The sequence below is a fragment of the Labrus mixtus genome, chromosome 2, assembly GCF_963584025.1.
Source record: "Labrus mixtus chromosome 2, fLabMix1.1, whole genome shotgun sequence".
NCBI classification, from domain to species: Eukaryota; Metazoa; Chordata; class Actinopteri; order Labriformes; family Labridae; genus Labrus; species Labrus mixtus.
The window spans coordinates 17304499-17592856 of NC_083613.1; the positions used below are offsets into that span (position 1 = coordinate 17304499).

General features: G+C 39.4%; 1 protein-coding gene and 1 long non-coding RNA gene across 2 annotated transcripts; both read left to right on the forward strand.

Moving 5' to 3' along the window:
* Positions 1 to 15598: 15598 nt before the first annotated feature.
* LOC132987045 (uncharacterized) lies at positions 15599 to 189347 on the forward strand. The gene is made up of 4 exons (XR_009675575.1): positions 15599 to 15728; positions 95725 to 96080; positions 142177 to 142241; positions 187986 to 189347. It is a non-coding gene; the product is annotated as an uncharacterized LOC132987045 (long non-coding RNA).
* A 48647-nt stretch (positions 189348 to 237994) lies between these two features.
* On the forward strand, positions 237995 to 244444 carry elfn2a (extracellular leucine-rich repeat and fibronectin type III domain containing 2a). Its single transcript, XM_061053832.1, has 4 exons — positions 237995 to 238518; positions 239531 to 239680; positions 240470 to 241455; positions 242777 to 244444. Exons 1-4 carry the CDS (start codon positions 238315 to 238317, stop codon positions 244314 to 244316), a joined length of 2880 nt encoding a protein of 959 aa, XP_060909815.1. The 5' UTR covers positions 237995 to 238314; the 3' UTR covers positions 244317 to 244444.
* The last annotated feature ends 43914 nt before the right edge of the window (positions 244445 to 288358 follow it).

Below are 288358 nucleotides of genomic sequence, written 5' to 3' on the forward strand. Positions count from 1 at the left end.
CTGTCACTGAGCTGTGGGGCAACACTGAACAACAGAAAAAAGGAGTTGAAGCAAAATGTTTGATCAGTTGGACTAAGTTGTTGGATCTTAGCTTGCTGTCTCTCTACTGAAGTAAAAAAAAAAAAGAAGGAGCAGCAGCTTTGATAGAGGTGTCCCTTGAAATGAAATCTGGACTTTGCTAGCTCTGATCTTCCCACTGCAAACACAATCGTATGCTCATGGCCAGAGGGTAGTTACAAATGAGGAAATGCAGTGACACCCTTAACATTTTGGGGTATCAACCACTTGGCTTAAAGTCAAATCCTTCAGCACCCTTTCTGACCTTAACACTACTGCTCATCTGTTTTACTGTGGAAAAGATCACCAAGCCTGTTTTATAAAGTCAAACTTTATCCTACAAACTGGGGTCTCCACAAAGGTTGGCCTTTTGTTTTGTCTCACAGGTGCTTTATTTGGTTCATTGAATGTAAAACACTTTTACTTTTTTACACTTCAAACATTTTTCCATCTCAAATAAATGAAGCCAAAATATTCTGTTGTGATGGTCGCTGACATATTGCTCAATTGGAGCCAGAGTCTGCCCAGTATAGGGATCAGCTGGGTGCCACTGCGCTGATGTCATGCTGCTTCCACTAACCTAGACACACAATCAACTAAGTGGCAAAAATGGCAAAGATACGTCAGTTCCGCATTGTTCACAGCACAACAGATTCTTGTGTCGGGGTAAAGGATACACACACCTCTCAATCTTCCTCTCTACTCAGCTAATCTGGTGCACACAGTGCACGTGGCATTTCACACTTTTTGTAGCATAAAATAACTTGTAAAAAATAAACTTCTTAAAAAGGACTTGAACTCAAATCCATGTGATAATATATATCATTGAAGCAGAAATCATGTTTGAGAAAAAGGTATTTGATGTCTATGTTAACGTTAAAGTTTGCCCTGTCTCTTTTCTGTTAAAATTGAGGAGGCGGGGCTAATAACCTACACTGCAGCCAGTTGGTAGGGGTAGTGTAATTGTTTGGCTTCACTTCCTAGAAGCAGTGGTGCTGTCCAATTCTGTACAGTCTATGATTTTATCATTTGTTCCTAATACTTCATGTCTGGTGTTTTGTTTTAATTAGTGCTTTATTTTTTATTTATTTGGGTCTAGTCAAAGCCAATTTTGAATATTGACATTTTTAATAGATACATCTATCTAGAAATCAATGTAATTTTTTTTTTTTTAATGGAAAATATAACTTATTTTTACGGAGCCCCTGAAGTTCCAAAAAGTAAAAAAATATCTTGTGCACAAAAGATATTAACTTGTGTGCACAAAATAATAACATTGTCCCCCCCATTGCTAGATGAGGTAGATTGCTATCCTCCAATAAGTTTGGTTCTGCTGAAGTACCTGCCTTTTTAAAAGCTCACGCATGGATTTGTCCTGGTACTACTTCATACCCACCTGTAAGTAAATGGTTCAGTGTGTGTGTGTGTGTTTGTGTGAGTGCAGTAATCCCAAGTGGTGATGCAGACCATTGAGCTCTACTCAATAGTGGCTGAGTCCAGTTCATTTCTCTAGCTGTCTATTTGCAGTGCAGTCAGTGAGGTGTACTCCCAACCGTCCCCATGTCCCAAACACCTAACCCTGCCATCCATCTACCTGACAAACACTCATGACGTTTTTTTTAAAATCGCTATTTATCCATGGACTATTTGCTGAGCTGGCATCCTGCATTTTTGGGCCACACCATGTTACAAGGCCACACAAATCTAGTTTCGCTGTCTGAAAAGTGTCTCAGATTTCAACTTTTCGACCTTGAGATTGGTCACTGTAGCCATTGGAGTTAATACTGTATGTCATTTTAACACATATTATTGAGACTTTTAAAAAAAACTGATGTTGTTGATTGATTGAGCAACTACAATTATGACTATATTATATTATAATGATGCACATTTTGCTTTTGGAGCAAGCTGGGAATCATAAGATAGATTCAACTGTTTTATGTTGTTGTTGGATATGGAGCAAAATGGAAATTTGTCTGTCTTCCTCCCTTAACTTGTGCCAACCCATGCTGAAAGAGGCTCAAGGCCTCTGCAACCCTTCTCAGTTTGAGTTGATATAGAAAACAGAATTATGGCTGGATGGATGGATTTTGGTCTGTAACCACAGCAGAGGTCTGGGTGGCAGTTTGACAAAATCACTGGGGTCTTTTCACAAATACAATCTTAACCATAGCTGAGGTCCCTCATGTCTCATAGGTATTGCAGGAATCTTCACCTTCAAGATAATGGCTATGAATAATTTGAAGCAACTTTTACCCCCCTCTAAACATTGATTCTAAAACATACAAGTGGTGGATTTGACCGTACTGGTTATTATCTAACCAAGATGAACAACATTTTTGTAGTTGTGAGGAACTTGACAAATGTTTATTTTTAATCAAAAGTCTCAGAAAAAAATTGTCAGTAAAACTTCACTGAAATCATGCAACTGACTGATGGCACAATCCACACCATCCTTTCACATAATTTAGTGCCAACACTATTTTTTTTAATTTTAATATACTAATTTTTTAAATATACTACTCTATATACTATATACTACTATTAAACTCAAAGATTTTTAAACAATTGAAGACCTCTGAAGACTGTACAAGCTTTAGCCAAGAATTTCCAAACTGCACACTTTATGTTTTTTTCAGTGATTAGAACCATGGGCGGTTCTAGGCAGTGGCCAACAGGGGCCAGTGCCCCTGTAACACTGAGGTTGGTCCCCCCTGTGGCCACCCCTCCAAAAAGAAGAGCCCCCCTAAGAACACATACACAGTATTTGACTCAACAACCAGACTCACAATCTAGTATTAAATACTGAAACAAATATAAATCATGGTATTTTATGTTGTGGTATTTAATGATGTGCGCTATTATTTGGCATAATATATATTTTTTTAAAGTGATCATCTTTGTCTGTTTTTCACCTGGGTTTAATGTTGCCCTCTGACAAAACAACTGGCCCCAGTTTGGCCCCCTCAGTAAAAGTGGTCTAGAACCGCCACTGATTAGAACAGATTCAACAACCTGGATGATTGGTAGGCTATAACAGTTAAATCGGTAGAGACTTGATTATTAGTGAACAGCTATTATTCAAAAAGATAAGAAAAGGATAATAAAATAGCATTTTCCTTGGCAATGAGCCCCCATCGCAAAATGTTGTATTCTAAGGGGCAATGAGGTCGATAGCAGAACAACATACCCCTCTGAAGGAGTATAGACACTGGTGATGGTGAAGGAAGGATGCTAAAGAGGTGAGGAGCTGGGCTCGGAGTGGACACTATTAAGATGGATCAGAGGTAGCTGGAGAGGAGGGATGCAATGATCCAACTTAAACGTCAAACTGTTAGCAGTAGAGAGGAGGTAATAGGTTGATTAAGAATGTGTTGACATCTGGTTGGTTTAGTAAAAACTCATGAAGCAGAAAGAGAGGTAATGGTGGCATGCATGAATGATGACTAACTAAATGAATGAATAAATGAGGAGGAAAAACTTAAACTTAAATTTACACATGTTTCCAGAGGCAAGGTCATTTGGTTTTCTGTTCTGAAACTCAACAGTGTGCTTTGATTATTTGAACAATGACCTGCATGGAAAGGGCAAAAAAAGGTGGTAATGGATTCAAGGCTGTTACATTCAGAGAACAAACCTGGGAGTGAGAGAAGTTTATTAAAGATGACGACTTAAGCTGAGCATTGGCTCTTCATTGATATTACAAACAAGTGTTACTCTTCACTCACATATTATTCCACTTGCCAAATTTTTGCTGTATTTTTTTCATTAGTATGTTTCTTGCTTACTTCACAAATGTCCAAGTTCCTTAAGACTGGCTCACACTGCAGGATAATTGGGCCGATTTGAGGTCTGATTAATTCCTTCATGACAATCGCAGGGTCGCTCCCGATATTTGATATTTAGAATATAAAATCTTGACGATTACGTTATGAAAGGGTCTGGCAGAAGTCGTGTGAGACTACAATCACAGAGAGAACCGTAAGGACATAAGTGTAGTGGTGGCGGTAGGAGGCAACCCCCACCGGTGCGCTTGACAACTGTAATGCTCATAGTTACAATCTGACCTCTAGCTCTCACTGAAGAATATACAAACCTGTGTCTATTTAAAACTCCTGCAGTGTGAGCCAGGCTTTAGTGGAGCTTGTATTGTTCAGTATTTGTTGCGACTGAGCGAGGGAGGTGCTGATTTTTGAGGCTGTGGGTTGTGGTATTGTTGTTCTGAATTGCATGATATTGCACAGGTGTCGCTATATGAGACTGACCCTGGTCTACAATAATTCCATCAGCACTAGAGAGCCAAGAGTGTATGGACTACAGAATACTCACTTGCTCCCAGAACCTTAGATAGATTTTCCCCGATGTCCATGTGTATAGGATGCAGACACTGAGGTAATCCTCACTGATGGAAAAACAGTCACAGCCACAATGCCTTCTGTGTGCCCGCTGAGCGTGTGATGAGAGTGAGAAGAGATTGCCGGGGATATCTGCTGAATTTTCTCCCACTTTGACAGAGGCAAGACACTGACGAGTACAAACAGGAGACAGCAAGGTGACAGGTGGCTCTTGCTACAGTCTGGCGCCACTGAAAAATGACTTTTTTTTTTGCACTGCTACTCCCATATGAGAGGGTGTCGAGGTCAGGATAAGACATTCAACACATGCAATATCTCAGTTGATATCTGCAACAGTATTCTTTTCCGTGGAAATCACTTGACGTGATAATGCATGTTGGCACGGTTGCAAAATTGGAAATAATTCCACTTGTTTGGGGAAAAAAGATTCCATGATCACCAGACAATGAACAATAGACATTTGTTTTCTCAACTTCCACTAAGAAGACAGTTTTTCCTCAATAACTTCAATATCTGCAAGGCAAAGTAAAAGCAGGGAACCCCTACACTTTTCCTCTAATAATAATGTATCATTGACATTTTTACTTTCAGGGAATTATCTTCCCAACTATTGGATTGGATCGTCAAAAATTTGAAACACATGTTCGTAACTCCCAAAGGATACTTTTTGTTTAGTCTTAGATCCCCTCACTTTTGTCTAGAACTGCTAATGCTTTAGTGTTTATTGCTAAATAGCAAAATCATGCATGCCAATAGGAAAATTATGGTGATGCTGGTAAAACATACCATCTTTAAATGAATACTAATGTAAGCAGTTAACGCAATACAACCTCATAGAGCTGAAAGCATTGGTGTGTTCCGTTGAACAAGGTTCAGACCAAAGGACTTTCTGACTTTCAGGCTGATTTATCGCATATTACTACGTTTTGACAACTCAAGGAAAAAAATGGTTTGGGCCCTTTGTTTGTATCAATGTTTGGCCAAAATTTCCTGATCATAAGAGGAGGTTTAGACATGCGTTCTTAAACCTACCGAATGGATGGCGGACAAGCATTTGTTGCTCAGATTATTTTTCTAACCTGTCACTCATCTCATGAACACTAAAAATAAATTTATGGAAAATGATGCTTCAGTGTTTGGGCTGTAAAAAAAGAAGCCCACATAGAGCTACTGTAGGTTTTTCTAGTAGCCATTTGGTTTGGTTGCTACTCACCAAAACTTAAAGTGATCACTTGTAGCTTATTAGAAGAATACTGTTAATGTTTATAATAAGAAAGGGAGGGCTTACCCCTGCCAGTCCAGTTATACCAGAGATCCCCTGCTTCAAGCTTATCCTTTACACATGTGCACTGCAGTCAATAGTATCAAATACAAGGATAAGAATATTGAATAAAGTTTCTGGAAAAAGGTTACAGAGATCACTGTCATCTCATAATCCTTTCTGCTTTTCTAAGAGCCTCTGCTCGAAGTCTTATATAAAGTAACACAAAAAGCAGAGATGGGAAAATGTTTGTTTACTAATCAAGGCATGGCTTGGCATGATCTGTAGGGTAGATTTTCTAACTTCAATATTATACTTTCTGACACCACTGGTTTGATTTTATCAGAGCTTGGAGGGATGATGCTTAATGCTACGCTCTCTTTATACTGTACACTACTCTTTTCAACCTCTTCAACAGCCTTGAGAGGTCATAATAACTTCAACTGGGAGTCTTATTTGAATAAAGCTCGGAGAGATGAAGGATCTTGTTGGTCTTTGGCCCCGGGGGTTATTGCATAATTTGAGTGGGGCGAGATGTTTACATACAGAGAGGCTGTCACATTTCAGCTCACCCGGACTTGTTCAGCAAACACAACCTATGGTCTATCTATCTATCTATCTATCTATCTATCTCTCTCTCTCTCTCTCTCTCTCTCTCTCTGTCTCTCTCTCTCTATATATATATATATCCATCGAGAAGATGTTAGATGTTACTTTGCCTTTCCAGCTTGATTTTCTGCTCATTTGGGACCTGTTTTAAAGAATTGTTAAAACATGGGCATTGACAAGAGAGGGTGCGATCAGCTCTGGTGTGCATGGCATAGACAGAATGCTGTGGCACATCTTCCTGCTTCAATATGTAACAGCACTAGCTTTTCTTAAGGCTTTTCTAATGCAGGCACAAAAATACAGTAGGTGTATGCCTGCGATTGAAATTAAATGATTCAAAATGAAAAGTGAGAAATGTGGGAAAATTGGGTCCATGTGCATGAATGTTTAATAATTTGTGAACATTTGACTAACTCTTGTGCAATGGGTTTATATGTTTATCCGTCACAAGAAGCTGACGTGTTAGGCACCTGTAAAACAGTGTAATTTATATGAGAGAAAAAACAAGCCCATCTGTGGATATTTTTCTGAACAGACACAGAGACAGCATGAGGATGTGAGGGGAGGATTTAAAAAATCAACACCTATGGAGCTTCATTCAGCCGTTCTCATTGGGGTCAGGGGCCAATTTAACATCTCTCCAGTGTTGAACTTTGGCATGACGCGGCTAATCAAAACCCAACCCACACCACGGCTCGCAACTGCAGGCATCTGCTGCGCTCGTAGGTCAAAGGGCAAAAACGTAGGGAGGCCGAAGACTTTTAAATACATTAGACACAGCAGATAAGCAGCTACATCAGCAGTGTCAGAACTGTTGATAAAAGTGAGAGATCCATAACAACAGGACAATGCGCAGATTGAACCAAGGACGGTTATGAATAAGGACAAAGGGGTTTCACCTTATTTAGCTCCGGATACTCTGACTGCGTCCCTACAAAGAAAGGTACCCAGGAAAACGAGTAAAACCCAAAGAGAGAGAAATGTTTTTTCCTAATACTATCAAATATAGACTTGAACATATTGCCTTATATAGAATGGTTAAGACATTAGAAAACAAGATACACTTTAACCCTGTGCCTTTTTAAAATGCTGTTTATCTAACTGTAGCTCTCCAAAAGTATATTTCTCCTAAAAAGTCTTATTGCTTCGGCAATGAATCTTTGCCTCAATTTCACGGCAGAGAGGAACATAATCATATCATTTCTATTCGTGCGGATTGTTTTTCTATCACTGTTTCTAAATGTGAAACAACCGTTTAAAGTCATTTCACAGGGTTACAAAGAATGAAAAGAACTCACCTGGTTTTCTGGTAATGAACAGAGATCAGATGCTTCTGTGATCTTATTATTGCAAAGCATTAGCGTGCAATGATTCTGAAGGGGGATTAATATTTTGCAAATAGACTCTGCCGTGGAAGTTTGGATAAAGATAAAGGTTTTCAGCAAAGAACACGATCTTCTACAAAACACTTAGAGAGTAATAAAGCAAAGTTGCATTGTTGGATAACTTTAATAGATACATGGAAACCATTTCCTGAAATCTCTGCTATGGTTGATCTTTTCTTGCCACTACATAATAGGCACGTAGAAGGTCACTCTTTAAAGTAGTTCTATGAGATTTAGGAAAGGTTTATTTTCATTATGTTCCTCATTATCACTGCTTGGGTGCTCATACAGACCACTTATAAACGTTGAGGAATGTTTGAATCAAACTGCACCAGCAGAAAACATGGATCAAAAACAGACATGATGCAAAGAAAATAAAAAAAATGAACAAACCACAAATCCAGGAAAGAAAGACAACAGAAGAATGCTTCACATCTAGTCACTGGACCATACAACGCTCCTGGCCTGTTGGGGGCGCAAAGTACGATAGCTCAATTGCAGTGGGAAATAAACAGGGAATGTCTTTAATGTCTTCATTGTTTCAAAATGTCTTTATATTCCAAGTTGAATGTTGAATCAAAATACCTCAAAGGAAAATGATGTGTTTTTATCTCCAAGATCACTTCAGGACACTGGGTAATATTTTGATTTGCATTTACAGTTTTGATAACTTCACTTGCAAAAATGTAACTGACCTATGTCTATCTTTAATACTGTTTAATGAATCAGCTCTCAGGGACAGTGTAAGCACGAGACCTGTCCTCCTCTCTGCATCCATTTATCAGCAGCAGCCAGGAAATGCCAGGAAATTGCCTCCCATCACAAGACGAATGTGGAGGCCATGAACACCTTTCCAGCCTTATTGCTCACCTAAAACAAACAAATGTAAAGCAATTACACCACAATTAGCCCATATATCATGACGGATGGGTCCAAATAAAAGCCATATTGAACTGTAACAGGTAGTGAAAGTGAGGCATCGATTACAGGTGACTGAATGCTGCAGATGTTTGTACAAAATTGGTGTGTGAGTGTCTCACTATCTCTTTTATGGCTCACACTGTACCTCTGTAGTGTTCAGGAGTTGTTTTAAGGCCTTTTGGCAATTAACAGCAGATGTTTTTAAGGAGGAAATCTGCCTTTCATTAACCTCCTTCTTGTTGCTCATTACTCACTGTCTAATAAGACTTTTTATTTTCAGGGTCCTTAAAAAGCATAGTGTAGCCCTCGGGCAAAAAAGATACCTTTATGGATGTCACATTGCCCCATTACTTCTTTAAAGGAATAATACCACCAGACACATTTTAGTCTTATCAAAAAAAGGGCTGTGTTGGCCGGGGAAATGGAGCTGTCATTTCCACATGTGAAGCTGCATTGAACTTAGTGACGTCATTACTTTAAATTACATTTTAAACACATGTAAATAAAATGCACTTCTATGTGTTGCATGACTTGTTTTTTTTCTTCAAATTAATATATTACACCAGTTGATTGCTCACAGGGTAACATTGTTCAAGGAGGGTTCGTAAGCATCAAGGTATTCTATCGTAAATATGAGAGTGGAATAAGGAATTCAATGCCATAAAGGCTGACAAAAGCTCTCATCAACCTCATATTTGTAAAGCAAACATGTGATAGTGTAGAGATGTACTTGGATGTCCACTGCTACTTACAGGAGCATTTTATGGATGGAAGAAACATGATGAGCAGTGTGGGTCATTCTCTCTGACAGTGGGGACAGTTACTGTATGGACACTGAATCGATTTAAATCCATAAATATTACACGTTGAATATTTACCATTCCATATCCTATTGTGTCAGGGGAACCTCGAGAACAGCAGAGCTCGCACTCTGTCGGATTGTCACATGGAAGGAAATGAAAGCCAAATGGGAGGCAAGAAGGAAGAACAACTGCAGCAAATCAATTTTTATTCCGTCGTTACATTGACAGACCATGTTCATGGCGTCTTCACGACTTCATCCATGATTTTTTTTTTTTTTTATTCTTTGTTAATTTTCTGTAAAAAGTCGTCAAAAGTGATCATTGTAAATTCCTGACTGGTGTCCACCATGTTTTTTTTTTTTTTTTTTACTTTAGAATTGAATTTGAATGCAAGAGATTTTGCAGGTTTTCCAGTTTTGGGCATCTGGACTCTAATTGTTCATGAGTGGAATCTGTTAGTGTGTGGTGTGCTGTTTTTGGTCATATTGTGGCCCTCCAAATAGTAAATGAACATAACTGTTCAATTTATCATTATTTGTCGTCATTTGTGGGGTCTCATACAATTTTTGTTAAGAAGAAAAGTCCAGGTTTGGGATGATGCATTGTAATGCCTTTTATACTTTTACACTAGACCAGAAAGCACTGTCATATTGTGTGTGTAATTTAACACAGTGTTGCTTTTGCAAAAGAGCCATGACGTGTTGGCAAAATCCATGAGCATTACATTCACATATGGTGCTGGTCTGTCATGCTGGCCTTCCTGATAAGCAGACATCTTTTTGCCTCTGTTGCTACTTCTACTGCCAGCTCACCATCAGAACAACTTCATCCCACCATTTCTCCACGGTACCTTTTACACAAACAGGAAGGTGTATCTGTCTTGTTTGAAAAGCACGTGGTGGAGTAGGTGCTAGACATTGTCCAAGAAGACGCGCAACTTAGACAGCATGCTCTTTTCTGAAGCCAGCATCAGAGTCCGGCTCCACCCCCACAGCGTCACTGCTTTTTTGGTTCAGTCTGCTGGAGTTGGAGTCAGCTTCCCTCAGTCTGCTGCCCCAGCCAAGAGGATTGAACGGGCCACCACAGACTCGTAAAACATCCTAAGTGTCGTCCTGCAGATATTAAAGGACCTCAGATTCCAGCAACCCCAGTGCCTTTACCCTCCTCAGATCCTCAATCCGTTCCTTCATCTTTGTCAACTTGAGATGGAGACGGTTCTGCTCACACCATGTGACAAAGTGATCACAAAGTGATCTCTGGTTTGTCCAGGTGAGTCTAGACTCGGTACAGAAGGAAAGTGATCGCATCCCTGACTCCCAGTCAGGCCTGGTGGGCAAAGTGCAGGGGATCTAAGAGTAGCCTGAACATCAACAGGAGCTAATCCAGGACAAGTCCCTTCAGGGTCTTCCAGTCTGTAATCCATTGGGATACTGGGACATGGTGCTCCTCTACAGGATCCGAAGGTTCCATGTTCTGTCATGTGTTGCAATGGCACCACCTGTTGGCCTGCAAAAAAACTCATACAGGAAGTGCACTTGTTTCAAAGGAAACAGGAAGTGTGCACTCTATAAAAGGAACAGGAAGTTGGAGGTTCTTCCTTTTGTCATCGTCAGAGCACACATGTGCCAACTCCTGGAGAAGCTCAACAATGAACTGACTTGTGGTGCTTAAGACAGCAACGGCTGTAAGTCATTTATTATGTATGATTGCGGCGGTGGCCAGCCCTGAGTTGTTTTGACAGAGTGTTGTTGCAGAATCTGTATTTTTGACTTGCTTATCGTAGCATGTAGCTTAGTTTAGCCCATAGCTTAGCATAGAATTTAGCTTAGCATGTATCTTAGTTTAGCCCATAGCTTAGCTTAGCATTTAGCTTAGCATTAATTTTATAATTGTATTACAAGTGAAATTGATTATTTAATTATGTGAGGTTATTTATAACACCTTGCTAATCTGTGTGTTTTCTTTGTTATAGTTTTCACTCTGAATTCAACCTTGATGAATAAACAAAATCAACTGAGAACCTGACTCACTCATCATTTGAGTCGAGTTTGGCTGACTGTCGAACTGCGTACCCACACACGTAGGGAGGACAGTTACATTCCACACAAACTGTTGATACTGTGAATACATCAAATACAAATTAAATAAAGGCATACACTGTCTCGGATTCAGTGGCGATTCTAGAGTCTAATGGAGGCCCCTCCAACCAGCATTCATCCCCATTATGTCTAACAGTTTCCGGACGCTTACTTGTCTCCCGCTTTCTCTTTTTATTTTTTCACCCCCGGAAGGATAATTCCTCTAAATTTTCCTTCGGTGACTATTATCACTTCGGTGAAAATGCATGCCACGCTTAGCGGGACAGAGCTAGTGCTGTCATATTGGGCCCCCTTAGGGAGGTGTCCTTCTGTCGTTACCACGCTTTTGGCAACTGCTGTGGTTAAAGTCTGTCAGCTCTTGGTGGCCCCCTACTGGCCTGGAGCCCCAAGCAGTTGCCTGGCATGCCTGATGACAAACCGCGGCTTTGCTCGGATTTCCGCAGCATCTTATTTATGTCATGTCTTGGCTCCTGAGACTTCCTACCCCCGTCTGACAAGGGAAACTTGACACTGCGAGAGACGTGTATATATACAAGCAACTTAGAAATGGATTTCAGGGGCTGGCTGTCTTGAAATGTTTTGGGTATTTTTCAGGTTGGATTTGTGAAAACCGCTACAGAGTAGAAATTCTGTTTCCTTTCTGTGAGTTATGGTTTGAATCAACATTTCTTTTTAGACCGACATTCAGACACACTCAAACAAACGCGCGCACAATATGCACACACAGACTTGCATATACCAGCACACACAAGACATCAGGGGAAGGAGAGACACCAGCGCTCTCTGCCAGGCGTTTGATTTATCGCCTCTCCAATGTGCACTGACGCACAAAGCTGCGGGTCCCGCGCTCTTACTCGCTGTCATCTCACCGACTGATCAGGATGATCTTGACGGTTGGTGGCCGATCTGGTCACAGAGAACAAACCCTCATCCAAATAGGACACCCTCACAAAGTTGGATGTTACACTTTTTCCAGTAAGCTATAGTTGCATAATATTTTCCATGATGCTGACTATATACACTATCCGGGACTCCCAAGCTTCCAGTATTTTGTTCTCCCCCTCCCCCCCCAAAAAAAAAAAAATGTTGGAGGATTATGGCCTAAAATATTTCAGTTTATGTTGCTTCATTTATATTTTTGTCACATTCTTGGAAATACACTAACCTTTTTTTGAAGGCTAAATAACATATTTTTAATGTTAGACTAAAGCATGATTGCATTTTGAAGCTTGATCACTGATTTTGGTCTATGGCCTTCATGAAGGTTTAAAAAAAAAAAAAAAAAAAAGCAACCGTTGAATTGTTTGGCACGTTTATTTTCAAACTTACCAGGCACACACATCAGGGTTGTTTTTAAAACCTCAGACAGACTGATGTAACTCATTCCTTGGACACAGTTTTGGTAACCTTTACTTATGCAATACTAGAGTTACATAACAAAATGAACTGAGGGCAACTGAACATCTGGACTGATGACTAAACCAGTTAAGAACAGATGAAGAAGTAGTTCACTATGAACACCAGATGAGAGACCAGGCCAGGTCTATATAGTTTGGATAAAATATTGAGGAGGAACATGTGCATGGAGTTGAAATTACAATCAATGCAACAATGTATCTGGAAAGAGATTATGTTGGGTTTTTTAGTAATGTTCAGTCTTACCACTAGAGACAAAAGCTGATGACTCTGTACCTGCCAATCCAGATGTACCCTGTTCCAACCTCTGCATGTACAGCAATAAGCAGGCCTATGCAGAAATGTATACTTTCTGGAATATTTTCATTTTTATCCACATTTATCAGGAATGTACACCAAATGAGAATAGTGTAAAGTGAATACTAGTGCTCTTACAATCTAAGTTTGGAATCACAATGCCAACATGGGACAGTTAAGGTGAAGAAATTTCCCCAATGGTTATTTCGATTTCTTTCATGACATTTATGCCTGTTTCTTTCAAAGCTTCATTTATCAACTTGTCTAAATGATTCAGTCTTGCCTAATCTGCTGGCACCAACCAGCCAAGTTGTCTCTGTCTGGGCTGCCTTGAAATTGGTATTGTAACGGCGCTTCTTGGATGATGTTGATTATCCTCAGTTGTCTTGCCGTTAACTATAACACTAAACATACTTAATTAAATATATATATATTTGGGTGTGGGTAAGTAAAAGCACGGGGACAACTTCTGCTGTGCGTCTCATACTTTTAATGTCCGTCCATAACAAAGCATGACATACTGACCAACAACAACAGTGACACCTTACTTGTCTTAAAGCAATATCACTCCTCCAACCGTAACCATGGGTAACCTCAAAGGCAAAGTGCATCATATCAAACAGATACTCTTGTAAAGTACAAATTGTAAATATAAATGAAATTAGCATTAAATCAAATAATGTATATTATCTCAACCTGAGAAAAGTAAAGATCTATAAAATAAAACTTCACAAAAATAAATCTCATCTCCATCTTACAGTATTTTGGGGGGCAGTCCCACTTCCAATGCTTGAGCCCACATACAGTATATACACTTTTTTTGTGCCTGATCTAACGTGGTTGGCTCTCTCTGTTTACTGGGTTTGAGAGTCTCTGCCGTTGGAAAATGTTCACTTTTCTTCACTTTTAATTCTTAAAGAGTTAAAAGATACAAAGTGATGTCTACAACAAGAAGGTCCTAGCCACAATCACATTCCTTTTTTTGCCAGCCTCTGTCATTGGCTTGTCAATATAATGATATTACAGTACTGTTATCTTAACAACATAGAGCCACAATACGTGTTACCGACACGGTTGGTTTTGCACTTTACTTTCATAGTGCAAATTCATGTGCACATTGATTAAACTTTTTAAAACCATCTAAGTAAATGACCTAACCTGCTTTTGTTGCTACAGATCAAAGCTGATTATTTGAATGCTTCTGTGTGTTGTGTCCAAATGACCCCACTCCCACAGTAATGGTAATCCCCCTGTTAATAATGAGCTCCATGTGATTGCGTGTGTGAAGGTATTCAGTCAAGTTCTGCTGCTCAATGCTGGTTCATGATGAGAACAGAGAGCTGAAGAAGATGATGAGTCTGGGTTTCTTTGGAGAGGTGCTCCATCACAGGGTAAAGACATGTGACATAATGGTGTGTCTGGGCTCACTTCGCTCTCTCTGTCCCTCCTAATGTGTGGGTTTCTGGACAGTGGGACACACACGCTCAAAAAATACTCATGCACAAATGACACTGGAGCAAATCGATAGCTCTGAAGCTGACCAGCAATGACGTCAGCTGCACATTTGGATCTCCCTCTTTTCTCTCCGAGCCTCCGCTCTCTGCGTGTGTGTGTGTGTGTGTGTGTGAGAGAAGGACATACACAGAGAACCTGCCTCCCTGCCCCTTTGCACTGACGCGCACTTCTGAGGCGCGTTGCTACGTGCCCAGATTGGAAATCAGCTGCGCGCCGCTGCGTGAGGAGGCAGGCAATAAGTTGCAGAAGTGATGGAGAAAGGGCGGTGCTTCCCCCCGAAACTCCGCACACTTTCTGAGCCTGAACATTATGTAATTATTTCCGCCTCTGGAGACTTGAGTGGGCTGCAGCTTCCCTCTCGTAATTCTTTATGTCTAAAGAATTACGGCGAATGCTTCCACTAGAATGCCATATTGATTCGATTAGCTGGAGAAGGAGTCTATTCTGCTGTATGATATTTCTGAAAATTGTCTTTACAGTAAGAGTAAAAAAAAAAAGCTCAAACATAATATATGCAAGACAGGAATGGATTATTATGGGTATTTGGGTGGGGATAAAAATAGCTCAATTAACACAAGGTCGACAGAAACGGTCTTCAGAGAATCACAGATGCGTGAAGTCCCGGTGGGAATATTACTGTGATATTTAAGCCGGGCTTCCTTTGGCATTTCAAACATGCACATCCGACATTTTTAAGCTTTTTATTTTTTTTTCCTGCAGGTTCTTGTCACTCTTATGAAATGAGGAACGGCTGTTACCCCGATTCAACATCACCCCTCTGCCCCTCACTCTCTCTCTTCTGTCTCTCATCCCTCCTCTTACGTACCCTCTCTCTCCCCTCTCCCTCCTCTCTCTCTCTCTCTCTCTCTCTCTCTCTTTGCTGGAACGCACGGACCTCCGCCGCTGCCCAGGGATAATACTCTCGCTTTCTCCGTCTGTGCCGCTGCAGAACGGACCGTAAAGCTGCATGCTGCCTCTTCATCCCCGCTGAAACCCAGACTCCGATCAAGGTAAGGTGAGTTAAAAACCTACGCTGTGTGGTGTCCAAGCTGGGCTCAACAGCTGAATATGTTTTGGAAAAGGAATGGGTGTGCTTCTGCACTTGTGGGATGCATGGTGTGCGCGCTCGCGGCACACGCGTGAGGCCACGCTATTGGGTCGTGGTTTCGTGGATCGCAAGGAAAAGTGTGGAGCAGGCTTAAGTCTACTTGTTTCCCCCAAATGCTCTTTTTTCTTGTGACCATGAAGCTTCAGATGGTCCCGCGTCGTTGTTGGGTTGAGGGTCCAGTCCTCTGACACTTATGGCATAAAGAAGTAGAGGATGGACAGTGGATAGGGAGAAGATTTGGAGAAGAAAACAACGGAAATAAAAGAAGGGTTTAAATATTTAAACAATTGTTGCAGGCATGACCTATTGACTATCTATTCATTCTTAATAGATGGCCAAAGGGCAGCTTTATCTTTTTCGCCTCAGAGTGTGTGTTTCTATATGGAGGATCAGGAGATCCCGGGCTAATGCGCTCTGAGCGGGGAGGTGTTGCTTGTTGACTCGGAGGAGGCGGCTGCATGTGAGCGTGTGTGTAGCGGCAAAATCCGCATGTGTGTGAACCATCATTGTAGAGACTGTGTGACTGCTTGCAGAGAAAGGGAGAGTGCGCAGCAGAGATGGCTGAAAAAGATGCGTGCGTGAACTGCGTGCACACACGAGTGCCTGTGCTCGAGTTATCAATTTCCATATCAAAGTGGTTGTTTCGATACATTTTGCATTATTGAGGACGGAAGAGAGGGAGGGAGGCTACAGCCTGCAACACAAACCTCATTCAGCAGGAGAGTGCGCTTTTCGGGACGGAGGGGAAATAGAGATGAGAGATGAGAGAGACATGGAGAGGGGAGATGGCAGATGAGAAAGCGAAGGGGGAGATGGGGGTGAGAGGGGAAGAAAGGGAAAGAGAGGAGGGGGGGTGATGGCGTCCTACACCAGCACTCTCTGCCAGGCGTTTGATTTATCGCCTCTCCAATGCGCACTGACGCACAAAGCTGCGGGTCCCGCGCTCTTACTCGCTGTCATCTCATCGACTGATCAGGATGATCTTAGGTTGACGGTTGGCGACCCATCTGGCCACGGGGAACACACCCTCACCCAGATAGGGCACCCTCTTAAACCCCTCCTTTTGCTATCACCGCGCGACCCCACAGACCAACATACACGTGCGGACGGATGATTGTCACCGTGAGAGCAATCCGGACTGATACGATGTGACAGAGCGAGCCAATGGACATGCAGCGATGACATGTTTTGAATCCAATGAGATTGCCTCCCAGTCGCTCTGCAAGTTGGATACATTCATTTATGCATCTCGTTGTGATGGTGCGTGAGTGGCTCAGTGCCGTGCCGTGTCGGGATATTGGAGGACCATGCTGCAGACTGCTGGAACGAGAGCCAATTATTAAAAGGCTCACAAAAATGTTAGGACAGGAGTTTAAACATCCACTAAAACAAGTACATCATGTTTCTAATAACACTGATCCAAATAACTTTTCCTTTCTGTCATTTTTAACAGGTTTTGTTCCCCTTTCTCCTAACTTGTTACCTCCATTTACATTACTATATTGGACTTCCCTCTTCTCGTTAATGCTTTTTCTCTATAGTCTTTCCAACAATCATCCTCCCTCTTGTTGTCCCCGTTTACATTGACCCCACCTACACCACAAACTGCATCTTTATTATATAACAGTGTTCTTTATCAGCAATAACATAATCATCTCAATTATTTTCTTTCTTAATTCTAACTCTTTTATCAGTGCCATCAAAGTCACCACCACTAACTTACTCATTATACTTTCCATCATCATCATCATCATCACCATATTGATGTCAAAATCCCCCTTTTATACGTGACTCATATAATATTCCCTACCTCTATATCTAATCATCATTAGTCCTTTTTTTAATCAACCTTACCCTCTTATTATCTCCTCGTTATCATCTACATTATCATCAATGTTGTCATTTCCATTAATAAGGGATTTGGCAATTATTTCCTCAATGGATTATTCTGCTAATCATTTTCTTGATAAAGTGATTGAGCTTTTGATCTTTAGAACATCAGAAAACGGCTCACTATGTTCACAACTATTCTGCAGCACTCCCACTGATTATTATTATTAAGGAGAGAATGTAAAGTATTTTTACAGTTCAGAACCCCCAAATATTCATAACTACAACATGAAGAAAAAGGAAACGCAGGAAAAATTGTCACCTGGGAAGCTTAAAGAGAAATAATTAAATATTATTTTAAATCGATTAACCAGCTAATCAATTATCAGAAGCCAGAATTTCTATTGAACAATCAACCGATCAATCCGACAATGATTCCAGCTCTACATTTGATATTGCCATCGCTTACTTTACCATCATCTGCTTTCACTATTGACATAAATACTCGTATTTCATCTTCTTTTTTAAGCAAATCGAAGCGCATGAGTAAAGATTCATTTATATCCTATCTATCAAAGCGTCTACTGCCTTCATTGTCATCAATATATTTTTGCATTATACTACATTATAACAGATTCCATACGAGTTGGATTTCATAAAGTCCACCTCCTCTCCTCTCTGGCGTTGAAATATGACTGTGTAACTATCAGCAGGCAGAGGTATATTAATGCCCACAGGCCTCATTCATAAATCTTCTATGGGGGCAACAGGTGAACAGGCAATAGGAGTCAAACACAGGAGTAGAAGTCCACACATGCACACACACACACACACACACACACACACACACACACACACACACACACACACACACACAAATGTATACTATATCCAACACATGCTTCAGTTGGTTTTTCTCATGGTTCAAGGTCAGCCTGCATTTCTTTGCGTGGGTCCAGAGGGCATGTATAATTCAATTTATAAAAAAACGTAAAATAAAAACTTAGATCGAAAACATCATGCGATATGATGTTTTTTTTTTTTTTAAACAAAAAAAACACCATAGGGTCTACATTATATACATGTGATGTTCCACTGGGTTGGATATAAGCTCCCTTGGGAACACAGTCAGTCAAATGAAACTGCGAGAAAGGGCATGATCAAAGAAACAAAAATGAAACCGAAAGCAGATTACAGGAGGGAGAAGACAAACTAATGAGGGGAGGAAGAAAACGTAGGTGCAGGAGAGCCCTGAAGAATGCTGAACACTATCTGCAGGTTCCACAAAGCCAAATGCATTACTTAATAACACCTTTTAAAATGCTACGGAAAAAAAAACAAGACTGTGCTAACAAACATCACTAATGACAGTTCTGAGACTGAACATTGGCAATTAAAGAAGGAGGACATAGGGGAAATTAATTTGCAAAGGACAAAGTCCAATTATGTGTAATTAACGGAATCAAGAGAGGAGAAAACAAGTCTATAATTTCTAGACATTTTGGGGATGTGGTTGCCTGGAAGCTTGACAACTGAAGTCAAAGGGGACAAGTCTCAGCAATAGGGGTAAACATTTCTCCTTTACAAGACGATTCGATCCGACTTGATTTTCTAGGGCTACGATACGATTCTGCTTAGAGAAACGCTGTTGTGGTAAAACAAAACAAAACAGGAATAATGAAAACAATTGAAGACATAATTTTTTCTTCTTTTATAATTTCTTGGATTTTCATTACGGTACGCTTTGGAAAATGCTTTGTTTGTTTCTCAGTTACTACACTCAGATGTCACTCACAACAAAGGGAGTCAAACCGGCAGTAGCTCACGGCCAACTTCCACCAGATGCGTGTCCGGTCCGTCACCGCTCCGGTCCGGCAGCGGAGGTGATAGGTTTTCATTTTATTCAATGTGTGTGCTTCCACTGGGTCTGCTTGCGCTGCGTCTCAGCTCTGTCTGAGCTCCGGCAGTCCAGTGCCCTCCGCAGCAGATAGGCCTACGTAGGTTTCTATTTTTGCCGGATGCCGGAGCCCGCCGCATCAATTTAGAACACAAAAGAACAAGAGTGACGGGAAGTCAGACACCGATACAACATTAAAACATCTTTATAATTCTAAAAATAATTTTCAAAATAAAACACTCCGTTGTAACGGTTCAGAAAAATGACCGTTTGTGTGTTTGTTTATGTGTTTATAAGGTTTATAAAGAGTTTTATACCACATACATCGTATTATCTCGCACTGTCACAAGTTAGTTTGTTAAATTATCGCGGGAATTCCTTTGTCTCGGCACTCAAGCTGACGGCTGTGCTCTCCGTGCTGCGGACGGAGAACGCAGCCGGTGGGTGTTGACGGACGGGGGTGCACGCAGCCGAAACGGACCAGAGCGGACACGCAATGCACACGGTCTGGTGGAAGTTCGGTGTTAGTCTGTAGGGACTTGGGTTGGGAAGCAGAGAAGTTCAAGCCCCGATGCGGACCATATTATTGAAGTTGGTCTGGTTGCTGGAGGGGTGCCAGGGCACTTACCGAGCACTGCCGACGTGCCCTTGAGCAAGGCACAGAACCCCCAACCGCTCTGGCCTGCTCCCTGTGTAGCAGTCCCACTCTGACATTTCTCCATTAATGTCCACAGGTCCTGTTTTTGCATTTGTGTAATTTGGGCCTGTGTGTGTGAGAAGAACATCTCTCAATAACAGTGTAAGACAGAATTTCCCTCAGGGATAAATAAAGTTAGTAAAATCCTAGCTTTAAGGCTGCACGACCGTGCAAAATGAACATTCATAAAGTGAGCGACAGAGTGCAGCGTTTTAAAAGCCTGGCACGAGTTATGTGACTGACAGCTGATACGTGGTTAAGTTATACACAAAAACTTCTGGGCTTAGTGTAGGATTGCACATAGGGGTGAACCAGCTTTGATACCCTGGGTTTGTTGAACTATCATTGTAGGAGAAGCCCCTGGTCTCAAGTCATACATTGTTTGACCCATCCCTTGCATTGATTTGCAATTGTAAATTAGAACCCCAAAATTGTTGGCTGAGCGTCAAATACTGCAGCAGATGGGTAAAGATTACCGAGGTTACACAAGAATAGTTGTGCATTACTTTTCAAAGGCACAAGTTAAAACGGTGACTGAGTGAATTTTGTCTGCAAAGATTAAAACAGAAATTGTCCAGCAAGCAACTTTTGCAAAAATATGTTTTAAATAGAGTCCAATGACTTGTGAACAAGGAGGAATTAAAAGGTATCTCTCTTAGTTCCAATGTAGGACTTTACTTGAGTGGTTTAGACACACTCTGGAATACTCTGGATCACTAAAAAACACCCAAGCACAATTTGTAAGCCCCCATCTTCCAGAGGCAACCATAATCTCTGTGATCCACACAAACACACAGCACACAGATGGGTAGCATTCAGACAGCTACTATCACTAATCAGGAGAGAAAGTCGAAGCACAAATCAATATTGATTTCTCTCAACACCTACTAGCTGCAATCTCTGACCAGGACAAAAATAGAACTCGACTCAGGCGATGAGATTTCTCTCTAAAAGCAAAAAAAAAAAGAAAAGCTTATGGTTTCAACAGTGCAACATCATTATGTTTGAAGAAAGAAAGACATCGAGCCTCAGAAGCACATGTGGCCTATTATCCATTTTGCGCTCTAAGAGAAGAGTTTTTCTTGCAGTGTTGTAAAATCTGCCTAAAATGATAGAAATCAAACAATGTCTAATATTTTCAGTCTGAAATCAAAGTTTCAACAGCCAAGAACACTTTATTGTGTTTATTTGTATCATAACTAAAATATACACTTACTGGATTTTTGTTGAAAAAGATTGTCTGATCCATTAGATTTGTAATTATAGTTAAAAAAACCCAGTTACACCTTGAATCAAGTATGACATCATCAAAGCTGCACTGCATGGCTTGACTCCATTACACTTTTGAGGCTTGCCGCTTGTTCTGCTGATAGAATTTATTGATTTCTTGTAAAGCACTAGAAAACATCCTCCCTCTTAGCAATCTCAATACGCAGGTTGGACACAGCTTTGCTCACACTGGCAAGCAATTTGCACCAACACAGCATATGGGGTATTTCACTTTGAACACATCTTCAATATAAGCCTCAGAAAATAAGACTACCCCTCGTAATGATCTCTGTCGAGCATATCGCATTTTAGCATCGTTTCATTACCAGAAATAGTCCATACCAACAAGTATGGAAAGGCACATTGAATGAACAGTTACAGAAAGGGTATGAGTGAATTGTTGTTCTTGTAAAACATGCAATGCTTCTTTCACATAGACAGCAACAAGCTTGTAACGTCACTAGATGTGTGAGTTGCTGGAATAACAGTTTGCTGACTGCATATTTAGTAGCTCTATAGAATGCACAATTACGTGCAGAACTGCAGCTGGCATAAACCAAAAGTTCTGCAACACTTGTTACTCGTAAAAATCAGAGACTGCAAAACCGAGTTTTGAAGCCCAATGATGGCGGTCGCCTTACTTTCGGTCAAGCTAGAAACAGGCAGAGGTGGAGCTGAGGAGGGCCTTAGCCTCATAACAAACAGCTGCAACGCACCCGCTTGCAGTCATCTCAGTCACGCACCCAATTAGGAATAGCTCTTATCCATCATAAGGTCAGAATGGACGAGTTACAAAAAAATCCACCAGCTGGGTGTTTATATGCTCAACACTCCCAGAACTGCAGTATTTGCATTGAGTTTCTGCATCATCTTCTCCTTAATTCTCTGTCTCTGCCCTTATGTAGAAAGAGTTTTCAATCCAAAACAGGACCAGCAGCACTTCCAAAAGTCTTAAGGCTCTAAAACACCATAGTATGAACGCCACTTGGAACATTGCGAAAGTTGTGTTTGAAAACTAAAACACGTTGATGTGCTCTACAATAACATCCTGTATTGTTTTTGTTGGTTTCTGGACTCAGAACAAGACTTGCATCAGTTGAATGTAACTCTTTTTGAAGCATTAGAGATGGACAATGACGAGCAGAGCCAATGTGTGTCCTGCAGTGAAGCAGGCAGGGTGAACTGAGCTGACAGTCGGAGGTCAGACAGACAGAGAGCGGGGCAGTGGGAGACAGCCTGGCAAAGATCACGGTCTGAAAGTGAACCTAGAGCACAGGTAAACACAGGATTCTACAGGAGTGAAGAAAACACAAAGATATATCTTTAATCAAAGCTTATGTCAGCCTTGACTAAAAATCCACATTGGCAAACTGAGCTAATTGGCAAAGACTGAACTGTACAGCCGAGGTATATATATACTGCAGAGGCTTGATGTGTGGATGGATGGCTAGTAGTCAGGTTGATTGGCAGTAGCAGTGGAATCACTTACCACACCCAGATAAGCACACACTGAAAGAGAGAGAAAACAAACAAGAACCACACAGGAAAGCTAGGATTAAAAGAGGCAAAGCTGACACCATGAATAATTAGACTCTTTAATGTAGTTAAATGTTCACTCTACCAGTGTTGTTCTAGTTTACTGTACATTGACTTGTATTTGGGCTTTTGTTTTGGCAGAAAATGTTTAAAGTTCAAGCTGATAATACGGATTGTGTATAAACTAAAGAAACACTTTTTTTCACTTGTTTTTCTCTGCTTTAGATGTCAAAAATCAAACAACGTTTACCCCCACTGAATGACCAACAAAAGCTTCTGGGAGCAATTGGCAACTTTTCAGAGTTTCCTGTGTAGCCAGCAGTTACAGATAGAGGCCTCTGGCCAAGACTTCCTCTTCTGTGTTTTACCTTTTTTTTTTTACAGTTTGAATAGCAGCATGATAAATGAGAATGGGGTTAGTGTAGAGAGATCAAGTAAGAGTGGATTGTTCGCTGCACTTATATCTGTGTATTAATATCAGTTAAAGCTAAATCACAGTTAGCCAATCGCCAATGGGTTCCCAGATTTCAAAACAGCTGATGTGTTCTGCCCCTTTTGCTCTCTACACGGACTGTACAGCCAATGTCTGCTGAAACAATAGCAGATACTAACTCGTCCTACAATAGAAAACTAGAACACTTCTGACACCAAAATCCTTCCCAGTGGATATTCATAATCACACCTACAGTATATGTAAAAAGAGATAAAGTGTTTGTGTATCCATGTAACTCATGAAAGTTGTACATTTTCAATAACCAAATGGTTTGTAATAGAAGAGAGTCCTCACCCCACCTCTCATAGTTCACCACCTTTAGCCAGTGCACTTTAGGATCAGCTCAACAAACAGCCTGACCTTGGAGACAAATCTAGAAATAGAAAAAAATTGTTTGATTGTAAATGACAGGTACTCCATGTGTCTGTCTGTATTTGTGGCAGCCCATGGTGTTCTGCCTCATGGTCATTCCTTTCTTTCTCAACACAAAAACGGATGGACAAAAGATGGATAGTGCAAGAAAAAGAATGATGCATTCCAGTGTTAGCTGAGCTGTTTGTCTGCAACAATGAAGCTAGGAACAGGGAGGAAGAATCTTATCGCTTCACAAATGTTTGTTTTTCTGCCATTGTGAAATGCCAGGCTGTGGCTGGTGGCGATAAGTTAGGGAAGAAAAACACCATTTGGCTGCTTTTTTAGATGAATGCAAAAGAAGGTTTGGCCTTAGGGAAGAAGTAAAAGACTTTGAGCTTTGCAGAATTGTTATGGTGAGGTGATGATTTTCAGAAAATACTGCAGGACCCTTTGGAGATATACAACATTATATAGAACCTTAACAACAAAAACCATGAAAAGTCCCAACAACAGATGTTTATAGAGTCAAAGTAGCGATGGTTGGAAGTCATTTTAATATTTGGGACAGATTTGTAGCTCACTTATAGTTTGAGTGATGGTCAGTAGAAATAGGTTTACAAACGGTTCCACAATATAAAACTTTTGCAGTCTGACTCTTTGACAGCTATTAAGTACAAACAAGTTCAAACATTTCATACTTTAGAGCATGTTCTTATTGTCGTTGTGCTAAAATTTCCCTGGCCGTCTTATATTCACGCCCCTTTTCCCACTCTAGTCCAGTTGGTGGGAGTAATGGACTCAATTTTGGTATCAAGCTCTTTTCCTATGAAGCCTAAGAGTTTATTTGCTTGTATTTGAAGATTGACAGGTTATAGGTTATAGGTGTTTACAAGGAGGATTAAGGCCCAAGCTCCACCGTTTCGCCTGTTTCGTGATTGAAAGTTAGGTGGATAAAACCTGTGTATGGCGACCACCATTCTTTGGCTTAATAACGCCCCTTCAGAAACCTTTGGGTAAAGCATCATTAAGAATACATCCATGTTTTATACAGTCTATGGCTAAAACATAAGGAATTTAATGAACTGTTCTATGCTGGCTTCCTTCAAAGAACTGTGATTCTCATCATTAAATCCCTGTAAGCAACGCTCCTCATCTAATGCTGCTGCCGGTGGCTGTTCTGCAGTGCTTCTATGAATATGTATTGTTTTAACCATTATCCCAGAGGATGTAGCGTCTGTATGCCAGATATTTTGTTCTGTTTCAGGCTCAGGGCAAATTGTTGAACTAATGACAAAGAGTGTTTGAATTTAGTTTAATTTTGTGAAATCATTTACTCTGATATCCGTTACTGAATGTTTCTACACAATTCTGCTGTTTGTAGTTGTACATCTACAGGATGGGCTTCCGTTACTGCTTTTCTGTGGGATTTATCATGCATCTTATGTCGTATTTTTTAATTTGACTGCCTGTAAGTGACCACATTCAAACATGCATCACATATTCATTATTTCTCCCTTCAAATCCTGTGTCCTCAGTATATTCTCAAATTGATCATTTTTATACTAAATTCAATTCACATTTAAATCATACCGGCAGTTTTCTGAAGAGAACATGACATTTTACATAAAAACAGGACACATCAAGTTCTGTGTGCAGTGTTCAGTGTGTGACGATTAACCATATGTCTCAGTTACAATTCAAACGGGTGGATTTTCCCAAAAAATACTGATCAAAGCGCGCCCTTCACATGGTCCATATCTAACATGTTAGTTAAAATGCTTCCTTCTAAACAAACCTAAATCACTTTTGGATCAGCCTCGCTATAAAATGAGAAAAGAAGGGGGAGGGGAGGCGTGCGACGATGGAGTATGGGTATATACTGGTTCGAAAGTTGTATAATATACCCAAAAAACTTTAATTTAAGGGGAGATTACTGTGTTTCTCAATACGCAAAGTTTATAGATTTGAAACTGTTTCATGGAAGAAACACAGGACATTTCTGTCTTTACAAACTTCCCTTTGTGATTTACAATGGCGTATTTTAAGGACAATGTAGCACACTGTACTTTGGGATTGAAATGGATGAGCAATCTTTAATGTTCTTCATCCTGTGTGTGTCTCATACAGTATAGCCTGCGGGAACACTCAACGTTTCTGCTGTAAGTTCCTCCTAGGGTAAAAACTTGTTTATGGAGATGGCAGCAGAATCTATCGGGAGTTGATGATGTGTTGAATAAAGTCATTGTTTCGCTCCCGGACTTCTCACTCTGTTTTGGGCACACACCCAAACACACCCAAACACACCCAAACACACACACCTTCACTCTGTCCTGTCTTTTTTCCAGTGTATCTGTTTTGTAAAATGCATCTTGTTGCCTAAAATCTTCATAATATTTTGCTAAGTTGCCTCAGGTGCTGATTTGAAAAATAAAATGGAAGAAAAAGGTTGTAGGGAATGAAAAATAGATAAAAAATGCAAATTAGGGTAGAGTTATGAAATGAAAGGATGTGCTTTTAGAGCTGAAAGAAATTGGCCTGAAGAAACGGCTTCTGACTTGAGTTTTTCTCCATTTTTTTTATAATGCACCTTGTTTGTCCTCTTTATTCTGAAATTCACAGGACACGGAAATATTCAGCTGTTTAAGAATTCCCTGGTCCTGGAAAGACCCTGCATCTGTTCTGTGTTAGCACTTCCTCTGTCGTTCTACAGGTTTGCAAAACAAAACATTTGCCTTTTCCTAGCTTACAGAGATGGACAATGGCAAAACAGGATTTTTACTGATAAACTCCCTTTGAGGACGAGGCAAAGGAGTTCCAAAAGTTCAGCAACAGTTCAGTGAAAATGGGGGAAATCTGATGAACAGAATTTCGTTATTTAAAAAAAAAAAAAAAAAAAGTAAAATATCTAGATTTTCTTTGCAGAAAGTTCATGGTTTAAACTCTTCCAAGCTCATCTGAAGTGGTATGAATTATTCTCTGCCAAGCATAGGCCGTTCTAACTTTTATGTAGAGTCTTCATCTGAGTTTTCTGTTTCTACTTTTCATCTGCTTGGAAGTGTGGAAGAATAAATGTGTTAAGAATAAATTTAGATGGCGAGGTAGAGCAGAAGTAGAGCTCATGTTTTTAAACATGAAAGTACTTCTCACTTTAATATTGCTGAATTTGCACCCAAAGTACCCTCTCATGCATTTCACTGCTCCAATCCTACAAAGTTTTCCTTTTTTTAACTGAAATGTTGTATCCTTCATACAATTATTTTTGAAAAAAAAATTAATGTAATCTCCACAGCCTCATAAAAAAACAGCAAAACTAGATTTTCCCCAGTCTCATTTGAAGCAACAGCCAAAGCACTTCCACACAAAAGACCGGGACATTCACTATGAAGCAAAAAACATTGCTTGAGGAATGGAAGAGGAAGGCATTTTTATAAAGGATGTTTTTTTTCCCAATAAGACCCAAACTCTTCCATCAGAACTGCACATGATGGTTGAAACTAAAAAAAAATACACAAGGATCACATTACTTTATTCCTTTTATCTCCATATTCCTCCACCTTTATTCCTATGTCGGGTTAAACTCAGCATGGCAGCAGCTTGGATGTTTAAATATGTAGAGAACTCCAGAGCGTCTGCAGTGCTACAACTCGATGAGCAGTACGCCTTTCCACACCTGAGATCTTAAAAAATTCAGGTTGAAGCAGTGCATTTGCGTGCACCGCAGACTGAGGCGGGTATGTATCGGATGTCTCCGACACAGCGGCAATGATGTACTGTAAGGTGGCTCCTGCTGTCACAATGCAGCAAATGTGATGTGCTAACAGAGCCTCACCTGAAATTTTAAATCGGATGTAGTAGTTCCCCTGTGAGAGCTGCTCCAGCTCTGCGTCTTGGCCCTGTTTCTCTCACTCCTTTCTGATCCGAATTCATAAAAGCATAGAGACAAAAACACATCTTCCAACTTCTATGGTTTGACAAGGTGGGATGGGTGGAGAAAGAAGCCGCAGTAGATTACAAGAATACATAATTTGGCCATCAGCAAAAAATGATGATAAAACGTTTGTTTCTTCTAACGAAGAGACATGCAGAGATACTTTTTTGTTACAAAGTTCAAAGGCAGTTCAACTCATCTGCCAAACATTTTTTAAATATATATACATAACAGTATTATCATGCATATTATCTTAATTATACAATTGAAGCTGTCAAATGCCATCAGAATATGAGACTGTCAAATAACAGCAATCTTCCTCATTTTTTCAAGTATACATTTTAAGTTTTTTTGCCATGCTGCATGCAAAATAGTCTTTCTCCAACAGAAACATACATGTAGTGTGAAAAGACAGCAGTTTGCTTATCAGATATAACCAATAGCCCTTCAACCTCTACCAGATAGTTTTGAAGTCGACTATTTCTATCCAGGAAATTAATAGCATTGGTTATTTTGCACAGGTTATTTAAAACCTATAAAAAACTTTTCTGAACCAATTGTTGTGGTGAAGGTGGAAATTTCTGACAAATGTCAAAATTCTACAATTGTATCAAAATCAAAATCATTGAAGACTGGTTGTAAAATATCAGGGATACTCTGAGGACATATTTATATCTTGTTTTAACATGATAACTATAGTCCAGTCTGCAACATACTACCTCCTGGGGCCCGTTTCTGAAAGAAGGTTTTGTGCAAACTCTGAGTCAGTTAATCCTGAAATGAGGGAAACTATGGGTATTCCGTTTCAGAAGAGGAGGTCACTCAAACCCTAGAAAGAGGTTTAACTCCAGCCCGTTTCAGAGGGTGAGGTTATTTTAGCTCTGAGTCAGTTACTATGGTAACTGAGTCTGTGAACCTAACCTGGTCGGGAGCAGGTTAGCAGGTCCTCCCTTTTTCAGAGCCAGAAACGCCGTTTCATTTCCTCATTCTTTCATTCAGTCCGTATCACGCGCGTTAGTGAAGATTCACTTGTTGTCTAAATAAAAATCCAGGTTGTTTTAATATTAGGGTTGTTAGGGTGGCAATAGCCTACTACAGCATATAAGACAAACTATTTTATCGAACATGGCATGTCTTTTAGTCGAGCCTCGTTATGAAGGGGCTGTATTACTCCTCAGGGAATTAGAGCCTAAATTAACGTCGGGAGATGTTAATTTAATTAGGGTTATTTAATAAACTAAACAGGATAAAGGTGAGAGGACATTTAGCCTGTGTGTGTGAATACAGGATTATGTTGAGGATAAAGTTAATGCACATTCAAATAGACTCTGAATGAAGTTAACTTTAAATCTATATGAGCCTTTTATGTTCTTATATTTCATTTTGAGCTGTTTTAAAGTCGCTTTTCTTCTGCTGGATTGCATCTTAATGAAAATAAATTGTATAGGTTTAATAGCCTACCATACCAGTTTTGACCTGCAATATTATAATTCTGATTAAATATTAAATTAGCCTAATAGACTTTACGCGCTGATGCAAGCAGCTGTTTTCTCTTACACCACTTTTCTCTCCTTTGCCGCTGCGCTGCAGCAGTGTTACTTTTTTTTCCTTCTTAAAACCTGTTCGTATTCGCCGTAGCCTATGAAAATATTGATATATTTCGAGATGGTTAAAGTACGAGGATCTCTTTTTTGTCACCTGTTGCCATGGTGAATCGTAGAATCGGGGCTCCATTCATGGTGGCTTTGTATCATCGTGGTGTACGCGCTGAACACAGAGTTTACCTACTCAGAGTTGATTTAACAAATTGAAATCTGCTGATCTGGAACCGAAAACTCTGAGTTTCCCATCTGAGAGTAAATCAACTCAGAGCTCAGGGTTAGACTGAGGGTTTGTTGAACCTTCTTTCAGAAACGTGCCCCTGGTCTTTGGACTGGACTTAAACAATCTCAAGATGCTGAGTAGTTAGAAGGGGTTGGTGCACTTGTCAACAGACATTGGTAACAATGTCCTCCTCTCTTTTTTGTGCCATTGGAAGAGTTGCCCTCTACTATAACTATTAGTAACTGTACATTTTACAAAGCCTGTTAGAGCGACAGCAGGAAGAGATGGAGTCTGGTGATCTTTCTACTTTCCAGACAGAGTTTGGCTTAAGATTGTGGCAACAATGTGTGGATTCTGATTGATCCTAACGTGGAGCCATTCACAATGCAATCTGACCGCCTCCAAATGATGTCTGTCTGTCTGTCTGTCTGTCTGTCTGTCTGTCTGATCTGATTGCATCTTGATCCTAATACGTTTAAATAAAAATGCATTCACAACTGACTCTAACCTGACCTCATCCAAACAACATTTACAGATACACTTATTTCAGGGGACAAACTGGACACTCAACGCTGTATGGACTTGTTGAAGCAGCTCTTTAAGATGCCTTTGCCTGAAATGATTCCAACTATGACCTACAGTATGCATAGAGAGACAAGGACAGCTTCTCCTGCAAAGTAACATCTGCTCATACAACTACTACTTCTACTAGAACTTCTGCTTCAACAGGAAAACATGTTTTTTTCCCCCCATGAGCTATCTTCAAATTACGATTTGCCCTTATTCAGTTGAAATTAGATTTTCTTTTAGTTGATCCTATTACCCTTCTTGATCGTGCATGCTGCTGTTGTAGTTTTTCACTCGAGCCTTTCTTTATCATGTAGATTGTATTCCTCTCATCTGAGGTGAGTTGTTTTTAGACACCCTCCGGGGTTTGTTATTTCAAATTCAAACGCACATACTGTACCGTTTTTCCTTTTTTCAGTGCTCTCTTCGAAACAAAAAGTAAATCAATATTGAGAAAGATCAGAAACTCCAGCCGAAGACTTGTGAAAATTTAGTATTTTGAATCAATAACTGGTTAAGTAATCTTTTTTTTTAGAGTCATGCATGTATATATATATATATATATATATATATATATATATATACACATTTATTCTAAAAAAAAAGAAAAGAGAGAAGAGCTTGCCGTTCATACACTCTGCATATGAACAACTAGATTTCATTTGCTATTCATTTGTCTCATTCAGACAGATACTGGCCTGCAGGCAGACCTGAGCAGATATAGTACTGGGTAATTACATTTTGAATAGCTGAAGAACATGAGGCGTGCTTTATTTATCTAATCGCAGTCTGGCTCGGTGGATGTTTTACACAGAAAAACAATTCGAGTGGAGAGTAAAAAAAAAAAAAAGTTGGCCTTTACTTGAACCATCTGATCTTAGTTAACCGTGATCGGGTGAATCACAGGAAAATACCAATATCAGTTCTGACTGCATGCTGATGGATAAAGAAGGTAAATTAGTTTTGGTCCAATTCCTTTTTCAGATTACCTTTCACTTTGTAATTTCCTTTTTTTACAACTTAATTTGTGCTAATTTGTCGCAGAGTTGTTCAGTACCTGTAAGCAATCTCAAAAGACAAAATCTGCTGCTACACAAATGAGCTCCAGGTTGAAATAAAAAGGAAAATTCTCTTGACTTTTTCTTGACTTCATTTCAATTTCAATCAGTTTCTCCTCCTCTGCTGTCACACTGTTAAAACGAAGTGAGCAGAAAGGTCCGGCTACGGAAGACTAACCTTATCTTGCAAATGAAGTGTCTACTACTGTTCTGCTCTGTGCTAAGATAACTCAGAAACCATTTCCTTTACTGCTCCTCACTCTAATTTAGACAGATACAGTTAAGCCTGCAGGGACACCTGGGAGAGATTGTAACTAATTACCTGTCGAACACTTCAAAATCAAAAGGAGCATGAATCTTTCCTCCTATCTTCTGCAGTGTGAGCTATGCGTCTGCATTTGAAGCTTTTTATAGGTGAGGTAATAAACCCCAACACAGCTACCTCAGCCGTTTGACATGAAATGAGGAGCAGGTGAGGCTTGTGTTTTATGAGATACAAGATAGAAGCCGGTAATTGATATCATTTCATTGTATGGTTGTGAATCTTTTCTTGTGTTACCTTTGGTTATCTCCATTTACTGTGTCTCTATCTGCGTTGGAAATTATTTTCTTTTTCTTTTTTTGCTGCAGCAGTGGCCCAATTTCCCAGCAGGGATCATTAAACTTTCATTTGATCAAATCTAAGAACCATGTAAGCTGGAATTTGACATTTTCTGGAAAGCCACTAGTCTTGTTGTGGTCTTTTCAATCCAAATTATTTAAAACGTCGATGTCGGTTTTTTCGACGTTTTTTTCCCCCTAAGCATATGAGGAGTAATTATGGATGGACTCATGCTGCTCCACTGAAGACATGGCTTCAAAAATTCCCTTAACCCCAAACTAAGACTGGATTCTGTTGTAAATTCCAGACATGTCTCAAGTCTCACCTACTTGTCAATCATTCAAAAGTATCATCCACATGTAGCATTACACCTGTTCTGTTGGGTATTCATTCTTTTTGCTGGATTTTGGCCTGTATCTTTAAGAGTATTGAGAGGAAAGACGGACAAAGGTAACTTTTATATTTTATATTTACCACCTTATGGGGTTCATGTCATTCCAAAAGGATTTGAATTCATTATCTAAGATAACAGCTTCAACTCTTAAGGGATAGCTTTCCTAAAGATTTTTGAACCAGTCTGCTGTTGGGCGATAAGACCTGGCTCACAGTTGGTGGGTCAGGGAGAGATTGGGTCAGGGATCTGTGCAGGTCTGTCTTTCACACCAAACTCTGAGACCATTTTTGATCAGTTATCTTTCTTTGTGAATGTGGGGATTTTTAAGCTTGCCATGGATGTAATTGTATGATTTCTTATTGAAATAAATACAACTAGAAGAAAGAGAGATTCAAGCATTTTAAATGAAAATAAACCAAACCGAGTCTTTAACTGAGGTAACTGTTTTTATGTTATTTGCTCTACATAGAGCGGAAGCAGCACAAGTAGCTCTAAATAGCAATCTGTAGCAGTCACACAGACAAATGACGGATCCCCTTAGAGTCGAGAGAGTATTTATAAGAAACTGTCGTTCAAAGAAAAAAATCCCTCTTTATAAAGCAGTTAGCTGTTGAGTTTAAGTGACCTTGACAGGTGATGCTGTGTAATTCACATCTCACTTGCTTTCTCTGTGGTTTAATTTAGTCGCTGGTTTGCTCATGCTGAAAGCATGAAGGGATCCAGAAATGCTTTCGTTTTGCCTCTTTGCTGGAGAAGATAGTGATGGAATGCTAAGGGGACTCTGTTTACCTGTTTCATATGGCTCTGTGGGAACATATATATGTGTGTGAATGAGCGAGTGAGTCCATGTACGTTTGTGATTTTCATCAGCGTCCCTAGTGGTCCTGCTCTCCCTTGTTCATCCAATGCTTCCTCCAACGCTCCAACTATAGAACACACCTATTGAACGTATAAGTGAAGTGGCTATGAACACAAACAGGAAATGCCAGGAGTGAAAAGAGCGGGGGTGACATTCAGCAAAGGGCCTAGGTCAGATTTGAACCCACGGCTTCTGTGTGAGGACTGCAGCCTCCATACACGGGAGATGCAACATTACTGCTAGGCTATCGGCGCCCCACCAGTCTACTCTTTAGTTTGTGTGCACACAGCTGAATGAAGACCATTTATTTAACCCTTTCTGTCTGCAATAATCCCATCGACTATTAAGTAACACAAGATAATGGCTACATATGCACCCTCTTCAAGGACTCGGAAAATAGTCACAATTTAAAGTATTTTAAAAGTTGCAAACAAACATCTGCATACTGAAAACTATGAGCAGCCTGCAGCACAGCCTGAAAAATGTGTTTCAACATAAATCCCACCTCTGGGAAGGCAAAAAGCCAATAGTTAATGATTTTGGGGGGGGGGCACAATAAGATTCAAAGTGAGAACCATGTTTCCCATGGCCCTCTGGACACACCTCTGCTAATGAGACTCATTAGGCTTTATTTATTGGAGAAAGTTGATGATGATAGTGAGTGAAGAACTCCTCTCAACACACCTAGTCTAAAAAAACAAAAACATCAAAATCTGCGGCAACTCCCCATCTTTCTTTCTGCTGAATCTCTGTGTGTTGGTGCATGCACATGTGTGTGTTGGTGTGTGAAAGCAGCTGTGGATGTTTACCAAAGCCATTCATCTCTCTGATCTGTACACAACTTCACCTCAACACAGCAGGCGCCTCAACCAGCCTGAGCTGCAGAAACATCTCTGCTATTATAATTCAGCACACAAAGATGGGCTTAGCGATGAGATTGCCTTTTTTAGAGGTTGGGGCTCCGAGTGTTTATATTCTCTGCAGAGCCAGATAATCACCACGGTTGACTGACTCAGGCACATTGGCAGTTCTGAATGTGTTCACGTTAGTACCCCGCTGTCACGCTCTATCTGAAAGTAATAAACAACCAAACATGAATCTCAATGTTGATGATCAATATTATTGACTGGTAGAACACAGGGGGGGGGGGGGGGGGGGGGGGGTGATTTGGTTTGTGTCCCAATCCAGAAAGTGAAGCATTCATTTTGAATGCATGAAAACAACCCATTTTCTAACCTGAGCAGCGAGAGCTTCTTACTACGTGATTCTGGTTGAACAGACGAAAATGGTAAATCTACTGACATATGCTGCGACCATAACACATGTGGTAAAGAGTGTTCTCAACATCTCATGTTCACATCAGGAGGGAGCAGATTGAAATTTCAAGACATTTTAATCCAGTCGTCCTCTCTTGCACGATAAGATCTGTATCGCTCCATACTGATAGCAACCAAAGGGACAGAAAGGTGTGAAGTGTCTTACTTTCAGCAAAAGCTTTTTTGTTGTTAAGCCACAGACGGCGAACTAGGGAACTTGTTTTCGGACGAGTTTTCTGGGCGAAGGAATAAACTAATGTCTGATTAATTTACCCACTATGGTTTCAGAAATCCATGGCTTCTTAACCATCTTTAGAATAAGGTGGAAATAGTTGATAGTGGCACAAATGTTCAGCCAAACGAGACAGAAAGTATTTCACATTAGACAGTTTTTTTTTCATTTGGCAACAAGAACCTTTTGGTCATGTCAAGATTAATTCTTACAATTCTGAAAGACAAAGATGATAAAGCCTAAAACAAGTTTAGGCGTTATTTATTAAATTAGTTTGTTGAATCTGAGCAGCACCTGTCTTTTGCACACACTTGTTCTCTAATGTGTTTCCGTACACAAGAGGTTGCAGGGAGGTAGAATGTATTCATGACAGGAGGTTTAGAGCTTAGCAACAGCTTTAGTGAGGCAGACAGCAATTAGTGTTATTGACACTGTGTGTGTGTGTGTGTGTGTGTGTGTGTGTGTGTGTGTGTGTGTGTTGTTTAAAAGACTGGCAGGCTCAAGACCTGACAGTGTGCTTAAAAATACAATGCCTCCTGTACTCACTCTGTGAATGTGTGTTTGTGTGTATGTGTGACAGATAGATATTGACAGGTATTTTATTTGTGAAGGTGGTAAATGTTGACTGACAGCTGTGTTACTTGATGCTGCATCCTCTCTGTGTGTGTGTGTGTGTGTGTGTGTGTGTGTGTGTGTATACAGTAACCATGCAAACCTGTGTGTACAATGTATAGCTTCTTGCATCTGTGCTGACTCAGCAGAACAATCATCAACCCTTCCTCACAGATTCCTGCAACCTGGACTGTTTCAACATTTTCTGATACAAAAAAAAAAAAAAAAAAAATTATCTATTTTCTAAAGCCCCATTTTTAGCGTCACATTGTTGCTTTTTTTTTTCTCCAATTTGAAAGGTGCCAAGTTTGGCTTTCATTCCAGCGACTTGTCAAGAGTGACTGCAGAGTGTTTATCAGACCAAAACAGTCTCCTGTCATTTACTTAAAAGACAAATCAATCATCCCAAAATAAGCTGAAGTCTGTCTTCCACTGGGAACTGACACACGAGAATGAAAAAGGCTTTTTTTCATGGTGGAGTTTTCCCACAGAGCTGTCGATTGAGGGGATGATGTGTGAGCGCTGAAGATGAGCAGAGAATGTTATTTGTACCTTAACATGATTAAAGTACAAAAGCATTTCATGAAAGGGTCGTCAGATTGGTTAAATAAATTACATGAAAGTCATTGTTATTCTGTGGTACAGACGTCTTTTTCAACCTCAGTGTTTTATTAACTGGTGGCATAATGGAAAGTTGGGGTTAGCCATCCATTCTTTGGTTAGCTGTTTTGATCCCTGGATCCACACACTGAAATGTCCCTGAGCCACACATTGAACTCATTAGTGCTCTTTATGTCTGTGTGAGATTCTAAGTTTCCCAAAAACATCTAGATTAACTTCAATTAAGTGTAGCTCTCCTTTACTCTGTCTTGTTCTATGACACTGATGTTGTTTGTTCATACTTAAACATGTTCAAATAATCTAGCTTCAATGCAGGTTCCCTGTTCTTTACTTACTGAAACACAGGGCTCAATACATTTATAAATAACTGGGAATTATTGTTTTTTTTTTTGGTAGTCAAGGCGATAGAGTGAAGGAAAGAGATGGATGGACGCTTCTGCATTCGCCCATGATTAAGATTATAGCTGTGTATTGTTTCTGGGGAAGCATCATTTGAAGGCCTAAGAAGGACCCAGTCTTCAAAAAGGAGAAGGTCAGGCCTACACAGGATTAGGAACATCAGGATTTGCTGTTATTTGGTTGAGTTGAAACCAATGACTTACATTTAAAAGTGTCACCGTTGGCTGCTAATTTGCACCGGCACGTATTGAAATTGATATATTGGGCCACAAAGGATATATCTGCTGCATCCTTTGGACGATACATTTGTCAGATGCATTTCAAGCAGCGTTTTAAAAATGGGACAACCTTGGAAGCACCGCTGTGACGCACTTGGCCTTCAATTCGCAAATTTAGGACGTAGCCAAGTATGTGGTCACAATGTAGAAAAGATATTCCCCAATTTATTTAATTTAGCAAATGCTTCTGTAAGGCTATCACAGTGGGGATGCGGCGAGGCTAAATTAAAACAATGCACACGGCTTTGCACTGCCAGCAAAGCATTAGACATCTTTTTGAGAGGACTTCCAGGTAAACGTAAGACTGACTAATAAATCTACACCAGACATCACAACTGCTAAAACAAAAACATGAGAATATGACGAGTTACTGTATATTTCACCCACAAGTTCACCTGAACAACAGTCGGTAATGAAGAGAGACACATTGTTTTCTTTTGCCACATCCTGCCTGTGCGACTTTTTCTGCAGTTGCCTCAGTTTAAAACTAAACACAGGACCGAAAATGAAGTAAGAGTCAGTCGCACAGCTGCACCCCAGACTGAGAAGATCTGTAGCTATAAAAAACACGCCCACACTAGTCACTGAAATGATTGAAGGAAGTATGATTCTTAACAGAAGATTTCTATCATTTCTTTTTTAGGGAGTTGTTCATGAAAGTTTCATGTTACAGTAATACTTTTAATTGCCTCCTCTGTAAAAGCTGCATGTTGTTTTTCAGTTTTTTGTCTCACTGAAGTTGCTATTCTGTGCTTTTTGCAGACAGTGTTTGATTTTTTGAAAATATTTTCATCTACCAAAGTGGGGCCCGGCAGAAACAGTTTGATAAACCCTGCATTAAGATGTGCCTGTGTGATTTGTATTCAGACTCAGACAAGTTAAAGGCAGTTTTCAGTTTAGTCAATGATATCCCCTTTTATGTTAATTCATTTGCAATCATAAAGGCCATCAGTTATTTCCATGTCAGCTTTGCTATTGATATTCTGATGCCATGTAGTGAAGTTATTATGGATTTTTTTTTCTCCCATTTTCACAGTTTCCTAGCAGTGGTATGATTTATCTCAGCACACAATAAACTACAGCTTCCATGAAAACAAAATGGTGCCTTGTTTCTGCTGCTTTTTCTGCGGGTCCTCAGCCGAGCCGACGGCTTCAGTGATTTGAGCTGCTGCTGCAGCAGTTATACTCGACGTGGCGCCTGGTTTTTTCACTCTTTGCCCACACATTTCCTCGCTGGAAACAGTGATGGTCTGCTATTGCTTCACTATAACACTTTGACACAAAATGAGGCCCCGCCATAAGTGTGTGCAAACACATTGGCCATCAGTTTACAGTCACAGTGTTAACCCTGCTGGGGGCTGAGATAGACAAGCCCACCATCAGGGTTAGGGGTCTGCACAGGCGTGACACTGAGACCTAAACCAGCAATGCCTAACACTTTATCCTGAGCCATTTAGTCTTTTTTTTTATTTTCCAAAAGATGAAGCAATCAATCTTTTTTTTTACACACAGAAAGCTTTCATTTCCAAGATTCAAGAAAAGACAAATGTTTTAGGTTGCGACATTAGAAACAAGAGGCTTCAAGTAGCCTAAAAGCTACAACAGTTACATGTTGAATTAAAGTCTGCCAACTATCCTCTCATGGCACCAGAGGATCTCAAATTATTGAGCCATCTGTTTATACACCTGTTGGTCAATAGCACACTTGCTTGTTTTCTAATACTGGGCACTTGAATGTGCTTGGTAAACTCTTGAACTTCCCTTTAAAGGTGCCATGTACTTCACATTTTAACTTCATGTACATCACAGGCCATATCATTTCAGAATCTGATGATTTCAGGAAGAATCTCCCCGTTGGCAAGTTAAGATCTTTATTTATTATTACTGATCTGGAGCCTACCATCGAGCTTAATTTTACAAATTGTATTGTTCTTGTCTCTGTTTCTCTAGCAAGCAGAGAGAGAGAGAGTCAGCAAAGAGAATTGCATTTAAAATGCCCAGGGATGAATCAGACTGAAGCTGAAGTTGTAAAAAATAAACACCAAAGTGCCACCACTGACTTTATAATATTATAATATAATAATAATATAGAACATGAGTCATCAGGTCTTCACTTTCTTAATTGTGCGACTAAAGCTTAGTGATGTCCATCAGGTGATCAGTCGAGATGAATGAGTACCTTCATTTAAGACCAAAAAACTCTATTTCCATGGTTTAGAATTACAATTGACCTTGAACTGCTAGTTAGCCAGCATGGATTTTCTCACTTTCTGCCTTTTAGCCAACCTCAGACTTTATGGCTGGCAAGTCTTCTCAGAGTTTGGTGGGTCAGCTTTTTTTTTTTTTTTACTTGTGTGAATTTGTCTTCTACTTGGAGCCACTGAGGCTTAATTATTTATTTTTGACTTTTTCAACAAAAGGAAAAGCCTATCATTCTGTAGTTGTGCCCTCGCAGCTCATATACTGTTTTACTGTGCTTCGGTATGCTCAGCAGGCTGCTGTTTGGCTCCACCCACTGAGGTTTTCACTTTGTGTGCTTATCTCTGCCTCCAGACAAGCTCTACCACTAATGGCTGTTGAATTCATACTCGAGTGTGTAGCATATCTGTGGAAATACACACACCAACACAGAATCACACACAATCACTTTTCTGATTGGAGTCCATTCTGCTGTGCCCACTCTTTGTTTGCAAAAATCCACAGTAGCTTACATCCTGTATGACAGGATTCATCACCATTTTTTGGCAATCAGAAAACTGGCTTCATTCAGAGAGCGATATTCCACCACATCCTGCTCCTCCAGGTGCCAATCTGTGCTTCAGCTGAGCAGTGGGCAAAATATTCTCCATCACAGACTGTCAATACGTCTGAGGAGAAGCCAAGTGGTAATCTTCCCTGACAGCAGTGATCTGAGTGGGCTCAACTTCATCCATCATTAACAGCGAACCAGACCAGTCACGAATAGCAACTAGCAACCATTATTAGAAAAGTTGAGCTGGTTTATTAGGGCCCGAAACACTGACAAGTGAGTAGGACCCTATTGGAATGCAAATGATTATTTTACATTAATTTCATTTAAATAATGGTTACATGAATGTAACTATTAAAAAAATGACCAAATATGAGCTCTATGACCAATAGGTTGTATTCCATTGCTTCATTAACCTGATGACAATATAAATCAAATTATTCTGCACTCCACACTCTGCAGCTTAGAGTAAAATGAAGGGGATAGAATGTTATACTGACTGCCCTCACCTGTGTTTTCAATTTAATTCACTCAAATAAATCCCTAAGATCTCAATAAATGGCCACTGACAGCAGTGTTTCATTTCCTGGCTCAACCTCATGACTCTCCACGGGCGTTTGATACATCTACGCACAACATTTAGGTTGCCCCAAAGGTAGAGTAGGTGGTGGGAAATTAAATTCAAGGAGACAGATTAGATCAATATTCTGAGAATGTCTCAAAGCACTTAACCTTCATCTTTGTGATTCTTAAGCAGCCCTGATAGAGGTAAAGGGATAAAACCAAAATGAGCTTTAACATGTGCTAATCCTTTGGATTAAAGTCCTATGAGTTCTTTCTAGATTATTTATAAACGTAGATAAAAGTCAAATCCATTTTAAAATCTTAGATTTTCAATAATATAACATGTTTTTTGTATCTTGACTTATCATTTCTGTTAATACAATGTAACATTTTAACTATGCATGAATTTAGAGAGAAAGGACATTATGATACCCAAAGTATAAATCTTGATATTTTCTTTTGTGATCTTGATTTTTCTTCCGTTAATAATCTGAAGTGAACAATGATAATTTCACAGTGGAAAATCTGAAAAACCATTAGGTTGATATCTGACATTTGATACACACTTCCATGTTCCTCCTAGTACGTGTTATGATAACAGATGATATCCTGTTTTCATCTAGCACCAATTTGTATTTAGCCATATTCACTGTCCATATATTTCCAGAAACCAGCGTTTTGTATGAATCTAGAGAGGCCACCTGGTACATCAAAAATAATTTTCTTTCAATATCTGAACCTAGCCAGAGAAAACAATCCACATATAGAACAGAAGCACAAGTGAAGCATGTAACAAACATCAAACGATCTGTGAAGTAAATACAAGAGAGAATGCAACAAAGACAATAGTATGGAAGATTAAAAAGGAAGGAAAATAGAATTATTCGCCATTGGCAGGTTAAGAGAGGCTTGTCTTCTTTTTTTTTTTTAAAGAAAAGAGTCTTTCTTTCATTCTTTTTGGTCCGTGAAATCAGTCACATTTAAAAACAAAACAAATGAAGACCATGCCAAGAGAGATTTTGTGCACAGGCATCCTCACGGAAAGAAGATAGGGTCAGATGTGTTTGTTATGCTGCAGACAAGTGGAGGATCAAATCATGTCGAAACACCCAGAGGCCAGGGGAGTTTATTATATTTTTCTCTGAGCTGTCCATGGTGCTGAACAAGGATCAGGGCGAGCTGAAGCCAGTCAGCAGGTTTGTTCTCTTTACGCCTGGCTGCTGGAGAAGAGAAAAGAGAAGAAAGCAACAAAAGAGCCCAAGGCTTTTTCACTTGGGCTTTCTGTTTGGTTCTGTCGACAGGTGTAAGCCTTTTCCCTGTAATTTGACATGTATCACAACTGAGTCGACTGTGGACTAATGACTGGTTCTGTGTCTTACCATTTTTTTTTCTTTTGTTAGCTTTAGAAACGAGCGGAACGTTATTTTTTCTTATGCAAAAACTCCCCTTTGCATTGTTCAGATGTGCGTGATGCTGCATGTGACTTGACTAAAGAGTGAGGTATGAAGGTGAGCTGGCATGCTTGTGAAAATTTGCTCTAGGCTATTCGACGTTAGTTTGTTTGGCTTTAGGAAGTCTTGGAGCCAGCTGGGGACTCTTTCATGTTCAAACAGATTCTGTTTAGAGGGTCCCTGCACTTCAGATGTGTCACTCTGCATTTATTTATTGTATTTATCCTCTATCTTAAGACTGAATAAAATATTAGAGCCTAAGTGTCTTATGTATACACATTTTTCTAATACTTCAGTGGCTAGCTTATGAAACATTGATCTCTGTAGAAAACACTAATGGATGCCAACTGCAACTTGACAAGTGGCAATGCATGACACGGAAATAATATTTTCTTTTCAGAACACCCCACACTACTTTCAAGGATGTCTTTAAAAAGTTCAACAGTAGAGGTAGTTAGTTGGTATAAAAAAAACTGAAACGCCAAAAAGAAGTAAGCTAATGCCCAATGTTCAGCTTCTAGGCCTTCTATCTGGAGTAACTATATTTATCTCACAGATGCCCTATTCTTTTTTTAAACACAAAGTCGAAACTAACTCCAGCTCAGGTGGAGCTGCGACTTCTAACTGCCTACAGGGATAGTTGTGAAAGTCAGCGTGAGCACGGTGATGGACTGGTGGCCTGTCCAAAATGTCTCAGTTCATTTTACTAAAGAGCCTCAGCTGCCTGAACCCTCAAGTAAAAAAAAAAAGATGAATAAATTGGAAGAGAGTGTGAATAACTGAAGGGTGATGTTTTGAAAAGTTTCTAGGCAAAGGGTTGTGCCGTGTGAATGGTCTCTGTCCAAGGTGCTGAAAATCTTCACAGTCAGACGAGCTCAGCTCTGGAGGCATCTGTCCATGGTGCTGAAATCCGGAGGCAAGCTCCCTGACACGAGACCAGGAGACACAGATGTGACTGTTCAGAGTGTGGGAAGAGCACAGGGGGGCATGAAAGCTGTAACAATGCTATCTGGAGTCTATTTGCAATTAAGCTCTTTGTTATTACTGCCTGTCTATACTAATTAAATCTTACGTTAAGTATGCTCTGGTGTGATTTGTTTTTTGAATTTTTGTAATCTCTTGATACTTTCTGTATGTATCTTTATACGTCTTCTGATTTTCGCCTTGTTCAGTGACCTGCTGCCATGACTGTTATCCTATTTTGGATTTTGTAAACAAAGCAAGACAGACTCTTTAAGTTTCTGTCATTTACATGAATACAGAGTCAAAGAATACTGGATCATTTTCCCCCCAATAGTTCCGACATTCATTTTCTAATTTCTCAGAAAAATAAATGAATATCTATTCGAAACATTTTCCGACTAATCTAAAACAGTGCAATACTCAATATTACCCACATAATGGTGTGTGACGTGGAGGTCCTACCGGAGGAGTGTAGAGGTGATGTAGTGAAGATATGGATAATTTCCACTTTGGCTAGCGGTTGTGGGGCGATAGATGCGTCAAACATCTCAGAATTTCTCAAAAATTCAACTTTAAGTTATTATTTTAGCCCATAGCGTGATGTTTTGTTCCCTAATCAAAGCCAAGTAATGTCCCAAAACCTAACCAAATAGACTATTTATTATACATAAGTCTTCAAACAGAAAGGCGACAGGACTTCTTGAAAAAGACATTACCTTGTATGTCTGTATAAGAAACAAATTTGTGACCCTAACAAAGATTCAGAATTGGACCAAGGACAAGATCTGCAAATTCATAGGACTACATGCAACATGTCATGCAGAACTTTTAGTTAGGCTATATGAACCATTCTAAAAGGATACTGTGAACACCACTTTTATATACTTAATAGAGAGTGCAAAAAAAGTGCAGGCAGTGAATCTTTCCTAATGCTCTGCTGCAATCATCTCCAACGTAAGTGAAAAAGTACTTCTTGTTTTGTTGAAGGTCAACATGTTTTGGCTGTAAACAAAGATGTCGTTAGAATGACCAATTCAGACAACTGGAATACATACCCGGGTTCCAGTTGTTTTTCAATAAACTAGTCTCATTTCCAATTTCTGTATATCTACGGGAGGCCTTTTATGAGACTGCTCAGGTACTGAAACCTCCTGTGGATAAAAGCATCAGTGAAAAGCCTGACAAGCAAACAATAGCATGCCTTTCTTGGGCTTTTGGGCCAAAATCTTGTGATACGATCGCAGCCATTTGCTGACAAAGGAGGACAGAGAGCCAGACAGATGAGAGATTTCATGGCCACTTTCCACAAACATTCGCTCTGAATGCTGGTTAAATTAACCGGGGGTGTCCGTGCATTGGAGGAACATGTTCATTATGCGAGCCAATGTTCACGCGTGCGTGTGTGTGTTCTATACATTTATGATGAGGAAAACAAATGACTCTCTTTACCTTCATTCTCCTGTCAGTCCTAATTGTAGTTTGTACTGAAATCGTGGTTGCAGTTCTCCATCTAAAGGCAGCTAGTTTGGCAGAGTGTGTGTGTGTGTATGAATGTGTCAAACGTAAGCAGGAACATTACCTTTGACAGTGAGAGTGCCTTTGCCTCAGTCTTTGTGTAGTATACTGTCTTTTCTTTGCATCCTTGATTTTTTGGTCTTTTGGGATGGAAAAGCTGCTTCACTGTAACTTTGTGTACATGTGATTGTGTGTGCATACATGGGTGTGTCTTCCTATACTTGCATCTGCATGGCTGACTGCTCCACTTGAATCTGTATACGTGAATCCTTGCCAAGTCAGGGACATAAATAAACCATAGCTATGGCTGATACCCCGACTGAGGCGAGGCTCGTGTCCTGGCAGATGTAGCTGACAGCTGAAGTGTGCCTGCGTTTGTGTGTGTGTGTGTGTGTGTGTTAAAGTGTATATACTGTGCAAACTGGTTTAGGAACTATAGATTCATATATGCAGCCATTTTGCTTTGCTTGAAATTTTTATGCTAGTGAATGTGTTTGTGAGAGAGAGAGAGAGAGGGAGAGAGAGAGAGAGGGAGGGGAAAGGGCGGATTTAAGTACTTAACTTAATTCTGTATTCTTTGCCTCTGCCTAAATAAAGTGAAAATACACACACACGCGCGCACACGCACACACACACACACACACACACGCACACACACACACACACACACACACACACACACACACACACACAAATAAATAAATATCCAAGTACTGACATGTTTGCTCAGTACTGCAAGATGGCACATTTGTTGCTGCTGAATTCATATTCAGTAGGAGCGTGTGCTCAGCAGAGTGCGGCTTGCTAAATATTCAGTGCTAAACACTATTATTGGTGTGCTAACTCATCTGTACCTGCCAGAGACTCACACATGAAAACCAACTGAGAAGAGTGTAGCTTTAGGCTCTGCTGAAGCCGCGCTTGGCATTTGAAAGAAGAGTATGCTCCGTCAGAATTTTGAACAGCTGAAATACCTGAGGTATTTCATACTTTTTGGTTGTGTTATTTTTGATTGATTTTAGTTTTTTTTTTAGACAGAATAAAAGTATTTGTGCATTTTGGGAGCAACTTGTCATTTTAAACTAGGTGGAGGTTTATCATCAACATCATCATTCCTTCGAAAAGGGCGAGAATGTTGGACGTCAAAAGGATTGAATCTCTGCGGATGTCTGGATAGATAAATTCAATGAAGCTTTGACTTTCTGATGCGCAGGGAAAGAAATAATAAAAAAAAGGCATCAGACCTTTTTTGCATTGGACACCAGTGTGCAAAACATATAGGGCAGCTTGTTTGGCACATGCTTCTTTTTTCCTCTACAAGGGCACGTTGGAGAGTTTTACTATTGCATTCATCTAAATTTAAAGCAACAAGATACATGGCAAAAATTAGGGCACTTTTGTGGGTGAAATCAGACCTTGCACTCCTCAAAATCCAGCAGCGATAATTAGTAAGTCTGTAATCTACTCATGGCTTGATACGTTTCGAACTTCTGCATGAAGCAGGTCTTCACAGGTTTGCTTATTCTGTTCTGCTGACAAAACTTCAGTGTGAAAACATAAGCTGTTTGTGAATTAAAGTTACATTCTCGCCTCCAGTGAAAAGGATTATCCCTGCATATGTGGGGGTTTGTTTGTGAAGCACAGAGGGAATATATGCACATGGTTCATTTAAAGGATTCTGGATACTCCTCCATGCTGTAGCTCCTCTATATTGACACAAGAAGCTTTCCCTTGTCTAACGCAGCCTTACTACAAATAAGTGAACTATAATCAAATATATTTCAGAGCAGCAGGGCTTTGTGTGCTGAAAATTCATAAAACGTCATGGTAAATAATTTGGGCACCGATGGCGGAATGACTAGGTTGTGTTTTGAAGCCTACCGAGTGCAGGAAGTCATCTTTATCGAGTTATGTCTCAGGCTCGCATACAAATAAATAAATTTATGTTCGACCCAAATTTGTCTCTACAACGGGCTGGAGATGCTAGCAGAGTCATATGTGCACAAAATCTGGTCATATTACTCTCTCCTCTGCTTTTTAACAAATGTACGTCGTCTGTAAGGGGGAGCAGTGAGGGAGGCACAACAGCACTGAGTGTTTTAAAACAGTTTAGTTGCAGTCAGAGACCTTCGGTCAACGGCAAAGCAAACTAAACAGAGTTTCTTCATACTATTGCTTTAATTCATCATTAACAAGAGCTTATCAGTGTAACAGTATTGTAAAGGGATACCCTTTTTTTTCGCTTTGTTGAATCCAGGATTTGATTTGTCCAAACACATCAACAGAAGTAACCTCTGTACCTTTTGGTTTTAGAATACGTTATTAGGAGGCCCGATTTAACACATTTCAGTAAGTACCAATGTGTTAAACCAGTTTTTTAGGTCTGACAAGTTCTTGTAATTCAGAATAAGAATTATTCACAAGTGTTTTCCACAAAAAAAAATCTGCACTGTCCAACAGGAAACCATTTTATTGACTTGTTCTTGAATGTTTTTGCTTTTGAAGATTAAAGTAAGAAACAACAATTTGGCTTTGGTTACCAATAAAGCTTCACCAAATAGTGGTTTATCGATTAATTTTCATTTGTTTTACTTTTTAACCTGCTTCTATTTCTTCTGCTTCTTCTGATTACTAGCGGATATTGTAGATGCTCAGCTGTCTTCTCCAGTTATTGGATATACTTAGTTTTTTTTTTACTGGACAGCAAGGGCTTTACATGCAAACATCTGCAAGAGCTGTGGTGAGTTCCACTTTTATATCCCCCTCAGGGAATCATTTGATTAAATATTTTATGAACAGATGCTTAATGGAGCTTTAACTGTCTGTCATTTAATAAAGGACTCTAACATATGAAATAAGGACCATTAATACATTTTACTCCTCCCTTACTCCTTAGAAGAAGGTACTGGCCTCAGTGTGACATTTACACACTGTGTTGACAGAAACAACACATAAACTCACACACACTGCAACACATACCTCACAAAGCGCACAGAGCTGCCATGGTCTTATCTTGGGTACAAAATTGATGGAGACAAATTCAGAGCCAAAGACAGACAATGTAGTGACACTTAGACAAGCACACACGCGGAATATAGAGGAGGTTTTACCTCCATGGTAGTGTGTGTGTGTGCGTGTGTGTACGTGTATGTGTGTACTTCCTGACATTCTGCATTAAGCATGAGGCCAGGTCTTGGGTACTTAGAGATGTGTGAGTCACACTGATTAGTCAGCCCTGCACCAGTCTGCGGGAGCAGCCAAACTGATGCCTGGTGTGTATGCTCTGTGTGTGTGTGTGTGTGTGTGTGTGTGTGTGTGTGTGTGTGTGGGCTTGTATATGACGGGCAGGTAGAGTATTAGCCTTCAAGGGGCTAGGCCCTTGTTAGCAGGCATCTGGCAGACAGGTAGATGTAGAGTGACTGAAAGGTTTGCGGTCACACAGAAACACACACGTACATACACTTTGTATATTCTCTATCCTGCTTAATTTAGAGAAAAAAAACAGAAGAACTGACAGCAGGATAAATACAAATAAATAGTGTAACCAACTGTATATTTTTTATAAACAGTATATATGATATCTATAACAACATATGAAGCAATAACACAAAGAACCACTTCATTAATTTAGCTTTTCCCGAGTTGTATATATTATTTGCCATAGATTTTGGTTTACTATTTCTACTTTTTATAAATCATTTAGTGTTCAAACAACATCTCTAGTAGAATTGAGTTTGATCCTGTCGGGAAAAGCTCTCTGATCATCAGAGATTGCCTGTCATTCAAATATATGATGTAGGCTACTAGTTGATATAGAGTTTGGACCTGCTCTTCTTTGCATCTGGTTGCATGACTCATTGTTTTGTTCACCTTGTTGCCACGGCAAAATGTGTGCAGTAACTACCGCTAAGTTTGTATTGGCCTTCAGTGGAGGCAACCTCAGAGCATATATGAATCCTGACTAAAAAAAAACATTATTCCATTTAAAAAAATATATTTTTAATACGTATTGAATGGCTACCCATATTTTCTCCTTCATATTGAAGCTATATGCTTTTCTATTTAGGAAAGGGGACAACTGGTGTCTAACAAAGTGTTCAGCCTATACCATAAAATACAAAAGCATTACAGAAAAGTGACATTCAGATAGGGATTTTGGTTTTGGTGTGCCCTCCCCAGATTTTCAGAGGCCTCATCTGGCCATCACAATAAAAACAATTCTGGGGGTGCCGCTACAGACGTGCGTTTCAATGGCATGGAGCAGACTGGCTTGTGGGAAAAACAGAAACTGGTTAAGTCTAGTTGTTAATGGGGAAGAGTACAGAGTATTGTTCAGGTTTTTTATATTTTCAGCTGTGGAGAGCTAATGTACTTTGGATTTAGAGTTCGATAAGGAAGGAGTTAGTCACATTACTTAGTGTTGAGAATTGAGCAGGCAAGTTACTGCTCTGTGTTTGAACCTACATTAGTGTCAGCAGGTCAATGAGTACGTTTAGTTATGCTTGAGGTTTTAAGATTGTTATTGAATTGTCTTCATGTAGATTTTAGCAAAGCAACAGTAGCCAAAATATAGCTAAAAAAATGAAAATAATATGCCTGGTTATGACACGGTTTTGTCTTCCTCCCATTGACATCTAGTTAAGAACTCCAAGGTTCATACTTGTCTTGAGATATTTATAATCTGTCATGTGAAACACTTTGTTTGGAGGCAGAGAGCTAAACAGTTGCGTCACCTCTACGTTTTCATGTGAATGCAAAATAATGAGGGCAGTTTTCAAGGGTGAATGAAGCTATAAATAGCTGTTTTGGGAACAAAAACAGAACTTTACACTCTGATTTCAAGGTCTAATTATGAAAGCATATCCGGGAATATAGATTGGTTGTTTGCATGCACATTAGCATTTGTGCTGTCAAGCAATGGCATGCGGCTACGTCGACTCTGTGCCTTTGAAGGAATGTAACAGTGGAACCAGAAACTCGCACATTACTTGGCTCATGACACCGTGCCATCTGTGCCCATTAAAAGCTGTGACATTTTTTCCAGAGGGCCTCGCAGGAAAAGTGGCGGAGGCGAGAGGGGTGAGCAGCCAAGTTCTGCCTGAGTGTGAAGACTACCCCTGGGGCTCAGTCTGCCTGCCAGTCCCCTGTCTGGCTCTGGGTCTCTGAGGCCTCTGAAGTGAAACAGACAATGAGGGATTCAGGGGATTGCAAAGCAGTGAAGTGATACAGTTTTCTGAACCAAGTTGGCTCGTCTGGCGAAGTGAAATTAAAAGTGAAGGCCTGTAACTGTTGGGTCATTATGCCACAATGATCCCAAATATTGTTAAAATATTGTGATGTGTTTTAAAGCCCCCAGTAGAGCTACATAATCTGAATGGAATGATTGAGTTAAGAGTGAATAGTTAAGAAAGTTGATTAAATAAATTGGACCTTTATACTCAATAAGTTTATTTAATAATGTCTTAACCATGATGCTTATCAAAGTAAACTTGCACTTATCACTTAAGAGACCATCTTCTTTTACTGATGATTCTGATCAAATTAAAAACAAGGGCAAACATTTGAATATTAGTTCGATTTTTTATTCCCACTTTGCAGAAGCACCACTCATCAAAAACACAAGCTAAAGCTTCTGAGGAGTTGTTATCTAATACTGATGACCTCATAGATAATCTACAAAAGCAAAAGAGACCGTCAGTAATGAGGTCCATCATTTCTATATAGTTCTTTGTATTGACTGTTAACTCTCCACCACATAGGTGTCTGACAAATTGATTTACAGCAAGATGCCGAAAACAGTTCTTTTTTTTTTACATTTTCCTCAGCAAAGGCTCACAGTTAATTATACGTTTGGCTTTTACATGACGACAGGATAATAGAGATGTAGATAGAGAAACGAGTTACCACTTTGTCCACAGGGGGTGCCAAAACTTGCACATGAGTTCCTAACAGGAGCTTTAAAACAGAAATGGCAATATTTCAGATGAGGTTTGCTTCCCCACTCATAATTATTAATTTTATGTGCTATTAAAGATTAATTCTAGAGATTTACATATTTTTGTTTTGGCTATCTGATCGAAACTTTTGTCCAATTTACACTCTCCATTTACGATGTAGTTCATACTTTATGAAGTTGGCTTTTATGATGTACTTTAAGGATAGTTGGTATATCATCTAGATGGCAGCTTGCACAGCCCCCGATTGGACTAGGCCAATAGAAGACCATCAAAGTAATGGTTTGATTCAAAATAGGCATTGATTTTAAGCTCCATTTGCATGTTTCATTGTCATTTACTGTTAGGTACTGATGTAGCTCATCTCTTTTAGATTTATTATGCACTGGTGATGCTTAAGGCTATCCTTTTTCTTACTCTTTGTCGTTGCTTAGGTCCTAAGCTCCTTTGCAGCCTTATATACCACAGCTGCATGTCAAATTTAAGCTGATGGCCTCAAAGGAGAACTCAACCCATAACCCTGGAATTGCTAGAGACATGCTCTATATATTAAGCTTCACTGAGAATAAAGCCGCTGTTCCCTGCTGACCGGTATGCAGAAGAACAGGTCGACAGATGCATGCATATGTACATCTAGTCCTGCTTTCACAGGTGCTCTTGTGCTGTGCTTCAAATACGGTTGCTAACATGTCCTTAGGTGGAGAGCTCTGAGGTAATTATTTCAAATGTCATTAAACTGCTCTTTGAAGCTGAGTGAGGGTGTTAGCATCACACCGCAACCTCAGAAGTCAGAATGAATTCAATTAAGTGCTGGAAGATGTGCAGCTGGAGCTTTTCATTCTTCTGTTCTAACTGTCAGTTCTCCTTCACTCTTCATAGAATATATCTTGTGCAGGTTTGGCACAATGGCTGCAATTTTAAGCCTTCAAACTGTAATATGCCAATCATTTTAACTAGCTTTCAATGTGTTTACTCACGCTCTCTCTTCTGTTGTTCTTAAAGTGGACTCTCAGAGCCAAAGCACTGCAGAAGTCCAAAAGAGATTGATTGAAATACATTTCTCTCCTGCCTGCTAAAAAAAAAGCTTAAAGAAAGGTAGAGTAACAATAAGTTGAATATTCAGTTTACAATATGGAGAAAGTTCCTATTTATGCATCTTGACCATACAAGTACAGAATTAAAAATGTTTCCACCCTCTATGTGGCTTTGTATGTTTGAGCTTGTATTCTATGCCGACGCACAGCAGCAGGTGGTGACATTTGAAACAGCAACAAAATACATGAGCTGCTTGGTTGCTTTTTGTCCTTGACTGAGCTGCAGGAAGAACACCACTATGGCATTTAGTGTTTCCCACCATGGAAACTGATTTCACTGCTCCAGAGTCTCTCGACATTACTACAGGTGTTTTGAGATATTAGATTGAGGATTCGATTTTTTTCTCAAGTTCACATTGTTTGATAGCCACACTAGGAATTGGCTGAGGGCATTAAACTTCATGTAGCAATAAGAGAAATACAGGGTGTAAGTTCCCTTTACAGCAGTGATGGGATGGGCAGGATAGCCATTAGGACTTTTAATCAAAACTGGTCTGCGCCAGCTCACATAGCCAGCCTTTGTAAGGTCAAACTAAAATGTGTTAAGTTGTAATCTAAGTGGTGATAAAGCTGGACTGAATTAGAAGGGGTCGCACCACACAAATGAGATCTTACATAGAGATCTACTTTTTAGAGTTGTAACTTCTTCTTTACACTTAGTATTGCCAGGCGTAGATGTTTCCTAGCTAACAACATGACCTGGCAAAACTAATTCCAGCCGTACAAAATACCAGAACTGTTTGGAGTGAAACGACACAGAGCTTTTGTGGAATAGGGTTTACACACATTCTCTGTCTGTTAAATGAAATACTGTTTCATATCAAGTAAAACCCTACCCTAACCCTAACCCTTCCAATGGTAAGACCAATATCCATTGTAGAGTATGTGTGAATTATAACATATGTAAGATAAATAAAGTCCTAGTTATTAAATCCAAAAGATTGAAGTTTTCATAATATTCTTGTGAAAAAATCTAAATAACAATCACAGACAAGTTCATGAAATGGAATTTATTACAATAAAAGGTATTGATTATTATAAATTATTATTGTAAATGTTTTTGTTTTAAATACATCAAAAAATGTTTAAAAAATGAGTAGACAAAGAACAGACGAAAGTGTGTTAGTTTAAAGCCCCAGAGCAGCAATGGCTCAGTCACACTAAGAGCTTTGGTCAACCTAAGGAGAAAATCTAGAATGCTGAAGTCATATTAAGCAACAAGGTTAAAATTAATCATGACACTGTTGCTAAAGTTCTGTGACTAATTCTAGAGCTCTACCATATAAGTCCCTGAAGATGAGAATTATTTTTCTTAAAAATCAATTCTTAAACTTAATATCTGCCAGTAGCTCAAAGCCAAGAACAGCAGTAACTCAAGCTATGCCCTTGGGCCTTAATTAAAAGTTTGGTTTCTTTTATTGTTCTATTTCTTTCTCTCTTTCTTTCTTTCTTTCTTTACAATGTAAATTGTTATATTGTTGCTATATATAGTCAACCAATCGATCTTTGGCATCTCTGTGTATGAGGTACTCTTAATGAATCGCCTTCTGCTGTTTGTACCGCTAAGGTTGATCTGCAGTCAGGCCAGAGTCGACTCCTGAAACTGGAAGCTCTATTTCTTGGTTTTCTCTACAAGTCTCAGTGAACTTGTAAAAGTTTAAGAGGTCCTTGTGAACGGTGCTCATATACAAACTCCAACTCAACCTAGACCTAAATGCTTGCAGGTACTTCACACTGATCTGATCCAGCCTCTCTGCCTCTAGAGGTCTCTTCTCCATTTTAACCAATTTTGTTTGTAACTGGACCATTATGAATCTGTGGACTTCCTTGTTTCACAGACCTGACCTATATCTAGCAGTTAAGGATGTTGCCCCCTTCAGGCCCCATGCATGTCCCCACCCTCACCTTCTTTTTTTGCCAGTGGTTGCAAGAGAAAGTTTGTTACATTAAGTTGTTTCACTCAAAGCAGTTGACACCTGCTTTTGTGCAATGTGGGTTTTACTTATTTTCGCTTAAAAGTAAAAACAATCTCAATTCCACTTAAACGTTTTGTCTTTGAAAGACACACAAACACTTCCTGGCATCATCAGCTTGCATGAGCTCAGGTCTTTATAGATCGGTTGATCTGCAAAGCTGATGCAAGCACACCCGCAGGCCTCTTAATGACTGTATTTGTAATTTGTCTTTCCAAAATGCCACTGCTGTTCTTTTTCTTCAACTTCTCTGTCCCAAACAACCCCCATGCATACAGCTGTCTCAACGAGCAAACCTGTAATTTAAAGTCTCTGTTCTGTAATCAATCATTCTGTCTCGTAAAATTTGGTTTGAGTGGCAGCACTGAGCATTTTTGGAGGCACTGTACAATTAAAAAAGAGTGAAATAACAAAATCTAACACCTCAAAATCTGACTCTTTTTCAGTTTTGTTTACCAGAAAGGTTAGCATGAACGTGAAGAAAATAATGTTGCTAAGGCATCAGCATAAAAATAGCTTGGTATATCACATTTCTATTCCTATATTTTGGGTGAATTTCTGAGTGTGACTGTGTTTGTTATAACAACATTTCTTTTTACATTTAGCAGATTTTTGAGCAAAACATGGTTAAATGGCCAAATACAAGAGTTGAGAATTGGTTTATTTGCAACACTGAGACAATTGTTTTGTCATTCTGTGTGAGTGTGTGTAGATAGATCTATCTATGTTTATGACAGCGGGGCCAGAGAGCAGAAATCTCATTACAGTACGAGTTTGTGGAGGGGAAATTAAATCGCTTTTAAAAGGTCTTGTTATCAAGATGATTTGACAATGACCAACTTCCCCCTAATATTGCCCACCAATATCCTCCCACCCAGCTGTTCCCTCTCTCCCATATGTTCCTCCCTACCACCATCCCAAACCCCCCATTACACCTTCTCAATGATTTGCACCCTCTTTTTTCTTACTCTCTTCTTCTCCCCTCCCTCTCTTTTATTTCCTCCTAGCTGTACATCTCCCTCTGCTCCTCCCGCTTTCCATTTTTTTCCTCTCATAACTTTGCCCTTAATTTAATTTTCTGCACCATTAATACTAAGCTAAGGTCTTATCAGCCTGATTTGCAGTCTTACACTTCTTAGAGAAGAAGCCGAGTCTTACTTTTCATAAATCAAGATGGTGCCCAAGCTGGCTGTTGGGAGGAGAAGTTAATAGATGGTAGCATATGAAAAAAATGGCACTTTTAAGTTTAGTCCAAAGGAGAAGATCCACATGTTCACAAGTCACCAACACAACACTGCCAGGCAAGGTCCTGGGTGAAGTGCAAGTGCAAGTGCAAGATGCAGCAACCATCACACCATAACACTTATCACTCCAGTGTGTCAGTAACAACCTCTCCCAGACAAAAGAACTGTTTCAGCATTGCTGCTTAACTGAGCCTGGATTAATGGAGAAACTCACTGCAGGTAGATTCCACATCCTAAACATAGCATTTACATTGTTTAAAAATGAGGAGTTCATTTTAAATAAAGGCCCAGTTTTATAAGCTGTGCTAACACCTACTGTAGCTATAGTGTTACATGTTAAACAATAAGACGTTTTTCTTTTTAAATCTATACTGAGATTAATATGTTAGATTTGATGAGATTACTTTTAGACAAAGCAGCATGTGCACTTCACAACAGAACCTTGAGTGTATAACCTTGCTTGAAATGCAATGACATGAAATATATACTGTAAAAATATGATGCAAACAAGTAGCTATTATACACTCATATCTGTGTAGCATGTCACCACTTCACTCTAAAGTCAGTTCATATATTTACATGTTAGGGTTAATCACTTTGTCACTTTTGTCTCTAAAAAAAGTGTTTACATTTCATTCAACGTTTTACTTTACTAGAAATGGAAAAGGTTCTCAAATCACTGCCAATTAGAGAAGAGGTCTGTGGTAGAAAGATTTAACATTGCATGATGGCCTTTTTTGAATTGTTTAAAACGCACTATTGGAAGTTAATGCATCAACTGGCTTACACCTTTTGAACAAAAGTGTCCTGAAAATGAAAAGAGCATTCAAAGCAATCTCTACATATATAATTTCTATATAATATTCTATGTACAGCTAGCATAAGGACGGACAGATTCTGAACTTTGTATGTATTTTGCTTCTCATCACAGCCATTGATGGCGAAGTGAGCCAAGGTAAATGGGTCCACACAAATGACTGCAGCACCTGAGTCCTTCTGTCTACTGAAATTTCCTTTGCGTTCACCCAGTTTTTGGTCACTGCCAAACAGGGCCTGTTGAGACCTACAGTAACCCATTAAGGTGGGATCCATATAAACACAAACATGTAGATTTACGACTCCTGTCCTGAGGATTATGCTTCATGCAGGTCTGAACTAAATCTAAGCAGGACATGAATTGGCTGCAACCATTGTCTTTTTTCCTGTGAATTCTAAATGGTTGTGAGATGAGGTTGAATCAGACTTTTTAGAGTAGGTTATTACCCAAAAATAACCAACCAATAGTCAATCAAAAGTATAGACGACTAGCAAAATTCTGTGTCCTAATTCAGGGACTGCATCCTTTGTAGGGTGCATTTGACGACCCATTGTGTTGCAGCTGCGCATCAAAGGCTTTCCCATTTTGAAGGCTCCTTCAAATGTGGCCGTGTAGTGCATCCTACCTTTATCTTGCTAAAAGGGTCCATCCGGTGCATCCTCCATGGCCCAATAATAACTGTATTTGTGTTTGAAGTAATAGGTTAAGTTATATGATGCTGGTTATGTAAGCTAGTTGCGTAAAAAGCTGTCGTTGCTAGGTGACAGGAGTTTCATCAGTAATGAAAGGGTTCGGCGGGAGCAGCTGGTGGCACAAACAGGAAACCCTCTGTATACCAGACAGTCTACAGAGTATTTTCTTCCTAGCTTGGGTAGACTGCCCAGGCTGTGTCTTTCAAAGGAACCCTGAATTAAGACACAGCTACAGTGTATCTGAGTAGACTGAGGTTTGTTAAATGAGCTGTTGCTGCTGGCTGGAGCGACGTTCTGCTGCTGCTCTGTGGCGCTGCATTGTTGAAGTTTTGTTGCGAGCGTGGCAGAGTATCTGGCCCACAGTGACATTGTTGCACATTCATGTGTTTTGCCTCCGAGGCATCAGAGTTTGTGAAAGAGATGCGGGAATTGAGTTTACACATCATCAGCAATAAGTGATGAATCAAACTCTGTGACACAATTATATATTTATACATACAATGCTGAATAATGAATGAACTCCGGGGATTTTATGTAAGACAGTTGTGATTTTCCATCCAAAATCGACGAACTGAAATACTTTTTTCAATAAAAAGAGTGCACAAGGCTTAGGAGACGCTCGAGAAGAGGTGCTGCAGGGATTTGATCCCAGGCCAACCGGCTACATGTGGCTCCAGAGATAGCTGTCTCAACCTCGTGTTTTGTTTCATTCCAGCACTGAATCATTTCTCACTTTCTGTAACAGATGCCCCAATGCAGTTAAGAACCGAACCGAAAAATGAATATTATTTTTTCAGCCGTGTAATTGGATAAGTACAGACAACAGTAAACCTGCCGGCATATTCTTGCTCTGATGTTTAGACCCAGTTGTAATTTCTACTGTTTGATTTCCCTCGTGTTTGTTATGGCTCCCCTTCTGGAATCTATTATGGCCGCTCCGATCACCAATTACATTCATGCACACACACAAAAACTCACATACAGTGGTGCAATGTTTCCTCTATAGATTTCATCTCTCACACTTCATCTTCCATTTACCTCCTGTAGTGTTCACACCCGCCCCCCTTTTGTCCCTTCATCCCTCCCATAGCCTGGACATAATTGACATGCATATTAAATAAAACAGCACCGCTCAAAAAGCAGGCTGTCTTCGACACTTGCGCTGGGTTTGGATGCACGTGTTCTGACACCTTCAAGGTCCTATTAATCAGTCAGATGCAATTTGTGCAAGAGGGATGAGTGCAGTGTGTGCGTGGGACTGTGATGTGCTGTCGCTGTTTAACAAGATTCATTTATAATGTTTACTGAGGTGTATTTACACAGCAGCTAAGTTGTGGGGTGTTCCTCATATCGTTTTATTGGCAGAATTGACCAGGTGTTGGGCTTAATTAACTCTTAAGTTAGCTGTTCATTTCCATGCGTACAGTGTTTTAGAGGAGTTAAGCAGAAATGAACATGCCATCTGTGAGGGAGGTGTTTACCCATAAAAAAAAAAAGACATGAGGTCCTTTTTTCCTGTCTCTTCTCTATTACACAGTCCAGCCCAGACAACAAATAGGTCCTCAGCTGAGTCTGACAGCTCAGCAGCGAGCCAGGTGTTGTTTCCCCCCCCTTTTCTTGTCTGGAGAACATTTGCTGAGTATGTGAGCTGTCTCAGAACATGCTTAACCCTCACACAGGTCCACACCATAGACTGTGTAAAACATGGATGTAGTCCAAGTAACATCACCCATTGGTATCTGATGAGATGTTTTAGGAGAGCTGAGCCTCAGTTACAACACACCTAGCAGTCATGCACATGTATGCCCCTTATTATGCTTAACCTTTGCCTTAATTTAATCTAAACAGATTAGTTCAAACTAAAATCGTTCCTGTACAGTGTGTACTAATGAAGAAATATTCGGATCAAAATATTTTTTAATAATTTTTTTTCCAGGCTCTTAACATTTCTGCTGTCAATTGGGGTCTTTCAGAGATCGCCTCAGGTGGACACTTGAAGAACTGCAGTTTTTTGCCTTTCCACATTGTCTTGATTCCTCAACAGCGGAGGATGGATATGTATAATCAGTGCAGCTTCAGTTCTACACAGCAAAAACTCATATCTTACCAAATGTATTTGTCTTATTTTAGCCACAAATATTTCAATACACTTCCACCTGACAAGTCCAGAAAATTTGATCAATATTTTATTTCAAGAAACTCAACAAGTACATTTTGCTCTATTGTCAGTTTGTTTTACTCTTTACAATGATGTTTATCTGGTCAGGTGAATGTGGTTTATTTTGAGTGTAACAAGATATTTTTTACTAGAAATTAGACAATTACACTGGCTAAGATAAGACTTTTTGTGGTGGATCTTTGCTGCTTATTACCTTTGTAATATACTTGTATGTAAAGTTACAGACCTTGGTTAAAGACCTTAACTTATAAACGTATCAGTTTCTTTTAATAGTCAATGTTTTACGTACACAGGACCTTCACCGTTCATTATAAGATCCTAATTGATACATAGAGAGATTTCTGTCTATGTCATTGTCCCTTTCATTAGTTTAAAATGGGCCAGTGCAATTTGGAATGAGGTGATGTCATATTCCCCTGTCAGCCAATCAGTATTAGCTTCCTTTTAGAAATAATTCTGATGACTGTCCTTCATCAATAAAAAGGGATCAAACATATAAATAATACAAGTCTCATAAACTGTATCATCAATTATTTATTTTTTAAACTATCATATTTGCTGATACACAAATATATTTAAGAGGCATGAAGGAATGAATGAATGAATACGCCATTTCTATACATTTCTCTCCCCATGTTCTGGGTAGGGTCATGGTGTCGACAGAAGTGAGCCGCCGAGAGATGATATCCCTCCAGTGAGTGCTCTATCTGCCCAAAGGTTTCCTCCCAAATGGTCGGATGTCCAAAGGGAGACGACAGGAGACGGCATTACTATGTGCCTCCTCCACCTTTTAGGTCCTTGAAATGAACAGCAGCTCAATACAGATTCTTATTCATGGCATGCATCACTGTGGGACTGTGCTGTTGCATCTCTGCACAGATCTCAGCCACTAAATAATGTTAGGATTCTTATAAACTAGAAATCTGCCTTATGGACAACATTAAAATAATTGACTCCAGGATGTGGACTTGGAACTTGTGATTGGGACCATTTACTACTGGGAGCAAGTAATATTTAATAAATATATCAAAGTATTTTAGTAACCAGTAGTTTCCCTTTTAACATATTTTCACCATGACTTCACCGAGGTATAGGGGAATGATTGAAAAAAAAGATTTACCTTGAGAACACACATCTCAGTTCATGAGTAGAGCTGCTCAGTGGCCAATAGTGCAACGCTGTGTTCACACTGCACAGCTTGTAGGTGTAAATACACTCTGCAAACTCTGAGCATGAGACAGGCACAGGAGTCTGCTGAGAACCCTTCTCATTTAATAAAGATTAAACAGTGTTGGTAGATTCTGCTGCTCCATGCAGATTAAGGAAATGAAATCCATTAAAGAATACCTGTGAGGAAATTCTGCCATTTGCAGTTAGTGCAAGAAAACACTATAATACACAACTGTATTCTGGATTTAAGAGTTCCTTTGAAGTATTATTTAATGGAGTAGTTTTCAAACAGTAGTGGGTAATCTAGACCATTTGGAAAAGAAAATAGATGGACAAATAAAAGAAAAACACAATATGATGCTGCATGCATAACTTCAACTACAGGAACTAAAGCTGCTAAACTTGATTTAATATTTTTACGTCACCATAGATTGGGTTAAAACGTCTGAAAGGAGACGTGAAAAAGTGAATAATCCATGCTTTTAAGATGAAGAATGCAGGAATATGAGCTGTTAGATGTGTGATCTATTGAGCCACACTGGGTCCTCCACATCCCATTTTTTAAACAAATCTGAATTTCATGGACTCTGTTCCTCAGTTATCAAAGGTCATTTTGTGCCAGTGCTTTGGCACCTAGCTACCATTTCAGCTAATTAGCTGAACATAATTGTATCCAGCGAGTTTGTTAAATTCATAAAGCTGTCGGAAAACTGTCGGCATGCCTGTCGCTGAGGAGTGATCGAGCAGATGGAGGTGCAGACAGAATGATGGAGAGAGGGAGTGAGGTCGAAAACAAAGGGGAGACGAGAAACGGACAAGGTGGAGGGGAGACGGGGGGCGGGGGGGGGGGGGGGGGGGGGGTGTGTGAGGGGGGAGGTGGTGATGACATAGACTGATTGGAGGACAGGGAGAGACACATAAAGATGGAGGGAGAGAAGCAGCAAACCTTTTGTCTGGCTGCAGACAAGGGGACAGCACCGTAAAGATGATGGAGGAGAGGAAGGGACAAAATAGAGTAGAGGGAAAGAGAGAGAGGCCAACCCTCACATGACACACAAAAAAACCCACACATTTCCACAAACTCATTCAACATTCAGCACAGATGGTTGCAGAAGCCTTTACTGCTCACTGATAACACATAAACACACATACAAACTCTCATTATAACCACAGTATATCACATGCCCCTATTAAATATAATTATGCACTAAATAATACAGTCGAAGCTTCTGGTTTGAAAGTTTAATTGTTTGTAAAAATGTCTATTTCGTACACAGTGGATATATTTGGTGAAGTACATGCAGAGCTCTGCTATGGCTGGGTCAGTAAATTCTTATAAGCACCTCTTTTCATGAATAATAACAGTTTAACTTCTTAATGCAGTGAGCTACTCTTCAATTACCTCATTGCAGAGCTTTTACTGCTTGTTCTGTGTGTGTGTGTGTGTGTTGATGTACTCTGTTTAATTGAATGCCTGCTAGCTGTTTAGACAATGCTTATTCAAAAGCTAATGAGCATTTGAGTTTAGAGAGCCATAACTCTCTCTGTGAAGTCCGATGGTTTTACAAACTTACTCACATATCTAGGGAGATCTCATTTAATTTAACATTGGCTTAGTAACTGAAATGAGCTTGTTAGCCATTTACCAGAATGAACAACAAAAGTGTGAGCTTGAGCTGATTGTTTTCAATGTTACATGTGCTAGTTTTTGGTAGCAGTAGTGAGAGTTAACTTGTGTTCAGCTAATTTACATGTTTTTTAACTGGCTGTCAACTCACGCCATGTCCATAATGATATATTTAAAAATATATATATGCACAACAATTTCTTCAACAGCATTTTTGTGCAAATATCAGGTAACTGTTACAAAACCATTGGCCACCTATTGGCCACCTATTCACAGGAGATGTAAACTCTTCTTCATTTGTGTTGCAATGTTCAACCTTCTCTGTAACGTTTAAATATTGTAAGGTCCAACATGGTGGTTTGAACAATATAATGTTTCTGAAATGTTTTTTTTATGTAAGGATGAAAACAGTAAAGCAGTATCTTTATAGGTCATATATAATGTAAAAGGAGACAGAAAAGACAAAGTGTATTGCCAGTCTCTCTTCCTCCTCCCCTATATCACCTCACAGACATGTGATCAAGAGATCTGATTGGTCATTAGTCAAACATAATGTGCTTCTGAGAAGGTTAGGTGTTCAGCATAAGTTACCATGGTGATCTACCGCAGTAAGAACTGAACCACATTTGTAGTATTGTCAAGTTACCTTGATAATCACAAATCCTGCTTCATCGTATGACAACCAAATCTATCCTACATCGTTACCTTAACCCAAGTACCAGTTATCTTGAATACAATCTTTGTCCCTTAATCATTTCCGAAATTAAAACATAAAATAATCAGTGTTTCCTTGCCAGCCTATCCTGCTAGACTTTATATCATACAAGCCTTATATCAGCCAACATCTTCCTAGTCTGATATTGATTCAGAAGTGATGGCAATAGGATTCTGTTGGTTGGTTGCTCCACAACTTTGGTTCCGATTTCAGTAAAGATTTATAGGACATATGTTATGAACATTTAAACAGATTTTCAGTCCTTTGTTTCCCTCATTTGCTACCATGAGGTTACTATTTTTGGTCTTGTGTGAAATAATAAGGCAGGAGTACATTTACCTCAATTTTCTCCCTGGAGTGTAAAATCAAATAATTTTGGTTAATGGATGTTTATTACATATTGCAATCTGCCCTCATGAGGTCACAGTTTCAATTAGCCCAGCATGTGTCCAAATACAAGCACAGAGGACTTAACGCTAAAATGAGATAGGAAGCACTTAATACTTTACCTGCTTATCAATACTGGTAAGCCATCATCGTGAGTACTTTTCCATATTGATATTAGCCTTCCTCAAAGCACCAATATGCCTAAATACAGATTCAGACTGCTGCCATCATGGCTGTACACTTTTTTTTTTACCTTGCTAGAGAGACAAGACTGTGGATAGAGTCTGGAAATGTGGAGAGAGAGATTGGGGAGAGAGAGATTGGGGAATGAAGTGCTGGAAATGAACCACAGTTTGGATTCAAACCCTGGTCACCCGCTTCAAGGATGACAGCCTTTGTACAAGGGGCATGCAAACTCACCACTCGGCCACCAGCGCTCCGACAAACAGAATCTATATCTATATCAGTATATGAGTACCTAACAATCACTCAGCATGGTCTCCAGTGGACATCCATTATAACACCAGCTGGAGCTGGATTTAAGACTCTGAGCAAATGTTACTCCCCATAAAGACTAAGTGCCAATTAAGCCATTAAAATAAGTAATAAATAATTAGTCTGGTTAAGTGAGGGACGAGGAGAGCAGTGATTGGTCAAGTTGAGCAGAGAGACTCATCAGACCAGGGGCTGGGGGAAGGGGCAGGGGAAGGCGAGATAAATCCTGTTAAGGTGGTATTAATGTTCTTAAGCATACATATAGCAGCTTTGCATGTGTGTATAAACTGTGTGTGTGTGTGTGTGTGTGTGTATGTGTGAAGAAGTCAGCAGTGCTATAGGCTCATTAGGCTACAGGGGAGAATAACCAAAAGGATTAGACAGACATGGATTATTCACGCATGAAATACTCAAACAAAGGAGGTGGAGAGAGAGAGAGAGAAACAAGAAGACAGGCTGAATATTGAGGAGAAGTTGAGAATATAAATATGTATGTTTAGGAATATGTGCGTCAAAGAGATGAAAATAGGAAATGGCAGGGAGACGGACTGAAATGAGAGAGCGAGAGAGAGTGGACGATGAGAAGGACCGGCAGAAAATAGGGGGTCTGAGATTTAGGATGGGGCTAGAGATTGAGAAGTCTGCCGACTGTGACTGAATGAGGGAGTAGAGATGGAGAGAAGTGGAAAGGTAAGGGGAAGGGTGACAGATCAGGAGATGAGGTAGGAGATTAAAGCAAAGCAGCATGGGTTAGAAAATCACGAATGAGAAAGAAATGAAATGAGAAATGGGTGAAGGTACAAATAAAGGGGTAGAGAAGGAAATAATAGAGTTGAATGTTAGAGATTGAATAATGTTTCATTCAGTACACGAATGCACCATCAATTGTTGTTGCCCGTTGTCGTGCAGATTTTCAATTCAAGAAAGGTGAGTTCGCACTGGATTCTTCTTGTTTTCCTCTATCTTTTTAGAAAGCATAAAAACATCTGTAGAACAGGGCAATTGTTTATGAAAGTATTTACTTGCAAATAAATCAAAGTAAGAACTATTAGTTTTGTTATTTATATGTTTCAAAGATTTTGGATGGGATTCATTTAATTGCTTCGACTATAGTAGGAGATCTTAAAAGACCTGCATTTGAGGCGAGCAGTAAAGAGTATTATGCATCAAAACTTGGCTCAACATGAACTTCATCAATCCACCCACCTGTTTGTTGTGAATGTCACTGGTTCACCCTGACTTTATGCAGCCTTTTTACAGGCGGCTGGTGGGAAATAGTCTGCATAAAGGCAGGATGAACAGATTTTGCTGCTTGATTACACACATGCAGCCGGCCAAAGATATGTGTAGAAAGTTTCAAGAGTGCAGTGCATAGGTTAAAGGGGTGAAAGTGTCCTTGAGTAAAGACTTGAGCTTGAATTCTTTCCAAAATGCCTACGGCAGCATGTTTGTGTACATTTGCAGTCCGTTGACTACACAATAAGGTTGATTTGCATCACAGAATCACAAAAGTATTAAACACACAATTGTCCAACATTAATGTTTCAGAACTGGTTCTTCATCAAACTGCAGTTCCTCAAGTGTCCACTTGAGGCTGGCTGGAAAGACAAGGAATCTCCACTAAGTCTAGTATTAAAATGCCAGTTTTTACAGCATGGTTCAAAAAATGACAGTGGTCTGAATAGCTTATTTCTTTATTTTTTCAGTCCTCATCTGCTTTTTTTCAAGTCTAAGAATTGTTCAGATATTTGCATTGTTGGGGGATGTGGCTGTTTGCTGGTAGGAGTAAGGCTTGCCTCAGCTCCATCTCTTTGCCTTTTTGTAAATTGACCAAAACTAAGGTAGTCAGCATTTCCAATATGGTGACAGCCATCATTGGGCTTCATAATGCGTTTTCATAATGTGTATACTTGTTTATACTGATTGGCTAACACATACCCTTGACTTATCTGTAAAAACATGAAAGTGACTGAGATCCAAGTTTGTCCGACAGCGTTTTTTTTTTTTTTTATCAGACATGACCCAACAAACTATTCTCACACGCCCTCCAACCCCCAAAACCTGTTGGCTTCAGTTTTCCGCCACCATCGCGTGGCGGTGTTGCCCCCCTGGGACGAGGGAGCAGAAGAGCGGGAATAACGCTGTCACACCATGATGCTAGTCCACCCAGCTGTGACAAGACTGAGATAAGTGAGGGAGGGGCAGAGAGAAAGAGATATGATGATATGATGAGGGAAGAAGTAATGCAGGGGAATGAGACAGAGGAAGGGCGTTAGAGTGATGAAGTGCAGAAAAGGGAGGAATAAAGATGCAAAGAATTAGGGGGCAAAAAGATGACAGGGGAGAGAACAATGCAAGAAGACTAGATATGGATGATCTAATGCTGGAGAAGTGTTCTGTTGATTGACAGAAGAAAATGGAGAACAGGTGAATAAGGCATTTGGGCAATGGTGGTTTGAATAAACAAATGGGAATGACATAACAGGATGATTTGTGAGGATGGAAAACTGCAAGACACACACATTCACATTAACTGTGCAATGACGTGGACAAATATTTGAAGAGAACAGCCTGGGTTTTCTTCATGCTATGTCTGTCACCCAATGGAGCGGTCTGGCAGAGGGACATAAGCCTTTATCACAGAATGGAAGAGAACACTGAGACAGCATTTGCAGGAGTATGTGCAATGGTCTCGTGCAAATATGGGATTGAGGATGCCATTTTACAGAGCTCAATGTGTGTGTGTGTGTGTGTGTGTGTGTGTGTGTGTGTGTGTGTGTGTGTGTGTGTGTGAACTGTATATGGACATTAGAAAGTTTTCAGAGGGTGTCAGCTAATCTGTTTATGCAGGCAGTGCTCATCTTGCTCTGAAACCCACAAATAAATATTTAAGTCCGTCTCGCTGCAGCTTCGCTTGAATTGTATCAAAGTAGCACTTTTTAAAACAGGGATTTTGTCACTCAAACTTCATGCAGAGTATGTGATGTTTTCATTATGTTAATGTGTCTGTTGCTGTATTTTGACTTTGGTTTTGTGTGCGCACCGTTCTGCAGTTGTGGGTCTGTGCTTCAGAATGTGTTGATACTGTCTGTTCATGGTTGTATGTAAGTGTGAGCACAGTCTTGGTTGTCTGAACATGTGTGCATGTGTTTCTTGTTCTGTCTTTTTGACACCTGTAAAATGAGGACTTCAGAAAAAGTAAGAATGGATCTATTCTCATCAGAGTTTAAAGGTTAAAAGGAAAAAGGGTACAAGGTTAGAGTGAGTTTTCGGTTTCAGGGTTGGGGTTGTGTGTATTAACATTTTTCTAGATAAATACTCCTAGGAATTAAATATGTTACAGTTCAAACATTTCCGTTGGTGTTGTCACTTAAATTGAAAAATCCCACAAGAAAAGTTAAAGTCAACTGTAGGAGGATTTAAAAGAAACTGCTTTGTTTGCACTCCAAAAAAGCCAACAAGAGAAGCAACAGAGAACTAAAAAGTAGTTAAAAAATAACATTGTTTTTTTGTGTGATGTATTACAAAACCACATTGAGTGAATGAAACAAATGAAGACAAGTTTCCTTTGCTTGCTTTTCTCTTTATTTCTTGTTATTTGTGGTCTAGTCTAGCAGTCGTTATCCCTTCTACTGGAATTTTCACCAGGGATAACTAGGGCTTTGCTCAGACTGCAATCTTGAGGTTCAAGTTTGACCAGTCAGTGATGGGCAGCTTTTCAGACATCGCCATGGTTACCCTCCCTTCATAGTGTACTGACTGTCTGAGTATGGTAGCAACCAGGTCTGTTCATTTGTGGATGATATGTGAGACAGAACAGTTTGACCGCTTATGGTCATGTGCTGTTTCTGTGACATGATGTGTCTTTCTCCAGAACCTCTGGGTTGGGACAAACGGGGGGGAGACTTGGTGGTGGTGATGTTTTATTGGAGGTGTGCATGTATTTGTGTGCACACCTTTATCATGTCACACACTCCAGTGAGATCCTGTGTAACACATTTTCTATTGTCACTGCATACAACCACAGCCTCTCCTCACTTCTTCTTCCTTTGCAGCTCCATGAAACACTTCTTCATACTGTACATGGTATATTATGCTGTGTATATGCTTATTCATCTGGGAATATAAGTTGAACATTTTAAATTAAAATTAAATGCAGTGAAATGCACATTGTTTTTTTTAGGTTGTTGCTGAAAAGTATCTTAACGTCGTCTTGTTTTGGGTCATCGGTAGCTTAGCAGATAGCGTGTGCGCCCAGTGTACGGAGGCATAGTCCTCCAAGCAGACAGACCGGGACAAAGCCAAAGAATTTAATTTAAAAATTAAAATTTCTGCACTTGCAAGCAAGCAGCCCTAACGCAAAGCTGCTTTAGGCGTGAGTACAGGGTGAAAAGTGTTTAATGCCAAGAGTAGAAGAAGCAGCATGCATGGCAATGTGTGTTTTGGTGAGAAAAGGAGCAGAACGATTCCAAGGGGCAGGGCTGCACTTTTAATTCATGTTTTTGCCTGAATTTAATCCGCAGCTCTATCAGTTATAAACAAGCTCTGGATACGCGAAGCATGCTAATGTTGGGTAAAAATGAGACAAACAATAGACTGAAAAATAAAAGGCCTTATGCAAATGAATGTGCTGTTTTCTTACATTGTGTTGCAAAGTTTGTTTTGCCAGACTTTTGCCCGTGTGGTCACATTCAATCTCCTGCAGTGAGTTAATATCTGTACATCTTTTGTGGATACGAGCCTTTAATACAGAGGAAGTTCTGGCTTTGCTGTTGCTGTTAACATGAAAGTGTCTGACAAATTACTTCTCAAAACATAAGCACAAATTGCCTGAACAAAAAACAAGGATCTTAGATGGAAATAGTATTTTTAAAATCAGATTTTGATTCAGGGTTACCTATGTAATGTGTGTCTCTTTGTGTGTCTCTTTGTTCATATCCTGAACATGAAATAATCTCATATTTGATGAGTTCCCTCTTGTCTTTGCCTTAAAGAAAAACGTCCCCATTATTATCATTCTGTAACTCATGTTGTTTCCATGTATTGGACATAGCATATAATGTGTAAATATACCAATACACAGGAATTTAAGTTTAAATATGATGTATGATCTTCTGAATGTTTTTCCTGATGTATTGATTTACCATTTGTTGATACAAACCTCCTATGGGGTCATAATGGGATATGTCTTCACCAGTCCACATCAAACATAAAGCAAAGCATACACACACAAACACACATCTATACGCACACTGACACATGACCCTGAAAGATGAAAAGCCAGTAGCACCCAGAGGGGATTCTTTGATCCCTGTGAAAACCCCCAGGAGCTGATGTGGAATCATTTCCACACCATGTTGTCCTGACCACACCAATTAGGAAGGAAATTGAAAAATTGACCTATCACTGTGAGGATGGGTGATTTTGATGTTTCTGACTTGGACAATTAACCTCAGGGAGCGCCCATGGGAGATGAAAGAAAAACCCTGAGACACACCGCACGCTCAGGCACAGAATGTGCAGAATGTGGACTCACATACAAAATATGTACACATTTACTACTGTAGGTATGTGTTTTTCAGGCTAGGGCTGTCAGCCATAATGCTTGAATAGACAATGGTCTGAAATGAATGCATACATTTTTTCCTAATCTCATTAATCCCAACATATTTAGTCCCTTAAACCACAGCAGTGTCTACCCGGAGTCATCGTGATGGAAAAGAAAGACACCACTACGCCTTTAATGGCTTTACCTCAAGTTCATTATTTTATTTCAAAACAAAAGCAGATTTGTATCCAAGCAGGAAGTAAAGTACCTTAGCTTTAGACAATAGAAAAAAAAAAATCAAACATGAGATTAAAATGCAATTAATCACAGTTAACAATTAAGACAATCATTATGATTTACCTATCTAAATTAAGTGATTAATCGTGATTCAGAAAACACATTGTTTGTCAGCTGTACTTTTTTATCTCTTTAACACTCACACACGTGTCCAGATGCAGATTGGAGTTTAGTCTTTCCACAAACCAAGCCATGAAAGGGAAAATCAAAAAAGAAAGTGTTTGGGAATGGATGTGATTGGTCAACAAGTTCTCAGGATGATCAGTAATTCTCTGCTTAAAAACATGAAAACATGAATACAGGGGCGCCCGTCTGCTTATCCAGGACTCAAAACAAAGTTGTTGTTGTTTTTTTTTAAGTTATTATCAAGTAAGACTTAGAGAAAAAGTTGTGTAAGCTAAAAAATCTAATTTCTTGTTGGTCTGTCCATATAAAGCCTTTCTAAGTTTTTTACATGCAATTTTAACACAATCTTTACAAAATAGAATGGTTGTAAAAAGGTATGTGACTTATGTATGCTATGTTACTTACACTATAACATGTTATAACATATTTAATGTAGCTTAAAGATAAAACGACTTTGTGCCAAATTTCACTTGTACAAGCTGCAGTTTTTTAAGAGATAGAAGTGAGAAAATACTGACTACTTTCCATACTACGATCAACCCTGGTCTTCTTTATTCAGTGTCGGGAAATTCCAGCTTGATGAGCAAAATATTCATGTTAATGAATGCAGAACACAAAGAATCAAGAGCGAGCAAGCATGCACAATAGCAAGCACCTTGAACTTGCTGACATAAATGGAATGCAGGCGTTCTAATGTTAGATTTGTGCTTTTTTTTTGCCGTAAAGTCAACAGTGTTAACTCTGCAGTGAAAGAACAGTAGACCAAACTTTAGCTGCTAGCTTTCTGAAAATAGGAAGACCTGTCTGTGTGCAAATGTTATTAGTAGGTTAAGTGGATAGTCTGTTCAAGCATATCTCCAAAGCCAACGTTCTCCTCCTCTCCCCTCTCCTCCTCATCTTGTTGGAACTGGTTTATGTTCTCCTGCTACTCCTCCTAACATCTCCAGCGTATTCCGTTTACTGTTCTAATAGAGCGTCTCATCTGCAATAAGCCAGAGTCCTTCTGATTATGATAGTTTCGTAATTAGCTGATTAGCGATGGAGAGAGCTTGTTAAGGATGCTAGCCAGACTAGAGTCACTTGATTAGATCATTACAATCATGTGAGTGTTTGAATGCTGATACAACTCACAATGCCACTATGGGAATAGCTACATAACTAGATGCTGTGCTGCTCGGAGATTGTGGCTTCCTGACATTTTGTAATACCCTATGAGAGCTTATACATATGTTAGTTTTCTTGTGTGATAAACTAGTTTCCATATTAACAAGCTGTTTATTTTGGTAAATGTTTTGGCTATTTAAAGCAACAAAAAAGTCAGGGTTTGAAGATGATTCTGTCCAAAATGATTCTGATATTTATGGATATCAGGTAAATTAATTTGACCTGTATTTGCATCCACAGTTACTCGCTATTTAATCCTATGAGTTTTGGCACTGACATTCTCAAAAATGAAAAAATCATATCACTGTTCATATCAGTAATACAATCTTACTGCAGCTATTTCCAGTTGTGCTGTAGTGCTAAAGTCGAGGTGGATCTGTTTTAAAGTTTGAAGAAGAAACTGAGATATTGCCAGTCGAAATCACAATAACTTTATGTGAGTGTTAATGTTCTGTTCACTGTATTGGGAAGTTTAAAATACACAGTACAGCAACCTGTAAGGTTCATACATTTTACTTGGGGCTTTCTTACTGTGTAGCAATGATAGTTTTATTTAGCTGTACAGGGAATTTGCTCAATGCTTTTAGGGTTATTTTGTAATCATTCATAATCAGAAACATATAATGATTAATACCCAGAAAATTAGCAGAAGGTTTTCTCTAAATAAGCTTTTAGACCCATTCAGTGTGCACTTTATTTTCAGCCTTGTACATTACACATTAAGACCCACTCTCCATATCCTTCCCTGTAGCTAAAATAAATGCTGTTAAAATATATAAAATACACTTTAAATGTACATTTTTGAATCCCCAGTGTTAAAAAAACATGTTAAACTCAGCATGGCTGCGGATATAGCGGCTCTGAAGCATTAAAAAGTAAAATGTGTGAGTAAGAGAAGAACCCCGCAGACACACACCAGCTAAAACCTGTACGACAAGAACCCCCGAAGCAGCAAAGAGGCCGCCCTCCCATCAGTGTGTGCGTTCGTGAGAGCTGAAATCTGAGTAATACTGTTCCTGCTGCTTTGTTCTGAGCTCCAAACCATCACTCATCTGCTGTATGCAAGTCACAGCCATCCAGTTATTTTTCATCAGGAGACAAAAGGAGCTATTTCCTTGAATCAAAGCCTCCCACTCTGAATTCATAATGATGGATTATGGCATCAGATTGATGAGGGAGGCTGTCTGAAGGGTATTTAGAAGCATTTCAAAACTAAATGGGATCCTGTGAGCAGCTAAGGGTGTTTGGATTTTGGAACAGACAGTTTATAGCCCACTGAAGACTTCACGAAAAAGCCTGTTCGCCCAGATGCATTTTGGCATCTCTTTCTATCTCTATTGATGTGAAACAGACGTGACAAACTAAACTGCTCAACTGCAAATGCTAACAATTAGATGCTTTCATGACATACTCATTTCCACCTGGTTTCAAAAAGATCCACCTACCGTGTGTGTGCGTTGGGACAAATAAAGCTAAAATACAAGCAGATATGAGAAAAGAAACAGCTGGATTAAATGATTCCTTACTTATCCTAGAAGACACAGCGGAGCCTGTCTCTGTTGGCTGCGGCCCGATATAAGAGGTGTCATGAGGGTTATCAACCAGAAATCGGAGCGAGACAGAGAGAGAGAACTTTATACATTTTCTGAGTTTTGCAATATAAGCAGAGAACCACTAAAATCTGTTTTGGATTTGAGAGACATTTTCCACTATGGTGCAATGTAAAACTGATGTTAGCAAACACTAACACAAACGCAGCTAACAAGCTAACAGCTACGTGTGAGCAAAGCAGGCCAAGCTAGTGAGTAGCTGCGATCTGTGTGTGGTGAAGAAACTGATCAACCCTCTGTATACTGTTTTTATATTACCAGACCAACCAATCAAACTTTGAGTATTTAAATGGCATGATTATAAAAATGAAAATAAAATACTTGTCTGAAATGTTTGACTTTTGAGAAGAAGCATTATTATTAATGTTATTATTAGCCTGTTTCTAGTATTCAGGATGTCATTTGAGCATTCTCTTGTCATAACATTAACTATTGAAAGGGACCTAGCTTGTTGTCATTGTCATGCCTGTTTTAGAAAAAATCGAAACTATTTGCACTTCATGTTTCAAGTTATTTTAAGACACTTCCAGATAATATAGTGTGCATTAGATGTATCTCATGGATAAAAGGTTTTCATAGGTTTAAGCTGCGTTGAGCAAAGACTGACGCAAAGAGGAGTATTTCTTATCGTCATCTGCTGCAATCAAAAACATCGGCAGTATTATCTTAAAGTACTTGATGGGAAATTCATTTTGACCTTTAATCTCAGTTTGTTAAAGAGAGGTCGATCTATGATTTAACTTGTGAGAATGAATATAGTCCATCACCGTTTGTAGCTCTGGTGGTATGGTGGATGGTGTATCTCTGATTGTTATTTTTTATATTTCCCAGATTTTTTTTTTAACACAAGGGCTAGGTAGTTCAAAAGTAATTAACAAGATTATAACTAGCAAATAGGTGATATGATCCCAAATATTCATGAATTTCCTGAAGCCATGAAAACAGAACTGATAAGCTCTTTCTTATGTACATCTTGTTTGGACACTCAGGTCAAGTCTGGCTGACAAAAAAATCAAAAACCCAGTCAGCTCCTCACACCTGATGGTACACCTTCCTCGCCAATCATCATCTCTTTGATCCACCTCTCTTTGTTTTTTGCCTTCAGCTCTTCACGTCCCACTCTCCCCTCCGCCCTCCCCCATCTCTTTATCACACCGTTTCTCTCTCATTGCTTTGTTTTCCATCCCTCGTTCTCAGGTTTTCCATCTCTGGCAGGCTTTATCAATTTTTAATATGGCTGCTACTATTGGACGTGTCATCAGGCTGGCAGTAGCCACAGTGTTTGGCAGTGTGATTAAGCCTCTTGGTTTTTGCACAAGTTAAGGCTTTGGTTCTGCTTCTCGCGGAGACCCTTAGCTGGGACCTGAAAGCTATGCATCCAAGGAAGTCGTGACACAGAGGAAAGTGATTTTAAGGCTCTGGTGATTCTGATGAGACAGTTTTTACTTTTCCTTGTGAAAAAAAGCTTGTTGCTAAGCAGTTAAGTCCCTCTGCTCCCTGGCTGAATTTTTCTTGTGACATTAGGTTCTTGAATATCAAATCAAACTAAAAAAGGACCATCAAGACACACAGGACTGATTTTATAGGACAAATGGGGCATAACTTAGCTTTTTGAGAGGAAATATTGTAGTGATACAAGAAGTGTTCTCATCGTTTAGGTATTAACAGCAAAATAATCTCTATTCTAAATTGTTCTCAAGTCAAAGTATGTAATAGAGAAAGTACCTAACTATAGATACTGCACATATAGTCATTGCCCTTTAAGGTGATTGTATATTGTTGATTCATTTAAAAGCTTTGTGGTCAAGTCAGTCCTAAGTCTGAGTACACTGGTAGATTAAGTCAAAACAATATGTTTCTAGCACAAGCAGGGTAAGTGTCGTGGGGATTGAAGAAAAGTATTCATTTCCAAAATCGACGTAAAGGTGTCTGTGTAGATGATCAGTCATCCAGGTCATGGTCAATTCAAAGCATGACCCAAAGGTAAATGAACTTGGTTGAAGATCTTCAGCCAAGTCCAGTTACCTTTGGGTCCTACATTTTGGCCAGGTCTTCCTTGAAATAGAGATCTCCGATTTCAATGGGACTAGCCTGGATATATAAAGGTTTAAACACTAAATTAACAAATACTACTAAATTCTACTCCAAGGGTCTATCATTTATCCAAGAAAATTAATATTAAGTTTCGTCCTGAGTTTATGTGCTCTATCATAAACATCTGGGTCACTGCGAAAATTTAATTGGATGGTACCATTTTTCAGATACTGTGAACTAAACAAATGAAATTCCATTCACATCCATTGCATTTAAACCCCAAAACCCCATTGCAGGTCAACGGGAAAATATCACTTTTCAGGAGATTTGTGAGTAAAGCTAATGCAAACTTGATTTTATGATATTGCCATGCAGTTCTTACACTTACAAGAATTCTTGTCAATTCCTTTTTTATTTTTAGTCCAAGTGGCACTTGCAGTTCTGAGTTTATACCTTTTCCCGGACAAATACTTTTATGCACTCGATGGTGGCCTCCACAAAATGTTATTGTTGTCCTGTTAAACTGTTAGGTTTGTTGCTGCTCTCCTCCTCCTGAGCAATACATTGAATCTTTTACAACCGGGAGTAAAAAAAGGTCCAAAGATACTACCACAAGCTCATCCATCTCAAACAAATCCATCTCCTGTGTATGATGCTCTTTCCTCCTCACAGTCAGCAATAAAGTTTAGGTCAGTGGCTGCTGATTGAGTTTGCCGGTTGCTTTATTGAGTATTGGGAAAACTGACTAAGAGCAGGGAGAGGTGTTTCATGAATTTACCACTTTAAAAGATTTAACATGACTTCATACATTTGAAAGTTCTTAAAATATATTTAAGAAATACATTTTGCAGGCCATACTCAAGTCAAGCAAGTCCAATACGAGAAATCCAAACATATGCACAGTACAATGTACAAACACCTCTGCTATTGGCTTTTCCATCATGAGCATTAATAGGAAGCCTTTGTATAATTCAGAATATGTTTGCATTGGTAACCATATAGTTGAAGTTCTTTGCAGAAACATGTAATGACAGCTAAAGACATCTGGGAGCTGTTAGCGTTGAGACCTGAGGAAGATCTTGTAGATCGAAAAATTGCCCTGTTTTAAAAAAAGTTGCCCATTGGGAGCTATAAAGTGTGCAGACATTAAACAGTGCTGAGCCATTGGATGGATTAAAAAATAGAAAATAAAAAAATAGAACACATACACTTCATGTTATAGACAAACCTTGGAAAGACGCCTGGTTGAAAAACTAATATAGTTGTATGTTAATGCTGCCGTAACCCCCCCCCCCCCATTTACCACCAAACATAAACCCTTTAATCAATTCTCAAATAATGCTTTAGAGCAGAGGAAATTGACAACATTTCCTCCCTTCCTCACCTCCAACTTTTAGTCCTCACACGTAGGTGCAATACCACAAAAACACACACCACACAAGTGTGATTTATGAGATTACAGAGCAGCGAAGAAGCACTGTTGAAAGCAGCAGTATATTACCCCCCCCCCCCCCCCCCCCCCCCCCCCTCCCCCCGGTGCACATGCTGTAAACAATTGCACTGTGACAGTAGCCCTGACCATCTCAGTTCATTTCAGGTCAGTTCACCTCCATTCCTCTTTTCAGTTTCTTTCAAACATACTTTATTTTATTTAGAAAATGTATTTATTTCATCTGAGCAATGATGCCAAATATAATCTGTACATACTGTATGTAATGTGGACCTACATCACCAGTACTAGTAGCAGAATGTGATATAATTAATATCTGAATCATCCACCAAAACGGCAGTATACACATTCTTTCTTCATAATTTATTTTCCTCTTGTTATCACAGCCGTTTTTACAAATGTAGGAATACAACAGTTAGAACAATACATCAGGTGGATTGAGACATATTGTATATGGCAACCTGTCCCAGCACCTGTTACAGATGCCACAGATGGCAGTCGTAAATATAATGACTGTGCGTAACACTTGATGTTGCTCTATTAATTATATTTGCAACAGCAAATAGGATGATGTGGAAATTATTATGCAAAAAATGACCTCAAAGAATGAAATGTGTTAAGGACTGGAACAAAGCAAAATGGAAAAAACAAATCACGTATTATGAATTTAAAAAGTTCAAAATCAAATGAAGCAGTTACCCACAGAGGATCATATCTTATTCACATGTACAACAGTAATAATATACAAATGAGTCATTTGCACAGTTTTGTATTCCTCTGTAATGAACAAAGAGTGTATTTAAAATGGAAACTATTTAATTAAAAACTGAAAGCTTATTTCAGCCCAGAGAGCATTGTTAATGTAAAAAAATATACTGCATATATAATTAAAACCTTACTATAAAAATAAGCTTAATTTTTACCCAAAATAAATGATTCATAAGTACAGGAACATATTCTGCATGTTCTGAGAACATTTTGTAGCATAGATGTAATTAGTACCATTATTGTGTTGTTGTTGTTGTTTGCTGAAATGTACCTCCCTTGACCCCGAGCCTGTTCTGAATCAGTTGCAAGCTCCAGGCCAAACAGAGCCAGTGTTGGACATGTTGCCCATCAGTCTAGTCGGTCACACTGTGTTGACACATTGGCTGCAGCCTCATGTCGCGTTTGTCATGCCAGGACCGAGTGGACAAACAGTCTGTTGTTGGTTGATTGTCTCTGTCAATGGCTGCCTGGGCTTTCCTGGTTTACCCGAAGGTCAGCGAACTGTCGGGTGGGTGGGGGCTGGGAGGGTGGGATGGGGACATGGATGAGCTAATGTGTTTGGGATGAGTCATATTTGGGCACCAAAGAATGCTGGTGTCATCAGAGTTGTGTTTGCGTGGGTGTTGACATTGCTGCTGTAATCCCCCTGTGTCGCGCCAGGAGGGTAAAAGCGTTTGTTGCCAACTCACATTCCCACCTGTCAGCCACGAGTCCTTCTTCTCCCACTTCCTTTCTCACCCTGCGTTACCCTCTCTCTTTCTCACACACATATATAAAACCACAAAGTATGCAGTGAACATGGATGCTTTAAGCTACACAAAGGTTTTAAGTGTTGTGTTTTCAACATGTCGTCTGACAAGATTTACTTTTGGGCTTTTTGTGCCTTTAATGTAGAGATAGGACAGTGGATAGAGTTGGAAATCAGGGAGAGAGAGAGTGGGGAATGACATGCAGGAAAGGAGCCACAGGCTGGATCCGAACCTGGGCCGCCCGCTTGGAAGACTACAGCCTCCATACATGGGGCGCACGCACTAACCAATGCGCCACCAGCGCCCTGTCGTCTGACTTTTTGAGTCGGAGGCAAGCTACTCTTTCAAACCTCGCAGACAAAGGTAGCATAGGAGGGGGGCATTAAGAGTTATTAAAGAAGTATCAAACTAGTATTTTCGTGATCCATTTTACCCAAAGGGACGTTTAACACGTTTGTAGCATTGCTTTGGGGGAGGATGGCGGCAGAAACTGACTAATATACAAAGCAGTTGTAATTGATTTCAACGGATATTAGGGAAGTGCAAAAGTGTGAATACTCTTCAAAAGACAATATTTCTCCAGGTACTGCATAAGCTGTAGCCGCCATCCACTAACCCTGCCTGACGTCTGTCAGCAGCCTTCTATAGGACCAAGTCCAACAACAAATACACTCCACAGACAGGCTGAAAAAAGTGATGTGAAAATGTAATTGTCATTTGTATCTTTCTCTGGTGATGGGAAAAGCAGTTCTTTTCAGTGTACTGAATCAGTAGAATCAGTTCAGTAAAGTGATTTGTTCAAAAGATTCGTTCACCGAATTGTTCAGTACTTCTCCGCAGCTCTGTCTGTGAATCAGAATTTAATAAGATGAAACACGGCCGAACGTTTAGTTCTGCTCGCGATCGTACTGAGAACAGCCGGTGGTGAATAATAAGCCAATGAGCTGAGAATTTAGTTGGATAAAGTTACAGTTTGCAAACTGAAAGCTGCTAAAACAATCACATTTATTTTCCCCGACCGTTCTGTTCAGTACGTTCACTGAACGAGAGCTCCGCTCTTCCTCTCAGTCTGTCAGTGATTCACGTCGGAGCTCTCGTTCAGTTCGTTCAGTGATTCACGTCGGAGCTCTCGTTCAGTACGTTCAGTGAACGAAACACTGACTGAACGTGAACGAGCAAGACTGCGAGTCACCAGCCTCAGTCACACACACACACACACACACACACACACACACTGTACTGACTGAGGAGAGGAGGGAGGGCGGGCTTTGAGTGACTCTTAAGGTCTAGAGAGAGAGACACGAGACGGGAGAGAGGAGAGCGCAACTGAAGTTGAGAAATGAAATGAACGACTCTTTTCAGTAAGTGATTCAGTTCAGTTCGTTCACCCAGATGATTCGTTCGTTTTGAACGAATCGTTCACGGACTACACATCACTATCTTTCTTTCTTTCTATCTATCTTTCATGAACAATGAACACCAATCAGGATTTAAGTTCTGTTTTTGTCTTCAGCATGCCAGGGATTATTTACAGTGTAAGCTGTACCTACACCTTCACTGCCAACAGCTCTAAACCCTCCACTTACCACTTTATGATTGAGTCAGCATATATGCTGTGACCATTAATACACTCCATAAAATTCCATGCATATACTCATAACACAGAGGCTACTCAGCAGGACATGTGCTGACAATTTTCCCTGGGTCCAATGGCAATTACTGCACACATGCACAAAGACACAAATACATACATATATCACATTTACATTCAGCTGTATGTAATGAAAGTCATTTACAATGACTTTCATGACATTACAAAGAAACAAAGAAACAACATAATACAAAAGGCCTCAGGGTGGGCCTGCTGCTTTTCCCTTGACACTCTCCTCTGTGTCCCCAGGTGGCACATCTGAGCTGACGTGTCAGTGTGTGTGCGTAAGACCAATTATTACGCAAGCCTCGGATGTGTGTTTGAACAGGAAGGAAATGCTGTGGTGTGAAGTGGTATACAAGAATAGAACCGTAGGATCACTGATACCTTGTTGTTATTTTGGGTGCTTTCATGGTACTATTTATGCGTCCGTCAAAGGCAGATCTCTCACCTCCTGCACACTCTCTGCTGGCCTCTATCTTCTTAAAGTGTGATGCAGTGCGGCAGAAAAGTCAAGAACGCTGAAGAGAGATTCAGCGATTAACTGTCAGTGTCTCTGAGTGACTGTTGTTTGCCAGTGAGTGGCCAGAGTCCACACACAGCGGGTGACGGTGGTGTTTACCCAGCATGTCGTCAAGTGGTCCGAGGCTCTGCGGAGCGAGCGGGCAGCGGTCTGATGCAACGCCAAGTAATGCATTGTCACACAGCACAGAGACGATCATGCTCTGCAATGAAGCATCAATAACAATGAATATATTATAGTGAGCTTCAGGGGCAGCAGTCAAACTTAAAAATAGCTCTTTGAACTCTCACAGACTGAAGCTTTTCTCTTTAAATATGATTTTACTAAATTGTGACAGGCATTAAATGAAGGTCCAAGGTCATTCATACCAGTGTGTTACATTATATCCACATTAAGGTTACTGTCTTACTGTTAGTCTATTTAAAGTTTTTGCTCAAAGTTTCACTTTATGAAATTTACCCATGACGTTTACTGAATCTACAACAAATCATACTTTGTCTGTAACAACTTTTTTATCAAGCCTTAAAATAGTTACAACTAATGAGGCCACAGTAATGTCATCAGGGTTTCCTTGGTTTGGACTACCAACTTCATTGAAAGCCACAAACTGAAAATGTGTAGAGTGTCCAACTATAGGAGAATCAAGAATACTGGTGATGCAGTATGGGTAATGTAAGACTATTTTTTCTCAGATGCAGTTGCAAGTCAGAATAACTTGGCTGCTTCAACTTGGACTATTTTTGCTTTTTCCATGTGAGATACCCAACCATTACTTTATTCCATGATTATTTGAGTAATTAGTGTGCACATCAACTCTTATTAGAGACTCATCAACTGAAAGGATGGATAGAGATTCAGATCAGTATGCACAGCAACAGCTCTAGATGTTTTCTTGTGCATCTCCCTCTATCAACCCTCTATCCTTTTTTAAAAGGGTGAAAAGCTTGTTGATTTTTACATGATTTGGAAGAATTTAGCTTCCACTTAAAACTCATACATAAATGCTAGGTTTAAGTATCAACAATTATTTATTTTCTTGACATAAAGAACATCTCATTAGGTTGAGTCAGGTCTATAATGCAGCTTTGTACATGCTCCACTGGTTGCAGATAGAATGTTGAAATATTAAAGTTATTAACATCCTCACAGCAGGTGAGTAACCTCTTGCAATTTTCAGTTTGACTTTGAAACTAGTAGAATTAGAAAAACAAGGAAAGACCACATGTGGCTAATTTGCTCCGACAAGACCGAGACAAATCGAATTAATCCAGGAACTAAGTATAATTAACTCTGAGCAGAATTAAACATTAGGATTAGTGGGACACCTACACCGCAGTGCAGAGATGCAGTGGAGCGTCTTTGTGTAAATCAATGAATGTGGAAAAGAAGGAAACTATGTACACCTACAAAACACAGCAAGTGGACTTTTCTCAGGTGATTTTCCTCTTCCACAGGAAACCTGCAGGCTTTGCTCCTTGTTCCAAATACATGTCTGTGAATCCACCACAAGCTGTTATCTGGATGTTCTGAGGCTGTCCTAAGAGGACTAGTGGATTAAAGCCATTTATGATAGCAAGGCTCCAATTTCACTCGCCACAAACTTTTTCTGTCAATCCCCAAAACACTCCCCCAAATCCAGTTTACAGACCGTCACATCTAAGTTGGGAAGGTGTCCAGGGTGATGCTAAAGGCACTATCTGTGTGTAATGTATATTATATATTTATTCAAGATCTGGAGGAGGGGAAAGTGAATCTTTCTGGAGTTGTATGCCAGGTAAGGTTAAATTAAACTTCTCTCTATCTGCAGATAGTGCTGTTTTAAATCCACTGCACAAATGGGTTCATGAGCAGAAAGAGTTCTGAACCCAAGTCGAATTTCAGTAGTTGGTTTGAAAGTTTATTTTACCAACTATTTTATAGCGGAATGAGATGAACTACAGCACGTCTACCAAAGGAGCAAATCTAGTTTTCATTACAAAGCTACTGACACTTTGAAAAAGATGATCAAATTGATGATGTACAGTGAGAAAGATACATCAAATTAAAACAGACAAAAAAAAATGACATGCAGGCAAATATGGAACTCAGTTGAGTTCATCACAAAATTGTCCCACTTGTGCAAAGGACAGGACACAAAACCAAAAATATAAAAGTGGCTTATGCAATGTAGAAATATTCAAATCCAGCTAATCTATAAGGTAAGGACACCTAATGCAGTGTTTTCTATTACCACAATGCAAATGTTAAAACAGCATGATTCAGAATTTGAACTGATCAGCTATTTTTCTTTTCTGAAATAATATCCAATTTTGAATAATACTATCTACAGTCTATTGTCTTGGTCATCATTCACAAAGACATGTATTATGCTACATTATAAGCCTGGATATCTAACCAACCCCAACAGAGCATGCACACTTGGTGGCAAGTTACATTGAATGATGCAGGTGTACAAAGTGACACATTTTCGTATGAAAGCTTAAAAAAAAAAGAATCAGGTAGATGGGATTCTGTCTTATTAGCTGCCTGGCTACCACATGAGTTGCCACAGCAACCAATGTCCCACTCATAACATGTGTTCCAAGGGAATTTATGGAAAAGCTTAAACAAATCTTCAGTGATATTGCTTCGCTGAAATAACGGTCTGTATAAAGCATCTTCATTTCTAGATATTACCTGCAGTAAAAGACTACTGAAACAATAATTGTGTCTTCTTATCTTCTGGTTCAAATCATATAAAATTAGTTTTTCAGACATGTAGAAACAAAGCACTTAGAAAAGAACGTTTGGATTTCTAAGATAATTTGAGGTGCCTCGAAGAAGTAAAGGAAGCTGCATCTGCTGGCTGAAAAAACATGTTTATGACGCTATGTTGATGTTATGGATGGGCCATTTTGAGCAATGATGTTTTAAATGATTGGAGCATATCTCTCATATGTCACCCCTTTGAGAAACCGACTCCCTACAAGCTCACTGATTGAATAATGGGTGTGTGCTGCAGTTACGAGAAGCGAAGCGTATCACTGTTTGGGCCAACCCCATTAAGAGCAGGTCATGCAGATAAATGAATAAACAGCCTGGAAGGGTGCTCTGGCCAATCAGCAAACAATCAGCCTTTTAAAAGCGTATTATGCAAATGAAGCATCACAAAAGCATCAAAACAACAGTATGGAAATTAAGCCCTGGGTGAGTTTTAGAAGAGGTCTGTGAGTGTGCATTCATGGATCGTTTGTGTGTAACTGTACATGCAACAGTCAAAAGAGAGTGAAGATAATAGGTATTTCAACCCCAAGTGCAATGGGATTATTCAGCCTCAAACAATAGGCACTGTAAACCAGGTGAGGCAGATGAATGCATTCAACAAAAAGCAAGGTAGGTGATTGAGACATCACAGACTCTAGCAGAGAAAAAACCCTTTTCCCCTAAGCTTTATGCTAAGCTAACCAGCTGCTGGCTGTAGCCTTGTATTTATGGTGGGATGTAGGCCACTATAAGGGTTGAGTTGTCATTTGATGTAACTTTAATGCAATTCAATGCATTTTGATTTGAAGAGTTCATTGGAATGAACGTTTGAGTAAATATTCAGGGGTCATAATGATTGGACATTTGGACGATAATCAAAAACAACGTAGTATCAATAGCCAAAAAATTATTTGCTTTAACGCTTTAGCGTTGCATTTCACCAGAAGAGTTTACACGACATGATCAAAGCAAGTCAGCAAAGATTTTAATGTTTGCACTCAAATAACTGACATTGATCCTGCAAACTTTATCAGTGTCAGACATTAGACTATATTAGATTGTGAGGGCTGCATATTCTTTGGTGTTACAATATACTTTGTGATTCAAATGTACGACAAAATGTAAGACACTACAAAAGCCTTCAGGGTTAGGTATCTACTATCTTTGTGCACCTACAAAATAATTCTGAATAATCAAGCTTAAAGGTAATCAACTTTATCTTTTCTCAGATGAAAAGTTTTCAGTCTTTCACTTATAAGGTGAGACTTTTCACCATTATTCTCAGGCTTCTTCGTGATCAACTCACTCTGACTGACAGCCAAAACAACAAGCTTAATAATAATAATAATAATAATAATAATAATGATGTTGACTTTGATTTCAGGAAAAAATACAAAAATAGTCAAGAAAGTCAAAAAGGAAGAGCTCATCCTTCTCTGCTGCAGTCTTTGTGCTCTGCAACATTCAAGCTCTCCCACTGAGAGCCTGCTGTTCTCTTGGCTGTTGCCCACATTGGTCAACTGATGCCTGTCCTAACATTGTTACCATGTCATTAAATTCTCTCACATAAGCTTCCTACACATCCGGCAGGTGTGTAGTAGCACTGTTTTCTTGGCAGCTATATAGGACACCCTCCCACCACTGGGCATAAAAACCCCCAAAACACAACCATACAACTCTAGATACAAGTACAGATTCAACACAGCCTGGTTCCAATAGAAAATGAGGTAGCTCATTTTTGTGATTTTACTTTCTTTATCTCTGTAGCTTAGGTGTTCTCTGCAAGCAACTGTTTTACTAAAGATAAGAGGCTTGATATAGTTTGCAGTTAAATTGAGAACAAGTTTTTCAAAACAAACACAAAACAATAAGGTTTGCTCTGGTATGAGCAGTGATGTGTTTGAACTGTCATATACATAAGCTTGTTTTCCCCATTTTAGGGTGAGGTCACACTGGCCATCCGTACCCTGCCCAAGCACACTTCAACCCTAAAGTCCAGTTCGTTTGGCCAGTGTGACCGCTCCTGCCGTGTTCAGGCACATTATACTTCCTTGGCTTTGGCGTGGTACACCTCATGCACGAGCACAAGCACGCGGGTAAACAACGCTGACAGCCTTCATTATGGAGAAATCCAGAGTTTCATGTCTGTATCTGACTAAAATGACACAATATAAGCCACAAAGTAGCTGTCATGTTCTCTGTGTTGTTTTCTGATGTTCGGCCGCGGACTCAGATGCGCGTCCCTTTTTTGTTCTCTCTCTCTCTCTCTCTCTCTCTCTCTCTCTCTCTCTCATCCACTTGTTTGTCAACTGAGCACGCTTCATAATAACATAAAGCATGCATGCGTTGTATTACGACATAATGTACAAGAGGTAATCGTGCTTAAGCACGGATAGTCCTGTGTAGTGTGACCGCGGGCCGTGCTGGCCAGCGTGGGAACGGCCCTGATTCCCAACTCTATCCACTGTCCTATAAAAAAATCTTAAAAAATACTATATTTCCTATAATCTGTTCTTTATTTACATTGCATGCAGTTTCACAATTAGCAGTAGTACCTGCCCAGAACAACTATGCTTATTGCTTTCAACATGGAGCACTGGAGCAAATGTGATCTTGAAATGCTCAACTAAATGTGACAGCTAGTAATCTACGACTTGTGTCAGCCTCTGTCCGTAGCAGAAGTATTGGCAGGTTTCTGGGAGAGGTTATAGGAACTACAGCAGCTAATACAGCTCAAACATCTCACTCTAAAGTACTGCAGGTGTTAGGAAGTCCCATAATATACCTGAAATGTCAGTCTTTTTTGTCACTTTTGTGTAAGAAGCTAGAAGCTTATAGTTCAAACAGTGAGTATGTTGCTCAAGGGATGGGGAGTGGGAGAGAGGGCGGGTGGGTCTCTCTACATTTCTTCAAAGTCAATCGTGATCTCCTGCATGTGTCCCACCTACTCCACCCTGTTCGGGCTACCATATGCTGTATCATTCTGTTTAGATTAATGTTTTTGTTGTTGTTTTTTTCAAACGCTGCGGTATTTATATTCTCTTCGCCCACGATTTCCTGCCCCCCACTGACATCTTGGCCTGTCGTGTGGGGTTTCCATGCCAACTCCCACCCCAGGCAGCAGCCCTAATTGGCCAGCAACCATGTCATGGTGATACATGAGGAAAATAAGTACAAGACTAATAAGAAAAAGAAACGTGTCCACACATTAACTTAATTAGGGAAGACAAAAACAAAGAGCTGCGTCCAGATAAAAAGTGGCTTGATGGCTATATGGGCAACTTCATTTTCAACTTACATTAGTACAAATTGCTTATTCTTCATTAATCCATGTATTGTGCTTCACTGAAGAAAATGAAGAAATGGGCGGCAGGAGCTCAGTCTGTGGGCGGCAGTAACTCAGTCTGTAGGGACTTGGGTTTGGAATCGGAGGGTCACCGGTTCAAGTCCCGGCACGGACCAAGTCCAGAAATTGGTCTGGTAGCTGGAGAGGTGCCAGTCCACTTCCTGAGCACTGCCGAGGTGCCCTTGAGCAAGGCACCTAACCCCCCCCCCCCCCCCCCCCCACCAGCTCAGGAGCCCCTCACTCTGAGACCTCTCCATTAGTGCATGTCCATAGGATCCTGTTTGTGCATGTGTGTGTATTTCAGCCTATGTTTGTGTAGCATGTTAACTAGACAGAGTGTAAAAAATGAATTTCCCCTTGCAGGATCAATAAAGATTAAATTATTATTAATGTAAATATACAGCAAATGTAGCACCATGCACACACTAATTGGCAAAACTCTTAGATAGAAACATCTTTCTTTACATTGAAGATGCACAAAGGTTACCATGCCATCAACTCTCAGCAAACTCAGATCAGCAGCCACTTGCAGAATCTTATTAATTGCATATGTGAGAGTTATTACTGAGACAGCTTACCACCATGTTTGATCATTTTCCAGCAAGCAAATGCAGGGTACACATATAGAATTTCATTAAAGAATTAAAGGTGATTGCATACTATTTTACCTGACCCTTAAGGAGTAACAGAGTCTTGTAAACGTGTTTACTTTTGTTCAAGGTACTCCACAGTCAAGTGATGTTTAGTCTGGCTTAGCACAAATGGATATGCTGTCCCACTATCTTAGAGCTGATACTGTCTAAAGTCTTAACCTTTTTCAAAAATGGTTAAATCTAATGACAGTTTAATCTAACTATTTTTTTTTACCATGAATTAGTAGACTAGTTTCCCCAGACATAGTGATGTCGCAGGTCAAAGTGAAGAACAATTTAAAAAGTGTTGTCATATTTTCAGGCATTTTCTAATGTTTATAAAACTTCCTACATTAACTTTACTGTCCTTTATTTTTCTAGGACCTCTTTATTATTAAACCTGCTTTTCCATTAAGTTGTTTACTGAAATTTAAGATGTCATTAATGTATCAACCACTAACCATGAGCTAGTTTAAATTGTAGTTTGTATGTGGAGGAAAACATACCACCATGGCAGAGATATGCTTTTATTCAAATGTCATCTGTTTTGTACTCTTTTTCTGCTTCCATTTAATATTGTATTGGTCCAGAGTTGAGTTCACTATGTTTAACTGTCATCTTGATAGAACTATCAGAAAATGAAATAAAGCAAAATAACTTAATGAGATATGCCATTATTTGAAAAAAGGCTTTGATTTGAAGGTTCACTGTATTGTTTGGTGACTGCTAAACTACACATGGACGGCTGTGGCTCAGTTTGTATTGTTGTCCTCTCTCAACCAGAAGGTCGAGGGTTTGATCCCCAGCTTATGCAGCAACATATCCAATGTGTCCTTGGGCAAGACACTTAACCCCGCATTGCTCCCACTGCTTCGTTTACGGCGTATGAATGAGATTAGTCACTTCTGATGGTCTGACTACATAGCAACCTCTGCCATCAGTGTGTGAATAGATACAGTAGGTGTGACCTGCGGTGTAAAAGCACTTTGAGTAGTCAGAAGACTAGAAAAGTGCTTTACAAGCTCAAAGCCATTTACCATTTAATGAACCAATGCTTCAGAATAAGGCTAACAACCAATACATTGCCTTCATTATGAAAAGCTGTCCAATGATGTGCTGAAAATGCACTAATAACGGTCATATTGGTTTGGATACACAATGGAACGACACTATCACAGAGGACCAGCTCTTGTTTGTCACAGTTAGATTGATCTAATTCATAGATTTACCATAGTGCAGTGTCAGGACCAATTAAGGAAGGGTCACAGAAACGTCCTGATGTGAGTCAGATGTAATCAATGAGGGAGGACACACAGACAAATCTCCCTGTGTGTCACATGACACTGGCAGGGTCTATTGTTGATTAAGTTTCCTGGGTGATTGTTTTAGACGTGAAACATGTGGGCAGTGAAGAACAATGGAAGAAGATAACGTTGAAAAATGATCACCTAAAGAAGACCGCTGGTCAAAATGTTGTGATTAATAAAAAAACTTTTTTTGTGGCATTTGAGCAAGTGTGCAGGCCGACCTTCTTCCCCAGTTTGCTGTTTTTGCGCTGTCTTGCACCTAGGTGATGTGCGTATAACTATCTCCTTTTTATCAGTAAAGAACAAAGACAATAAAATGAGCAAACTCCGAGAAAAGAATGGTTAAAGGTACAAATATTTAATCAAAAAACAGACAAATTGTGGAGAGAAACTAACTGAGAGATGGTCTCATAGTTGTCATCTTGACCCGATACTGATTTCATGCGTGCAAGAATAATAAACAAGGAAGGCTGTTCTTGCTGGGACATCCGCAGATACCCAAATGGAAAGAAATGGAATGGAATGAACAGATGTGTCAGGTTTAAATATTGTTTGCACGTTATTAGTGAAAAACAAAGGTTAAAAAGTTTTCACAAGTGAATTAAGCCCAGGTATCCTTGGAAAGAGTTGTTTTACAAATGAATCGTCCCTGACTGCAACCCGAAATATGTATTTAACAGTACATTAAACAGTAACCTACAGGACAGCTTCAGTCCTGTAGTCCGGCTCTCTAGATGTACCTAATACAACATATTTTGAAGTGTTTTGTCACTGTCGAGGCTATCATATTTGACAAGTTGGGAGTTAGCGCTGCCGGTTAGAAGGAAGAATAGAAAGTAACCAAAAAGGGATTTTTCTCTGAATGAATATGAAGAATTAAAGAACGTTTAACAAGTTGAAGGGGAAGGTTGATTCATAAAGGAGTAAACTTGTAATCTTCTGGCGGTTAAGAACATTTCTGAACTGTGACTTTGGCTTTCCACTGACAGAAAAAATGAGGAGAAGGAACAAGCAGCAATACAAAGACAGAAATGAGACAGAGCAACAATAGGAACAAGCCAAGTGGAGAGAAAAGTGGTGAATTCAAAGTCAGAATTCTGGTTATCTCCTCGGTGATGCAGTTTTTTTCACGAGTTGGGACCATTTCCTTTTGTGAAAAAGACAGAGGGGGTAGTAACAGGAACATTCAAGATAAGAGGAAGATGTAAAGACAATGACAAGAAAGGAGAAAAATAACTAGTTCAAAGGGACACACCAGGGTAGAGAATAAAGAAAAACATACCTCTCCTTGTGTCATCCTTTGCCTCTGTTCAGTATTTTTAATCCCTGTCTTGCTCATCAGCCCTGTTTCCCTTTTCTCCTTTCTTCTGTTCTAAAATTCTTTTACTTTACCAGACAGGCTCAGAATAAAATCCCCTTTCTCTCCCTCTCAGCCATCCTCATGCTTTTACATCTTTCTCAGCATTAGGGGTGCGTTGGCTGCATAAAATCCTTCTTTTCATCCTGTTGAGTCATCTGTTTTGATGTTCTCTGCTGTAAACCAAAATGGCTGTGCATGTTTCCCTCTGCCTCTTACCGAGGAACAAATCTATCTCTGTTCTCTCAAGTGTTTCTTTTTGTCCCTCCATCACCATCAATCCTGGCTGTCAGCACTTGATCCTATAATTATGCTGCAGGTTTAACTGGGTAGTGACGGTGCAGTGGTTAATGGCAGTGGGGTTAGAGGGTCTTTTGATGGAGGGGATTGGGTGAAGGACCAAAAGGGCAATTGGGCTGGCTGACTATATGGCTCCTTAAGGAGACAGTTTCTGAGTCCGAGTGAGCAAATACAGATGCTTGGTTGCTCTACGCTTCATACTTTGATAATAAAGGTACCCCTCTGGCATCTGTTTGCATCCAGTACTTACTACTCGCTTCAGAAATTGGCTGTGCATCTTTTCATCAGCCTCTTTCCCTCCTTCACTCTTCCGCTTTACCGAGACACAAATCTTCCTCCGTCTGTCCAGTTGAGCATTTCTTTTTGTCCTTCCATCACGATCAATCCTCTCTGTCAGCAGGTGATCCTAATAACGAGGCAGGTCTAACTGGGCAATGATGGTGCTGTGGTTAATGGCGTTGGGGTGAGGAGGTCTTTTAATGGAGGGGATTGACATGGACCATTAGGGCAATCTGTTGGGCTGACTGACTATTTGGCTCATTAAGTAGCCACATTCTCAGTCCCTACTCACAAGTACAGTTATTTGGTCAGAGGCTCTGTCTTTCAAAATATAATGAACCAGGTACCCCTCTTGAATTCCCTCTTGAATCAACGGTTAGTGATTACCTTTAATTTAGGGCAAGTTCAATCAATTTGAAAATGCAAAACTTGCTTTAACATGCAGTTTAAGATGCAAATTCAGTTGCAGTTTTGTGAAGTTATGGCACCAATAGCATTGGTTAAATTTGAGGCACTAATACGACATGGTTATGTTTAGAAATGTAACTTTATAAGTAAAACTAAAATTATGTCATTACCATAGACTGTATGAAACAATACGTAATGTCATTGACCTCATCCATTGGTTTCTGAAGAGGTGCTATGAAGCTCAACAATGGTGGTCGCTATATTGGATATGCTATCCCAACTTTTGATCAAGCCTTAAGTCTCTCAGCACACAGCTACAATGTGCACACTAATGGACTTAAGGAGACAAATTCTCCGCCTCAATTTGCCAGTACAGTTAAATGGTCGTTGACTCAACACATAAAAGTACAACAATTTAACCATTATCATTTTGACTATGCAGAGTTCTGCAGTCAAGTTAGCCATACTATATAAAGACCGACTGGTTCTTTAGATTATATGCAAATTTAAGTATGTAACAAAAGTGAAAAAGAAGTACATTTGTTAAATGAAACCAATATTGACAAGTGGTTGTGTCTTTCAAATCCTCTTTCACTCCTTCACTCTCCCTTCTAAATGAAGTGAATGAATAAAATCACAAATCTCTCTCAAATTTCTCCAGTGTCTAATTTTGCCAGCAGCAGTTTCTATGATTATTAGACAAGGGAAATATGTTTGGCTCACTAGCTTTTTTGCTTGTTTAGCTGTGTACATCTTATATGTTATACAATGAGCCTGTGTGTTAGATAAAGGTATGCATGTTTGTGTTTATTGATGTATCTAGTGGCACCAAGGGAGTAGTGGTATTAAAATGGCGCAGTAGCCGTGTCAAATCTAAGCACACTGTTTATTATAATTACCCCCACTTTTCCCAACACAAGAAAAACTGTCTCGATAAACACTCAAGATATGCTTCATGCAGTGAAAGAACCCAGAAGCCATTATGAAACGAGGCTCGTTATGCACCATTAACGTGTATGGTTCATCCAAACAAGTCCAATAAAGGACAGTTATCACACACAGCCATGTTTTAGTGCTCCATTAAATGACTTGCAGAAAATGGATCCACGATAATAACTGCTCTGCACACAAGACAACTGAAATTGTGTTTTTTTTTTGCCCCTCCCATTTCATAGAATAAACTTTTTGGCCGCGTGCTAAAACATCAAAGGAAGAATTTGGATCTTCTGAATTAATTGAATAAAGTGATAAAGTGATAGGCAGATTCAGATAACATCACATTTAACGTCGGTTAAACCAGAATATCAAAAAGCTTTCATGTTGGCTCATGAACATGATTTGAATTGTTGGAATTAAGCAAACAGACCTTAAGAAATGGCACTTTTACTGTAATACAGTTATATGATATTTTTTATTATAGTGGACAAAACTTGTCATGGTTGCTGTTTATTGGATTGGTGGAATTGAGGCATTTGAGTCGCCTCTTAGCTTATATTCCTTCAGGTAGAGCTGATTGAGCATGCTTACTCAATTGCAAGTGACAATTGAGCAGTTCCACTGGAACCATGGGCTAGATTAATTGCCTTTTACAGAAGATTTCATTTCATTTCATTTATTCATATCTCCATTAGCCATGGCTTAAGCCACAGCTATTCTTCCTGGAGTCCACCAAAACATTGTAGACTATAGGCTGCATATCATATTACATCAATAACCACAAAAACAACAAAACACAACATAAGTGACAATAACAAAAACATTACAACATTCAGACATTACACAACAGAGGACCTAGATAACATTAATAATACTAATATGCACAGGTTATAGAGGTGAAATACAACACTTTAAGGGTTAGATCAGCATTGTCTAACAGACATCAGAGAGTTGTTCATCGAGGAGATGCTTTATCAATGATATTTTAAATTGATTTCTACTATTTTCATAATATACCCATTTCATTATATTACACTATATTGTTTATATTGCACTAGATCAGGACACAGCTTCAGCTAAGCAGCCATCTTAGTTCAAACTATCTGCCCAGCAGATTGTCAGCCAAGGTAACATTTAAAGTAGACATTTCCCACTCTGATTTCCTACAATATGTTTGATTTAGGGATTAATGTTTGTCTGTCCATTCAATTATTTAAGTGTAAGGGCAATATTAAATCAGCAGAAATTCTGCTTGTCACCAGGCAAGGCAGGCAACTGCTTGGGGTCCCAGGCCAGTGGGGGGCCCCTGAGGGCTCAAAAACTTAAATCAAAGCAGTGGCTCAAAATGTGCACATTTTTGTGACGGCAGTAGGAAACCTCCCATGGGCCCCATTTGACAGCACTCACTTTCCTTGACCTGCTAAGTGTTGCATTATTGCTGTGAAAACTAAAGTTTGTCAATGAAATTCAGTGCAGAAAACTGAAGAAGAATTAGCCGTCTATAGGGGAGAAAAAAAGAACCAGGAAAACAGAGGAAGTGGAGTAAGCCTTGGCTGGCAAACATAATGGTGATGGAGAGCCAATACATTTTTGCCTAGGGCCCCAACAGACTCTAGAATCGCTGCTGTATATCAGTGCTGCATCCATGTATTTTTTTGTGTACAGGCTAATTGAAAAAACAGTCAACAAGCATAAAGCTGTTGGGCTGGAGGAATTTCAACATTCCTTTGTGTTTTTGCTGATGTGGATGTTTTTTTTTTTTCTATCATCATGACAGTTTTGGAATTGTTTTTTGGCTGTGTGGAGGTCATTCTAATGTCCCCCACACAGCCACACACAAAGACAACAGGAGATGGGTTGCTACAAGGAGGGAACAAGAATACAGAATGTCAGAAAAAAAAATGGGATGAGAAGGGGAGAGGGCGTGGGAGCAGAAAAGAAAGAGAAGTAGAAGAAATGGTCATTAGGAGGAAACAAAGTCATAAGCCTGCAGAGAGATGAGAGAAACTGAAGAAAAGCTGCACGACTCAGGCTCAGATGAAAGAGAAGGAGAGATAGTCGGGGCCAGCGGGGAGGAGAAGAAAGCAGCGAGGATGTGCATTAGAGAGATATGATTTTAAAAAATGAGAAGAAAAAAAAGAAGAAGAAAAAAGAGAGAAGTAGACTGTATGGTTGCCAGGGAGAACAGACTTAATGGGAAACATGCAGTCATCCACTTAAACCCAGCCCCCCCCCCCCCACCCCCCATTGCCCTCCACACTTTTTTGATCCTCTTTCACCTTTAAAGTCCTCATCTCTCTCCTCCTCCTCCTCCTCCTCCTCCCCCCTCCTCCTTCCCAACAGTTTTTAACTCACATCATATGTGTCCATGAAAGAGTTTTTGTTTTTCCTCGTCCTTAGCCTCATCTTTCACAGTCCGATTACCTCCTCCGCTCATTGCCAAATCTCTTCACTGCCAGCTGTTTGGGCTCTCAGTCCTCTTCTTACTCTGTTGGTGTGCCACTATTCCTCTTCCTCATGACTCCTTCTCCCTCATTACCAATCTTGGTTTCACTTCCTTCCTTTTTTGCATGTGAACTCGAGGGATTGGGCTTGGCTTAAAGGATAATACTGGTTCAGTATAATCAGGGTCTTATATTTGTAGTTTTGGCCAATTCTCTTATGTTGGTCTTACAGCATATTCTCACACAAAAAAAGTTGCACAAAGTCTGTTTTGATTTATTGTAATTAATAATTATATCTTGATGTAGGTACCCTTAAGTGTCTGTCAGTTAGTTTAGAATCTGTTTCAAAGTACCCAAGTGTCTTTTTAAAGGCCTGTTCCTTTCTATTGTGTGATGTGGTCTGTTTTGAGGTGCTCTTCCGTCTCTTCCAAAGAATCCTTATCATGTGGATTAGGGCGCAATTTTAATATCTGATTAAAGGTCTGCATTCTTTCGAAGATCAGGATCTTCAAAGTAAGAATACCACTGCTCTTTTGAATGGGAAAGAGCATAACACTTGTCCTGATGCACACAGAGATCAGTTCAGTAAGGGGATGCTGTGTTCAGTACCAAAATTAGTAGTCAAATTACAGAGCAAAATGATTCTCCAAACCCAATTAGTATGCACCACAGAAGATAAAGTTAGGACAAGGTCTCCCATTAGTCTGTTTGTGAGTTCACACGCCTGTTCACAAATCACAGTAGACTGATCTCGCTCCCTTTGTTCATCCTCTAAATACACTAATAAGCCTTGAGGCGTAGAAAGAAAGTGAGAGAGAAGCTTTTTTCTTCTCCACTGTAAAGACAAAAAATAGCATCTGACAAAAACATCAGAACTATTTGAAGCGATGATGATTCCAGTGTTACTTGAATTGAAATATGAAACAGACATTAACACATCAGACACTATTTCCATTTTGTTTTTGTGCACATAGATCATTTAATTGCATTGGAATATTTCCAAAATACTGTGGATGAAAACCAATTTTCCTAAAGGTTGAACACTGAAACGTAATAGTCTCTTAGAAGTAGATTAGGTAATGGTGCCAGGGGGGTAGTTGCAAAAGCCGTAAAATTGCTTACAGTAAAACACTGCTCATATTCAACAATTTCTTGGAGTCATTCCTTCATACTTTAACTTTTAAACTATTATGAAAGAACATTTGGTATGCAGTTGGGTATTTAGGACGTAGAACAGTCCAACTACAACAAAAAAACATCAGTAGTCGAAACACCACAAAAACAAAGGCATCATAAAATACAGAATAAAAACATTATTAAGAATACTGTGACAAAGGGAGTGTTAATGTTTCACATAAGTACACAAATAAATATGTGTCGGCACTTGAGTGAAGAAAATGTTAATTTTTTATGTAACTGGGCCAAAGATATAATACCCTTTAGGGGCATCACAAGCTTTGTATTCTCAAATAAAGCATTCAACTCGTTAAGTTGAGATGCGACCATGCAAAACCAGGCAACAGCCAGTTAAGGGAATGTAAAATCCAGACTCGCATTTATTGTGCATGGGCATTTTGAAGTAGACAACTGTATTAAACTGTGGACTCAAATTGCAGTACATTAAAAACAACATTTATTTACCACATTTGTTTACTTGGTGAAGCTAACCACAACTAAAATTCTTCTTCAATGTCTCATTTGGATTTGGTCTGATGCACACATGTGGCCTTAATGCCTTATCTCTTCTTGGTAAATAATTGAATAGCTCTCTGAGTGGATCCATCTTCATTACAGTCCATCTAACAGGCTGCCCTAACTTTTAAATTCTTCCTCTCTTCATTCATTCTCAGAGTCCATTTACGTTTCTCCATCTTGTCCTTAACTTTCCACCCTCTCCTCTCCCTCCTCTACAGTGTACCTCATCATTTCTCTACTTCTCTATTTTTTTTTCACATGATGGATTATGGCCTGAAGCTCACTGTTGGGCACTGCAGCAGATCAAAACATAATTTTCACCCATTTATTTTGGCCTGAACCTACGCTTCCTCTGTCTCCTTCCTCCTCCTCTGCTCCAGTTCAGAGAAAGCTGGCCTGGTTTCCCCTACACACTTTCTATCACTCCTCCCTCTGCACATTTATATACAACTATTCCCCCCCCCCCAATATGCCCTCTCCTCATAACATTTCCAACAGAGTCTGGACCTTAATGAATCTTTGTTTATGTTCAGTCCCTGTTTTCAAAGCACATTTATTTGTAGTTTTTGGTGAATCTAAAGACACAGTTCTTTTATCCCTTTCATATTTTACAAGATTTGTTCTTTTCCCCTGTCAGCCTTGTGCTTTGATATTTCTGTTTTCATTCACATGCTGAAGTCCATCATCTACATAAGGTCATAGGCAGTAACCTCCTGTTTCTGACATTTAACTCTATTATTTTCTCTATCTGCCATATCACTCCTCTCTCTTATCCCTCCCTTTGCTCTTTCTCTTTTTTGCATTTACACACACGTCCTCCCTGACCCCCTCTCCTCTAACCTTTACTTAAAGCCAAAAGATTTACACGCAGATGGAGAAACAACGTTTGAACCACTCTTGAAACCACTTAATATCTCTCAAATGCTGCTGTTGCCCCGCCCTTTAATACCAGATGACTTTTTGCTGATCCGAGTCAGCGGGGTGTTCTGTGATATTTGAGTTGGCCTTGTGCTTTTCTTCTTTCCATAGCAGACGTACGGTTCTGTTTTTGGCCAAATGAATAACTTGGGTCAGTGGTATGCCAATATTTTGGTTTCATTGTTTTATAGGGAGCTTCGACATTTGGATTATTGCAGATGTTGCAGCATGTGTGCAGATTAAAAAAACTAAGGCCTTTTGTTAGTGGAACTATGACTCCTGTCAGGTCAGAGCAAAAAGGTAAAACACATCTTCTGCATGGAACAACTATCATCCTGACGTCCCATTCCAAACTGAAAGTTAGTGTTGGTTTTGTTCCATCAATAGGGAGTTAAAACATTAACTAAAATGTATGTCGGGACACGTTCCAATAAGATTAGGTCAAGACTCTGCTCTTTGTTGAGTTATTAAAAAACTTAATCCACCATGAGCACATATTTTGAAACAACAGAAACAAAAAAAACCTTTGTTTTAACAGACATGATAACCTCAAGCAGAACCAGACTCATCAGTGAACAGACATCTGAAAGTGGAATAGGTCGAGATAGATCCAGGCAGAAAAAGATAACACAGACTTATTAGTTGTAAAAAACTCTCATTTTACCAATTATGTGACTACATAAGAATGACATTTTACAAAAATCATCATATTCTGACATCATTTAATGGGTTGCCAAAAGCAATATTCATAGTCTACCTCTCTGATGTTGATGTACTCAGATTGGTTTGTTTCAATATATGCCTCTATTTGATTCATGAAAATAAAAAACATCTGGCTGGGATGGTGGAAATAATTAATAACCTCTGCGGTGTCTTGTCTTCACTGGTTTCAGTAATCTTGAAGTCACTTCCTACTTAATGGGGAAGTTGTAAACTTATCTCAAAGGTTAGGCTGTCTTTTCTGTCTGTTTATCAGTCACACAGATGCAGCACCTGCATACTTAATCACAAACGATCTGGTTATAATCTGGAATGGAAGTTTGCCAATAAATATTAGAATGTATTTGACTAAGCACCATTTTTCAATCAGGAAAAGGGCACTTGGTGTGTGCACCTAATCAAGTCTGTCTGATTAATTCAAGTTTTGAATTGATTTGATCTTTATCTCCGTCTCCAACTCCAACTCGCTCTCTGCACATGTTCTGTGAATCTAATTGAATTTAAAGTTTGATTAACATCTCTTTTCCTTCTGTCCTTTAGATCTACTTCTGAGACTTCTTGCTTTCGGCCTGTGGAGAAAGAACCAATAGCCTGGACAACATCTGCTTCCCTGTGTGAGTGGACACTGGGACTCCAAATCCAATTTGACCACAACACGCACACTTTAGAGCACAAAGAAGACTACAGTTTAAACAGCTTTCTGGAAAAGTAAAGACGAAGATTTAGCTTTTAAAGTCCTGGCTTGATACATCTACAGAACGTCAAAGTCATATATAGAAATTCAACACCATCCTGATCCAGGAGGCTCAGCTGAAGCTCTCTCCAGACGGTCCTCGTACTGACAGAACTGCCCTCCCTGCTGCTCTCTGAAGTTCAGTTAATCAACTAAGGTAGAGGTGAGTGAGTCACTTCACACTATTCTCTCTGTTATAAAAACACTTACAGTCTAGAGTGGATGGCTGTCATTTTGACTCCTATTCACTTGTAGTGAGGCATGGTGTTGCCAATAAGTCCAGTGCTTTGGCCTGGGTTTGACAGGGCAGCCAGCCTTGGATGACGGCTCACCCACTGACACTCTTTTCAGCAAGAGCACTTGCCAGCATCTCGTGGCCTTTCAGTGTGAAAAGCACTGACATGTGAAGGGTTTTTTTTTGTGTTTTTTTTTTTTTCCAAAAATGGTACCAAATTTGGCCAAAGTAACCTGGCCAGCAGAGTGTGTTCTCTGTTGCCATAGCAGCAGGTGCTGATCCATATGCATGACTGGAGTGTGATTTGGAGGATGGTGTGCTGAAGTATAACAGCTCTAAGGCTTAAAATATTTCCAGTGTCAGTCATTTTGGTGGAAAAGGGTGAGTGGCTTTGGCTCAGTGTCAAGGGCAGGTTATTTTTGTAATGAAATCATGCACTGTTATAACATTGGTTTACATTTGGAGGAAACTATGAGGCTATAGTTATAACGTTTTGGTTTAATAATTTGTGTCTTCTAGGATTCTTTCCACTTTTGGGCTCATGTTAAAATGTTGATGTTATTTGGTTGAAATCTTGCATCCCAAATGTACAATAGGCCCTGTCCTAGTTCTGCATAGGGAAAATGTTTTCTTGCTTTTTGAACATTGATAAATGCACCTCATTTTGAGATACTTTAAGGAGCCAGGATAAGCTCAAATGTTGCAAATCACAGCAGGTCAATAGCCCAAATACCCATACCAATCCCATTCATTAACAAAAGTTCAGTCCCCAAAATCGTATCACTACTAACATTTTTTAACAGTAGTTGTTTGGTTGTCCTGCAGCGAAACATGACAGAGTATGAGTTAACAGACGTGTTTAAAATCATGTAGGCCATGTGAACCCTGTGGGTTAAGATATGAACTCTGACCTGATGGCGATTTATTTCACTGTCCCTAAAAGAAAATGATCAGGGGTTGTGTTTAACCAACACAAATGATCCAGTGGTCAAACTTTTGAGCGTAACCCAAGGCAAACATTTGCTTTGCTTTTGGCTTGAAGACAGCTACATTGTTTCCATTACTATTCATGAAATCCTCAGTAAGGGAAAGTGTCTCTACTTCCTCTAACAACAAGGATTAAGATATCTTATATATATTTTACAAATGTATCCAGACAAATTGTAAAAGTTATTCACAAAGAGGGAAAAATAGCCCTTCCAACAGTCAATCTATGCAATTTTTAATGAAGTTAGAAAAACATAAACAGATAATTACTCTCAAACATTGAGAGTTGGGATGCTAAGGTGTGTAAATGAGCATTCATGGTTCAATAGTATGATGGATGTGTGAACCTGACTGCGTGAAAATATGAATCTAATATTCAGATAACTTAGGTAGGACTTATCTCACTTGGTCGTATATTTTCTTAGAAACCCTCCAGTCTGCTATGAATGATCTTTTTCAGTGCCTTTTAATTATTACCTCCCTAATTTAACAGCTAAAAAGTTGCTTAAGATCAAAACAACCGTGTAACGGCTCCTGCTGCTAAATGCTCAACACCACTTTGGCTTTACATTTTTAATGATGTGTTGAAGACCGTTTTTGATCTTTTATTAGAACGATACAAAGGCTTTAGCTGCCTTCTGCGGCAGTGTTAAACAATAAGTTGGGAATATATTTCTCTTAGATCACTCTCATCAAGTTTGTGAAGGAACAAGACGGCTCATGCGAGTTGTACGTTTCTTGAAAGCACAGAAATGTGTTTCACTTTGGGTTGACAGTAGCTCAGTCTGTAGGGGATGGGGAACTTGGCTTGGGAACCAGAGGGTCGCCAGTTCAAGTTGCAGTATTGACCAAGTACCGAATTGGGACTGGTTGCTGGAGAGTTGCCAGTTCACTTTCTGGGCACTGCTAAGGTGCCCTTCAGCAAGGCACTTGATTCCCATCTGCTCAGGGCACCGAGACATGTGTCTATGACGTCTCTCCATTAATGCATATACATAAGACCTGTTCCTGCATGTGTGTGAACTTTGGCCGTGTGTGTCTAGTATGCATGTAGCATGTGTCTAGCAATAACAGAGTCAAGTCTGATCTAAGCTCATCTGGCAGTCATGGTAGAGGAGGATTAATTATGTTAAATCATTAAATACCAAAATGGATAATTACCAATTTAAACTCTTTGTTATCTCTGATTCTGATCTACTTCACTGTTTTTCCTAGAAAATCTAAGCTCTCGCCGACATATTCAGTTGTACTTTATCTGAACACTGGTTGTTATTTGAGAGTTACGGTAACTTTAAACTGAATAAAAAGGCTAAACAAGTGGTGCCTTTTAAGTGGGACTTGGAAGGTCGTGTCGCATTTTGAAAAATGAGTGATTCATAAAATGAGCCTTAAAGTGATTAAAGTTACAAGGTTGTCTGTTTCTGCACCAGTGACAAAAAAAATTGATTTTTTCATTTTTCTTATCATAATTTGTTTTTCTTGCACAATGAACACTTATGTTAAATGATCAAGAATTTGAAAAAATACTGTTATGATATACATGTATTTACATAAATCATAATTTATGGATTCTTTAAAAAAACTATGATCACCATTAGTTCATGCTTATTTACTTTGAGTTCTTCTGCATTTTGATGGACAGTGCATTTTCTTAGTATGCGAAGAGGACTTTACATGTTTGCTTCCATGCTTTCTAAAGCTATATTGCTAGAGAACTATGGAGCTCTGACTCCAGTCTGTGGGGTTTTACTCCAGCCAATGAGATTTTTCAGCATAAGCTGCTTTTTTTTTAGAGTGTGTAAAACAGCACGGCTGAACATCACGCTTTGGACGGACTTGACACAACAGGAGTTTACATTTCCATGGCACTCTAACATTTTATTTCAAACATCTCTCTTTAACTCTCTGTGGTTAATTTAGTATTCAGCAGAATTGAAATCATAACAGATCTTTCAGCTAGCGACTGTGATGAAGCCAGGGCTAGAGCTTGTGCCAGCTGAGAAGTATTTAATCCCACTTTCTATGTTTCAACTTCTGCATAAATTGGTTCATGCAGTTTGCTGAAATAACATTTCCATATATCTAAACCTGTACTGGTCTTCTTTTTGACACTTTCTGCTAAAACAAAACCGTTAAATGCCAAATACTTAGTAACATATGTACTAAACTTTCTCCCTATCACCAGGGTCATGTCGATGAAGCAAATTAGGCATTAGGGTTTCTTATGAACATTATAAAAACATGTATCTTTTAAATGTTGGCCATTATCCTGACACAGAACAAGATTTACTATCTCATCCATTTGGATGAAACTACTTTATGTCTTGAGGAGAAATGTATCTTGAGAAAATAGAAAAACGTAATTAGACAATTTTTCTCATCACAAATGGCTATTTAACCGCTCAGCCCATTCATATGTGAACTGCAGGGCAGATGAGGGTGATCTTGATCTGCCTCATCTCTTTAGTATGCAGCGTGTTGGTGTGAACCTGACGTGACTTGATTAAATGGTTCATCCTCCCAGAGCCAGAGGTTAGTTTACTCAATTTTCACCTTGAGCAGCACACATCATGATTTATCTCTTTAAAGTTCATCAGTGTGTGTGAACGTGTGTGAGAGCAAGTCTGGATTCATGAGCATTGACTGTAAAATAACTGGCGTGATTTGGGTGGTGGATTATTTGATGAGTTGATGGGTGATGAGGCGGCTTTGTGAAGGGGGAAGTCTGAATTTGTGTGTTCTTGCGCAGTCCTTTTGTCAGTGTTTTGTTGTGACAAATTATGGTGTGTGTGTGTGTGTGTGTGTGTGTGTGTGTGTGTGTGTGTGTGTGTGTGTGATGGGGTTGAAACCCTGAGATGGAGGCATAGCAGAAGTATAGACGACCAAAAGAATAGTTGTAGTAGTGTTTGTGTGTGCACGTTTATGACCACGTTTACTTCATATCTCCCTGATGACCACAGCTCAGTCAGATGGCACGCTGTATTTTTGTTAAATGCACGAGGACGGCTGATAAGGACTTTGTCTGTGTACATGTACATACTATCTTATGTGCATTCATCAAAATTATGGTCAGGAAAACTCTCACTTTTTCCCATATTGAGGGCTTATTTATGCCACTTATAGCTCATAGCCTATGGTGCAGGGACATAATGCACATTACCTGGATGCAAAATTTTACCCACAGTGCAAAGGGCTTAAATGAAGTGTCTTATTAATCATGTTTGATTTTGAGCACAAACTAAATTAGCTATTTTGTCCCACTAGTTGTAACATAGCTAAGCCACCGCACTGACAGCAACAAGTCAAAAGTAATATCTTGCTCGTGACATCAAACATTTCACTTTTTTACTTTTCCTCTTTAGCTGTTTTCATTTACTTTCCTATCCCTAAGAAGTTCCTTATTTCATGGCTAAGTTACTGTCGTAACATTCATTTGATCTGAGTTTGAGAACGTCTTAATTTCAGGTGTAGGGTACGGATCTTGAAATGCCACTACCTGTTCCTTCTTTGACTAATAGCCCTAAGAACCCTTGACTGATTTAAACTCAGTGAAGAACATGTGGGAACTTCTGAGTCATACATCTTTAACTTGGATGGAAGTCTTCGAGATCTTTAAGTAATGAATCTTCTGTTCAATGATGGAGTAACAATTCGGCTAATTTGACCAAGAAATCAATCAAAGCAGTGGAAGATTGCATCCACTTACTTGTAATGCCCTTTAGATCTTAAAAAACGTAAAGACTAGGAAAAAAGCTAGTCGTAATGATACCACTGACTCACTCTGGATATCTCTGTTAGTCCCTTTGTCTTTAAGTGTATATGTGTGTTGGTTAGACTCCTCTACTTATCACCAGCTGCTTTTAATGTTAGTCATACATCATTTTAAGCTTATCAGCTATTGCAGTTGTTGCAGTTCACATTGGATAAAACGAGCAGCTAAATGCACAATCTGCTAATGTGTGTGTTTGTGTTTGCTGTGAAAGCCATCGTTTGGAGAACTGTGGTCTAGGATTTGACGAGACATGCTCCACAATAAGCCCCCAGGAGGTCACGCTAATCTGTTTCATCACCTCTTCATCCCTCCATGCTTCAATCCAGCCAATTTTTTTCCCGACTCCCCCCCCACCCTGTTCTTCCAGTCTGCAGTGCCAGGTTCTACAATGGCTTTTCGGACACAGGGAAAGGCTGTGGAAGGCTGCCAAACACTCCCCATGAATCTGTCCCACACACACTTGTCATGGGCCAAATTTCATCAGGAGGTAATGCCCGCTTGGCTCGCTCACTCTGGCTGCCCGTTTCACCTGGGATGTTCCCTTCTCATCAAGCCCCTTGTGGCGAGGCCCAGGTGGACTGCGGTTCAGCCCCCCTGCAATCGACCCTAACATCCTGGGTACCCTCCTGCAATTTGGAGTGTCTGTTGGGATGGAGGTAACGCTGAAAAGGAAGAAGGGAGAGCCTTGTGCATAAACCATGCTAATCTCATTAGTGCTGCCGTGATTGAATCCTGTAGGAATCTGCCGCCGTTGCCAGGAGAGACGAGAGAGCTTCTATATTATTAAAGGGTTTGGTCTGTCACAGGGGATGAAGAGGATGGCAAAGGAAGGGAATAGATTGAGAGGAGGACAGACTGACTGAGGTTGAATGAGAGGAAAGTGAAATGTAAGGGTAAAGGAAGACTGTTATGAAGTTACATAAAAAAGGAGAAAATTAAGTGACCTTCCACTATCTATATAAAACTCAGTATGGGTGAAAACAGGGCTTAGTTAGAACATTGTGATGATGAGGGAAACTTTAAACAAAAACAAAAAATGTAGGCTTACTTAGCAGTGTATAAAAATACAGTGGAAAAATACGACACCATCTTGAATTGCTCCATCACTGAAGAAATAACTTGTTATACTGTTATGCAATACAACCCGAGCGTGACAACTACACAACCCAAAATCAAAAGCATCTATAGTTGCAGTAATAAACAAACAAACCTTATCAGAAAAGAAGGGAGGCACGACTGAATTACCTGCAAACCACAAAGTATACAAATATAGAGGTTGTTCTTTTTCACTGTTTTGCTTATGAAAAATAAATGTATAAATACATTCATTTATACATTTACAGAGCTAATTTGGAGGTCTTTTGAAAGCTTTAGCATCTTCATGAGACACACTAGGATTTGCGAATGTGTTAAAAAGATGCTAAAGGTTACTTGGAACAGCTGCTAAAGGTTACCTTGAGACAGAGGCCACTTTGTGCATAAGATACCAAGTAAGGTTTGCCGTAACTAAGAGGTGTAAGGATCATTTTTGTGCTGGGGCTGAAAGTCTCACATTAATTTGCCTTCCATTACTATGATGTGTTTCAACAAGATTTCTATGAATCATGATGTTAATTACGGCAAACAGGTCTGTAATCTGCTCAAAATGTATCAAGGAATTGGCTTTAAAATTTGAAGATTTCCTGATATATACCTTTATATCTACATATTTGATGATATAAACCTTTTTTAGTTATCTATTTTATTCAAAAACCTAGCGTACTTTTTTTTTTACTTCTTCTAACATAACACACCAAAGGGGGCTCTAACAAAGGGTTGATATTTGATGACTGTCGATGGGAATTTATTGGACAATCCGGCGTTAAAATAGGGTACTTTAAATATCATAGATGTTGTTTGAGGGTGGTTTAAACTATAGCAGAAATGGGAAAACAGGTTGCTGTGTTCATGCAGAAAAAACAATATTTAATCCTTATAATTTGAAGTACAGAATAGTATCAGTTACATTGAGGTTCCTCAGAGCAGTAATAGAGGATGTGGCTGAATTGGATTGAAAAAGGGATAAAAATAGAAATGAAAATGTTTGAAATTAGAGTCGATAATATCATCATCCCCGAGGAGACCTCACCCTTATCAAGAGAAATCAAGTTCTTTCTCACATCTATACTTTATCTTTCCCCCGGCTCTGCTGTCGTTTTGTGGCAGTTCTGCCCTTTTACAGCCTCCCATGTGGAACCACGGTACAAGACATTTTTTTGAAGCCTCACTAGACAGCGACCTTGTAAACCTGTGAGTGTCCAAACAAGACCTCTGCATCCTCCCCTTCTCACTCATCAAGGCCAGGGTCTTTCAGAAACATTCTACCTATTTCCTCCCTTTTTAAGTTGGTCAACTTCCTCTTCTCCCACATCGATGGTTTTCTACCTCAGCTGCCTCGTATTTCTCTCTGCTTCTTTTCACTATTTCTTTCATATATTTCTTTCCACTCTTGAATTTCTTCAGTCCCAGAGGAGTTTTATCTCGTTGCTGCTGCTGCTGCTGCTGCTGCTGCTGCTCCAGTGGCTTCTAACTCCAGAGTTTTAGAATCATTGTCTAAGCAGACTGTTGTTTTAGTGTCTATGGTTCGTTTGTGTCTGGGACCCCGACAGCTCTACTTACTGTGAAAACTCAGTTGGAGAAGTTTTGAGTGTGTGTTTGTGTAGCTGTGGGACTCTGAGACTTTGTAAAGAGTCCCTTAACTTACTGTTTTCCCCCGGTTTGTTTTGATAAATCTCATTAAAGAACCAGCGTCAAAATCTGTTGACAAGAACATGTAAAAGCTCCCTGTTTTCCTAAATTGTGTTTCCCCCTGATCGTTTCTACTCTTTGAACAAAATTGAAAGAATCACCACTACTGAGCCGTTTTATGGATAAACAGATAACATGGGAATACCTGGTTGATGATCAGTCTGGTTATTGATCAAAGTTCTAACTGTTCAAAGTATTTGTACCCAACTGGGACTACAACAAGTGTCATCAAGCTGTAACCAAAAAACACTGTTTGAAACTTTTTCACACATGCTGTCCCCAATATCTGTACAAATAGAGAGACATGTGTATTATTAACTTTTGTCCTTGTGCCACTTTTGTTTTAGCCCCACGTGTTTGGCTTTATACCACTATTATTTGCTTTTATTTGCTCTGTTTTCTTATTGTTCAGTCTTTCCTTTGTTTCTCTTTCCTCTTATCCTTCGTTTTACATCTATTAGCCTTAGACCTGCCAAGAGAATAGCTGGAAAAAAGAATAGCAAAACTACAATTCTAAGTCTTTGTGTATGTGCTTATCTGTGACACCTTGTCAGAATCACCATCTACATCACTTTAATGGCCAAGACATGTGGCACAAGCTGGGAATTTGCCCCACCGGACCAATGACCTGCTATTCGACAAGCCTTTTTCAGATCTCTATAATCCCTGCTCTCGTCACACACCAATCTTTTCATTCCCCTTTCATTTTCTTTTATTTCCATGGTCCTGGATGTCCTGACTCCTTCCCCCTTCACGCTTTGTATTGTCTCTTCTCATTTACTTCACTTTGTCACTCAGATGACCTTTGTTATGTTCCAGACTCACTTCCTCCCTTCCTGTCATTTTCTTTTCCTTTACCTGTCTTTTGAATCCTTTTCTTTTTCTGTGTCTCTGTCTCAGGTGCATTTCGTGATCTCTCTCCTTCTCTCTGTGTTGTTATCCTTCAGAGGTCAGTAAGGGCTGAACCCTTATCTTTGGGTTACAGTCTCACACTTGTTGGTGGCTGCCTTGAGGATTTGAACGCTCCATTATTGCAGAACTTGGTTTGCACAAGCTTCGGTTTCCCCAAAAGTAAAAGATAAATTGGGATGTCACCTATCACTTTTGTATGCTTCATTGTATGATATCTGATGGCATTTTGTAGATCACAAGAGACAGGGAGGGACTGCTGTCCTTTTCCTCCTTTGTCTGTGTCCTTACCTAACATTATTCCTGTCAGATGGTAGAATCTCTGAAAAAGAAATGGTCCACATGCTTCTGCATTTGTATTATTTATTGTATTAGCATTTATTGGACTATCTTTAAATGCTTTATATTCCATCAGTGATTTTTGCAACATTAAATGCATCTACATTAACAACCAATGTTGAAATCTTATTTCAGTCAATGACAAATAATACTTGCTTAAATTAAACAAAATGTTTTATTAATAAATTACTACCAAAATCAAACACTTTTTTTTTTTTGTGGTTCTCATCTGTTGGGTCAGGATCCAAAAGTGGTTTCACAGAGTTTGCTTTCTGTAGGATGCAAATGTGGAAAACAAATTGGGGCAAAAGGTCCACTTCTAACATCATTGTTTTGTTCCATCTTGCTGTGCGGTCACATATATATTGTCAAGGTACAAACGACAACGTTTTTCATCAAATTTATTTTGTGTGGTTGAACTTCAGAAATTTGACTTGTGATTTCACATTAGGGTCCTAAGGCTAGACCAGTTAGGGAACCATTGGTTCAAGTGGTTTCATTAGCGATATACTCAGTGCACACTTTAACATTTAATGTTCATTGTCACAAGTATCTTCAAATGCTTAGAATTTTTAAAACCTGAACACACTAAATGTTATGTGTCATGAAGGTAACACTCTCAATATTATGTTATTTAATGTCCGTTATTCAGATTTTTGCACGATGATTCCGCTGCTAGTTCCCAACCCTCCAACAGGAGGTCCATTTTATTTAATAGGTTTAAAATAAATGTAAATCTATTTCACTTAAATTCAATATTTTTTTTTTGGATGCGACGGCTGGTGCATTACTCCCTGAGGGGAGATTTCATTGTCTGCGTTTCTTGGCTGTTTCAGTCATTTGGAGGCATCATCTTGTGAGGTTTATGTTCTGGGAAGTTTTTCAAGACAAGCAAAAAATGAAATCTGACAGTGATTGTGGCAACAGCCAAAGCCGGTGGGAGTTCATGCCCAAAAAGGAGAAAATGCAGTCTGAGAAGGAAATGTCACGACAATCAATCATAATGTTCTTAAAAAAAAAAAATACAGGAGACGACTGTTTTACTCACTCTACGTACATTATGGTTGGAAAATGTTATAACAAAAATAACCCACATTTTATCGTTGATGAAAGTTTATACGTAAGATGAATACTCATGAGGAGACATGGATCAACATCACACTTCTGTTCTCGTGTCTTGCTCAACCACATCTGCAGAACTTTTCGAAAGGCGTCACATATATCTCAAAAGATATTATCATTATCAGGGTCATGTCACATTGACCCAGCTAAACTAATCTGTGACGTCAATTACACTGGAGCAGACAATAGGTCTACCAAACATCCTTGCAGATATGAGGAAAGACAGTTGACACTCTCTAAGATGTCCTTGGTGTTCTAATCAGGTTAATCAGGTCTGACTGACGTTAGAGAACAGTGAAGAAACCTAATGACGTTTGTATATTAGAATCTAAATAACTACAGAAATTACACCACACTCACCTCCTCCCCTCCTGTTTAGTTTCCTGCTGGCTCTGACTCTTGATTTATACTGATGGCCTATTTCTCACGCTCTATCACTTCTATCGCCTTTCTTGGGTTGGTCTTTCATTCTGTCTCCTCCTATACACTTCTTTTCCCACATGCTTTCCCTCCTTTCTCTGCAACTGGTTGATTATTCATTCATCCAGCATTGCTTTAATTCATATCAGCATAATGATTCACCCCGAGTGCATTCTTTTCTCCCCCTAACTTTCCTTTTATTCCATCTCTGTCTCATTTCAGGAACTGAGCATAACTCAAATCTGACATACTCACCCTGCCCCCTTTTCTTTACTCTTCTTTTAAAACATATTTCTTAGTTTCCTATCTTCAGGCATGTAGCATGAGCTCCAGTGTATGGAAGAAGAGGTGTTTTGTAAAGTGCAGATATGAACATAGGTTACCCATGAATGGACCCATCTGAATGTGTGAAACGCACCTTGCCATTCACCTCTACAATTCCTCCTTTCTTGCTGTAATATCTTTGCCCTTCCAGTATTCCATTCACAGCTAGGTGTCACAGGGAGGCTGCACAGAGAAGATCTCTTTGTGTATCACTCTACTTCACTGCACCTTTGTCTTTCTTGTTAGTTTTAGGCTTAAACTGTATTAAACTGGAAGAGGTTTTTAAACACAATATATGGATCAACACAGTTTAATCTCAGATTTAAAATGCAGCCGCTTATATACATTTTACCAGTTTATGATGAATAACATGTTTTACACAAAGAGTTTACACGTTTTACAACACATTACTATAAGTACCTTTACATTGAAATCGCTGCGTCATTTACATATGAAAGGTAGAGTTTATTTTTAGCTCAAACACTAATTGTGTGTTGGCATAATACATGAGTGTGGATTTCTCCCTCTTTACTCTATTTTGCTTTCAAAAATCCACATACGTTACATATAGTACTTATATACCGTACATAGTTGGGCTGTTCTGCATCATTCTGCCCAGGGGAGGCAAGGCCAAAAGTTTTCCTCAACAAAAAAGATTGAAAGCAGTTCATGATCTTCTGTGTTTTTATTTAAATCTTGACTTATCTGTGTGGTGCTGATAATTCTTAGATCCTGGTATCTGTCCAGGCACATCATCAGAACCTAATGGTTCTCATCTGCCAATGCCAGCAGATGCAGCAGACAATATCAAAGAATAAACTGAGCCACATCTGAGAAAATTACTGGCACATTTGTCTAAGAGTCCAGTCAGAGTATGCAAAAATGCAAAGCTCTACAAGTGACATTTCCTCCCTCAAAACATCATCTAAGATGTTTATTTTTTCTGAACTGTGACTATTTTTAATTGGTGGGTCATCTTGTGAAAGTACAGAAGGAGGTGGTGATCTGAGTTTTTAAACAACTTTGTCACCATCATAAACTTAGGGTGCGGTGTCTCTTTCCCCTCTCTTCTTCCCCCATTCGAACCCTGGTCCACTCTTTGGTCTGTCTCTGGTCCTTTCAGTATTTTCAGCATTTTTATGGCTCCCACTTCTCATTTCTCTCTCGCTGGCTCTTAGAGTGTCTCATTTGTTCTTACTTTCCTCGAGTCACCTCCTCCTCCTTCAGGGTCACTGCCATCCATCTAACAAGCAGCAGACTTTTTTGTCATGTCGCCCCAGAGAGAAAGGGAGAGAGAGAGCGACGGGATGCTTGTGCAGGCAGACGAGACACCCTGCCACACTCCAGTCGGCACGACGTGTGGAGGCAGGAGGATGATGGAGATGTGTGTTATGTGTGTGTTTACGTGTTTTGTGGTAGGCGCAAGAAGGTTGCAGCTGAAAAATGACAAATCATACTTATTACCGTGGCAGAATCATTAAAAAGAGCTGGAGGCTTTGGCATGCATGAGACACAGAGAGAAAGCGGTTAATAGATATAAAGCTTTTTTCTTCCAGTTTTTATACAACCACAAGGATTTGTTCATGTGAGCACACAATAACATTTTTAATGCCAAAGGTCAGTCTTTGAAAAAACATGTAATTTATGTGTCACACTGTGCAGCCAGGACTGCTTTTTATCTTAACAGCGCAACAGCACTCCAGATTTGCACATTTAGTTTTTAGGAGCACAGTTAGCCTCAGGTATAACATCTGGTGAGTCGATATTTTAACCACTCAAGCTGTTGAGCGAGGTTAAGGGTAGAGTGTGTCAAAAACAGGTGGTGGAAGAGGATGACAAAGCTGCATGTGTAAATGAAATATTTGTGCCCTGTCTGTGTCAGATAAACTGTTGCGCATATTGTTGTGTTGCTCACTGAGTGTGGGACTGATACTGCCAGAGGCCTGACAGGCTGTCACAGTCGGGCTGTGTTTGACTTATCTGGCTTTCGCTACACCCAACATGATCCAAGATGACTGATAACGCACAGTCAACTGACTTGAGTAGCACAGGATTCATATTTTATCTACTATCACATGCATAAAAGATAAAGGACACAATATTGTTTCTCAAATCATACTGTATAAAAATCACACAAGTATAAATGAATCAAATGTAAAAAAAATTGTTTATAATGTACTTATATAATGTCTTTTGTAAATAGTGTGTATTCAACTCGACTCAACTTCAACTTTATTTGTCCCCGAAGGGCGATTGGTTTTGCGGCAAGGTAGAACAAGAGAGTAAAAAGACAAAGGACAAAATGCTGTAAGTATGTTTGTTTGAGGGCAACAATTTTTGTATACTTTTAGTACTTTGCAAGCAGCAACTCGTGGTGTTAAAAAAACAAAAACAAATGCAGAAGTGCAAAACAAATACAGTTCCTTTAATTCTCCATTTGTGGCTGGCTGTAAAGCCAAGGAGTCTCCATCAGGTCCCATCTGAAAATGCCTAAAATATTCATAAATTTGCATGTCTTAGTTGACTGAGATGCACTTCAATTCAATTTTTTTTGTATAGCACATTTCATACAAACTTAAACTCAATGTGCAGGCATAGCTGTTTGCCAGGAGGTATAAGGCCAGCCTTGGCTCCATCACCTCTTTGTCTGTAACTAGACTGACCAACATTAGAGTCAGCATTTCCAATATTGCAACATTGTTCAGATTGTAAACACCTGTGGGTGATGTCACTGAGACTACATTCATGTTTCATACAATCTATGTACGGTATACACTTATACTACTCAACATGTAATCCTAGTTTCTTATTGTTAAAAAATGATGACCTCATTAGAAATAAGTAACACAAGCCAGTGATGTAGGCAAATGGACAAATAAAGATCTGCAAAAGACAAAACAACACATTTATTTTGAACACCTCTGACTTAACAATGGTGAAAAAAGTAGGTCAGAGACGTTCACAAAGTCTGGGTGGTTATCACAAGAAGACAGTGAATTAATCCTCATTTAAAATGTATGCTTTCACAGTATGACTTGATACTTTTAATATAAGTGAGCGCAACATGACAATGAGGAAAGGTCCCAGGAAAATAGCTTCTCAACATTTTCAACCCCTGGAGCCACAGGGCAGGAGAAGTGACACAGGTTTTCTTGAGATGCAGATTCATGAAACATGAAATTGTGATTTTGTTATGTGGATACCCACTAGTGTCTGTTTTGACCTTTAGGTGAAAGATGCAAAGATTTCCTCTGTTTGTGTGAGGTTGTCTGGGTAGAATGGCTAACGCTGTGCAGACTAAATTAGAAATTGTCCAGAGTTTAGAGAAATTATGTTAACGAGACTGAATAGTTATTTCATTTTCTTAACTTCAATATTTTAAAGAAAGCAACATTTGCCTAGGTAGAGTGAAACAAGATTAGTGTGCTGTGCCAAAGATGTTAAGCTCTGATTGGTTTGTGATCAAAAACTGGTCTACCAGTCTTGGTGCCAGGTTTTGACACAACATATGTCTACAAAGTGAACATTTCTTAAAATAAAAAAATAATGCAGTCTGGTCTAGGCTTCAAACCTGATTAAACCCTGACCTAGGACTTCTTCTCTGCCTCTCAACTTTTTTTGTGAGCAACAACAAAATGCATTATTCACTCCTAAGTCATTGTTTTAGCAGCACCAATGCACTGATGGATATCTATTATTTCCTCTCTGGCAGGATACGATAAAATATACTTAAATTAACTTCACAGACTCTGAGAATTGAGATGTTACATCAGATATGGTAATTTGTTACAGCACAAGAATAAAAGGGAGTTTGAAAAATGTATTGTCCTTAGACTTATTTCTAGTTGTTAAATCAGCAGAGATTTCAAAAAAGTTTTAGGACTTAAAAACACGTTTTGCTTTTGACAGTATACATACAAAATGGAAATGAATGGAAGATAGAAAATTCTACACTCATGTCAAGTCATTAAGAAAATGTGTGGTAACATTCTGTAATGAGGGTACACAGCTCCTGCTTGATTAGTGAATGACTAATGTATGACTCATCGTCATCTAATACATGAGCCATTATTTCTCATACACTCCTGTGGCCTAATATAAATAAATGGTCAAGTCAGTGTTTGTGTTATGGGATTACAGAACCTTTACAATCATTAGTCATCATCAGTTTATCAATCTGGAGACACAGCTCACACATAAAATGTAATTACCATCATCATCATATTAGCCAGTAACGAATTAGGTGGACGAAAGCCTCTCAGACATAAATGCATGTGGAAGAAAATATGACTCATCTTTTCATGCATTTATAAAGACATGAGAATAATTGATTTGTATATTGTTTCAAAGACATAATGCTTATTGATTTTCCTCAGAAATTAGGACAATTACCATGATTACACCCAAGACACAAAACTTGCATAAAAATGTACAGTTTCATACACTCAAATGCTAAAAACTGACAAGCATTAATTTTCTCTCAAGAGTAGAACATACAATACAGTACACAGTTTTCTCTTTTGTTCAGTGATAATCAGTCTCACACTTAACATTTCCAGTCGACGCTGTAGTAAGTTCTGTATTATTATCCTGTGAAGGCACTTACCAGCTTAACAACTGTCAAATACAGCTTTTAGTAAGTTTTAAGCATAGTATTACACTAGCTTTGTACAGATCTTTTTAAATTGGTTCAAAATTGACTTTAAGTACCTCATTTATAGCCTATGAATCTTTTGAGTTCCTCCATCAGTAGGGTACAGTGTCCCTCAAGGCTCCGTTCTTGGTCCACTTCTTTTCCACTTCTTTGGTCCATGTTTTCTGTTCACCAGAATCATTTGCAGCTTCAGTATTCACACTTGTATGTAGACGACTCCAAACTCTACATTGCGATCACTTGTAATGAATGCTGGATGATCTCTGTTTCCTAGCTCTTTGAAACAGCTTTCTTACATACATTGCTTACGATATAATTCCAGGCTGCCCGGCATGGTGAAAAGATATGGGCACAGTGTGAGGAAAGGATAAAGGTTCACAGAGATAGTCAGAGATCCAGGAAGGAAATGGGGGATGAGTGAGAGGAAGAGAGGGAGAAATATGTCCAGCAAATTGGTGAGGAGGATCAGCCATCCAGATCTAATATAGACTGTGAGTCTCTGGGCTCACCAGGCGCAACCTATCACCTACAACATAACAAACACTGGGTTATGGGTGCATGTATGAGCGGATGTGTGTGTAGATTTGTGTGTGTGATTATCTCTTGGTACTGGACAAGCTCCCTGTCTGCCAGGCTGACTTTCTGGCCTGCAAACTGTGCAGCAGATGGAGAGTTTGAGAAACTTTGACTTTTTTAACTTCTATGTGTTATAACAAGTTCCTGTATCTCTAAACATTACAGCAAAGAAAAAGTAATTTCAACCCAATAACCCTCCACATCTCCCAACTTCATAGACTCACGACTGTAGACGGTAACAGAATGAGTGGAACCTGTGAATCACAGTGCATAGAGCTAGTAACCCACACTATCACAACTGAAATATAAATGTTCACTGCAATATTGTGTAGCCTGAATTAGATTGTGTGGCACACAAACATAAAAAAATGCAGCAATATAGAAAGATCCATTGAGACCCATAAAGACGAGGTCACGTGACTTGACTTTCATACCGTTAATAAACCTGCTGATTCAGAACATTTTTACCATTTCAAACACCCTGTGGAATATTATTTCAAGTCGTACAAGATTATGAAGGGGAAATGGCAATGGCTTATGCAAAGTAACATATTATGATTTAAGTTAAGTGACAAGATGTTGGTAGGAGCAGCTAGAAGCACCCTCTAGTCACTTAAAGTGGTCAAACCAATAATCATGCATAATTTTGAACCTTTCTGTAATAAAACTAGATCAGTTTTATACAGATATAACTCTCTAACATACCTAAGAGAGTCACATAAGTAAATGTACATGCAAGCAAACTAAAGAGCGCTACCATTAGCCTGCTAGCACAACAATGGAGCTCAAGCCAAGGAAAATTCTGTCCGCTGCTTGCGCTAAGTGCTTAATAAATGTGCGTTCCAATTTGATAACTCCTTTGTTCAAACACAAAGGGAGGGGGGTTGGAGGTCTGTCGCTGTAGGAGAGCGGAGGATTCAGTGTGCTGAGGTGTCACCAAAGTAGCAGTTTTGGTTTAATGCTGGTGCTCAAGGGCGACATGTACTGGTTTAAAAAGTTGCACATTCTTTCTTTAATTTCTTCCTCAATAAGCGGAACCTTTTTCTATCTAATTTTACTGTATGAACATTTGCTATAGATGGTGAGCTCTGGCATGTACCTGCTTGCATTAAGGAAGCCCAGTAAGAACCAACAAATACAATGTTGAATGTGAGAACACCACGACTGCTTTTTTTGACCTGCGAGAAGGTTACCCCCATACCTTTTCACCTGCCCTTACATTCCCTACATGTCCTGCTGTCAGCAGAATAGTTAGGCTAAGTGAGGCCAGCTGTGACTAGTAAGACTGTGAAGCATTCAATTGGTAATGTTTATTTTTTCAACAAAACAGGTCAAGTGAAACAAGTTTTCCATGATGTTTATTATTGTCAATTTGTATTGATCTATAACTTCCCACTTCATTATATTGCCAAGCCATGTTGCTCTTTGTGTTCTACTGTTTCAGATGGGAATGCATCCCCCCTTTTTTAATTCTGCCTCAGTAAGCAATAATACAGCCTTCCCAAATGTAATGCTGCTAATCAGGCAATGAACTGTTCCTACCCAGTCTTGTGTGTACAACTTCACAATGACTACGATGCAATTGAAATCATCTGAATCAATCTTTAGAGAGGCAGAACTCAAATCGCTAAGCATTGCCACAGGGTATAAAAAAAGATGAAGAACTTTCATCACCATTTTCCTGCCGGTTAGAAAAATAAATTATATAGTACGAGATAGTAGCTCACAGTGTGAGTGTGAGAAGGCATCAAGAGGGAGTAAAAAGAAGCAAGATAAGGAAGTTCACAAAGAAAGAGTTTCCTTAGAGAAAACACAAACCTAGTTATGAAACGGGCGAGGAAAACAGCCCCAGCATGTCTTTTTAATGATCCATCACAAGCCCTTATTGGTCTTCCTACATCCCTCTCCCTCTTCTCTCCTTCTAACTCCTTCTTTCTGTCAGATTTCATCAGCTGGCCCTTCCAGCGGCTCGTCTCTTGCTTACAGATTACACTACTCCCCAAAGGCCGGGCCCTCCTCTATCATCTTCCTATGTTTATCCCCCTCTCTCGTCTGTCTTCTACCCTCATGAGGACCAAAGGCTTCCCTTCGTCCTGTCATCTCAGGCCCTCATCTCGCCTGCTTTCTTTTCCTCCTTCCTGCTGCCTAAGCCCTCTGCCCTTCCTCCTCCCACTGAGAGGAAAGTTGAGATAAAACTTTTCTATGCAGAAAATGGGTTATTGCAGACCCTTGTGAAGGGACAAGATATGTTTGAGCAGGACATGGAGAATTTCATAAGCAAGAAATCAGACGGCAACCATATTGAGTTCCTTTATTATTGTTTTGCTTTGCTCACAAATCTTGGCTTTAATGGCCTAAATAACCCTTTCACTTTTGATTGCTTGATTAAGATACAATTTAGACTAAAATCTTGGAATTGGATCCTTTTATTTTAATTTGTCACAAAAGGAAGACTTTTGGATCGACAACAGTTTTCTCTCCTGTTGGGCTTGACTGCTGTTTTCTCTGACCGTACTGTCCCTCTACACTTAATTCCTCTCATTGATCCTGTTCTTTTTCTTGCACCTTTCCTCTTCTGCCAATTTTTATCATCAATACTTCATTTTTCTCAGATGTTCTTCCAACCTTTCATCTCCTCCATCCTCCTATCCTCACTCAATAAACATTCTTTACTTCATAATCACAATGTGCTCTTGTTACCTTTCCCTTCCTTTCTGTTCCCTCAGCTGTTCCATCACCTTTTCTTCTCTCTCCACTAACTACATCTTGCATGAGGAAAAAACACAGCTCAGAGAAAAAGGAAAAGTGCAGTGAGAAGGACAGGGATAAATGTTCAGGAAAAAGGATGGGAGAGGGAGAGAGACATTGCAATGATTAAAGAAAGAAGAGAGAGAGAATTTCCATTTGGTGTCTCATTTAGCTCGATGGTGTGTTCTTGCTGGCTCAGCCCTTGAGGCTTGTTAATGACCGGTATTAATGAAGCCTCCTATCTTCATTTCACACAAGAACACACTCACACACAATGGACACATAGATGGAAACAAATGCAGGAACCTGAGCTTTAACTGCCTCCATATCTATCTTCACACACATGAATACAAACAAGCAAATGAATGAACCTTTTAGCAATAGCAATGCTACAGGACAATATATCCAGAAAACTCAGTCCAAAGCCTTGAGAATGTCAAATATAATGTCCTATTTTATATTGAAACATTTTTCATTCAAAATTTGCGATAATACAGGTTAAAATATTTTTTTTCAAACTACCACAGTCAAACACTGCCGTTAAGTAATCAATCATTCTTATTCTACTAATGTGACACAAAATCAGCTCCTTCCAAGATTTTACCCCCATTTTTGATATAGGCTACTTTTTGCAACTGTGGGCATTTTTATGAACTCTAAGAAAGCTGACATGGACATCATGTAGATTAAAGAACAAGCAGGGTGATTACCAAAACATCTTCACAACATGTATGTGCATTGGAAGGGCTTTCTGCACACAGAGTATTTTCTATGTGTGTAACCCTTTGTTCCTTGGTTCATTGATTATCCTCACACGATCAATCCTGAGGGAGACACATATCCTCTGTTATTCTCTGTAATGGTGACCGCAGGGAGTGGACAGGTGAATGAAAACAGAGGGAAATGGAGAATCTAGGGATTTTGGGAACATGAATTAGTAGAAGACATGAGGAGACACTGATAGAGCGAAAGACGATGAGAGGGTGATGGATTGATACTCAGAGGAGGGGAGAGGGGGGATGGCAGTAAAGTGTTGGATGCATGAGACAAGTGACAAGTGGATGTTTATAGACCAGAAACAAGCTTAGAGGTTGTTAGATGATTGTCCAACCCTGTCACATACTTGTTATATAACTACGCGGCTTTAATATTTATGTTTAGTGCCAATGGTCAGCGCCATTGCAGGGAGCAGAGTGATGCAGTGAAATGGAGGCGAGGTGGAGGTCTGTGTGGTGGAAAATTTGATTGTGACACCAGCTGCCATAGTTTGTGTGTTGTCTAGCTTAACATTTTTATTGTAGCTGGGAAAAAAAAACATTTCAAATTTAAACAAAAAATCAATCAATTGTTATTTCAATAGTTCCTTTTCTTAACAAATATTATCTCAAGTCACTTTGCAAAAAGAGCAGGACTAGACCACACTCTACATTTATCAACATTCAGAAAGTAACAGTAGAAAGAAAAGAAAAAAACTGGGGCGCTGGTGGCGCAGTGGTTAGAGTGCGCCCCATGTATGGAGGCTGTAGTCCTCTAAGCGGGCGGCCCAGGCTCGAATCCAGCCTGTGGCTCCTTTCCCGCATGTCATTCCCCACTCTCTCTCCCTGATTTCCAACTCTATTCACTGTCCTATCTCTCCAATAAAGCATAACAATGGACATTTATAGGGTGTCTTTTCATTATATTAACTAGTGGAAGCTTATAAGGTGAAAGGATTTGGTCCAAGCACAGAACTTTGTGGCACTCCATGACTGACTTTGATGTGCATTGAGGACTTATCATTTAAATATCCAATCTGAGATCTAGCTAATAAATATGATTTAAACCAACTCATAGCGATTCCTGTAATGCCAATTAAATTCTCTAATCTCTCTAATAGGATGTGATGGTCAGCCTTGTCAAGTGCAGCGCTAAGATCCAACAGCATAAGCACATAGAGAAGTCCACAGTCCAAAGTCAGATCATCTGGAACTTTCACCAGTGCAACTTCTGTGTAATGGTGGACTCTTCATCCTGACAGAAAAGTCTCAACAAAGATGTTTTCCGAGAACAACCATAGTTCGGTCTCAGCACAAATATAATCAATTGGACAATGACAGCCTAAACTTTGCCAAAGCTCTCACACTAGAATGTACACAATACGCCAATCACAGGACTTGGGGTCTGCGTCGTTTTGGCGTTTTGTTACATTATTGAGAAGGTGCACGTCAGGCTACAGTATGTATATTTACTGTAGGCTTCTGCTCAGGTACAGGGATACATGAACTGTGGTTCCATGCAGAAGTATAAATCAGGCCTTTGGCTAAAGTGAAAAGCACCTTCAACAAGAATCAATTTTCCATCAGCCTGCAAAGCAACAGGAGCATTTCAGGCACACAGAGGTCAACCAGTCAAATTAGATTCCTACAGGCCCCTGGAGGTGGTATAACAAACTTTCAGAAAAAGGTACAGAGGTGCTAAATAGAGGCGGACAACAAAGTGTAGGAAGGGAATTTTAGCTCATAAACAAAGAATGGAATGAGAGATAACAGACACAGCAGGGAAATGCAAATGGTCTGAAGTAATGAGGGAATATGGCCAGAAGCAGGAAATGTAAGGAGAGACTCAGAGCAGTTGATGGAGAGGAAAAGGAAAGGTTAGACATGATGAGACCAAGATAATTAGCCTTGGAGGCCTGAGAGTCTTCTTCTAAATCACCATATGATGCCTTGTTAGCTCAATGTGGCTCCCTTCAGATCCCTGCAGCACAAGCATGCATCATACAATAAAACCACCCAAGTAACGGGACGTATAATTGTCCCAAAAACAACATTGACTCAATGAAATAGGAGGGAAACACTTTTAGCGGATCAACAGTCTATCTAGTTTTAAGTACCCACATAAAAGTGTAAATTCTATTTCCCCTTTGTTTCAAATTGCCCTATGGGGAGCAATAAAAAGATTAACTGAACTAGAATTAGAGAATAATTTGAATGTTCTGTAATCCTGTCGTTTCTTAAAATCTCTCTGTATGTAAAGATACTTATATCTTTAAAGAGGTCTTCGGTAAAGAAGAGAGTTCATATCTTCAGAGACAGATGCTAAGTAGCCTTAGTAAATGTGTACCTTTAGATCTATATTACAATGATCCTTTCCAGCAGGTAACAGTACAACTCGTGTAATAACAGTTACTGTAGCAAGCTGGAAGACATTTTGTTCTAGTCCTAGTAAATAATTGATAGTTAGATTTTCCTTTGTGTTGTGTTCTGTATAGTTTAATACTAGTTTAGTTTATGAGGGGAACAAGCTTTATCCGCGTGCCATTTCTCCTCACTGTGATTATATTTTCTCTTTTTTGCCGCTACAACTGCATCCGTCATATTCGGCGGATTGAATAGCGTCTCATTGCTGAATTGTTTCCACTCCTTTACTCCCGAGCGCTGTGTCTGACTGCGGAAACCACACCAGCTTCCCGCCAAGATGCATCCCGTCTCAAACCAGACAAGCTAAAACATGAAAATACAGGAAGAGGACAGGGTCTCTGCAGACGGTCACCACCACACATGTATGGAGGCCCATTATTGATAATTGAGCGACAGCATACTTTTGTAGAAGTCATGATTTGGAATGGCCAAATACATTATATGGTTCGGAAAATTCTCCTCATTTTTCCAGTCCTAACTCTTTTATTTTCATTATCTTTGGCCACATAAGTCTCTTAGTAATTCATCACTGACTGACTCACACTGACTGTGGAGTGCATATGCCTTTATATACGTGTATGTTTTGATATGCCTGTGGTATTTCACAAAGGTAAGGCTCTGTGCAAACAGATTGCTCGCCACTTGGGCACGAAACCAGGAGGGAGAGAGGTAGGCTGGCAGCAAACATGACTTTATTTGTTTATATAAATATATGAAAAAGCGCTTTGAAAAGGGCACTTCTTCTCTAAGAGGTCAGACGGCAGGTGCTCAAGGCCCATCTGAGGAGATTGTAGATGCACATGACAAGTTTCTCCTGTTTCCCTCAAGCAAACTTCTGTTTTGTCACTCGAATGTACGTGCCAGATGTGTGAGCAATTGGACCTGTTTACTGCACGTGAATGCATCTAGTACTACTTGTCGCTTTGGGTTTGTTACAATGAGAATTATCTTGGTAAGAAAGAGGACGTTACAGTCTGCTGCTAGAAATAAACATGAAGGCAGGAAACTATGAAAACTGAAGCGGTTGTAGCATGAAAATAGACTCATCTACAAGGAAAAGCATTAAATGGGTTTTGTCTTCCAAAATTCTTGAACGCAGTTCAATATTTATTTAATGTTTTAATTATTACTGCTGCAGTTTATGTTTACATAGTGTATTTTCAAACCTTTGGATAATAAACCTCTTCCCGATAGGCTGCAAAAAAATAAGCCAAATGAGAAAATGCTTTAAGAGGAAACCTGGTGCAAGAATCTCTTTTTCCCCCCATTGCTTTTGGAGCATAAAAAAAAAATTCAATTATGTATACAAAAAGGCAGCGCTCTCTAATGAGTATGTCTCCAAATTGCACCCATGGATGTGCCTAGAATAACCTTTGTAACAGAATGGGTTTAATGGTAGAAGGTGTATGCTGTGTTCTTGGGGCAACACAAAGGAACGCTGCCATTTTCAAATCCCAAACAAGATGGGAGCCAATTATAAAGTTGAAAGTTAATGAGACACAGTCTCCTCTCCTTTGGCTCCTAATTTTCCCAACGGAGTTTTGCTGTGTCCAAAGGTAAAAGACAAGAGTTTTATTTTCAGGCCCCCAACAGGGATAAAGAGATTTTTTCTTTTTAATCTGAGACACGTTTATCCTCATCTGCGGGAATGATGCTTCAATTTATTAAAAACGGTACAAATGCCATGCTTTTTTTTTTAAACCTCTGAATCCTGTCAGGTGAAGCGGAAACAGATTGACAGATTTCTTTAAATACAGCCATTAATATGTCAACAAGAAAATATACACAAATACTGACACAGTACAGACAGCCTCAGTAAAGATCAAAGACAGGTCAACTTTGCATTGCCGGTCAGCAGAATTAATTCAAATGAATTTGACTTATTTTTTTGCCTGATTAATAAAAAATGTTTATGTCACATTATATAGGAACCCAGTCTAACCAGATGAAGCCATGCAATTCCCTATTATAGTGTGCATTGAATCTTCTAATTTGCTATAAAGATGATGTTTCCTGTCATCACCTGCACCAAGATAAAAGGACTGACAATGCTCTGCCCAGGGCATCCACGTTATTTGATGCACTTTGGCACCCACCAAAGGTCTCTAATAGCAACAACACTGTCCTGAATCACACAGTGCTTTTGTGGCTCCCCATAACAAAGTGCATTTGTTGACAGGCAGAAGGGTCACCACCCTTCAGAAATGTCTGAACACCCCTTGTTCAAAATTGTTTTTGTTAAAAAAAACAAACAGATTAATTTACTCTACATAATTAATTCATTACACAGCTTGTGCTGGCAAATGATACTGAGCTTCTGTATACTATCTATTTAATCTAAACCTAATGCCTGACAGTCAGTGTCCTTAAAGCTGTGGGTGAAACTGAAGGGCCAGTGGCACTATGGAAACAACATATGTTCCTAGCATTACAGTTGGCATAGCAACGCAGTTTCACTGTGAATGGGTTCATAGAATCTTCGAGTCATGAGTCATGAGTCATGTTTGTTTGTATTGGTGAATATGTGCGGACAAGAGGACAAATCATCAGTGCAGTTTAATCCTTGTAAGAACGAACACTGAGTACATAGACAGACAGATCGTTTTTTGTTGTATGAGTTTTCCAAAACATGGGAACACATCCATCTACTTCAACAACTAACCTACTTCAAAATAACATTAACATCAAGTGGGTCAAGCCAAAAGGAAAGCACAAAATTGTGTTACAAAAATAATGAAATAATGCAGTACAGACAAGATAAACAGGCCAAAACCTTTGATCTGATGAGAGAAACCACATAACCTGTTCATAGAATAGAGAACGGATTGTCTCAGACTTAAGGAGCTCTTTGCCAATCTGGAAAATTCTGGTCTGTGAATGATGTTCGGCCCAGATTATCATGTCATTTTGGGGCAGAGAGTTCATTAGGGCTGCCAAAATTATATCAAGTATGTTTTATTATCTAACACGAGAAGAGTACTTCAACATTTACCAAGCTGGACAATGTAAGCAATAAGAGAGAGGTCTACAGGAAGACACAGCCGCTGAAGATGTTGCCAAGCAGAGATAAATGCTAGCCTTGAATCTGATGTTCACTAATGTTCTGCTGACTGATGTTCAACTAAGAGTAAATATCTCAGCTTCAGTTTTTGCAGAAGAATAGAGTTGAGACTGTTTGTCTCCAAGAACACTTTCTGATCCAGATACATTTTGCCCTTCTGCTAATCTTACCTGACTGTTGCACCAGATCAGTTCCACTTTGTTTACATCTTCTTACACTACAGAATATTTGAGAATATTTGTGATCGTATGATGTGGTGCGTTTCCTTCTCTGGAACACACAAACTTTATTATAATAGAATGTAATTAAAGATGCACGTCTTTTTTTTCCAATCTTGTAGTTTGTAAAGTTTTAGATTTCCCAGAAGAACATACGTCAATTTTTTTTTTTGTGGCCCTTTTTTACAGTGCGTCTTTGATGTTAGTCAGTTTAAGCAAAAGCTCAACAAACACAGAACAGTCTGCTACACCTGCGACATGTCAGCCAAGAAAAGTTATGTCATGGAAGTACTTCGACAAAAAAGACGCCGTTAATGTGCAGTGCAAGATATGTGGCGTTAAACTTTGTGGCTAAAAATGTGGTAACGTGTGCATGTCACTGCACAAAGCACAGAGCAACAGCTTTTGTGGCTCCCCATAACAAAGTGCATTTGTTGACAGGCAGAAGGGTCACCACCCTTCAGAAATGTCTGAACACCCCTTGTTCAAAATTGTTTTTGTTAAAAAAAACAAACAGATTAATTTACTCTACATAATTAATTCATTACACAGCTTGTGCTGGCAAATGATACTGAGCTTCTGTATACTATCTATTTAATCTAAACCTAATGCCTGACAGTCAGTGTCCTTAAAGCTGTGGGTGAAACTGAAGGGCCAGTGGCACTATGGAAACAACATATGTTCCTAGCATTACAGTTGGCATAGCAACGCAGTTTCACTGTGAATGGGTTCATAGAATCTTCGAGTCATGAGTCATGGTTGTTTGTATTGGTGAATATGTGCGGACAAGAGGACAAATCATCAATGCAGTTTAATCCTTGTAAGAACGAACACTGAGTACATAGACAGACAGATTGTTTTTTTTGTATGAGTTTTCCAAAACATGGGAGCACATCCATCTACTTCAACAACTAACCTACTTCAAAATAACATTAACATCAAGTGGGTCAAGCCAAAAGGAAAGCACAAAATTGTGTTACAAAAATAATGAAATAATGCAGTACAGACAAGATAAACAGGCCAAAACCTTTGATCTGATGAGAGAAACCACATAACCTGTTCATAGAATAGAGAACGGATTGTCTCAGACTTAAGGAGCTCTTTGCCAATCTGGAAAATTCTGGTCTGTGAATGATGTTCGGCCCAGATTATCGTGTCATTTTGGGGCAGAGAGTTCATTAGGGCTGCCAAAATTATATCAAGTATGTTTTATTATCTAACACGAGAAGAGTACTTCAACATTTACCAAGCTGGACAACGTAAGCAATAAGAGAGAGGTCTACAGGAAGACACAGCCGCTGAAGGTGTTGCCAAGCAGAGATAAATGCTAGCCTTGAATCTGATGTTCACTAATGTTCTGCTGACTGATGTTCAACTAAGAATAAATATCTCAGCTTCAGTTTTTGCAGAAGAATAGAGTTGAGACTGTTTGTCTCCAAGAACACTTTCTGATCCAGATACATTTTGCCCTTCTGCTAATCTTACCTGACTGTTGCACCAGATCAGTTCCACTTTGTTTACATCTTCTTACACTACAGAATATTTGAGAATATTTGTGATCGTATGATGTGGTGCGTTTCCTTCTCTGGAACACACAAACTTTATTATAATAGAATGTAATTAAAGATGCACGTCTTTTTTTTCCAATCTCGTAGTTTGTAAAGTTTTAGATTTCCCAGAAGAACATACGTCAATTTTTTTTTTTGTGGCCCTTTTTTACAGTGCGTCTTTGATGTTAGTCAGTTTAAGCAAAAGCTCAACAAACACAGAACAGTCTGCTACACCTGCGACATGTCAGCCAAGAAAAGTTATGTCATGGAAGTACTTCAACAAAAAAGACGCCGTTAATGTGCAGTGCAAGATATGTGGCGTTAAACTTTGTGGCTAAAAATGTGGTAACGTGTGCATGTCACTGCACAAAGCACAGAGCAACAGCTTTTGTGGCTCCCCATAACAAAGTGCATTTGTTGACAGGCAGAAGGGTCACCACCCTTCAGAAATGTCTGAACACCCCTTGTTCAAAATTGTTTTTGTTAAAAAAAACAAACAGATTAATTTACTCTACATAATTAATTCATTACACAGCTTGTGCTGGCAAATGATACTAAGCTTCTGTATACTATCTATTTAATCTAAACCTAATGCCTGACAGTCAGTGTCCTTAAAGCTGTGGGTGAAACTGAAGGGCCAGTGGCACTATGGAAACAACATATGTTCCTAGCATTACAGTTGGCATAGCAACGCAGTTTCACTGTGAATGGGTTCATAGAATCTTCGAGTCATGAGTCATGGTTGTTTGTATTGGTGAATATGTGCGGACAAGAGGACAAATCATCAATGCAGTTTAATCCTTGTAAGAACGAACACTGAGTACATAGACAGACAGATCGTTTTTTTTGTATGAGTTTTCCAAAACATGGGAGCACATCCATCTACTTCAACAACTAACCTACTTCAAAATAACATTAACATCAAGTGGGTCAAGCCAAAAGGAAAGCACAAAATTGTGTTACAAAAATAATGAAATAATGCAGTACAGACAAGATAAACAGGCCAAAACCTTTGATCTGATGAGAGAAACCACATAACCTGTTCATAGAATAGAGAACGGATTGTCTCAGATTTAAGGAGCTCTTTGCCAATCTGGAAAATTCTGGTCTGTGAATGATGTTCGGCCCAGATTATCGTGTCATTTTGGGGCAGAGAGTTCATTAGGGCTGCCAAAATTATATCAAGTATGTTTTATTATCTAACACGAGAAGAGCACTTCAACATTTACCAAGCTGGACAACGTAAGCAATAAGAGAGAGGTCTACAGGAAGACACAGCCGCTGAAGGTGTTGCCAAGCAGAGATAAATGCTAGCCTTGAATCTGATGTTCACTAATGTTCTGCTGACTGATGTTCAACTAAGAGTAAATATCTCAGCTTCGGTTTTTGCAGAAGAATAGAGTTGAGACTGTTTGTCTCCAAGAACACTTTCTGATCCAGATACATTTTGCCCTTCTGCTAATCTTACCTGACTGTTGCACCAGATCAGTTCCACTTTGTTTACATCTTCTTACACTACAGAATATTTGAGAATATTTGTGATCGTATGATGTGGTGCGTTTCCTTCTCTGGAACACACAAACTTTATTATAATAGAATGTAATTAAAGATGCACGTCTTTTTTTTCCAATCTCGTAGTTTGTAAAGTTTTAGATTTCCCAGAAGAACATACGTCATTTTTTTTTTTTTTGTGGCCCTTTTTTACAGTGCGTCTTTGATGTTAGTCAGTTTAAGCAAAAGCTCAACAAACACAGAACAGTCTGCTACACCTGCGACATGTCAGCCAAGAAAAGTTATGTCATGGAAGTACTTCGACAAAAAAGACGCCGTTAATGTGCAGTGCAAGATATGTGGCGTTAAACTTTGTGGCTAAAAATGTGGTAACGTGTGCATGTCACTGCACAAAGCACAGAGCAACAGCTTTATAAGGGGGATGTATGGACAGCGGACCTCTCTCTCTCTCTCTCTCTCTCTCTCCCTCACTCTCTGCTGGTGTGATTCTGCACTCCTGCACTCTTGGTTTTGCTCATAGGTTTAGCAGGGAAGTTTCTTTTTTTTAAACCTGCTTCATGCTTCTTGCGGTGGGTGTGGCGCGCACTGCGCGCACAGGCTGTCGAGTCATTTCATACTGATTGATGACAGAGCGGCCCAAAGAACAGACCTCTTCATTAGTTCTGTGGAGCCGAAAAGGTCCTCGCGAACGCCTGCGCTCTCTCTCTCTCTCGCTGTCTTGTGCACGCAGCAATTTTATAAATAAATGAAAAAGCGGACCGTCTAGGTATAGTCTATCCGTGGGAAATACTGCATTAATTTAACAAGCCAGATGCTGCTGCAGCATGCACCAATAATAATAATAATAATAATGATTTGCGGGTACAGGAGTACTCGTTCATTAGGTCATTAGAGTAATCGGGTACAGGGATTACTGTAAATTCCCATCCCTAATGTTAACGTTAGCCACAATCAGCAAACTTTTTTGACACTGCAATGCACTGCTTTTTGGTTCACTACCCTTGTTTGGTTTGGATCACGTTCTCACCTACGGTGAACAAAGCACTGGTGCACATGGGAGCAAACCAAGACCCCTGTTTTCAATCGGACCAGAGTTTGGTTCAGTGGTCAGCACCAGAGTTTGTTTGAGCATGCACTCCACCCCAAACCAAATGAACTAAACGGCAGAGCGCACCGGAGTTAGTTTGAATGGACCAAACAGCTCCTGTGTGAATACAACCCAAGTTAATTATTTATGTGTTTGAGCCCATTATTATTCCCCTTGTGTTGCACCTGCCTTATGCCTTGTATCCTTCCAATCTCCTTTGTATGTGAAAGCGATACCACACACACACACACACACACACACACACACACACACACACACAATTCCTTCAATTTCAAAATGTTTATGGCATCCTCCTTTTTGACACTGCCATCCTTGCTCCCTCTTTTTCATTTAGATTTTTTCCCCTCTTTTGCTGTCTTTATACCACGTCCGTCTGCTTTTTGATTCTTTCTATTTCTTTATTTGTCCTACCTATCTTTTTTCTCCCTTTATTTTTTGAAAGCATATCCCTTGCTCTCTAAAAATAATCCTGTTCACCATCTGGAATGTAATTTGGATGGATGTAAGCGGTGAAATGTGTGTCTATATTGCGTTTACTGTTATTGAATAATCTATTTATCCTCTCATTAGTTTGTGTACACATACCTTTCTTCTATACCGTCTATTGCCAATTTGTACTCAAGATTGTGGTTAACTGATGCTTCTGTGCTTCTTGTTGCTGCAACTTAATTCTTCTTTGACAACTATGACTATTAGACTATGCGGTACAGGGTGAAGGTTGGTGGATAGTAAACAATGTCCTATTTTTATTGCCATGTTAAGTTTTCCTTTCATTTATTTTTCTTTTTTGTAATTTAATTGAGTTCTCATGGCAGGGCTTTGCATGTGCATGTATTATACTAACCTTGTGGGGGTCCTGAATTTTTTATTAATTTCTTTACTGAATTTATTGAATTGGGACAGTGCACATCCATGACCATATCAGCAATACACATCCACGTAAATATGCCGGAATTAGCACAATAGCTGAATGTCATCAGTACTCCTAGGGCAGTTATTAACAAAAAAGATCAAACAGATTTTACATTTACAGAATACCTCAAAGATCAGTCCACAAGACGGCACACAAAAGAACTCACAGACAGTTTTACATACAAAATGGAAACATTTGATTCATTAAAAATAATGGGGGAAACAGTGGTGTTCCAAAGGCAGATGTTCTGGGTCTGCTCTGAGGTCTCCACTCAGTAGTAGAAGCCAAGAAAGCCCCTGGAGAAACGAGTATAGGAGACACCCTAGACAGCTGCCAAAAACTATATAAACCGCCCCACAATAAATCTAACCTATATATTCGATCCAAAGTACTCAACCTGCTCTAAGGGTGATCCCTACCACCTTAATGAGGAAGTTAATCTCTGCCACTTATTTCTGTCATCAAATTATTTTCGTCATTAAAGCGTTGCACTATTGATAAATGAGAAAATTATTGGTAAGATGTAGCAATTGATTTTACTCATTGACTTTTGGTCTAACATTTCGATAACTAAAGTTAGGCACTTTCACAGTCACCGTCCTGTATTTTTTTTAAGCCAGAGGTGTGTCCATATTTAATGAATTTAGTGAAATGGTATTGCTAAGCCTCTGTTTTGGTTGACCAGTTCCCTAGGTACTTGACCAGTAGCTAGATAGGAAAGCATTCTTTCATTTATTGTCTATTTAACTATGGCACCATCATTTATGAAGTGATTATACACTATTGTAGAAGACACTAAACTATTGACTGACACCATCAACTCATCAGAATGTTTTTAACTGAGGTAATCACATCACTGCATTTGAGTTAATGCACTTTATAGCGCTAAGAATACACACATGTTTCAATCCTGGGGTGAGTTAACACTTCTGAAGCCCAAAGGATCTCTGCTTATCAGCACTTAAGCTGTAAAGAGTGAGGAATCAAACCTCTGCTCTTTGGAGTAACACCATCCACATAATTATTATTCTCTCATGCATTGTTCTCCTCCCTCTGGCATTCCTTGTTGAGCTTGTGAGCTGTTGCTTCCAACAGCTCCCAATTACCACCCGTCCAAATAAATTAAAAGTCATCTGTCGTGCCAAATAGCCAATTAGCGAGTCTGGAAGCTCTGACCCAATCAAAGAGCACTGACACCGAGGGTGACAGGGTCAGGATGAGAAAAGACTAGCAAGCTGTGAAAGGGATCACCGCCCCTCGGGCTCACACGTTGGGCACATGAGAATTACTTTCTCACAGTGTGGACTTAAATATATAGAGGAAAATGCCCTAAAGTGAGTGTGTCGGAACTCACAGTAAAGGTCAGGGCTAAAGCAGATGCTCTTTAATGTCTCCCATGGGGTGCGTCTGTTTGTGAAGTCCAATAATGAGTTTGATACTGATAACAGCTAGTGTGTTTATGTGATTTCCATCCACTCAAAAATGTAAATATGTTTTGTGCATGTGTTTTTGTTGTCAAAGACGACCCAACATGAATTCTACAACTGGCACAGTTGTATAACTAAATCTTTACAACACCACAGCTCTGAATCTAATTCAGTGAGAAATCAAGTTTATTCAGTTGCCAAAAACAATTGGTGGTTAATGTGTGTATGTCGTTAGGTCTAAATCTAGCCATTTGCTGGTTCTATAATATCATTTCTTGCCTGTTGCAGAAAATCTTTGTACTTATTTCCACAGTGTTCAGTTTGAAACAGCACATCATAGAGATTATTGCTTCATGTTTTTATCCTCTCTGAAATATTTCTCCAACTCAATTTATTTTTACTCTTAACAACACAAAGACAATCTCATTCCTGCTTATGTTTTTTTTAATGCTTTTTTTTATTTGCCTGAAGAGAAAACCCCACTAACAACTCCAGGCTGTACAGAGCTCATTTGCCAGGTTTTTAAACCAGAACTAAAAAACCTGATCACATTTATCCTATTTCAGCTTCTTTAAACTGGTTCCCAGTGACTTTTAGAAACAAAAAAGTATTACTTTTAAGGTTCTCCAGTGGCCTTTTGCTTTGTATCTTACATCCAATTACATTGTCATCTGTCAGAGGGCAGAGCGCTTGCTGTAAGGACCCAGGGCTTCCGGAATGCTTTTAGTTATTATTTTGATTCTGATAATTACAGACATTGAGAGGGGGAAACATGTTAAGACAACCCTTACTACTGCTAAACTTCTTTTTGACAGCATATTTTATTTGGGGTAACTCTTTTGCAAAATCCACTTAATAAAGGTTTAACACTTGAACTAGTGAATGAGACAGGCCCTATCTAAACTGACATTTTTTTTTTTTTATGTGTGAACGTTTGAATCAGCGAGAAATGTAAAGCATAACCAGCTAAGTTAGAAAATGTGAATGGAGTAAGTACAGTGAAAAATACATTTAAATTCAACAAAGTTGTCTTGAAACAAGTACAAAAGAAACACCATTAAAGCAAGTGTATCTCTATCTTCTCTTTGGGGCTTCAGGATAATTCGGTTATTTATTTACTCATTCATTTAAGATGGGAGATTTTTCTTACATATCTTTATCCCACCCTCAAGTCACATCTTTTCATCACTTTGTTCTGAGAAATTATTTTCTTGCAAAGAAATTTTTGTTTCCAGGCAACAAAGCCACTACATATTGTATCAGGGTGTGCTGACATTCACAGCTAGCGTGTGCATGTGTTCATGGATGGTTTGTTGACTTTAGTTTAGTATCACTTTAAAAAAGTGCATTGGTCTGTTTATGTACCATATTGGCACAAATGCCTTTATGTATATGTGCATAACTGAGTGTTGATGTTGTTATGACCCTTGCTGTCTCATTGGCAGCCCACCAATGTCTTAAGGGCCTTTCAGATAGGACGCGTGCGCGCTGAGCTAGCCACGGAGTTGGGCGCAGAGCAAAAGGAGCGAACATGAGCAAAAAGCAACGGCGCGCGTTGCTAGGTGACTGAAACAATAGTCGGGAAAATAGCTTGGGAAAGTACCTTCTGCCACAGCTCTATGTAGGCCTATATGTGTCCACTATTGAGAAAAAAGCCCCGACTTTTCTTCTGCTGCGGAGGGGGAGACGAGCAACAAAGAAAAAGAGGGTGTGTGTTCATTAAATCATCAGGGCACGTCAGGAGCTGCAGCACTTAAACGATCGCTTTACGAACATGAAACACATTACTGCTCTGTTTTAAACACACCTGATACACCCAAATTGTTGGAAATATCGCTCAAAACAAGAGCTTTTCTTGCCAATGTCTCGGTAGGTCTTTAAACTATAGAGCTCAGGAAAGTGAAGACACCGTTTTTTGTGATCTGAGCTACCCTCCTATTGGATGCGTGGAGGTGACGTCAGAGCGCACTGTGCGAAAGTATAAAATGTTTGAACTTTTGCGTGGAGCAACCCAATACACAATGAATGGGCTTGATAGTGGTGCGCACCGCCGGCCACGTCCTATCTGAAAGGCCCTTCAGTCAGAGAGATGAAAGAAACAGAAAATAAAAGTGCTTTTCTGAAAAGCAGGGGAGCAGTGAATCGACTGATTTCCACACAGCTAATGGGACTGTATCTACTAGCTGTTTTCAAGGTCTTTGAATAACAAACCAGTTATGTATGTGCCTCTATATTTCACCATTATGTTGAAGACCAACCCCACACTTCCAATTTAAGCTGTGCAATCGTTTTTTTTTTTCTGTCTGACAAAATCATGAAAGAGCGGACCTCTTTCTGTTTATTGGTAAATGGACTTCACCTGTGAGCATGCATGCTCATTTACGATATTGTTTCTGGAGTGTCGGTCAATCATACTGTCAGGTGCTTTTCAGGCTCAGATAGGTTGCTGTGCCAGCATTTATTTTCTATTACACAAAAATGGTCTCTTGACTTTTCAAAGTACACCCTGAAGAGGACCTTAGCTCCATTATATCCGTATGAAAACCTGTTTCATCTTGATACATTCCATTGTCATAAATACTTGGTTAGGGTTAAGACATGCAATAGATAAGGGTCCAGTTGTGTTATCACACCAGAGGTTCATCAATCTTTTCAAACCAATCCAAAGGGTTTAATGTTGTTCTCAACAAAGGAACTGGACGGTGAAGTAAAATAGTGGGTATGAATGAGAGGGACATATGCAATTATGTTTACCACTCAAAAGGGGCAGGCTAGCATCTTTAAGGTTGCCATCATGGGGCTTGGAGATGGATTGTTTCTATGGATTGTTAACATAAGAGTTTGAATAATGCATAGATGCAGAGAAGAATGTTTGTATTGAGAATCAACTCCATAGGGAACAATGAAACTCAGGAATACCAAAAAGCATTGAGAAAAGTAGCAGGAGAGCAAACAACAACTTATGAAAGGTACTTATGAATGGTGTGTGTGTGTGTGTGTGTGTGTGTGTGTGTGTGTGTGTGTGTGTGTGATTTAATTTCTCACCTTTGCTTGCCATCACCTGACTAGTGCAAAAGAGAAAAAGATTAGCGATAAATGGCTCATCTCTAATTGGCTAAATGTGTTGCGATTAAAGGTCAGGCAACCCTTTTTCTTTGTCCTTAATTTTCTACTAACTCATAATTGTTCTATTTATAATCCTCTCTTTTTTCAAAATCATTAACTACTCTGTAAGGACACCTCCATCCATCCAGCCTGTCCAGTTTGTACTCACCATTTCTCCTCACTTTTTCTCAATTCCTTTTTTCCTTATTTAGCACTGAGCTTTTATTTTGTCCTTTATTCCTGAATCCCTTATTCCTTCCAGTACATCTTTTATTTTTTCCCCCCTTCCACCATCTCATTGCTTTCCTTCAGTAGCATATGGCCTGAGGTCTTTCAGTCCGCTCCCTCTGGACAAAGAGTCGTGCCAGTCGTGTTCTTGACAAGGGGAGTGGAGAAAAATGAAGGTGGAGCTTGCAGAGACGAGGTTGAGTCACGACTGTAGAAGGGATGGATTGAAAACAAGGGTGGGAGGGATTGGGGGAGATGCAGGGAGGATGTTTGAAAGAAGAGAGGTGGAGGCAGAGGAAAGGAAAGAAGGTGTATAAGAGATCATAGATACGGAGTAGTGGAAAAGAAAGGAGAGGAGGGTTATAGAAAGGGCAAATGTAGGTGATGGTTAAAATAGATAGAGAACATTTAGAGATAGTAGAATATAAAGAGTGGACAAAGAGGGAAAGATGACACTATGAGGCAAGGAATAAACATGGGAAAACGTGGACAACACCTTAAGTAAAGTATTGGAGATGCAAGGAGAGAAGAGATGGAAAGAAAACAATGAAGGGAAAGAACAGATAAGATTTAGAACCGGGATGGTTAGGTTGAGCTGGACATGTTGTCACAATTACCTACACACACATACACACACACACACACACACACACACACACGCACTGCATTCAATCGTCTGGCAGGGTATTGATCCAGCCATCAGCGATAGTTGCACAGGGTCATTGGTTCCCATTACATCAAACAGATCTCATCAACATCTGTACAAAGTGGCCCTTGCATCTGGCTCGTATATGCTGCCCTCACACTCACCCTCAGTCAATCACACGTTTGGTACATGCTTTAGAGCTAAATTACTCTTCCACAGTCTACTGTGCTCAGAGATGGGATGATCTGTCTTTATCTAACACACAGTCTGATATAAACTTTTAGCAGACCCTTGGATCTTTATTGGACTGGGTTTAAGTCAACTGCAAAGCCAGTCATTCTTCATTTACTGTCTCTTTCCTTATAAAATATGAGCACCATGTGTAATGCATACCGCGGCTCTATCTTTGTTTTTTCCCTTAAGAAACCCAAGGATGTTGATCCAAATTAATTAAAACAACAACAATAACAACAACATGATTCATCACCAATTTATGGGCATAAATGGTTGAATGGAGCAACAAAACCTGCCATTCTCCCTACACTTCAAATGTAAATCTCCAAAGGAACTTTTTTATTCATGCCATGATTATGATGGCTCAGTGCTGATGGGGAGTCATGTATTGCCTACATGCCGAAGATTTATAGCAACAAAATTGGAACTAACGTTAAGCTAAAAATGACGTTTTCTTTGGACATGACCAATTGTGTGTCCTGACTCAGGTCTCACTGCCTGACTTTGTTGAGTGTTTTAACTCTGTTTCTAGTTAAAGTTTTATGCACTGGCAGTTTATTTTGGCTAACTGAATGTCCGTTTAAAGATTTCATAAAAGCCTGTAAAAAGAAAGATATTTTTTCCCGTTTTTGTTGTAACAAAACCCAAGCCCATGGAGGAAGACCAAGGGTTGGGCCAAAAAATAGACCACACAAAGCAGGGTAACGTCTGAGATTTATTAGACTTAACATGGCAAGACACAATTTTGATGGCAAACCCCAACAAATTATACAGGGCACAGGTAAATTGAGACAATCACACAATTAGTCAAAGGTTATTGTCTGCGATATATGGTAAATGAAATATAAATGACTTCTGTAATAGTAAATAAACATGTGTAGAAGATTGTGTGGTTATTGTGCAGGTATTCAGTCTTGGAGTTACTGATCCTTTTTACTTTGTTTAAAACATCACACCAATAAGCATCAATTTTGTGCTAAGACACTGGATTACAAACAATAATGTTAAAGATTTTCTCTAGTAGCTGTTTGACTATATTGCATGATCTTCATCATCAGCAAGTTATGGTGGTTACAATAACCTGTGAGACCTGATACCTGGTTCATGTCCCTGAAGTCCTCAGACAGCAATGAACACAATTCATCCGTTGCTCCCTTTTTACTGAGCAGACTCTCTTGTCATTTGACTGACAATTTTGTTTTTGAAAGCTTTTCTATCATTCATTAAAGAGAGCAAACCTAGAGCTTTTATGGGAACAAGGTGCTGGGAGTTCCTCTTATCAAGGCAGTAACAGATGGTGGCAGGTTATAGCGTTGGTTTGCATCCTGCAGCAGCCCGCTTGTGTTTTTTATAGACATAACATCTAAAAATGGATGCCATTACAGCGTGCATCGTGGGCCAATTCACCCAGAGGGCCAAAGACATCTGTTCTTACAAATGAACACAAATTTCTGCTGTGCTAGGCAAATCACCTAGCTGCAAGATTTTGGGTGGCAGAGTTAAGATGTTTGAGTTTGACTGATGTGGCTCGAAAGGAAAATCAGACTGGGCAACTTGGGACCACCATAATTGCTTGAGCATATCAGTGAACCCCAGCTTTTTTTTGATTCTAGGCAACATGAGGCAGTATCATAACAATACCATCAGTTAATGAATGCTCATTTCTTTTAACATACAGTAATCTTTCACAATCATCATACCTTTTCTCATCCCTGATTGTCAGATACTGACACTTTGTTGAAGTCAAGGAGTGCAACTGAAAATATTAAAGAAAGAATTTGCCGATTTTTAACAACCGGCATATTACTAATATTGATATTATACTGTAAACTAACAATTTTTCCCTCCCCTCAGTGTTAAATGCATGGGCAGCTCCGTGCCAGCAAATCTCATTCTGGTTAAATTTTTGGTGTTAGAGTACTTTGGACAGAACAGCCCTTTTTTCTCTCACTATGTTGCAGTGATTTCAAAAAGTTTTCCACCTTAATGCATATTAGCAATCCAGTTCTGTGGCATGCAAACTTTATCCATCCTTTAGCCATCTGACTACTATCACCTGACTTCCATCATTCAGAAAGGCTGGAACATTTGTTCTGTGCTTGAAAGACTGTTGTGGATGGGTTGATATCGGAGTTTGCCAAAGCCCAATATGTCAATCAAGACGCTAAAGAGCTCTTCGTCCAACTGTAGGAGGTGATAGCGAGTTTGACAGAGCACTGGTCATTGTTCACTCTGGAATGAGAATACCTGGACGGATTCAGACTCCCTTTGCCTCATTAAAACCTCCTTATTGTCTTATCGTAGGGTTATATATAACGTGTCACTATACATAGTTATAGTTATGACCAGTAATGTATAGAGCTCACCACCAATCTTGCCTATACAAATACAGGCTTTTATCACCTGTACAAGTCCAGAACTAGTATGGCTAAAGCAAGTTGTTTGAAAAGAGGAACATTAAACATACAAATATTCATCATAATTAACCCCATACTCAGTAGAGTCAATAGACTCAAAGGTATAGACCGTGGCAACCCAAAAAACCAAGCTGAACAAAAATACCAAATTAAGACATTTCTTGTTCTCCACTGTGGTTATGGTTATACACTGAATACTCACTGTTTCAGCACACAATGATCCCAATGATATGGATCCTCCATTCACGGATGATGTACGAACTATCATGTAAAGAACAACACACAAACGGTAAACCATTCATGGTCTGAGAAATTGTTATTACCTTAATCCATGGGTTCAATTTCTAACAGAGCGCGGTATCAGTGTTTTCAGGCCCAGAGGGCAGCTTGGTCCCTGTGATGCTGTTTATTCAGTTCACTTGGAATACATCCTCTGGTTAGGAGGAACTATGAAAGCAGGCAGGTCTCTTAGTCACAACATTCCAGAAGAAACCCCTCTGTCCAAGAGCTGGTAGACTGAGAATAAAAATGAAATGCTGAGTAAATTATATTAAAAAGAAGAAGGAAGCAGCAGAAAGAGAGGTCAAAGCAGTGTTGTCTAAAGAAACCATAAAATACAAAGTGGAACTAAACAAAATAAACACAATTTCCCCAATTTAAATCTATTCCTCTATGAATATACAAATGTCAACGTTTCTTGTATTTTGGTTTTCAACCACCAATAATCCCCAAAACCAGCCAATGCCTAAGCTTCATGCTTTATTCCTTAAGGTTAAAGTAATTAACCTTCTGTAATCCTCCATTTGAAAATAATGCTCCCAAATTCCTTTATTTATTGATTTTAAATTAATATAATGGCGAACTTTATTTAACTACTCCTTTACTATAGATAAGTAAGTTATAGATTCAACCTTGGTAATGAAAATTCAAAAGGAATGTCTTTGGCACTTTGAACATCGTCCTTTATTCTTTGGACTCCCCAAAATTGTTTTAATTTTTTTGTCAAAACCCATTGGTCAATTGACTGCTTGAATAACTGACCTAAAAAGAGGTCTTCAGGTGTAGATTTATGTATCTGATGCTTATTTAGCTAAGCAGGTTTTCTGTTTTCAATTGCTTACATTTTTCAATAATGTGATGTCATTGTTGAATTTATAAAAACAATAGTAATCTATGTGAGAATTTACATGAATATTCCTTGATAGAAGAAAACAAAATCTCAGAAAAGACATGCTCACTTCACTTAATTTTTAGAGTTCTTAAGATAGGTTCTTGTCCTCGTTCTGTGTCAGTGCAGTAGATTTGACTTTTAAACACAGATACAAAAACACAAAAAAAAGTTATGCAAATTAAAATTAAACTCGAAATAAACCAGTCCATTATTTCAGTTTTTTCAGTAGTGCAATTCTTCAGTACCTTTCAGCAATTAATCACTTCAATAGAGCAAAGTGGATTGAGCCAGTCATTGAATTTAAAGGAGGCAGGAATAGAGAGAGAGAAAAAAAACCGGAAGAAACAGGAAATGCCAGAAGAAGAAAAAACAAGGCGGTGTGAGTGGAGACGGCTTGGCAGACAGCAAATTGCCAAGAAAAATTGCGAAATGGGGGGAAAAGTGATAAAAGTTGAGAGGGAAAAATATTTAATGAGCAAGAGATGAGTGAGAGGCATTGAGAATCACATGAGAGACAAAGAGCAATGATGGCTGAGTTATCCATGAAAGGAAAACGGTTCTGTCAGATATGATCTAAGGAGTCTATGTGAAGGGTTTGAAGGGAGAGTCATTTGGAAAGACATAACATTCCTCGCAGTGAAGGGAGAAAGCAAAATGGATGGAAACAAGACAGATCAGCAAAACAGAATTTAAAGGAGCCTCTCACTCGGCCTGCCTCTCTGATTGTCTCCCTCTAATCTCTGCCACCCATCTCATTCACTTTCTTTTTTCCCATGTCTCCTTTTGAGTCTCTCTGGATCTCTCTTCCTGTCACCATCTCCCTCATCTCAGTCTCAGAAGATTTTATTTTCCTAGCCAACCAACCTGCACTGCTTCACTGTTCTGCTCAACAGGGGGATGAAAATTAATTCCAACTCCCATTAGAAGAACAAGCTTTTGGATTGTAATCAAGATAAATCGAGACGGGGGCAACGCTATCAGCGGCAAAATCTTGATTGTTCACTGAGCACCCAGGAGCCGGGAGAATGTTTGAAAATAGAGATGAGACGCTCCCAAACTTCTTATCTTGTTTCTGTGTGAAAAGTGGAAGGAAGCATCCACCTGTGACGACAGTTGGGGATTACAAGGACAGAATCCTAATGGGACAAATTACACAGACAAGTGATAAGAAAGCAAACTGATACTGGAGCACTCCAAGTCATGTGGAATTCATAAAAAAAGGATCCCATTGGCAAAGGTTTGATCATAGTTGTTTGTTTGTTTGAAACAATAGAAAAGAATTCCTCTTTTGATTCTTGCTTCTATTTAGTTTGCTCTATTAGGCTATGTTGTGACAGTTTTACTGTGTGCTGATCCTTTAATATTTTGTTTTAGGGGTGCCAGCCAGGTCTCTCTCCTGGCATTTAAGATAAATCGGTTGTTTTTTGTTGGTTTAAGTTTTAGTTAAGTTTCTTGTTTGGATTATTTGAACCAAAAAATGTCACACAAGGATTGTACACAAAAATGTACACCCTTACACAAATAAAAACTCCACAACCAATGTAATTCAAGCAAAATAGTATTATATTAATAAACCACAATATAAACTCACACACTCAAAAAATAACAAATACTCAATATCCCACAATCCCTCAGTCCTCACAAAGTAAAAAAAAACAGTCCAACTCAAAATTCCACTTCAGGTTTTTACTCAGTTCCAACAAAAAATGGGGAAAAGATCTTCAGTTCAGTTTGTGAAAACAAACAAAATAATATTTACCTTTCGGCGAAAATAAAGAAGTCAGTCTTAGCTGGAGGCTACTCACGTCAGTCAGTCTGTCAAAAGGTTCGGTCCAGTCCAGTCAGTCCGGAATCCAGTGCTGGTTTTGCTGCTGTGTTGATGGAGGTGACGGACTTCCGTGTTTGGATGACAGGGGTGGTACGCGGGCTCCCTGTGGTGGTACGCAAAGAACTCTCCACAATATAAAAAAAAACCTGTTCAGCATAAAACGACATTTTTTTTTTCTGTCATACTCTTATCTTATCTGTCTTGTATCTATTGAGTTGTATTTATATCAAATGTGTTTTCCCCTCTAAATTAATCTAGTTTTTACAACAAACAACTTAAATCTTCTCAATACATGCTCGCGCGCGCACAGACATAAACAACAACAACAGATAACCTTTTAAATGTCGCATGTCAATTTACAATATCTGTTGGCTTTTTTAGTGCCTCGTTTTTTTACTGCTGCTCCACGTCTCCCGTTGCTAAAACACATTCTACAATAATGAAACATACATAACTTTTAGTCTATTATATTTTTGGATATATTAAGCTATGCATTTTAATAAAAACACTGCAAAAAAAAAGAGATAAACACCGATGCTCCTCCTCCTCTCTGCAACTGGGTTTGTTTCCCCCCAAATCATTGAACAACACACACACGCACGCCAAAAACAACAACATCAAAAACACGGCTATCTATGGGCATGACAAACTATATAGCCAACAAAAAGAACTACAGAAATCCATAACAGATGCAGCGGCGAACAAACAAACAGATGAACAAATGAACGATCGGCACCTTGGACAGCGGCACGTAACGCACATACCTGCGGCAAAAGTACTCAACCTTTACGGGGCACTTCCCACTCACAGGGTGCTTGCACCCCTCGCAGGAGACAATGGTCATATTTTTCTTGCAGTGCGTGTTTGTCTGACACTGCCTCCTTCTCAGCTCTTGTGGATGCTGTAGCTCAGTGGGCACTGACGTCAGACTGGCCTTGACACGCAGGTGTTCCTCTCTCTGTTCCTTTGCCAGCTCAAGAATGAGCATGTATCTATCTGTCTATGGTCTCTATCTATCTATTTGTATATCCTATCTATCTGTTGCTCTTTGTTGAATTCCTGCGCATATATATGAAGTCTATAAATAGAAACAATAACTAATAAAAATTAAAACGACGCGCGAAAACAATCCAGGGAAATGTATCATTTTAAACTGCCGTCTGTATGACGGCGGCGGCGGTTAGAGGTATAAATGCTCTGAAATCTTGTGTGTTTTATTTTAGTAACACATAGGCTTCAGAAAACATACAAGACACATATTTAAGAAAGGTCATAGGATGAGAGGCTCGTAGTTTTTATTTAAAAATTGTTATTTGTATTATAAAAACCCAAACCGTCCGTCAGACGGTCTTGGCGGTTCTAGTGTTAACGCTCCTCAGGAGGCGAGAGGGATTTTTAAAAAAAAGACAGTTTTGCTTTGTTGAACGCAGAGACTTATAATACAGAGGCTCTGGTTGCACAGAGCCTGCGGAGCGCGCGCCTGCACTCTCACGCGCGCTCTCTCTCTCCCCTGCTACCTCTCGCTCTCTCGCTCTCTCGCGCACGCAGCAATTTTATGAATAAATGAAAAATTAAATGAGAACAGGTCGGAAATACACTTGGGCCCAGGTATCGTCTTTGTGTGGGAAACACTGGAGATTAAATATTCTCAAACAGGTTGTTGGTATAAAGTTTTCATTTGTATTGTGCTGCACTTTTTTTGATTTGGGAAAATGTCAGAGTTGTGTTAGTTTAAGTGCAAGTTCTAACGCTAGCCCTTAGTAGTCCTATAGCGTGGCTGCCAACAGTCAATAATAAATAACCTCCTGTGTAGAAATAGGCCTACAGTGTATTTTAACATCTACCATAATGGTGGTACTTGGAGAGCCAAATATTTTCTGAGGTGGTACACAGTCTAAAAAGTTTGAGAACCACTGCTCTACTATATCCGTGAAGGTTATGGAGATGAGGGTGATCGGAGTTGTTGATGTCGGTGGACAATTAGTGAAGGGATTAACTGCCTTGCTGATTTTCGAACTTGCTTTTTCGCTTGTTTTACCGACGATCTTTCTCTCAGCTCTCCTCTCCTGCTGCCTTCTCTACTGCTCGAATTTTTTACGCCTCCGTTTGCCAGCAGTGACGTCATTGTTATGCATTCCAGAATCAGCTGGAAGCGGACTCTGTCCAGTCAAAACAAAAAGAAGCGGGCCGAGCTCTCAGATGAGCGAGTCAGCTCGTTACATCCCCTTCCCCCTGAAGAAAGCCTGACCAGGCAACAACATGGTTACTACATTTCTCAAACATCCGATAATCCACGAAATTCTTCATCCTCTGATTCTGCCTCAAAGATCTCAAGGACTCTTTGGCGCTGTTTTCCGACACACTCGGCAGCTGTCGGATAGCATGGTTTGAGCTGGGCAATATTGACCACACGCAAATCCTCACCGGAATCCTCCAGGACAACTTCATAAGTTAAGGGACTTATTCTTCGTAACACTCGGTAGGGGCCTTTCCAACGTGGAGCAATCTCCAAACTTGTCCAGTTTGGAGTAAGAGTGAGTTTTCAGCCAAACTCTATCTTTTTCGTTAAAGATTTGTTCCCTTCTGTGACGATCATAGTTGATTTTTTTGGTCTTTGCTTTCTGTATATTTTCAGATACAAATTGTTTCAAGTCAGTTAGTTGGGACATTTTGTCATATGCTTTCCTATTGCAGCTCAGTTTAAAGTTTTCACTGGCCATCTTGGGCCATCACAGGAGAACACACTTATTTTACACCAAATGGTCAAGGTATAGAGTTAATTGAAAAACAAATGGTTTCTTCCATGAAGTAACTTGAATTCACAAGTCCTTTAGTAGCCATAATAAAGCCTTTTACGCATGCTCCGGGATAAAAAGGGAAAACCTGACTTCTTAACCACAATAGAAGGGAATCAGTGACTGTGCTAAGCTATAGGAGGCATTTTGCTATTCTGGTTTTGATCCATGTATCCCCTAAAGGTGTATTCACACCAGAGCTCTTTGGTCCGTTTGAAACAAACTCTAGCTTGTTTGCTTTGGGATGGTGTGAAAGCTCAAATGAAATCTGAAGCAGATCAAAGAACCAGACTCTGGTCCGCTTGACGACGAGGGTCAGACCGAGGCTCTCTATTCACTTTCACCAAGTGCATCAAAGTTTGGTTTGCCGTAGGTTAGAGTGGATCTGAACCAAACAAGTATAGTAAACCAAAAAGCAGTTCATTGTGGGTTGAATTTGGCCGTCTGTTAACAGTGTCAAATAGGTTTGCTGAACATGGCTGACGTTAGCATTTCTAACAACACCAGCCTTCAGTCCTCCTTGCTGGTGAATGTCCACATGCCTTTGCTAAATGTGGTTACACATTGCTCTGGTTGATATGTCAGTTTAACCTTTCATAGCCAGCATACAACTTAGCTCCATTTTATAGATCAAAACACAGGTCTGTATTTAACTGTGCCACGCTACAGCCATTCTTCCACGGTCGTGTTATTTTTTTCAGGGTCAGCAGTAGGCCGTCACTGACTGGAGCTACAGTGCTATTCCTGCACAAGCCATTGATGCAAGGTCTGTAAACAAAGGTGACAGTCACTCACAACCCATCGTCATCTTACCTGATTTGAACATTTTCTCATCAGGGGGTAGTCACACTCAGTCTCATTTTATTTTTTGCAAGCCAAGCTAAGCGTGAGTGACTTCCTCAGGATGTTTAATTTCAGTTAAGAACACAAGAGGGAAAAGATAAAAATCAGCAGTAGCTCAGATTTAAGATTACCCTCAGTTGACTTTGCTGTTTCAGGCTCTCTGAGCATGAAGAATTGTTCACTATCTGATGTCAGCATTCGTTTCCTTTTATCCAGAAAACTATCACTGTGCTTTATTTGATAAGAAACTTGAACAGAGTCCATCTGTTTTAACAGTTTTTAGACATTGTCCTCATCAGCCCAGATAAAGAAAAGATTGGAATAGTCATTTGACCAAAAAGTCAAATGTTTTCAAATTGATCAGGCGTCCATAAGAAATATTTTGTTCAGAGAATCGTGAGTCTTCAATCCACATTATAACCTGTAAACTGAGTTAACAGATTGTTTTATTTTCTGCCTTAAAGTTTGCCAGCAGTTATGAAACCTGGGGACGGCTGGGCACAGGCCCAAAGTACAGTAATAAAGAAGCCAAATTTAACAACTTGTACTTCCTTGTCTTTGTTTGTCCAAATAAACTGCTGCTGTTGCTTGAATAAAAATCAAATACATGATGTGTTGTGCAGCCATAAGACTAACTTCTTGGTGTTTTGATCAACTTCTAAAACTGGGAATTGAAGTCAACACTAATTCATCAATCACTGATAAATGGCCCAATATATATTTGCATGTAAATCTTTCAAGGTGCTAATTTAATTATAGTAATTGGGTTATTTTGTAAACAGGAAGTTAGATGATGACTGATGGGAGTTTTGGAGCTTGTAGTCTTAAACCCATTTATCTTGACAGCTTTTCAGCTGCCTCCTCAGACAGTGAAAGGCTGACATTCAACCATCTATCTTCCTTTCGTACATCTGCCGTCTTCCTTTCCAATCAATAAAGAAAGCAGACAGCGTTTATCATTGTTCAGCATGGGAACATAAAGTCTAAAATGCTCTTACCTTTAAGTTCTTAGTATTGTGATGAATATCCAGGCCACTCTTTTACGGCCGGTGTCCTAGTATGGATGTCCAGACTCAAGCCGTCTATCCTGTTCTGCCTGTAATCATGTCATACTCCCTCTCACCAACGATTATTTTCTCTTTTTCCTGCAGGTACTCATTAACTGCTCAGCTGGTGGTCAGGCCAGGAGTTCACCCAGAGAATCGTGTACACACAGGTAAGCTCACACACACGTATTACACTTTCCAACTCCATAATTGTCAAATATTGCAGCTTTGTCAGTAGCCCTAAGCCTAAAATATGCAGATCTAGGTACCTCTTGTGCATAACTACGATGCATTGACATTGAGATTAATTCATCAAAATATGTGGTGAATAGATAGGATGAAGTTTGGTAACTTGGTTAAGTTGAGACAGAAAGGTCCTTGCTTCCATTTAAACACACTTATTAAATACATAGTTACCTACATACATTTTGTCCCCTACACCCAGCCAACACCCCAAGCAGTCTAACTCCAACAGCACATCAAAACAATAATCAAAACGGCAGCTTCGGAAATGACGCAAGTGGGGTACCTCCAAGATCACATTTGGAAGCCTTGGGTCAATGACTAAGCTGCTGGGGCAGGTCTCCACAACAATGAACTTGCTTCAAACATGCTCTTTTTGTTTTGTATTCCTTTTTTAAAATGTGTTTTGAAGAGAAAATAAAGGAAACACCAAGGAATATTAACACACATTTAGTTTTTACATTGGGGGAGTGATTATAAAGCTTAAAGAGGGACTTTTGCAATCAAGGCAATGTGTTTAGAAATGAATATCCGATGCTTCACCTGCTTGATTTATTGTATAAATACATTTCTTTAATGTAATCTTGGCCTGCTCTTTGGGTCTGAAATTATACCACTAATTGCAAGAACCCCTGCTGAGTTCAGTTTAACTATTGAGGATATGTTTATTAAATAGCCACAGTATTGTAACAACAGCAGCTTCCTTCCTCAGAGGTCATTTAGAGGTACGACTGGCAATTTTTCCCTACACATAAAGACAAGTAAGAGTCTATCAAAAGCAGGGTTGAAGTTATGTCAGGCCTCAGTATTAATTGTTGTTGATGTTGAAGAAGCTCTGACATGCCAAATGTCTATTACCACACAGCACTACATCAAACATGATGAAATAAATTTAAATATGGAAAACGATCAAAAATAAACTCAGAATGAACAAGAATTTCCTCTTGTGTCTTTGAAAAAGAGGAAAACAACAACAAAGTTGGTAAGGGAGGTATTTCACCAGCTGGTAAGGTAATAGCTGATTCAAAACACCTATCAAACCCCTGCAGACATAGTGTTTGCTGTGTGCTGAGGGAGTAGCAATCTTGCTAATATCCAGGGGTTAAAGTGAGATTAGGGTAGTGAGGTGTATAATTATGCAAAGTAAATTTGGTGACTCAACAGAGCATCAACAGTCTTTAGTTCAAAATTAATGAAGGCCTCTTTACAACAGATTGCCATGTACCAAACCAAATACGATCATTACACATTATTTACAACAGACTGCAACGACTTGCTCAGCTGTGCAATATTCTCGCAAACTTTTTAATGAAGTAAAAAGTTCACTTTGTATCAAAAATGAATATGATGTAATAAATCACATGATCAAAATTAGAATTGTTTTAAAAAGCTGTCCATCAAAGACTTGTTGCAAAACTTCTCAATTTCCCTGTTGAAGTGTCATTTCACTTCCTTAAAGTTAAAGGTATAATATGCAACTTTCAGAGAAGATGTTAGATATTTCACTTTAGCACCGGTCTCTGTGCACTGTGCCTCAACACACCCCTCTCCCTCCACCCCCACCCCTCCCTAGTGTTGCGACCGTGCAAGCTGTTTGTAGGACTGATCTTCATCCAGATATGCAGCCCAAAGTTGATTGTTTTTTTTTATTTGTTGGAAGTATTGTGGACAAAACAAATTCCATTCTTTGCTTTTGAAAGTTTTGGGGTTTCGAATTGAATGTACTCGTGTGATAACACTCTGCCGTTGTGCGTCCAGAAACAGCGTGCCAGAGTGTGCGGGACACCATTGCTCCCATGCTTTCCTTACCTTTCTTCATTTTTTCCCACTCTTTTTGGTCTTCTTTGGACCACTGCTCAGTCTCAATTCCATACCCTCCCTTAACTGCCTCATGCTGTTGAATAACTTCTTTAGTCTCACTCACTCCTACTCTTATCTGTAGTTTTCTCTTCCTCAGTTTGTCACTCACCCTCTCCCCATCATCACTTTTGAAGTGTAAATGTATTCAGCAGGACTCCTTGGCTAATGAAGTAGTGAGAGCAGCCTTAATCACAGCTGCTGAAGATAAAAGAGCTGGAGGAAAATGGGAATAAGGAAGAGTCATAGACGGGGAAATGGAATCTTTGAGACCATTTCAAGCTGGGAGTGAAGAAGGGAGAGCAGGAAGAGTAGTGGATGTGAAATTGTGTTCTAATGCGTACAGAGGTGTGAGAAAATAAACTGAACAACACAGAAATACAACAAAGAAAGGATCCATTTGACCAAGTAAATTGGACAAATGGATCCACTGAAGCTATAGACCTATTACAGATCAGTGGGTGGGACATCACTGCCAGAATCGAAACTCAACGTCTGCCATCTTGTTTGGAAGCTAACAGGCTCTGTGGAAAAGTTGAGAAGAACGAAAGTATGATAAAAGTATGTTTCAACTTCAAACTGACATGGATGAAGGGGATTTTGAAGTGTTGTGCTCGAATCGGATGTTTGTGGCTATCTCTACGAGCCGCAATATAGAGACGAGGCGGTGGTGAGGACAAGGACCCCCGGGGCGGCTCGAGCTGGGGCGACTGGTGGTTTTGGTGCTCTCACTGTTTGCCTATGGACACAGACATAGAGTCCGTCTGCTGCCAGGAATTTCCAAGATGCCAATTCCTTCTGGAAGAAATCTCGGAATCAGTTGAGGAAACAGCTGTATGTTTTGTAGTAAATGTCTGTATATAGAGCACCGTAGCTTCAGTGGGAGTGGCCTGCGGTGCTGTGCATTCTGGGAGTTGTTGTCTTTTATCCACATGAGCCAAAAAGACACTTTCTGCCCTTTCCCGGTCAAGAAGACACCAACTTCAAAATGTATTTCTCATTTCTACTACATATATGACCCAATGTCAATACAGATTCATGTTTCAACGGGTGAAGTATCCCTTTAATGTACTTAGAAACAAATTTGATGGAATTTTTGAAAAAACAAGGAGTGTCCCGATTGTAGAAATTGCATGTTAGTGTTTAGGATGTGACAGCATAGGGTGAGCCACTTGTGTGCAAACCTGTGGAATTAGAATCAAAAGTGTTAGATCTTTGAGTCAAGTTTTCACAAGGGGACTAACAGGACTAAAAAGATAATGAACCACAAACTAAGTGGTTTGTGGGAAAGTGGTCGGAAATAATGAAATGGCCACTACTCTCTTGAGCATTCTTCAAGGAAGTGCCAAACTGACATCCAAATCAATTTCTGTCAGTGTTTGATCAGTGCAGCACAGCTCCCTCAGAGGGAGAAAGAGAAAGAGAAAGCGAGAGGGGGGGGGGGGGGGGGGGGGGGGGGGGGTGGATGGTCACAGAGAAGGGAGGGGGACAGAAAAAGATGACTGGCCAAGTATCTGATGTGTAGCTTTCAGAAAAAAAAAGGAACGAGAATAGAATGTGTAGACATGTGATGGGGACTGACGCTTTCCAAATGTTCAGGGAAATGGAAAAGGGGATTGAGAGAGATGGGAAAGGTGAAGGAAGTGGCAGACAAAAGCTGACAGACCTGGCATATGATAAAAACCAGCCTTTGTGGAAAGACAGGACTGTGGTAGGAAAGAGAGAGGAGGTTGGTCGATGTAAAACTTTTCAAAATAGGACGTAAGGATAGCGCAATGTAAAAAGAAACCTTTGTGATTCGAATAAAACGAAAAAAAAGAAATGTTAATGAGTCTTCTCAATTTGCATTTGATCCAATTCTACGAATAGTTCCAACTGAGCTGGATAATTCTCTGGGCCATGTTAAACAAGTATGTTTTTTCCTGCAAGAATATACTGTAACTTGCAAAATGCAGTGTTTAGACTGTGAATCAGCAGTATCAGCAAAATAATGAAGACATTTTCACAAAGAGAGTTCTAGGCAAATAAAGTGGCTGTGAAGATTTACAGCTAAAGCACATTTTAACAATGCAGCTGCTCCTTTGTTTAATTAATTATATACTGCCCGATAAAAAGACTGTAGTAAGAAATTACTTCTTAGTACAACATGGTTTTGGACATTTTAAACATGGAGGCATTAAGTGCTTTTCTTCCAATTACTGAATGTTTCTTTTGAAGACTGTAAAAGCTACTACAAAAATAATTGACATCAGCTACACTGTCTTTCATTTTGTAACTGCTCATTAGAGAGAAGTACAAATACAAGGGCAAAAGACATCATTTCAACTCCTGCAGCATCAAGTAACAAGCAAGAAGTGCTTCTCATCAGAATCCTTGGAGTTCAAATTAAATCAAAACAGATGTGTAAGTTTGTTTGTGACGTCTTTCTTATATTGTCATTTAAATGCAAACACTTAAATGCTTATAGGTGGAAAAAAAAAGTCATTTGCGAGGTATTGTGATGATGTATTAGAGTTTGTTCATGTTTGTATATGTTGACTGCCTAACGCTGATCTATGTCCTTTAAAGGTTTCTTGTTTTTGCTCCCTTTTTATAGGAAGTAGATACTTTACAGAATCAGCAATATGCCAGATATTTTATAGGACATTCTGGGAAAACATTCAAATCAACCTGTGTATAGTTAATTTAGTTAGTTAATAATTATAGTTATACAGACGGACTATAATTTTCGTTTTTTTTTTTGCAGTTCTACATGTTTGGTTTGTTAGCTCTGCTCTTACAAATTGCCGGTGAAAACACAGAGGTGTAACATGGCAGCTGGAGACGGGAAAAAGAGAGAAAAAAAAGGACTGGGAGTACATAGCAAGAGGGGATGGATGGTTTGTCCCAACCTCCCTCTCATTGTTGGATAAAATGTATCCAGTCCATAGTGTGTAACGTCTGAACCCAACGGGGGAGGGAAGCGAAGGGGAGATGGAGATAGGAGGGAGGGGAGATAAAGGAAAAGCAACCAAAAGAGGATGTGAAGGGGAGACATGGATGAGAAAAGTCAAGGAAGAGCAAAGCCTTGACAGATTTGTGGCCACGATGAGGCATAAGGCAAACAGCAGAGGAGGAGGAATGGAGAGAGGGGGAGAGAAACACTGAGCATAAGCCAAGCAGCCAAAGGAAGGGAAAAAACATGAGGGACACAGAAAGCAAGGCTGAGGGGATAATGGGATGAGAAGCAGGCAGAGCGAGGGGGATTGAGGAGAGGGTGTGAAGTCAAAAGCTGCTTGAAAGTGTTGCAAAGTTGCATAATGTGACCCCGGTCCTTTTGTAATGGGGGTTTGTAGAAAATGCAGTAAATTAGGTGCATTAACGATGTGTTTTCACCGACCACTGGGAGAATGATAGAATATTTAAGGCCCATGTTGTGCAGGAATACTCTTATTGGATTTTTCATGCACTGCTGCTCGTTGAAGAAATGGAAAAATAGTGCTTCTGCGCAAATCAAATTTTCTTCTAGAACAAGATAATTGCTATTAAGACACAAAATGTCATAAGTGAAATATATTTTTCTAACCTTACCAAAACAATGGGTAAAGTATGTAAAAAATCGGAAAATAATCAATCCTATAATGGATTACAGTTTTTATCCTCACAACAAAGACTTATTGGGGGCGCAGATAGCCTAGCAGTTTTGACGCTCCCCCCCGGTACGGCCCTCATCGCAGCAGCTGTGGGTTCAAATCCGACCTCAGCCCTTTGCTGCATGTCGTCCCCCACTCTCTACTCCCGGCTCTTCCTGTCTCTCTTCAGCCGTCCTATCTAATGCAGGCAAAACTCGCCAAAAAATACAACTTCAAAAAAAAAGAAAGAAATGACTGCTATATCTGTGAGAACCTCTGCTGATTTAATTAGTTGGACCCGTTAACATATTGCTGCAAGTCCAAGGCATTTGATACTGAGGACCATACAGTGCTCAAACAAAGACTGATTAAAGCAGGACTGTCGGATCACACAGTAAACTGGTTCACAAACTGCCTCACAAACAGAACTCAGTGTGTGCAGGCAGAGGGCTATACTTCTAGCTCACTCACTCTAACAAAAGGTGTGCCTCAGGGGTCAGTCCTAGGGCCGCTGCTATTTATTCTTTATTTAAATAACATTGATTCAAATGTTCTCAATGTTAATTTTCACTTTTACGCGGATGACACTGTGATGTACTGCTCAGCACCCACTCCAGACCAAGCTCTCTCACAGTTACAACTTGATTTTAACACTGTTCAACAAAAGGTGTATGATTTAAAACTTGTTTTAAACGCAGACAAAACCAAAGTCATGATGTTCTCTAAGGCAAAAACGAAACCATCAAAACTTCTTTCGATTTCCACCGCTCAAGGTACGCAAATCAAGTCTGTTTCGAGCTACAGATATCTTGGCATTTTAATTGATGAGTCTCTTTCTTTTACTCCTCACATTCAGCAGCTGGTAAAAAGGTTAAAGCTGAAACTGGGATTCTACTTTAGAATCAAATCCTGCCTTTCTTTTGAGTCTAAGAAGAGGCTAGTTGCTGTCACTTTTATGTCTGTGATGGATTACTGTGATGTTTTATACATGCACGCCTCCTGGCAAAGCTTACATGCTCTGGACACTGTGTATCATGGAGCTCGGAGGTTCATCACTAATTTTAAATCCCTCACTCATCACTGTTTGTTGTATGAACGTGTTGGATGGACTTCTTTGACCCTACGTAGACTTAAACATTAGCATACTTTAATCTACGAGTCTATTTGAGGTCTGCTTCTTTCATACCTTCTGTCCTTCATCAGTCAGAAGAGTGCAGGGACTTATAATCTTCGATCTTAGGACCTTTTCTTACTGTCTGTTCCAAATGTCCAAACTGAACTGGGGAAAAAGGCCTTTAAGTTTGCTGCTCCCTTTACTTGGAACGAATTACAAAAAGAGCTGAAACTTAATGAACTTCTCTCGTTGGATGCTTTTAAGAGGAAGTTAAATGACTTGGAGGCGGACACATCTGGCTGTAGATGTTCTTCCTGATGTATTTGTGGATGATTTTTGACAAACATTTTGCTGTTCGGATTTGTTATTTGTGTCTTTTAATGTCTAATGTATTTTGTATTTGAAAGATTGAATGCTTGTTGTCCGTGTGAAACTCTGTTAATGTTTTGCTGCCGTTCTTGGCCAGGACACTCTTGAAAAAGAGATTTTTAATCTCAATGAGTTTTCTTTCCTGGTTAAATAAAGGTTAAAAAACAGTATGTTTTTGAAAGTATCTTAAGTATATTTTTTCATGCATAAAGTAGTTTGTTTGTGAAAGTGGATGATATATTGTACTGGTAGGTCCTACAGTTGCCACCATTGGTTGATAGTCCCATTTGTAGCAACGTTAATAATTTTTTTTTTAAATCTTGATTTTGCTGTCAAACAAACAGCTGCCTTGAGGGTTTTATATTATTTGCAATTTTTATCTTGTGCTTCTTACAATCTGCTAAAAATGCTCACATATTATCACCCATCTAAATGCTATATAGACCAGGGCCGAATTATTACTGATGGTCACTTTACATAACAGCCCTGCCATCAGTGTGTGAATGGGTAGGTGTGACCTGCAACGTAAAAGCGCTTTGAATAGACTAGAAAAGCACTATACAAGCTCAAGTCCATATTTACTTAGGTCTTCTGCAAAACTGTGAACATACAGTATAAGCCTACAGTAGACATGAATAGTGGTGACAATTATTATTACTGATTGCTATTATTATTGATTACTATTGAGTCTCCTTCAAATTTAGGCCAATCTAATTCGAAACAATTGCAGTAGAAAACATAATTGAATTTATGCAGAACTACAATAGAGGCTGGTCCAGAATAAATCATTTTGAAAAAGTGTCTCTTCATCTCACCAAGTGTCGTTTCAGTTTATGTATTGCTTATTTTGTTGGCTAAGCATCACAGTTTTTTGAATAAACACATTGTGAGTGCTTGGTAACTATCCGAATCAGATCCTGAGATGCAATAAAGACAATTTACCAAAACACAGAGTGCGCTGAATATTTTATGTGGCAGCTGTCTGGTTAAGGACATTAGAATCAGTGAATGTTGTTTTTTGATGCTTTTTCGATTATGTTGTAAGATGGGTTTATCATCAAATTGGCCTATTGTAATTTACCATAATGGACTAAAGGAACCCATGCTGTTCTGTGTGTGTGTGTTCCTGTATGTGTCTGTGTGTGCCTGTCAGCATGTGCGTTCTTGTGTACATGTAGACGAGTGGGTGGGAAGTGATAGCAGAGCAGATAAGACAGTTGTGTATGTCACCATGCATGAGCAGACATTTAGTAGATTGGTGGAAAATGGCCTCTGTGTGTTTTTCTTCGAGCGCATTACTTTGTGTGCGTGTGTGTGTCTGTTTGTGTTGTGTGGGTTGTTGTCTATGTGATGTGCCAACATGTGACTGCTGCTGTTAACAAAACATTGCAAGTAAGCCACCGCTGTGAAATATGTCTCTATGGGGGGTCCTCAAAGTTCCTTCCCATCCTCTTCCCCTTCCTCCCTGGCTCCAAATCTCCTCCCTTGCATAAACACAATATGGTTGCATATGTCCTCCTGATATGTATCTATGTATTCCATTTTGATGTAAGTGGGGAATAAAATTCATTATACACTGCTGCTGAGATTCGGTTGCGTTATCTATTCTCTATGAGTTGTTGATCTGCAGAGGAGTTAAGGCAGCAAATGCCCGCTCCCTGTTCTCTATAAGAGCCTCTTTGCCTTTCTATAGCTCATTCATATTGTGAAATCATAGACTATTTTTTATAAATGATAGCAGACTTTTTTTACTGCATGCATCAACAAAATGTCACATGTCAGCTATTGTTACTGTGTGCAATTCAGTGAAAGAAAGCTTTCTTTGTGTCCTAGTCAAAGCAAAGAATATGCAGATATAAGGTTATGATTGCAAGCATGTGCTATTAAAGGAGACACCACAGGTAAAAGAATAAGGATCACATGACTAACAATATGGCTGCATTACTAATCAATATGACACAAAGTAATAAAAAGCTGTAAAAACAGTATGTGCATGGTATTAAACGTTGTGAGATGTAACAAATAATTGCAGTTCTGGTTAGATGGTGTGATAGGCAATTCAGTTTGTAATCTGGGAAAGGGGTACTGCACTTAAAATGGCAAAACAAGGTCAAAAATAACCTCTTTGTTTGTGAATATAAAGCTTTGAAAAGTTTGAACAAAGCAAAACTTACATTTATTAGCCAGAGCTGTGTGGAGATTGAACCAAAAAAGAAACAAAAACACAGACACGTATTTGTTCGATGTCAAAATGTATAGCAGTGAATGAGTCTCGTCTGCTGTGGGATGAAAGTGGCATTTGACTGTATCATTTACCTACATAAAGGACACAAAGCTGCCTTCATTCTAAATTCAAGAAAACATGTACGTTTTGTGTTTTTTTCCTTAGCAGCTTTACACAGAGACAATGACTGATTCAGTCTTAAAATGACATGCATAAAAGACGTTAATAATTACAATATCTTGCTGTATACTTTTGGGTTATGAAGTTATTTTCACTTACAGTCTATGCAATAGAAACACACCAAAAAAAGAACAGCCAATCCGATAAACAGAAGTCTCCTGGTGTGTTTTTTAAGGTAAGTTGGTAGCAGTGCTGGGATGGTTTATGTTCAACTTCAGCTTTTCATTTCACTCATTCATCATTTAAAATGTTTTTTTTGTGTCCTCACTTGTACTTAAAAAGTGTTTTGATGTGATTGTTTTGTTTGCCATTCATAGCTTCTTCTGTACAATATGAGATGTTTCAGTAAGCCCAAAGGAGTTTTTATCTTCTGCTAGCTTGTTTTATCAGTTTTATAAAAGTCAATATGCTAAAGTTGAAACTCAAGGGATTTGGAGACTTAAGGGTGGCAGCAACAGAGTGGGGGCATTGAAGGAGAGATACGACAGTAATGTAGTCAGCAAAATGAGAAATAGCTTAATAAAAAGCAAGGATAGAGAGAGAGAGAGAGAGAGAGAGAGAGAGAGAGAAGGCAACATGGCAGATTCTGCAGCCTGTGCATTAGTAACCAGAGGGGAATGCAGTGATATTGATTACCCTATTATAATATCAATCCACCGCACTGCTAATTTACTAATGACACCTTTACAATTGAAAACAGTATAAAGGGAGGGCACTGCTGTTTCTCTCTCACAGGACAACCTCCTGCTAGCTGAAGCTATATTTAGCTAACATATAAGATGGCTACAGTGAGGCAGGACCAGGGAGCTGCAGTAGCATTTGCATGAACAACACCTTGTCAGAATGTCAAGTGATCCGTCAGGCGTTACCGGATCATCTCTGACCAAGACTTTGGGTTTTGAATATCAGTAGGGAGAAGGAAATGGACTGCAACAAAAAAAACTGCAATCGGTGAGCAACGTATTATGGCCAATATTTATACGCTGTAGTATTTCTAATGGCAGAATAAGATAGCGGACGTAAGGCAAGGCAAGTTTATGTATAAAGCACTGATCATACATAAAGCAATTCTGACTGTTTTCCAGGGTTAAAGACAGAATATTAAGATCATTCAGAACATGAAATGAAATAAACCATTTAGAATCAAAATAGGATGTTAAGATACAAAATACTGTATTTTCAAATAAAAGATTATGAAAAAGACTTGACATGAATCATTAATTGTAATAAAATGGAAGGAATAAAGTATTACACTGAAATGAGGACATATATTACATCATAAAAGTAACTAAAAAGCAATTAAATAGATAATAAGCAATACTAGATAAGAAGTGATTGAATTGATGGGAAGGAATCAGTAAATTATGACATGTTGTCGTATAATGACAGAGTTGACTTTCTCCCAGTAGACTGGAGCTCAAGCCTCCAATTGACACCAAACCTGAACATAAACTTCTTTAACGTGTGTAAAAACAATACCAAACTTACAAGATGACCAGGTTTGTTCTGTGTGTGAAGCTGAAGGTTCACAAAGGCATGCTTCTAACCATGTGTTGTGGCACTACTATAGGAAAACAGAGGTAGGAATGTAAGTACTGGATGGTCGGAACAAACAACTGATGTGGTCAGATAGGTTGGTATACAAGTTGCAAGGCCAGTTGCGCAGGGAAAATGATGGCAGATCGAAGGTCTCTTGCTTTGTTTTTGTTCATATTTTGCTCTGCACAACTGGAAATACAAGCCAGGAGGATGTGGTGATTTATCATTTTCTCCGACAAGTCCCTGTTTTCACCAATATACCAACATCGTGCCTAGAGCTATCTCATTTGCATGGAACTCTCATACCCTACCCTCATTTACACCTTGTATCCTCTTGCCATGGTCCTATTTGGAGCGGCCAGTTGGATGGTTAAAGCATTTTAAATGGCAGGAAAATACAAACAGGTACATTGTATTTGAAATGCTTTTACAACCCAATAAAGGCACAAATATGACCACTTTGGTAAAAGGTAACAATTCTCTTGAAAGCCTTTAAATCCTGTCAGTAACAGTGGTGCATGTATGTGTGCTGTTTAGAGAAAGAAACAGATGATGATTTTCATTGGATAGGTTAACCATTTTTGGATGGGATAATCAAAGGGCAAGGCAGAAATACAGGGCACCATTACCCAAGACGCTCCAAAAATACAAAACTAACAACCCTTCCAAATACCAAACACCATCAGTGGGCTGAGCTAAATGGATAGGCAAAGCACATGTCAAAGTTAAGAAAATACCAACACTTCATAGTAAGGCATACTGCTTGAAGCCATGATGTCAGGTTTCTTAGTTTTGAAGGAACAAGAAAATTAGAATATTTTTGTCTCCAGACAACTATTGATTGAACATTTCACACTTTTTAAATAACACAGTTTGTAAGCTCTAATGGACCTGAGATGACGCAGGTTAAAAAAGAAAAAAAAGGAAGCACAGAAGAAACAGAAAGTATTTTTCTGCTAGAATCTTAAATAACAGACAGATTTTGGGTTCATGCGTCATTGGATGAGTCTAAAATTTTGTAGGGTAGAATAGTCTTGGAGGCCTGCATAGACACTATGCCAAGGGATTCATTTACAATATAGACACGCTTGATCCGGGGTCAGCAGAAACAGATACAGATACACACATGGATAAATTAAATACGGTTTAAGCAAGTGCTGCACTGGGTCAAAACATTTTGAGGAATCAGATGCTCTTCAAGAACAGGGGACAGGAGTCAAATAGCTAATAAATAAATGACTGCCCTGATTACAAACAGTCATGACATGATGTCCTGACGAAGACTCAGTTGAGTCAAAACCTGTAAACACATCCCTTTTTGGACTGCCTTTCTTCACAATGAATTATGTTTGTAATAAGTGCAGTATTTTCTTTATTCGCTACAGATACACATGTCAAGAGTTGACAAACAACCAAGATCAGTCAAGAATGAACAACTGATACAGAAAAATGTCATGTTTCTAAAGATGATCTTCTGAAAAGCTGCATGTTTTCTCTGCGGGGCTTCACTTCCTAATTCTGACAACACTCCATTACCACAGTATAATTTTCTATCAAGCCAAATGCTTACAGATATTCAATAGAGTTGTAATGACACGCTCCAAGCTATAGCTTAGCATTCATTACAAACAGTGCTGAAACCAAACTGCCAGTGGCTTTTATACTCTCGGGGAGGGCTGCGTTCAAATACCGCCTGTAATCCTGTAAATAGTTAAAAGTGCCTAATCCTTGTTTAAGTCTGGCTTTTATGTGTCCGCATAAACTCGCTGTTTGCTTAGAAAGAAACCTCAGCCGTGACACACCAAACCGGATTAGACAGCGTGGTGTTAGCAGAAAGGCTTTATACCTCTGAGAGGTAATAGAGATGTTACGAATGGAGCTCCCATAGGCCCTGCTACAGATGTTCCATGGACATGAATGTGTCTGTCTGTGTGTGTGTGTGTGTGTGTATGTGTATGTGTGTGTGTGTGTGTGTGTGTGTGTGTGTGTGTGTGTGTGTGTGTGTGTGTGTGTGTGTGTGTTTACAGGGGCAATACAGTGATAGAGATGTTTAATACAGAGCTCCCAGTTGTATGACTGGATACACTGTGTGTGTTTCCTCTGCTGACAAATGATACCTTTTAAGTGTGCTCTTATTCTACTTCAGGACACATTAAGTCCCACTGTGTGTGTGCTACTGTGGAGTGTTTTGTGTAGTCCTGCCGTGGTTTCTGCAATGTACATCTCTGTGTGTTCATGTGTGGTTTTTTTTGGCTTTTGGGTAAATTCCCTGTACAGTCACGACGTCTGCAGAATGTGGTTGTCTGACCATATGTCAGAGTATGTGTGTGGTTGTCGGTGTGTGAGTTTGTGTGTTGCTGTGTATCACAGTGCTTCAAAGTTTGCATGTTAATTTGATGGGTTAGAGTGTGTGTGTATTGGTGTTTAGGCCTGTGCAGTTCTTTAATTCTGCGTTTGTGTATTCAAGCTGTGCTAAATGGATGTCCTCCATCTTAATAGAGCTGGAACCTCGAGGTTAATGAGCGACTGATGCTCAAATGATGCCAGAGCACTTTAACAACCTTCATCACAGAGGGAACCAGGAATGCTGCAACAATACATAAATATGCACACTTACATGTTTTGGTAACTAATTTAGATTTTCTATAAAGCGACTTCTTGTTGCCATACAAATGTGGATAGTGTTGTAAAAACCAACAGCAAAAGTTGTATGACATTTCACCACTAAACTGTATCACCACCACCATCATTTAGCAAACTTACAAAAGGATTTTTAAAATTAACTTCCCGCATTTGGTTGGTTTGGTTACAATCAGTGTTAAAATCTACCCGCCTAGGAAAGCATAAATGGCCTGTGTGCCTTTTGTGTCTGTTATCGTGACATGGCAGGCATCTAGTTTTTTGGTTTAGTTTTACAATACAATATCTCAGTCAATTCATCCATTTCCGATGTTAACTGAAGCCATGGTATGTGTCATTGAATTTTGACTTAGCGTTCTGACAGTTAAAACAACTTTAGTTCTTAAAATTAAAAATAATGAGCAAGAGAGAGAGACAGATTGAATTACAGTATGTAGGCAGAAATGTGTTTCATAATTATTAATATGCCAATAGTAAATCAGTGTTAGTGCTTTGAAGGCACAACTGTATTGCCAGAATTAGCATGACTTTCTTCAATCTAATGAGTATTTGTAATTCATATGCCTGTTCTCATCCTTTATGATAAATGTTGCAAGAAAGCTTAAAAGAACACACACAGATACAGATAAAGACGTCTCTGCTCACCCCTAGTTTAGACTTGAACTATGTAAAGTATGACAGGCAAAGGGGCTGACGAATACAAGAAGACAGTGCTGAAGTGTATGTTTCTAACACACGGTTGCATTCTGAATACAAATGTGTTGCTGCATTTGTTGGAGAACAAATTAGAAATGCAGAGAAAGGCAGGGCTGTGCCGTCTTTTATCACAGCATTTCATGCTGGTGTGTGTGTCTGTACGTTTCTTCACATGTCAGTGATGTGATCATATATGGTCTGAGTCCTCCTTTCATGTGATAACATGCATCTGAAGCCTGAAGGAGGGATCAACCTCAAGAGTCTTTGGGTCTTTTTTCATCTCTTTCAATTGTCTTTCTTCATCATGGCTTGCTGACTCTTGACGGACAACAGAGGAAGTCCTTCTTATCCTGAAACAATGCCTTACATTTTCAGTCCGCCACACCAGCCTTCTGCATGACTTTCACCTGGTTCATCGAAGATCATTCCGTTTGAATCTTCCTCTCTTCACAAGGAAGGAATGAGTGGGGTGAAAGGAAGTGAGAATGCAGTTTGTGTGTTATAGAGAAGGAAAGTAGGAGAACAAAAAGCATTGGAAGTGTAAAAATGAGTCCTAATTTTCTTACAAACGATAAGCCAGTATGGTGTAATGGGCTCCCACATGGAGCTGGGATGCTTTGCCCACTTTTAATGACTCTGCTTCATCAAACACTGAAGCAGCCAAAACGCAGCACACATTTCCCCGCCTCTCCTCTGCTGTTGTCATTTGTCACTTTTCCTCTTATCTTCTCCCTCCATCACTCGTACACCTGAGTGAGAGGACGAGAGATAAAACGAAGGGAGAGAATGAGATAGAGAGAGGTGGATGTCATATATTTTGCCCCTTGCTGCTTTAATATTTAATAAACTTACATAACTTCTTTTGTCATTCAGTTGCTTAATGACTCCTGGGGGTCAGCACTTGCCTCATCACTTTTTCACAATTTGTCACTATTCTACAGCTTAGTACCTTTCCCTCTCCTTCCCTTCTATTTTTCTTCCCATTTATTGTCTGGCGCTTTTCTAGTTCTACCTACTTAAAGTCACAGCCACCTTTTCTTTGAACATGTGCAGCAGCAGATAAGAGGGTGATGGAAAGGTACACAATAAACTCATTTGCACATAAAAAAAAATCTCAAATTAAAGAGAAAATTTCAAGAAACTTAGCGAGCTTGGCAGAGGTGGAGAAGTTGTCATATCTGAGAAAAAAAAAGTAAAGGATGTGATAGAGGCTGTGTGAAACAAATTGTTCAAATGTACCCTGACATTGCACTACCAGCTCTGTCATTTCTTAAAAAATGGTCATGTCTTTCTATATATATATATAAAAAAACCTAGAACAAATATAAAAGAGTAGCCGTGTAAAATGGGCCAGCATCCTCTATCAGAACTACTTGTTGAAGCTGTGACAAAGAGTTTCTCTCTGTCACTTGCTCCTTCATTCCATTTTCTGACAATTTCCACTTTCTAACTCACTTTTTTCCAAACAATCTCTCTTTCTTTTTCATCCATCAGTTTACACCTAAGAAATGTGAAATTAAGGAGAAGAAATATTTCAAAAGTTTGGACACTTGGCTTCGATTGAAAAGTTAGCATTTCAAAAAAGGAGGGGGAGGCTAAGTGCCACACACTTTCAGAATTCATTCTTTCTTCCTTTTTTTCGACTGTATAAGATCTCACGTCTTGCTGCCACCTACAGTTAGAGTCCATTTCATAGTCACGTCCAACAATTGCTGTGCATGACTCCTTATTTCTAATGTGGAGGGATGAGGTCAGAGGCTAGACACCTACACAGAAACAATGTCCATATATCAATAAACTCTGGTTCATTTGACTGAGTGAAATGTGAAAGAGTTGCTGCATTTCTGAAGCTTTTTATGCACGCTATATTTGCATTCAAGTCAGAAGTGCAACTGTTGCGTAGTTTTCCACAGAAAAGAAGAGGCTTTGACATGCATTATAAATGAACAGCGTCTGCATCTTCCCATCATAGCAGCAATGAAATGTCGTCACGCTTCACATCACATCACATCAGAACTTTATTGATTAGATTCTTTTCTGCCCTTTCTCACCCCAAACTTTAACAGCTGGCTCAGTCGCCCAATGCTTCAGAATATAGTGCAGGTTCCCCTTACATTATGTATGGACCCTGATCTAGCTTACTCTTTTGCTGGCCTTTGACGTCATGTCAAAGTCAAGTATGTACTGTCCAATGCAAAAGCGAGTTTAGGTCAGCAGTAGAGGACCACAGACCGGTTACACCGGTTACATAAAAAAGGCTTTTATTTTGGTGACTACATTTTGATTTACATTTGAAAAAAACAATGTTCAGTTCTTTTGTTGCCAAGATATTGACTTGTTTTTAAGTGACTTGTGTAAGTTACATGAGTTACATGGTAATGTGTAGGTGATGTGCATGTGGGAGTAGAGAGAGAGAACATGTTGGTTAATTTTATCATGTTTTCTCAAATCATAGAAATGCACATATTCTGCGCCTCTGTTCAATAAACTTAATATTGTCTCCCATGCCATCCTACTCTTTCTATGTTCCTTCTCCGTATCACAGGGGGAGTGTAATGCTCTCGCTTTGACACAATCCACTGCCACTGTCTCTCCATCCTTTACACTGCATGGTGCTTTCTTCGCTACAATAACTGCCTCCATCTCAATTTACTTGCTATCCAGTCAATTGGAGACCTCCACTATGTAAGGGCTTCTCTATTTTACCAAGACTGCCTTTTACATTATATTTTGCTCCTTCTGTGCGCTGTTATTTCTTTGTGTTTACTATAATCCAAGTTTGATTTTCTTACTCTGCTGGTTATAAATATATATAAAGACGCACATGCCCTGTGGCTGTTCTGCATACCATCTGGACTCTGCATACCATCTCCACTGGGGACCTTTGCCTTTACTCAAAACCCCACGTTACACCAAATCAGCTTAATACAATTTTCACTCGCCTTACTTCTCAGCCAGTAATTAAGTTCCACAAATTAAGGGTGAATTTTATAGACATGTTCCCTGTAATACCACTGAGTGAAACAGCTAATCAACCCATTTTTTTTTAGTTTTAAGAATTCCTTGCAACATCTAGAAACTACACATTAACTCCACACTGATTTTACCACGGACAAAATGCTACACCAATACATCTTTGCCGTGTAAAATACCGTTAAGACATTAATTATGATAGAATTAAGTGTCATAAATTCTGCAAGTCACCCACAGTAAATTACTGAATTGTAATGTAGATAATAAGATTGATTATCTTCAAAGCTTTCCAGCTGCTACAATTTTTGATAATCAGGATGGATTATGTTGATCACTGAGGCTACTGACAGAGGGAAGGATTTTGATGTCTATGTTTCATTAACTAAGTGATTTTCAGTGTACAAAAAAAGAAAAAAAAAAAACATTAGTCCCAGAAGAGAAAGATGCTTTATACCAGATTTAGCTATCTAGCTAATTTGCATCTTTTGTCCTTGGGCAGATGATGGCAACAGTAAAATACAGATCAACAGGTCATGCACGCACACACACTTACAGTCAATTGAAGGTTCATCACCAGTGTTTGTTAAACTTCTTTATGGCAAATGAGCGCCATACTAAGAAAGACGTGATATAAATAAAAATACTAAAATAAAACATGTTTGTTTTAAATTCACAAGTACTTAAAATGGTTTGATTTAACTTGGGACTCAAGTATAAAACATTAAAGAGCCCATATTATGCCCTTTTTGGGGTTCGTATATTTAATCTATGTACCTACTTTTGTATGTTCACAATAGCTAAAGTCCGAAAAAAGTGTCTGTTTTCATGTACTGCTCCTCCTTGCTCCCTCTCCGCTCTGAGTCCGTCAGCTACGCTCTGCTGAGCCCCCACTGTTACCCGCAATTCACACATACTCCGTGCGCGCCGCGGTCCGTCAGCGCCACGGTTTTGCTCCGTCGGACGGCTCGCGCCCATTCACACTGGATCCGTTCCTGGGACGTCAGCGGAGCGCACTCATGACACATCACAGGAGAACTACAAGATCCCGCGGGAATTAAGAGAAAAACATGCAAACAACATGTTGCTTTGTCTTTCTGAGGATGCATTGTCGTTAATTCGGTTCCTGTTTTGACGTAATGTTGATAAAGTGATGAAAAAGACGATCACGAGTCCGTATATTGTGTTTTATTTTGAAATTGACCGGATGTTCTGTGCGTTTCCTTGTCTGACTTCTTGTCCAGGCTGTCATATTCTGTCCAGCCTGACGCGTGACTGGAGCGTACTCCGGCGAAAATAGACTCGCTGCGTATTTGAAACGGAGCAGAGCGTAGTGCCGTCGGTGGCACGCTCCGGAGACGGACCGCAGCGCGCCCTGTGTGAACACAATGATTGACTAGAGTGACAGCTAAGTACAACGTAGTGCGCGGCACTGACGGACCGCGGCGCGCACAGAGTATGTGTGAATTGGGCTTCAGACCCCACTTGGGCCAAGTCTGCTCTGATTGGTCTGCCGATCCGCTCTGTCGTTATTGGTCAGTTGCTCATCACGTTTCTCGGAAATTTCAACATGAGCTGCAGGGCTTGCCACAACGAGCCAATGGGCTTAGATCAGTGATCTCACACTGACAATGACGCCGCACTGACAATTTTTATCGAGGGGGGCTAGAACTGAGCGTTACATGCGGCTAATGCTACAGCTAACAGGGGGACATAGGAGAAGCCGCGTTTCTGCGGACTTTGAATTTTTGCACATAGATGTGCCTAAACATGCACAGGACACTTGGAAAACACACTAAAGAGCATATAAAACCAGAAAAAGCATAATATGGGACCTTTAATGTTTCTTGTTCAAAGAAATTAGCCGAATTCCAAATTCTGGGCAATTTTATTGGTTGGCAAAAGGACTCCACAAAAATGAATGAAAAATGAAGATAACTTTTCCATTACAGATAAGCTGAACAAGATGCCATTTTCTACAAAACACTTTATTTTCTGTGTTGCTCTTGTGCATCCTGTGTTCTTTCTTATCCTTTTATATCCATACACTGGTTTCTCAAAGTATGTATTCTCTTTCAGGGAACTGTTTTGTATTCATTCACCTACGCCCTATCACACCCGGGACCTGCCCAGTACAACCACAGCCTTCTGCTGATGGTTACAGTGAGCTATAGCTCAATGTTTTTCTGTTCTGTCCTGAATGCTGATGAGTGCTGAGAATGGAAATTAATCTTAGCCTCTATGGTACAGTCTACTTTTATGCAGCTTCCCTATTTGAACAGAACTATGCTTGGTCCTTATGGGTATGTAGCTTTGAAGGGGGCATTTTTTATGTTTAACGAAAGCTTCACTGAATTTAGTTTACACAACACAAAACAAAGCCGAGCAAGCCACTTAGGAATATGTGGGTCAGTATATCAGTTGCACATCATGTGGCTTGGGATTAGAAACATAACGTGAAAGATAACAAATTGAATCCAGGCTGAAAGATCCCAGGACGGCATCACTTTTCGTTTTAGTTGTTCTTAGGCACTTTGTTGCCTCGTCAGCATTCTGTTTGTTAGGACTAGATTGGTTTTACATGAATATATTTGGATTTTTTTTTAGGCTAGATAAGTTGATCCACCCTAAATGTATTGTCCCCATTCGGGCTTAGAATGTCAGCTGAATAGATCTTAAGAACATCTTGGCATGATCTCCAAACTCTTACTCACTCTGACGTAACAGCAGTGCTCACATTATGCAAATATGTGGACTATTGTTTTTTTTTTTACGTGAATAATTCAAAGACATCAGTGGTGAGCGAGACATACTTACATCGTTTGTACAATTTGGAGCTCATGTAGACATTGATAGTTAATGTACATTTTTGTTTGATTGTTTAGACAACCAAATAATCTACGAACCATGAAGCCAACAACTTCAAATTTGGATTTGTATGCGACAGCTTCGCTGGGCAAAGAGCTTGCCAAGTCAGATGGCAGAGTGAAAAAGCTCTCATTGACTTGACACATAGAAGGCAAGATAAGACAGGCAAAGTGAGCTGTCCCAAGTGACAGGCTTGATATAGACCGGCACTGCCTCGAGTAAAGAGCAGTTTGTAGGTATACAGTAAGTAGACTTTGAAACCACATTGGACTAGACTTTTTAAAGAATGAGGCATCGATGTGGGTAATAAAAACAAACACAAGGGCCGTCAACTTTAATGTGTTAACCCACGTGATTAAATCTAGAGATCTTCATGGTTTATTGTTAATGGCTGTCCCGCTTTATATGAAAATTAACGCAGTGTATCATTCCCCTTAAATATCCTGTTTAACATTACTTGATGATAACAACTGCGATGGTGACTTGTAGCAGAAAAGGGGAGACTTGCACTCGTAACGAGGAGCAGAAAAAAGCATATCCTTACGAACTGAATTGATTTTTTTCATGAAGCCTTATGTTACTCTAAAATTCTAAAGGATTAGTGTCCGTAACAGAAAAACACATTAAGTAATGTATGTCTCTTCACTACAGTACTATCAACATCTTTAGGTTCATCAATTTGATTCATTCACAGCATGTGACGACGTAGTTTAGACATTATAAACGGGGTTAACTGACTTCAAAGCTGTCACATGAGAAGGTATCTACAACAGAGGCCATTTGCTAGTGAAGACATTTATTGAAACATACCATTATTTGTTCAAGTTGGGGTGTTTGGTAACATCTGGGTAAAGTTGTGCAAACACATTTGTCTGACTGATCCTGTGTTTTCATCCACAATGCTGCGTAATAGGCACCTATATACTGTATGTTTAGAGGTGTCTGCGATGAGCTGTACCTCCGTTAGCTAATACGTTTCTCTCCTTCGAACCTGTTGAGTCTCATTCATATAACAAAGTCTTACTGATATAAATTCATAGATTCAAGCTGAGGCAGTTCTGATTACATTATCATGACACAATCAGGGTTATACTGTACCATGGTGCAGATGAAGAATCTTCTGATTGGCTACATAGTGTTAATTAATTGCTGACAATGAACACCTTCTACTTAGATCTAGTGATACTTTCTGTTCACTGTAAGTTCATGCGATGACTGTGTGCATCTGAAGAATGAAAAAAATGAAAAAATACACCTCCAGACCAACAAAGGGCAACATACACTTCAGGTGTTTTCATGCCAAATTTGGGTTTTACCCAGCTCCACTATGAACAGATTCAAAACTTGGTATTGATATTCTGCATTCCTTCAACCAGCTCAGTAATGACAACTGAGACAAAATCCTCTCAGCAGCAAGCTTGCAAATGATCCCATGTTAATTATTACCCCTGCAGATGATACAAAATGCAGAAGCACGACTGGTCTTCAACTTTCCTAAAAGAGCACATGTCACTCCACTGTTCTTCTCCTTAGACTGGCTCCCAGTTACTGCTCGCTTACAAAACAGCGGCAAAAACGGCTCCACCTTACTTTAACGCTCTCATCCAGGTCTACACTCCCTCCTGCCTACTACGCTCTGCCAGTGAAAGCCGTATGATCCAACCTTCACAACAGGGTCCTAAGACGATTACTAGACTCTTCTCCTCTGTCGCCCCCCGGTGGTGGAATGTACTTCCAAACTCCATTCGATCTGCAGAGTCCCTCTGCACCTTTAAGAAAAAGCTAAAGACCCAGCTCTTTCATGAATACCTACTAACTTAATGATGATGGTCTCAATATTATTGATGATGATGATGATGATGGTAATGATGATGTTTTTTGTTTGATAACGACGACTTATAAGACGGTTTCTATACTGATTCGAGCTCTCAAGAGCTGCCGTCAATGTTGTGCTTTGCCTCTGTGCAATGCCTGTCAGCACCTGTGTGTCCAATGGGACTCAAAGCTGATCGTTTGCGCTTACTGACATTGTTCCCTTTTTTTCTAGATCCTTGCTTGTGTTGTACTTACTCTCTGATGTATGTCCCTTTGGATAAAAGCATCTGCTAAGTGAATTGTAGAATTGTAGAATTGTATTACACAGCTTTATTGATACACTTCTACTTAGCATTATGCGCAATGGAAAGCTAACAATTTCTTCTCTCCAGTTTGTTCCTACTGCGGTGTGTGTGTTCATGAATGTGTGTGTGTGTCCATTATTCTGAGTTGTTACCAACAGAGAAGTTGCTGGGAGTTGCAGGATGGCACCCATAAAGCAAGCCTGAGTCTCATTAGGGTGACAGCACAGAGACAACATTACTCTCACCTTGTTCAACCTCTCTCTGTCTTTCTCTCACTGTCTTCCATCTCGTTTCCTTCTTTATCCTCCGGTTTCCGTCAACTCTTCTCCACACATCCTTCCAGACATCAGACATCATCCTGTCACCCTCAGTTCCTCACTCACTCTATCACCATTGCTGACTCCTCTCATTTTCTTTTGATCACTTTTTGTGTGTGAAATATCTGTCACATCCCACCATCCCTCTGTGCCATGGCTTTAGGCACATGGCACAGAGATGGCATCGCAACAAACACCTCTGTCAGCTGGCTCTTCCTCATTTCTCGTTTCCTTCATTTTGTTCGAACTCATTGCGTTCTCCATCTTCAACACAGGGTGATTATAGTTATTTACACCTCTTGTCTGATGCGACCTGGCTCTCTCTTTTTACTGTCTGTCTCGTCCATTTATCTCCATCACATTGTTGTTGCCAGAACTCTACCAATGATGTCATCTTTCTTACAATTACTTTCTTAATACTGTCCTTCCTTTTTTACCTATCTTGCTCCTTCTCATTTCCACTAAATCCTTCTTTTATTTTATTCGCCCTCGCTTGTACCTTTTTCTCATTCTCCCCCTCCTCTTCTCCTCTGCTATTGGGGCTCTATCTACATGAGCTTTCCTTCTTTTCTATGTTTCTTTATCCTCCATTTATCCCTCCCTTACCCTCTTCCTTGTCTTATTTTTGTCTTCTTCTTTACTTAGGGTTAGTAAAGTTAGTATTTCCCTTCATGTTCCCCTGTTTCTCCTCAAAGATTGCTTGCTTTTCTCCCTTTCTTCTTCTTTTGTTTCTCCGCCTCTCCTCTCTCTACCCTTACGTCCTCCCCTTCTATTTTACATCTCTTTTGCACTTCCTTTTTCTTTCCTATCTTGAGCACTTTATCTTCCTTGATACCTTTTATCTTTTTCCTTTGACTTTTTTCACCCCACCCATAATCCATTCGCCTCTCTTTCACTTTCTCTTCTCGTTCTAGCCTTTTTCTACCTTCTCTCCTCCCATCTGTTCATACCTCAGCTCTGATCACTTTCCCTGACAGTTTCTCTCTTGCTCAGTCTTGATGTTATGTCCCTCTTAAAGCCCTCCCCTTCACTCTTTAATCTCTGGGTACATGCCATACCCATCACTCTGCAATATATTAATTCATTCGTTTGTCTCTGTTTTAATCCTTCTTCTCTGCTCTCTGCTCTGATTAACACCAACCTCCTCTGTTCATATTTTGTACTCCTGTCCATGTATGTCTGTATCTTTTTGAAAATTCCAGTGTCCCTTCTTACCTCTGTTCTGTAAGCTTTTAATATCTGATCTTATTTTAGAACAGAGCTGTCATTGTTTTAAGATTGAACCATGGCAACCATTTCTTTGCCTTCTTTTTTTTTTACTCCATTGTTTCATGTTTTAATAACAACGGATCATAGCCCATCATGAGATCAGCTTTACATCTACCTTACTGCTGTCCCAGAATGAATACACATAAAAACACGTACAAAACATTCAAAACATAATAAACACAAAGGATGAGAAACACACTAAGGGAGAAATCTGTAAGGGCAAAAATAAATAAATAGGTTCTTAGTGTATAAATTCAGTTTATTCCAGCAAATGTTGTTGTTGAAGACACTCACTACCAAAATAACCACTGAGGGGGATCAATGTTTCTCAAACACATCTAAAGTTCTCTGCATCACCTCGGAATGGATAACCTCTGGTATGGAAGAATAGATAATAATTTATCAGACCAAATAGTTAATGTGTGTGGATGTACATCAAGCGCAACATGCAGGATTGGAAGACATGCTGTATAAAACATGATACTGAGCATGTTTACCTTTTAAACCAGATGTGGAGCTAACACCAAGAATACAGAGTTTTTGCTCCATGTCTGTTGTTTTGTCAAGACATTTCTTCATCTCCATTTGGGCAGAGGACAAGAACATCATTTTGGAGATTGTGTTGTTGCGTTTTGTATCAATTATTCAATGAGACAAATAATGTCCTGATTTATTTCCATACTCATATCTCTTATAATCTTAAAGGAATAACACTTTTTCTAATGTGTAATGACAGTAATGTGTAAGGTGCAGATCATGCTATTAAAACTTGATCCCAGCTTTTCTTGGACAAACTGCATTTATGTTCCGAATCTGCATCTTGCAGCTTTAAGTCAAGTCTTATCTGCTCTTTAATTAGTTTCTTATTTTTTGCCACACAGCAAGATATAATCCAACATTTCTTAATCCATCATACAAATTAGACGGCATTGAAGAGATTATTCTATCTTTAACCAAAGGCACCACATCAGCCAACGATTACCCACAGAAGAATGCTCTTATGAGATGACTTCATTGATTTTCCTTTAAAAATACTGCAGGGACCTTAAAATTGGATCCACAGCAAACATGTAATCAGTTCATACTTTGAACAAACACTACACAAAATGGTTCATTTCACTTTGTCTGATACAATGTGATGGTATACAATACCATATGTTAAGATACCATAGTATTGTATGATACAATATGATGCTATACGATACGATACACTTTATTGTACCCTTGGAGTCATTTGTTAAAGCTAATTATTAAATAGGTGAGTTAATAACAGGAGACTGTTAGCTTAGCTTTTTTGGAGGCTAAATAAAATCACAATCAAAATTTGTATTCCTTTAAATTAGGAAATTGTGTTACTTGTTTAATATACATAAAAAAATAATTGTAAAATTATCATTTTTTTCTGTGACTGAAGTTTTCAGTTCAGATAAGTTAGGGTAGATTTCGGGACCCTGCCTTAGTCACAGACGTGTAATCAAATGTGTCCATGGGCAAGCTGCTTTATTTAAGGCTAAACGCTTTCCAATGATCTAGTTAGGATAGAAGTTTTTTATCCATCATTAACTCCTGTCTTCAGAAGAATTAACCTTTTGTCTTTTTAATACGTGTGTCAGCAAAATCTTTTGTCATGAGGGGATTTTGAGATGGGTCACTTTGTAGCAATCCTATCAGGAAGTGATTGATGCAGCTCTTGAAACAGAAACATCTGCGTTCCTCTGTTCCTCAGCGGGAATCACCTTTCATCTCTGGGGTTGGTTTTTTAAAAGCCTTTTAAGCATTTCTTAAAGCACTCCCTCTGGTCTTTCCACCTCAGGCTGTTTTGCTTTGATGAAAAGGAGAATACTGAATAAAAGCCCAACTTTTACAATGCCTGTAAAAGCCTCGAAAAGTGTTGTTGAAAACATGTAGGCGGTGATTGACATTCTGATGAGATGGCATTTACACAATGGAAAGACAGATACATGAAACAATAGGAAAGACTGATGTTGATTTGACTACAGAGTAACATGTATAAAAATACAGATGGCGAAGTGTGAATTTCCAGATGTTGTATACAGATGGTAAATGGCAAATAACCCAGCGTAACTATATCTGAATGGGTACAGCAGTGTGATCCTGAGTAGGTGTTGGTGAAAAGCAGAAATCTTGCAGACTTAACTGTGAAGAAACCTTATGGCCTGAGGCTCCTCCTGAGCATTATAAGCACTGGCCTTACGACTCTGTCCATGACTTATGATAGTCATTCTCTTGCCTGCAGCAGTTACTGTTGCTGGGCTGTTTTAATATGTCTCTTGGTTCTGCATTGGCTGGTGTAGCGTTTCTGCAGGTTGGATAATGTGCCTCCAGTGATGTGTTTGACTTAAAGAAATGCAAATGTTAAAGGACCCTCAAGAGGGGGTCTCTTAGATGACTGAGATGATTGAAAGCTCATTGAGCTTCTTTTGCGAGTTGACAATTGTAAGGGCTATGCCTTGGTGATGTGCACCCTGAAGGCATCAAACCTAAACTATCCTCTGCTAAAGAACCCTTTTGCTTCTTTCAGGGTTGTGACTTTGTTCTGGCCGTTTGTGCTTACAACCATACCGATGTTGGATAAAACCCAAGTAGTTGCGAGCAAATTTGGAGGTTAACTTGAGGTGAAGGGAGGCTTAGTGTCAATAGTGTCAATAGTTGACACTTCAAGGTAGTAGGTATGCAGTGTGGCAGTTGGAGAAAATGGATGTATCAAACAAAACAGGACTTTCACCAGGGACACTGGGCTTACGGTTTTGTAATTTAGTTGTAACTCTCGCTTTGATGCATGTCCTGAACTTAATCAAGTATCATCTTTGAACTAACCAAACCAAACCAATTAAGAGATATCAGAAATAATTCCCAGTGTATCTTAAAACAGACTTAACTAGATTTGACTCAGCAGATCATACCTTGAGCATCTGTTTAAGATGCCACAGGGTAGGTTTATTCCCAGAAATTCTTCATTGCTCGTTTGTAATATATAAGACATATTATTAGAGGATACTTTGCCTTTTTATTTTCTCTGGAAACATTAACATTCTGTCCAGCTCATATGATGGTGTTGGTAGGCGGGCAGGTCAGTTGACTACAAGAAAATTTGCAATTTAAGTCATAGACTTCAATCTAACAATGAATTCAATTTATCAGATAGCATAAATGTAATTGTTTAAAAACAGAGTATTACAATAATCTTGGAATACTTCATGTAGTTACATGTGGTTGGATTTGTCCTACAAATTTCTAGATATGGAATATGCTGTGAATCAGCATTAATGCTCTCGTGTGCTGGTCATGACAAGCTCATTCTTATAGGATGTGGAGAACAGTTTGTACACATACAGAAAAACATAATAGCCTACTCAGAGACTTACAGTTACAGCAGATATATAATAAACACTGCTTTGCGAGAGGCCAGTCAATTAAAGACGGGGTTCTACCTTTGTTTTTCCTGCACGACTGGATCTTTTTTTCCATCTCCTGTAAGGGCCTGTTTTAGTCAGCACCTCAGCCTGCTTGTTAGAGTCAATCAGAGTCCATCAACTCAAACGTTGCCCTTCTTTGGATCTTCTCCGCTCCCTATCTTCTTCCTTCCCTTTCAGTTGTCTCGCTTTGCTGGTTACACTTTGATCATGATGGGGAATAAATTGCATCTCTCTTTGTGCCTTAAACAATGTTTAATAGCGTTGAATTGCTGCTGCCCGCTCAGAAAAGAGCAGAGCTGCTTTATTTTTTTTCCGAGCAACGCATGGCTGCGTTGAAGCGGTTCAGCAGACATCACAGGGGATCGTTTAACATGCCCAAGCACATAACAGCAGCAGTCTCATAGATTTCCTCCACTCCAATGCAGATACAAATGTAATAAGAGGAAACTTTCACACAGGGAGAGCTCGGAGCATACTGTTTTGTCTTGCAGAGGAAAGGGAGCATCCGTGGCTCCACTTTATCTGCTAAAATTCTACCACTCTGTCATAGGATTTCTAGTGTTTGAGTTTAATGGAATCTTTTTGGTTATACATTTTCTTGTGTGATATTAAAGACTATAAATCTGTATGTTTTTTTCAGCAACAACAAATACAAACTAAAACACAATAATTAACACTTTGTTTATTTCCTCAAACGACAATTCTTTTACCTTACAATACTGACAACAAGAGAAAATATTCCATGTACCCTCTCGCCCTGGTGACCATGCAAATATTTCTTACAAAGTTTATGTGCCACATCAAAGCTCGCCATGCTGTTACTGCAAGTCATGACCACCAGCCTTCACCATCTGCTGCCCCACCTTTCAGACAGCAGTCACACCACAAGTCTGTCACTCTGTTTGAATGTAGGGGGTGATCTATTCAGGTCCCCTAGGCTGTAGATCTACCCACCCCAGCAGCAAAGCTTAAGTATTTGTTAAATAACTTGTTCAAACTGATGGTTAGATCCTTGTCTATATTAAACATGTTTCACTAACTGTCCCTATAACAGTAGAAATCGCTTCTTCTGAGTTTGTCTAAAGAAACAATAATTATTATCACTCAACCATAATGTCGACATTTCATGTTGTTTAGGAAGGTGTAACTTTATTTTCTGAACACAGGGTTGAAAATCTTGTTTCTTTTATCCAAAATACATTTGGTAGAATTTTTCGATCATCTAAATGCACCTGCTGACAGCACATCTGTACCACGAGGAAGATGTTTTTTTTTTAACAGTAGCGTAACATACTTGTGCTGGGCCACGGTGAAAATATATCATTTGGGCCTCCCCCTTGTCCTAAACAGATGCACAAACTGGTTTGCAAAAAACATAGACATATGCAGCCATTCCAGATGATTCCACAACATACCATTTATGTCACAGTGCAAAAAAAACAAAAACACCATGAAACTGTCATTCAAACAAAACTCTGATCAGCACCACGGTCAGCAGCCGGAGCCGCGCATTTATTCACGCTAATCTAACAGCCGGCCTCAAACCACCTCAGCCTGGGTTAATTAAATATACCGAACATCTGAGATACGTGCAAAAGGCAGCAGTTTTAGAATTAAACAGAAAGCCATGAAGAAAAGCATGGACACTTCATATATGCCTACAAAACGGACTGTTCCTACTTTACAGTGCACTGACAGGCGCTTGCTCAATTACACTATAACATCTACTGACAGTTGCTATTTGCTCCCCAAATCATCTGGGCCCTAGTGCACCGTAGTGAGGTAATTTTGTTTTAATTATATTTTACACAGTAACTGTGTTTAAATAGTGTTATTTAATCTGTGGTACAAAAAGTAGAGAGAGGGTTTACCTTGTTTCTTAAATCCATTGAAGCACCACAATAGCCTTCATACTATGTAGCTTTGGGTCTTTTGTACGTGACTGTGTATGTCCACAGTTAACATTTAGAATTGCTTTCAATGCTTTGAGAGCACATGGGGCTATATTTCATGTGGATGCTGACTGACAACTGTGATATGGATAGAAAAGCATTTTTTTCACGCTGCATCCTGCTGATTAAAATGATTCAAGTTTCAGCTCGCACAGCTTCTGCATCCCATTCTCATTCTGATAAAAATGACTCAAACGTATAAAGCTGCACTACGCTGAAAGCACCATCGCTGTGTGCGGGTCAGGACACTTGTCAGTCAGAACAGGGGAGATGTCAATCAAAACTGTCACTTGGATCTTTGGGAATCATAGATTTTTTTTTTTTTTTTTTTTTTACAATTTCAAGCCAGATTCCTCAAACCTTGTGGACTTTTCTGTGAAGGTGACATATTTAAATGCCATCAATCTCTGTAGTACAAAGCAGCTATAATGATGGGCATAGAGATAAAAGGTTGCATGAAAAAAGAACGACAAGATCACTGAGCCTTTTCCCATCCTGCTTTGTGTTTGCTTTACTCTTAACAACATAACCCTAACAAGCTCTGCTGCCATCAGACAGAAAAAGAAACTGGAAAAGGAAGTTATACATGGTAGGTGGATTGAACAACAGTACATCCCTTCTCGTTTCCAAACTACCGGCTGATTGTGCAGGTTATGCTGAGGCTGATAACAGGTTTTGCTTATCATGTGCACAATCGAGCAGATGGTGAAGGGGGCGGTCCTTGGGAAATGACATAATCAGCTTATGGACTCATGAGAGAAGCACTCATCAAAACCTCATCTATGCACATTGATTAGGGAGAAGAAATGCATTGATTAGAGGAGATGTATGATGGCATACACGCATGAGCACATTAGGAACATTGTACTTAAAGAAACGTATTAGAATGAACACCACACACCGACTGAGGAAGAGCATACACACACCATTCAGTCAGAAGTCAGGTAAATCTAAGCTGTCAGTGATTACGGGTAAGCCAATATTTTCTATCAATACCTGTTAATTCTGCAGAAATCAACAAACCCATTATTTCCCCTGAGGATGCACAGGGGCAATGAATACCTTGAAGCAAACACACTTGACTTATGGCATGTATCGACCTTACAATAGAGAGACCAAACTTGGTTTGTCGCAACTTTGACTAAATGCAGGATTGCTATCATAAGAGCACTTCAGGGAAGACATCGGTTGATGCGCAATACCTGTTTTGGGGGGATACATAATACACTTTTTAATCTCATTAAGAAGCACAGTCTCATCCCCAGGAGAGACCTAGTAAATGCAAATGATACGATGTAGTTAAAGAGTCTATTCAGTACCTCTGAGTTCCTCTTTCTGGACCCTGCATGAGAACAGAACCACACAGCGTTTAGAATGGTTCTGATTCACAAATACCACCAAGTATTCTTTAATTTATCAATCAACACTTAAGACTGGTCATTTTCTTCACTGATGTTCATGTATTAATTGTATGGACAACATACCTTGTTACTCTTGTTGATACTGTACAGCAGATTTTATGAAAGGCTTTAGCTGCAGTTTGAAAAATGTATCCATCCTAAATGTCTGAAAAGAGAATCAAGGAATTTGAGATGCCAAAATGAACACTAACATCTGGGCCCCAGATGAGTGTGCTTTGTATGAGCAGCAAGGGGGTGTGACAAAGCATTTTTTGATGACTTAGAAATCAGAATGTGCTGTGAAGATATGATGAGTTAAACACATTTCTGAACTGAACTTCAACCAAAAGTATTAACTGACCATTCAGGTTCAAGATAAACCTGCAAAATAACATTGTGTTAACTCTAATGAACCGGCCAGACATCAAATATGTTCATGTATTTCATTAGCAGCTCTCTTAGGAAGTCAACTATCCTTCAAAGTACACCTTCCATAGACTAAACGCCTGGGCAAAACCTACCTCAATACTTCAAGTTTGTCTTTCATTTTACCTTTCTTATAGGTATTTGCTTAATGTATTGTGTCTCTGAATGTCTATGAAAACTATAATTTGTCCTCATGGTCAACATTTTGTTAACTCGATGTAGTTATAAATGCAGTGATAAATGCCTGCTTAGGTAATTTGGCCCAAGTTCAGTTGAATTATGCTCAATACCCTCAGTATGAATAAAGAATTATTTTCTTTTTGAGGTTGAGATATTTGGAACCCTCTTTGAGCTTGAAAAGAAACTTCAGATATGTTATTCTCTTTCTAGCATCACAAACACTGGGAGTAGCAGGTCCCATGCCAGGCAGAAAATATTGATTTTGAGTAGCAAACGTCTGCTGTTTATGAGACTGAGTTTCTTTGCATTCTGTTATGGAGTGTGCCTTGCCAAATCTCATTGCAATGTAAGTGCACAACTTCATATCCATACTGATGCCATCCAGCCTGTTCCTATGTGACCAGCCTATAAACGAAAAGAAGAGGGCCAGACATCAAATATGTTCATGCATTTCATCAGCGGGCCTCTCAAACCGGTTGCTACCTTTGCTATAGATGTTACAAGAGCTGCTTGGAGAGAGGATAGTGTGTGTATGGATGTTATTACTTAGCAGGCACTTCTTCCTATTGTGCTCCTTCAGGATGAATATTTCTCACAGCATGGAAAGTACAGGTGGGCGGTGTGTATCAGTCTGTGTGATAGACAACAAAATGAATAGAGTGGAGGATGTGACGAAGAGAGAGAGAGAGAGAGAGGGAGAGAGAGAGAGAGAGAGAGTGGTTATTCAGTAAGAAACCCACGCACACACATTCACAGAAAACAAGGAGAAGCTGAAGTTCTGGTGGGAAGAGAATCAATAAAAAGGCTTTGAAAAGTGAAGTAGCTTCCCATAAATTATTTTTCTTCTTCTCATTCTGCCGACAGACTTTTCTTGAGGATTATGAAATTATATTTGTCTATTTTTTTAACTCGTTTAAAAAACAAAAATATGTTTTGCTGTTAAAATCTATGTAACTCACTTTTTGTTAATGCTGAGATCCGACACTGCTGACTCAGTAAATCTTAGTCCTTGAGTAAAGTGTTGACCTCTATCTTTTCCATAGATTATAAAGAATATGAATGTGTTATAAATAGTCTTTAAATGAAGTAATCTCCAGAAAAAATGCTGAGTCACATATCAAATGGCTTCCTTTAAATAAATATATAAATAAATAAAAACTTTACAAGAGGCTTTATAAGACTCTGTCAATCTCAGTGTAACAGACTCAAATGCATAGAGAAGTTATTTGTCTGGGTTCATCGACTAAATCCAAATGAAGACTGACTGAAGTATTTATTTAAAGGATTTTCGGTCAAGGCAGATTGGTGGAACTAATTAAGAACTAAAGTTTGTGTCAGAGAATATATTTGGATGTTACAGTGGGACTGAAAAAACTAATCTTTGCAACTTGTGATGAGAGAAAAAAAAGTAGGATATGGTTCAATTTCAGTGTTAAAAAATGTAACAAGCAGAGACAGATTTGAAGTCAGATCGTAGCAGTCGGTGGCATTCATAGAAGTCTGCGCTTCGTTGTAAAGATATTGGGTCCTTTGAAAGATCTGTTGGTGTATACAGATTGGTTCTTTATACAAAAAGCCGTGCTGAAGTGTGCAGATGAAATACTACTTTACTGATGTTTTGAAAATGTGTCTTACTCTGACAGCTTTATCAGCTACGCCGCCTAGGTGGACTTCTGCTCTTCCATTAATACATTCAAACATTTTCCGTGTGATCAGACAAGTCTAAGTTAAATGACCTCTTTACACTGAATCACTTAGTTTGTAGAGGAAGCAATGCCAGTAAAGACCTGTTTAAGAAGTGTAAAGACTGATTAAGTCTGGGCCTTAACGTTATAAAGTATATAAGGTTCCCAAACGAACCGGTCCAAACTGTGATCGGAACAGGATGTTCATTGTTTCATCACATGTAAGAAAGGCGACTGTCATGCAGTGTTAAGAGGTCGTGCATTTCATGTAGTTCTTTGAGATCCAGTTGTAAACCGCCTGCCTCCACTTATGTCCTGGACTACTTGTCTTTTGAAAGCCTTTCAGTTTTATAGCAGCACCAGGTTTGTGCAGTCAAGTTACTTTGATAAATCTGACTTGTCGACTAAGTCTCACATAAAAAAAAGTAGGAGAGGTAAAGTGTAAAGGTTGTTAAAGGTTCTTGTATAAGTCTTCTGTGAAGTCTTTTATCATTCAGGTTGGCAGTGCAAGACAGAATGTGACAGACAGAAAGTGCAAACCTCTGTAGGATCCTCCAAAACCAGGTCCTTTTCTAACTGCAGTCATTCACCGTAGTTTCCTGCACTTCATTTGCTTCATAGAGACACCAAACTGTGAAGGGAGGAAAATATTTATAGCTCAACTTTTTGAGCCTGATCTGTTTGTACTGTCCCTACAAGCCTTGTTTATCCTGTAAAGTGCAGTGATAATGGTGCTCGCTGGGAGATCTGCCTCAGTTTTGACACCTTTTTCTCAGGTAGTGAGCGTGGTACTTCTTATCTTATCCGTGTGCCTTTCCAGCAACACAGGCACTTCCTCTCTACTTTATGTTTTTATAGCAGTTTTGCAGCTGGACGTGCAGGTATAAATCTGTGATATCCATGCAGCAATAAACTTATGCTCACACAGTCGGTCACACGAGCTCACACATGCACTCCCAGATCAGGATTTAATGCTCTCTGACATTAGCGCCCACATAAATCATAAATGAAGAGCGCTATTAGTTGGCGGTCTGACCCCATGTCAGGATGGCTGAGCGGCTGTGTGTGGGTGAACAGACACAAATGAGACTCAAAACACTGCCATTTAACAAGGCAGCACACTATCAAAACAAACAGTAGTTTGGGTCAGTTCGTTATCAAGGGTAAGGAGACAGTCTTCCAAACTTTATCAGTGATGCCTGGTGAATTAAATATACAGAATCAGAGAGAATCTGCCCTGAAAGTGGACATCCGCCTTCCGCCTAATGACTTCTCCAGAGTCCTCCCCTGAAGAAGTCAGCTGTCAGATTGGGTGAGAGATGGATGGTGGAAATCTGCTGCAATATGCTAGGGTACAACTTGTTTTTTGTGAAACGTGCAATGTAGTAAAAAGCCAGGTATAAGTCTGTGCTTTCAAATGTTCAAATAGAATTCATCTACTATTTAGTAGCAGAGGAATGCTGACGTAAATCAATTTTGCATAAACCTCCCAAAATTATCATTCTCGCTCATATGCGTTGGTACCAGATTTTCTTGCAATATCTGTTCCATAAGTTTAGGGATAAAAAGGATTTGTAACATGATTTTTGACTGCTTACTTGGTTAGGATGACCCTGTAGGGGATCATGATTCTTGTTTAATCATTATACTATTATTAACGTTATACTTGATTATATCATTATAGGGTTTTACCAAGGGTTCAGGTGCACCAATAGCAGACAGGAAAATAAAGCCTGACACGAACTAAAAAGATTATTACAATTTTAACAGATGTTAAAAGAGACCCCACTGATGACAAATACTGATAGATACAGTATAACTGTTTTGTTCCTTTAGTCGGTGGACATAAAAATATAACTATAACAGCTACACAGATGCTATTCATGGACCACCAGAGTCCTGTTTTTCAAATCTGGAAATTCTGCAGAATCTCCTGTGGTTAAACATGATTTGAGATTAGACAAATATAATGGATGACAGGCAGGAAGAATTGGCAATGATAGTTTTAGACTATTTTTTTTTTACCAACAATTCACAAAACAAAACTATTGATTTTGTTGTGGAGACAGCGTGATCATGGACATTCATGTTACAGTGAGAGCTTGAGGTGAGTAAATATTGATTCCCTGAAGTTGTCATGCTTCCTTTCTCAGTCAGCTCTTTTTCCAAAACGCTATCTTTCATTGCAAGGGACAATCCATAGACTGCGTTCTCGGCAGTCCTCAGGGTTCACAACAATAACCCCCTGTTGTAATATTGCACCAGAATAACTCCGGCCTGTAGCTGACTGATATGGCTTAACTTGAAGTGGAAGTTCTCAATTTAAAGTTCTATTACTCCAACCTCAGATTACCACCATGAGAATGAAATCATGTCACATGCAGCCTAGTTAACCTTTCCGTTGTAAGTTATAAGTAATAGGGAGAAAAGGAAATGCCTTGCTAATGGCTGATGGCTTGTTCTGCTGACCCAGGAAACATCCCATAATCAATCACCACAAATGGGACCAACCACAGCACAAACAAGGGCAGCTGTGTCCAAAAGCTGGCTCTGTTTCTACTCCACTGTTAGTTTTTCTCTGTGTCAATTTCAGGAGTAGAATGGGAAGTGATCTCAACAGGTTTCTAGTTGTAGTCTTAAGAAATGTCACATGTCACAATGTTTTGTGACATTGCAAGATACCCAGTCTACGTAAAATCTTATTGTGTGTTATTAAAGTGTCTTAAGGCATGAAGGGAAATCAGACTTTATAGTTTAAATCTTTAAAATTACCATGAAAGACTAAAAAGTGTTATTTACAGAGATTTAATTACAGCCATCCACTAATGGTCCAGTGACTTGATGAAAAGTCAATGCAACTCACGCTAAATTGATCATCAAACTGTATATCTCCAGTCATAGAATTGAAAGCAGACATCCACACTTTGGGCTGCCTCCAACACAAATATGATCCAAACATGTCTCTACTGTGGGGCAATGACAGCGTAATTCATCTGAAACAATCTGAAGAACCAACAGCTGTATTATGCTGAATCAGCTGCAGTTGAATGTCTAATATGCAAATGCTGTCGAAGAATCCTCTCCCTTTCTAATTAGGCTGTTGTTATGAAATGCTTCAGCAGTAATTGTAAGTGTCAACTATTTTTTTGTATTATTAATGCAGTCACTCATCCAAACCTAATGAGCGAAATTCTGTTTGAGCATTTCTTAAATGTGACGACAGGAAATACTCCACCTAAGTAGTGGCTTTGGATCTGCCTGACCTTTGGATCGGTGGATGTGAGCAACAACAAATACACATGAGCAGCTTCAGAGGTGTGTGAGTACACTTGTACATCCAGACTGCCAGAAGATGATTTATGGCCTGGAGCTGCCTCCAGTGAAATGTGTTACAAATTTCCCTGAAAGAAATGTGTTTGCCCAGCATCCAAACACCAGTTTTGTGCAGAGAGGAGCCCGGTGCAATGAGGAGTGAAAGCTGATAAGAAGGTGCAATATTGGATTCTATTTCTTCGTGAAAGAGGGTATGAGATTAAGATTGCAAATATGGCTCCTCATTAAGAAAAGACGATTTTGCATATTTTTTGTGAAAGGTTCTGTTAAAGGTTTTTTCCAAAGCAAAGTCAGTGTTGGCCGTTGAGCTGTTAATCGGTTTGGATTTGAGTGGTTGCCTCCATTAATGGTTTTAATTTTCTTCTGCTTCAAAGCTCTCATACACTTACAGAAACATAAGAAAGTTCTTGTGTGATTAGTTATAATAAACAATAACCAGTTATGCATATTTTTCTCAGATTGAGAGAGAACTGTTAAGGACGGCTTGTTGTTGCTTTGCATGGAAACTGCCAGATGAAGATGAACAGAGGGTCAGTGTTTCAGATTTCCATCTGCGAAGAGCAAACATGTTTAAGCACAGCTCTTGATTTAATTTCTGAAAGGAAGGTATTAGCACACATAATCGTACTTACTGTCGAGACGTAAGGCTAATAATTTGCAGCTTGTTGATGTTGGTAATATCCGTAATGTTTAGGGGCTAAACATGTAAAGTAGAATTGGGATGATCAAGACATAAACAGAGCAACTTAGAACAAAATGTACAATTGCAGAAAAGTCAGAAAGGTTAGATCATTATGTTTACTGTTACAGCGGAAAACGACATCAGTAAACAACAAGTTTGTCCATTTTACACAGCATTATCTTCAAGGACTAAGTCAGTTTCACTGTTATCTAGCTGAAAAGGACAGCTTTTGCCTGATGGACTTTTTTATTTATTTCAAATAATTTATACTTTATTAATCCCGCACGGGGAAATTAGTTTTTACACTCTGTCTAATGAACATGCTACACACAAATGCACAAACATCAAAGTGTTTGTAGAGCCAACATTATACCAGTGTCAGCATGCTATAGTGCAGCAAGAACTCAATGGGCAAGAAGAAGAGGATAGAAATGAAAAAAAAAAAATGAGCAAGGATGGTAAATGAAGTGAAAAACAGACCAAAGATGCCAGAGGCTGTGGAGACTGAGTCTAGTAGAAGAGGATGGAAGCATGGGGAAGGTCAAATAAAGGTGCAGAGAAAAACAGAGCAGTGACAAAGGGAGACAAGAGGCTGTGGACTTTGATAGACTATTAGCGCTGAGAGGAGGCTCTTGTAAGAGAGGCATTGGCTATATGGGCAATTTGTTGCTGAGGCAGAGTGAAAGGGCTCCATTTACCTGTCAAATAGCACACACGAGCACACACGAGCACACGCTCACACATCTACACACAGGCACACACTCATACTGACACACACTTGTGGACTCTTCCAATTTTGCACACAGCCAAGGCCGGTTATACCATTAGGGCAACTGGGCAATTGAGTGCTAGGTGTGCATGTCTGAGTGTGTGTGTATGTGAAGCTACTGTTCTACACACCTCATGCTTCAGACACTGCAACAGCGTGTGAATTTACAGACTGGGACTCCAATATTACGCAGTTGCAGAATCCGTATGAATATACAAAGGTGTAATGATGGTGTGGTGCTGTTGCGGGAAGCACACTCTGAATAGGGCTGTACATGCGCTTTGAGTATTTAGAAGACTATATAAGCCCTATATGAATCCAGTCCATTTACCATGTGCTATATGTTGTATGTTGTTCAACGTTTGTGAACTATCTGATGAATAATAGGACTGTGTATATTGCTAGCTAAAAGAACAAACAAGCAAGCATCTCAAAATAATGGTATGAGTCTACAGAGGCGTACATGAAAGTGTCTACAACAAACTGCGGAACAGGCTTCCTATGTCATATTACTTAATCTCACTGTAGCACTGTAGTGGGAGCAGAGCCAACATATGATACATTCACAGAACACACACACACACACACACACACACACACACACACACACACACACACACACTCTGACAGTAGATTTAGTGTCTCATGGTGAGAAGCTACATTTACTCAGAGAGGGTGCTGAGTTGAAACACTAGAAGAAGTTTTGCCCTGAAGGAAATACACCACTGGCTTCCCTTCTAGACAGCAGCAGTGATTAATGCTTCTGTGTGTGGAGCTGTGTGTGAGTGTGATAATAGCAGGGGAGATCACTCTGTGTGAGTGTGAGTGTGTGTGTGTGTGTGTGTGTGTGTGTGTGTGTGTGTGTGTGTGCATCCGGTACATGTTTTAGTTATGGGGGGTGTGACGGGTGTCTTCTTGGTGGACAAAAGGCAGGCATCTCTTCATCTGCATCCATTACTCACCCTGTCAAATCAACTGTTATAGCTTTACACTAGAACTATTATGACTATACTTTATAGGAATAAAAGTAACTCTAATCAACAATGAGAAGGGTTTGGCCAGTCTAGTAGTTATAGAATTCTGGTTGATTAAGTCTTATTTCTCAACCATTCTTTCTCGCTACTCTACATCCATCTCTTACTTTCATTGACTGTGGATTTGTGCCAGTCTGCCTCCCTCTCCTGTGGTCTCCCCTCTCGCCTGCTCTGATTGATTCACGCTCTAAACTTTCACTCTCACTCACTTACCCAGGTGGTGAAGTTGAATTACAGTCATTACCTCGCTGTTTCTCCACACACTCACTCACTTTGTACCTGTCTCAGTTTCTCTCCTTTCTAAAAAAGCATTATAGGGGGGTCTGGTACATCAAAGTGGGCCAGACCAGCACTGTTTATTGTACAAACCGGGAGGTGGTGGAAGAGGATGTGATATCAGATCAGCTTGTTGTCATCACCGAGCATGTCTTGTCGTGTCCGCAGGGTGAATCTGTTTTTAGCCGGCAGTGCTTGAAAAATCCTCTTTAGGACAAGCTGTTTGTGAGCTGCTGTTGCTATGTGACTAAAACCTCTGTTCAAGGATATTTTCCCATCTTCTAATTTTGACATTCACTTGCCTTTAATGGACTTAAATGAAGGCCCAAGAGTGCAAATAACATCAGCAGACTAATGTTTACCTCCTCAAGCGGTGCTATTACATGATTAAATGAGTTTTTTTACAAACTATAGATGAGTTACGAAGTGGAAACTGAGTGTAAATATATGTGTGCCTCTATTGGAAATCTGTTCTTGTCTAAACCATTTTGCAGAAGTGTTGTCTGTGTTCAGAGCTGTTGCTTTGTGACAGCAGCACTCCAAATTGAAAGCCAGTAGATATGTTACGATCTACTAGATAATCAGACCCAAAAGCAAAACTCCAGGGATCCCAGTGAGTGGCGTGGTGAACAAACACTCAGTCCGAGCGTGACGAGTGACGAATCCCAATATCCCAATGTAGTCTCCGCCCCGTGACAGTGTCTTTGAGTAGCTGGTAGGCTGGAGAGTAGGCAGGCAAACAGGCAGGCAAACAGGCAGGCAGGCAGGAATGCTTGAACAGAGAAGATCTGGAGCAAAACAAGCTAAACAAGAATATCACAAGTTACAGCCATGATCCAAACAACGACCAGTACCACAGGTGACGAAACGATCTGGCGACGAGTCAGAATGAAGCCAGGAGTTTTGTACTGCATGGGTTGATTGTGAAATGAGTTTCACTTGCTGCTGCCTGCAAAAGAAGTCCGTCCCAAACCAATTAGCGGGGAGTGGTAGTGGGTTATAAAACCCTCCACCAGCGAGTGTGCACCGATGCCGACTTTTGGATCACGTGCAACGCCTATTGTGTCCGGTCGTCATGGATGAAGCAACCTGTGAGTTCAAACACTGCTCCAACTAAGATAGACATTTAATATCGTCATACAGACGTTAACAACTTCAGATGTGTATTGAGGATCAAATATATGTTTATTTATTGTAAAGTGTTTTATATTTACAGGGACTGTTGCAAAAACAAAAGAATATTAAATCATGTTGCAGACAACTTTTCACTGTTAATACTTATTTCTTATTTTTCTACTTTTGATGTCTTTGTGAAATCTCAATTCAACAACAAAAAAATACACTTTTTGCTGCTCTGATGTTCAACAATATTATCCTTGTCTTTGCATTAATTTAGGACACCCTGTTCTAAAAATTACAATAAATTAACTGAAATTATAAATTACAATAAACAATGTAGGCTCAATCTAATAGTTTTGTTATAAGTCTACACTAATATAACTAAAGAAGAAGAAGAATAATCTAGGCTACATAAATATTTTTACAGAATGCATTAGCTTAAAAAAAAAGCCGTTCCCGTAAGATACCGCTGAGTAACCATGGTAACATACAGTTCCTGTTTCCACCTGAGAGAGGGAAGTTTCTCCCAAAGCCTGCCGCTGTATTACTACCCTACACTTTGATGAAGGGGACTTCATTCAGCTGCGAGTGTGACTTCTAACGGAGTGCACTCCGTCACAGAGGGCTAGTGGGTAGGGGTAGGGTGTAGGGTTTGGTTTGAAAAAGGGCCACAGACAGGGAATTAACAAACAACACATAAAAGGAAAGGGAGGAGCTGCCATGATATGGTACATGACAAGGTAACTTTTAAATGGAAATCATCTTACGTAGTATTGATAAATGTCTGCAGGTCCAATGGTTAAAGCTCTGATTCAACATATACTGTACATAGTTAAGCTCATTTGTAGAACAGTGGGGAAGAAGATACCAGAATCCCCCTTTAAAAAATTACACAGTAGAGCTACTAATTGACATCATTAATTATAGGTTTGACTTTTCAATTGAAGCTCTTATGAGGGTTTTTTAGTGGGTTCCAAAAATACAGATTCATAGTAGTTTTAATGCTTGTAGCAGGGTAGGTGTCAAACAGGCAGATATATAAATATATAAAATAGAATTGCCACTTCTGTTTGACCCTGAAAATCTGTTTAAAGCTAAATCTGAATCTTCAAATCCATAAAAAGTACTTGATCCAATTTTCTCTTTGCACTCGTTGGAAGAAGGACAACTTTTAACCCTCAGCAGTTTCAGCTCTGTGCCTTTCATTAATTATGAAGCCAGATTTCCATCAAAGAGGAGATGTTGGCCAGTCGTCAAATCTTAAAGTCCAGGTGCGAGTTTGAAATTGGGCTCCTGTTTGTGAGTGCTGAAGGATTGGTTAATGAAATAAATGCCAGAGGAAGGTTCTGGGAAGTAAAGTGATACAAATTGTGTGTGTGTGTGTTTGTGTGTGTTGATTAGTCAGTGAAGGTTGATCCAAACCTGCTGCACTGTCGGGGTTCAGCAGTTTATGAGTGTGACACAGGTGGAGTCGTCTGCTGATGTGTGTGTGACTTTCAGCTCTGTGGGAGGTTTTCTATAGCTGACTCAAGACTTGTTTCTCTTGTTTACAGTGAAGTCACTGGGTTCAGTCTGTCTCAACAAAGACTGAATGGTACCATGAAAAGGATAACTGGCACTGTAGAGCCATGCCATTGCATTTAATGTGCCAAAACTGAAAGATAGATTTCAGATTTTATGTCAGGTATAAGACATTGAAAGGTTACATTGTGAGGGAGTTGTATAACTAACAGACACTTAAATACTGTAAGAAAGAAAAGACGGACAAATACAAATGATCCCTTATCACCAGCAAGATGTGGCATACAATGAGTATCCACTCGGTAAAATCATGAAGAAAAATAAAATATTCTACCATGTGCATTCATTCACTAACTCCTCAAAAAACTGCATTGGCTCCTCATACAATACAGAATCACTCTCAAAGGTTCAGCTCCTAAGTACATGTCTGAACTGCTCACAGTCTACCACCCAATCCAGCCCCTCAGGTCAGATTGTATGGTGGAGGTCTTTTAGCCGTACCCAGAATTAGATCGCAGTCCAGAGAGGGGGCCTTTAGTTCCTGTGGTCCTTCTCTCTCAATCAAACTACTGGCCCACCTGAGGACCATCACACCTGACTGTACTTTTAAAGCTGAGATCAAAAACCATCTCTTCTCCTAATTATACACACAGCTACTCTTTGTTTGTGTATATCTATATTTGTGATCACTTGTGTGGTTATTGTATTTGCAGTATTTTTTATGTTGCTGTAAGTATTTGATGATTACTATGTGGTATGTATGACTCTATCGATTTGATTTTGGGTTCTTATTCTGTATTCCTATTTAACCTCAATGTAAAGCACACTGAGCTGACCTGTAAGGAAATGTACTTTATAAATACAATTGCTATTACTATTAACAACATTTTTTTTCACATTTCACACTGTGCTGCAGATGAATAATGTGCTAAAGTGGCCTAGTCAAATTAGCTTAAAGCTGAACTGTGCTGGAAAACGGGTCAGCAATTTACATAATTAGAGTCTATGAGAGCATCAACACCAATAAAGACGCAATCTGCTTCATGCATAAGATGTATTGGACATCCCCAATAAATAATGAGCTCAAACATTACGTGCAAATAAGAAAGAGAGTCTGGAATAAACAACTATATTCTTAAAAAAGTTAATTTTGGAAATGCAGTTTGGAGGATTGAACCAAAAAAATACCTTTATAAGGTTGTATTAAAGTAAATATGTAGATGTATAGACTGCATATCATTTGATTGTTAGTCATTTGGAATCTGTTTAGATTGTTATTGTGATGTAATCTTTTCACATTTGCATCACACCTTCTACCTCCTTTGCTTCACTTACTGTACATTCTTTTAGAAGTCTTTTTTCACCTTATATGAGCTCCAACTCTAAGCTCGTCACAGCTCCATGACTGGTCCTTTCCAAAGACTTTTTGACAACAACAACAACAAAAAGATCTGAAGACTTCCATCTCCAGTTCACTGCTTTTTAGAGGTATCACTTTTCTATGTTTTCCTCTGTTGTCTGGTCTTTCATAGATGATGGGATTGCTCTTGAAAATACAAGGGTGGCTTCTATACCTGGAGTGTTGGTGTGTGAAGGAGCAGTAGGGCATCAATTGGTCTGCTGATAACAGGCTATGATCTGAGAGATTGGTCATACTGGGCTGAGCTGCTACACACCTCAGTGACACTTCAGTTGTTTCCTCTCCTGCTGGGAAAATTATCTTTGTGTCTCTTTTCTGCTGCCGGCCCGTCACAAACAACATTTTGTTGTGTACAAGGAGGTTAGACATGATACGCAAACAAAGACAGGTGTTACTGTGGCGATTGTGTAATGCTGCCAGTTCTTTGGTTTGATACAGTGTAGAAAAATGCAGGTGCATTGGATTTAGTGGGGATGTCCTCACCAATGAAAATACAGTCTACTTAACACAAATCTCCAAATGCACATTCACCCAGTGGAGGGATCGTTCATGTGAGGCAGCTGTCATGTTTGTCTCTGTTAATCCAGACTGCAGAGGAGTTCATTACACTTCACTGATAGACCTGAGAGTTAAAAAGAACAACGACAGGATTCATGAAAATTCAAATCGAAGAGACAGACAGTCAGACAGCTACGAGTTCATACAGTCAGATTTCCTGTTGTTGTGTCATGGACGCTTCAATGGTGTCCAAAACAGGTGTCACTCAAACAGAACTATTAATCTTATATAATTCAGATCACCTATGAGTTGCAGTTTAGAAGGTAGAAGTGTAGAAAGGTTGAAATAGTGTCGGAGTGTGTTTGTCAATGTGCTGTTGTGTGTTTGGTCCCTCTGCCCTTGTCTCCATTCATCTTGTCTTTGTTCAAGCCGCTGGCATGTCAAACACACATCTGAGTCCAGTGAAGACAAATGAAGTCAGTGTTTACTTCCACTCCGTCTGAATGATGAACGACCTGCCAGATGTTTCCTGATTGATGGCTGATCAGTGATTCTAATATAGACTCATTCAATCCCATTGTCTCTCTTTGAACAGCTGTTCCAAGGCCAACATTCAATACGATTAATTGAGGGGGTTAATCCACAGAGTTGTGCAGAGTCCACAACAATTTAGTTATAACACTCACTATCTTATTTAGTTATGATTCAAACTGTGTTTAAAGTGTGTTTCTTTCATAGATCAACTGCTTTGACCTATTGCAATTGTGAAGCGTTCTTAGATTATTTCATGAAATTACATTTCAGATACATTCATCTCTTTTCTTCAAATAACATTTTAACTGCTGTCAGTGCTTGCCCGTCAGTTTATAGGCATGAATGTATTTTCCTTAGTTACAATAATGCATTTGAATTACTTCTTATACTTTAGCTTAAACTGATACTCAAATCTTTTCTTAATTACAATCGCCACCTCATTTTAACTTCCTTCATTATTTCAGACATTTAAAAACTTACCAACAGCACATTTTCAGCTCCAAGAGTGTCTTAAATTTGTACAATTTAAAACAAATATCACTACTTGGTTCTGTTTTTCTTAGAACACTTAAAAAAAAAAAAAAAAAACTCATTGGTAAAATGCCTATTTTCTTTAATGCTGTATATATGGAGGCATAAAAGGCATGTGAGAATAAGACATAAAAAACATAAAGAGGGTGTATGTTTTTGCCTGGATAATCTATGGTTTTTTCTTCATTTGATAAACAAAGCTTAAAAAGTGCCGTGATCGTTGTCCATGGTGCTGATTTTGACGCCGTTCAGGCATTGGTGAACTGGAAACCCACTGGTGGGGACTACTGGACGACTAGTTCCCACCAGTGGGTTTCCAGTTCACAAAGCTTGAACAGCGTCAGAATCAGCACTATTGACAGCGAGTACAGCACTTTTTTAGCTTTCACAACACAACTTGAATCTCTGATAGCCAAATCAAGCCTGAGATAAATGTTCTACTTAAAATAAACATTTTGAACTCACAATCCTTTCTTATCTCTAATAATTTAAAGTAAAGTGGGCTTTTTTTTGTCCTCATGGTCTGTGTCCAGCTGGTCATATCGCTTAATACTGAGAAGCTGCTCGCTGCTGCTGCACTGAGCGGTTGGATCGCTCTTGTTTATAAAAAAAAAAGCCAAAATTACACATTCAGAGCTTTCCCAAAGCTTCCCAGCATGCCTTGGGGTCAAAGCGATGGTCTTTACGTCATATTCTTTTTTTCTCTACTGCCACCCACTCAACTTTTTTTCAGCTTGAACTGACACGCTCTGGATAATGAACAACATCAGGCTGTTTCTCCAAATGTCACAGGGTACTTTTAAGCTGCCGGCTCACATATGAGCTGAGCAAAATCTCTTTGCTCGTCACTACAGAGTGTTATTTTCAAGCAGCATCTCTGAGTTTGTGTCTTGCTGCTTTGTTCTTCCACGTAAAGCTTGCCCAGCTGTTTCATTTCCCACTAAACTCTTTTATGTAGACAAATGCACCAATCAGGAACATTTTCTTCTAATTATCCTCCCGTCACTGTTCTGTGTCAAGCAGAGACCTACCCCCCTTCTTTCGTGGATTACACTGATGGTTAATTCAACCTTTTCTTTTTGCTTTTCTGTTTATTGCAGGCTTTCATCGCTGACGACTTGCAGAGGATCTTAGGACATCAAATTTAAGGTAATTATTCCCATTGTCCTGTGTTCTGTGCAATGCAGTGTGTGCCATCTTTATGGATCAAAGAGGCTTGATTCAGGACGGCAAATTATCCTCCATTATGTGACATGTATAGGCTGTATAGGAGTAAATAAGAGTTCCAGACAGAAGTTTATGGAGGATACATTGAGCATCCTGCAGTATAGGAGCATAACAAGTCAGCTCCCGGTTAGCCAGAGAGTCCATCTATGTCAGTGTGTCCTTGACTAAACCACACAAGGGCCCTGCGGCTGTTTTGTGCTATAACTAAAATATTTCCTTTCCTCATTAAGTGAACATGTATTATATGGCATTCCTTTTTGACTACCTGTATATATAACACGGGTTTGTGTGTGATTATTTGAACCACATGCAAGGTGACATGTTTGAACAAAGTTTTATTTTCAATGCTGCAAGGCCATGAGCTAAATATCTTTCAAATCCATACCGTTGTCACGGGTCAGTTGGACTGTTTCTGATCTCACAGAAGTGTAATCAATCAACAATACATCTGTTGGAAAATTGACTCCGAGCCAAAATAGCTAAACGAACTGCCATGAAATGTGGAACACATATGCATGTATGTGTCAATGACTAAACTGTTACCCTGACAACCGCATTCAGAAAAAAAAAACCTCCTTATTAACGTGAGCAACAACAGACTTGGAAGCTGAACATAAAATGTTATTAAAAAAAAAAAACAGTAAAAAAAAAAAAAAAAGGAATTAAGGACAAAGGGCATGTTGGTCTCAGTGTTTGACTGACAAGTGATCTTTAAAGAGTAAGGTGCAGTGTTGCAAAATGCAAGAAACGAGAACCTCACAGATTACCACTTTAAATGTCAAAAGCAAAAATGCAAATGAGGCATAATAACTGCCTGCCCTGCCAATTATACCTAGATTGGCTGCAGTTTGGATGGAGTCTCCCTCTACATTAATCTCTATAGGTTTTAACATTTCACTTGAAGCTGTGATGGCGTTTGTCACCTGAGTCGACACAGCCGTCAGCTTTGTCACAATCCGTGCCGTGACAGATGTGTGGTTTGGCCCACAGTGTGTCAATCCCAGTGGGCAGCAGAGCACCACTATTTTGTAGCTATTGAGCCACAATTGCAGTATTAATTATTGTGTTTTTGAAGAACAATGTAATATGACAAGATTGGGTAGGAAAAACGGGCAAGAAAGAAGTCGTACTACTTTAAGCCAGCAATGGTTTATTGGATGTCATCCACTGAGAAAAGTGTAGATTTGACGACGGGTTGGTCGTGGAATAAGGATCAGGGTTGAGCAGTGGCATGAATTTTAGCAAGAAAATTTAAACGTATTGTCGTCTTGTATTCCCACCAAATGATGGAAAAGTATCAACAGTGGTATCTATAAAGAATCAGGTCATTAGGGAGTCTCCATAATGTTATCAATATAAATCATCCCCAACCTTGACCTCTTTAATTTCTTTTAGTATTCTAGGACTCTTGAGCTAAAATAAAATTTCCCATTTTAACTTCCTTTAACCCGTAGAGAGTTTTAAGCTTGCTTCACTGAATACTAAGAAGTATGATAATGAGTTTGCTTTGTTTCATGAGAAACTTCAATTGATGAGTAAGACTTTATTATTCTCTACTTTAAAACTTAACAAGAACTAATGAAGATGAAATTGGAAATTCCTGTAAAATAATTTTAAGGAAATGGTACAGTAACTAGAATATTTAAGCTGTTTCTTCCTTATGCATACTGTATAGCTATTTAAACCAATTAATCAATTCACTTAGATCTTCAGGAAGTGTGCTAATGCATGGAACTCACGGCACTGCATGTAAATACCCAACACATTAATATATTCATGAAACCAGATTTGCAGAATACACAATAAGGCTACACACTGAACTACAAAACACCCCCTACTTTAAAGAGAAGACAGGTCAGCAAGATTTGAGCGAGTTAAGTGGAAGAGACACAAAGAAGAATCACAAGAAATGGAGGAAAAGAAGGGGGGCAGAGATTGAGTGAGGGTGGAAGAGAGAGAGAGAGAGAGAGAGTGTGTGTGCAATTTGCTTGTGCTGCTGTCATTTTGCCAAGGCAACTCTGAGATTTGCTTCATCTATATTTAGCAACAAAAGATAGGAAGAACCTTATGCACACGCACACACACACACACACACATTCTCTCTCTTTGGCAGAGCATTGATTTGCAGCGGACACATGATCAAAACAGCGTGGTCAGCTGTATTGGTACACACACACACACACACACACACACACACACACACACACACACAGAGGCTGGTTGTTGACAGTTGGGTCTGAAGTGGATCGTGCTCATTAGGATTGGTTGCGGATTGGTTACTATATATAGCCAGCAGCAGGCTCAGCAGTAGCTGCAGCAGCATCGTGGAGAGGTGTTTGAAGTAGCTCATGTCTCCGGTGGGTAACGCTAACGAGATGCATCCAGAGCTGATCGCTCTGTGAGCAGCAGGAGTCCAACATTGATAGCGTGGCGTGGGTTTTGTTTGATTTGTGTCAGTTATTTATAGCCGGTGTTTGCCTGACATGATTTGTGTTGTGTGATACGGGGTTGGACAAGCAGTATGAAGCAGGACAAGCAAATATCAGATGATATTTATCCCCACAGTTTTATAGAATAACACTCGACATTGCTTTCTTTTAACGCATCAGTTCCTGATACAATGTTTTTTTTTTTAATCATATCTTACCAAAGATTGTGAAACTTTAGAGCATTATCCTACAAGTGTCCAATGAGTTCTTATCCATGTTTGTCAAATATCAACAATTTGACATTGCTAGCTCTGTTCCACTCACACTGATGCTCAAGGGATCATCCATTTTAGGTTACCCTCTAGCATCTGTTTCATAGTACCCTTAAATGTTTGTTTTAACATAACCTTTTGTATCTATTTAAATGTATTTAGCAGCTGTTTTATTGTGCCAATACGTGCCCACTTTAATGTATTCATTAGCATCTGTTTCAATGTCTTCTTTGAAGTACAGTACCCTTAGGTGTTTGTATCATTTTTTTCATCAACATCAGTTTTAAAGTACTATTTAGTGTCTGTTTCAGGGTACTGTTCAGTGACTGGTTTTAGGTACCCTAGAGAGTTAGTTACAATATCACATCTAGGGTTCATTTTAAAGTACCCTTAAGTGTAGTTTTAGGGGTTTCCATTAGAGTCTGCTTCAAGGTTACCCTCATAGTCCATTGTAACAAAACGTTTAGCATTGTTTCGACAGCATGAATCGTGGTGTAACATATAAAAGTGGAACTATAGATGACATCTGCATTTGTATGCAATACTGTTGTTGGCATGTGCTCTTCAGCATATTCACAGTGGCCATTTCCCTGATGTCTGTGTAAGAAAAGGAAAACTGAAATGCTCCTATAATGTCTTTCCAACTGATCAGTGACTAAAACACACTGGGAAGAAGAAATGTCAGATTTTGGATCCCATTACCAACTGCTAAGGTGACCTTACTAACGGCAAATATCAACGTATTTGACGTATTGGACATATTTGAGAGTGGAAGTTGAATCACACTGGATGTAATTAAGCTTGCATTGTAATGTGAACCTACATATTGTTTCTTCAACTGACCTCTAAAATAAATGAGTTAAATCAGTAGCTAGTAGAGATATGTGTCATTCTTTCCACGTGCAACTTTTCTTTGTAATGGTCAGATAACATCAAACAAAGCTTGCAAAGCATTTTAGCCGTCTGTTTATTGTTTGTCATGGAGAGGTTGTCATAATATGGCTGTTTCCCCAAAGTGTCCCGTCGCTGCTCCCATGGTCAAAACACTTATCAATATTTATTACGAGATTGTAGTTACAGGATTAAATACTGAAATAATCCCTTCCTTTCCTATCTTGTCATATTATCAAACTGTGATGAATTGCCCTTAAGCTATGCCCAGATGCCCCACCAGATGTTTACTTCCAATGTCTTTTCAGATGTCAATCAATAAGACAGCAAAATTCAATTATATTGAATTCCTCAGATTCCCTTCGTAAAATTTTACCTGAAAAAATGGTTAGCTTTCATCCCGTACATGATGTCAGAAAAAATGGCTTGTGTGTGAATATGATGAATAGGTGTGCGTTTTTGCCTTTTAAGTGTGATTATACTCAAGCGTATAATCCTGCTCATTAAATATAAAGGTAATGTACAATCCCACCACTGTTTAATTAATAATATTTATTTTAAATCTCACTACTCATACAAAGCAGAGGCCTGGGGTTCATTCATGAACCACACTTCTGACCTCTATATAACACTTACTCTGTGTAAATATGGCAGTCAGAAGATTGTTCAAAGAAGCAGTCAGCTGTCATATTTCACCATTTGCACGTGCTGTTTCAGAGAATATTATCACTCAATCAATCATCACCTTCACGTGCCATCTTTTGTCGGCATGCCCCCTTTCATTCTCGTCACACTGAGATAATAACTTCCCATTTTTATTATCTCCGTCACAAAGCATTTGCACTATGATGCGTTTACCTTTAATTACATTAGGTACTCCCTGTCTTTTTGGCATTATGTCTTATAAACAGTATCTACAATTCACAACTCTCAGCTGTGAAACCAAATGTGCTAAAATTTTAAATTTTACACTACAATTTTTTTGGGTAGAATTCAGCAAAATCGTCCCTAGAATATGCATCTTTTACAGCTTGTCTTTTACGTCTTTAAATATGTATATAAGATATGGAAATAGGTGTTGGTCAACTCATTTTTAAAGCTCCGATGAGGAGTTTAAAGCTGATTATGAAACAAAGTGAAACTAATATAAATGGATCTTTATGAGCTAAATACAAAGACCATGAGCATAAAGACTTTTTCTAGTATGTTATTTATTATATATTATTACTTATTAACTTAAGTAACTTATTAACTTATTTTTAATGCCTCCCACTCCCACTGCCAGCGATAGGTGTCAGTAAACAACACATAGCCAAACCAGCACCCCAAAAGCCATTAACCTTTAACAAGCATACATTTTCCTGCTTTCATTTATTCCCTAATGTCAAAAGGAAGTGTCATCAGCAAATATGAGTGATGAATAGGATGTTGATTGAATCAATACTTCCACATATCACATACAATGAATCCTTTAATCCTTTAAATCCACAAACAGAATGAGAGCAAAATGTCTCATTCTGTATTTTGATTTGAAAGACTAGTTGGTCTTTAAAAATAAAAATAAAAATATATATATATCAAATCTTCTGTGCTGTGCTATTATTGTATTTGTTAGTCTGGTTTAAAGGCTGAAAGAACAGCTTTTGTTTCAGCTCTGACGACTGGGGGCCTGGGGTATCTTGACGTAAATAAAAGCCTGGGAATGTTGACGTCTTAATTTTAAATTATGCATATTTCCATTTCTATATTCTTTACTTTTCATCTTTACACCTCTAAACTTCGATTAATCTTTTTTTTATCCAGCACCCTTCATTCTCCATCCACCTTGTCAGCTTGTATCCTCTCCTAAGGTAGGTCTCCTCCTCTGTCGCCACCCTCCTTTTTGACCTAGTCACTATCGACATAAATCATCCACAGTGAGCAAACTCCAGATCTGATACAAAGCAACAAGCCAGATAAGAGTGAGGAACTTACAAGGTATTTAAGTTTCCAACCTCTTCTCCTTGCACTTGTACACTTGCTCTCCTCTCTCCAGGACTTGTTAATCCCTGCTCTCCCTCCTGGGCTGATAAGAAACGGGATAGGAGAAGGGATAAGAGAGGATAAAGCTATGCTCTATACCTCTGCACTGCAGTCGCTCAGTACATTTAGAAGAAGTGGACAGTTTCTGTTGAATCCCTCGTTCTGAGGAGATTGAGGAGAACCAAGTCAAGGACAGATAGATCAAATTAATAGATTATTTTCATAGAATCAGGTGTTTTTCTCTTAGTCCCAACTAAACTAAGATCAGCTCTTTTTCACTCATTAATAGGATTGTATCCATAATTCTGTCTTTTCGAGGAAAATAAATCAGTGAGATTAAATCAGGGTTGTCTCTGTAGCAGAATTTTTAAACTTAGTACGATAATAGCAAAATGTATTATATTGATATTAAAAGCACTACGACAGCAAAAATAATTCCTGGGCTGTCAAAATTGGGTACTTGTCTGTTTTCTTTTAAAATTCAAACCATCACACAGTTCTGTTACAGAAAAAGCCACTGGACATAATACCAATAGTTGAAAATGGGTTGAAAATGTGAATGTAGATCTGTTGTTTTTCATAAGCTTCAGTACATGCCATGTTGTTGTTCTTTTCAAACTTTGTTAATGCACTCGGTATCCAAAGGTATCACACATTTTGACAGCCTTGGATTGAATTTAAAGCTCCAGGAAAAAGTAGAAGAATAAATATGGCGTAGCATTGTTTTGATAAATGGTATCCTCTTTGAAGAGTTTGGAACCCTGGGCCTACATTTTCCAGAATAGTGCAGACGGGAATTATATCTGAAAACTCTGATGATGAGATCCTTAGACACTTTGTTAACTTTGTCGTTTCCATTAACTGTCGATGTTCTGATACATATGAAAACTTTGACAATAATTGGAAATTGTGCTTTTGTGTCGGTAATCAATAGTTAACACAAAAGCCCTTCATGCAGCCTTTGAAAAATTAAGAAAACTGTTTTGTTTTAATAAATCTGTGTCATATATTTGCTGTGTTAATGAGCTCCACGGAGGAACCAATCAAGCACAAGACTGAGTCATAAAAACAGTTATAATAAAAAAAGTAGTTTTGACAATCTTTCTTATCCTCATATTACAATTTTAAGCTCCCAGTTGTTTCAGACTTCTGCACTCACCCTGCAGTGGGATTTTCTGTTAGCTTTGCCTCTTTTGATTTCAGCATATTCTTTTCCTGGTCAGTGGCCAAGGAAGAGCTGGGCTGTTTCAGTAGCAGCTAGCTCGAACCTCTGCTTCAGTATTTCATAGCTGGAGCCTGAACTTTCATACACATCCATTGTGGTTACCTAATGGTTACTAAATGATTACTTAGTGGTAATCTAATGGATATTTAGTGGTTATCTAATGGTCACTTAGTGGTTATATAATGGTTACATAGTGGTTACCTAATGGTTACTTAGTAGTTATCAAATGGTAACTTAGTGGTTACTAAGTGGTTACATAATGGTTACTTAGTGGTTACTTACTGATTACTTAGTGGTTATCTAATGGTTACTTAGTGGTTATTAGTTGTTAACTAGTGGTTACCTAATGATTACGCAGTGGTTATCTAATGGTTACTTAGTGGTTCCTTAGTGTTTATATAATGGTTATTTAGTGGTTACCTAATGGTTACATAGTGGTTACCTAAAGGTTACTTAGTGGTTATCTAAAGGTTACTTAGTGGTTATCTAAAGGTTACTTAGTGGTTATCTAGTGGTTACCTAATGGTTACTTAGTGGTTATCTACTTAGTGGTTACTAAGTAACCATCGATTTCAATTATTTGGGTCACGATTCAATTCGATATCGATTCGATTTGATATTTATCAATATGCCTCGATATAGATTTAGTAATACACAGATGACAGAAATACCCAGATAACTCATCACAGAACCTTCTGATATTCGTTAAATACTTGTTTGTAGTGGTTTAGAACAAACTGACTCAAAAATGTATTTTATCGTTGCATTATTCTTTTATAAACAAATAATAAAACATTATAGTAAAGTATGATCTAAAGTGCACAATTGTGCCTGACCTTAATTCACAGCACCTGCATTACAATGAAAAAAATAGATCTCAGGATTTTCCTGAATCGATATTGAATTTGGAAAATAATAATTGCAATGCATTGATTTATCGATATTTTTAACCAGCCCTAATTTAGTGGTTACTTAGTGGTTATCACATGGTAACTTATAAGTTACCTAATGGTTACTAAGTGGTTACTTAGTGGTTATTATAGGATTGTGCACAACCCCACAATTTAATTCGATTTCAATTCTCTGGGTTCGATATTGATCAATATGCTTCGGTATCGATTTAATAATACATGCAGATGACAGAAATACCCAGATAACTCATCACAGAACCATCTGATATTTAAAAATATGTTTACCTTATTGTAAAGTGTTATCCTACTGTTCTCTTTTTAGTGACTTCTTGTTTTCAGTTCTCCTTTTACCCTGTGAGGTAAGATCAGATTAAAAGGAGACACAGAAGCAGAAATGCAACTGTACAACATCCATATTGTATTCCCTCTGTGCCCTGTTTTTTATCATAGCTCTTCTGAGGCAGTGCCTGTAGACACACGCTGCCCTACTTCTGTACACGTTGTATCTTTGCTCTAGAAAGCAACCAGGGTGAGCCAAAAGAAGCACTGCTTGGTTGTTGCCTTGCAGCGCCATGTTTACACAAGAAGTCAGGCAGGAGATCTATTCGGTGTCACTGGTCCTTCTGGAAGGATTCGGGATGGTTTACTGTACCAATATGGCTTTGGCCTTTCAGTCCTTCCACACAGCCAAACCTTGGTATAGTTTATTGCAGCCCAGTTTGTAGTAAATTATATTAATCAAAACCTCTATTATGATATCAAGTCATCTACTTTTTTATAGCTTGTTTTTCATTTCAATTCAACACACCTTCAACAATATGTTTACTGTTTCATTAACCTTCATTAAAGGCGATGTCAACACTTGAATGTAGCAGACACTGCATACAAGTCGTGAGTGAAACCTGCAAGTCAGTAAACTAAAAATCAACAGGAAGTGGCCATACTGGTTGCAATAGTTAATAGTATAGAAGCCTATGAGCAGATGTTCCTACTCCTCACTTAATTTCCTACCTCAATTAAAATGTTCCCAGTTTGATTATTTGTCTCATTCATTGCTGTTAATTTGTCGTCAACAGAGCAGGATGTTCATTTTCAGTTTGACCATGGTAAAAAAGGATGTGCTTTAAAGTGTCATTCCTGGGCACTAGCTTCCACTGTTACCCTTATAAAGGCCTCGTCCACTTTTTGGTTTTATTACAACAACTTTTAATGGTCTGCTTTTCATTTTCATCTCAGAAACATTTCTTCTAATTTTTACCAACATCAGCATCCTATTTTTTATCAAATTAGTGTGAATCCCAGATGCACCTTTTTACAAGCTAGCGCAAATAAACGTTTGCACAACCCTCCCTCTTATCCAGCTTCATGTGTCATCAAAATATGGTCACTCCGACGGTCTTCTGGGATGTGAAATAGGTGAAGAATCAGGTACTCTTCAGGTTGGGGCTACACTGTACTGAATAAGTTATCACCACAGACCCCTGTCAGCCTGGTTAGAGATGTCCAAATATGGCCCCTTCTGTCCCCAAATAATAATATTAATATTGCTAAAAGCCGCAGCATGCCGAACTGTAGGCATTGAAATGTTGGTGTCAAAACATAAAAATAGGCATAGTGCTCTCTACTCTCCTTAGTATAGTCTGGGTTGCACTCAAAATAAATAATACAAAAAAAAAGACAGAAAAAGGATGGGTAAAAGTGAAGATAGAAAGAGACAAACACTGTCAGGCAAAGAAGGAAAATATACCATGATATTAAACTGACAGCATTTTACACTTGTCATTACTGAAATATATACACACTGACTGAGAAGCCAATGACATTCAAAATCAAATAGAACAAAATTGAGTCATGAGAACGTGTAAGGCAGAGGAGATGCCAAAGGTTTCCCCTTGTTAGATGAGTCCAGCAGGAGAGAGGGCTAAATGGAAAAGATGAGGAAGATTCAGAGATGGACTGACACAAAAGCTTTAAAAAAATAAATGAAAGGAAGAAATAATTAGAATAGGTGGCATAAAAAGGGGGCCAAGAGGGAGAAAAGGCCACATCAGCCAGAAATGTCAGTTACCATTGTGTAAAATACCAAGGAGGAAACAGACAGGGACAAACAAAGGGGTAAAGGATGTGTGCTGAAAGACAGAGAGGGAAGAGAGAGTCAGAGAGAGGGGGCAACAGTTTTGAAAGATGAGTGTTAGATTGTCGGGGTAAAAAAAGTTAACCCCATTGAGAAGGAGAAAGAAGAGCAGAGTGAGAGACGGAGAGATAAAAAGGGAGGGAAAGAAGAAAGGAAGGACTGAGAGAGATGGATAGAAAAAAAAGGTCATTGAGCAACTGAGAAGAAGATTAAAATGTCAGGGAGGAAAAAGTAGAGAGACGAGTGCACCTCTTTGTAACCCTCAAATCCAAAATCACCTTCAATCACTTTCCTCGAGTGAGAGAGGGAGAGGGAGGGAAACGGAGAAGAGGAGGAAGCAGGGGAGGACGGCAGACCAGAAGAAAAATTGAGATGAAGATTGAGATGAAGTGAATAAAGAAACAGAGGCAAAGAAGTGACAGGAAATACCAGGAAAAAGTGTGTGTGTCCTTGTGTGTGTGTTTTCATAGAACAACCATTTTAAGCCTGGTATAAATCATTATGGCACCATTACAGCCGGATCTCAGGGTGCAGGCCACAAACCCAATCAGTCCTGCACAGGATCCCTGTAGGCACATTGGCCATCACACACACACCAACACACACAACAAATTACCTACACACAGAGTTCTTGCAAAGCGTGATAAATACTGACAGTGTCGCTGAAGCTACTTGGAAAGTCGAGTTTTACAAGCTACCAGTTACCTCACACTGGAAAACATGGAACTGCAGCAAAGCAGAAAGCAAAGCAGTCTGTGGATTAAAAACACGATTTTATACAAAAACATCGGTTTAGTAATATTTCTACAACATGGCCCTCTTGGCCTAGGAGCAGACCAAAGACATCAAGCACTGTGAGATCTTCTGCTGTCTATCCAATCATGGCTTGCATTGTTGCACATCTTTCATGATGTACAAAGCAGATCTGATCATAAAGGCAAGTGATGGACTACGTTGTGACGTCCAAAGCATCAATGAGCATAGCAAATGAAGCAAAAATAAAGTTACACAACGGCCCTTTTTGTGCTTCATCTGAAATTCTATCTACAGAATAACTTGCAGTGAGCAGTTGGAAAAAGTAGCCAGTGGGGGAGTCAGGGGGCATGCCACCCCATAGAAGAAATGTCATCAGTATAAGTCCAAATGAAGAAAAAAAAAAGCCCAATGATTTGAATGTCTTGAAAAATTACTTTTTGCCTTTAGTCAAATTGCAATTTATTATGAATTTTGTAATATGGTGTACTCTTCCTTTCATCTTGTGACGAGCTTCATTAGTTCATTGCCTTTTTTAGCTTCATGTACATTTACTGTATTGCAGATAAATCAATATTTCTCAGCAACATTAGTATTTTAATGTAACAATATGAAAGGAGACGCTCGCAGCCATGATCCTTTAGAGAGTCCTAAACACTGCAGCTACCTTTACCTTTATGGAGATTTAAAGTGATTTTCGGAGCGCTACTAATTTGTCTGACTCACAATTCATCCTGTTCTGTCTCCTCTCACATCTCGTGTTGTTTATGAAACAGCATGTAGTTGACTCTTTAATCCCTCAGTGTGTAAAGAAGGCATTGTTTGGCTAAACTGGCCTATAGACTTAAAAAACATGATGTGAAGTTATGTTGTGTATAAAAAAAAGTGTCTCCAAAAATGTATTACCTCCATTTTTGCCTCACAGTTCAAAAATTATTTTCTAGGTCACTATCATGAGTCCCCACGCTGCTGTTTCTGGGGCGTTTGAAACAGGCTTTTTGACAAAGAATCGTTTGTAGGGACATGTCTCAGGATGATTGCTCCCGTGTGTTAGGTGCTAACCTAAAGTTGAACCCTCCCTGTTGTAATATTTTCACACATATTCATATTGCAGATTTAACAAAGAATACATTTGCTCAGAAACTCAACACCAAAAGCATGAGGTTAATACAGCACAGGCTGCTTCTTTGAGAAGAATTGAACCAGATTGATCTAGTTAATCAGAAAACTTTATATTCCTCTAATTACTTTAAAGTGAGAATGGTTGCCACGAGCAGTCTCTCTCTGTGTTTAATTACAACTCATCAACTGTGTTGATTATAAAAAATAAGGAGGGATTCAAAACACAGATGCATTGTAATTTCTCCACTTTATCCTCCCCAGCTGCGCCTGCACTCAACTTTTTCACTAAACCCGTGGTTCCATCGGCCTGCTTGCGTGAACTTCATCCTCGAGTCTTCATTTCAACTTTTCACTCCGAATGTATGTAATGACAGAATAGAAAAAGCAAAGGCAGCCATTTCCGCCATCACCAGCACAGTTATCTGGCAATCTCAGAGGAGTGTGGCTTTCAGAGCATAGAGCACTTCACAACTTTAAAAAAGAAAGAGGTGACAAAGGGGAAGGCTCCTTCTCCTCAAGTGAGTGAATCTTTCAAAAGGCAGGTTTCTTTTCAAATCTGTGGATAATTTACGGGGTAAATGTGAAAAAGATAGCTCTTTTTTAAAGGTTTATTTTTGGGATTTTTGTATGCCTTTATTCAGAGATAGGACACTGGATAGAGTCAGAAACCGGGGCGAGAGAGAGAGAGAGAGAGTGGGGAATGAGATGCAGGAAAGGACCTACAGGTTGGATTACAAATCGGGCCGTCCACTTAGAAGACTATAGCCTCTGTACATGGGGCATGCACATTCCCCACTAGGCTACTGGTACTCTCAGGGACTAACTGTATTCCATTTAATCCCTTTGCCTGACTAGAGAGAGAGAGAAGGTATGAACAACTTAAGAGGTTGAATGAGCTGCAGTATTTATTGCTTTGCTTTTGGAAGACTGACCAAACAACACTGATCTTCAGAAATAATTGTTGCATTACCTGCTGTCAATAACATCACTTATTAGGCCCTTATTAATGAGAAAATAAAACCATCACAGTTTGTGTGACAAATATTTGATTGTTGGGGGCGGCTGTGGCTCAGTTGGTAGAGTTGTCATCTCTCAACCGGAAGGTCGGGGGTTCCATCCTCAGCTCCTGCAGCAACATGTCCCATGTGTCCTTGGGCAAGACATTTAACCCCAAATTGTTCCTGCTGCTTTGTCAACTTTGAATTGTTCATCCAAGTTAATCATTCATCGTTCTTTTTTTTACTACAAGATTTTACAGGCTTAAGACATCTGAATTAGTGTACATTTTACTCAGCAGATATCATAGCCCTGTCCTGTCTGTTTCTTTGGCTGTCCACCACATTCGCCTACATGCCACATTTGTTACCTCTCCCTCCTTCTCACTTTCTCAAGGGCAGCCAACAAACACAAGTAAACACATGTACTGTTGGCTACTACATGGTTCTGCTGCCATGCTGTCTGTGCCGGCTATTCCCAGACGGTTCACACTGGAATTTAAACATGTTACACTCCGGAGCTTTTCACACTTGCACCACTTTGTCCATGGTGAGAGAGCAGAAGAGAAAAGAGGAGAAGTGATGGTGGAGGATGGGTGCTATTATTTTTTCTTGGAAATGTGAAGTATGCAGGAAACAGAATACAAGAGCAGATTAAAATGTTCTGTAAAAAACACGACACACAGGTTATCTATTACATGTTTATTGTAAAACTGGTCAAATCCCTTTCTATGTAATGCATGTTCAAAGTTTTAGGTTTGAGACCAGGATCAAGTATATCCCAGTTTTCCCCCGAGGAGCAATTCATTTTACAGCCAGCAGTACACAAACCATCACTTGAACAATAGGAACATGCATTACATTGAGTAAAGCAGGCATTGGCAATTAAGCGTCATGGATATTTAACAGTCTGAAGGTGTAACTTCCAATCAGTCACCACAACAGGTGTGTTTACTGAAAAGCTCCTGCCAGTGACTTAAGGAGAGTAGAAACATCGCTTGGTGGCTGTTGGCTCTCCATGGTTCATGTTTGCCTATTCTTTACTTCAACTATGCTACACTTCACCCAAAGTACATATTTATATCCTTAATGGTGCCATTGAAGTTCGTTATACTTTTACCATGATTTCAGTTTTGATCCACTTATCCATCATTCTTGTTTTATAAAGAATGGTGAAACATGTTAGTTTCAGTCATGGCAACTCAAAACAATTTCTTAAGACTAGGGAAATATAATTGTCAATAAAAAAATGTAAAAGTCATTAATGATAGAGCGTATGTTCCCTAGATTACATGTAATCCAAGCAAGCCCCATGGCACCTGGGCTGGCATACAATAACTAATTGTTCGATACCTCACCTTACCCATGGTACAGTGTCTGTTCTATCCCTGTTGTGATTTCGATTTTTTTCTGCATCATTTCTGGTGGCCTGCATGTCAAAACACTGCTTCTGTGAGAAGCCAGATTTAAGGCCGTTTCATATGGATGTTTTGCTTGTGTTGTTGTGGCTTCACTCGAGGTCACTCCAGCATTGGAGTTCAGGAGCCTGAAAAAGAGACAGATTTTAATGTCTTGGGCCCAGTAAGGGCCCTGGTAGAGTATGTTTGACAGACTGACCTTTGAGTCTCGTGAGCATTTTCCTGGTTGGCATGTAAATAGTGTACATTTGTAAATAACTTGTTTGTTGCACATTGGTGTATTTTGTGGTCTGGCAAAGTTTCTTTGTGAGGTGACTGAAAGAGTTACCCTGTACATGTTATGTACTGAGGTGGAAAGATAGTCTCAAGACAAAGGAGAACGAAGGGTTGCATTGTAACTGGTTGCATTGTTCTCTGAGTGAAGAGACTATGTCTCCAGCCTTTAGGCCGCTCGGTGACACATGACAATCAAACTATCAGTGAATGCACGCCAGCACGGGTGAAGAGCTGTGGAGCTTGACCGAGCAAGCCGGTGTGTCTTCAAGTGATCTGCATGGACCAGGATGAGCAGGTAGATCATATTCCATAGATTTTATGTACTGGGGTGGAGAGATAGTCTCCTCACTCCGAGAAGCCAAAGTTAATATGAAACCCTATGTTATAGAGAGTAGAGAGTGATTTCAGACACAGCCCCACCCTGATTGCCAATGACTGCAGTTAGTCAGTGAGGTACTGTACAAAACCCTGCACCACAGTTTCCCCCACGATTTATACAGAGGGCAGTGCTCGACACCACATTTGACTCAACAAATGTAAAATAGGCCCTGTAGAAAAAAAAACACTACTCCCTCTCAAACAAACATGATTAATCAGAGAGCAAATTCACACACTTCCATCTTCCAACACTTTGTCTGATTGCTTGTTAATGAAGGAAGCCCTCATTGGCAAACATTGGTGTACAGGAAAAGGAAAGCAGTGATTTCAAACAGCTAAATCATTCAATTTTCGCTGCATCAAAGCATGGTCCAAATCCCGTTTTCTGAACTCTGATTATTCACCCATCAATCAATCAATCAATCAATTTTTATTTGTATAGTGTCAACTCATAACAGGTGTTATCTCAAGACACTTTACAAGAAGCAGGTAAAATACCTTACTCTTTGTCTGGCAGGCCGCCAACCCACGATCCGGTGGGGTGGGGGTTGTTCTGGCAAGCCGTCAACCGACGATCTTGAGGAGCCTAGGAGAGCTCAAGAGCTCCCAGGAAAGTAGGTGGTTAGTGACTGAGATTTATAGATAGATACATGCAGTAATATGATGTACTGTATATGCACAGAGAGAGAGAGAGCGAGAGAGAGAGAGGAGCTCAGGGTGCCAGTTCCCCCGGTAGTCTAAGCCTATAGCAGCATAACTAAGAGCTGGTCTACACCAGCACCAGCCCTAACTATAAGATTTATCAAAAAGGAAAGTTTTAAGTCTATTCTTAAAAATACAGACTGTGTCTGCCTCCCGGACCCCGGCTGGAAGGCGGTTCCAGAGGAGAGGAGCCCGATAACTGAAGGCTTTACCCCCCATAGTACACTTAGAGACTGTAGGTACCACCAGCAGGCCTGCACTCCGGGACCGCAACGCTCTCGAGGGGCAGTACGGCACTAGTAGTTCCTTCAGGTAAGATGGTGCCTGGCCATTTAGAGCTTTGTAGGTGAGAAGAAGGATCTTGAATTCTATTCTAGACTGTATAGGGAGCCAGTGCAGAGAAGCCATCCCTGCTGACTATTAGAAAATCAGGCAATCCTGTCAAATAACATAAAATAAAAGGGTCAGACTGTTTTATAAATCAAGAGCCCATCAAATGGATGTGGGGGATTATTAATTTTCATTCCGGTTTATAATTCATAGCTTCTTATCAGTCAGGAGTAAAAAATATTTGATGTATAGTGCTTTAAATCAGGGTGTGTGAGAAAGGTTGCACAAAGTTTCTTTGACCTGCCATGCATCCTTTTCAGCAGAAATATAATTTGACAAGTTAATCATTCTACAAAGAACATTCCAAAAAACGCTTGTCTCAGTCTTCTTTGCTTCGTAGGCCTGAAAGCAAACTTCAATAAACACAACCACTGACATAAGCTAACAAGCTGATTTTGAAGCTTCATTACTCCAGTTCAGGGGAGAGATTTGAAGCCTCAAACCCAGAGCAGTCACAGAGGGAAGCAATATCCTGAATATAATCTCTCACCTTTTCTCTCCCTCTCTTGGAGACAACGTTTTATTTGAAAGCACAAACGATTCAGAACAATTCCTGAAGTTTCTGAGCACCACATTAAAGTGATTCATCATTGTCTCACATTGCTTTTCAATTTTTGTCACCTCAAACGACTTTTTGTTGTGGTTTAGTTTTTCATTTTCTGACTGCATAACCTGTTACTGAAATGAAAATCAGCAGTCAACTGCCAGGCCTCAGGGAGGTTATGCTTGTGAAATCAGTTCAGAGTTATGGCACCAAAGCATTTAGTTGGTATCTCTAAGTTTCCAATTCACCAGAGAGTAAAAAGAAAAGTCACATTTTTCTTTATGTTTCAGTCTTAGCAATGATGTGAAATAGCCTTCTGATATCTGGTATCTCATTCTACTCAACCTCCCACCTTCCCTAAAGGGGGAATATATAGGCCGGGAGCCAGGTCCATCAGTCAGGATGTTTTTGCTCTAGTGTTTCTAGTTAGCCCATACCTTGGGCCATCACAAGTTGATAACGACCACTCCCAACTCAGGACTGTTTGGTTCTGGGAGGGGAAAGGTAGAGGGGGCAGGATGAAACCTCAACTCTGCAGAGTGGTAACGTTGCACAGACGCAGCCGAAAAAAAAATGTATTTGGTAGTTCCAAATTATCTGAACAAAAACTCAGTTGTTAAACACCTAAGTCATTGCTGTGGCTCTGTTTTTGTGGGCACAGTAAACAGTGGCAAAGTGGGACTCTGTGGAAAGGGAGATTTATGTAGACTGTGACAAAAAACACTCTAACAAAGGTTTGATGCAGTTGGAGTTTCATTTGAAGTGAAACTTCTGTTGACAGTGATGTTTGTTGGCAAGCGATAGAGTGTGAGTAAATGAATGTGCAAGAAGGTATGCCTTGATATGTGTGTGTATCCATTGTTTGTGTGTGTGTGTGTGTGTGTGTGTGTGTGTGAGTGTGAGTGTGAGTGTGAGCGTGAGTGTGTGTGTGTGTGTGTGTGTGTGTGTGTGTGTGTGTGTGAGTGTGTGCGCGCAGGCAAGCAAGGCCCTTGAAGAATGACTGAACAGATGGACGTGTGGGTGAGTGAATTGTAAATATGGAAAAATGACAAAGATACATGGACATTAAATGGCTACTGAGATGGTTGGGTAAACAGATGTTTAGCTCACAACAGGGATGGATGATGGATCATTGAACAAAGAGACAGGTAGATAGATGATTTGAGATGTACTGAAACGCATACGGTGTGTCATTTAATATGTTTTTTTTTATTGTACAGGGATGATTTTATTTGAAATCAGAAGTAGTATAGGTGTGTGTGTAAAAGTAAACACTCAAGTAACTTATGTCATAAGTAAGACTGAAAGTAGCTGACAACAAAGAATGGTCACAGGAAAAGTGTGATAGAACAGGGTGAGTGATGTTAGAACAAAGATAGGGCCTAAAAAATCCAGCCTGTCTCTCCTAGGCGTATCCATAGGCCCAACTAATATCGGATATTTTTTTTTAAAGTTTGCTTTTAACACTAGTCGAGCCAGGCTTTTGCTCAGGCAGAGAATCTAATCTCAAGTGCTTATTCTGGTCTATGATTGGACTTGATTATAGAGGAGACTTGTTTGAAATACTATTCCACATAAAAATGACTAACATCATTACTCGCATCTTAAGAATGATCTAATAAATAGCATAATCCAAGTAGATGGACTTTATAGCACTAGACATTCAGGAATACATTTTCTACTGACTGTCTGAACTTTCTGCCAAAACTCAAAGTTGCCAGAAATTTGATGAAGGAAACTCATAACACAACCAATCCCAGATGGAGAACAAATCATATCCAACAAGTTATGATTCCACTTGTGCACACACGATAATAACATGCATTCACTTAACAACAATATTCACTTTGTGGTTCTCCAAGGGCTCCATACTGGTTTTTATCTCTACGTCTGATTTTTAGGAGGAATGATTGCCTTTTGTACTTCTTAAAACAAACATTTTCATTTGCTGTGAAGGTGTTTATTGATCTGTTTTTTTTACAATGTGAAAATATGCTCAAACAAAGCCTTAAGCTCCTCTGTTATGTCTCTGTTTAATTCTATAGATACAAGGACGCATGGCCATAATGAACTCCACTTTCTCCACCAATATATATTACTAATTGGTCACTGATTAGTTAGATGGCCTGTGACTTTAATGCAGTGTGATTTTTAAAAACGCACATAAACCACAGCTGCATGATCCTTTTAACAATCCGGTGTGTGCTCCTGAGAGTGACAACTGACAACAGCAATAAGCCAGGCTGGCTTTGGTTTACAGTCACTCTATAGAAAACAGAAGTAGCACAGGAAGATCAATGAAAGAATAGAGGCAGCAATGGTGAAAATGATTAAACGCATGAGAGCCTACAGCAAATAAAGGATTTGTAGTATTTGAAGTTGCACAAATATGCACTGATGCATTCTAAATCGATAAACACACAAAGACAGAAATGAGTGCCCACAGTCTCCGAAACAATTCCTTTCAGCTGATAATTGGCCAGCGAAGCGATGGTGATGAGCCCTTGTGCTGAGGAGGCTTCGTCCCAATTAACTGATAGTCGTATCAAAATGACACTTTATCCCTTAATTAGTGTGGGAGGCTCCCAAATATCATCTGAAAGCTGGATTTGGAGACAAGGAAAGGTGTGGAAGAGAAGAAGATAGCGAGTGCTTCAAGACAGCTGAGTGATATCACTTCAAGCTTGAAAGCATTCACTTTCATAGCAAGCCTTTAAAAACAAAACGTTTGTTTTCAGTGAGGAGCCAGATGGTAACTTTTGAAAATATCTGTGCATTCAGATATCGTTGTACTGTAGTAGCTAATTTGATCTGTCTATTCTTAACAGTACATACCCACATGTTATTGAGAGGGTTTAATTTGGCATAAAACCATCTTCTATAAGTGGATTATGAGTATGATGGGCCTTTAAAGTTTGAGTCTAGAGGTTATTAGAAACTCAACCTGGAAGATTGGCAGTTGAGTTGTGGTTCCACAGGGATTCCTTTAGTTATTGGTGTGACGTAATAAGGTTCACCGGCCACTGACATCAGTTGAATTCTTTGGCATTTTATGTTATCTATTCTCTATGTTGTTTTATGCAAATTAAAAACACCTAAGCTTCCTGAACATTATAACACTTTGACTGTAAAAATGAAGCGCTTAGACTGTTGCCACTGCGACCAAGCCCAGGGATAAGCTGAAGATGATGGATGGATGTAAAAATGAAATGACAAACTGCTTGATCCAACAGTGTAACACAATTGTCCGTGTTTTGGGTAAACTAAATGCTGCATGAGTTAATGAGGACCTTTCACACCATGAAAGGGTACATCACATCTACCCTACATATGCAGTATATTTGTATTTTTGTAAGTGTATAATTGGCTAAAGAGTAATATACAGATTCCACAAAAAATATGGATTCTGTACACAGGGGTCTGGATTGTCAACATTTGAAGTCCCTTAGTTTCCATTTGATGTATGTACAGTCATCCTCTAACTTTGGACTTGTGTATTCTGTTCAGAGTTTCTTTTTCCTAAAGAACTGTCATGAGTAGCATTAGCAGTAAGTCAGCATCATTGTTTTACCCCAGAACATAAAGGCAACTGTTCCTTTCCCTGTTATTGCTATAACAAAAGCAAACATAACTGAGCCACTGACACATTACACAATTTGATGACACCAGAGACTCATTGGATATTATCTTGCATTTAAACGAATAAAGAGGTTCTTAAAATGTATTGACTGCTAGGTTATAGATATTTAAGTGTCAGCTGTACTTGGTGAATCAGAAAGGGTTGGAAAGAAGGAGGGCAAAAGTGGGGGAAGATGGATCTATTATTCTTTATTAGTCATGGTCTGTCTTCCTCACTTGTCATGCGGTCTCTTGTGGAAACCAGAAGTCTACATCTGTCCTCCCTTTCTTCACACTACCAAATCTATCGACTACAACTGACATGGTACTTGAAACTCTGTTACCTCAACTCGTTCATCTTGCCCAATAATGAGACAAGGCAGTGCCGTCACGCACCAAGCCCCTGAACCTCAGACCTTGATTGGGGGTTGCATTGGTCCCTCTGGTCCCTTTTTTTTTCTGTATCTCCAATACAACATGGTCTATCTCTCTTTTTGTCTTTCTCTCAAGTATAAGTCAGCATAATCCATGGAAAAGGAGATTCAGAAATAATTTGTAAAGTTTGTTTTACTCCAAGAAAAGGTTAACCAATCTAACTTGGCTGGTCTTGTGTTCAGAAGTCAATCTCGATATGCTTAAGGCAGGCCACACCCGGGGGAGAAAGGGGGGCCAGAGGTTGTTTGTTTTAAAATGGAGCTACTCATAGCCAGTCAAATAAGTTTTCTTTTTGGAAAGAGAAGAAATTGAAGCTAAACGAGAATATAGCTAAATATATTCACAGCACTGTCATTTCATGAAACAAATTGACTCTCTCAAAGCCAGAAAACTGGAGGCAAACATTAAATTTATGCCTACCAGTTTGCATTATGGTCTGAAATAAGAGCCATTTACATTGGGTCATTTACATGGAAGATTGCCCCATAATCCTATGTTGCCCTGTACCAATGACTAGAATGAAACATTATGGACAAAGTGTATGCTCTTTTTTTATTCAAATCAAAATCAACCCAATTATTGGAGTATCTTCATTAAAAACAATACATCAAGTTAAGAAACGGGCAAGGATGAGGTGGCAGAGATTAGTACCCAAAAAGCAAAAACATCTTACGATCTTGCATTTTATAACTATAAAGATGGTTTAAAGCTCAGTCTTATGTTTTATTATGTCACAACAGGTTTTATTCTGGTCATTTTTTCAAATCATTATCATTTGAAATATGAACAGTATCACCATCGTAAGAAGTAAGTTTGCATAAAAGTTCCTGCATTGTGTGTCAGTTCCCTGTCATCATAGTTTGTCTTTTGTCTTTACTCATTGATGCTGTTTAGTTGTGATTTCAATGCCTGCTAATGAGCATCATTTGAGCTACTGTCTGCTTATTGCTCAGAGAATATTCATAACGCCGGCATGAATATTCAACACTGTCCTCTATCCTTGCAGCACTTGGATTATTGATGGGCTGCTCGTTAGGTTTTCTCTTTCTAGTGTGACAGCTTCATAACATCCATACCTGAGCTCTGTGATAAATGGAAAAAAACAGCATAGATTATCAGTTTCCTGAAGACTTGCGATGAAGTCTACAGCAAGAGGGTGTAGACTGGGATCAGGTTGTCATGTAAATAAGGGTCAAAGTGTCTGCCCCCTATGTAGCCAACATATGTCTATATAAATCTAACCCTTCCCTTGGTTTATTTTTAGTATATCAAATGGCGCTTCTGTGAAGGAAATCTCCATTTGGTATTAATTTCAGCCCTACATTTGGTTGTGTAATTGATCCCCCTGAGGAGATATCTCTCTTGCAGTATTTAGCTCACAAGATGAATTATGAATCAGTGGAGTGAAATGCCCTTTACGCTGTCTAATGATCCTTTTATATATTTAAGTATGATCCTCATACGCAGATGGTATGAATGAATTTCTACTATTTGTCCACCTGTTGCCCCCAGCAGTTCCTTCATTTAAGCTTATTTCCAGTAGGGGGTCAACTTTGAAGATTTCATGCTGGCTGGATTAGATTTAAAACCCATGACTGTTGCATCTATGATTCACTTCCAGAACTCCGGGGGATATGAGTGGAAGCTGTGTGAGTGTGAGTGATGGTGTGTGCAACTGTTGTCTGTATACTGTACATTATTTTGTGCATACAAGTGCATACATGGGTATGAATAGATATGTGTGTACTGCATCTATTTTGTATTGATATTAACATAAACAAAACATCTTACTCTGTGTTGCATATGCAGTGAATCATTGCGATAGTAATGGCGAGCATGGTGTGATAGCTTGGCTCTTGTATAAAGCACAACCAATGATGTATTCAGATCATACATTTACTCAGTGGCGACTCATCTCTGCCCAACACACAGTCTGAGATTGCTATTTGTCCGTGACACTGGAAACCAAGATTGCCTCTAGACATTTAAGTATATATTGTGGGTAAAACGTGCCTCGGACATCTGAAAAACAGCACACACATGCATTTAGTAGATACAGAAATTCACATAGATTGAAGCAATACTTTGACTTTATATCTAACATTTCAGATCACGATTGCAGGGAGGGGTGAATATAAATATAGATGGCTGCCCAAATGTTCCATCATGGGATTTACTCTTAGATCTTGCCCTTTTCAAAGTGAAAAGAGAAAATTACCCAGTCCAAGGGATATTAATGCTACCCTCCTATACACCAGAGAATAACTCAACACATATGTGCCTTTACTGAACGTGCTCGATGATGTGGTAACATGTTTTCACAGTAGATATTTGCTATGTTCACTTTCATTGGATTACTTGATGATAATACCAAGTAGTACCAGCTTGATCATTAATGTTGTATTCCCCGGGAAACCACAGGGAAAGCACATTGCTGATTGAAATCTGAGAAGCAATCAAAATTCTCTCACAGTGGAGAGAATACTGAACAGCCAAGGAATTAGACACAGTTCTCTGTAAGACGCCGTAGGCTTTAGTCTGACATGACACATACCTTATTTGTATGAACATAAGCTTCTACATGTGAGCACTCTATCATGTGGACACCAGACTGATCATGACTCATGCATATGGATAGACATGCACTCCACTAAACCTCTGAAGGTGTGCTGTGGAATCTGGCACTCAGATCCTTTCCGTTCTGAATGTTGCACGGTGGTGCCTCCATGGGTCAGACTTTGTAGTAGAGAACAGACGCTCAATTGGCTTGAAATCTTGGGAATTTGGAGGCCAAGTCACACTTGTTGTGTTCCTCCAGGACATTTTCTTCCATCGCTTTCAGTGGTGGTCAGGGGTTGGAATGGTCACCCTGACCACTCTGCAGCTACTCAGCCCCCTACGAAACAAACTGTGATGACCTGTGTGTTCTGACAGCTCCTGTCAGACCTGGCATTAACTCGTTCAGCATTTTGAGCGAAAGTAGCTCTTTGTTGGATCTGATCCCATGGGTTAGCCTCTGTTCCCCAAGCACATCAATGAGCCTTGGCGGCACATGGCCATGTTGTCGCTTCACTGGTTTTTCTTACTTGGACCACATTTGTTAATTACTGACCACTGCAGAAAGGAACCCCCCTCACCTCTGACCATGTCATCTAGCCATCTCAATTTGTCCCTTGTCAAAGTCCCCTTTCCCATTTTCCATGCAAAACAGTAGCTTTAAGTAGAAAATATTCACTTGATGCCTGTACCCCAGCAACTGATTGGTGCCATTGTAAAAAGATAATAAATGTTATTCACGTCACCTGTCAGTTGTCATAAAGATATGTCTGATCAGTGAATAAGACCAACATCTAATAAAACTCAACAACGGAAAATGGATGCTTTCCAAGATCAAACTTAAAAGAATTTAATAAAGTAGATAAAGTAATAAAGTAAGTGACACCTGGACATCCAGCTCCTCAACTCCTAACCCGATCACGGTCACTTTATTTATCTCATTTTTTACCTTTACAGTTATATTGTTTATATTAGTTCTGTTGTTCCATTATTCACCATGCACCGTATTAACTTATCATTTAGTATTTAGCCTACCTGCACATAGCTCTGTATATATATTCGTCGACTTGCACTGTTGTTAATTTACTGCTCTGTGTGCCTTTGAATTGCCCCCCGGGGACAAATAACGTTTTTTGAATTGAATTGAATTTTCACCAAAGAGGTCAAAAGAGATCTCTGAAAAACACTTTTGGGGTCTGGCTCATTATTGTCAATGGAATTTCTAAATAACATCTACAGGATATATCGTACAATTTGACATATCTACTTTGACTCAACTAGATTTTGTTGGCCAAAGATTGGGGTCTAGGTGACCTACTGTAAGGCACATCACATTCCCATGGAGGTATTATCTCCAAATTGCCTTGAGAGAAATGTATAACCTCTGATTTATTTATATTTTTATACAATTTGGAAATGTGATGGACAATCCCATCAGGCTTCTTCTTGGATGACTGTTCCGCTAGTACTAAAGGGTCTACTGATAATCACATCCTCTGAAGAGAAATGAAGAAAGAGACTCTCTGGTATTATTTTCCTCTGGAAAATGATTGTGGTGCAACCTCAATCCACTCCTATAATGTAGGCCTACTTATGCTGTTGTTTTGTTTTTAGGGTAATGTATTCTTTCAGCATATCTAATAATACAAATATATTCCCAGTCCTGACTGCAGTTACACTGTAACAGTATTATGTGAGAAACACTGTTACAATCTGCAACTTCACTTGTAAGAGGAGGCATAGAATCACAAGGCAGTATTTTTTTTTGTAATTTCAAGTTTGTAACTCCGATTTAAATGTCAGGTAAATGATCACCAGAAAAAAAACATTAACACCTTTTCTGCACACCACTGTGGTTTTGCAAAATAAAAATGGTGCAAAGGATCACAACGTGCGAAAAGACCAGCAATAGAAAGAAGAGTTACCAGAGAATTGTGTAATTTGTAAGGAAATAACCGACAGTGTTGTCCCTTGCTTGTGCGTCACACAGTGCTGCCTACTCAACCGTCAGCAGTGATATTTCTAGTAATCAGATGTGTGGTGAAAACTTCCTCCAGTGCTATGACATTTGAATTGCTGGTGTATACAGAATGACCCCACCCTGGGCAAGCTGAGCAGCAGCCCCTCAGCTGATATGTCCACACTAAGGTCTACAAACATTGTGATAAACACACTGTTCAGAGCAGCATAACAATGTGCACAAAACACACACACACACTGTCAGATGCAAAACCAGGAACCAATTATGCACAGACACACACTGTTGCCCTATTATCATTCTGCACTAACAACACATACTCATACTCATAGCAGCATGTTCACACAAATCTCAAAACCAATGCAAACACATGGTCACAGAATAAACGAGTCGTCCTCAACAATACAACCAGTCAAGTCATCTACATTTTCTAGAATCAACTGGAACCATAACAACCAAAATAACAACATACCATTACGTCTCAATATCATGCAGCAGATTTGCAGCTACTGTTTTATATTTTGAAGGTTGTTGTTTACAGGACATTTGTAAAGTCTTAAATGAAGGATAGTAGCCTGAAAGTCGCAGCAAGAACATCTTTGAATAATTAATATAACACACATTCTATTTCTGACAACTAATTCCCCAGCATAATGAAGGTTGATAAGATTAGGCTTAAACATGCTGAACTACTTTAATAAGAAAAAGAACTTCAAAGCCAAAGTGATCATTTGGGGATTTTTGCTTATTTTGAGTCTCACTTTTGGACATTTGTCATTAGAAGTCCTGTTCTGAACAATCCCCATCTTAAAGGTATCATTGGTAGTTGTAACAAATAGTGTTTGCTGGATACATTTAATCTCACAATATATTTATTTAAATTTTAGTTTGAACTCACACCTTAAGTACATATCATGCAGACTTGTAAAATAATAACAGGTCAAAGATTTTTGAAGAATTATTTTTAGCACAAACAAAATGCAGTCTAAAAAGTATTAGGAAATTCTTTGACGAAATTATGAGTTTTTTTTATTTTTTTTTATAAGTTACAATCTTTTCTTTTCACACTAGCAAGAAAGATCAAAGAGAGGTTTTATTCTTTGGCTTTGTTGTACCCTTCTGACCCTCTGCCCCCCCCCCCCCCCCCCCCCAAAAAAAAAAAAGAAAAAAGAAAAATGGCTGCATTGAAAGCCCCTCATTTGTTTCACATAGGTGGGATTTACATTGTTTGGTACATTTTTGGGATACATAATAATAATAATTATTATTATATATAGAGGTAAATGGTATTGGCAATATTGCAAATTCCTAGCATTTTGATTTCTTATCATGTTTTAAGACTAACAGCTCATACCTGTGCTGTACGGTATTTGGAAAAAATGTCAGTTCATTATAAGCAGAGATAAAATACAGAGACCAACCACTGCGTATGGATTGACCTCCTTCTCGGGAATAGTAGAACGTACGCTGACATATACAAAGACACAAATACATTTATGTAAGCCAAAACAGCAAACAAACAAATACACAAGAACACTTTTTCACCAATGATTTCAACTAATGTTCTCCAGACAAGACTTACTGACATACAGAGAAGACACCAACCCAATAAAAATATACATAAATTCACTGCTAAATGTTGCAACAACATCACACTGTCGGCTATATGGGGGAGCAAAAAAAAGGAGTTTCAAAGTTTCAGCTCACTTATGGTGAAGTTCTTCAGATGAAGATGATAATCAACAATTATCATCAGTCATCATCAGTCAGACCTAATCATTTTGTCGGCCACTTTGAGACAGGATAATTAGAGATGCCCTGATGAAGTGTTTTTTATCTCATCCTGATCTTAGTCTGTAAAAAATCTATTAACTTCAGATGAATGTGATTTTGATTAATATGATTTTTCACATTATATGATTTTATTCTTTTATTTCTTATTTTATTGTATTTATCATTTTTGCCTGCCCTTTAGTAGGACTATATTGATATCATTACATTTATAGATATATTTAAGATCTGAACAGCCAGTGGAGATATTCAGAGTTACCTTCTTCTATCCTATATTGCTCTGTCTGTTTGATGTTTGACGAGAGATTAATATTTCTGTTAATCTGTTGCGGAGACATGGTTTGGATGTATTTGGAGCATTTATTTTCCAACCTGGTCTTGAAAAACATATATTGAATGCAAGCCATACATCCAGATCTCAAAACTGGATCACCTCAAAAATACCAAGTTTTAGAATTGAGATAGACTGATTTTAGTAACACTGCACCCATTATTTAGTATGATTTTGAAATGGCAGGTAAACATCCCTCTCTGTTATCATGTCCTCATTATTATTATTATCATCATCATTCACTTACTGTTGTAGTCAGTGTAGATCCTTATGTTTTAAGGGACTTGTTGCGGTTTGTTAAGTCAGTTCACTTGTTCACTCACTTGCTGTACGATGTGTGAAAACTCTGAATACAGTTGTATAAGTGTGTATCTAAAAAATAAACTACTAAACCATAGCACATTACTGCAGAGAGATCGTTACACTCTATATACCAATGATGCAGCTGGAGGTATGTGGTGAACAGAAAATATACATACTACTGATGAATGGAAAGAAATGCCAACCTTAAAGCACAACTTGACTTAAGATTTAAGTAGTTGAGTCTATAATGTGACCGTCTGAGACATAGGAGGTGAAATATAAAGCAATTAAAAACATAAATGTAACAATTTGCAGGCAGACTAAAGCACACATTCAGTAAAACAAATGAACACATTTAGCTTTGTGAAAACACATTAGGAAAGTCATAATGCCAAATAAACGGAATAGATTCACTTGGGACTTACACTCAGTGGCCTATTTATTTATTTATCTTCCAGGAGTAATATGGCTCATTTCATCTTGCTCTTAAATATGAAACAGTCCTCAGAGGTAGAGAGATTATGCAATGAGAGGTCACATATTTGATTATCATCCTTTGCTGTTCATGCTTATACCACAAATACTTAAACAGTATCATTATAATCAGCACTGTAGCCTCAAATGACGCTTCTTTCTTGTTTTTGTTTTTCTTGTTGCTGCTGTTTCTCTTTTTTGTTTCATTCCATCTCTCTTTTTGCAAAACTCTCTCTAAACAGACGGCTGGTTAACATTAGTCTGGTTCCAATTAAGGTTTCTGCCTGCTAAAATTAAGATTTTATAGCTTGCGTTTAGACACAGTTTAATGTTTTTAGCCTACTTTTGTGTTAATTGTGCAATCTCACTGCATCTCAGTGTTAGTCAGAAGCCAAAGATAGAAGTAGAAAGAACATGAAGAACAGATTTAGAGATTAACACCCACAAAAAGGTAAAGTGAAGAAGTGTCATGAAAAGTCATCTTCACAACCACTTCCCAGCTTCCCAGCTCCACTTGTTGCTGTCATCTCCCACTGTCACTCAGCGCCTCTTTGCACACACAGTCTCCTGTCTCACTCCTGGCCTTTCTTATGTCCTTTTCCTTTTAGTGACAGGTCGTCATTGTTGAGCCTGAAACCTCTCAGACCCCAGCAGAGTGTGTGTGTTTGTGTGTGAGAAAGCAAAGGTTATTTCCTTTATATATATATATATATATATATATATATATTTGTAAGAAAAAAATGCCTTAAAATAAAATCTAACGTTAACTTGGAAAGGTAAATTGATTTTCTGTCCTGATAGGAAAGGCAAAAATCATTCACTTTCCATATTACCTCCTTCCACATACCCATCTACCAACACACTGAGAACAAATCAAAAATCAAACAGTCAATCAGAGCTCTGAGCCCACACTTCAGCTCCAATATTCCAGACAACTCTGAAAATCGGAAAGGTTATCAGGCACTGCATTGTATGCCTTTTCCACCCTCTATCTTTATTTTCCTATATTTCTGCGGTTCTTATCGGACAATTAATGAACTAGAACAGACCTAAGCTGTTTCTTTTGGAGGTATAGTGGAGACTTTAACAAGAGGACAAGCAGTATTGCACCATAAACCTGACCTTCTTGCCGTTGACCTTCTCACCTTGGACAGTGGATCAATAAAGGAGCTAGGTCTCTGTTGGTGTAAAAAAAAAAACCATGGGAAACCCATGTAGTGCTCAATTCCAAGTAAGGTTCTCAAAATTAAAAATGTCTCAAAAAACACTTAAAGACCTTTCAATACCACGTTTAAGATATTATTGAAAATTACCAAAAACCTTCAAATCTTCAGTCTTATTTACTGAAGAATACTTGTAAACCAGTAGCCGTGACAAGTAAAAGAGAGAGAGCACTGTGTAGGTTGCACAGATATGTTTGTAATGTTTAGGTACTAAAAGGTTGTTAACATATTGGTGAAATTGAGACAGTGTGCAAGAGTTTGTCTGCAATTTGTGGTAATTCAATCAAGAAATTACTCCTTATTGGGTGCCTAGGACTTGTATTTGTTTTGTTGTGGACCTGAAGCAGATATCAACATTGTTTCTTTTTTACCAGCATTATCAGTAGTTTTTCAAATCAATCCGAAAAAAAAATCATTTTTTAAATCCAACTTTCCAGCAGGTGAAGTACGTAAGTTGTCCCTTTGTTATAAACAAATACATGTATGTCTACTCTTGCATATTTGGTACACTTTAAAATGGCCATTCAGTATTTGTACATTGTCACTTAACTTACTCTGCTTGACTCCAGAGAGCAAGGAGCATTATGAAATGAACATTAGCCTTAATACTGGCGCACAGGCTATAGGGGGAGATAATAAAATAACAAAGCATTTGATTGGAGTGTTGGGGGTAACAAGTTACAAAGCAGATATATCTATAAATATACATATTCATTCATTACATTCTGTTTGGCAAGATCTTGACATGAATTGAATAAAACATCTAAATGGACACTTTAAAATGTTATTGTCACAGATGATGTTTTTGTTGATTTTTTTTGTTTTTATTTTTTGTCCACTCTGCCCTCTAAGTTAAATCAAATATCTTAAAACGGTGCTATTGTCTAAACTCTAAGGGATACACAGTCTGCCCTAAAGAAAAGCATTGGAAAGATTGTACAAGTGTCCATGTTTGACAACTTAGAGTCTAAGTTGTCAAACATGGACACTTGTCCACTAGATTATGGTATATGATTTTCTGAAAACAGTCTTGCGAGGAGCAAGCAGGGACATACAGAACTCATCAACCAATCTGGACAGCATCCCTGAGGAATCTGTAGTTGTTTATGGTCTTTAGCACACAAAATAACCTGCATCACTCGGAAAACCACTGCTTTTAATCAATGTCCTGGAGACTGTAAGCCAAGGTTTCCTATCCAAAGATTGATGTTTGATTCATGTGTGCCCTTCAGAGACTTCAAGGCCTAACTAATGAAGTGGTACAAGTCCAGTCTGGTTAGCCTCTCGTGACTAAAGAAGCAGATGTTCACTCATTCCCCAGTAGCTCAGCTTGAGCAGAGTTCTATCATCAACATCTGGGTTACCAGGGCCTTTTTTAAAGTCCATCCTGGATTCTGTCCCTAAACTGTGTCAGCCCTCTGTGAAAGGATGCTATTGGGTATTGGGTTCGAGCGTTTATCTTGCAACTTTGCTAACTGAAGCAGAACCAAGAATCCATACAAACTAGGCTTCTAAGCATCTGAGAAGTAACTTTTTCTAGGTTCATTTGTTGTACAACACTTGGTTGCACAAAGAAATTGATGCTGCTGTTTCCTTTGCTCTCTTCAGAACAAACATTTAATCATTAAGATAGGGTTTGTAATTTGGAGTATCACAGTCTGAGAAAATAGACTGGTCTGTACATAATGATCTACTTTAGGGAATATGTAAGTATTGTTTGCCAGTTAGCAGCAGGGTTAATAGGCTATGCAGGGGTTGGTATTGTATAGTTTAGTTTGAGCTGCCACATTATGTTACCAATATCTTTAATGCTTGACAAATAGGCACCAAGGATATTTGGTTCAATCGTTAACTGCTGAGCCCTATTGTCCTGGGCGTTACATATCCCAGGCCACATTGATCTGTCAGTCTGAATCAATACTTTGACTTCTTTGCATGGCAGCTGTAGCTCAAACAGTAGAGCAGATTGTCCACTAATCAAATGATTAGCTGGGCAATCAATGGCTGTTAAACTGCCAATGTTGAACACTACTTGTCCAAAACACTGATCCCAAATTGCTCCCAAAAGCATTGCCATAGTTGTGTGTGTCTGAATGAGTTTAGACCTCGATGGGCAGGTTGCTCCCTGCCATGAATTTAAAAAGTGCTATGGGTGATGGAAAGACAAGAATGTTATTTACATAGAAGCATTTGAGTTTGTAACTTTCCTCATTTCAAATACTCTGTAATGCTTATTCTCAGAATCATCGCATGTATTTGAATCTTGAATCTGGTGATTGCTCAAACTTTAAAGGCTTCACTGGATATCTCAACCACGAGTCCTCTACTCTCTGTCTTCAACTAGGTAACATTGCTACAAAAAGACAAACCTTCTTTATTCCCCTGATATCTGTTAAATTGACTTGTACAGATGACTTGAACAGATTAATATATTCCTGTCCCAAGTATTTAGTGAGGGTTTTTTAATCAACCTGAAGGAAGATAGTGAAATTATTGAGCTCTACTAAAAGCTAGATTTTTTTAATCAATGATCAGGTAGGTCTATTATTGAAATAAGGATCTTTAATCTACATAAAAACTAAAAGAGATGCTTATCTTCTAAAGTCATTCCATACAAAATCGGTTCCTATAGAGCAATTGCGAGAGACTTCTACACCTTCTACCCGTAATGTTGGACTGCTGTGAATCCTGGGAGTTACTCTTACCCTACGATGCGGCTTTTTTGGGGGCAAAGATGGAGAGTGAGTGAGGCGGAGAGTAAAAGTGACAGAAAATTGTATCTTAATGCTAAAATCTGCTAGAAAATGAGAAAGGCATGCTGCACTGTATGTCCTGGCTGACTATGCTAAAAAGATGATTATAGGTACCTGTTGATGGATTATACTCACTTTGTTCAAGGGAGAAAATAGAAATGCAAAATACCTGCAGCAGAAACCCAAGGATGATAGTTGTTTTTTCTGACAGCATAGCAGCTCAGTTTTAGTCAAATTCAGATTCGGAAAACTGTATTAATACCAGATGGGAAATTCAGAAGAAAGGAAACAAAGATATCTTAATACTTAGTAGAAGAAATAAAAATCTTGAGCTGTGGTGATAATAATAAATAAGGAAGAGAAGGAGAATGACAACAGATGTCACAAATCGTGCAGGTCTGCAGCGAGACGCCTTCATGGAAATACAGAGATTAAAGAAAAAGAAGGCGTTATACATCTCAGCGTCAAAATGTCAGAGGGAGTGGCGCTATAGTAGAAAAACACGAAAAGTAGTAGATAAACCTAAATCCACATCATTTTTGATAATCTGTGGGAAATCAGAGCAAAAGAAGATGAGAGGAGGAGGACAATTAATGTCATGAATTGTAAGACTAGGATGGAAACACGGTGGTAATTATGGAACTTTTAGAGAAATGAGAAAAGGCAAAAAGGAGGAGAAGCGCAGACTTCTTAATGCCAAGATGAAGGATGCTGCGGAAAATAAGATAAAAAGAGGAGGAGCAGTGTATCTTGAAGCCAAGATGGAAAATAGGCTGTTGATGGTCAAATATAGAGAAATGGAGAAGAGAGAAAACCCTAAGCTGAAACGTGATGCAGGGAAAACTCGTTCATTTTGTATGTGACATAGATGTTAACTCAGATAGTGTTCATCATGACTCATTAGCATTGTTATTGAAGCTTATACTTCCTGCTTTCTTACAGTGCAGACGCTTTTCTTCTTGCTCTCTGCTTTGCTTACATTCTTTTGCTGATATCTTCTTTTTTCTAAATCTAATTTAATCTCGAGCCGGTCCTGGACATTTATAAATCATCAGGACTGTATTTTTTGATAGATACAGGAGGTCTTATTTTTAACATATTTTGACCTCTGCATCGCTACACGACTGTGACCTGACAAGATCACAAGCCTGTGCCGCCGTACAAAGCTAAAGCTAATCAGCAACAAGATGCCTCCCTTCTCCAAGGATGATTACCACAAACTTCTTCAGAAAATGACAGTGCTGGAAACAAAGATGAATCGCTTAGAAGTGAGGAAGTTAGGAACAAACCTCCCCTACCACCGAATCTGGAACTACAGAACATATATTCCTCTCTATTGCCGAGCCCTGAATCTTCATCTGGTCCTCCATCCTCAGACACCAGGGTAAGGACTGGAAGCATATCAAAAAGTAAAAGACTACAGTGAAAGCTAAAGCCTGGGCTTGAAACTCTGATTGTGGGTGACTTTGCTGTTAAAGATGTACAAAGGATGTGTGGTGAAAACACAGAAGTACTGTGTTTTCCCAGAGATACGGTATCTGATTTAACAGAAACGATCCTGCATATTGTGGCTGAACACCCAACTGTGAAGAATGATGTCACAAAACAACAATCTGAAGTCTTGAAACAGGACTTCACTGGTCTGCTGAAGATGGTCAGCCCCTTGGATGTTGTTGGCACTGAATAACTGGCTTACAACTGCATGTAATGCTCATTCAGGGAATTTTATTAACAATTTTAACATTTTCTGGGAACGCAGACATCTTTTTAAGGCAGATGGATTTTGCCTGAACATGTCAGGGGTGAAACTGTTCACCTCTAACCTATTTTACTCCCTGCCTCAGCCATCAGTTCTCTCTGTCAAGGACAAGAGACAAAAGAAAACAGCTTTCAAGAAAGACAAAACACAGCGGGATGAAAACGTCTGCCAGCATCTAAGGAGAGACCTAAAGAGGAGAGACATCGGAACCAAGAGGAGGGGTCTCCACCCACCTTCGAACCCCTAACCAACACCTGTGAAGTCTCATCGCCCTTGCCCCCTCGAACCCCGATCAGATCATCATCTTCTTCCCTAATCACCCTATCTCCCTCCTCCCCCCACCTGGAGTTCACTGACCCACCTCCAGGCTGCAAGGATATCAGCAGTCATGACTCTCCAGGACAAGCCGGGGCCCTGCATGTCAGTAGGTTCCAAAATCTCTGTGATGATAGGTAATAGAAGAATAAAGGGGACTCTGCCAAGAAAACAAAAGGCACTTATGTGATTTTTGCAAACTTGTCAAACTTAGCATCCATTCCTTTTGAGCCACAACCTGTCCCCAAAAACATTAGCAGATGAATCTTCTAGGACCCTAAAGCTGGCTCTACTAAACATTAGATCACTGGCAGGGAAATCATTTTTAATCAATGATTTTATTATTGAGCACAAGCTTGATTTTATGTTTTTAACTGAAACTTGGTTCGACCAAAATAACAGTGCAGCTGTTCTTATCGAGTCAACCCCTCCCAACTTCAGTTTTGTAAGCGAGGCTAGAATGCATAAGAGAGGAGGAGGAGTTGCAGTTTTGTTTAATGACTCCTTCCAATGTAAGCAATTATCTTTTGGAAATGTTGCTTCCTTTGAATATGTGGCCCTTCAGTCCACCCCCAGAACCATGTTCCTAAATATTTACAGGCCACCGAAATACTGTGCAAACTTTTTCGATTATTTCACTGAACTGCTGTCTGTGATCTGCATTGACTTTGACTGCGTTATTATTGTTGGTGATTTTAACATCCATGTTGATAACTCCCAGGACAGAGGGAGGCAATCACATCATCATCATCAATGACATCATCACCAGAAACAATAATAATGCTCGTGCCCTGTTTGCTACTGTCAACAGGCTAACAAACCCTCCTGTGTCAATAGCATCTGAATTTCATTCTACCAGGGCCTGTAATACATTTTCCACCTTCTTTACTGAAAAAATCCAGAGAATTAGACAAACTGTCAGTAACTCATCATCAGGATCAGGATATGTGCTGTGTCCATTTAAAAGCAATTTAATCAAATCAACCTTAAAAACCTGGAGGACATTATACAACAAATAAATTCCTCCTCCTGCTGTCTTGATATTCTGCAAACAGGTTTTTTCAAAAAAGTTTCCCAAGTCATGGCTCCAGATCTGTTACAAATTGTAAACATGACTCTTCTCTCAGGTGTCTTCCCACAGGCCCTGAAAACAGCAGTCATCAAGCCACTATTAAAAAAGAACAATCTAGACAAGTCAATAATGAACAATTACAGACCTATATCAAATCTTCCTTTTTTCAGTAAAATAATCGAAAAAGCTGTTTTTCAACAGTTAAATAACTTCTTGACATTGAACAATTGTTTCGATGTCTTCCAGTCAGGTTTTAGACAAAATCACAGCACAGAGACAGCTCTGGTTAAAGTGTTTAATGACATCTGTTTAAACACAGACAGTGGCAGAACCTCAGTCTTAGTTTTACTTGATCTCAGTGCTGCGTTCGACACAGCTGACCACAATATATTACTCGACCGACTGGAAAACTTGGTGGGAGTTTCTGGCACAGCACTAAACTGGTTTAAATCCTACTTAAAGGACAGGGACTTCTTCATGTCTATAGGTAACTTCAAATCTGAGCAAACAAAAATTACTTGTGGAGTTCCCCAAGGTTTGTACACATTTGTGTACGTACGAGCACGCATGACGAGCACGCTAGGGAGAGCGAGCAACAGGTTACTGGTGCAGTTCACCTAACGGCCATGCGGCATCGCTACAAACGCAGTATTTTTGAAAGTTACATATAGCCCCTTTAATTAAACAATTTTAATACCATTTTAAACTCTAACTCTAACTGTACACTGTAACTTTTAACTCTTTTAATATTTTTACTTCAATTAATTTCATTAGAATTATTTTTATTTGAACATATTTTCAGATTTTATCATTTCAGTGTTTTCAATGTTTCTTTTCTTTCCTCTGTCATGATGCTTTTTGATGTCTTGTGTGAAGCACTTTGAATTGCCTTGTTGTTGAAATGTGCTATATAAATAAACTTGCATTGCCTTGCCTTGCCTTATTATGTGACAAGCATGATGTAAGCAATATTGTGCACAAGGAGTTTTTATAACTATAATCTCAGTGAAATTTATTTATCATTTATTATTTATTTATTTAATTTATTCTGTAAAGTCTTTTATGGTCTTTCTTGTCTTAAGTTTTCCTGTTTGGTATTTGTATTTTGTATTCTAAATTACAAGGTGGCATAATTTAACCTGGTCGACAACAACACCTAAGTGTCATATTGATTGTATTTATGCTGTAAACTTGCTCTAACACAGTTGTGAAACAGTTCAAGGGGAAAAACAGTTTGGAAGTTGTGAAAAAATTCTAGAATAATTTTTACAATTTACATAGAAACTTTTAGATGCTGTAAATTCCAATTATAACACAGAGGTGGTGTGCACTTCATCCTGTTGTGAGCAAAATAAGTATTTTATTTAAAAAAAATACAAAATTAGCCCAAAAAAATAGACTTACAGAAAAAATGCTTTATAGGTGATGCTTTTCTTTAAGCCTTTTTTTAAGGATTGAGGGATAACTTTTCCACCAAGTTTTCTATACACTTGCCAACATTTACGTATTCAATTTTATTTTCCCCTGAACATAAATTCCAAACTATTTTTGTTATTTTCTTGAACACTGTTAAATCAATGTGCACTTCTATTCACTTTAAGGTTTAAATTCAGCTTCTTTTGTCTGTCATACATCTTTTTCTCCTTGCAGTCACTTTTCCAATTAAATTCACTTCAATTCAAAGGCATTGGATGAAAAAAAAATACACACTGATGAAAAGGTTTGCAATCACTAGAACAGGAGAGCTTGAGTATTTCCTTTCTGCTGCCAAAAAAAGAAACATCTGTTGTCAGATGTGACCTGTCACATCCTTGCATTGGTGGCTTGACTTAAGCAGAATAGTTGTGCATGATTTAGTTGTACTGTAGACATACAATAGTCTATAAACTTTTGGATATGCAGTGCATCTAGTGTCATTTCATTTCTAAACTTTTTTTCACAATATTAGAACTTGTGTTCTTTTCAATGAGAGGAAGAGCAAGAAGTCAATGCAAATCTTGTTCCACATGTTTCACCCAAAGAGATTTCATCATGTTGATTCATTTGATTCGAAGGATGTGGGAGTTGGTGCACAGAGTTCATTCTTTTTGAGAACAGGAACCAATAAATTCTTCATAATGAGCTGTATCTGTTTGAAAAAGTGTTACAATGAAATGATAGAGAAATGAGTAACCCAAATAAATATTGGTTTGTGGAAAAATCTCATTGCCGTCCTTCTGGCTAAATTTTGTATGGCTGTCCTCATTGCATACGTTGTTAACGTTCTCCAATGCTATCCTTAATCATTAAACAACGTTACTAAGATGTGGCATTGAGAATAGCAGAATCAGATGAAAGACCTCAGAGGCAACAGAGACCATGGCCCCATTTTTTGTTCTCCAGCCAAAAGAAAGGCACAGAAAAACAATCTTTGTTTTTTGCTCTATGCCAAACACTCTCTCAATGGACTTGAACATTGTTCAATCCTGAAAACTAAATAACTCAAGTAAACATGTTGAAGATGAATTCTGAAATATTTGTATTCTAGACGCCGCTAACCTTCAAACAGCTAATTCTCATTTGTCTGAGTGGTGACACTTCACACTCAAGAAATGTATGATTAAATAACTAACACGGTTAGAGTCCACATTACAACACCTGTGACAGAGACACCCCGACATCAATAACTCAGTTTGTGTGGTTGTAGAGCAGAATCTAAGAGAAAACTTAATCCGTGTAAAAGCTGCCAAAGGCATCAATATACACATTCCTAGAAACACCAGAATTCATAGCTTCTGCCTGACACAGTCCATATCTGTCAGACTGACTCAACTGCTGCTCTTTTCACTTCTTCTTGTGGAGGCCATGTCAGGTTTCTGCTTCCACAGCACTCAGATGATAAGCTTCTTTTTTCTATTTGGCTCTCCTTTTTCAGTTTCTGTTGCTCTGATGTTAACACTCAACTCAACTCAGCTTCATTTATTTAGCACCTTTCACACTGAACAAACATGCAAAGTGCTTCACAAAGGAACAGACTGGAAATAAAGACATGAATTTACAGCAATATATACAATTATAAGAGATTGCTAGAAAAGTGACATGTATAGAATAATTTAAAATGGAAAAAATGAAAGAAACATTAGTTCATGTAAACAGATATGGTACGTTATGATGTGCTACGAGGCTAGACGCTTTATTGAGTCCTTGAGGAGGCATTTGGTTGGGTCCACAGGAGAATCCATTAAATACAAAAACAATTAAAACAATCTAAGCAATTCAGTATTTTACTTCACATGATCAGTACATCCACAACCTTGAACTCAACTGAATGAGACAGATTCGAGTGCAGCGTGTCATTGGTTGTTGAGTGCAGAGTTTGCTCTGTGTGGTGAAGGGCATGCTGTCCTGGAACAGATCAGTTGTTGATGCCCCTGAAATGCTTTATGTTTACGTTTCATAAACTCAGTCCCTTCCTGGTACACTTCAGCTCCTATGCTTAAATGATTTTAATAAGGCCTTCCAATTTATTTTACTTAATTTGATTTACTTGGAAGCAAACACATCTGACTGTAGATGTTTTGCCTAATCTATCTGGAATTGTTGTTGATTTTGATAAATATTTACTGGTTTTACTTGTTATTTCTTGTCTTTTTTGTATGTATCTGGTGTTTGCAGGCACGTCGTATGGGTCCACCAGGTCAGACAGGTTCGAAGGTGCACTGGCGTTAACTATCTTATGAGTTAGCAGCAGCCCCTTATCTGATGTAACCCGAACAGGGAGCCAATTAAGCGAGACCAGCAATGGAGTAATATGTTAGTTTGTACATGCTCAAGTAAGAACATGAGCTGCTGCATTCAGAACCATCTGCAGACCTTGAAACTCTTCTTTGGCAAACCTGACAGAAAAACATTATAATAATCTTACCTGCATGACACACAGGCCTGAATAAGGACCTCAGCGTGCTTAAATGACAGGATTGATATAATCTTGGCAATGTTTCTGATTCGAGAAAAGGCCACTCAAGTCACCTCCTTCAAATGTCAATCAAACGAAAGTGTCTGATCAAGAAGCACACCAAGATTCTTAACTCAGTACCTGCAATGAACAGTACAGTCATCCAGAGACAGAGTGAAATGGTACAAATGACCGCCTCGCTGGCTAGATAACCATAATTTCTGTTTTAGCTGAGTTAAGCAGCAGGCAATGTGTCCATAGACAGCTCCTAACAGCAGCTAGACAAGCTTACACCCACTTCCCACTTCCTACTTCATAAGACCACTGGCATGTGTAGCATACAGGTCACAGAGCCAACATGAATAAGTAAGAGATAATGTATATGAGTGGGTTGTTATCACAGCTTAGAACCCTGACAAGGTGAGCAGGACCCTGAATTGAAGCAAAGGGGTCTTGCTCACCCTGAAGGGTCAATCCGCTCAACTAATTTACATCCATAATTTGGAGCCTACACTCAACCGAACTGCGACCATTATGCAACATGAAACACATCTTCCACTGATTGTTGAATACAAACATGTAAATACCAGAATATTTTGCATCCATTGGGACAGAGATGTATGAAAGGCTCCACTGGACCAACCTTTGGAATCATAGGAGTTGAAGGACTTTACTAAAGTAGGTGACTTAAAATAAGTTTTTAAAAAAAGATAAGGTGTACTCAGTTTTGAGTAGTTCATTTGATAAGATTTAAACTGGGATGGTGTATGGCATTAGAATACATTGTGGAAAACATGTAAGTAGCCCTATTTGTCTACAATTTAATTATTTTCTGATGAACTGGAATCACCCACAGACATTTTTGGTATGCTTTATCCACATTTGGGCTTTTTGGGCTTCTGTGGTTTTAGACCAAATGAGAAAGGACAGTACCAGGGAATTTATGTTGGCTTCTCCTGTTGGAATCAGTGAAGAGTCTTAAAGTGCCAGTCCTGTGCTGGAACTTCCAGAGACAATAACTAAATAACCGAATTCCCTGAAAGAGAGTTCGAAAATTCAGAAGTAAAACAGTCACCAGATTCCTGAAGGAGAGACTCTGATTTAGCAAGATTAGAAGCCTTTGTTAATTTGGCAAATTTTACAGATGACTAGTTTATATCACAAACGTTTTATTGTACAAGTGTACAACAGATGATGATCTGTGGCCCATGGAAAAGATCTTTCGTTGAGTTGGCGTTTCTAGACTAAGGGATTTTAAAAAAGGACAGGAATCTTCCAAATTCGGAGTAAAGAAAGAGATGTTCTATAAAAATAGAACAAGGAAGCAATGTATTGGTGACAGAAAATCATTAAGGAAAAAATTACAAATCTAAAACCCCACTTCCCTCTCCGTAAGGCCTCCCTCTCTCTTCTCTCCTCGTAATTCATCTCCGACAGATGCAGTCTTGTGAGGAATGATGTGTTTGCATTTGTCTCTGCCACACATTCAGCAGGACAAGGCAAAACACCTAAGTCTGTTTAAAAGCAATTACAGTGACTGATGATGCCCAAAATGCACCCCATCGTTTCCTCACATCTCCCGGTATATCTACACGTTCCTGCTTCTCCTCTGTCTGTGCACTGTGCTTGTGTGTGTGTATGACGGAGTTAAAGCTTGTATCTAGTGGTGCATATGCCGCCTGATTTGATTGTACGTTTTTTTCCTGATGTTTTCCACAATAATTTGCGACAGAGCAAAGCCGTCATTCGGATATTTCTGTCCCTGGACGACTTGATTTGTGACAGTTTATAGAAAATGCTCAGTTCCACAGGCTTGCTGCTGCTTTGATGTCAAACTGATGGTTTGGCTGACAGATCAAACCTAGTGTACAGATGGCAGAGTATATGTGAGATGACGATGGAGCAAACCTTTTAGACAGTCATGACACCTGTCACTCATTTACACTACAGAAGTGAATGGAAGAGAGTAAAAAAAAAAAAAAAAGAAGCACATTAAGAGATTTTTTTTCTTTTAACTATTAGATTAAGTTGCTACTCTTCATTCCACCAGGTCTAAAATGATCTGTTGTAAGTTATTTGAAGAAGACATGTCTAATTTTTATTCTAAAAATAAGAATTGGTATTGGTAGGTTTTTTTCTTTAAGGGTTTAGCATATGATCTTAACATATTGTTCTGATACTTTCAGATATCCTTACTACGCTGGATTTAAAGAGATACAGTCCATGCTTGAAGGTTAAAAACTGAATCTTGCCTCATACTTTTCTCTCCCTGTTAAAATAGTGTGGGCGGCAGTAGCTCAGTCTGTAGGGACTTGGGTTGGGAATCGGAGGGTCGCCGGTTCAAGTCCCGGCATGGACCAAGAGGTGCCAGGCCACTTCCTGAGCACTGCCGAGGTGCCCTTGAGCAAGGCACCTAACCCCCCACAAGCTCAGGAGCGCCCGCTGTGGGCAGCCCACTCACTCTGAAACCTCTCCATTAGTGCATGTCCATAGGACCCTGTTTGTGCATGTGTGTGTATTTCAGCCTATGTTTGTGTAGCATGTTTACTAGACAGAGTGAAAAAACAAATTTCCCCTCACGGGATCAATAAATTATTATTATTAAATGACAGAGATGCAGAATTGGGAAATGAAACCTTACTGCAGTCCATTTTTCCTACCTTCACCTGCAATTGCTTACAATTACAATATTCCTACTGTCTCTTTCATTAAATGTATGTCCCTCCATATAGATACCGGTATGTATACATTTCGCTGCCTCCCTATAGGTAAGCGAGTTCTGCTCCCATCGAGGGCTGTTACCTCTACCGGGTAGAGCTCCTGTATGAGTTTTTTTTTAAGTAACTAAGACACAAAGGTATAGCCATTGCGTACAAGCACATACCCAGGGGCACACAGTATTTAGACACAAGTACAGAAACTCAGCATAATGAAGGCTTTGTGGACCCAGTATCTCATTGGGATTTAAAGCATTCACTTGCAAGGACAGAATTCACAAGATGAGAAATCAGAGGAGAGGCCTCGGACTTCTTCAAATGCATCTGCTACAGTTAAGGCTGATTATGAAACCAGACATTTTAAATGACAATACAATAATGACAGTATTTTATTGACAATATTGTATTGTATATTGACAATATATATATATGTATATATATATATATATATATATATATATATGGAGGGGCTCATTTTGTCAGATAAGGAGATTGCTGTCATTCATTGTTGCCTTGACTTGACCAAGAGACATGATGACTTTAGATTGGGCTTTAATCAGAGGGGGAGCAGCTGCAGTCCTGCGCTCACAGCATATAGTGACATTGTTTGCCTTTTATTTTACTCTGTGCAGCTCTCTCAATTAATTTGTGTGAGTGGTTGTTGAATATGTGCGCAAATCCATTTTTTCTTTTACGAGTCTGGCAGCTAATATCTGCATCCGGGAAAAAATATTCTTTGTTAGTGGGTATTTTTAATTGATCTCTCTAGATTTGGTTAGGCACATCAAGGCCATGGTTAACACATGGAAACACATTATGGCTTCGGTCAAAATAGTTAGTCAACACTGACATGTATTTCACAAACCTTGGCCTTTGGGTTGAAAGTCCTGCTTTGATTGACACTTTCATTGCCCCGGACAGCCACCTAAAGCCGTCGGTTTCCAACCTTTTGGGCCTTGGATCCCCCCTAGCCCTCCTTGTTATACAAGCTTAGTCCCCCCTGGATCCAAATGAAAAAAAAGTGATGCATTACTGTCAAAAATAATCATCAATTTAAATTTTGTAGATAAAATCCCAACAGAATAGGCCTACACACACCTGTTCTCACCAAAACACTTTTTGTATGAACTATCCAAAATGTAATTTTGACAAACTCAGAGCAAACAAAGCCACACGTTCCCGTTAGCTGGGGCCCGGACCCCAGGTTGGAAACAACTCACCTTAAGCAAAGTATATTAGTCTATATCCACTACATCACCTTGCATACTAAATGCTGGGCAGCCAGAACAGAGACTCTTTTTATATTGCTGAAGATGGGTTTACATCACTGTTACCTGAAGGTCTGTTATCTCTCATATAGACTCTAAAGGGTTCCTTGTCAACTGTTTTAGACCTCGACGAACAAGGAGATTGTGAGGGTTTACTGTGCATTACTTTTTGTAGGTATAAATAAGAAGGGAAGAGTCTGATAGGATAAAATTTACCCTGCCTTCAGTATGTTCTCTAACTCCTTGAGTCACTTTTCAGTGATGGAAAAGAATGGCCTTGGGCTTGTCTTTGGGTTCATTTTGTGAAAATGCAACTAAGCATGACTGAATCTCATGTAGAAATACAGCTGGGAATGGTATAGACGCTCACTAGTAACTTGGTTAAAGTAAATTGGAATAAGAGGGAGCAATCACCCAGAGATCCTGCAGCCAACATTTGTAAAGGTTTCTTTTTTACTTACTCCATAGCTCAGATCGGGGCATTCTTGATCCGTACAAACATTGTAAGAATAACCATATTGAGCCCCTGCTTTTCCAGCTTGTATTTACAGTACAGACCTGTAACTGATGAGTTTAACATATAAGTGTCTGTCTCAGCTGGATGCTGTAAGTCGCCCTTGGACATTTAGCAAACCACTGACTGGAGTCGGTGTTAAAGAGGCAGTTTAAGTTGAATGGGGGCGTCAATTAAGAAAATTGGATTTCATTGAAAAGTTGGTGATGTTTAATTGTCCATCCAAAAATGAAAGGATGTGTAAATTGGTACTATTTTGTCAGTAGAAACTATCCCATCAAGACTAGTCCAGGGATATATATTCAGACTTTCTACAGTAACTAGGGCAGAAGATAAATAGTGTGCTGCTCAGTTTGGAGCCATGCACTAAATTGCAAAATATGTATCTTCATATGACGTTGTAAATGACGGAGTTTAGAGTCATCGTTACGTCTTAACAGTAAGAACTATCACACAAAGCAAATTTCGGTAGCATCATGTCTGGCACTAATGCCTTTTTTTTATTTAGTTGAACCTTTAACATCCCCATTGCTAAAGCTGTGCTTTCCCATGATGGTCCTCCTCCTGTCTAGAAGTTTGTGTTGGCAAACTAAACCCAGCTTTCAGAGAACAAGGGAAGTAGCTTAAAGCAGGGTAAAAAACACTTCCTCTCTGGTCTGTTTTCCCCTGTGGGACTTTGTCTACTAGACAGCAACAGATGTTAGATCCACTCAAAACAAAGCTGGAGAGAATCCAATGTACAGGAAAGAGCTCGAGAAAAAAGTGAGCCAGGACAGGGAGTGGGTGGGGAAGAGAGAAAGGTAGTTGCAGTTTAATCCGTTGTAAAAACCAATGTACTTTGTAACATAATTTGAAACATTTCTTTTCTTTTCTTTTTTTAAGATTTATTTATTTTTGATTTAAGAATTTTTTTTCACTATAAAATTATAGAGATACCCTAAACTTGGGCACACTTAAGAAAACGACTTAAAATAATATTTCTAAAAGAAAAGGGAAGAAAGAAATAAATAAACTGAAGAAAAACATTTTGTCAAAAGAAACACAAATGAAGAAATGCAGGCAAGACACCTAACTGTAGACATGGAATAAATTAACCTGGGAAAATCAGACGTATCAGAAGAGAATGTTATGTATGCATCGGTTTTGTAGGAACACTGCAGCAGCTTCATGCAAAGTTGAAAGGAAAAGAGAGAAAAATGGATTTGAAGGGACTGAAGGCACTGGCTTTGAAGGTATGGTTGGCCAGCAGACTGGTTGGCAGGCTGGGAAGCACAGATAGCACTAATAGGCATAATTCCAAGTGCTTTCATGGTGCTTCCCACACTGGTACCTGGCTGAAAAGCTGACTGACTAGATGCTATGCTTCTCCACGATTGGCCGTCTGTTTGGCTGACTATCCAAGCACATGACTGGCTGGCAGATGGGGTTGCTGACTGACAAGACTGTTTTGATTGACTGGCTGACAAGCTAAGACGTTGGCTGCCTGACTGGTTGACTGATGACAGATTTGTCAGATGAATGACTATGGACTTTTGGATTTCTGAATCACTAAGTGATGCTTGACTGGTTTACAAACAACATATGGAAAATTGTTTTGTTGTCATGGTCCTGAACACTTTCCTCTATCTGTACCATCTCTGTTTCTATCGCTCCTCATTCTTCTATTTCAGTGGAAAGGTTTATCACCTGGTTCTTGGTTCTCTCCTCAGTCCTTGAAACTCAAGCTGTTTTTACACATGGACCCCTGACATTTTCTGAGCAGGCTGTTCCTAAAATCCTCCTGAGTTGCTTGTTCACACCTGCACCTCACAGCAGGAAACTCTCTCCATCAGACAGGTCGGTTGGAGGAGTCTCAGGAGGCAAGACATGACACAAAAAGAACAAAGTGGAAGTGATAGAGTATTGATAACAGATTAGACCTTTCTATCATTGCTACGTGTAGTGCAACACATTTTTCCCAGTATATTCGGGAAAGAGCAGACAATGCCATCACCCGTAGACAACCAAAAGCAAACTGTATCTGTGTTCACTATGACACAAAGACCTGCTGACATGTGTCTAACGTTGCTGCAAATTAATTTACATAGGAATGAGTTGAAAGTAATGTGGGTCTCCTAAAACAAGAGCAACAATATTAGTGAGCATTAAGTATTAGCCAAAAAAAAAAAGTGTGTACCCCTCTACAGGAGAGGACCAGCCCATTGAGAGCTCAATCCCAATGGGGCTCCTGCCAGCAGGGACAGGGCAGGTCACCTCCCTGACTATCATTATTGAATTTCAAATAGTAATTGTGGAAAGAGGGAGTTATGGATGGTATGCTCCTCCATCCTTACATATCAGAAAGTATTTATATGCTGCAATTCCTCTTTAAATGTCAGTGGTCACTGTTTCAAATATTCATCTCTTCACTTCATCTAAAACTCACCCAGGAAACTTAATGAAGTCGTTTTAATGTTGTGTTAGATTGGGCTGTCAATCAGGCCCTAAAGAGCTGTGTCATGACTGGATTTGGTGCAAAGCTCAGTTAATATGGATAAGAATAGGAAAGTGGAAATAAGGACGTGAGTGAACAAGTTAAATATACCGTATTTCTCTTCAAGCTTTGCACATCAATAGAATACAAATGACACAGTCCTATAGCTCCAGGGTTTTACCTCTACATACCTCCCTAATATTAGCTTATATCATTCTCCATTGGTTTGAAAAGGGACAGGTCAATTATTTGAATGTTAATGCAAAAAATGACTCGTTCTTTTATTATTTGGAAGGTAATTGAGGCTTCTAAATTCCCTTATAAAGAGTTATAAAACTGCACATTTTAGACCATGGCAGGTTCAGCTATAAATAATATTAATGCTAATAACAATGATGATAAAAAAAATTATGCTCAAAAACTATTATTTTAAGTTATTTGTGAATTCAAACAAAAGAAGCATTTTGTGTACTATGAAAACATCCTAGATCTTTTATATCAACTTGCGAAATATGGGAGCCAAAAACATTAAACTACTCTGTTTTCTTTGCTGGGTATAAAAGCAAAACCTTGAAAAGGGAATGCATTCAAAAAATAAATACTGATTTTTCATTTCAATATTATTGTATTTTTACTCTGAGATCGCTGAGGATTCATTTTCATCCTGTGATTTTTGCAATGATGACAAAAGACCTCTTTTGTCAGGTATACTCAGCACCCCCGCCCCGTCTTAATTCTGGAACTTTCCATTTGCTTCTGTGACCCGACATCATTACTGTTGTTTGTCAAATCCAAAGCTTTAATTAAAGTCCAGCTATCAGGGAAAATAATTAAACACAAAGAGAGCCTGCTTTGGAGAAGAAAGAGAATTGAAAAATTGGGTCACTGGCTTCCTGTCAAAATAAACCAGTCACTAGAATGTGATAAAAAACAGCGAGTGTGATAGCACACAAAAGGTGTTTTGGCAATGAGGCATATTCATTTGTGTTTCTAGTTGAAAGGACGCAAAGATAAACAGGCTTAAAACAATGCAGGAAGATGAAAGGAAGGGACCGAAAAAGAAGACGAAGATGGACAGATAAAGAGAAACAGATCAAGATCGATAGAGAGAAAAGAGAATGACCTTGATGATTGGATAAGAGGAGTGTGGTCAGGACCATTACAGCATCATTAATTAAAAATACTGGGCTGATTATGGTTATTTTGGCAGTAAACATGTAGCTTTGAAATGTAACTGACTCATCTTTCATGTTTGCAGAGCACATTAAAAGAAATGTCAGGCTAGCAGTCATATCGTATCAGATATGCTGCTAATATGAGATCCTGACGGGGAAAAACAACCTAACAGTAATCACTAGCATGACATAGTCTACAGTAGTTAGTTAGTTAGTTTACATTTTATTTGTGTGTTTGTGTGTTCGTTTGCGTGTGTGTGTGGGAGGGGGGGGGGGGGGGGGGGGGGGGGGGGTCCTTTAAATCCAGCTTACATTTCAGGGGTATGCTCCAGGCGTTGTTTGTACATTACCATAAAGATATGTATGCAGGATTCCATTGCCGCGTCATGACACCAGACTTGATTTGTCTTTTTTCTAACGTTTGTTCACGTTCTTATGTGTCCTCTACTATGCCGCAGTTAAATGAGAAAATCAACTGATAAATGAATGGCTTTTACTGTATAATGATCAAGTTTTAAATGGTTTCTTTGGTTGTTGTCTCACTGAGCTTAGACTGTTAGTTGCTCTTCCTGGGGGTGTTTTATTTCACACATTGACATACACACACATACACACGGGATGACAACTGGGCTGGGTTAATAAGGCAAATTGAAGGACTGTGGTGGAGGAATTGAATTGTCAATATCAATTTCATGGAACAATTTGAAGAGAGGACTGAGAGCTGCAAGGGGTGTGGTGCGAACGGCTACCTGAGGTGCTGGTGTAGATTGAGGATGAGAAGACAGAGGAGGAGGAGCAGCAGCAGGAAGACAGCTTATAAGGGAGGGCCAAGATAGAAACATCCAAAGTTGTCTTTCTCCTGAGTAGATTGGATAACAATATGTTGCTGCTTCCTTTTTGCACAAAATTGGCTTTATTGGGTTCTGACAACCTTAACAGTACAGAGGGGGGGCGTATACAAATACGTTTTTCGTACAAAGAATAGATATATTGTACATATTTTATGTAAATGCTTTGAAACCGTTGTTTATTTTGCATTTGTCAATTTATGTTTCTGGACAGTAGAAGTACTTTAGTTCACTGTGTTTACTGGAATGCACCAAAAACCCCAAAAATTATTAGTGAATATTATCGGTAGGATTTAGTTTTTAGAGACACCAAGATGGCCACCAACATTAAATCAAACAATCAATCATCATTTGCATAGTGCCAATTCATAACAAATGTTATCTCGGGACGCTTTACAAACGAGCAGGTTAAAGACCTTTCTCTTTGTTATTTAATATTACAAACGAGCAGGTCTCTCGTACTCTTTTTTATGTTACAAAATAAAAATGGTATAGGGGGAGATGGGATAAGATGCAGGAAGGATTCCTTCTTAGTATTCCTCGCGTTCCTGTTGTCAACACTTCCTTGTCTCTGAGCTGGAGGTCGGAGCAGGCAGTGCATAAATGAGGACGGCAGTGGTTGTGGGGATAACACTGTTGCCGATGGTAGTGGCTGGGTTATCAGGGACGTTGGGCGGTAGTAGTGCCTGATCACCTCGCTGAAGGTTGGGAGAGCTCCGTTTACTCGAGAGCCTGACTTCTGCTGCCGGGACATTGGCTGCATGCACTTGGTTCTCTGGGCTATAACCAATCATGTGCCCAGGCTACAGGCTTTCTTGAAATTATCATAATTACAAAAACAAAAAAAAAGAAACTTGAAACAAAAACATACCATGTATGACACAACTAATAATAATAATGGATGGTTGCTCTATTTTACTTACATTTTCTGGTGAGCAATCAATTTAAACAGAATTCACGCAAATGTTTGGATTCTCCCTTGAGACTCAGATTAAGAAAGATCTATTACTTGGTTCTACTTACAGTCAATCTCCCTGTCATTCATTTTGTGGTAAGATAACTTTCCCCTGGGAGGGAATCAAAACTTTGGGAACAAATTAACAGACTCAGAGCTGTGGTGATGAGATACATAATACTTTATGCTGGATTAGAGCCTAATCCACGTTAAATCCCCCTGAGAAAGGTAAATAGCTAAATGTCAACTGGAATCCTGTTAAAACATGCAAATTACAACAGCCCTCCTCTGTCTGCCACTTAGCCCATCTCTCCATTTTCACCCCAATATAAACTGCAGCTATTAAATTTTTATTGTTTCATTATGTACCTCACAGTTGCAATATTGAAGCTGCGGCTGCAAACTGGTGAACTTTGTTAACAATGACAAAAGCACAAAAGAAAAGCAACATTGCTTTCAAGGTCCTGGCAAATTTCCATATCCATTGGTGCATCATATGGTAATGTGTGAACAGTAGAGCAGCAAGTCATTCTCATACCAGGCTGTTATTTTCGAGCATATGAAAAATTACAGAAAATAAAACACCTGGTGTCATTTGAGAAGTCGAAATGTATTTTGTTGGGGTTGTTAAAGACTTAATGAAATAATCACGACAGTTAATGGATTTATTACTGTGGTGCATTACCTTGAAGGGATTGAGTTGCATGGGTATTAGATTCATACCTGTTTTTTTACAAAATGCTTTTGGAAATGAGAACTTAACTAAATTAATTCCGCAAGCATCTGGTGATATGTGAACTGTATTATATTGTGCTTTACTCATTTTGTCATTATAACTAATGTTAATATTCTCCCCTCCTTCCCTTTTGTGTCTCCTACTCTACCTCCCTCCCTCCCTCCTTCTGCGTGTTATATAGGCCTCCTGCCTTGCTCTTGGAAGGAGTATTTCCTCAAGACGTACAGTTGTCGGGGGCCATGCATAGCTGCTGGGGGGACAGTCTCCAAAATCCTTTGACCTGGAACACCTAAAATGGGGACGGGACCCGCTGCCATGCTGCAAATTCAGCTCTAATCACCGTGAAGACGCCCCTCCGCTCACCTCTCTTTCTCTTCTTAAATTTGGCCTGCTTGCCCCTGACCTGCACCCTCCTCCTGATTTGAAACTGCTGCTTGCTGCCTTCCTCCCTTCAACTCCTTTTCTTTAACTCCTTTCTACTGAGGCTACCCAAACACTCTTTATCCAAAACCATGGCCAGCAGACTCCATTTCTCCTCACTGTCTCCCTCCCTGTTTCTCTCCCTGCTGCTCCCTTCTCTTTTGCTCCTCCACCTGCCCAGTATGGTGAAAGGGGACTGCTGGCTGATAGAGGGGGATAAAGGCTACGTCTGGCTGGCTATCTGCAGTCAGAACCAGCCACCCTACGAGACAATCCCCCAGCACATCAACAGTACGGTCAGTATGAGCTTATCTATCAGAAGGGCCTTTTACTACCTTCAAAACCACCTCTATTAAACCGCATGATTTCCTGTAGTTTATTATCATAATTTCAAACAAAAGCACATGCTATTAATTGTGATAGTGATTTGCAAGGCAGCAAGTTAATCTGGTCTTCTGTTAACTCACAATAACACTTGTTCTTACTGTGAGCCTCTGATGGTTAAGGTTGGTTTGTTTGGTGTCGTAGGCTACCTATTATACAACCGCTAAACTATACTTTATGTTAATTAATAACTTTAATGTTAAAAATGAATACTGCACATTCTTCCATAATAATCACATGTCCATTAATAGATAAAATGTTAGCAATTGTGAATGAATTTTTTGACTATTGTGATATTAATAAGGCAAATTACATCAATGACTCATCTTGTACTTGGGGGGATATGCTAATACTGTATCTATGGACACAATATAATTTATAAAGACTCAATGGGATAGCTGACTCTTGCGGGTTGTTGTTACATTTTTATTTGGATGTTCATATATTCAGAGCTACTGGCTGCTGAAAATGCCAATAAATATCCATGACTAGTCCCTTTCTATTTTACTGTTTTGAACTTGTCAATTTATGCTAAATAAGCAAGCACTGTTCTGGCAGATCCATGGAAACTTTTAATTGGTAGTACCAAGTGCTTAAATTCGATTAGCCATCTGGAAATTAATGAGTTAATTATTACAACTTAAACATAATGTATCAACGTAACAGTAATGGTAACATATCTTCACAACACTCCTAGCATCAACATTTACGTCTGCTTCATATCTCATAGGGATGCTGAGCTGCTCGCGAACAGTTAGTCATTAACTAAAAACACACCATCACATGTGTATTTGGGAAAATGACTAATTAGACAGCAAACTGTATGTTTGGAGGCGTAATATGCTCTTGTGTCCTTTTCTAAGGCTGCCAGGTGGTGGAAAGTATTACCTTAAAGTCATCAACTCTCTTTCGTGTCTCCCTTAGGTTCATGACTTGAGGCTGAATGAGAACAAACTTAAGGCTGTGCTCTTTACCTCTATGTTCCGCTTCACAAACCTTACCGACCTCAATCTTACAAAGAACGAAATCAGCTACATCGAGGATGGGGCCTTTGCTGGACAAGCCAACCTACAGGTCAGCATCCCAGGATACAACTCTTTTCATGTATTTGTTATTCCAATTTTACCAAAAAGTTTAAAATGAACAATCTGTTTCACATGTATACAGACAAGAATCAGAATCATCTTTATTGACCAGGTATGCTCACACATACAAAGACTTTGACTTGGCAAGGAAGTAAACAAACTCTCCTTAAAACTTCAGAAGGGGGTCCCATACAACTTAACATGTGCATCTTTATTACAGGATCCACACATTGTTTTGTTTTAATGTTGTACAGACATTTGTCTCATTGTATAAACACCTATGTCAATCATACTATGTAAGACCATACCTGTCTATATGTGGTTGTAAAATTTTATCTTGATCATATTTATCCTAATCAGGAGACCGTGCTTCTTAAATTGTTAACTTATCTGCACATGGACATCCTCTGGACAAATAACTGTGTATATTACTTGTGGCCTGATATAAAAATAATACTTTATATTGAGGTTAAACTTATTAGTATCAGTTGTTCTTACACAATGATAATATTTTAAAGTAATTTGAGCTAATAATATTTTCTGAACTCATCAAGCCTTACAGCAAGGTTTTCATAACCTGTTCATTGCTGTTGTAAAATTTCCCCAGCTTGCTTGATTATTGAAATTTGACTTGATGTGTCCTGATAAAACACATCCCATTACAGCATTATGGACGTGCACATTTAAAAATTATTTATCAACCAAACTCAAAAGTCTTATTGTTTTATGTCTTGTTTTCCAAACATTTTAAAAGTGCCACTCTCGTTTTTTCACTCAGGTTCTCCAGCTGGGCTACAACAAGCTGACCAATTTGACTGAGGGCATGTTGAGAGGTCTAGGTCGAATGCAGTGCCTCTTCTTGCAACACAACCTCATTGAGGTCATTTCCAACAATGCCTTCTGGGAGAGCCCTAGCCTCAGCAGCCTTGACTTATCTTCAAATAAGTTGGCCCGTCTAGATCCCTCTACCTTCACTGTTCTCAACAGGCTGATGGTGTGTGAACTAGCAGGAAACCCTTTCCATTGTGGCTGTGATCTCTACAGCTTTCTTACCTGGCTTGAGGCATTTAACAATGTCACCCGCACCTATGACCGCCTCCAGTGCGAAACACCTCCTGAAATGACTGGTTATCCACTCCTAAGCCCATTGCCTGGACATGGAAGAAATGCCCGTTACACTCTTTTGACTATGTGTCGTGATGGTGTGATAATTCCAGGGATGACCTCCCAGACGCCAGACCAGGACGGTTCAGGAATGTTCGACAACCCAGACCAGGGTCTCTATCATCAGCCAACCATATTGTCTACTCCCGACCCCACCTATAGCCATCAGATTTCTCTGAAGCTTCAAACTGTCTCCTTCTACACTTCTTCTCTAATGGTGCAGATCCCACGACCCTACAGTAAGATGTACATCCTTTCACAGTACAACCAAACTTTTGTTGCAGATATAATGCCCCTTAAAAACAAGAAGGAGATAATCACTTTGGACAAGCTAAAACCACATACAAACTATACCTTCTGTGTGGCTTCTGTGAGCAAGTCTCAGCGATACAACCACACCTGTGTGTCCTTTACCACACGTGGGCCAGAGGACCCGCGAAACAATCCATCGACAACTACCCACTACATCATGACCATCTTGGGATGTCTCTTTGGCATGGTTATTGTGCTTGGATTTGTCTATTACTGTCTCAGACGTCGTCGCATCGAGGAAGAGAAGCAGAAAGCTATAAGTGTGAAGAAAACTATTTTGGAGATGAGGTACTAGATATTCTTTTACATAAAATTTTGTTTAATGAAAGTCCTTTCACACCACTACAATTTGTCATTTTAAAGGCATGGTAAAAAGACATACAACACAGATAGTAGCTACATCTTGGATGTTTTAACCACAACACAAATAACAAATTATGTTATTCCTTTGAGAGTCACAGTGTATGCTATGCACATCCCTTCATATGCTGAATCATTTTGTTTGAATTCAATTCTTGACACACATCGATTTTGCAAGCTTTAAACAATTAATTAAACCTTTTTTACTTTGACTATATTCTAAATTAAAACTTTGGGCCAGCCAGACTTGCTGTTATGATTTGACAACTTTTAATGTAAAAGACATTGTTTGACCTCTGCGGGGTTCTCTGGTAAAATAAAGTTTGTATATATACAGTATGTATATATATATATATATATATTAGGGCTGGGCACGTTAACGCGTTATTTTCGCGTTAACTCATTAATTAATTATCGCAGACAATTATTTTATCTTGCATTAACGCAGTGTTTATTATTTATTTTCTTATTGTAAAAGTCTGTTGCTCACTGGCTTTTATTTTGTAAAATTCCATCGTGAGCGAGCCTCGTATGTTGCTTACTGCTGCACATGTCTGCTGTGGCGCTCACAGGAAAAACAGTTTTGCCAACTTGCCGACTTTCTCGCTATATCTGGCGACTTTCCAAACCCCCTTGGCGTCTTTTTTTGTCAACAGCTACTAGCGACAAATCTAGCGACTTTTTCTGGTGTTATTGGAGACTTTTTTGGTGTAAGAAACTGACGTGAAAGCACGTGTTGCTCTGCAGTTACTGTCCTCAACGAGCAGCGGGTGCTGCCGTGAGCCCCTCCCCCTTCCAAAAGCACTCACAGGCTGTCAGTATAGCCTCGCACAGCAGACCCAGCTGCAGTCAGAGCAGAGAGGAGACCCACACCACTCTGCGTCCAGACTGCAACGAATGCCATAAGCTTTAGTTTTGTATTTATTTGCTTTGACTACATTGTTTAAGTTGAGAAGTACATTTACAATAAAAGTGCGCTAAACACTACTTTTGAATTCATTATTGGATTTTGCGTATAACAATGCAATTAATCGCGATTAATCACAGGAACTCATGCGATTAACGCGATTAAAACTTTTAATCGTTGCCCAGCCCTAATATATATATATGTTTGAGCTGTTATTGAAACAGCATACCATGGAATCACTTACTGGCCTTATTAAAATGAAGAAATTATGTATGCAAATCTGTCTTTAGATAATGAAACTTCATGGATTGCTTGTGTTAAAGTGAATATATTGTTCTTCAGGTATGGTCCAGAGGCCGCTGCTACAGTGTCCAATGACCCAAGTGCAATGCAGCGTCTCCAAGAGCAGGCTCACCACCAGCACCACCATTCAGGAGGAGCAGGAGGCAAGTTGCCGCAATCTGCCTCCTCTAGCACAGGCATGCTTCACGGCTCAGCCAACACTAGTTCTTCCCGCCTCTCCACCTTGCCACAGGTGGAAAAAATGGCCACTGCCTTTTCTGAGGCAATTGGTGGCAAGGGCAGCTACATGGATGTAAGGACACAAGGAATAGCAGTGGAAGGCAGGGAAGGGGTGGCAGCTGGAAGTACAGGGGTTGGAGGGGAAGTAGTTGTGGATATGCGGGGTGGGGCTGAGAATGGGACAGAGGCTGGGGAGGATTCGGATGATGATGGCCATGGCTCAGCATCAGAGATCTCCACAATTGCCAAGGAAGTGGACAAGGTGAACCAAATCATCAACAATTGCATAGATGCCCTGAAGCTGGATGCCTCTGCCAATGTTGTAACCACAGCTGATAATGCCACCTCTTTATCCTGCTCCCAGCCTCCAGCTTGTATTGTATCTCTCCCCCGAAACCTTCTTCCCCTCTCACCAGGCCACCCTGGAGATCAGATTATGGCCTCATCTCCTAAAGTGCATCCAAAGTCTCACCCCCAGCCTCATCCCCAGCCACATCCTCAGCTACATCATCAACCTCACCCACCTTCCATGGCTCCAGTTCCCCTGGTCATGCCCCTGTCAGAGCGGCCGGGCATCAGTGGTGGTGGATTCCTCTCACCTCCTTACCGTGACCCACCCCCAGCCAATGCAGTGCGGCCACTTCAAAGGCAGTTAAGTGCTGATACTGCTGTAAAGAACCGTTGTGGTGCCCCTGCTGGTGGATCAGTCAAGAATACAAGGGTGTACAGTGTAGATATACCAGAGAAGGCTGGTGATCCTCCCAAGTACCCAGGAGAAAAAGGAAGCCCTGTGGGTTTGGATGGAGGGGTTGGAAGTGGAGTAAGTGGAGGAGTAGGGGGCTGCAATGGCAATGGGATGGGAAACATAAATGGTGGTGGGGTTAGTGTGAATGGTGGTGGGATGGGGTGTAATAAAGTAAGTGGAGGTGGGTTGGTTGGCCCTGGACAGCAGCAGCACCACTTGGAGGTTCAGCCAGACTACCACAGCTCTGAGCACCGCCACTCCTTTCCTGCACTCTACTATGAGGGTGGAAATGAATCACCGTCACCATCCCAGAAAGCTTCATTCCTTAAGCCACTGGGCCGCACCAAGAGGGATGCCACAGCCACATACTCCCAGCTGTCACCTTCTCGTCACCACAACTACAACTCTGGTTACTCCTCCAGTCCAGAGTATTCCTCTGAGAGCACACTGCGGATCTGGGAGCGATTCCGGCCTTACAAAAAAAGCCCCAGAGAGGAAGCATCCTATATAGCAGCAGGTCATGCCCTGCGTAAGAAGGTTCAGTTTGCAAAGGACGAGGACCTTCATGATATTTTGGACTACTGGAAGGGGGTATCTGCACAGCAGAAGCTGTGAGCTGAAGAAGCATAATAAAATGATTTAAGGGAGATTTTGAGGTTGGAGTCCAACAGCAGACTGATAGAGGGGAAAGATTTAAATGTAGCAAGACAGATTACAGGGTTTCCTGTAAAGTGTCAAGTGACATGGGTTAAAGATATTTTCTCTCCAGCTGGCATATAAAAATGGTTATCTGAGAATTCATTGACATTCATTAAAGAGGTTGTTTCTGGGGTTATCTGTTTTAATAACAATACTGAGGTATAATTAACTATATCCAAGCTTTTCATCAGACTACCTCATACTGGGCACTTTGGTTCTATGCAGGCATCCTCAGACCCACTGAATCCCAACTAATAAGCAAATTAAAGGGGTTGACAAGCAAGTGTCTTCTACCTCATTACTGGCACAATGTAGCTCAGCTATCTGAGTTGAAGCAGCCGGTTCATGACTTAAACCCTGTCCCTCATTTCTCTAATCCCATCAAACCGCCATTCAGAAAACAATAATTCCATGGCTCCACCAACACCTGCTCCCCGAAAGAAGCATAATTTAGGTAGATTCCCAGGAAGCTGGATGTCAAATGATGTCCGTCTGTTTTGGAATAGCCTGTATCTCCCTCTTTGGGAAAGAACATTAAGTGATACTTATCGAGCTAATAGTTCTTCCTGGCAATTAGTCAGTGTAAGAATAGGTCAGGGAGGCTCTGTGTTGGGCATGCTTATCGATTTGAAACCCCTAACTATATATGTTCAATAGTGTGTGGGCATGTATATATACAATTCCTGCATGCTTGTGTAAGGGATCTTGTGTGGGTGGGAGAGTAGTGTTGCGGCTTAGTCGCCATTATTCTCAGTCTCCTCTCTACAAAGTGGATGGCTTAGTGATGATGCTTTGCATATATATAACAACCCAGTTTGGGAGTTGTGGCTGTGTGCTGTAACACCTTGCAGAAACTTCAGGCATTTGGTGTCCCAACACATTTCTTATTTACAGGCGTAGCATATTTATTTTGATAAGGCAAGCTACTAGATAAGAAATTTACATTTCAATAGGCCGAGTCTTGCAGACATTACTTTAGGGTTGTTATGCAAGTTGGCAAGACAAGTGTAAGATCCTATATTAAAGACCCTGGTAATCACATTTAAGGATGGAAGATTGAAAGCAGGTAAGAGGTTTGCTACATCTTAGTAGAACATGCTAGTCTTAAATAAAAGGATAAAGAATTCACCAGCTTAAGGCAAGGCTGCAAAGAAACTTGAAATATGTCAAATGCTCCCTGCTCTATACACAGTGAGATAAAATGGATGGTAAGGGGAATGAGGGCCTGGGGATATACTCTGCCTCAGACTGGATGACTTCAGTATATATGACCCTGCTCTGCTATGGGAGCTTGCTATGGACCAAAGTGCCTATTGGAGGACTGATTCCACAAGTTTTCATTTGTATTTAATATATTATCCTTTTCTTTCCAATATTTTTAAAAGATAATTATATAATTCAAAAGAGCAAAAATGCAAATGTCCTGGTTTAGTCTGGTTTATTTATTATTTGGTTGGGATTTCTGGCTGTTGCATTGTAATCTGGTGAAGCAAGTAGGAGCAAGGCTTGGTATTATCAGATTTGGATATGAAACATTTTTTTCCCCTTTGGCTTTAAGCACAGAACATGCTGATACAAAAGAGGCATGGATAACAAACATTCTGAAATGTTTTAGATATTCTAACAGAAGTACAACTAATTTGTGTTTTTTAATGCGTCTCTCGTCACCCTGTCATCAACATCCACATCAATATATTTATTTAAGCTGTGTATTTTTTTCTTCCCACTTTTTAAATCTTCACAACTGGTATCTGACCTCTGTCTCTGCCATGATACATCTCAATTGAAAAGGTATAATTCTGTTTCAAAATGTGTAATTCATTCCCTAATTAATTCCCCTTCACAGTTTTCTTCCCATGCCTGCCACCTCTGTCCAACTTAATGGGGTAAATTAACGAGTGATTTGCAGAGGTTGATGTTGTTCCATCATCTAGGTCAGAAGGGCATGCTGATATTATTAACTGTGCCAGACTGGGAGCCTGATTGAAATTAATGATGGCTGCTTTTGTCTGCCTATCATTTTTGGTCCCTACATCTGTTATGAGATGCTAAACCATGTCCCACCTCTCTCTGTTACCATTAAAACATTTGGGGGAAAAATGGCTTTCAATGGCTGTGTAGGCTGAGGGAATTAACATCCTTGATATTATTATTTCTCTTTTAGGATACATATATCAGGCTGGGAAGTAATGCATTCCTATCTGGTTTATTTCATTAGCATTGTCTGAAATCAAAGACTGTTAAAGGTATGGATTTGCTAGGGAAAGAGAGAGTAGAGGGCTATATTTACACTTTTCCGGTGCAGACCTATGTCTGAGCAGACCTGTGTCTACACTGGAAAATATGGGCTCTTTAAATTTTAGCTAGAAGGAGAAACATTTGTTGTGCAGTTGTTGATCATGCTTTATTTTAACTTTTCACCTAAAAAGTACTCTGCATTTCTCAAAAGCAAAATAATGGGATTTTCTGAAAAAAGACAATGTATGGACTCACAGTATAAAGTATAAATCCCTTTCAATCATAGCTTATGATCCGCCAGAAGTGTGTTACTGTATCTGCATATACCTTGTCCTTTAGTTTGCTTTTTCAGGATGTCAGCCTTTTCACAGTGGCTGTGTGGCCCCAGCCAATAAGAGCGTGAGGGACCAGGTGCCAGATTGTGAGCCACATCCAAGAGGAATCTCCTGGTGTCATTGAGCCAGTAAGACAAGCCAACTTTAAATGTTGTACTTACAAACCACAACCACCAAACCCCTATAATTTTTCATTCATGTAGTGCATTTTCCAGTAAAAACCTGTCACAGCAAGCCCCCCAGTCATTGAAACCATTAGATATGTTAACTAAAGAGAGAACAGGTAGAAACCTTGATGGGCAAATGAGAAAATATGTTTTGCAATTTAAGAAACCTGGCCAGTTAATTATGCTGTAATGATCTGCCCAGTCGTTTTACTGTTAATATCCCATTGTGTCCCGTATTGAGTGATGACCAACAGCCGACCTCTCTCTGTCATCTTTGGCAGCCAATTCAATACAGCCACTAGCGTTTACAATGGGATGTCAACTGTGCGCCATTTACTCTGCTATCAGATCAATAGAACTTAATTTGGGCGACCAAAAAAGAAAACACATAGCAAATTCCCTTGGGTGCTCAGTTGGACAGCCTCCATTTTACAAAGAGACCATTTTTCTATTTTGGCCTATTGCTCAACTCCACAGCAGCTCCCCTATGTGTAAGGTTCAATGAATCACTAATCAATTAGTTTTAAATTAGTACCATGGGCTATGTAGGTGTGGAAGCTTAAAAAAAAAAAAATAGCTTCATTTGGATGAATGGGGGGAATTTAGCTGAGGTTACCTGCATATACCCTCAAGGCCTTTTCTCAGAGGTAAGGAAAATATTAACTCAGTTATTCATAAGCACAGTCCAATTTCATAATTCAAATAGAGGATCATTACTCATTTCTGGCTAGTGGTGTTCTTATTTGAACCATTATACTGTTATTACAGCATACACTTCACTTGTTTTCTAAATAGACTTTGAATAAAGGCACATTCAACTTCAACAGTATAACACCATGTTAAGAAATAACCAGGACACAGCAGAGTTGTCTGAAAAAAATTATCAAACCTTGCTCCTATATACAATAATAATTTATTGGTGGATGTACCAGTCCTGTACCTTAGATACTAACTGTGTAACTTCTAAATAGTCTGGCCAGTTAAAAACAATGATGAGTTACTGTGAAAGTATTGACAGTATAAGGTTTTCTAGAGGCAAAAATAGGGAACAAGTGAGACAGGAGATCCCTGAGGAATAACGGCAAACCATTTCTCACCAGAGCTGTGAATCCCAGATGTGCATTGGGCCTCTGAGAAAAATAATAGAAACATTCAGTGGGAGTCTAGTTGGGGTCACAGAGAGTCCAAGGGCCTCATTTAAGTTAACGTCAAGATTATGGTCTCAATGATTAACAGGTACTTTGGGCAGAACACCTACAGTGAATAGGCAACAGGCTTTTTATTAATTTAAAGACTAGAGAAAATTTTCTAAATGCCTTACACCAATCAATTTTGGTTACAAACAGTTCCAGACACAATGCTGTCTGTCTTGGGGACTCATTGCTTTCGAAGTTTAGATTTCTGTTTCTGTTTTTTACATTATCAAAGATCAGGCTTATTGAAAAACACCAATCAATGGTCAAGGAAAATCATGAAACAACCCTCTTGTTTGTGTCCCTTTGGAGTAGCAGTTGCTCTCAAGGGGAATCTCTGCAAGATTAACTGTAAGCTTGTAATGGTTCCTGTGGAATGTCAGAGACGCCTCTTTCCTTCTGTATAATTCATCTTTAAATCCATACAATAATGTCAGCAGTGGACAAATTGACTTTTTTTAATGCTGTTAACTATAAAACATTGTGTGAAGAGAGGTATCCTTCAAAGTTTAAGTAAGCCCATAACAGTCCTCTTCCTATTCCTGTTTGCCCCCTCCTCCTCCTCCCCCATTATTAAGTCAGTGATATAGGAACCACTGCTGTGCCTATAACTGTCTCTCCAATTGTAGTTTAATATGGGTGGTGAAATGAGAGTCTTGGGATAAAAGTTATGCGATAATGGATATTCTAAAATGCCCCTAGAACTTATTCTTCAACTTGGCACAGGTACATTTATCTCCCCTCACAAAATGTGACATTTTACTAAGCAGAATTTTATATTTATGTTGTAAACATGTAAAATAAAATACCTTATTACAACAGATACATTTCATAAGCTGCAATTTGGTTCAACCTGAAAAGTATTTTTGTGCTACATTGTACCAGGGTGGGACAGTCTTGCTTTCTATTTGAGGGCTAAATAAGACTAGCCAGGGCTTAGTTCAGAGTCACTGAAGAATTTTCACTAAAACCTTTATCCCTCATCCTGATGGTCTTGGAAAAGAAATATCAGGAATTTTGTAGTTTAATTTGATTTGTCCCACTAAGGGTCAAATGTCGTACTGTCATTCCCATTTTACAACTTACATGTTAACTTTGAGCCAAACAAACAGGCTATGTTTGAGCGGCTGCACTTGGGAGGTAGACTTCTCCTTGGATGACATGAGCCATGCTTGGTAAGGCCAAATGTCTGTGAGGTTTCTTTGCATAGAAAGGCAAATCTTTTCTCAGGCTGCATATACATCCTGCTGTGTTGGATCAAAAGAACCCTCAGCATATTTGTGTTGACTTTAAATGTATGACTTGTTGAGTAGTCTCTAACACATTAATTTGGATTTCCATCAAAACTACATTGGGTTTTGCTCTGACTAAAGAATTGCCTATCTTCAGAGATGAACTGCCCTGGAGACACAAGTTAATGTCTAATTTAAAATGATACAGGGCCTCTGACTCCATATGCACAAAGATGCTAAGTTGATCTTGATCTGGTTCTGCTGGCATTAAGGAGAAAGTAGGAATTTACAAAATACAAAAGCTGTCTGTCTGCTGTTGATATCGATTTGTCAATCTGATGATTCTTTTGTGGGTTGACCTGATCCATTGGTCGTTTGACTCATCGTGAACCAAATAATGGACTGACCGAGGGAGTTTCCTTGTGAATCCAACATACAACAAAAATGGAGAGTTTCTACCGGTGGCTAACTGTGACAAACACACACTCACACACACAACCATACATGCACAGACACTAATGTAGAGAATTAATGAATATACTGTACGTGTTTGAATAGATTAGCGTTACACTATATGGACAATGAAATGTGAGAACACATACAACATATACCTTCCCAGTATACATTACACACGACAAATACACATATTAATACACACATACACACATAATTCCATATTCACACTTGCCTACGCAAAGTATGGACTAATTATTCTTATCCACGTTTACAGACACATATGGTCTTAAAAAGTGCCAAAACGGCAAGTTTAATGTGAAGACGGAGTGGAACCAAGCATCTGTAAAATTGAACAAAGTGTCTTTACAGGCTTTTCAGCCTATGGTTGTCTCTTCATGTAATTATATTTTTTCTGTTTTGTTTTTTTTGTAATGGATTTATCTCTAATTTAAGCACTCCTCAGCTGTTTGTATTTTCATTGTTTGAACTGATTGAATCTGTTTTCTTGATGAAAATGCTTATTGTGAATGTCATACTTGGAGCTCACACTGGTCCTTCTGATCTTTCAGATTTTTAAAATGACAACTCTGAATAGTTTATTATGTTTAAGCACAACTCTGAATGGTCAATAATGCTAAACTACAAATCTAAAATAGACAGATATAACATTTCAACTCAGATTCTGATCTGATGAACAATAAGACATAACTAGTAATAGTTTTTTTTTGCTTATTTACAACTTGGAATATTAAAATCACAGAAAAGACTATTTGCAAAAGTCATCTATGTTAAACTACAATGTAGAATAGTCAAACATAAGATGAAAAATCGGAAGAGTCACTTATGTTAAAGTTTAACTCAGGACACATTTCACATTAAAACTTGGAATAGTCACGTTGAAAAACAACACAAAATGTTTTCCAATTTCAAGAAGCATGTTTTCTATGACTTGATAACCACACTACTTTGCAGATACTTAAAATAAACTAAAAGCACAACTTTAATTAACTAATACTTTTGTTTTCATGTATGTTCGGGTGTGCTCAATTAGTCGATCAAACATCATCATCATCCCGAGTTAGCACCAGAATCGCAAGTTAGTTAAACTAATAACTATTCCTTTTAATAATTAAGGACCACAATGCTGGTCAAATGTTCTATGTAACCACTTGACTGGAGAATTGGGTTCCCAGCACGTCCATGTAGAGGTAAACCTGCAAGAAGGATTGAAGGTTGTTGTCCTTGGAGGTATTAGGACTGCTGATGTTAGTCACACTCAGCAAACCAATTTGATATAATATACCCACAGACATGGTGATCATGTGTATAGTCATGTTTTGAAATTAGTAAACGGGAACATCCCTAAGTAACATGTAGGGTTACAATCAGTTCTTGGTCAGCTGAAGTCTTCATATGTCTTGGGGGCGTCTGTGGCTCAGTGGTAGAGACGGTCGCAGCTCCTGCAGCCGCATGTTGATATTTCATTGGGCAAGAAACTTAAGCCCTGAGTTGCTCCTGCTGTTTCGGCATTGTATGAATGTGATTAGCTAATACTAATGGACACTTTACATTGCAATCTCTGCCATCCATGTGAATGGGTAGGGACCTGGGGTGTCAACATGCTTTGAGCAGTCAGAAGACACGGAAAGTGCTATACAAGCTCATTTCCATTTACCATTTACTTAGTAGATGTATGGATTTTTTACTGTCTGCTTTAAATACATACTTGCATGCATTTGTCTACACAGATACACAAAAACACACACTGGAATAAGTGCTAAAGAGGTGATAAAATGCATGTCACTGCTTTCCTTCAAAAAGGACAATGTTTTCCAGTGCAGAGGAAGAAAAGAATAGAAATATCTGAGTGGGTCCTTTTGGAAGATTCAACCAGGAGAATGAATGATATTGTGTGCAAATGTGTGTATGTTAGCTTCTCACTTGTGTACTTTTGTGTGTGTCTGTGCATGTCACTGTGCATGTCTATGCACCCATGTTATCTGCTTTCACATAACCTGTTGTGTCTGACAGTGCAGCTCTGCCTGAGTTCATATTCAACTTGGGTAGCGTTCCTAACAAGTGTGTCTGTGTGTGCATGGGGTTTGTGTGTGTGTGTGTGTGTGTGTGTGTGTGTGTGTGTGTGTGTGCGTGCATGCATGTTTATGCTTGTATGAGGGATTTTATTATGAAGGTCCGTTCTGTCAGGGGAGTGATGGCTGAGGCGGGTATCAGAGGCATTTTCAATTAATCTGCCTCTCAGTCTGCAGGGCTCTCCAATAAGGCTGTGCTCATTCACTTGCCGGCTGCCACTCTCACACACACTTTCACACACAAACTCTATCTTGCTTTCAAACAGGCATAGATTGTAACTGCATGCTGCCAATTTCATACACACTTTGCAGCCACACAAACTCATTCATAATACAGTCAGAAAAACACAAGGATTTCATGTCTCCAAGCAAGCACTGATTGTAATTTTACACTACCACGCCTGCACACACAGGTATATTGTGTCTAACTATAATGTCATGCCTATTCATGCATGCAACTACAAAAACACATGCCTCAACTACACATCACTATCCCCTCTTTCTTCTCAGTGTTTACTGAATGCCTTTTATTCCTGTTTTGTAGTGCTTTCACTCCTTACCTTCCTCCCCCTTGTTGTCTGATTAGCATTAATAGCAGGTTAGCTTGCAGTCTGACAGCTGGCGTGGTGTGCAGGTTGCCCCAGTTGCAGCACCTGCAGCAGAAGGTAGGGGCAAAATAAAACTTGTCTGACCAAACAGACCTGGGAAAAGTAACTTTGATTTTTGCCTTTTAGACCCCAGTGTTTCAGTGACTTTCACAGCTGTTTACCAATTCTGGGTTCAGTAAGTAGAGATAAATGGGAGTGACAGACACCATTAAAGGGTTACAGGGTGCTTACACAATAACTTAAACGCAATGGGATTGAGCCAAATACAGATGTATTATTATTATTAGTGTTATTATGTTGTTGTTAGAGACAGCATTTCCAAAGTGGCAACCAACACCAATTGGTAACGTAAGTGAGTCTACATCCATGTTGTAAATAGTCTATGTCACTGGCATACATTCAGTTGTTGTTGAGTTCAGAGTAGCAACTCCCAACCAAATCCCTGTTTAGAAGGCCATCCATGTGAAGGGAAGTGAAAACACATTCTCAAATATTCCCAAAACATTTCCCAAAAGACACTGCTATTCAATGTCTTACAGCACTGGTGTCATTCAGTCTGTGCCAAGTGTAGGGCAGCACATTAAAATATTATCAATAGAGGGAAACAGCAGCACTACATTAGCCTTGTTCCTTTGGCATAAATTTAAAAACAATTGCTTTGGCAATTACTAACTCTGGAACATGATTTAGGGGAAACATGTTCATGCTTTCAGTTACTTCCCGGAGGATCAAACTTTGCAAATTTAATAACAGGCATCCGAATCGAGGCAGCTACAGACCGTGTCGTTGTCTGGGTTGGGAGATCATGTGAGATGGAAGGCAGCAGGTTGTTGTAAAGTGCTGAAGGGCTGTGACTCATTTCTTTGTGTACTCTCTTTCCCTAAACCACTCATCACCTCTGCACCATTTGGAAATTGCCTGCATTTCTTAGGATTACTTTTGCAAGTGTCATGGAAATTGCCTGCACTACATTCACCCAGGACCATATGTGAAGATGAAGTGGTATCTACTCTCCTGGTAGCTATGGAAAAACAACACAAGAGTTGGTTTCCAACAAGAAAAATAAGATTCCCTTTATCCAAAAATGCTTTGCAGTCCCACTCTGCCCTTTAATGTCATTTCCAATCATTTTTGTCTGGAAATTTGTCAATAGAAGTTATTGGTTAATGAAAGTTGTGATCAATCAATCACTGATATCTCATGAGTCTGACAGACCTTGACATATCAATTTTATTACTACCGTATATGATGGCCGAAGCAGTTTCTTCTCTAATCAGACACATGGTAGCTTGTTTGGCACTTAGGGTATAGAATGAACATATCAAATGGACGAATATGAAGCTATTATAGTCGCATCTGTGGATCTATGTATGTATTTGCACATTGTTTTATTAAAATAATAGACTTACCAACAGGATGACCTTACTTACTGTTTGGGGACTACAATTTTAAAGCCTCAAACTTGGTATTTTGGCTATCCTCATTTAGGGTGTGGGGCAACAGCTGAAAATATTTGAAACAGAGAGCAGGTAGGCATCGCTACCCCTCTATACTAATTGACAGTTGGCCGAACTAGTGATTCAAATGATAAACTTGTTAGGAAAATATTTAATAAGGTGACAAACCGATTGGAAAGTAGGATCATTTTCATGCACGCTAGGGTGTACCTGAATCATTTTTGGCAATAACTGGACCATTTGAATGAATGTAGGTTTAAGGGACATTTTTTGCTTCACTTTCAAATCCACTAGGCTGTATGTGTTTATTTTTTTTTATCTGTGACTGAAGGTTGACCTATTTAATTACAGTTTGATTACTTCAGACATAAGGTGGCTTTCATTTAAGTCCAGAAGTCCTTCCTAAGGATCATCCTAAGGTTTACAAATGGTTCATGAACTCTAGTGTGGAGGATTGCTAAATTGCATCTTGCTCTTGGTGTGTGGACACTGACCCCAAGACTTTTCTTCATTATTTCAGTGCATCTTTTAGTTGCTCTTTGTTTTCTCTGCTTCACTATTGCTGAATCTCTTAGCATCATATCTGTGGAATAAACCTGACACTTTTTACTACTTCCCCATCCCTCACGGCTCCATGGGCCAGTGCTTTAACGTGATGTCACATAGTGGTCCCCAGTCACAGAGCAATCGATTACAGGCAGCAGCAGTGGTTGCCGGGGGCGACAGGCAGAACAGTCAAGGTTGCTATAGGTAGCAGATAAGAACACAGGCTCTCATTAACTGCCTTCTGCCTTCGCTGTTGCAATAGAAATAACAGGGTTGTGGATATTACATCAGGATGCAATACCACATTCATTTACACACATCCAAATACACATACAGTATGTATACCTAAAGGCACATATACCTGATAATTTAGTAACCTCTCTATACCAGCATCTATTAATTTGAGACATGAGGGATCTGGATGGAGATAGAGAGTAATGACAGTGATAGGGAGAGATAACATAAAAGATGGAAATATGGCGGGGGGGAAAAAACTGTCAAAGGAAAAACTTGTTTATTTTTCATTTTTTAAATTTGTTTTTCTTGAGCTGCAGGTAGTGGATGAAAGTGTCATCAAAGATCCCCCTTACCTTGTAAAGACATGGCATTCATAGAAATGTGTGGTATGACTGTCTTTGTCAGTTGTCAACATGTCTGGACATCCATGAAAATGTTTGATTTAAAGATGTAAATCTTTGAGGTTCTGATCAAACATAATTGGCCCTGAGGCAACCATGTCTCCTTGATATCTCTTTCCATGCCATGGAATGTGAACATCATTATTTCTTTCCAGTTAAAAGCTAATTCAGACAATGCTCTCGAAAATTGTAGCCTCCAGGCAGTGATGTCATCCCCGTTACGGCCAGAGACATAATCCACCAGCTCCGTCCTCTTACAACCCAGCTTTGAATGGCTTGATTTGAAAATACTTTTTCTTGTGTTCCTGTGATGGGCTGACTTTCATCAAGGCGGAACTGTGAAAGACATTGTAATATCACTGCTGCACTTTGTGCTTAACCAGCATTTTAAAAAAGATACCCTCACACCCTTTCCTCAAACCCATTTTAGCTTCTTTTTTTTTTTTTACAATCCTCAACCTGCTTTATCTAATTGAAAGCAGTTTACTGGAAATATAATTTGAACAACTACACACCTTCTTTGTTTAACCCTCTCCCAGTGTATGTACTCTCCAGCATCCGTTTACCAAGCTTTTCTTGTTGTCTTGAGTCTATTCTGTAATACTCTTACAACTAAGCAGCTGTCAAGGCCTAACTTGTTGAAAATACATCATCAGTTCATGGCCTTTGTGTGCCGATAAAGGCTACTGTACAGTTGCACTGCACAGGCCAGTCTTTCTGGGTCGCCAGAGGAAAGCTCAATAAAATCCTTCAGTTTAAGCTCAGCTCGAGAAAGTTGAACCTGCAAGACTTGTGTTCCTGGTTTAAAAAAGGGGATAGCAGAGTGAGCATGTAAAGTGTTGAGCAGGTTGTGTACCAGTATACACAAGCAGGTAGCCTTATGGTTGGAAGGTGGAGACCATATAGGGCAGGATCAAAAGATAATATGGGGTACTTTTTCTACTGTAGTTTAAATCAAAGATTAAACACTTCTACTGGAGTTCGCATCAAAGAAAACAAGACTGTGTTGAATCCTTAAGGCATTAAGAGGGAGGTGTAGGCTGTACAGAGTTAGGAGCAGAAATGTATAGTTACTGGCAAAGGAGTGATACAATTAATACAGATAGAAGGTGGGAAGAATTTGATAACAGAAAAGGTAACTAGAAAAAGAGATGGGAACAGAGTTGAGGAGGAGAAAATGATTGCAAAAGATAGTGAAAGAGTTTGAAAGCAGGGCTGCATGTTTGTGAATTGCTCCTCGAAGATAAGAGAGACCGAGAGGGGGGTGGGGGGGGGAGGGACAAAGATATTCTGAGAGAAATGACTGGAGAATTGTGTTAAAAGAGATGACTTAACGGAAATCCTGTTGGCTGTATGTTAAGAGATGATAACACAGTAGAAGAGTAGAGGATTATGGGAAGCTGCATCAACAAAGACCGACAATCTTGATTTTATAACTTCTGAACAAGAAGATAGCATAGGATGGAAATCTATCTGAATGAAAGGAAAAGACTGAAAGCCGAGTAGAGGATTGGTGGCATGGGGAAAGAGATTGGGGAAGGGACATGTGAGTGTCTTGGTTACTCAATGGGGCTGCAGAGCATGCCGTGAACTTTACATATTGTGAGACTGATAGACATATTTGGCAGATAATCTACCCTGTCACCAATTAGCATTATTGTCACTCGCCTTTGGAGCCATCTATGACAAGAGAGATTGAATAATTCAAGTAGCTTTGGCATTTTTTTAATACAGTGTCAATTGTGCTGCTGTCTTTTAAAACACAAACGTTAAGAAAGAAAGGTTTTTGAGCGGCCACTGGATACGCACTGCATATGGGAGTTAGAGTTGAACTTTTTCTGTTATTATTTTTAAAAGGTGACACAATTGGTCAAATGTTTTGTTAGCTTTTTAAAATAGACTACAAACAGAGAAGAGATCAAGGCTTGGCCCAGACATCTCCTCTTGCTTCTCTTGAAACCCTAAAATGTTGGTTTGTCCTTCAGATGCTAAATTGTTTTATAGTCATACAATATATCATTTTTGTCATCCCAAAAAGGATGAGGACTAAAAGCCCCTCTACTGACATCTACCAGATACTTTGAAGATGATTGAGGAAGTCAAAACAATAAATACTTGTGATTTCACAGATTCATTCTTCAAATTGAATTCTACTGTACTGCAAGGTAAGGAACAAAGTTTTGGAAATGTGGTGAGACAGGAGAGGAAGCATTCAAGAATTCCTAAAAGGAAAAGCATGTAGTGGATTATGAAATATGATAGAGGCAGCTTGTCATGCTCCAGGCAGAGTAGCACACTCAGCATGCAGAGAGGTGGTGGATGAAGGAGGAGAGAGAGAGAGAGAGAGAGAGAGAGAGGACAGTAATTTGGAGACAGATGGAATGAGATTCACCTGAAATGGTTCTGAGCATCGCTCGGATGAGCATCTACCTCCCCCACTCTTTTACTCACCCCTTCTTTCTAAATGCTCTAAATCTCTGTCACTCTCTGTCTCTGTCACTACCTTTCTCCTGTCTCATCCTCTCCTTCTGGGTACCCTCTCCTCCGTCCCTCCATCCTCCTCTTCCTCCCCACCCTCGTTTTCAGCTGAGATGACATCCTGCTACTTGATTTTTATCTGTATGTGCTTGGCATCTCTTAGGGGGATGTGTATGTGTGTGTGTCTCTGTGTCCACAGAGGGCAGGAACACATGGTCTGATCATGCATACATTTTTTTTACTGACACATAAACTCTTGTGTTTTCATACACCTATTTATAAGATTATAAAAGACAACAGTGCAATGGGTTGCATCTTTACTGCTAGTGCTCATGTTGTTTGTCAGTTAGTCCTTTTACTGTGTAATGTGCGTGTCACAGGGGGATACATGTTAATGTGTGTGTGCCTTCCATGTTTCCTACGTTGTACAAGTGTGTGTGGGCGTTTAAGTTGATCAATGCTCCCCCCCTTCATCCTGACACAAGGGCTTGTTTGGACAGCCACTTACCCTGATTGGACTAATGAACACACACACAGAGACAGAGAGAGAGAGAGTACACACTGATAAACCGGCAGGGTGGTGTTCTGTGTTCTGCGGGCCGATCCATCAATAGTGGCTGTTAAGAGGATAGGAGAGAGATAGCTGAGTGATGTCTTCAAAACACAATGCAATCATTGACTCCTATCTACCAGAGACAGAGACATAAACAGAGCCATCAAAGGTTATTCAGACACATAGCTAACACCTGCATGCTGCATGCAAAACACCCCGACATGTCACGCCACAGGGTTTGTTGCACTGTTACAAATCACATTGTTGTCATCAACTTGGTTATTTTTTTGCAGAGCAAACTACCAATGCTGTTGTTGTAGGGCTGCACGGATTTCACAGTATATAGAAAAGCTTATCTTCATGTTTCCGAGCACATGATTAAACTGAGTCACTTTAGAAGCATTTCGTTTTATCTATTCTTTTAAAGAAGGTATTGGTCGTGTCCCTTTTATTTAAAAAGTGTACTCTGGTAAATTTTAAGTCAGGTTTACACCTGGATCTCAATGTGACACTGGGTTCAGACTTTGTACAAATAAAAACAGTAACACTTTACAAAACCTGTCATAATCTTAAAGGGGACATATTATGAAAAATCAGTTTACAGTGTTTTTGAACATATATATATTTGGGTAACCTGAGTGTCTACCGTCCCACAAAATGTGGAATAAATCCATCCAGTCCTTTGTTTGTAGTCCGCTTAAGTCTTACAAAACAGAGAAAAGTGCTGTTTCAAATTTGCTCTCCTTGTGATGTCACAGTGGGATTCTGGTAAAAAAAAAATTAAAAAAAAAAATCCCCTCCTCTCCCCCTGGTATCTCCACCCATGGAATCCACCCACAGCCTACAGCAAAACTTTTGTGCAGGTCTGCCATTTTTATTTTCACTACAGATGAGGGATGTCTACCAGGAAAACTCAGGGGGGGCTCATTGCATTTAAAGAAACACACACACCAAAACGGAGCGTTCTGAGAGAGCTGGTTTATACAGGGTCACAAACCTCCTCCGGTGCTTGATTCATGTTATATTTTGAACAAAGCACAGCACAGATGTTTCATTTAGACCACAGGGGACTGTTTGAAAAGGTGGAAAAGGGGTATAATATGCCCTCTTTAATTATGACACTTTCATGTCAGTTTTGAAGACCATGTGCTTTTAGTTATTAAGGCTGTCAATAAAATAACTATTACATTAATGTATGGACATATCAACAGAGCCTGTGAACATTGCGTTTCCAGTTAAATAGAGAAGGGACGTTTAGGATACACAAAGTAAAGTAACACGTATCTTGCGTAACCACTGCATCGCAATCATTATGCACATTGTACGTACAAAATAAATCTATTCAGCTGTCTCAGCCATCATTAACAGTTCGAACAGCCACAGCTGTCACTTGTTAGAATGTGATCTCAGCTCTCTTCTGGGATCACACCACTAGTGACGTGTTCTCACTGTAACCTCTGCCTCTGACTACGTGTGAAATTACATTTAAAGAGATGTGACAGTTTGCATAACAGAAAAGGCCATGCTGGTCTCAATTGATGACAGTGTCTGTGTCGTGTAGAGAAACACAAGGGCAAACTCTGGCTTGATGTACACAATGAATGTGAAATTGTGAGATGAGGTATACAAATAGGACTGCAGCAAAGACAAGGGGGTGTGACATCTGTTATTGTTGGAAATATCACCTGTGTGTGGAGAAAATCATTCATATTCTTCTTTTTGTAAAAGCCTCAGTTAAAACGACAAATGGCAATCCGAGGATCATAGCCTTTACTTTTCTGTAATTATCAAAACTGAAACTTTAGTTAAACAGTTCAGAGAATGTGTGATTTTTAAAAATCCCAAAGGAGTCAGTGTAAAAAAGAAAATCAATAAGGAAAGCGTTTAACTTTTCATTGAAGAGGGTTATAGGAAGGACCATAAAACAATATGTATTAGTTGATATGCACAGTCTAAAAAAGGTGTAACGTGAGGGTCCGATATATGAAGGATGGATCTCTGTAATAGCCGGATGGAGCTAATAACTTTGTCAGCCACATTGATTTCGCTAACAACAACAACACTTCCTTGTTCATCACATGTCCCGCCGTTAGCCAGTCAGAGGCTAGGATGATTGAACTCAAGGCAAACATTATGACAACCACAGAGGTAGATTCAATAAAATTTGATTACAGTTACTAGGTGCTGCTGAAACATGTAAATATATCAACATTAACTTTTTAAACTCAAATATGTAAAAAGTTCAGTGAACTTATTTTTAACGTTAACTTAAATACATAAATTAACTAAAATATATGAATTTACTTACACTTTTAAATCTTACAAAAGCAACATTTCCCAACATTCAACCAATGTTGAATAAAAAAATTAAAGGTGCTTTTTCTAAGGCGATGGATTAGCCTGGGGAACAGTTCCTGAAGGTCTTCATTGATTTAGGATTAACTCGTTATGATTCTCAGAACTACACAGCCGTGTCTCTTTGCTCCCATTACTCTTTTGCATCATGCATGTCATTGTAACCAGCTGGTATTTTTCTCAAACTGGACACCTTGTTAAATCATTAATATCTCCTCAGTATCAATCTATTTCTCTCCAGAAGAAAATACTTCAACACTTCTCAGAACACAATCACATAAGTGGGTTTCATGAGCAGTCTTGTGACCTTAATCTGACAAGCCAAATCAGTCCTGTTAGCCCACGTCTCCAGCTGTTGCCATAGTGACAGTCCCAGGTGGGACACTGATGGACACATCGTGCACATTTTCTCACGCTTATAAGCTATCTGTTCCCATCTCAATTAGTGGCCAACAATATTCTCTGTGAAGTTGATTGCTGAATGAGCAACATTTCGCTCCCTTTGTCTTGGGGAGTTTTTTCCCTGCCTGCCAGCTTTCTTACAGCAAATACTGCCTTCTCAATGACCAAAATAGATGTTGGTTCCTCGAAAGCCCACTGCTCTTCAGCAGTGTCCCAATTAAGCTGTCCTTTTTCCTCCAACTTATTTTCTAACTTAAGTTTTTGGATTTGTTCTCTAGTTAAAAATGTGATATTTTAGCATTCAGAAAGCAAATAATTAACAGTTAAGGTATCATTGTGATACATTAAACGGAAAAAATACAGTTGTAATTTCCCTTTGTTTTGATTGGATGGTCTGCCTATTTACCCCTGTGCACTCTGCCCAGGCATCCTATTACTCACAAGTGTAATCTTCCACAAAGTAGTGTGAAGAGATAGATAATGCACGTCATCGATACTTGTTCTTGTCCTTGACCAGTAATGAGGCAGTGCATGTGTGTCTGTGGTTGGTTTGCGTTTCTTTTTTTGGATAATTTCAGAATCTAGCTTTCTCTTTCTGGTTTCTCTCTTTTACATTTGTTTCTATGGAAGGCTTGACACTCTTTCTGTAAGATATAGAAACAACCAAAACTGCTGGTTTGGTTTCTGCTTCCCAAAGTAGAGATGTGAGAGGCAGAAAAATGTTTGAAAGAGGGTCAACTTTGCACGAAAAGAGAGAGAGAAAGAGTGAAGAACAGATCACGTCAATGATGATGATAGTGTGTGTCATCGTGTGTGTGAATGCAAAGGTAATTGGGGGCTATTACAGGCCGTTATAGGCATTATATCAATGGTGTGTGCATGTGTTTGGTTTACTTGATCTAGTCTTGATTAGTGTTTAACTCATTGTGAGAGTCATTTTTTGGTATGAGTCTGTGTCTGAGCCTGCAGCCTTTAACAAACTTTACTGTGTCTTTTTTTGTGATGTTATATGAGTAATATTTGTGTCAGGCTTTCTGGAGGCTTGAAACATGCAAACACATACACAGGCATCCACCAGGTGAGAGGTACTCAGTGTGGAGGTCTCGCTGACAGACAATTGAATTGCTTGTTGTTGCCATGCGAGTCCAGATTGTACAACACAGACACAACAGACTTACATGGACACGTTACATGATACCTTGTTAGCTGTTTGTCTGCCTTCATTAACATCAGAGTCCCTGTGAATAAATATAGCTGTGCGACACTTGGCCACATGTTTTAGCAGTTTGTTCATCCAGTCAGCAAGAAGTGGGAAAGTTAACACATTTAATTGTCATGAGTAAATCAATCAACAAATCTACTGTTGGTTTGCTGTTTGCCTGGCAAACCGAGGGGAATCCAAAACGCTGTGTGGGGATGCAAAACTGCCTACAGTACCTTCTCTGGTTAAAACAAAAACAGACGATAGACTGGAATTGAAACTTATTAGGAGGACAAACTACCTACTGCATTGTTGTCAGAGAAGTCAGCTCTCGTCTGATGTCTGATGATATAGTAGGACCAATTTTATTATTTTATTCAGTACATGTCTTATATATTGGTCCTTTAAGGGCAACTGAAATACACTGATTAAGCTGTTGTTCATGATGTGCAACAATTACCTTTGCTTTAGTGTGATGGACAGCCTCAAGGGACCATTAGCAGGCTGTTAAGGCTTGTTAATATTATTTATATTTCTAAAAACTGCCTGCAGATGAGGGGTTTCATATCAAAATGTTGTGAGGCTTCATTTGCATAATGTTGCTCCCTGTGATTCACATTTTAGTATCGTTCACGAACACAAATGATTCAATCCTTTGAAATATAATTGTTGTGTCAGCAGAGGTGAATGATTCAGTAATTTACCTTTTTTTTTTTTCATCAATGAGCCTCGGGCTACATAATGTTTGAAATACTTTATAACAATGTTCACAGGATATGTACAAGCAAACAAAAACAGCTGACAATTATTTTTCATTTATTCAGTTTAAGATGTGTCTCCTGCACATTTTAGAAATTCCAAACTTTTTGTCACCGCCGTCCTGTTTTTGACCCGAAGATGACCCCACTACTGTGGATTATGGTTCACATCAAAAGCCACAAACTTAAATTATTTCTGTCAAAAATTCCCATTATGTACGCTCTGGCCTTTTGACAGGCAGTTTATTTTCTTTCCTGCTGAATCAGTTGACCAAGTTTTGAGTCGGAGGGTCTTGAGGGATGTACGTTTAGCATTCTGGAGCATGTTTTTGCTAAACACTCCCAACTATCAGAATCACAATCAGAGATACTTTATTAATCTGCAGGGGGAAATTCAGTAAGCCTTTGGTTATCCCTGTAAAGCAGAGGTTTCCAAATGGGCGCCAGAGTACTTCAGAGGAGGCGTACATGGACACAAATAAACCAAAGATGAACAAGAGTAAAAACTGGTTGGCTAACTTCTGTGACGTGTGGGGCCACAAGGACCCATTTTGAATAATTTCACAGAGAAGGGAGACATATTCTGGAGTGTGCAGGAAAAGGAAGAAGTTCAACCATGACTATTTACAGTTTGGATTGGTTCTGATGATGCTCCACAGCCACAGTCTGTCATTTTAAAGAAGGTGCTTGCTAGTGTCGCTATGAACCTTGTAGACCCCGGAATCATATTGAGACCAAGCAGCAAGGTTTGGTGACCAAGCCTCGAGAGATTTGTTATGGAAGCCCAAGGAATTGCGGTCACAGAACTGTAGTAGTAAAGCTGTAACATCGACTTGAAACAACAGATGAGCAAAGTGTCACTTGAACACGTTTGGCTGTCTGGGGAGACTGAGTTTCCAGAGCACTCCACAGAGGCTATAAAAATGCTCATCCCCTTCAGCTCCACTTACCTGTGCGTGTGTGTTTTTGCACTGACATTGTTCAAAAGCAATTACCTTTCAAGGCAACAGGTGGTGGAATTTCTGTGTTTATTTCTTTAAATGATTTACACACAATGTTGAGACACTGATATGAGGAGCAGCAGTACCCATTGTCCCAAAAGATGATTTAGTTTGATGTCTGACTTTGATTCAAAAATTATTTAACTGTAGATAAAAGCAAGACGTTTCAACTAATTTTAATTGGTCATATTTTGTGTCTGTTAACAGTACAGAATGTATTGTGGAGGATTGATTTTTTGTACATTTTAGGCTTAAGTAGCCCACATTTTAAGTGTTAATGTGAGAGAACATTAAGACATTAATGAGGCTAATTTTCCCACAGTTTAAAAAAAACCCTAGCACGTTTCTGATGCTGTCCTGTAGCTCAGTGTTATGATGTGTCGTTGACATAAGATGGTGGATTTTTGTGGGGCGTGGAAGTCTGTTTTGAGGTGGTGATTGTGGCTGGCAAATCAGTCAAACAAACGGGACTTTGATCAGGTTTTTATTTCTGTCAGAATCCAATAGCCAGTGTTCAAGTCTTTGAGAAGTTGCTAAAGTCGACATAACTATGTGGGAAAAATGTCATGGTTTCAATTGAAATAAGTACCCAAGTCTTTTGGGTGCTTAAACATAATCAGAGAAAAACTAATTGCTTACAAAGTAGAGAAATCGAAAGTTGTGAATTTTAGCATTACTTTATGACTTTTAACCTCTAACAATATTTTGAACATTTATTTTGCTAACTTGTCCTTGGAGCTCAACACATGCAAATTTAATATCAAAGGAGGAAAAGCCTAGGGCCACTGACCAAGCTTCAGTCTGTGACTGGTTTTGAGAGACAACATGTTGGCAAATTTAAATCCACAGACAACATCCTAAAAAATACTAATCCAAAACCATGCAACCTGAAAGACTATTCCCTCAAAAAGCTGCTTGAGTTTATCAATATTATACTATGGATAGAGGACAAAAACCCAGAAAGCAAGGAGCCAAATCCATAACACTGATCTCTCTCCAAAATGAAAGAATCACAGGGAAAATTTAAAACAACCTTTTATTAATGTGCCTGCAATTATAAATTCAGCTTCTCATGTGGTATGACAGATCAGAAGGGAACCATGGTAGCTTCATTGTGACATGCATGGAGATGGGTGAAATTGTAACAAGAGGATGTCATGTGTCTGTACGTTACAGCAGTCTTCTTAGTTTGAGCTGTACAGTGATGTTCACAGACATGTGTCTGCAGCTGCAGCTATTTCTACCTACCCTATGTTTATTTGTTTTCACTGTTGTCTTTATTTTGTGTAACTTCATCTATTTCTGGTGTTCTTTTACAGCCGTTTGGTTGCCTATTCAGGAGGTGGTGTGTAAACTAAACTAAGAAGGCAAACAAACAAGATAAATCTGTGAATTTTGTACAAACTGTAGGAACAAATGACTGTTTTTCTACTGAGCCTGTTATCTCTACAGTATATGTTTTTTTTCTGGTGGGGAGAGAGGGATGACGCTCAGTGTGTCAGGAGTGGTGGGGAGGGTGGGGAAGGAGGGATGGGACTTTTCTGTAAAACGGTCGGGGAGTGTGCAATGAAGACTTGTAATTATTAAGAGAATTCAAAGTATAGAGGTGGAAAAAATGTCCCTTATGACAAATGAAATAAAGTGTTATATTTGCATGATTTCCTGTATTTTCATGGAGCATATATTTATGGTTGTGTATACTGAGTACATGTAAGTCACATTATTAACTGTTTAATTATGAAAATGAGAAAAAAAATGCTGTCACTTTCTTCTGTGAATATAAATATACGGTTTTCTTAGCTCTTTTATGACTAACTCAGCTGTCGCTGAATGTTTCTTTGTTTGATGCACACTACGATGTCGTGACTTCACCCCTCTCACGCCACTGCAATATTGGATCGTTCACTCAACAAATGTGATATATTTTATAACCCCAATGTATGCAGCACTCAATCAATGTTTAATCATTCTCTGAGGCACTGGTAGAGCCTGGTCCTGTAAGCTCTCAAATAACAGCCCAACAAATCTCCCTTCAAACTTCTTCCCCCGAGAGACACATTTACATTCTTGAATCAAAGCTTCAGATGCCACCTCCATGCAGAAAAACTCTTTATGCATCACATCACACCTTTTTGTTCTTTTTAAATATCTGCCACAGGGTAGGAGTTCCTCCTCTACAACATCCATGTGGTTGTTGAGAAAACCCTGAGAGTTGAGAAGTTAGAGAATGGCTTATAATATGTCGGTGGAAAGACTTTTGAGGATAATTTTTCAACACATGTAAAGGTAAGCAAGTTTTAGGTCAGTTATTGTCCACAAAGGGCAATTCTGGCTGAACAAGCAAAAACCTTTTAATAAATGTCAGTGTCTGAATTACTATCATGTACAGCAAGAATGTCCTTGTTAACTCCACTAGACCTGCAAAAGTTCTCATCAGTAAAGAGAGGAACTCTAAAACATCTGATTGTTAGAATTACATTAATTGCCCTGAGCTTCAACATGACATAACTTAATTATTCAAAGCAAAACCTACATACATTGTACTCTATAGAGAGTACATTTACAATTTAAACTCAATAAAGACACACAAATTGGGTCCATAAATGAGAAAGCACAGCACTGATGTGGATTTTTTTTACTTCATGACTGCAAAGGGAATATCAGATAACACTGCACTGCTCTGTGGTAAAAAGTGAGATAGGGACCTTTTTGCAGTTTGCTTTTTTCTGCGTGGCTGTTTCTAAGTCAGAGGAACTTGATGAAAAACAAATTAAGTGGTCTCCTTGTAATGGCTAATGAGACAGTTTTCAAGTCTGTTTGTGATGTTCACTTTAAACCCATTTAAATTTAAAAAACAATTCATGTTAGTGCTATACCCCCAGGGAAGGCAGGGAAATGAAAAATTAAACCATAAACAAAATGATTATTAAGTAATATATTTCCAGGACAAAATTAAATTAAAAGGAAGGGTCGAGCTCAGATTGGATTGAAGGCCATGGAGAAAAGATGGGCTGCAGTTCCACAACTCATAAGCAGCCATGGCAAAAGTTCAATCCACTTTATTTTTTTTTGGCTCGATCTCAAACTCCCCTAAGAAGTGGTTGGTAGACATATAGTAGGTGCTCTAACTGGATGGATCAAATAAATAAAAGGGGATATTATCTTTTGAAAGTTTCCTAAAGAAAGAAAAACTTACACAATACAAAATGAAACTAACTGAACTGGCAACAGAACTTAGGATAATAGCTTAAAACTTACTTAACAAGAAAAGCTAAGAGTAGATGAAGCTCTGCATTTGCACCTGCAAAGATTCAGCAACAAGGATCTGAAACAATGAGTGCAATGTAATGTGTAATTGTGATGTAATGTAAAGTAATCAAGTTTTATAGTCAAGACAATCCATTGGCACTGCTGCCAACACTTAACACCTGGGACAGAGGTCCTGACAATATGTTTAGATGACTATTTGGGGGGCCCAGCAATGCAATGCATCATTTTATATTGTCACATAAGCAACAGTTCAAACAGAAGCACCGACGGTTGACACATTTTTTTAATGGCCTTCATATTCCAGAAAAAAAAAGACAGCTCTACTGTCATTATGAAAAAGCTGTAAGTATGCTTAACATGCAACTCACGTACACTAGCAATCTGAATTACACTTTGGACAGCTGTGAGGCTTACAGAGTTTTGTTTTGAAGGCTGGTAGCTGCCTGGTGGAAACGACATCGGTGGCCTGCAGCATTAAACAGAGATGGGCTGGTAGATGCGAACACTTGACTCTGCCCTCCTTCTTGATGGGAACTCATTGTGTTCTGACCTTTAAGTTCCCTTGATATCTCTCTCCGTGTCTCTCTCGTTGTTTTCCTCCTTCCTGCTATCTCGGCGTGAGGGCTGGAGGACCTGACAGCTGATTTTGAAGCATCGCGGCGGCACCGGCGTTTTGTTTAATGATTCCTCTCATTTCACTTTCTTGGACGCGCCTGTCTTAATATGTTCTGTCTTTCACCCCTGATTCTCTCTCCACCCCTCTTCTCTCCCTCTTTTCATTTCATAGCTGCCTATCTCCTATCATCCCCCCATTGTTTTAATGAGACTAAAAGAGGCTGTGAGAATTCGATATCAGTATGCAGCCTGTCTACCCTGTCTTTCTACAGAAACCTGAAATCTTGGCCACAGAAACAATGGCTGTTCATGGTGCAGGGACTAAGGATCAGAGACACACAGTCCACTTTTATTCATATTCATATTCATATCAGCTCCATATTAAAATGGCAGAACAGAGATATATGAAAAATTAGAGTCATAGAGAGATCTTGAAATGATAATAAAGTACCTTGGCATTGCTTGAATAACCATCCATAAAGTCCTGCTCATGAATGCAGTTCAGGATGTTTTTGCATTGGCCTGAGCGGACACATTTGCCCCACATGGGTTTAGGGCCTGTTTTTGCCCATCTGCTCCATGTGGGCCCCATGTGGTCAAATGTCCATTCTGCCTGTATCAGTGGCTCTGTAATGGGACCAAGGTGGGCCAAAATAAATGCTTCAGTCCTATGACTTTGGATTCCACAAAGGTGAAATGTGCAACTCTTGTGGACCCACAATGGGAGTCATGTTTTGAGTAGTCATGTGAGTAAAGCTAATTTCACCCACATTGATAAAGTTAATAGAAATATTTATTCAATTGTATAAGTGTTTTTTTCCTTCAATTTTTTTTTGGTGGTGGACAAAACGTCTGACTGGGTTGGTGTTCAGCATGATGGATGGCCCCGCAAACCTGATCCAAGAGTTCAAGTAAAAGTCCTGTGTGAGGCCAAAGGTGGATATTAACTTGTATATTTTATGTATTGTCAGTAAAATGAAATTGCTATAGTATTTTTCTGACTAAGGCCCTGTGTCCACCTAGCGTTTTTTCCGGACAGAAAAGCGCTGACAACAGTCTGTTGACAATGGCCGCTGTATGACGAAATGACTCCATTACTTTTTACTGCACATTTTATATTTGAGATCGCTTTTCACCCCAGCAGACACGGAGCAAAGAGGTTGCGCATACAAGATACGATCCGTAGGATGCTAAAATACAGGGCATATCATACATGTTCAAACGACCGCTGGTGACTTCAACAGCGCCTTTCTGAAAAGATGAAAGATTTTCAACATGAGTGCTCGGAGCGGCCGCACAAAAATGGAAGAGTGCTTGTTTAAAAGACGCTGGGCGCTGTGCTTTTCATCCAGGCGGCCGCTTTCTGCTGCAAATGCTCTCTACCCATTGAGAACAACTGAAAAAACTCTAGGTGGAAATTGCGCCCTAAGACATTTATTCTTACTCCAAAAAAAATTGGCTCCTAGACAAAAACAAATAGATCTTTCCCCTGCACATAACATCACATTACATAAATTCAGGGTCTGTCAGCATATCTGTATTATTCATGATGCGATTGGAGTCAGAAATCAATGCTGACAAATTGCATTAATTGAGTGTTTTTCCCCATTTGATGCACCATAGTTAAGCCACCATGGTGCCATCCTGCAGCTGAAGTGATAGATATATATATATATATGTGAAGTCAGCTCCATGTGCCAACTCTTTTATGTGAAAGATGGGATCTGGCTCCATTTGAGAGCCAGTTTTCTTTTTTTTACCCTTTTGGTTGTTATTTAATACACAGCAAAATACAGGGAATGTCTTTTTCTACACCTCTTAGCCACGAGCACACCATGCACTGGAAGAATGCTGTGTCAAGGGGAAGGAGAATACAAGGTATTCAGAGCACAGAAAGAGATGAGATGATGAGAGGAGCGCACGAGTGTAATGTGCAGTTGAGGATTCCAAACATCATGTAAAAATTATATTCTAGGAATAATATATTTTTTATATTTACACTGAATAATTTTTGTAAATTGCCTGCACAAATATTAATCATAGGTCAGAAAATTGTTACTTATTTAATAAAAGCCAAAATGGTTCCAAATAAAGAGCAGTTTTATTTTATATACTTTATTAATCCCTGAGGGAAATTCTGGTTATTGAGGGACATGCTTCTCACACACATAGGCCCGAATCACACACATGCACAAACAGGACCTGTGGACATGTATTGGTGGAGAGATGTCAGAGTTGTGCTGCCACACACTGCTATGCAAGGAGCGCACCATAGCGGTTGGGGGGGTTCGGTGCCTTGCTCAAGGGCACCACGGCTTTGCTCGGGAAACCGGCAACCTTCGGTTCCCAACCCAAGTCCCTACGGACTGAGCTACTGCCGCTCGTCTGGGAGCCTGAAGAGCTTATTGCTTATTTCCGATTTGTGTTAAATGATCTGGATCGCTAAAAAGAGACAAAATTCCTATATGTGCAGTGATTGAATAAACCGTCCCCACAGCACCTTTGAATGTCTCATTTCACTTTATTTTATTTATTATGCATTATATATTTATTTATCTATTCAAACTTTTGCTGCCATAGACATTTTGAGTTAACTTCCCAAGTTGCTCTAAAGTTCATATTGCACAGCAGATGCACCCTGCAATTCAAACCGACATGTCAATTCAACTTGCTGAGGCAGTGAATACCATGAGCACTTTCTTAACACATTGAGGGTTTGGTCTTTTCAGATGCTGCCGTCCTTTCCCTTAGGAGTCTAAAAGGTTTTCACCCTCCTTGTAAAACCTCCTGCGATGACTATATTTTGCTGTGTTTGGGTTTTCTTCTGGGCCTGGCACAAATTGGACCTTTAACAGCTCCCTTCAGAGAGCTAACAGCCCCCCTATAGGGACAGGCAGTTCGACAACTCCAATCATGTGTGCTTACACTGCCTTCGTCCAACTGCGATGCAATGCTGGATGAACCAAGTCCCTCTAAGTTGAGTTGTACAGATAACTCTTTATGAGCTACAACAGCAAGAGAGACAGTCAGCGACATGATTGACTGTTTCTTTATTGTTATTTTTAACACCTGAAACTGATGCTGGGGGGAGGTGTCAGACAAAGTGTTTAACAGCACTCTGCAGAATCAGCCTTTTTTGACACAATCTATTGGACAACATTCATAAAAAGTGAAACAATTGACTGTTGTAAGAAACAGGATTAGTTAAGATAAAAACAATTAACTACTCAGGATAAAAATCAGTAAAAATATAAGAGGTACAGCTTTGTACACAGGGGGTGCCAAATCAACACAATCCAAAGGTTCCTCACAGTAGCTATAAAGTGGTAAAATGATGTATTTGTTCTCCTTACACATTTTTTGTGTAACAGATTTTTCTTCATTTAAATCTTTATTATGTTAATTTTCTTCTGAATCTCCAGTTCACTCTCAGGGATAATTTTACGTGGAGCTATAAATGTCCAAAGAATGTAACTGTGCAGGGGTAAAAGATAATGTGTGGTCTTATTACATGTTGATTATTCATCCGTTAAAAGCCAAGTGTGTTTTATTCGATGATATATATACAGACACATCATCAGCCTCCATGGATCTGTTAAAGTGAACAGCCTCATTTTATTGCATACTCGTACCTGCTCATTCACAATGCTGTGTCAGCAGCTATAAAGCCAGAGACTGAAACATTTAATGTGGCCATCCATCCACAATGACCACACACACGATCCAACACACACACACACACACCCCCCCCCCCCCCCCCCCCCCCCCCCCACACACACACACATACACACATAAATGCTCTGTGGAAATTGCATCCACTGTGAATATAGGAAAATAGGTGTCATTTCAGAATCCATCTCAGGAAATAAGCTGCATTTTCTTTCATGCGGTCCGATATTAGTATAAAGATAAGTTATTTCCAAACTCAAGAGATGCTGCCTTTCCTTTTTAATGCTAGTTTCTACAAATTTCTTACAAAAGTCGAACTGAAAAGAAAGAGCTACACATGGTATATTTAAAAATCATGAATAAAATAAACAGGATGCAAAATTATGTTAAGGAAAAAAAGGTTTCATCTGAGGCTTACCCTTTATAAAGCTACAGTGAGACGTTTTGAGATGGTTATGATATACACTTAAATTAACACCAATTTCTCTTTATGAGCTACAAAAGAAAACCAGCCCATCAGTGTTCACATTGATTATTTTCTGCTGCTGCGGGTAGTTGTGAAAACAAGTGACACACACCAAATCTTCCTCACACGAGCTTTTAAACAATATTTTTAAAGGAATTCAATGGTATTTTTTTGTTCACATTAGACTTTTAATCCTCTAGATGGATATTTTTGAAATGCCAACAATTCAGTTTATCAAAGCTGTAAACAGCTGTCAGCTGTCTGTACCCAAAATATTAAATGCCATGAACCAAAACCTTGAAGTTTAAACATCATTAAGGTTACAAAATAGCTCTACAGAGATAGATAACTACAGAGGTATATTGGTTCTTCACTACAATAGATTTGTTAGCCAACCAGCTTGCTGCCCTTACTAACCCAGACCATAAAGGTGACCAGGGGTCCGGCTTTGTGCGGCACTCCACAGCATTTTCATGACTTGTCCTATGTCAGACAAATTGAGACCAAGTCCCTGATTTGATTAGCTCTAGTAGTGCTCAAAGTGTAGGATAGTCACATTTTTAAAACCTGGATTTTATGCTTTGGCTGTGTATAAGGCAAGAGAAGGCTATCATAATAGCCTGTTTCAGATGTCAACCAGCCCACAAGTGGGATTAAGGGCTGCTATCCTGTCACCATCCTGGTTGACTACATTATCCCCCACTGCCACAAAACAAAGACACATGTTAGCTGGGGTTGCCTTTTTGGCAGAATATGATGGAAACTACAACAAACACATGAGTTGCAGCTATAACGAAATCTGGGAAAGCATTGACTTTTGGGTGAAGCTGGTGGAGGGTGAATAACAGAACATTTTTTGCAACATTTGCGAGATTTTCTTTTTCAATTGCACATTGAGGAGAGTACGACTTAAAGCAACACCCTGCATGCAAGACTCATGAAACGCTTGGCCCATTTAAAGAGAAATGTCGATCTACGGAAAGGCCTACATTCCTACTGAAACTAAAAGAGGAATGCCAAACAGATAAGGTGACAGCAGCTAAAATTGCTAATGTTCATCACACTGTGCAGCACTCACAATCATACAGGTGGGCAGCAACAGTCTGCTTAAGAAACTCTGAAATTGCAAAAATATCTTCTGGCTGGTCAAAAGCAGTGCCCAAAGTTAAAGAAATGCTTACACCTGACTCTGGGGTGATATGCAAAACCTGCATAGTGTGTGCATCTAAATCAACCTGTGGTAAAGCATTGTTGATATTTATAAGCTTATGGTTTCAATAGAAGTGTTAAGTTTTTAGGGTTATTTGGACATTGATATCTAAGCAACCTCTATGCATTGCGTTAACATTGTCCCTCACAAACATACTCTTTTTCCCACATTTGGCCTGTAAGCACCTGGTCACCCTACACACCAGTGCCTTGAATGTAATTGGGATTTGTCCTCACTGGTCGCTGTTGTTGTTCCTGTCAGTCCGTCTAATATTCCCAAGGCGACATTTTTTGGAACAGGTGGCTTGTGTGTCTGTGCAGGGTCAGTAGCGAACCACTCTGCACTCTTTCATCACCCTGACCGTGATGCTGTGCTTTAACTGACAGCAGGTGACAGGTAATAACCACCCAGCGACTACGATGACAGCAGAGCTCGTCCTTGGAATGGCAGGAGGCAGACTAGAAGCTGCAGGAGATAGTCTCACCCTAAAAGTATGAAACCACAGACACTAGTAGCAAATTAGATCAAGTGTAACTGATAATTAATTATGAAAGAAACATTTGTTTATACATATTATTATACCATTTCAATATACTTCCAATACTGCTGACTGTGGCTTGAGCATGGACAGTTTGTTCAGCAAATATCATCCCCATCACATGTCAACCTTGTTGGGGAATGAAAATAAATCTGCTGTTTGTGTATAGTCCTTGTTCTGTAAATTGGAGAATCACACACAATTAATGTTTGGCTTACTTCACTTAAGCTTGGCAGTTTAGTTAAGAATGAACTGAAGTAAGAAATGCTAGCAAAGCCTCATTACCCAAAGAGATTGGTTTGGCATTAAATACCTTAACTCTAACACTTTCCAACATGTTTTAGATGAGCTGGAACACCAACTGTTACCCAGGCCTTGAAACCCAACATTAAAGATGGACTTCACCCAAATGACTGAAATACCTGCAGAAAGTTTCTCACACTATTGGACAGCCTTTTTAGAAACTCCTCTCTGTAAGAGCAACACATTAGTTTGTTCAGTTCTGAAACGAGGTGCACAACAAACGCGTACTATGCTTGTTTTTGTGTAATTTTAAGTTATTTTTAAACTTTGGTTCAAAGGTGTAATTTATGCTTGGATTGGTTTTTGCTTTTTTCATGTAGACCCATGAAGAAGTGTGAACACACTTCCGGATATAAAAACTGTAGTGGAAATTGGCATTTTGATACACACACTCGCATGCCCACACACCTAATAATTCATTGTTTATCACATACTGCTGCTACAGTCACAGAGTAGGGATTAATCAGATCTTTGACCCAAACACTAATTGCAGACCCAGCAGTATTTACTGCTGATTTGTTATCTCTCTATTGTGCTAAGTCGGCTCTTTTCCTCCAAACTAAGACTTTCAGTGCTGAGAGAGAGATAGTGATACAGTGAGAGTAATACCAATCAGGGGAAATCAGGTCGTAGTACTTCCTCCCATCTTTCACTCCTGTGCCCTTAACTCGTCTCCTTTTATTATCTTCACCCTGCACTCTCCAATCCTTCCTCAACTTGACACCACTTTGCCTGCAATTTCCTCTCCTTTCTCTCTTCTTCCACCAAACTGTGACCTTTTCACATCTCAGCTCTGAACAGCAGTGTGTTTGATCAAGTTAAGTGCAGAAAGTTATCACATGGTTGAAATCATAGGCTGTATATACTGATGGGCAACGTGCCTAAACTTCCTCCTGTTGTACAAAGAAGCCAAAATACCCAAGTGATTGGCCCTGACATACAATGGGCTGGCAGTATGATATTCAATGTGCACACAATAACATTCCAGCGCCCATATGACATTTCCTCTAGGTCATTTGCTCCAACCCTGGGGTTCATATTTGTCATGCCCCTTGGCAGATCTCAGGGGGGTGTGAGGCTCTGTCTGCTCTGAGGTTCTAAAAATAAGATTTGCATATAATAAATAAAACCATGTTCAATGTCATTTGGTAAGAACAGGTGTGTATAGGCTGTGTTAGTGAAGTGTTCTGATAGGAATTTATGAATGAAAACTATTAAAATGTATGTTCATTTTTGAAAGTAATGTATTTATTTTTTTCTTGTGGGTCCAGTGGGGGCTCAACACGTCTTTGATATACAAGTAGGGGGAACTCCAAGGAAAAAAGGCTGGGAATCACTGCTTTCTAAAGGAGAAATATGCAGGACACAAATGGAAAGGGACCAAGGGACTGCAGGTGTAGCAACAGACGTGAGAAGGGGCATCTGGACACTCACAGGCAGTTACAGGTGGGATGAAAGTGAAGACACATAAAGCATATCAAACTCATATGTGAAATATATATACTTTTAGAGATGGATAAATTATTGTTTTTGTTTCTCAAGAGACAGAATTGACAAGGGAAATGTGTAAATACCCAACACTTATTTGTTTTATTACCTGGACCAAACCTGGCAAGGAAGGAAAAGTAGGTTAAAGGATGGATGTTGTCATGGCTGCCACAATATGATGTATTATTAATAATAATAATAATAATAATACATTTTATTTATAAGCGCTTTTCAAAAACTGTAAAAAAAAAAAAGACACTGTACAATAGTTAAAAACAGAAGGAACAGCACAGTAAGGACAGACTAACAGACATTGCAACATTACATACAAATCATAAAGATAACAACAATAAAGATAAAACTACAGAAAACAGAAAATACATCATAATCATACATTAAAAACTTGTTTAAAAGAGGTGAGTTTTGATAAGTGATTTGAAAGTAGGAGGGTCGGTGCAGTGTTGAATGTGTGTAGGGAGTGAGTTCCAGAGGGAGGGGGCAGCTATGGAGAAGACTCTGTCCCCCCAGGTTTGGTGCTTGGTTCTAAGAGGGGGAGATAGGAGGTTGGCTTTTGAAGAACGGAGGCTGCGTGCAGGAGTGTGAGGGTGAAGGAGAGCCGTGAGGTAGGAGGTGGTTAAGGGCTTTATGTGTGAGGAGAAGGATTTTTAATTGGATACGGTAAGGCACAGGGAGCCAGTGTAGATTTTGCAGGACAGGGGTGATGTGTTCGGGTGTGGGTGAGAAGGCGTGCAGCAGAGTTTTGGATGTATTGAAGTTTATTAAGGACTTTGGATGATGTGCCGAAAAGGATGCTATTGCAATAGTCGAGTCTGGATGTGATGAATGCATGGATTAGGGTTTCAGCAGCAGAAAATGAGAGTAGCGGACGGAGGCGGGCTATGTTTTTGAGGTGAAAGAAGGCGGTTCTTGTGAGTTGGGTGACTGGAATTGGTGAGGGATTTGGGGCCGATGATTATTATGTTCGATTTTGCATAGTTGAGAGAGAGGAAGTTGGTGTGCATCCATGTTTTTATTTCATTGAGACAGTTTGTCAGGGTAGAGCGGCTTTCAGTGGTGATTTAATTGGTGGAGATGTAAAGCTGGATTTAATCTGCATAACAGTGGAAATGGAGACCATGCTGGCGGATAATGTTACCAAGGAGGAGCAAGTATATGATGAACAGGAGGGGACCAAGCAACAAACCCTGGGGGGCGCCTTGGGACAAAGGAGCTATAGAGGAGGAGCAGTTATTGATGTTGATAAACTGTTGTCTGTCGGTGAGGTAGGATTTTAACCAGGAAAGAGCAGTGCCAGTGATGTTGAGTGAGTGTTCTAAGCGGGATAGAAGAATACTGTGGCTGATGGTGTCAAAGGCTGCAGTGAGATCGAGGAGGATGAGGATGTTGAGGAGGCCAGAGTCTGAGGAGAGGAGGAGGTTGTTGGTGACTTTGAGGAGAGCTGTTTCTGTGCTGTGCTGGGAACGGAAGCCGGACTGGAATGGTTCGAACAGAACCTGTCTGTATTGAGTCCAGGTTTCTTGAGGATAGGGGTGACGGCTGCCAGTTTGAGAGTTTTGGGTACTGAACCAGAGCAGAGGGAGGAGTTGATGATTGAGGTTATGAGATGGCTGGGAGACTGTTTTTGACGAGACTGGATGGGATGGGGTCGAGAATACTGGTGGAGAACTTCATGCTGGAGGTGATGATGGAAAGCTCATTTGGGGACACGGGAGAACTGAGACAGAGGTTGGGTGATGAGGCGAGGGGATGCGGGTAGGGATGAAGAGGGGACAGTGAGAGTGTTGAAGCTGCTGTAAATGGTGTCAATTTCGGATTGAAAGAATTAAAGAAAAGCATTACATTTATCAACTGTGAATGAGGAAGAGGTGTTGTCACTAGGTTTGAGGAGTTTATTTATTGTAGAGAAGAGAGCCTTGGGGTTGGATGAGCCTGAGTGGATTAGGTGTGAGTAATAGGTGGACCGGGCTGCGCTGAGAGCTTCCATGTATTGTTTGAGGTAGTCAGAGTACGATTGGAAGTGAACTGTTAAACTGGTTTTCTTCTTCGGTTTGCAGGATTTCATTTTATGGAGTTCGGGAGTGTACCAGGGTGCAGAGTGTGTGAATGAGACAGTTTTAGTAGCAACTGTGAGTCAGCTTTGTTTGGGTGAAGTCCATCAGCTTTAAAAAGAGAGTAGCGGTTCCAGAGCAGATTAAAATTGTCAATGAAGGCCACATTGTGAGCTCTGCAGGTGGACTGCAGCCAGTAGTGGAGGTAGAGGGTTCTGCTGAAACGAGCGGCGTTGGACAGAGGCGCAGTGGGTCCGGAGATGAAAATGGATTTACCAGTTTGTATTAAGAGCTTGAAAAGTTGGTTGAAGTGCTCTTTGGTCAGTTCAGACTGTCATTTGTGCCCACATGAATGATAAGGTGAGTGATGGTGGTGGGAAGAGAGGGCAGAATCTTCCGGAGCCTTTCTAAAATGACGGGGACAGTAGCACCAGGGAGGCAGAGAGTGGTGGCATTGAAAAACCGTACATTCCTTATTATGGAGTCGCCGATTATCAGAGTCGTAGGAGAGAAAAGTGGACGAGGGGGTGAGGCCTGAGTGCTGACAGTGCGAACCTGTACGTGTCTGGTGATGTCAGGGCAGAGTGGACTCACTGGCTGAGGAGGTGCAGTCAGGGCAGGTGAACGCTCTGGTGAAGGGGACCATTCCAGCTGAGTGCGGGGGAGTCCACTGGAGCGTCTGTTTACAGCTTCCACCAGCAGCCTTCGGCGTTGGGAGGAGAGCTTCCCCCGTTGTTTGCTTAGTTGTCGTACGGAGACAGCAGCAGGAGCAGCAGGTGAAGATGACGCCGCTGAGGATGGAGAGGAAAGTACCAGAACAGGTGGAGAAGAGGCAGAGGTAGCATCGTCTTTTACAGAGGATGTGGCAGGAGCCATGATGTTTGGAGAAGAGGAGGCAACGGCAGCGACGGTTGCGTCAGAGGCAGGCTGAGCCCACTCAGGTGTGCAGCTGACAGGATCGGTGGGGGCTCGGACAGACACCGAAGAGGTCCCATTAGCCTCACCCGGATCATCGTCCTGCAGTGCCGCGTAGTGATTAGTGAGGAGAAGCGGTGGGGGAGACCCAGATAGTCTCCCACTGCGTTTTCCACTCCTCACCACAACCTCGGCCCAGGACTCCCGAGGGTTTGGGGTCGAGCAGGAGGAGGGTTGGGGACGTAAAGGATCCTACAGCAAGGTATCTGAGATGTTGGCGTGCATAGCCGTGATCCTCTTAGACTGAGAGGCCGCCAAGTCGATGTAGCTGGAAAGCATCAGGTCATTCTTCTGAAGCTCCTCAGAAAGCCTGCGGATATTCTCTTTAAGGTTGGTAACCTCTCCTCTAATGTGTGAGTGTCAGGCAGCCTTCACAACAAACAGTCTCCATGTTGTCGGGATGGGAGACGTTAGCAGCCCTGCTAGCAAGTTGGATCCGATGCTAAAAGCAATTAGCCGGTGCTAGCAGCCGTAGGCTACCGTTTGATTGTCACTAGTATGTTCAAAGTGTAACTTGTGTCAAAAGACGACAAAAGAACGCTGATTTGTCTGTGGTTGTAGCCTTTGGTCAAAACAAAAAACCCTCAGTGATCAGGACATGAGAACACTGGGTAGAAGCAATAGTTTTAAAAGTTAGAGTTCTTGTATGACGTACATTCAGTTTATTTCAACCCGACTAGAAAAATCATTCAACCAACAAAGATAAGCAGTTGGAAGCATCAGATGTTCAGTTAGTTGATCAAAAACAGGGTCTCAAGACAAGGTAAAAAAATCAGTTCATGAGAACGCTTACTGGCAGGAACCGAGCGGCAACACTCACCGGCGGCACCTCCGGATCTGACAGCTGGATCAATGAAGGGTAGGGTTGTCTTTTTACTGTATTTAGATGCTCAATTTCTGTATTGATGCAGACAGAATAAGCATTTATCTTACCAATTTTTAATCACCAAGCCATGATATTTAGCTTAAAATGTTGCTACATGACCAGAGCCTGGCCTGTCGGACGCCAGTGAGCCAGAGACAGCTGCTCCAACTGAGTGACCACCTGTTGGTATAAATGTGAGTGTCTCAATCCTATATGAATAGTGCTCTGATTGGCCAGAAGTCGGTTCAATTACATTCAGGCTCGATTGACTATCCTGGCCTTGGGAGCCTGGATGTTGCTATGTTAATTTTTTTTAAAATCTGAATTTGACTAATTTAATTTGACTGATGAATTTGATTTCAGATTCCCCTTTCAAAAAATAGGACATATAGGCCTCGTGCTTTGTATTGAGGGTGGAATAACAGATGTCAAAGCTCAACATTTCAGTCACGGATGTGAACATTATTTATGCTTCGTTACCTTCACTTTGTACAACAAGTTAACAAAGCTCTGAGTGAGAAAAGCAAGTGCTAGTGCCCTGTAGACCCCTCTCCATCCTCATTCCTCATCCGTCCATGTGAACGATGGAGAGGAAAATACAAACGGGGGGGGGGGGGGGGGGGGGGGGTGAAACTGTAATAAATAGGCCACATTTTCACAAGGACTGTCTCTCTGTAGAGATACTACAATCACATAACTATCAAACAAGAACTTTGATTATATTTAAATGACAAATTTGACTTTAGCGTCTACATTATGATAATGATGGACTAAAAGAGAACATGAATTAAACACCTTCCATCACCTCAAGCAAACCATGTCAATTTAGCATAATTTTTAACATGTAAAATGAGACAAGTTGTAATTACATGTAGTTTATAATCAACTGATTATTTGATTGCTTGGTGCAGGAAACAGAAATCAAATTACATTTACATGTGTGAAAACACAAAACAAAACCAGTCTACTCTTTATCAAATTTCAATCAACATTCCCATCTTGCAAATATGCTTTGCTCTCTTTAGCGCTGATTAAGAATTCAGTTTTCAAACAGCTGGAGGTGTAAATACCCATATAAAAAAATGTGCAACTCATCCCCCAAAAAATAGTGGTAAGGTTACAAGGTCATGTCTGCAGACAGTCACATTTTCTATTCACCCTTGTCACCTTCTCTTCAATTCCACCTTCAGTCCCTTCCTTTTCTGTCTGCACCTAACACATGCCCTCTCTCTCTCTCTCTCTCGCTCTCGCTCTCTCTCTCTGGGTCAGACAAAGCCTAATTGGTGTTTGGCCGTATCAGTTACTCAGCAGCAGACTGTTTGACCCGCACTGAGCCCCGCTAGAACAAACCTACCAATTAACTTCTTATTATCCAGTCAAAGGGAAGCTTTGTCTTTAGGGTTGTGTGTGTTATATGTGTACATGTAAGAAAAAGAGAGACATTGAGGTAGAAAGTGTGTGTGTTTATGTCTGGGGGAAAAAACACTTTGTGAGTGTATTTGCGACTTTGTATATGAAGAAAATCTCTATATGCATTCTTTTCCTTATATGCTATACTTTTTGAAGCATCTTTCAATATGGCTTAAAGTCAGCTGATACATTTGAAAAGAATAAAAACATGAAATACACAATCATATTATCTATGCTTGACAATCTAAAAGAGGGAGAGGAGATCTGTTTTGAAAAAAATAAATGGGATGTTTAAATAACACATGGGATAGACAAGATGATGTGCTGTATGTATTACCTATAGGAATATATTATCTGCCCTCAAAATAAAAATAGGAAGCGGATGATAATGCCTCCTGAAGGTAAGTGAGAGAACATGAGAGAGTATGTGTGTGTGTGTGTGTGTGTGTGTGTGTGTGTGTGTGTCTCTATGTGTAAATCAGCCTGTCCATTCCAGCTGTCAGTTCTGCTCTATGAGGTCAGGCCCCTTCATCTCTATTTCCTCTCGCTGATCTTCTCCTAGTTCTCTGAAGAGGTATTACAGTATTTATTTTTTCTTTGTTGGTCAAGTTTACTTGATTATTATGTTCATTAGTTTTAAAAATAAATGTATTCATATTTGAAACTATCAAGTGTTCATTTTAGAGCACATAAATACTTGTTTATTATTTATATAATTCTCAAAGGAAATACTGTAGATAGACTCGGACCGTTTCATGAAATAACTAAATACCCTTAATTTAGTCAGATTGAGTTTAAATAAAGTTATTTTTGACTTTTTGACCTACTTTTTAAAATGAATATAATTCTGTAAAATTACGGGCACAATCTGAAAACTTATCTTTATTTAAAAAAATGAATCAAACCTTGAAGAAAACTCTTAGTGCATCAATGCCAGAGCTGTGTGCCTGCTGTTTAGACCTTTGGGCTACAACTCTGGCAGCCAGCAGTGCACTTTCTGTCAATTTAATTGTCCAGAAAACTTTGCAAACTTGGTGTGTATATTGAGCATCTAGGAAACCAATAGTATCTTTCAGAAAGGTTTTGGTAGAGATTTTAGCCGCCTAAATGACAGCGCCTGAATGTATTTACAGCTCCCATGAAATCGCATCCTTTCTATAAGTCTGTTTTCATTGTTCTGCCTCCTTTCTTACTTTATCCCTGATAAATCTCAGATCTAACTCTTTTTGCCATCTCTGCTTCTTACCTCTTTCAACCTGTACTGCTTCCTGTTCCTTTTCTATCCTCAAAGTCTATATATTTTCGCCTTACCTTGCTCTCTCTGTCTTTCCTTTTACATTTCTGTCTCTCTTCCCATCTCTGACCTCTGCATGTCTATCTCTATTAGCCTTCTTCCAGCCCATCCTTCTTTATCTCATGAACTCGTCTCATCTTGCTGTTCCCTTCAGAGCTGACCTGACAGCTTAGCTCTTCAGAGCCTCAATCTTTTATCTTTCAACCTTTATCAAACTCTCTGTGCTCTTTCCTTCATTTGTTCCCAATTGTGTCCCCTGTTCTTTAGTCCTCTGTCTAGAACTGCTGAACTTACACCCCACATCTCATTTTATACATTTATAACACCTTCTTCATTTTATCTAATTAAACTTCTCATAAGAAGTACTGTGTTCCTACAGTCTATCTATAAAACAAAATTTTGCTGAATGAGCCCACAGCACTGAATCACAGGCTAAAGGCCGGGAAACCTCTCACCTCAATTAATAAAGCCGTATATGATCTTAGTTGAACACTGTGACCCCAGGTTTGTGACTCCACAGCTCAAGTGCGCAGTGTCTCAGGTTCAAGGCAGGTTTTCTTGCAATGATTAAACAAAGAAAATTCACACTATCTCTTGCCACTGCAGGAAATGAAATCCTGACGAGATGATGACCCTAATATATAGGTGGGTATTTTAAATGTCAACTGTAATGTAATTGTTTCATAATTATGTAGATATTCAGGATGGGAAGTGAGTGTGGCAGGTGTGACATAACATCTTTTAAAGGAAAAGACAAATTAACAGTGGATCACATGACTACTTGTATGATAAAGGGATGGCTTGCAGGGATGAACCCCTTTCTGTCTCAGCTCTGTGGAGCTTATTGATTAGAAAATGATTCACATTTTTCACTTCAGCATTTACTATTGTCTACTTCAGCAACACCTGGCAGCTGTTTGAAGAAAAAAAAAACCTCTTAAACGTTTACTGTATCCTACCTGAACCAAACAGACAAAGCAAGCAGAGCAGTCACAGCCAGATATTTCTCTCAGGAGTCGATGCCTGAAAGAGCGAAGAGAAAACTATTACATTTACCATCTGGCGAGAAGAATTATTGAAAAGTACTGCTAATGTTTCTTGAAAATTAGTGGACTGTTTACAGGTTAATGTGGGTTAAAACGAGTTTATTAGGACACAAATGCTCTGACATTTCTGCAGTGTCTAGGAAGTGGTCCTCGTTTGGGCAGCACAGAGGTGTGCTAAATTCATATACCCATAATCCCCAGCTTCCAACTCTGCAAAGTAAAGTTTAGAGAGACCCCAAAGATTATTCAAATTACTTTCAACCACATGGTTTCATTTCACTGTAACCATATTTGAGCTGCTGCATAAGAATACTCTGGGGTTAACAGATTTAATGCCATGCGAATACAGAAAGAAAATGACCCTGCTTCAGGTCCAAAATACATGATATTTTCCAAATATGACAATTATGATAACATTATCATTTTACATTGACACATAAATTAAAGGAGCATGAAGAGGATTTTGATTAGATCGTTCATCATCATCGTTGTAAGATGAGCTTGCTCTTATAGTTTAGTCTGCGTAGTTTAAGTTTAAGTTTAGAGATTGAACACACTATCTCAAGCATGAATAAAATAAGGTGTTGCCTTTGCATGGATCTGGAGTATATATGAGGAATAGGTGTGGCTTTTAATGTGCAATTTATTTTCTGTCTAGTATCTCTGTGACAGAAGAGCAGCAATCCAAATAGTATGCCTCATAACTCCCGAGTATATCAGAGCGAGAAAGTTGATTCTTTGAAAGCTTAAATATGTGCAGACTTGATTTTTTTGTATATTTAACAACCCAATATAACAAGCATGGATGAGTAAAATGAATGTGACTGACAAAGAAAAGTCCCAGAGGTTCAACTTGCCAACAATAATTAACAGCAGGAAGACACCTGACTGCTCTGCAGGATGCTATGCCTTTTGAAATCATTCCTCTCCAGTGTATCACCATTCATCAAGGAGAAGAGGCATTGTGCATGACTGTGATAGTTCATCTCCTGATTATTGGGTGTCGGCTGGGCTAATGATGGGAGTGGTAACCAGTGTAAGCATCCACAGCTGGTAAATAGTGATGGATGAATGGATTATAAAATCTTGCATGAATTATTAATGCGCGCCCTCGATAAAAGTTACCTCTGAGGCCGTGTGTTTGCCTGTATTGATGTGTATCTGTGTGTGTGTGTGGGTGTGAATGCTATATGGAAGACTCTCTTCATAAATAATGAACATTAAATTCTCGCCTCGACAAGAGATTTCACACATCTCAAACTCTAAGGAAAGCTACATGCATGTTTGTGTGTGAGATGAACAGATGTGTTTTGTGTGTGTGTGTGTGTGTGTGTAATATAGATGAAAAGAAGATGTGAAAGATGAACGTGAAACCAGCTTTGTCAGAATTACAATCTATTTACGTGTGTGCGCATGTTGCACGAGCAAGACTCTTGACTGTGTGTCACTCAAATTATGTCATTATTCAGACAGTGAGCGGGAGGCTGGTTGAGCTTTTACTCTTATGTCTGTATGTGCGTCAGAATGAAGGATTTTAAAATGCAGCAGCATCTTCCCCTCATTTCAACTTGTTTTTCTCGCCAACGTGGAGAATCTAACACCGCTTTATGCCACGCCAGGAGCCTCAAACAGAATCAGCCACTGCGTTTTAGAGCATTCCGAGTATTTAAGAACTTTTTTTACATTGCCTTTGTCTCTCTCTTTAGTAGTGTATAGCTTGTTCTTGTTGTGTGCCTGTGTTTTTTCTGTGTTGACATGTTAACAGACTATGTGTTTGTGCTAAGACAATTGTGGGATCATTTATTTGTTTGTTATTTGTTTTGACCAAAAAAAACACCAGAAAATAACTGAAAACTGTCTTCAATTATTTAATGGGATTATTGTTTGATTATTATGTACACTCAACTGGTACAAATCCGACCAAAATGCATATTATTTGACATAATTTCAGCTTTACTTCTCAAAATCATTACATTATATTATTATGTATTTTGTTTTTTCATTGTCGTGCAGGCAAAACAAATTGTTTTAGAATATCACTGATGACATGCTACTGACTAAAAATCAACAACAATGAAAAATATTCTTACTTGTTTAAATTATCATTAAGTTAGAAGGACTATCTTTCAGACCTACTTTCACTTCAGTACATTCCTTTCTTACTTTGAAGTCAGGCTAACTGAGGAAGTGCACACTTCTCACCATGATCTATGTGAGTAAATTGTTCTCCCATCTCCAAACCCTTAACTTCAGTTCTCATCACATCGTGTACTCACCAGGTACTGGCAGTGGTCTCCTGCTGAAAACTTTGTTCTTCTCAATGAGTGTTCCTTCAGGAAAAGTTTGGTAAGTTTCCCCAAGCATTGGGAAGTCTGTGTCATACTTTTATCCTGCCATATTTTATCTTCCTTCTGGAGATGACTGAAACATGTAAATGAGCAAAAAATAAAAAATGTTTATTGTACAGAAAAGAAGCAGTGAGAATAATTCATGAAGTGGATTCAAGGGAACACACAGACAGACTGTTAAATAAGTCAAGACTCAAGAAACTTAGGGCTGGTTTAAACCACACAAGGCTTTCAAGAAATCAATGTGTACTTGTTCAACAAGAAAGTTTAAGTGGCTTTCATAAACAGGGTTTAAATTTGATTTAGTTAGTCAAAGATGTTGGAGTCCTGGAGTAAGGTACAGCAACTGGGATAAGTCTCATTAGCTTAATTAATTCATCAGAGACGACAGCCTGTTTGGAGACAAAAACGTTATCCCCTCTGTCGGGATGCATGTATTGACTGAAGCAGAATATCCACATGTTCAGAATTGCATTGATAAAAAAAGAAAAAAAGACTTGCAGCGTATTTGAAACGGAGCAGAGTTTAGTGGCGCTGTTGGCATGCTACAACCATTGCCTAAAGTAGGCGCGAATGGCGGCGTAGTGTGCGGCACTGACAGACCACAGCTCACACGGAGTATGTGGGAAATTGGTGGTTGACTCTCTATTGGAGAGTTTAATATCCCTCTCTCATGAAACACTCAAAGGTTTTGTATGGCACTCAGTTTGGCAGACCTTACACAAGAGCGTGCCGACAGAGTGGAATTATGTAGGGAGGGCAGTTATGGTGTGGTTTGATAAAAGCCATCTCTCTCTCTCTCTTTCGCTCTGTTGCAGGACTGCCACTCCCCTCCTGCTAACATCTAAGACTCATGAGTGGAGCTGAGGATATGAACTCCAGATATTGCAGGATAATGGTATTTCAAATAATCAAGTACCTACATTTAGTAGAAAGTAGACTTTTAAACATTGCTGTAATAACTTTAAAGATGGCAGTGGTGTGCTACTGTACATGAAGCAGCTGCAGTGTGGAATATTAAACAGCTCACTCATTTATTCATGAATTTCAGCATGCCTGCCCAATATACAAAGGCATCCCCAAATGCCACTATGACAGAGAGGAAAGAACAATTTGTGTTTTTCACATAGAATATTACAAGATTGCATCAGCCTTGCGAAAGCAGCTTTAAAGAAAAGCCTGCCTTCTTTCACAAAGAGGCTCTGTTTGTGACAGCACTTCTTCTAGATGTAAATTCTGAACAGTTTCTGTTGAGAACTTTGATCATCAAACAATCGACCCATCTTTGCTAATACATGCTGTACTAAAGAGACATGTGTGCCAAAAATATGTTTGAACAAACTCCTGTGGTAATTCAAGTCTGTCGTGTTGCAACAGTATTGGCTACACTTATTCTCAGTTTTATAATCTCTCTTTAGATTATACATAGAAATGTAGAATCTGTACACAGTTGTTTGATGTTCAGCATGTGAAGTGTTCCTGTTTCTGTTTGTAGTACATTTGCAGTTTGAGCTGTATTGACCAATTTCATGATATCAGCAGTCGTTGGTGTATACAAGTAAAATGGTCTGTGTCGACAATATACAGGCGAAAATGATCAGCGTTGATGACATACCAGCTCCCATTGACGGTATTGTTTTGATGATTTATTTGTTTCTTCACCTATAGTAGGTTGCACTGTAACTTTGAACATAAAATGTATAGATCTACTCAGGGTTGGACTGACATTAGTTGTGTGAAATTTGGATCAGAATGAACCTTGAATTAAGCACAGCTTATTTCTAGTAGGGGACGCTTTGTCATCAATCATGGAAAATCTGGAGAAGATTAAAAAACAAACACACATGTATACCGCTTGTATAGCCTATTGTTTGCAATCTGTTTGCATGTAAAAGATGTGTATGTGTATTCAGCTGTTACTGTGATGGCTAAACCGTAGAGGGTACTTCATTATAAGCAGGTTTACATATGTTTGACACCCATGTCCTGTCAAATTTTACAGCTAACTAGAAGATCAACAAGGAACGAGACAACTATTTGGTGTAAGATGGATTTGTGTATTTATTTACATATATTTACAGACATAACTTGGCTTAAATTACTTTCTGCACCCGGTAAAGCTGCTAAACATGAGATGATGACACAGATAACAGTACAGCCTAACGTTATGGTGCAATCTGTAAAAAATAATATCTGCAGGGATGTACAGATGCTGTGAGACATTATACCCAGACCTACTTGCTGAGCAGTAGTGTAACCTTTGCAACATGTATCAATAATATGCTATGTTTAGGGAAGTAAAAGCCAGGCCAGTATTCACTCTTGTTCCCTTTCCTGTTCGGTCACTCTGTCGTTTTCTCTTCTTAGCTTCGAACGTCACTGTCCTATTCCATATCTTAGCCTCAGCCATTGTATCAAACAGTACTGAGATATCTGAAGGCTGCTGTGTGAACTAGAGCCGTAAAGCAGTACATACTTAACACTAGAACCGCCAAGACCGTCTGACGGACGGTTTGGGTTTTTATAATACAAATAACAATTTTGAAATAAAAACTACGAGCCTCTCATCCTATGACCTTTCTTAAATATGTGTCTTGTATGTTTTCTGAAGCCTATGTGTTACTAAAATAAAACACACAAGATTTCAGAGCATTTATACTTCTAACCGTCATACAGACGGCAGT

What these genes read in the sequence shown, in the direction of transcription:
- elfn2a (XM_061053832.1), top strand. Translation starts at nt 238,315, where the DNA reads ATGGCCAGCAGACTCCATTTCTCCTCACTGTCTCCCTCCCTGTTTCTC. An exon ending in CCCAGCACATCAACAGTACG is followed by an intron (nt 238,519 to 239,530) that starts GTCAGTATGAGC and finishes TGTCTCCCTTAG; the next exon opens with GTTCATGACTTGAGGCTGAA. An exon ending in AAAACTATTTTGGAGATGAG is followed by an intron (nt 241,456 to 242,776) that starts GTACTAGATATT and finishes ATTGTTCTTCAG; the next exon opens with GTATGGTCCAGAGGCCGCTG.